This window comes from Nomascus leucogenys, chromosome 15 (assembly GCF_006542625.1).
Source record: "Nomascus leucogenys isolate Asia chromosome 15, Asia_NLE_v1, whole genome shotgun sequence".
In the NCBI taxonomy this organism is placed as follows: domain Eukaryota; kingdom Metazoa; phylum Chordata; class Mammalia; order Primates; family Hylobatidae; genus Nomascus; species Nomascus leucogenys.
The window spans coordinates 60,085,500-60,322,462 of NC_044395.1; the positions used below are offsets into that span (position 1 = coordinate 60,085,500).

The window sequence follows — 236,963 nt, forward strand, 5'->3', positions numbered from 1 at the left end:
GAACCCAGAATGTGAGAGGAGACACCGGGGAAGGAGGCTGGAGAGAAGAGCTGGCCGGGCAGGGCATGCTCCCCAATGGCCTGGAAGGCCCCGCGGAGGGGTTTTCACTCAGTTCTGAATATGCTAACTTTCAAACGGGCGGTGGCGTTCTGCTTTTTAAACAGCAGAACAAAGTTTCCTGTGAAAGCGCAACCTGTGATGCAGGTGAGAGCAGAGCAGCTGCAGGGGCAGCGCCTGTGGCCCTGAGGGGAGCCAGGGAATAGGGTTTACCGGGTCTGGCTGTGGTCTGTGTGCCTTCAAGAGAGATGGGATTCAGAGCAGCCATCTTCGTCCATAGCTCATCACTAGCGGGCTCTAACAGTCAAAGACACTGCCCTCAAAAGCCCTGTAAATGCCTTTTCTCCTGCAGCGTCCTTCAGAATCGCGGTTCAGCACTCACTCAGGGAGCACCCACTGTGGGAGGCCTGGGAGTGCGGATTTGAAGGGCACAGACTCAGGAGCCAGACTCGCCTGGGCTGGTGGCTTGTTCACCGTGTGACCTCGGGCATAGTACCTAAGCTCTCTGAGCCTTCTTTTTCCCTTCTGTAAAATGATGATGGAACCAAGTCATTGAATTTTTGTGAGGATGGAATGAGTTCATGCCTAGAAAGTGCCGAGAAGAGGGCCTACTGCATAATGGAGACTCTGTAAGTGGCATCTCGTTTGATTCTCAACAAAACCTGGCGTGGCTGCCATTAACCTCAAATGAGGAGACTGAGGCTCAGAGAAGTGAAGCGACTTGTAAGGTCACACAGCAGGAAGGTAGAGGAGACAAGAGGGAGCAGTCGGATGTGGGTGACTGTGCACCTGGTGCTCTTGGAAGGCTTTCTGTGTTCCTCTTTAAGACACTCTGTCTGTATCACCGTCACTGTCACTTCTTTTTTGTGCTCATTTGTTTTTTGAGTTCCCAGTTCCCAGCACAGAGCCAGACATGAGGAGGTATTCAGTAAAGGTGTGAATGAATGAGTGAAATTCATGGATGGATTTGTATATCCCTAGCACTTGGCTGATGTCCTTAGTGAGGGAGTGAGTGAGCCTCCAGTAGCACTGGGATTTGACCCTGCTAAGGGCCTGTGCGGTCCTCATAGCCCCACCCCTGGCTGCTCTTAGACGGAAGGGCTGGCCCAGGAGGCCGGAGTGTGGCTTCAGTGAAAGTACAGGGCCTGCCAGGCTGCTCCTGGGGAAGTCCACAGAGCAGTGCTGGGGCAGCCAGGCCTCCTGTGGGACTTCCTGCCAAGGCCCAGGCCCAGCCCTTGAACAATGGCAAGGGCTCGAGAATCAGAGAATCAAAAGGAAAAGGGCAAAATAAAGGTGGGGGAGTGGGCAGAAAACGAGGAATTCCATGTGGGGACTGAGGAGCTGGTATGGAGGACTTGTGTGGCCTTGGTGGAAATATAGTCAGAGGCCCACCCTCCAAACCCCCTCTACATCCCCATGCCCCCAGTCCCTGGCCCTCAGTGTGGCCTAGGGTAACCCTTAGGGTCTGTCAGGCTTCTGTGCATCCCCTCCAGGCTGTCTTCTGCCAGGTGGGGTCTTTTGAAAACCCCCATCTGACCAAGTCACCTGCCGCTTAAAACTCCTGCTTCCCCTGGGTAATGGGCGGCTGCTTGGCCTGGGTGAGAGGCCTACTATGATGGGCTGCAGGCCCATTTCCCACCTGGCTCCCTGCCCTACTCAAAGCATCTTTATTCCAGCTCCAGCCATGCTCTGGGGTTCCCTGAGGGCAGGCACAGAATGGGTGGGAGTGGGGTCTGGCAGTGGGAAGGAGCCAGTGGGCTTACAGTGTTCCCCTTTCCTCTCCGCCCTACACAGAGCCATGAGACCCCAGATCCTGCTGCTCCTGGCCCTGCTGACCCTAGGCCTGGCTGCACAACGCCAAGACAAAGTGCCCTGTAAGATGGTAAGATGCTCTGCCCAGACAGGGTGAGGGCCACCCCCACCTCCCTGCCCTAGGGTGTGCTAGTGCCCCAGCCCCAGAAGCCAGAAGTTAGAAGAGTCAGGAGAGGAAAGGGAATGTACCTTGCATTTAACGAGCACCTACTAGAATGTTTAAACACCTTATTTACCCAACAATTCTGCCAGGTAAGCACCATTATTCTCATTTTTCAAAGGAGGAGACTGAGGCTTGGAGAGATTGTGACTTGTCCAAGGTCATTCAGCTGGTAACAGTGAGGCTGATATTACACTGTATTCCCCCAAGCTGTCCCCACAGAGCAGTAGGCCCAGCTAGGGGATCTAGAATGTATATATGTGTGGGGAATTTGGGGTAGGCCAGCTGGGAGGGGCTCCTCTGTGCTCATCCCTCCTGGAGACAAATCCCCTTCCTAACTGGGCTCCTTGACTTGGGACTGCCCGCTGGGGTGCCTCTCACTCCTTACTGCCCAGGTCAAATGCTGCCATCTCCAGGAAGCCTCCCCAGCCCCTCCCAGGCTGGCCTAGTCTGATCACACCTTCCTCTGGGTTCCTGCAGTCCCCAGGCTTCCCTCTATCTCAATACTGAGAAGACTGAGCGCGTGGGGTGGTTGGTGAAAGGGTCCAAGCCTGTCTCACCTGCCAGACCATGAACTTCCCTAGGGCAAGGACCAAGTTTGATTTGCTTCTATTCCTTTTTCCTGTCCCAAGCCTGGGAAACTAGCCCTAAAGTTCTTGTGACTCTATGAGTTACAGGGCAAAGAGAACACCTAGGTCCACTTGTAAGGCCGGGCAGTCACCAAGGCCAGAGCCTGGCTGGGGAAAGGGCAGAGCCTCCGGAAGCCCCTCTTGGACCTGAGACTCGAAGAAGCTTATGACACAGAACCGGCAGCTGCTTCAGGAGGCAGGAAGTGCCGGCAGCTGCCTGCCCACAGCCCTTCCCTTGGGGTGCAATGTCTCTTGTTGCCACCACCTTTCTTGCTCTTCAGAGCCCTTCTAAGATTCCCGGAGCCCAGAATTGTGGGCAGAGAAGGCCTCAGATGTCACCAAATACAAACGCACATTCTATCTCAGGGAGACGAGGCTCAGAGGGGAAAGGCCTTGACCACCCAACAGGCAGAGGAGAAGCGGGTGAATTTTGGAGTCTGGGGAAATGAGATAAGAGATAGGAAAGCACTTTCTGAACCAGCATGGGAATAATACACACGGGAGTTAAGGAGAAGACGTGTGACCCACCAGGGACCTACAGGATTCGAACCCAGCTGCCTTTGCCACTGTTGACTGCCTGGTGCCTCTCCCTACTCTGCTTTCCTCCCATGATCAGGTGGTGAAATGGAGTTGGATGGCAAGTCTTTGCTTCTGAAAAGGAAGCTGGGCAGTGGTGTCCTGATAGCCCAGGACAGTGGGTAGGAGCTCTAAACTCTGACCAAGGGCCAATTCCTCCAATTCCCTCCCACTATAAGTCAGGCAATGCTGGGAGCTCAGAGCTGAAGGAGGCATGGAGACCCTGGAAGTGGAGCTCTGAGCACCGCCCGGGACTTCAGGCTCCTTCCTGGACTGGACTGGATTGCTGGGCATCCCAGTGCAGGCCTGCCCACCAGCAGGACCCCGGGCTTCTAGAGCAGGGGTCTTGGGCCCCTGAATGGAAAGCAAGTCTTGGGCTGTGGGCTTGGCAAACTTTGTGTCCTGGATCATGTCTCAGGGGCTGGTGCCCCAGGGAGCCTTTGCCTATCCAGAGGCAGTATGCCTCTGCACTTGTCCGGGGGTAACACGCAGGGCACAGCACAGTGCCCCCCACACTGTAACACTCAGTAAGTGGGTCCCTGATGCTCTTTGCTGTGCCGACCAGCTGAGGGCCCAGTGGTCAGAACTTGGCTGGCACCAATAGGAAAAGGAATTTGCCAATGGGAGTTTTGAGCCCCTGACTGTCTGATCTTGGGCAGCCCACTCCCCTTAGCCTCAGTTTCGTTAGGGGTACAATAGGAACAGGGTGAACAATGCCTGGGAAGATTTAATGGGGTAGGGGGTCTCTGCACTCAGCACGCAGCCTGACACAGCTGGGGTTCCAACACAGGTCATTTTGTTGTTTCTGCTTTAAGTAAGGAATGCCCCAGGGGGTAAGAGCTGTGAGGATGAGGCTATGTTTAATGGCCCCTGCAGACAGAGAGGTTGTGAGGGAGGAAGGGCAAGGATGGGCAAGGCAGCTGGGCAGGTTTCAGGTTCACACGGGTGCCCAACTGTTGGGGCTTCCCTGGGCCTCCTGAGGCCCCTGTGAAGCTGCCTCCCTTGGAGGCTACATGGAGTCATTGTGCTGCATGGAGTAGGAAGAGCCACACAGAGGCCTGAGGCTGGGCAGGTCTCTTCCTCCCCCTACTCACCTTGGGGCTCTCAGGAGGAAGCGCGGAGCTGGACCAGGAGAGGAACACACCGGCTTGTGTTCCTTCCCTACCAGCTCAGCCACTGGCTTACTGTGAATTCATGCAAGTCACTGCCATCTTCAGGCCTCAGTGTTCACATCTGGGAAGTGGGTCAGCTGAACTCTTCTTGCTCTAGCCGCCTTTGACTGTATTTTGAAAATATCAATTATCCATTTTCTTTCCTCCTAGAGAAGATCAATTCAGTGCCTCAGACCTTTACTAAACTGATGATGTCTGGGACTCATTCATTAGGAAAAATTGACTTGCTAGTCAGGTCCAAGGCATCCACATACACCGAACCAGTTCCTGTTTGCTCTGAGCTCACCGTCTAGCAGGTCCCCACACAAACAGCCACAATTCAGCCGGGCAAAGCTCTGAGAGGAAGCACAGTCAGGGAGGGCTCCCTGGTGGAGGAGGCCCTGGAACTCAGCATGAAGAGTTCACATGTGGATCTGGTTGGGGATGGCGTATCCAGCTCAGGAAGCAGACCCAGCAGTGGGTGTGGGAGGGCATGATGGGCAGTGGTCAGCTGTGGTCACTTCATGTGGGCTGGGGTGGGAGGTGGGGGACAGGTTGGCAGGGGCTACAAACAGCCTCGAAGGCCCTGCTGGGGATCCTGGACTTCACCGTGGAGAAGTTTAAGCCAAGCTGGCTCATTGTCAGAGTGGAGCTTTTGAGCAGTTGTCAGGCATTTAGCAGTGAGTGGGTCAGAACGGGTCGGCGGAGACAGAAGCTGGGGTCAGTGAGCCTGAGCCCGGTGATTGTGGAAGTCAGACCTTTTTCTGGGAAAGGCTGGGGTTCCTGGAGGCCTGGAAGAGAAAAGGGAGACCTGCATTTGCATAGGAAGAATTTTGGTCCCAGAACGCACATCTGTGGAAGAACAAGAGTTCGTCCTTTTGTTGTTAAAAAACCTGGGTTTAAATCCCAGCTCTGCTCCTCACCAGCTGGGCAATCCTGGCACCTCCCTTCCCCGCCCTGAGCCTAGATTTCTGTAAATAGGGGTGATCGTATCAGATGGGCAGGCTGTGGTAAAGACCAATGGGACCACGGGCCTGAAAGTATTAACTAAGATGTCAAATGCTGAGTGGCTGCTGGGGAAGGACAGGACATAAGAAAACAGAGTGGTTATGTGACTTCCTGGAGGTCGCACAACACAAACACAGTCTCGTCACCAAAGACTGTGGATTTGGCTCTGGCCATCTTTTCCCTGGCCCTCCTCACCTCCAGGGGCCCAGTCCCCTGACCCAGCCTGGGAAGAAAGCCACCCCCTAGGAGGTAACAGCAACAGAGACGAGGCCACATCTTGGAAGCATCCACAAGGAAGGCAGGCCCCAGGACCCAGGCTCTGCCCATGACACAAGAGCCTGAATGAGGTCCGAGACAGGGAGGCCAAGATAAAAACTGATGACAGAGCACAAATTACAGTTTTCCCTTTTGGAAACATTTCTCCCAAAGTGGAGAAATTCCCATCTACCACCGGAAATTTAACTATCTATGCCCATAGGAGGGACCTAGAACATAGAATCAGGAGCCCTGGGTCCCAACTCTGCCCTGCTGCTCACTGGCTTAGAGTCACTCTGTGGGATATATGGCTGTTTCCTGTAAGAGGGGTAATAATAAGTACAGGGTTTCTCTTAGTTAATTTGTCCTTCTATCTGTCTATCATCTCTCCATCTGTCCACCTGTGGAACCTTCATCGAGTTCCTTCCTTAATGCCCAGCACTGTGCTGGGTGCCCGAGATGGGGCAGGGAGCCGGATGGGTCATCCAGGCATGGGGTGATCAGGCTGCGGTGGGGGAAAGTTGAGCATTCTGGGAGTCCATGGGAGAAGGGTTTCCCAGCCAGGCAGGGTTCCTGGATAAACGTGTCTGGTTTCATCCCCTCCTGCGCCCACTTATGCCAGCTGTCTCCCCACCCTGCCCCTCCCCAGGTGGACAAGAAGGTCTCATGCCAGGGTCTGGGCCTGCTCCAGGTCCCCTCGGTGCTCCCGTCAGACACTGAGACCCTTGATCTATCTGGGAACCAGCTGCGGAGTATCCTGGCCTCACCCCTGGGCTTCTACACGGCACTTCGTCACCTGGACCTGAGCACCAATGAGATCAGCTTCCTCCAGCCAGGAGCCTTCCAGGCCCTGACCCACCTGGAGCACCTCAGCCTGGCTCACAACCGGCTGGCGATGGCCACTGCGCTGAGTGCCGGTGGCCTGGGCCCCCTGCCACGTGTGACCTCCCTCGACCTGTCTGGGAACAGCCTGTACAGCAGCCTGCTGGAGCGGCTGCTGGGGGAGGCACCCAGCCTGCATACCCTCTCACTGGCGGAGAACAGTCTGACTCGCCTCACCCGCCACACCTTCCGGGACATGCCTGCGCTGGAGCAGCTTGACCTGCATAGCAACGTGCTGATGGACATCGAGGATGGCGCCTTCGAGGGCCTGCCCCGCCTGACCCATCTCAACCTCTCCAGGAATTCCCTCACCTGCATCTCCGACTTCAGCCTCCAGCAGCTGCGGGTGCTAGACCTGAGCTGCAACAGCATCGAGGCCTTTCAGACAGCTTCCCAGCCCCAGGCTGAGTTCCAGCTCACCTGGCTTGACCTGCGGGAGAACAAACTGCTCCATTTCCCCGACCTGGCCGCGCTCCCGAGACTCATCTACCTGAACTTGTCCAACAACCTCATCCGGCTCCCCACAGGGCCACCCCAGGACAGCAAGGGCATCCATGCGCCTTCCGAGGGCTGGTCAGCCCTGCCCCTCTCAACCCCCAGCGGGAATGCCAGCTCCCGCCCCCTTTCCCAGCTCTTGAATCTGGATTTGAGCTACAATGAGATTGAGCTCATCCCCGACAGCTTTCTTGAGCACCTGACCTCCCTGTGCTTCCTGAACCTCAGCAGAAACTGCTTGCGGACCTTTGAGGCCCGGCGCTCAGGCTCCCTGCCCTGCCTGATGCTCCTCGACTTAAGCCACAATGCCCTGGAGACACTGGAACTGGGTGCCAGAGCCCTGGGGTCTCTGCGGACGCTGCTTCTACAGGGCAATGCCCTGCGGGACCTGCCCCCATACACCTTTGCCAACCTGGCCAGCCTGCAGCGACTCAACCTGCAGGGAAACCGAGTCAGCCCCTGTGGGGGGCCAGATGATCCTGGCCCCTCTGGCTGTGTGGCCTTCTCCGGCATCACCTCCCTCCGCAGCCTAAGCCTGGTGGATAATGAGATAGAGCTGCTCAGGGCAGGGGCCTTCCTCCACACCCCACTGACTGAGCTGGACCTTTCTTCCAATTCTGGGCTGGAGGTGGCCACGGGGGCCTTGGGAGGCCTGGAGGACTCCTTGGAGGTCCTGGCACTGCAGGGCAATGGGCTGACGGTCCTGCAGGTGGACCTGCCCTGCTTCATCTGCCTCAAGCGGCTCAATCTTGCCGAGAACCGCCTGAGCCACCTTCCCGCCTGGACACAGGCTGTGTCACTGGAGGTGCTGGACCTGCGAAACAACAGCTTCAGCCTCCTGCCAGGCAGTGCCATGGGTGGCCTGGAGACCAGCCTCCGGCGCCTCTACCTGCAGGGGAATCCACTCAGCTGCTGCGGCAATGGCTGGCTGGCAGCCCAACTGCACCAGGGCCGTGTGGACGTGGACGCCACCCAGGACCTGATCTGCCGCTTCAGCTCCCAGGAGGAGGTGTCCCTGAGCCACGTGCGCCCCGAGGACTGTGAGAAGGGGGGGCTCAAGAACATCAACCTCATCATCATCCTCACCTTCATACTGGTCTCTGCCATCCTCCTCACCACGCTGGCCACCTGCTGCTGCGTCCGCCAGCAGAAGTTTAACCAACAGTATAAAGCCTAAAGAAGCCGGGAGACACTCTAGGTCAGTGGGGGAGCCTGAGGTACAGAGAAGAGTGAGGACTGACTCAAGATCACACAGTGACCCGGGTCTGTGGATCCCAGAACTCTGGTCTCCAAATTGCAGCCCAGGACACCTTTCTCTGCCGCCTGCTGCATCAGTGGGTGACCCCCTTCCCGGGCTGCACTTTGGGTCCAGCTGTGGAAGCCAGAAGTTGGGCGGTTTCAGGGACAGCAGAGAATAATGTTGACCTATCAGATCAACAAATCTTCACTGAGCATCTATTTTGTGCCACACCCTGCTCTGGGCACTGGGAATGCTGGGAAATGAGATACATTCCCGCCCTCAAGAATCTCCCAGTCTGGTAGGAGAGAGTGCTGCAGAGCCGCGTGGTGACCACGCAGTGTGCTTAGGGCCTGAGGTGTGAAAGCCCAGGGCTCCGGAGCACGGCAGGCCTCACTGGTTCAGTGCAGTGAGTCCTGCCCCAGCTGTGCCAGGGTGAGGGAGGGCCAAGCCCAGGAGGATTTGTCTGAGACATTTCCAAGCAGACTGTCACATCTTCTGATAATGACTTTCAGTCTCTCTGAAAATGAAAAGCTTATGACCGGAAGAGAGAATTGGAGCTGTACGAGTGTGTCTTGGATCTGGTGCCGTTAGGTGGGCCATGGAGGCTTCAGCAGGGTCTGGTTAAGGGGTCCAGCCCAGCACTGGACCATTCCATCTCCTGCTCTGGACAGGCCCTCTCCCTTCCTGGCACTCTCATGTTGCACACCCTGACCCCAGTACTGCTCTAAGCGCCGTCCCTGCCCAGCCCCACTTCTCCATCACAGCCCCGCCTTGGCTGCTGAGCCCGGAGCTGAAACCTTAGATATCTGGTTCTGTTTTGCACCCAGCTTGGCAGATGTGGATGTGAATCCAAGCCTTGTGTCTGCCCCTATATGACAGCCCTATGTTTTATCCGCATTTTATAAAAGAGGAAACTGAAGTTCTGCAAATCTCCTTCCGGGGCCCCAGCTAACTAATGCCATAGGTGAGATTCAAACCCTCATCCTTCTGTCTCCAGGGCCTGATCTTTACCACTGCAGGGGCTGCAGGCCGTTAAGTGGACAGGAAGTGGCCCCACATAGCCTGAGCAGGGTCTGGAAGCATCCTGTGCTGTGCACACCTGCTCTCTCCTCTCTCCCAGGCAGGCAGCTGCAGGCGCTCTCCTCCTTCTCTGCCTTAGTTTCCCTCCTCCCCTCCTTTCCACCCTGGTGTGGGTTCTCCTGTTCTCTCTGTGCTCTTGCATTCTCTCATTCCCTTTTCCTCTATTGGGCAGAGCTTGGAGTTTGAGACTATTGAATCTAACCTCCCCATTGCACAGATGGGGAAACTGAGGCTTAGGAAGAGAATGAAACTTGTGGAGAGCTTGTACAGAGCCTCTGGGGGAAAAAAAGAGCCCTTATTTGTGGGCTGAGATTGGGGGTTGGACCGGAGTGATGTCCTCTCTCAGCTATCACATCACAAGATAATGCTGGCTCCAAACTTCCTTTCTGTGCCTCATCATGTAAGGATTTTTTTTTTCCCTCTTACAAAAACAGGTAGAAAGGCTCACCCAGATGACCCCCTATCCCTCATACCATGGAGTCATGAGCTGTCTGGGAAGAATGGACATGCTGGGACCAACTCAAGACCTTGTTTTGCTGTCTTCATCATCTTACCTGTGCTTGGCCCACAGTCTGGCTCACGATGTGGGCTCAGTAATGTGCGAGAAAATGAAAATGCCACTCTCTCTCTCCACCCCATTTTACAGAGGAGAACACCGAGGCCCAGAGGAAGTTAAGGGAGAGTCAATGGGCAGAGCCAGGGCTAGGCCCTGGTGATGTGTGGAGCACCCAGGCAGACCCAGTCCTGGTTGGGATCACAACCACAGGTGCTACTGCACATAACACTCTTCCTTAGGCCTGGAGGCCAAGGTGTGGGTCCCCACGCCCGATCTTTGACAACACTACACAATGCTGCTCTCACTTCCCAGGACCCAGGCCGCAGCCTAGGCCTCGGGACCAACTCTTTGTGTAACCTACCTGAATGTATTAAAAACTAATTTTGGAGAAGCAGTGTGGCTGCCAGCCTCCTCTTTGCAATCCGCTTCATCGGGTCCACCAGAACCCTGCCTCTGAATCCCATTATGGTCGTTCAATCATCACGGCAAATCCCTGGGGACACTGAGGCTCTGGGCCAGCACCACCCTGGACCTTGAAGCCGCAGCCACTAGCACGGCCCCTGCTACACCTCTGTTGCCCCACACTCAACAGGCGACCATGCTCCCCACCCCAGGGCTGAGAGGCTGGGGGCTTCCATTTGTTTCCTTCCTGCTACAGCTACAGGCCCCCTCCCCTTCTCTGTGCTCAGCCCTCTGTGCCCCATCTCAGAGGCTGCACTGCCTCCCCTCCTCGGGGTCCCCAGCTCCATCCCCTCTCCCTTGCCCCATCACGCTCTCTTCTGCCTCCAGCCTCTCCCTCTCTATTTACGTCTTCCTCTCAGACTTCAGCTGGACTCAAGCCTTGTCCGTCTTAAAAATAGTGAGAAGCCCCTCAGCCACTTTCCCCTTCCTCCTCCCACTCTTCACAGGCCAGCTTGTTGGTAAAGTCGCTTCCCTTCCCGCCCGTCCGGTTCTCAACCCGCCTGGAGCTGCCTTCAGCCCCTCCCAGCTCCATGCTGCCCTTGCTAACAGCATCAAGGGTATCCTTTGCCAAACTCAGCACACTTTTCAGACCTCCTCTCCCTAGGCCCTGTGCAGCAGGCCCCCCACCCATACCCCTGCTGGGCATGCTCTCCCCACAGCTGTGATCCCACACAGGAAGCCATCTCCTCCCTCCCAGGCCACTCCTTTTCAGGGTCTTTGCTCATCTTCCTCGAGCCAGCTTTAAGTGGTGATGGCCAGGGCTCCATCCTAAGCCCTTTTCCCTTGGGAACACCATGGCCTCATTGCTGTAAACACCCCATTGCTTTGATGGCCCACATCTCTGTCTCCAGCCCCACCCCTCCTGAAAGTCCAACTCTGGTGCCCAGAGGCCTCCCCAGGTAGAGGGCTAAAGGTCCCCAGGGACTGGAGAATTCAGTGATCAGCCAGGCTGCAGATCAAGGTTGAACTTGGAAGAAAACCATACCTGGTTCCTGGCTTGGAGTTGGAGGGTGAGTGTGGGGTGCGAGACAGAAGCAGCCTCACCTGGGTAGGGGTGCACTGAGAGGCGTGACAGGCCAGGGCAGAGCATGCAGAGCAGGGGGTGCCTGTTCCTCTGGCCTTCACACCTTCTACTTCCCCCTGTCAGCAGCCTGGCACTGCGCCTTTGCCCTTCCCTTCCCTGACTGCCTCTCCCCCGAGCTCCTGCTCAGTGATGCTTCTCCTCCCCACCCCCAGGCAGCCTGGACCCCTCCCTTTGGCCCTGCAGCCCCTGGGCCCAGCGTTGGCAGCTCTGCCTTCTGGAGATTCTTCCATTTCTCTGGTCCGTGCCCTCTTACCTCCCCATTCCTGCTCCTGGCTCCCAGTCTGCAAAGGGAAATTCTAAACACCTATTTCATGGGGTAGGGCTGGGGGAGAAAGGAGAGAGCCCCACCCCCTGGCACACAGTAGGTGCTCCGTGAAGGCCTAAGGGGAAGGCAGGAGCTTGGGCTGAGCTCAGCCCAGGGTCTGCGGGCCTCTGCTCCAGCAGGGAGCCCACCAGGCCCCTGACCCCTTTTCCTGACAAACAGGGAGTTTGCTCACCTGGCCAAGACCTCCAGTGAGGCAGAAATTCCTGTTTTCAGCCAAACGTGGACACAGCTGCCAACTAGGTCATCAGAGCATCCAGCTTCCCGAACTCTCAGCTTGCAGGGAGAGGGGAGGCCCCTACACTCCCAGGTCACAGTCAGCCTGAGGTGCAGGGTCCAACTCCCGGGGTTCCATGCGCTGGCGCGGCACTCCACCAGGAACGGGCCCCAGGACGCGCCAGCAACTCACCCTCTCAGACCCACAGGCTGGCCACATCCTCCAGGATCTGGGACCCACCATCCGTGTTCTGTGCCCCTGTCCTTCACGCAGCTCACTGAGCCCATGAGGCCCATCTCTCTCCCGCCACCTCTCACAACATGCTCAGAGATGGCCATTGTTGAGCACTTCTGGGCAGGCCCATGCTGAGCTCTGGATGTGCATTGTCGTGTTTAATTCTGACAACCTTTGAAGAGATTTCTACTGTTACCATCCTCATTTTAGAGAACTGAGCTCCAGCGATGAGACTTGAACCCAGGTTGTCCCACTCTGGAGCCAGCAGTCTTAACCATTAGGCAGCACTGCCTCCTGCACCTCTCCTGCCTCCTCTGCTGGAAACAGCTCAACCCCCGACCCACCTGCACAGTCTCCTTCACCACCCTCACCTGTATCACCTCCATCACCTTCTCTGGGGAGACTGTCTGGATTTCTCTCCTCCAGCTCCCACAGATCTGGGCTGCCCTCAGCATCGGGTGTCTTCTGACCCACCCACCAGGCCAGGAGGTCCTGGGGGGAGGTCCTACCCGGAGTCCTATCTGTCCCCAGGGCCTGTGAGCCAACACAGACTAAAGCCAGTTCAGAAAAGGTTTTCTGAGTGAATGGCCCCTGTCCTCCAGGACTCAGAAGCTTGTGGAGTTGAGACAAGCCCTCAGAGAATGTGGTGAGGAGGCTTTTTGAACAGGCCCAGGGGACACAGAGAGGACAGGGGAATGCAGACTGTGGGCCGTCCACGGCAGCAGGGGCCAGTGGGGAGGCAAAGAATCCTCTCTGACCACCCTCCGTTCCCTGCAGCTTCCTCAGGCCTCTAGGACCCTGTCTTATCTTTGTCCTTCCCCTTCCTTTGCTCCCCCTCGCCTCCCATTCTTCTCTTCTTGGTCATCTCCCTCTACCCCCACCCCTATCGCACTGGAAACAGTTGGGCTGTGGTGCCTGAGAATGGGGAGGGCGGGGTGGGGGAGAGGGAGGCCCGAGCTGTTTATAGGAACTGGAGCAGCTCCATCCATCAGCTCTGTTTGGAACTGGAGACCAAGCATAATAAATACCTTGGCTCCTCCCCAACTGCGCTTTCCCTGAACTTGGCCGTCCAAACTCCAGCTCTCCCTGGCCTGCTGGTTCCCAGGATCCAGTCTCACTCCACCCTACCCTACCTCACCTCCCACCAAGCTGCCCTGGAAAGAGTCCGGCCTCTGGGACCAGAAACACAGGCCTGAGTCTAGGTTCTGCTGCTTCCTCACTGTGGGACCAAGGCCAAGACCGTCACTTAGCTGCATCTCTATTTCTGCATCTATAAAATGGGGTCATAATCATCGCCCCCACTCCCAAACTCAGCACTGCTCATTCGTTCGGTGAGAGTGGCTTGGGCATCTGCTCTGTGCTGGGCCCTAGGCCCTGCAGGATACAGGGAACAGTTGGACAGAGCCTCTGTCTATGGGGTGGAGAGAGGGGCCACACCACAACCCAAGCCAGGAAGTGGTCAGCGCCTTGAGGGAGGTCCAGATTTTGTGCTCGGGAAGTTTGTTTGCAGCAGGGAGCAGCCCTTCCAGCTGGAGAAGTGAGGCAAGACTTTGAGGACATCTGGGCTGGCTCTGCAAGGAAGGGTAGGATTTCAACACGTGGAGATGGGAAGAGGCTTTCCAGGCAGAACAAATGGCAGGACCCAAGGCCTGGCAGCGGGAAGAGCCAGGGTATGTCTGGGAGTAGAGTGGCCTGCTTGGCCCAGCCTCCATCACATCACTTTCTCCTCTCTCCTCATTCAGCACCTTCTGCTCAGGACTTTCAGCCTTCTGAAGTCTTCCCTCCTTCCCTGGAGAGCTTCCAACTCACCCAGCTAGGCCCTCCCAAGTTGTGGATGCATTCCCAGAATTCTGCCATCATGTCGCCACTCCCTCCTTCTCTGAAAAAGCCACCCTAGAAAGCGAAAGATTCAGATCGGGAAAAGGCATGGACCAATAGCATGTTTCTGGAGTGAATAAGGGAAAAAATGAATAAAGAAATGCAGAAAAGATTGAGTCAATGAAGGAGAGAGTGAGTGAGCAAATGACTGAAAGCAGCCAGCGTTGCCGGGACCCTGCCACATCTCATACTGGGTGCTGCACAAGCAGCGTTCCTCCTCTTGTGGCGCTTGGGAAATAGACATTAATCACACACAAACAAAAACGATGCAAATTGTAATGAGTGCTATGAAAGGGAGTGAAAGGCAAGATCATTGAGGGGTGGGACTCAGAAGAATCCTTTCTGAGGACGTGACCTGTCAGCTAAGACAGAAGGAGGACTTCAGTTGAGAGAACAAGTCAATTAATACTCCCTGTGGCCTCTTCCACTCACTCTCATGAATTTGCCAAGTCGCCTGGGGAGAGTGGGGCCTGAACTCTGGACCCTGAGGTCCTTTCTCATGCACTGAAAGCAGCCCCCCAGCCCTGGCCCCTCCCTGCCCCTTGGTGACTTGACTGCCCTATTCTAGCATCATGGAAAAAACATGGAAGGCCACGTATAGGGCGGTGGGAGGGATGCCCAAGGGAGTCAAGCATTTTGGGGGGAGGGGGCTAGCTAGGCTGTAGGATGAGGGAGTCCAATTCCAAAGGCCCCTGCTTTTTTATTTTATTTTATTTTATTTTTTTGGTCCAGGATGAGCCAAAAATGTCTCCCTCCTCACTTTCCACAGTGCTCATGTCAGCTTGTACTACCCTCCCCTTTGACCCTAGATAACCCACTGTATCCAACCTTCTGTATGTTTTCTCTTTAACTGAGTAATCACTGACAGACAGATTTAAATTGTATGCAAACGCACATATGCAAGTATTAGAGATTTTAATTGTTATTTTATAAAAATGGGATCATATTCTATTATACTGTCTTGCATTTCGCTTTTTTTAAGCAATAGCACTTCAAGGAAATCCCCCCCAAATAAACTGATATAAGTTTCAAATAATTTTTGACATTACATAATATTCCATAGTGTGAATATTCCACAATTTATTCAGCCATTCACCTATTGATGAACAATAGCTTTATCTTTTCTTTAACTATAAACATGAGGCAAAAAATTCTATTCATGTGCCTATACTCTCTAGGGTTTGTGTTCTTGTGGAATGAATACCTTGAAGTAAATCAATGGAGATATATATATTCTATACATCTTTAATGTATATTATATACACTTTTAATAAAGTTTGCATTGCAAAAAAGCAGTAATGTTTCACATTTTCGCAAACAAGGTATGAAAGTATCTTATCCTGTGCTTCCCTGCCAGAAATGCAGGTTTTAGCTGTGGGTATAAAACGATCTCTCATTGTTACTTTAAATTGCATTTTCCTGCTGCTGGAGCTGAGCACCTTTTCATTTGTATTTTTGGCCATTTGGATGAACTCTTCTGTGAATTACCCATTTTTATCCTTTGCCCATTTTTCTACTGAGTTAACTATTTCTTATTAATTTGTAAATCCTTATTGTATGTTGTAGATCTTAAACTTTGTCTCACATTTCCATAACTCATTTGTCTATTGACCCTGCTTATGTATCTTTTGGCCTACAATGTTTTCCAAGGTCTCACTTTTCCTTAATCACTTCTCAATTTTGTTAACTTTCATTCAGGTTGCTCATATAGTCTCCTAAATTTTCTTGTAAAATTTGTTATGTTGGCTAGGTGCGATGGCTCACATGTCTAATCCCAGTACTTTGGAAAGCCAAGGTGGGTGGATCACCTGAGGTCAGGAGTTCAGGACCAGCCTGGACAGCACGGTGGAACTCCGTCTCTACTAAAAATACAAAAAAAGTTAGACAAACCTGGTGGCGCATGCCTGTAATCCCAGCTACTCAGTAGTCTGAGGCAGGAGAATCGCTTAAACCCAGGAGGCGGAGGTTGCAGTGAGCCGAAATAGTGCCACTGCACTCCAGCCTGGGTGACAAGAACAAAACTCCATCTCAAAAAAAAAAAACAACAAAAAAACAAAATTGTTATCTTGTTTTTTTTATTTTACATTTAAACCTTTACATAACCTGAGATGTTGTTGATTTTTTTTTTAAAAAGAGAGAGGGTCTCCCTATGTTGCCCAGGATGGTCTTGAACTCCTGGGCTCAAGAGATCCTCCTGCCTCAGCCTCCCAAATTGCTAGAATTACAGGTGTGAGCCACCATGCCCAGCCAACCTGAGATGTGTTTTTTATTTTGAAGTTGAATAATCATCTAATTTTACTTGCTTCAAAATGAATAGTAATTTTGAAAGCATTGCTTATTAAGTAATTAAAAGGTTACTCTGGCAGATATTAAATTCTGATATATATTTGAGATCTATTTCTGGATTTCTTTTTTCTTTTTCCACTAATCTATTTCTCTGTTTCTATACCATTACTCTAATGATTGGTTTTAGAGTTGGTTCTGATACCTGCAAGACAAGTCATCTTGTACTGTTACTATTTTTCATGTCTTTTTGGCTATTCTCAGGAATTTATTGCTTCATATAAACATCAAGATCATTGCACTCTGTTTGGAATTGATTTTGGAAGGTTTGACATTTCTATATTAAGTCTTCCCATCCAAGAGTATGGTGTATCTTTCCATTTGTTCAGATCTTGTGTTCTCCTTTTTGTTGTTGCTGTTGTTTTTGAGATGGAGTCTTGCTCTGTCACCCAGGCTGGAGTGCAGTGTTGCAATCTTGGCTCAGTGCAACCTCCGCCTCCTGGGTTCAAGCAATTCTCCTGCCTCAGCCTCCTGAGTAGCTGGGACTACAGGCGTGTGCCACCACACCCGGCTAATTTTTATATTTTTAGTAGAGATGGGGTTTTGCCGTGTTGGCCAGGCTGGTCTCAAACTCCTGACCTCAGGTGATCCACCCGTCTCAGCCTCCCAAAGTGCTGGGATTACAGGCATGAGTCACCACGCCCAGCCTCAGATCTTGTGTTCTATCTTGCTACAAGATTGTATACCTTTCTTCATAGAGACCTTATATCTTTCTTGTTAAATTTATTTCTGAATATAGTTTTTGTCAATATCATAATGGGAATATTTTTTCTATTTCCCTTTCTATGCATTTGTTGTCAAAAATAAGAAAAGCAATTGGTTTTTGTACATTTATCTTATATCTAATAACATCTTTTTTTCTTAATAATTCAAATAGGTTTTTCTTTTGCAGTTATTCTATCTTATTTGCTAGAGGCTCTGAGGTTTTCTAGATATACAATAATTTAATTGCCTCATTGTTCCCACAATTCCCTTGACACTCTCACTACAGTAGCATCTACCTTCAGCCATGTCTCTCCTCACCCGGCCTGCACCCAGGTTACAGGAAATCCCACTGCCCACAATAGAGTTTCTTCTCTCATTTCCTCTCTTCTCAAAGCCGAGACTCCAGTTCCCTGTCTCCCTGGTTTACAGGAGCAGAGTAGGGTATGGGTGGGGGTGCTCGGGTTCTCTGTTGCTTTGTTCCACAGAATGAATTTGTCCCACCCTCACTGGAATTCAGCTTTCCTAGAGCAAAGGTTGAAAACTGGTGGCCTTTGGGCCAGATTTAGCCTTCAGACATGCTTTATTTGGCCCACATAGTGGTTTATAAAAATTTTGATTAGTTGCCAACATTTAAAAATTGTAACAGTTGTTTTACATGGGAACATATAAAAATCTGGATTTCTAATTTTTCTTAAAATCCTGAAAGATCTGAAAAAATAGGCCCTCAGCCCACAGGACAATGAGTGGCAGGAGCTGTGAAATCGCATGTCCCACCTAGACTATGAGCTCCTCAAAAGCAGGAGGTCATCCTGCCCCTTCTGTACCCCCAGCATGTACCCCTAGGGCCTGGCTCCAGGCATGGGTTCATGAAAGCTTAATTCCTTTCCTTCAGTAAGTTTTAAAGATACGTGAGTTGACCCATACAATAAGGGTTCCGAACTTTATTATGCCTTGGCAGTCTGGTGAAGCCTAAGGACTTCTTTTCAGGATAAGGTTTTAAAATTCATAAAATAAAAAATACACGATTACAAAGGAAACCAATTCTATTGACTGTTTATCAAAATATTAAAAAATAAATTGTGATTTAGTAATACATGTTCTTTATGAGCACATTACATAACAAGATCTAGTGGCAAGTCTAATAACTACCGTAATTTTGAAGCACCGATGAGCATAAATGATATTCTGAGAGATCTGTAACAAGGCAGGAAAACGTGTGATTTCTGTTGGTTACAGGACTGCTAAAGTCATTTGTACTGTGAATACTATGGGGATTCGTGGTCTACATTCAAGATGGAAAGAATGATTACATTTCAATGAGAAGCTAATGATGAAAATAAAGATGTAATTTTTTCTCAACCAGGTTCACAAACCCCAAGAATTCTACCCGCAGATCCCATGGATCTCAGATCAAAACCTCTACTTTCGGGAAAAGGTGGGAATGTCAGCTACAACCAAGTCACAATAACAAGGAAACACAATCCCTTAGAAACCGCCCCAGTTGTGGTTGTTCTCATTCAAGGCAGAGTGGGAGTGTAAATGAAATCACCTATTCTGGAGGGCCCTTTGGCAATATGTTCCAAGAATCTTAAAAATGTGCATCTGCTTTAATCTAGCAATTCTGTTTCTAGGAGTTTATCCTAAGGAAATAAAGACGTAGCCAAAAAATAGAAAAAAAAATTGAGTGTGAAGATGTTTGTCATAGCCAAGGACACATCCAGTTTTTGTGGAGCCTGAAGTTTATACAATTTAGGGGGCCCCTATAACACAAAGAATACAAAATTATGAATATAAAATTGCTAGATCACTCCCAGGCATTTGAAAGGGACTCGTGCAAATGGGGTCCTTTCATCAGCTTCACATAAATTCACCCCAAATATAACATTATTAAACATAATCATCTAAAATTAGAAACAACCTAAAACAGCCAACAATTGGGGATGGATATAAGTTTTAGTATATAAGTGATATTAATCACTCATTTAAAATGATACGAATGTAGCAGTCCACTGACATGGAAAGGTGCTCAATATATAGTATGAAGCGAAAAAGCAGGTTATAAAATGGTGATATACGTAGTAAAATCCCAGTTTTGTTAAAATAACATAGTATTTATGTGTAGTAAGATGTGAAATGGGACTTTCCTGTCTCAGAACTGCTGCTGTACCCCAGAGCCTCAAAAGCAGCACCAGACACAATCCAGCAGAACTTGGGCAGATTGCAATGCCCTCATACAGGCTCAGAGCAGCCTCGGAACAGGCACTGACCCGGGAGAGGAGGATGGATGCAGGGGTTTTCCGTGGGGAGAGTCACCTCAGTGCTATGCCTCACCCCACATAACTCAAGCCAAGAGACTGGGGCTTCCCTGGAGCTTGGGGGAAACAGAACCTGACCCACCTCTCCCCTGGAAAAGTCTAAAGAGAAAAAGCTGTTGGGAGCTATCCCTGGTGGTAGCATGAGGGGTGGGGGCTGCCATGGGAGCAGCCTGTGCTTGCAGGGTGCAAAAGAGAGAAATGTTTCCTGTGCTACCAACCAGAAACAGTGCAAGGTATCCAAGTGTCAGTCATCATGAAAGATCCCTGCCCAAGAAGTCTGCCCTCCAGGAGAAGAGGACCCCTACAGAAGGACCCTCAGCCAGAGTGAAGGGGACAGGCACAGGTGGTCTTGGGGAATATGTCACCCAAGCCCAGGAACCAGCTGGAGGAGACCAACAAAGAAGCCTGCACACAACCCAAAAAATGTTTGTCCCTTTAAAGCAAGGGCCAGAGTTTGGGCATCTGACACCTAGGGGAGTCTAACACCAGGTTACAATGACTCCATTCAGAGCAGACCTTGCACTTGCCTGTATCTCCCCCAAACCCCTCTCAACCCGGAGCCAATTCAAAGAAGCAGAATAGATAATGGGAGAGACAAACAAGGCTCCCATTCCTCACTGCAGGTCTCTGAGCTGGGTCACAGAGCTCTAGGAGAAACTCAAGTTGATTTGTTGGCTTAGTTGAGGTATAATTTACACATGGTAAAATTCACCCTTAATAATGTTCTCTTCTATGAGTTTTGAAAAACACATAAAGTTATGTAACTACCACCACCACAGTCAAGATGTAAATGCTTTCTCTCACCCTAAAGTGATAGGGCTTAGTTTTGGATACAGTTTTGCCTTTTCCAGAAGGTCATATAAATGAAATCACACAATATGTAGCCATTTGAGTCTGGGCTCTTTCACTTAGTACAATGCACTTGGGATTCATCTGTGTTTTTGAAAGTACTGGAAGTTCCTTCCTATCACTGAGTAGTATTCCATTGAATGGATGTACCACAGGATGTCTAACCATTCACCTACCAAAGAACACTGGAGTTGTTTCTAGGTTTTGGCAATTATAAATAAAGCTGCTATAAACATTCATATACAGATTTTTGTGTTAACAAAAGTTTTTGTTTCTCTTGGGGAAATATCTAGGAGTGGGAGTGTTAGGTCACTGGGCAGGTGTATGTTTCACTTTCAAAGGCACTGACAAACTGTTTTCCAAAGTGATTGTCCAATATTTAATTCTCATCAGCAATGTGTAAGAGTTCCAGTTGCTCCACATCCTCACCAACACTTAGTATTGTTATTTTTTTCTTTAATCCCTTTAATGGGAGTGTAGTAAGAGGCTAAAGTTTCCTGTTTTTAAAATAGGCTTTAATTTTTAGAGCAGGTTTAGGTTCACAGTAAAATTGAACAGAATGTACAGAGTTCACATACCCACCCACTTCCACACAAGCACAACCTCCCCACCATCAACATCCCACAGAAGAGTAGAACATTTGTTACAATCAATTAACCTACATGGATGCATCATTATCACCTGGAATCCATAGTTTGCATTAGGGTTTGCTCTTGGTGTTGTACATTATATGGATTTTGACAAATTGATAATGACATGTACTCATCATTATAGCATCATATAGAATAGTTTCACTGACCTAAAAATCCTTTGTGCTCTGCCTAATTATTCCACTCCCCTCTAACCTCTGGTAATGACTGATCTTTTTAGTTTTGCCGTAGTTCTGCCTTTCCCAGAACGTCATATATTTGCAATTGTTCAGTATGTAACATTCTCAGACTGGCTTCTTTCACTTAGCAACATGCGTGTAAGTTTCCTCCATGTCTTTTCTTTTCTTGATAGCTGCTTTTGAGTGCTGAATAATATTTCATTGATTGGATGTACCATAATTTATTTATCCTCTCACTCACTGAAGGACATCTTGATTGCTTCCAAGTTTTGGCAATTGTGAATAAAGCTGCTATAAACATCTGTGTGCAGGATTTTGTGTGAACATAAGTTTTCAGCTAATCTGGGTAAATACCAAGGAGTGCAATTGCCAGATCAAAGAATAAGAGTATGTTTAGTTTTGCACACACACACAAACCTGCCAAACTGTCTTCTAAAGTGACTGTGCCATTTTGCATTCCCACTAGCAATGAATGAGAGTTCTTGTTGCCGCACATCCTTGCCAGCCTTTGGCGTTGTTAGTGTTTTGCATTTTGGCCATTCTATCAGGTGTTTAGTGGTATCTCTTTGTTGTTTTAATTAGCAACTCTAATGACGTATGGCGTTGAGCAACTTTTTATATGCTTATGTGTCATCTGCATATATCTTCTTTGGTGGGGTGTCTGTTCAAGTCTTCTGCCCATTATAAAATGGATTATTTTCTTATTGTTGAGTTTTAAGAGCTCTTTATATATTTTTGATAACAGTCCTTTAAGCTTGCAGAAGAATTGCAAGAATAGTACAAAGAACACCCATGTATTCCCTTTATCCACATTCACCAGCTGTTAGTGATCGTTAACATTTTGCTTTGTCACTTTCTCTTTATACACATATTTTTTTCTTAACCCTTTTAGAGTAAGTTGCATACATCATTACCCCCAAACATTTTAACATGTATTTTATAAGAAAACATATTATCTTACATAACTATAATATAGTTATCAAATTCAGGAAATTTAACATTAATATAATACTATTATATAATCCTTAGGCTAGATCCAAATTTCACAAAATGTCCCAGGTAAAATGCTTTGTAGCAATCTTCACCTGTGATCCAGTACTGGATCTAAGATCATGCATTTCACTTGGCTGCCATGTCTCTTTAGTTTCCTTTTATCCAGCACAATTCTTCAGTATGTTATTGTCTCTTATGACATTGACATTTTTTATGACTCTGGGCCAATTATTTCGTAGACTGTTTTTCATTTTGGTTTTGTCTGACAGTTTCTCTGTCAGGTTCTGCCTTTTTGGTGAGAATACCATTTTGCAAGAGATAAGAAAAGCCAGTATTTTTCCTACTCTCACACTCACCATAGAATGCTCCATTTCTGGTCACCAAAACATGCAGGATTTCTTCCCACCAACCACCAATTTTCTCCAGCGGGCATCATCTGGGCATCCTATGATTCAATGCTATACTGACAATATCTACCTGAAGATAGCATCAGATCCACAGTGCTCCACCCCACTTCAGATGCCGATCACAAGCCCCAGGTTGTGACCTATGCTTCTGACCAGCCAGCTATAAATCAGGGTTCCCAAGATGCCCTCCTTAGGTTTAATTAATCTGCTAGAACAGATCATGGAACTCAGGGAAATACTTTACTTACATTTACCCATTTATTATAAAGGATATTAGAAAAGATACAGAAAAGCAGCCAGATGGAAGATATATACAGGGCAAGGTATGGGGGAGCTTCCATGCCCTCTCCATGCACACTATCCTCCCAGCACCTCCAGGTGTTCGGCAATCTGGAAGCTCTCCAAACCCAGTCCTTTCGGGTTTTCATGGAGGTTTCATTAGGTAAGCATGATGGATTACATCATTGGCCTTTGGTGAGCGACTCAACCTTCAGCCTGGGGCTGAAAGTTCCAACCCCCTAATCATGGCTGGATCTTTCCTGTGACCAGCCCCTATGCTGAAATTATCTAGGGGCCTCCAGCCACCAGTCATCTCAATGGCATACAAAAGACATTCTTATCACTCGGGAGATTCCCAGGGTTTGGGGAGCTGTTTTAGGAACTAGGGGCAGAGAACAAATACATATGTTTCTTATTATATCACACTTATCACACCACAGAAGTGAAGTAGTATCTTTCTTGGGGAACCACATCAGAAGGCACTTTATGCCAGACCCTTATTTGGCAGACTTAAAAAAAGAATAACTCAATCTACAAGGAACTTAAACAAATTTACAGGAAGAAAAACAAACACTCCCATTAAAAAGTGGGCAAAGGACATGAACAGAGACTTCTCAAAAGAAGATATTCATGCGGCCAACAAACATATGAAAAAAACTCAACGTCACTGATCGTTAGAAAAATGCAAATCAAAACCACAATGAGATACCATCTCACGGCCGGGTGCGGTGGCTCATGCCTGCAATCCCAGCACTTTGGGAGGACAAGGCGGGTGGATCATTTGAGGTCAGGAGTTTGAGAGCAGCCTGTCCAACATGGTGAAACCCCATCTCTACTAAAAATACAAAAATTAGCTGGGTGTGGTGGCGGGTGCCTGTAATCCCAGCTACTTGGGAGGCTGAGACAGGAGAATTGCCTGAGCCTGGGAGGTAGAGGTTGCAGTGAGCAGAGATCGTGCCACTGCACTCCAGCCTGGGTGATACAGCAAGATATCATCTCACACCAGTCAGAATGGCAATTATTTAAAAAGTCAAGAAACAACAGGTTCTGGCACGATTGTGGAGGAATAGGAACGCTTTTACACTGTTGGTAGGAATGTAAATTAATTCAACCATTGTGGAAGACGGTGTGGTGATTCCTCAAAGATCTAGAACCAGAAATACCATTGACTCAGAAATCCCATTATTGGGTATATACCCAAAGGAATATAAATAATTCCATTACAAAGATACATTAACGTGTATGTTCATTGCAGCACTATTCACAATAGCAAAGAAATGGAATCAACCCAAATGCCCATCAATGATAGACTGGATAAAGACAATGTGGCACATATACACCATGGAATACTATGCAGCCATTTTTAAACAAAAGATATCATGTCCTTTGCAGGGACATGGATGGAGCTGGAAGGCATTATCCTCAGCAAACTAACACGGGAACAGAAAACCAAACACTGCATGTTCTCACTTTTAAGTGGGAACTGAGCAATGAGAACACAAGGACACAGGGAGGTAAACACACACTGGGGCCTGTGGAGGAGGGGTGGGGGGAGGGAGAGCATTAGGAAAAGTAGCAAATGCTTGCTGAGATTGATACCTAGGTCATGGGTTGAGAGGTGCAGCAAACCACCATAGGACACATTTACCTATGTAACAAACCTGCACATCCTGCACGTGTACCCTGGAACTTAAAATAAAAATAAAACTGAGAATGAGGCTCTTCATTGATATCTAACATGATATTGTCCCCTGCCCCCAAAGCTATAAGATCTGCTCAAGATATCATCATCCAGGTTGAGGGAAAGGAAAGCCAGTGGAACAGGCTTGCGAGGTACTGTTGTCAGAAAAATAAAGCTATTTCATGGTTCTACTCCACTGAGTCTAGCTTGTAATATGCATTAGGAAAAATTAAAAGATTGGAATGAGGACACTCTCCAAAAAATAAGAGTGGGAGAAGGATTTCAGGTGATTTCTCTTTTCTTTGGTTTATCAGTGTAGTGGACTCATAACCAGCAAGCATTTAATTTAGCCACCACCCACCTCCAAACCCTGCCCTCCCATTCCACTTGGAACCAGACTTTGATTCTCGTGGTCAAAAGGTAAAGAAGATGAAATAATGTAACCTTTGTCTTCTGAATTTCTAGTATCCCAGGTCGTTCTTCTTAAGGGATTATTCAGGGTCATTTTTTACCGTAATTTTCACCTTATACCTGTAAGATTTCAATGACACTGTATTTTCAGATTTTTTCGTATTATTAACTTATATTACTCATGATTGATAATAAAAAAAATTGATATTAAAAAAGGTGAAATATCACCTCCTTCCATGAATTGACATTTTGAATTGTGAACCAGAAACCCGAGCAGCCTGGGGTGGGGATCACGCGTCTTTGCTCTCTCACCAGAACTGTCAGCCTTCAGAGAGGGGACTGGGGGTGGGATGATTTATATGTCACTACAGACATCATGGAAATTCTCAGCGTGGCATCTGCAGGAGAAGGCGGAGCTTGGAGGCAGCACCTCAGAGGGGAAAACACCTCTATGGCAGTCAGCAGGCTGGTGTTTCTTCCTCTTAAATGTCTCGAATCTTGTCTCCATCCTCGTGTCCATGAGGGTTCAAGCCTTCATCATTTCTCACTTGGACTGTGGTCCCAGCCCCGACCTCCCTGGTCTCCCTGTGTTTGGTCCATTCTGTAGCTGAATAATTATCCCAGAGCCCTGCTATTTTTCTATCTCCTTTCCATGGCACCCAGCACTCCGTTGCTTACTCAACTAAACGCATTCACAAACCCCAATACCCTAACGTCATGTTTCCCCACCTTCTGGTTCCACCCTACCTCTCCCCACTACCAGTATCTATATCCCAGCCAACTGTGGGCTCCTCACAATCTCCCCAGCCTGCCCCTTCCTACCCCTCACTGCGCCTTTGCTCATGTCTGGCAATGCCTTCCCTTGATAGTGTAGCCTACCCAGCTCTGGACTATCCTTGAAGGGCAAGCATCAAAGCTACTACATTCAAGAAGACTTTAGCAAACCTTTCCTGAATGGGAACTGTGGCCATGCTCTGCCAGGCCCTGAGGATACAACAGTGAGGATGACACAGGCTCTGCTTCTGAGGATTCACAGTCCATCAAGGAGTGGAGAAATAGAAGCACATCAGCAGAGCCAGAAAGTCTGGATGGGAGGAAAGGGACAGGAAAACTATATTGGTAGCAGAAAAATAAGTTGCTGTTTTAGGTAATGTATTAGTTTGCTAGGGCTACTGTGAAACTTGTTGTCTTAAACCATAGAAATCTGTTGTCTTGGCCGAGTGCTGTAGCTCATGCCTGTAATCTCACCACTTTAAGAGGCCAAGGTGAGTGGATCACCTGAGGTCAGGAGTTCAAGACCAGCCCGGCCAATGTGGTGGAACCCCCGTCTCTACTAAAAATTCAAAACTAGCCAGGTGTGGTGGCACATGCCTGTAGTCCCAGCTACTTGGGAGGCTGAGGCAGGATAATCACTTGAATCTGGGAGGCGGAGGTTGCAGTGAGTCGAGATCGCACTACTGCACTCCAGCCTGGGTGACAGAGTGACACTCTGTCTCAAAAAAAGAAATCTATTGCCTCACGGTTCTGAAGGCTGGAAGTTCAAGATCAAGACATCGGCAGGGCCGTGCTCCCTCTGAAGGCTCTGGGGAAGGATCTGTCTAGGCCTCTCTTCGAGTTCTGGTAGCTCCTGGACCTGTGGCAGCATAACTTCAGTCTTCACATGGCATTCTCCCTGTATATATGTCTCTGTGCCTACGTGTCCCCTTTTTACAAGGACACCAGTCATATTGGAATTAATTCCCACCCTACTTCAGTGTAGCCTCATAGCATCTGCAGTGACCCTATTTCTGAACAAGGTCACATTCTGAGGTACTGAGGGTTAGGACTTCAACATATGAGTTTTGGGGGGGGGACAAAAGTCAGCCCATAACAGATAGGCACAGCCCAGAACCCAAAGGGCAGGGATGAGTGTGGAAGAATAAAATGGGGTGTTGGGTTCAAGCTACATTTTCCTCTGTGAGAAAGGCAGCTGTGTCAGAAGAGGGATCTAGGGGAGACAGAAACAGTTCATAAGGATTTAAAAACACACATCACTGCTCTGTGGTATGCCATGCCAGCTCTTTATTCTGTGTTTCCACAAAATCAATTTCTATTCTGGATAGTAGAGTCGGGGAGGGGATTGCTGATGTGCTAGCCCCAAAGCTGGGCAGGGCAAAACCAGCACTGCCCACAGGAGGCCAGGGCTGCTAGGCAACACAAGCTAAAGCAGTGCAGGAAGGCATAGAGGAGATGGGAGAGTAGAGTGAGGCAAAGCCTGGGCAGCCGGCTTCGTGAGGACACAACTAATTGCATTCAGCATCACACTGCCATATGCATTCATTTTTGCAAGTACATTTGATTCTCTTAAACACCTTATATGGTGGGAATTATTATTTCTATTTTATAGTTCCTATTTACACAACATGGCTTAAGGTGGCTCAAGGGTGATGTGACCTGCTCCAGGTCCCACAGCAGGTACCGGCAGAAGTGGGTTTGAACCCAGGAAGTCTGATGGCAAAGCCCATGTTCATTCCATAGTCCTGCAGGGGCACTCTGTGCATAGCCTCTTCTTCTTCTTCTTCTTTTTTTTTTTGTGTGTGAGACAGTCTTACTCTGTTATCCAGGCTAGAGTGCAGCAGTGCCATCTTGGCTCACTGCAACCTCCGCCTCCTGGGTTCAAGCAATTCTGGTGCCCCAGCCTCCCAAGGTAGCTCAGATTACAGGCATGCATCACCATGTGTGGCTAATTTTTGTAATTTTAGTAGAAACGGGATTTTTCCATGTTGGCCAGGCTGGTCTCGAACTCCTTGCCTCAAGCAATCTGCCTGTCTCAGCCTCCCAAAGTGCTGGGATTATAGGTGTCAGCCACCATGCCCGGCCTGTAGCCTTTTCTTTAGCAATCCAGGCACCTCATGAACAGCTGAGATCCAGCAATCCATGTGTATTGACTGACCAAGGAATGTTTCTGTGCAGCTGCCTCCAGCGCCCATGCCACATCAGCTGCAGCTGGGGTGGACATTTCCTTGCCAGCCCAGGCTCACCTCACATGGCCAGCATCCTACCCAAGCCGTGACTTTCTGCATCTGCTGCAGGCTCTTTGGCACCACTGACCTGGCTTGGGCAGGCATTACAGCAGAGAAGTCTCAGGGACCTTGCCCAGTGGGGGCTGGAGTCAGCAGATCAATCATCAGTTTCCAGTCCTGCAGATTGGCAATTCTGGAAGGCATTCTGTAGGCTTCAGGGGTCCTGGTGGAACACAGCCCGGTCGCCCACTGTGGAGACTGATAAAACACACCCTGACAATGGCTTTGCTTCCTTCCTGTCCTGTTCTCCCCACTCCCTTACTCCTGCCTCCTGGGATCACCTCCCCAGTAAATAGTTACCCCAAATCTTTGTCTCACACTTGGCTTTTGAAGAAACTCAAACCAAGACAGTGATGGTGCCAGTGGGAAAGTTCCCCTTTCCAAGGGGGCCATTCTGAAATTGGTTAAAGCAGGGAGCAAGAAGCCAGCAAAGGCTGATGGATTACAGAACATCACAAGGATTTTGCTTCAGGGGTAAAGCTGGAGAGGAAGACCTGGGGCATATCACACAGTTTGGGCTCCACTTAAGCACAGAAGACACAGGCTTAGATTTGTATTTCTGGAAGACACACTGACTGCCCAATGGAAGATGGATTAAAGGGAGCCAGAATGGGGTCAGGGAGACCAGTGAGGAGGCCACTGTCGTAACTAAGTGTAGATAAGACCCAGACCAAGGAGGCAGCTACAGCCTGAAGAGAAGGCTAGAGTCCAGCGTAGCTTACAGAATGGGACCACTGAGCCTCGGCAAGAGCTTGATAAGCTCAGGGGCTGGAGGCAGGGGAGGGAGACTGTCAGGGCTGACTCTAGGCATCTGAGGCCCTTCCCTGATGGACGGGGCACTGGGCAAGGAGTAGGGGAGGAAGGGACCGTGTTACGAAGATCTCTGGAGCACAGTGGAGGTCTGTGTGTGGTGCTCAGCAGGGAGGACCGGCTTGGAGCAGACTTGGGAGGTGTCCACCTAGTGACCTCAGTCCTCTCCCTCCCTCCTGGCCCCTTCCTGGCTGCACAGGAGGACCTCTGCTTCTTCTCCTCTCTGGTCTCCAGAACTCTCCTCGCCCCCAGCTTGAAGGTGGGGGCAGACAAGCCTGGGCCAGACCACCATGGCATTTGCTGGCCAAACCTAACAGAAAAGTGATGCATGCACAGAAGTTGGCCAACCCAGGCACACAGCAGGAGGGGCTGGCGGTGAAAGAGCAACAGTTACAGCATGGAACCTGGATGAGTCTCCCCGCACTGCACTGCTCAGCCGTGGCCCCGGAAGGCTGTTCTGTGGAGCTGCATGTCTCATCGGCAGAGAGGGAATGATGACAGTGCCTATGTGTCCAACACATAGCGGGCACTCCAGACTTCCCTCCCTTCATCTAGTCCCCCTTCATATTTGACAGCAGCAAGCACCCTCATGCACACACGGCCCCTCGTACAGCAGCTCTGACCCTGTGGGGCTTTCAATCGGATGGGCTGCTTTTTGAAGCTCTCTGATGTTCAAGGCTGGAGTCTGAAGACCTGGATTAAGGTCCTGACTCCACCTTTTACCTTAAGTTAGTCTCTTTCCGTCTGAATCTTGATGTCCTCCTCACCTGTTAAAAGAGTCATCATAAAAAACTTCATCTCCATTATTTTTACCCACACCCTTAGTATCCTTTCTCCACATGCCCTGAGACTTTCCTTTAGAACAGAGCTGCTTGCACTAATTCACATGCACATGTAAATGACTGGTGATGAACTTCAAGCTTTTACAGGGTAATGGGAGGATAAACAAATGAATCAGCCAGTGAGATTAGAGGGTGTATCTTGTTCATATCTGTATCAGCTGAATCTAGCACAATGCCCTGCTCCTTGTGAGTACTGGATAAAAGTTTGCAGACTCACTCAACTCTCATCTCATGTATCTCTGTGTTCTGGGTGCCCTGACACAACCTGGCAAACAGAAGGTGCTTGTGTGTGTGATCAGTACCCGAAGGATTGACTGAATCCAGTAGGACCCAAAGGCCACATCTGAGTGTGGGGTTGTGGCCTAGGGAGGCCAGAAGCACAACCCCGGGGGCTGGAACCTCTCACCTCTCTGTATGCAAGAAGTCAAGGCCTTGGCAACAGCTGCAGCCAGCTGGCACCGGGTCCCTGCAAGAGTCATTGTTTGGCCAAAACAGGAAGCCGCCCGAGGGGAAGTGTGGCCTCGCCTCAGTGAACCCCTGAAGAATGGCCCCCGAGAACCTTGGGGACGTGACGGCAGGCACGGAGTGTGTTACAGCTGCACCTCCCCACCCAGGCCAGGGGATGGTCCTAACTCGACCCTGGAGGCCTGGTGCAGGACAGGGCTGGAGACCAACGGGCTGGGTTCGAATCCTGTGCAACCTTGGGCAGGACAACACCCCTCTCTGGATTTGTCTCCTTGTCAGCTCTTTGCAGTTGAAGGATTCCATGTCTGGCCGTCTCATCGGTCCTTCTGGCTACCTGTTTCCTGTGGTCTGCCAGTGCTCGGTACAGATGAGGCCCATGGAATGAGCCCTTTTCCACCAGGAGTAGGGAAGCCTGGTGGTTCCATAGCACTTCACCGTTAGCAAAGCATCATCTCATTTCATGTAATCTCCCCCAACGATTACACCAAGAGGCATCGGCAGTGAGGCTTATGGTCCCATGTCATAGAGGAGGACACAGAAGCTCAAAGCCAGGATTCAAACCCACAGCCCCAGCCTTGGGGCCTAGTGGGCAGGGGCTGTGGCAGCTCAGAGGAGGCAGCAGCCCCCTACAGCAACAGGAGGAATGGGGTCAGAGGCTTATGCTGCAGCTTGAGGTCTGCTTGGTTGGCATTTCTTTCTCTTAATTCATGCTGTGCCACTTACCCACTCTATAAGCCAAGGAAGTCACTCCATTTCTTTGTGCCTGAGTCCTCACTGGGGATCTGGAGATTATGCCTGTCCTGCTGACCCCAGGCTGTGCAGGGGTTGCATGAGGAGACGGGCAACTAACACTCATCATTGTGTGGACACATCGGCTGCTGACCCAGCATTTGGTCCTCTCTTCCTTCCTCACAGAACCCCAATTCTGTTGGCTATTCTACCTGCCCCCAGGCTTAGCACTAGAGCCCAATTAATCTAAGTCAACCAGGACATGCCATTCCTGGAAAGACTGTCATTGATTGGAAACATGACCCAAGCCATCCCATTCAGACCTAAGGAAAAAACTTACGGTCCACACTGGAAGAGAAGTCCTCTCCTGCTGTCTCACACTGGACATTCCCATGCAAGCATGGATTCCCCATTGCCACTGGCAGCCACCCTCAGCCCTGGGGAGGATAAAAGCCCTCCTCATGAGGCTGGAAGGGGAACCAGTCAAGGACCAGAGAGCATGGAAAAGCCTGTATTCTTGACGATACCAGGAGCTGCTCTGGACTTGCAGTGGTGTGACAGGATACGCCTCTTTGCTTTATTTAGGCCGTTGGCAGTAGGATCTACCCTTACTTGCAGCCAAAGGCATCCTCATGCCCTTCATCATCTTGCAGTCTCTGATGTACAGAGAGGGGAGAAATGGGCCCGCCCTGCCCCCACTGGCTCACACCAGGGCAGATTCAAAACCCCTGGCTGCACTGCCACAGCTGATGACTTGTTGATGGCTTTTGGAAGCTCTGCATTTTTTCTTCTCTGTTCCTTGGGGCAGAGACAATTCCTTCCTCCTTAAAGCTGGCCTCTGGCTTGGACCCAGGCCACCCCACTGGCATTAATGCTGCAAGATTGATGGGACGGGGAGATAGAGAGCCCAGACTCCAAGACCCCAGCCCTGGCTGTTCCCTCTGCTCAGCCTCCAGTTATTCCCCCTCCTCTTTCCTCCAAGGACCTCAGCCCCTTTACAGCCTTAGGATCACAGGGTTTTCAAAACATAGGAACTCTTGGAGCTGACAAAAGTGGAAACAGACCCAGACATAGGCAAGAGACCTGTCCCAGGTCACACAGAGCTGGGACTGGAACCCAAGTATCTTGAGTCCTGGTCCGGGATTGTTCCCCATCAACTGCAGGAAGGCCAGAAATTGACATAACTTTTTCTGTTTTGAGTCTCTACCATATCCCCAATGTTTCTTGTCTTCATCCATCTTTTCTGTCTATGGCCACTGCTCTGATTCAGGTGTCGTGGTCTCTAGACTGGTAGTGGCCTCTTTCTAAGTTCCAGTTCACATCTGCAATCGTGCCTCCCAAACAGCTGCCAGAAGGATTGTCCTTAATGCAGACGTGACTCTGTCATCCCTCTGCTTCACTGTCCGTAAGATTCAGGATCCTTAGGCTGACAGAGAGGGCCCCTAGTGATTGACCACCCCACAGCCTCATCTGTCACATAAGACCTATATTCCTTCTACTAAACTCAGTTGTTGCCTCCTCCAGGCAGCTTTCCCAGAACCCTCCATCTGTGGATGGCACAATGTATAGGTCCATCATGGAACCCTTTGCAGGATGGGAAGGTCTGACCCCAGCATCTGCTCCACTGCACCATGAATACTTACAAAGCACAGACCACGTCTGCTCAGCATTCCTGCCTGCCCTGCGCCCTCCACCAGGTTTGACCTCGTCCGTGTGCAATTTCCCCTTGTTGGTTCCAAGTTATCTGTCCTTAGCCCCAGGAATGAGCAAAGGGGCAAAAGGTAAGAGATTCTGACTCCTCATCCTCAGCAGGCTCTGGTGCTCCCCGCTCTGCCCGTCTGCTGATTCAACGTGGATGCAAGTGAGTCTCTACCGAACGTTACAGATGCGGAGAAGCAGGCCAGGCCCGGGGCTCTGTGAAGTCACAGGGGCAGAGCTTAACAAACAATCCCCTCCAAGCATGGCCAAGAAAAACCCCCAACTTGGAGCTCAATGCTGCGATTCCAGGAGCTCCGCTTCCAGGAATTAATCCTGAAAGACAAATATCCAGAAGGTGGACAAAGAAGAACATGGCAGAATTTATTTATAATAGCAAAAACCTGGAAACAATCTGGAAGTCTAGAATGTATATTCAGATAGTGAAAAATTGTACAGCCCTTAAAATTATGTTTGCAAACAATTGCTATTAATGCGGAGAAGTGTTAAGTGAAAAAGGACAGAATACAAACGTATGTATGTAGTGTGATCATAACGGAAAAAATGCATAAAATCTGGGAGGAAATATCCAAAAATGCTAGAAAATGATTGAGTTAGGGTAGAAAGATTAAAATGTTCCATATGTTTATACTTTCCTGTGCTTTCCAAACTTTCTATTTAATAGTATGAACTTCTGTTCATTTTTATCATCACGAAAAATGAATTAGACATAGAGAAAAAGAAGAGATTAATTCTATTCCCAACTCCGGTGATAACTGGACACAACCTTGGGCAAGTCAGCGACCCTCTTCCAAAGTTCATTTCCTCCTTGTCTGTACATCTGTTCCTTCTTTCCTTCATTCTAGAAGGGACTCACCTGTGCCAGGCCCTGTGCTGGGCACTAGGGACCCAAGCACGAATCAGAATGTAAACATATGGAAAAATGTCTAACCTTCTTCATAATCAGAGAAATGCCAATTAAAGCTAAGCCAAGGTATCATTTCTAGTCTATTAGATAGGCAAAAACTCAGAAGTTTGAGAACGTGCTCTGTGGGCGAGACTGTGGGAAAAGAGGCCCCTCTCATACATTGTCTGGTGGGAAAACAAAATGGTGCAAGCCCTACCTGGAGGGGAACTTTTGCCGCAAAATTACATTTGAATTTACACTTTACCCTGGCAATCCCCTCTTGGCAAAAATAAGAGAAGACAGATTCATAAAGCTATTCATGGCAGCACCATTTGTAATAGTAAAAAAAACTAGAAACTGCTCAAATGTCCATCAGTAGGGGTAGCTTGACCACACAATAGACAACTCTGTAGCTAGAAAAAGGAAGGAGGCCAGGCGCAGTGGCTTATGCCTGTAATCCCAGTACTTTGGGAGGCTGAGGCGAGTGGATCACAAGATCATGAGTTGGAGACCAGCCTGGCCAATACGATAAAACCCCGTCTCTAATAAAAATACAAAAAAAATTAGCCAGGCGTGGTGGCGCATGCCTGTAATCCTAGGTACTCGGGAGGCTGAGGCAGGAGAATTGCTTGAACCCAGGAGGCGGAGGTTGCAGTGAGTGGAGATCATGCCACTGCACTCCAGGCTGGCGACAGAGCACGACTCCATCAAAGAAAAAAAAAAGGCGGGGGGTGGGGATGAAGAAGATCTCTGCATGCATGCCATGACAGCGTGACCTCCGGGCTGGGTACAATGTTAACTGAAAAGCAGAGTGGACTAAAATGCATATAGTACGTTACCGTTTTATCAAGAAAAAGGAGGGAATACACAAATGCATGCGTGTTTTCAAAATTAAGTATCAGTTAAAAGACAAAAAATAAAATTAAATAATTGTTGTCTGCTGGAGTGGGGAGGAAGTGTGGTAAGGGAATGGAGTAGAAGCCAGGCTTCTGTGAATATACCTTATTATATAGGTTAACTTTAGAATTACATGAATTCTTTACATAAAAATAAAACAAAATTAAATCTAAATAAAAGTCAAAAGCAATCCCCCCAAATCAAAAGCAAAATGAAATCAATAAATCTGTGTATTGAATTGGTGTCTTCACCAAACAAAATTGAATTATTTTTAGTGATTTAGAAACCTGGTAACTTGACTATAGCTTGACTAGTAGGCTATATATTCTAAGGACAAAAGAATCACAGACAAATTATAAAGTGTTTTCAGTAATCATATTATTAATACCACTATTTGTATTATTATTCTGATATTTTTATAATATGTATGTATCAAAAGAAAGTAGGAGAAATGAATCAGTAATAATGTCAATGTTGTTAGGAAGCAAGATGTTCAGCATTAGACAAAAGAGAGTCAGATACAAAATCAAAATACTTATGTAAAAGCCCTATAGCTGAAGGTTTTGTTCAAACTACCAATATGAACCCTTGATATATTATCTTCTTAAGAAAAAAATTTCCTAGCTCTGCACCTTGAGAAGATCTAAAAGCAAAGACCAACTCAGCATACTTCACACCTCACACCCAGATTTGTGGTTTCTAAATGCCACTTCTCGTAAAAAAGAACCAGGGCTTCTTGAAGAAATATCTAATTCCAGGTCCAGGCAGAAAATACACAAGACAAACCTGGACATCTAGTTATACCAGAAAGTCAGGACAGTATTAAACACCACTAGGGTCAGGCCAAAAGGACTCAGATGACCAAGAGATCTCTATGGGCCAAAGGTGGGACAATTTGAGTGATAACAAGGTTAATAACTGCAATAAATTGAAAATTTTCAAATGCATTTAAAAATATTAGATAATAATTTAAAAAAAAACAAAAACAAAACCAACAAACAAAAAAACATTGCTGATCACCTCTAGAGACTATGAGGGAATCAACTCATGATTCTGAAAACTGATAAATAAAGGGGAAATCAGCCAGCATTAATTCTGTCCTTCCTAAACCAATTGTACCTCAGAGGAACCAAAGCATCAGGAGAGAAGTTTTTCTCCATAGAAGTGTTCCAGCTAATAAATGAAGAAAGAATGATAAAATTAAAACATCATTGTTTTGTAATTCTCTAATGAAATAATAGATGTAGGCAATGATCATCACAGCCTTCTAAAAGCACAAAAGGAGAGACAACCAAACATTATAAATATGATGTGCCTTCTGAGGGAAGTAGACACGCCACCTATGAAGCATTCTTCCTAGCACGTTGAGTCTAATCAAGTGTTTAGATCTAACTACCAATTTACGGGAAAGGCAGGAAACTGAGGAATGTGTTAAATAACACTATGGGGGAATGCAGCCAGAAGGTGGAAAACTACATGGGATCAACAACTTTGTTTAGTCAACAAATATATATATATATATTTTTTTTTTTGAATAGGAAATCCCAGCATTTTGGGAGGCTGAGGCGGGAGGATCGTTTGAGCCCAGGAGTTCGAGACCAGCCTGGGAAACATGGCAAAACCCCATCTCCATGAAAAAAAAAAACACAAAAATTAGCCAGTGTGGTGGCACATGCCTGTAGTCACAGCTATTAATACTTGGGAGACTGAGGTGGCTGAATCACTTGAGCCTGGAAGGCAGAGGTTGCAGTGAGCCGAGATCACACCGCTGCACTCCAGCGTGGGGAACAGAGCGAGACAGTGTCTCAAGACAAAATAAAAATAAAAAAACAAGGAGAGACCAGACTCAGTTGCTCACACCTATAATCCCAGCACTTTGGGAGGCTGAGGTGGGAGGATCCCTTGAGCTTAGGAGTTTGAGACCAGCCTGGGCAACATGGCGAAACCGTGTCTCTACAAAAATTACAAAAAATTAGCCAGGCATGGTAGTGCATGCCTGTGGTCCCAGCTACTCAGGAGGCTGAGGTGGGAGGATCACTTGAGCCCAGGAGGTTGAGGCTACAGTGAGCCAAGATCATGCCACTGCATACCAACTTGGGTGACAGAGTGAGTTAGACCCTGATTCAAAATACAAAAAAAAAAACACCCTCTGCCTCCAAAAAAAAAGAGAGAGGAAGTAGAATAGATTGAAAGAGATTTAAGAGAAAACAATCAAATGCAATGTATGGAACTTGTGTAGATCCTGATTTTGAACAAATCAACTTTAAAAGATCTGTAAAACATCTTTGTTAGACAATGGGGAATTTTTTTATTTGGAGACGAGGTCTTACTCTGTTGCCCAGGCTGGCCTTGAACTCCAGGGCTCAAGTGATCCTCCTGCCTCAGCCTCCCAAAGTTCTGGGAGTAATTACACTTAGAAGTGTGATTTGGAGCAATCTGGAGTAATCATGCTTACAAGTGTGAGCCACCACGCCTGGTTTATTGAGGAAATTTAAACACCACTAGATATTTAATGATAATAAAAAATTATTATTAAAAATGTAGGCAGGATAATGGTTTCTGGCCATGCCTTTATCTTTTAGCAATACAGACTGCAATATTTATTTATTTATTTTGAGACAGGGCCTTGCTATGTTGCTCAGTCTGGTGTTGAACTCCTGGCCTCAAGTAATCTGCCCACCTCAGCCTTCCAAGTTGCTGGGATTTATAAGCATGAGCCACTGCGCCCAACTCCTTGCAGTATTTGTGGATAAAATTATTTGATGCTTAAATTTGCTCTGAGTAATCCAGAGGGGAGGAGTTGGGGGATAGAAATGAAACAAGAGTGGCCCTGAGTCAGGGAGGGTCGAAGCTGGGTGAGGAATACACAGTGGTTTTTGTACTATTTTTATTGCGTGTTTGAAATTTTCCACAATAAAATGTCTTTGCTGCTGTCAAGGAGGTGGGAAGGAAGACCTAGACGTTCCCTCCAAGGCTAGGGTGGGGGACGGGAGATCAGGCCGAGTGAGCTTTCCTCAGGAGTGAGCAAAAACAGGAACGTGCGTGCAGAGGGAGGAGTTCCCAAAGAGGAAACGGCGCAGGAACAGCAAATGCAGAGAGGATGCACACTCTAAAGATGGCAGGCAGCTTCTGCACCGAGGGAGCAAAGGGGCGTGTCAGGGGCAGCTCCTGGGAGGAGGCGCAAGCACCACGGAGAGTCTGGGATGCCCAGCCAAGGAGCCCTGCAAGGGTTGCCCTGGGGACTGACACTGTGGGCTCTGTGTTTTAGCCAAGTCACCCAGGCAGCTGAACAGAGGATGGACTGGAGGGAGAAGCCTGGATGTAGGTAGGGAGGCCTGAGCAGTGGCCAGGTATTTCCTGGACTGGGGTCCTGGAGACAGACAAGGAGGCCTGAGCCAGGGAGTGGCCTGCGATGGACTGCAGGAGACAGCTATGAGTGTTGCTGCCAGGAGGAGGGTGCTGAGAGCGAGGAGTGCAGTGAGACCCGTTTGTGGCCTGGGCAACTTGGTGGATGTTGGTGCCACTATTAAGATAGGTTGAGAGGGCAGGTCAGGCCCCTTCATCTAGAGCCCTGGGCTGGGAGGCAGGGGCCTGGGATCTGCCCCCAGCCCTGCTGTCCGGCTGTGGAACCCAGGACATGTCTCTACCCCTCTCTGACCTAGGGGTCCCCATCTCTAAAGCAAGGGCTAGGAGCCTCAGATCAGAGGTTCTCCGAATCTGCCCCAGGTCAGATCTGTGCCCAGCCCACGCATGCACCCTTCTTGCCTGCGAAGGGCTCACGAGTTCTCATCTGGCGTCACTGAAAATCCAGTGGTGTGATGTCAATGGCATTTCCCTTCAGAAAAAGGAAATGAGCTTAGCGAGCGTATTACCAGGAAAGGAAAGTTAGTTGGGCCCCACCCTCTGCAGCCCCATGCTCCCCGCACAGAGCATGCAAGGCCCCTCTGCCTGGGGCTGGGGACAGGACCCAGAAATGTCACAGTTCAGATAGAGGCACCAACACAACAGCCTTGACTTCCAAGCAGGGCTGGGCTGCCCTCGGCAGAGTCAGCACCTTCTCTGGTTCCCATGGCCTGGATCCTGGCCACACTCGGAGACTGAGGTCACAGGTAGCTCCAGGGTCTCATCTAACATCAGCAAGGCCCAAAAGCTGAGCTCTTTATAGTCAGGAGACTGAGACCCAGACAGGAGAAGGGGCCTGGCCCAGGACACAGAGCCAGTCAGAGGACAACCCAGACACGGGCCACATGGCACTGGGGAGTAAGGTGGTCCCTGAAGGCTTGTCTTGCTACAGAGCTCCCAGAATGCCCCATTCCTGGTAGATGTACCCAGAAAGTCCCTCTCCAGTTCCAAATGTTAAGTGCCTTTACTAAATGAAACCACTCCCTGACCCTTAGCTTTTGACCATCTAAACATTCCTTAAAATGAACTATGAAGATGAAATGAAAACCAGTGTCAATCTATCCAATACAATTGCTATATACTTTGGAAAAAATGAATAGTAAATCGGTAAGTTTGGTATATTCGGCAAATTGGTCATTTGAAAACCTGATCAGTTGGCAAGCTGGTCATCAAGCGGCTCCGTTTTTAGGAATTTGACCTAGAGCCTCCCACAGACCCCACCCACCAGGCCTCCTCCCACCTTCCAGCTGCATGGGCCGGGCCAGATCCACCGCATCTCCCCAGCCCAACCCTCAGCCCAGGGCCTGACACACAGGCGGATCCAGGCTCTGGCTTGTTAATTGCTGAGTAAACTAAGGAGATGTTGAGCCCATGTTGAACCTGAGCGCCTTGGGTAATTGGAGAGGCCCACAGGAGGTGGATTAGCAGGGGTGGCCCTGGTCAGCCCCGACACAGTGAGGTAACCGTGTGGAAAAACCCCTCACCTTTGCTCTTATTGTAAAAGTCAACTCGGGTCATACTTTCCACTGTGCCCCCCACAGGGAGGGCATCTGGTTCACCCTCCCACGCACCCAGGGTTTGGGGGTTTTCAGGTGAAGTGGAACTAGGTGTTTGTGTTTCTGCACCTTTGCAGGTTCGCTCAGCAACAAAGGAGCCAGAAAAGGCAAGGTGTACACACCGTGTGCAGCATGGGCGAGCCTGCAGGCATGCAGGTAAGAGTGTGTGCATGCAGGTGTGTGCACACGAGTTTGCATGTGCAGATGCAGATGGCTATGATGTGTGGGGGTGGTATATACATGCGGATGCTTATGGATCTGTGCCAATCATTATTAAGCACATATGTATACCCGTGTGTGTATGTGCATGGATGTGTTTGTGTGAGTCACAGTGTGTATACAACCTTACACAATAAGTGAATTGAGTACATGTACCGTTTATCCATGGAAGTATATGATGACTGGATATGTATATGTGTGTTTGCGCGTGTTTATACTTTGTGCATAGATGCATGTTTGTGTATTTATGCTGATCCATTTAAGCCTATGGGATGCCTGTGGATGTTTGTGTAACGTCTGTACATACTCCCTAGGTGCATCTTAATACAGGAATATGGCTGGGTGCGATGTGTATGTGTGTGTGTGTGCCTGTGTGAACAGGTGTGCCTGGAGGTCTGTGAGTGTGTGGATAGGTATATTTGCCTGTGCGCATGTGCGATTCATGTGGTGTGAGTGCACGTGGTCGCAAGCAAATGTCTGTGTGGGCACACGCATGCCCTGTTGCCCTTTTCTATCTTTTCCTCTTGGGAAATGACAGAACTTCTGAGTCCTAACCATGGCTGGTGGCTCTTCCAGGAACATGGTTTCCTGGACCCAGATGGTGAGCTTGTCAGGGACCCACGTGAATGAGGAAGTGGGTGCGCCTGAGTCTGGGGCTCCTCTGAGAACTGCTGTGGACCAGGGAAATCTTGCTGCCACCTCTGGTCTTTAGTCCACCTCTCAGTAGTAGCTTTCAAAGCTTGTTTTTTTTGGAGGGGTCTCCACGGAGCATAGTCCTAAGCTCCTAGCTTAGGTTGTCCCTGTCCCTGGGCCTGTTTGGTTGACATTCTCCTACAGTTTAAAAAACACATCCACATCCGTACTCTTAGCTAATCCTTGTGACCTTTCTTCTAGTCTGTTTGGAGAGGCTGGGAGCAGAGTGATTAAAAGAGCCAGGCCTGGTTCCATTCCTGCCCCATTCTTCTAGCTGAGCAACTTCTGCCTCTTCCAGCCTCCCTCACAGGAATCACAGATCACATGAGATGACACCCACGAAGGGCTTGACGGGCATCTGGCACATGGTGAGGACTGCAAAAATGTAGGTTATTGTTTTTACTATTATCCCCATTTTATAGATGAGGAAACTGAGGCTTGGAGAGGCTCTCTGCCTTTGTCAACCTGGAGATGCTGGGAAGGAAGTGAGGCCCATCTTACCTCAGATGCCTGTCCTCTGTCGTCAGGAGTATTCTCTTGTTCTTCCGGGCTTGGCCAAGCGGTGGTAAACCCCACATGTGGTTCTGTGGTTGCCCACACAGTCCTAAAAATAGCCAACAGGAACCCAGGGGCTCCCCCTTGGTGAGTGGCAGCAGGCCCAGTCCTCAGGCAGCCACCGACCTGCTCACTCTCCACAGATGAGCAGGTCTTGTCTAGGAGGGGGCTGGGTGGCCTGGGTCCCATGCGTGATGAGCCAGAGGCTGTGCCGAGCTTGTAGCAAATATTATTTTATTTCATTATGTTTTCTTACATCTATGATGTGGAGGCCATGGCTCCACTGGACTCACGAGGAGACTGAGGCTCAGAGCAATGAAGTGACCTGCTCAAAGTTAAGGAGCTTCAGGGAAGACCCAATTTTTTCTGATCCTAAGGTCACTATCCTTAATCCCTCTCCCTGTGGGGTCTTCCCTATCTTGAGCCTGTGGACAGCTGTGCAGTGGCAAGAGAAAGGCCTTCAGAACTATGCAGACCTGGCTTCAAGTCCCAGCCTTCCTGATGAGCCCTGGTGGTCTTGGTAAGTCACCTCACCTCTCTCAGCCTCAGTTTCCTCACGGACAAAATAGGAGCCACACTGCACATGATGTAGGAGTATGATGGGGATCCAATGAAAGAAGGCACACAAGCACCCGGGGGGAGGCCTGGCACGCAGCCAGTGCTCAGTACACAGCCACTCACTGGCTCTGCTCCTCCCCTCATTGACATCTATGCTTCCAAAGCTGGGGTGAGAGGAGCAGCATTGGTCGAGCTCCCAGAAGTGTCCTGCCAGGTCAGGGAAGTGGAACCACCCAGGAGAGGCCAGGAGAGGAGGTCCCTATGGCAGATTGAAATTTCCCAGAAATGATCTCAGGAGTGTTCCTAATTCTGTACCCTGGAAACTTGTCATTCCCCATCAGGAGATGGAGTCCCTTGCTCTTCCCCTTGAAAGTGGGCATGCCTTTGAGATGGCCTCCATGAAAAGAATGTGACAGAAGTGACATGAAAACTTCCTAGGCTAAACCTAAAAGGTGGTACTGCCACCACCCATCTGTCTGTCTATCTTTCTGTGTCTGTTTTTCTCTCAGCATGCTTACCCTTGGGACTCAGACACCATATTGTGAGGAAGCCCAAGCTACATGCAGAGGCCACTATAGTTGTTCTGGCCAACAGCCCAAGCTTCAGCTACCAGACATATGAATAAACCAACTCTTCAGATGATTTCAGTTTCCAGACTTCAATGCCTCCCAGGTAATGTCCAGAGGAGCAGAGATGAACCATCCTCTCTGAGCCCTGCCCAAATGCAGACCTGAGAACAAACTAAATGTCATTGTCTCAAGCCACTAATTTTCAGGGTGGCTTGGTACACAGCACCAGGTAACAGGAATAGCCCCCCTCTTCCTCTGCAGCTCTCCCCAGGTACAGGCAAGCTCTCCAACCCATGCTTCATCCCCACCCTGAAGACAGAATCTGGAGTCAGTCCTCCCACCCACAACTGTGCCTTCCAAACTAAGCTCAAAGCCCAGCTCTGTTGCTTTCAGATAGGTGCCCTAGGGCAAGTCACCAACCCTGTATGACAAATCCCTCTGTGTCAAATGGGAATTATAATAGTGCCCCTGAGGAGTCTTGGAGGGATTTAATAAAGTGCCTGGAACATAATGAGTGCTCATTAAGTGGACGCAGGGATATGAGGCTTGGGAAAAAGGAAGGGGTCAAAGATGTCACCCCAGTCTCTGACTGGGAGGGAGAGAAGAGGAGCAGGTTTTCAGGGAGCCTGGGAGGAAATAAGTTTAGGCTAGATGCTACAAGCGAGGTGCCCAGCTCTGTGCAGGTTCCTGAGGAGGACCTGTCCTCAGGTGGCTCCCAGACATGGGAGGCTGCAGAGTGTGGCTGGGCAGGCCCAGGCAGGAGCTTGTCAAGGGTGAATAAGGTGGGGGTGCGGAGGGCACCGCAGCAGGAGCTGGGCCAGGGACCTCAGAGCTAGGTGGGCACAGCCGCAGCTAAGCATGAGCTCTGAGGCTTCCCAGATACCACAAGGTCCCCTCCCCTTCTCTCCTCAGCCCAGGCCAGCCTGACCCTATCTAGAAAGATAAAGTCACTGCAGAAGCTCCCACACCAGAGACGTTCTTATCAGTCACCCTTGTCTAAGGTACTTGGGAATGTAAACTCTCCCTCCACACAGCCCTTGATGCAACGCACCCGCCCTAGGAAGACACAAAGCAGACGCAGTGGGGTAGGCCTTCCCCTAGCCAGACCCCACCTTCCCACCCACGCCCTTTCTGCAGCCCTGCAAATGCAAGAGATGGGAGGGCCAGCCCCGGCGCCCCCTTCTCTAACACCTGGGGCATATTTTTCTTGTAAGTCACACTCAGATTTCAAGGGGCCGCAAGGAGCCATTTCTGTTAATGCCATCTTGGCTAATATGCCCCATGTGTGTGTGCAGCACAGTGCCCACCCTGCCCGGAGAACGAGGGAAACATGGTCCGAGGTGGTGGATCTGGGTGACCCAGAGCAAGTCTGTTTACTTCATTCCCCGAAAGTTTGTCCTCATACAAACATGCAGTAAGTCCCCCTGCTAGCTAGGCTCAGGGCTGGGCACTGGGGAGAAGCAGAGTCCAGAAAACACAGCCTTCTGGAGTCCACTGTCCAGTGGGCAAGACAAACAAGTAAAATGATGATGATGATGATGATGATGATGATGATGATGATGATGATGATGAAGCTTACCTTAGAGCACTTACCACCTGCCATTGTTCTGAGTGATTTACACAGTATTGACTCATTTAATTCCCAAAACAACCCTATTGTCTCCCAACATTGTCATGGAGGAGGAAATTGAGGCACAGGGAGCTTAAGGCACTTTGTTCCCAAAGCGAGTGAGTAGCAGGGCTCAGAATCAAGCCCAAGAGGCCTGGCTCTGTGGACAGCGTGATAAGGGCAGGGGTCAGGGAGGAAATGGGAGTGGGGGGTCGAATCATAGAATGACCTCTGCCTGGCTGAGCCGGAGTGACCTTTACAGAGACAAGGCCTGGGAAGGATTGGGTGCAGAGTGAATGCCCTGCAAAGGGTCAGTCCCTGCTGCCCCCACCCCAGAACCTCACAGGGACTTTGCATGGCCTCTGAATGCCCCTTACCCACCGCACCCGTGCAGCCACTTACTGTGTTGTGCCTGGGCCTGGAGCTTGCGGCTCCTATGGGCCCAGGTGAGGCTCCGAGCTCTGCTGCCCCCACGATGGGCTCTCAGGGTCCAGAAGTGCCCACATCAGGTATCAAGAGCAGGGCCTTCTGCTGCCTGGGGACAGAGGCAGACAGCAGGTTCATGGGAAAGAGCATGGGGTTTGGAGTCAGACAGATAAGAATTGAAATCCTGGCTCGGCTCCAGCCTGCTGAGTAACACCCAGCCCTGCCTGCTTGTCTCTGGGCCTCAGTTCACCATCTGTGAATCAGTGTGACCTAAATGGGCCTGCAGCTCCGCCATTCCAGAGGCCATGTCAACATGAGTAACTCTGGTGTGAGTTAGCCTGCGACTCTGTCATAAGTGTCTGTGTGGCAGTGACAGGAGATGCCATCTGTCTAGAGGTTTTTCTAGGAGAGGAGGCGCTTGAGCAGGGACCTACAGTAAGTGCCTTCCTTTCCACTCCCTTCCTTCCTCCTGTGCTTTTTTCCTGAGCCCAATAAAACCTGGCCGGGGCCTGAGGCACTCCCAGACTGGGGAGGGGTGGTACGTCCAGTGTCACAGGGGCTCAGTTAAGTCTGCACAGGGCTCGGCGTAGGGGAGTCAGTGCCACCTATGGGAAAATCTGTGGGGAACTGATCCTTGAAGAGTGAGTGGGTGGTTACCACACAGCCCAGAAAGAGGAGGAGAAAAGAGCCTGGGACAGAGGGAGCTAGGAGACAAAGGCTTGCAGATGAGGACCAAGTCTGGCCTGTTGGTAACAGCACACAATGGGAACACCTGCAGCATAGCCGCGCACAGGGTCAACAGGAGCCAGCAGAACATTAAGAAAGGCCTTGAACTCCAGGTTGAGGAGCTTGGGCTTTGCCCTGAGGGTGCTGGGGCGCCATGGAAGGGTATTGAGGAGAGGAGGGGTACAAGCAGAGCCATGTTTCCAAAAGTGTCTCTGACTCCTGTGAAGAGGTTGGAATAGAGAGGCTGCTGGGAATGCAGGAGAGAAAGGAGGCCTGAACCCAGGCAAGGGCAGTGGGCAGGGAGGGGCTATCTCAAAGATGAAGGGAGGCCTTGGGAAGTGGGTGGCTGTCAGGGGAAGGCGGGAGAGGCAGGTGACCCCCAGGTGTCTAGCTGGCTTGGGCACAGAGTTGGGGATGGGGTCCATCACTGACAGACACCAGAGGGTCAGGAGTAGAACCAGGCAATGGGTTCTATCGGGGGCACACGAAGCATTGTCATATGGCGGCTGGATCCTGGGCTCAAGGCCAGTGAAGGCCTTGGCTCGGCCCTCACTGTGGGGATCCAGACTTTAGGTCAGGCAAGGGTGGAGGGACAGTGGGAGGGGCCGATGCAGGGGAGGGTCAGGAGCGATGACTAGGACCAGGAATGGGACTTTGGGAAGATGCCCAAGGCATCCTCTTCTCAGGGGTCTGAAGAAGAGGACTCAGGGGTTGGGGACAGTAGAAAGCCTGTGCCTGCAGGCTGGCCTGTCCCTGTCATTGTGGAGATCTGAGCTCTGTGGGCTTCTGTTCTGTGTGTACGTGTTGGAGTTTGGACCAAAGGATCGCCAACCTCTCCCCTTTCTGACTTCTGGCTTCTTTGTTTTCCTCTGCCCCTTACTGACGTGTGGCCTTACACAAGGCCTCCCCACCTCTGGGCCTCAGCGCCTCTTCCAATCTGGAGCATGGATTAGGCTGGAATGATTCCTAAGGTTGCAAAGAAGGCCTCCGTGTTTGTTCAAAGCACAAGTGAACAGATTCCAGCTGCGAAGGCCCCAGACTTTGCTCTTGTCCAAGGAGTCCACACTCACCCTGCCTCACCATCTAATTAGTCACATCCTAGGATAAGGACATGTCCTGTCTGCTCCTGGCTCTCCCATTCCCTCCCCCTGTCCCCTGCCCCCTGCCTCGTGTCCTGGAGTTGGGGAGGAGCGGCTCACAGGCCTGGGAGACATTTTTCCAACCTCAGGATTACAGCCAGCTCCGCAGTAAACCCCATTGGCCCCAGAGCGGGGGTGCAGCAGCCCAGCCCATCAGCAGACCCTGGAATTCAGAAAGAAGCCAGCTGGCGCAGACAGATGATGACCTTTTAGACTTTCTTTACAAAGCGCTGCACACCATGGCATGGATCTTCCTTAGCACAGCCCTGTTGGAAGGTGGAACAGTCACTGTGCAGATGCAGAAACCAGTGGTCACTGTGTAGATGCAGAAACCAGGGCTCTGGGAGACAGGACAGAGCCTACCAAAGTCACTCAGCAAGTGGCAGAGGTGGCACTTCAATCTCAGCTCTGCCACAAAGCCCGTCCTCCATGAAGACTTCTGACAAGAGATCCCTGCAGTTCCTCCGGAACTCACATCCTATGCCAGGGCCTCCCCAGACAGATGGGTGAGGTCAGAAAGAGGGGAAGGGCGGGACAGGCTGGGCATGAGGAGCCGAGTGCCACCACCTGCACCATGGTAAGAACCTCACCCTGCTCACCCACCTTGGTGTGCACCTGAGGCCCTGCCTTGGTCCTCAAGGCCCTGGATGGCCGAGTCTGGCTGGCTCTCCAGCCTCTTCTCTCCTCTCTTTCTCTCTTTTTTTTTTTTTTTTTTTTCTTTTTTTTTTTTTTGCCCTGTGAGCTCCTATCACCTGGTCTCTTTTGCTTTCTTAACCACCCCCAAACTCCCAGCCACAGGGCCTTTGTACGTGCAGTTCCCTTAGTTTAGAAGGCACTCCCCAAACCCCAGCCCCTTCCGTGTTCATAGTTAGTGCCTCTTCAGCCTTCCATATTTTAAAAATAACAGCCTTGTTGATATATAATTCCTATATCATACAATTCATTTGTTAAAAGTGTATAGTTCAGTGATTTAGTATACTCACAGAGCTGAGTAACCATCACCACAATCAATTTTAGAACATTTCTATCACCTCTCAACCCCTAAAATCCCGTACTCATTAGCAGTCACTCCCCCAAGTGCCCAATTAGGCAATAATTAATCTAATTTTTGCCTCTACAGATTTGCTTATTCTGGACATTTTATATAAATGGGATCATACAAAATGTGGTCTTTTTGATTGACTTCTTTCACTTAGCATCATGTTTTCAAGGTTCACCCATGTTGTGGCATGTGTCAGTACTTATCACTTTTTGTTGCCAAATAATATTCCATTGTATGAATGATACCACATTTTATTGATCTGCTCATCAGCTGATGGCCATTTGGGTTGTTTCCACTTTTTAGCTATGATGAATAATGCTGGTATGCATGCTCACTTCCAAGCTTTTGTGTGGCATATGTTTTATTTCTTTTGGGTATATTCCTAGGAGTGGAATTGCTTTGTCATAGGGTAAATATGTTTAACCTTTTGAGGAATTGCCAGATGGTTTTCCACAGAAGTTGCACTGTTTTACATGCCCATGCCCCTGCTGAGGTTCCAGTTTCTTCATATCCTCATCAACACTTTTTATTGTCCATCTTTTTAATGACAGCCATTGTAGTGAGCATGAAGTGGTATTTCATTATAGCATTTCTCTGATGGCTAGTGATGGTGAGCAGCTTTTCATGTGCTTATTGGCCATTTGTACTTATTCTTTAGAGGCTCTATCCAGAGCCTTTGCCCATTTTTAATTGGGTTGTCTTTTTATTATTGAGTTGTAAATGTCCTTTATATATTCTAAATAGAAGTCTCTTACTGGACACATGATTTGCAAAGTTTTTTCTCATTCTGTGAGTTTTGTTTTTACTTTCTTGATGGTATTCCTTGAAGCATGAAAGTTTTTAATTTTGATGATATATGATGCATTTTTTTCTCTGTTGTTGTTTGTGCTTTTGGTGTTATATCCTAGAAACCAGTGCCTAATCCAAAGTCACAAAGATTTACAACCATGTTTTCTTCTAAGTTTTTAGAGTTTTATAGAGTTTTAGTGTCTTTTAGTTTTAAGAGTTGTATAGAGTCTTAGTTTCTTCTAAGTTTATAGGAGTTTTATATTTTTAGTTCTTACATTTAGGCCTTCAATATATTTTCAGTTAATGTTTGTATATGGTGTGAGGTAGAGGATCACATTCATTCTTTTTCATGTGGATATCCAATTGTCCCAGCATCTTTTATTGCAAACACTACTGAATGGTCTTGACACCATTGTTGAAAATCAATTGCCTGTAAATGTTGTCCTTCCATTTTAAAACAACATCACTTCCTCAGGGAAGCCTTTGCTGGCACTTCTCCCTACCCTGACCTCAGCTTAGCCAGGTTCCCCTGTATATATGTAAAACACATAGATAACACCATAGGTTCTAAATCACACTGATCTATATAATGGAGTAGAAATGAACACATACTCTGGAGCCAGAGAGTCAAGGTTCAAATCCCAGCTCTGCTGCTTTCTAGCTGCCTGGCCCTAGGCATATTGTTTCACCTATCAGTACCTCAATTTCCTCCTCTGCAAACTGAGGACTTACTAATCTCATAGGGTAATCATAAGAGTCCATACATGTAAAGGACATGGCATATGGCAATAAGTGCCAGTGTGTGAGCTGTTATTAATCAGTGTCATCTTCTTAGACTGTGAACTGTGAGAATAGGGACCCTGTCTATTTTGGCTTCCACAAAATCCTCCTGGTCAGCATCATGCCTGGCACAGGGAGGGCATTTGATACCTACTTTTTGAATTAGTTAGTGAATAAAGGCATGCATGCATGTGTGAGCCAAGCAGACAGGATTCTAATCCCACCCTCCCACTGTCTGGCTGTGTGACTTCTCCTGAACTCTGTAAAATGAGAGCCTTGGATCCAGGGGTGGTTTTTCTCTGTTTCTCTATTTGGATGCAGACCCCACTCTTTACTTGAAATAAAAGGAACCCAGTTTGTAAAGATAATAAAGGGACATGTGTGAGAGAAGGTAGGGTGGGGCCCAGAGCCCCCTCTTCCGGGGCACCCCCAAAGTCCTCCAGAGCCTGCTGGACACAGTGTGAAAACCTCCCTTCAGGATATGCCCTGCGTGCTCTCCTGGCTTGGAGCAGCCCGTGATTCAGAAGCAGCTGATGTCTGATGCTCTTAATTCAGCCCAAATGCTGGAGGTCTGTGTCTTGTGGTGTAGGGGGAGACAGAGGGGTGAATTCCAAAGGGGAAAGCTCTTTCTTTTCTACCCACAGGAAGGGGGGTGCTCCCTAAAATTCCCTGTGCAGATGAGCACAGCACGTCCTTGCTTTCATGCCCCCATCCTCGGCTTCCAGATCTAGACCTGGAATGGCCCCGTCTCCTGGGCCAAGCTTCCTCTCACCCACCCCTCCACCCCTCTCAGACCCAGCTCACTTCCAGCGAGGCCTACTGTGCTCCCGCTCCTGTCCCCCCAATGCCCTCATTTCACCTGGTGGATGGTCCCTCAGAGGCTTACAGAGGTGAGCAACTCATCCAAGGTCATGGCAAACGAGTGGCAGAGCACAGATTCAAACCCCAGGCTCTTGACTGCAAGTCCAGGCTCTGTCCTTCCTAGCTGCCAGTACGCTAGTAGGGTGCCACAGTTCGTGTGAGCACAGGGGCAGGGCCAGCCCAGGAGGTGCCGAGGTCAGCCAAGCTCTGTGGCCCCTAGAAAAGGGAAAACCCTGAGGGAGGCCCACCCACTATGCAGGTCCCTGGCAAGAGCCTTAATGCTTCCCCCAGGCAGAGGTCCCCTGGCCATAGCAGGAAGGACTGCCCTGGGAAAGGAAGGGAGGGGAGGTCCCTGGTTGGAAGGTTAAGAACATGAACCTTAGGCAGGTCTATCGGGTCACTGACCAGCCTCTCTGAGCCTCAGTTTCCCCCACCCCCCAGCCCAGTGACATAGGACAACGGTACCCACATCACTGGATTGTTGTAAGGATGAACTGAGGCAAAGACCTTAGCTCTCTGTCCGTCTTGGAGTTACCGTGTGAATGGGACAGTGATTATTACTGTCCCTAGCACTGGGAATGTTGTCAGCTGGGCCCAACAGGAGGTGCCAAAAGGGTCCCCCATGAGGAAGCAGACCCAGGGTCATGAAAGAGGAGATAGTTGACTTCCATCTTCCTCCGGGGTCTTTGAGTTCACTGACAGCGCCTTGTTTTAGGAAATATACTTCTCCTGGAAAAAGAGGTGTCTAACATTAGCAGTTTGGAGAAAAGAACTTAGAAGAGTCACTGGCAACTTCGGGTTTGTTTTGATTTTTTTTAAAGCTCAGCTTTCCTTCAGGACATTAACCTCATTGTCTTCACTCAGGTAGGGTAAGGATGTGGGAATGTACTTGGGGTTTGCAGAAACTGCACGGGCTTCTGTGTCACCTTGTCTTGAATCCTGGCTCTGCAAATTATCAAGGGCAAGTTATGTAGCCTTTCTGAGCCTCAGTTTCCTCATCTGTAAATAGACGGAAATGTGATGGTGCTGGTGAAGGGCCCAGCCCCTGGTCCGCAGTGCACCCTGAGTTGGAGCCCTTATTTGGGACCTTTAAAGTGACACCCACAGGGTGCTGAGGAAAAGGTCCTTTCCAGGTGGAGGAACCCAGGAGCACTTCCTGGAGGCAGTGGCTGGGCCCAGAAGGCTGGAGAAGGCAGTCTAGGAACAACTTGAGCAAGCATTTGGCAGAGGGAACCACAGGGCGGGCAGAGACAGTTGCGACTGTGAACAATAAGATTATTGGAGGGAGGACCAGGAAGAAGGCAGGGGCCTGCAGTGGCAGGATTCCAAATGGGGCCTGTTTGCCTGTGCCTGTGCCCTAGGCTGCTTCTTGGAAGGGCTCCCGGGTCTATTATCAGAGCTCCCTGGGGCTAGAAAGGGCTGAATGATTCAGGTCTACCCTGCTGTTGCTGCTGAGCTTCCTGACATTCATGCTGAGGGGCAGGTTCCTGGGGGGCCTGGCCTCCCATCCCCACCCTGCTTCAGCCCCTCCAACCCACAGGAGGGTCAAGGGGAGTGGGCTGTGACCCACAATTATTAATCAAACAGCCTAAAAGAGCCAACAAGAGACGTCCACATTTACAATACAAATAACAATTCCTTAAACGTAATCAGAGCACGGGCACTAGCTCTGCCGTGGTGTGTCTCCCTGTTGGTCACTCACTATCCTCCTTCTACCAACGGGAAATGGAGACTCAAGGAGGGGACGTGGCTCCTCTGAGGCTGTGCAGCAAGTAGGGGGCATGCCAGTCCTTCTGAGACTCTGCATCTTCCCCTGGGGATGCCCAGAGGACATCTGTGTGTGTGTGTGTGTGTGTGTGTGTGTGTTGGGGGGGTGGGCACAGCAGGGAAGGGATCCCTGCCTGGAGACAGTGATCCAGTGGGTTCTCCCACTCTTAGGGAGGGGTGAAGGAGGCCTGCTCACGGAGGGCTGGGCCCCTGGCCTCCCGCTGCCTTAGTCACAGGTCCCGCAACAGAAGGATCAAACTCACCATCCCAGAAGTGATGTTAGAGCAAGGCCGTGGGAAGGAGGGACAGGATGATACAGGCAAGCCCAAGGGAGAGGGCATCCCCTGCAGACAGGACAGCACATGCAAAGATGTGACAATGAGGCCATGTGGCACGGGCGCGGCTCAGTGTGGACACAGTGGGGGCTTGCAGGGGCAGGTGCCCTGAGCAATCTGCTGACATACCGCAGGGAGACTGAGGCCCAGGAAAAAAAGGGACTGTCTATCCCAAGGTATGCTGCAATATTCCAGCCAGGTCAGAAGGGGCTGCCTTTCCCCTGTGGCTCTGAAGCGATCCCCACAAGGAGTCCTGAAATGTGGGAACCCTGGCCATCTCGCTGGCATCAGCGCAGGGAGCTCCCAAGGAGACTGCATCAAGGGCTGAGGCGTGTCTGGAAGGCTGAGCCCGAGCTGTGCTGGTGCCACCCCTGATATCCCATCTCACGTGACAGACAGGATCCCCTCTTCCCCTACCGAGGGTCAGGTCTGATTTGCCTGTCATCCCCATCATGGTTTGTTAAAGGACAGTAGACTGATTTTTGGACCCAGATCCCCACTGGGAGCCTCTGTGGGACCAAGCTGTCCCCTTTGACCGGCAGCCAGGGCCAGGCCAGACAATGACCAGTCCTTGGACCACTCCCAGGCGTGTCCAGATTTGGCCCGCCAGGCCTCCAGGGCAGGAGGGGACATAACGGCCCCTTCCTGCATGGCTCTGACTAACAGCCCCCTGGCTCCCTGAAGCATCATAACAGGGCCTGTTACCAGGGCGACCTTCAGGCTCTGTGGCCTGGGACCTGGGCCCTTGCCCACCCCAAACTGGCTGCTGGCATTGAGCACTTATATTGAGCCCTCCCTGGCCCAGCAGGGCTGTGAGAGGAGAATAGGGCAGGAGCAGGCCCTGTCTGTGCCTTTGGGGACATGTAACCCTGTGGGGAGAATAGAGAGGAAGTTGAGTCCTTGGCTTCTCTCTCTCCCTGAGCCCCTGGTCTCCTGATTTCTCCAGCAGGGACCCTGCATGGATCCAGACCATACCTAAAACTGAACTGCCCCTGGAAAACTGCTCCTTCCCCTCCACGTCACGCCCCATCTCAGTGAGGACACTTCCACCACCCTCACACATGCTACAGGGTCTTGGGCAGCAGCAAGGGTATCTCCCATGCTCTCCTCACCCTCTCATCCCATCCATCACCACAGCCTGCACTTACTTCTGCCTTCTCCCAAAAGCCTCTGGAGTCCCTTCCTCCACTCTTCCTTGTCTTCGACCTTGGGCCTAGCTCTGGCTCCCTCCTGGGCCGTGTCCGGATCAATGCCCAGCCTTTCCTCTAGACCGTAGACCCCTGGCCCCAGTAGGAGTCTCCAAGAGGGTCCCTGTGAAACCTCTAGACTCCTGGCCTCCAGTTTCGGAGGTGGCCTCAAGTGGATCCTGGCCCTCACCTCCTGAGCTCCTCCCTAGCTTGCGCATCACACTCAGCTGTGGCTGAGTCTCATCCTCCTATCATTAAAAAAAAATGCACACCATCAATCCACTATATGCGTGTGTTTATTTATAAATTATATACATATGCTGCCACACAAATGCTTGGATAAATTTGAAAACATACGCCAATAATAGACACTGGAAAAAGAATGAGAGAAAGATTAAATAACTAATATCATTTTAAAAGTTTTATTTTCATTTTATTTAATGGTATTAAAAAGCCTTTTGCTCTGACTAAATACATTATTACTAAAAATTGCCATTAAGTATGCTTCATTTTTAAATAAAATCTTGCATTAATAAAGTGGTACACTCATTTGAGGGTCTGGTACTAAATTCTGCGTATCTTTTCACTTGGCTTAATGGTTATTATAGTTGAAAAAATATATCTCACAAAGAGCCAAAGTGCCACGTGGAAGATGTGCATTCTTGACTGCACTTACTAAATCACAAGGTGCAATTTTCAATTCTGTGCACAGGCTTTTGGTTGGAATTTGGTTTAACTGATGCCAACCAGTTGAAGGTGTTACTTTTTTTTTTTTTTTTAAGATGGAGTCTCGCTCTGTTGCCCAGGCTGGAGCGCAGTGGCGCAATCTCGGCTCACTGCAAGCTCCGCCTCCCGAAGGTGTTACTTTTTAATATTTTTGACAAATGAGTTCAAAACACACTGAACTTCAGCAACAAAATCATCCCAAGATTTTATTCAGCAAAGTGTTCTCCCTATGGGGTGACTTTGTTTCCAAAGCAGTTACTTTCGTATTCAATCTTAAAATGTCACCTTTACCTCTGCCATGTATTCATTCATTTTAGCATCTGCTGGATAGCATCTCCTAATTGTCACAGAAGGAGCCAGCACATTTGGATCATTTGTCTTTTTGTAGAAGAAAAAGGCAAATTTCTGCCAGGTGCTGTGGCTCACACCTGTAATCCCAGCACTTTGAGAGGCTGAGGCAGGTGGATCACTTGAGGTCAGGAGTTCGAGACCAGCCTGGCCAAAATGGCAAAACCCTATCTGTACTAAAAATATAAAAATTAGCCAGAATCCCAGCTACTCAGGAGGCTGAGGCAGAAGAATTGCTTGAATCCGAGAGGCAGAGGTTGCAGTGAGCTGGGATGGCGCCACTGCACTCTAGCCTAGGTGATAAAGTGAGACTCTGTCTCAAAAATGAAAAAATAAAAAATAAAAAAATAAAGAAAAGAAAAGAAGGAAAGAAAAAGAGAGAGAGGAAGGAAGGAAGAAAGGGAGGAAGGAAGGAAGGAAGGAAGGAAGGAAGGAAGGAAGGAAGGAAAGAAAAAAAGGCAAAACTCATCTTCAAGGTGTAATTCTTTTAAGTATTTTGCTGTGAGATAACCAGCAAGTTTCTGTATGGTACAAAAGGTTTTTGCAGCCACTTATTCTGTTAAGACGCTTTGATAAGATGCTATGATTTAATGACTGTTTTTATAAAATGAAGTGCCTCGATGACATCCTGTGGCAGGCTCACTGAAGGTGTTGCAGTGGGATGACAACGTTATGGTCAGCCAAACCCGTGCTGGACATATGACCTACTATGGTGTGGACAAGGTGAGGGCACCAATGTCAGCCTACTTAATAAATATTAGTAGAGCTTGAATTTTTCTTCCTTTTTTTAGAAGGTAAATATAAATAGAAGTTCTAGAATTTTCAACCAGGCTATGACTCACACCTGTAATCCTGGCATTTTGAGAGGTTGAGATGGGCAGATTGCTTGAGTTCAGGGGTTCAAGACCAGCTTGGGAAACATGGCAAAACTCTGCCTCTACTAAAAATTCAAAAAAAAAAAAAAAAAAAACTAGCTGGGCATGGTGCACATTCCTGTAATTCCAGCTACTTGAGGAGCTGAAGCAGGAGGATTGCTTGAACCTGGGAGGTTGAGGCTGCAGTGAGCCAAGATGGTGCCACTGCACTTCAGCCTGCACAACAGAACAAAATCCTGTCTCAAAAAAAAAAGTTCTAGAATGTTCTTTCTATATGAATGGATCACTTTGCACTCCATTTTGGACACCTCTAGGGTACATAGTAGGGTTTTTGGCCACATTCACAGCCCCTTGGGATCCGTTCCAGTCTTCCTTCCACCTTGGTGCTTACATAAAACTAGGTCTAATGTTCCTGAATGCATCACACATTCTCGTGTCTTTGCAATGCAGCTATGTTTGTCTGATAGGCTCATCCCAATGGATTAGCTCAAGATTCTATACTTTCTTCAAGAACCAGCCCCAGGCCACCCCTTCATAAAGCCTGCTCAGATTCTCTGGGTGGAGCCATTCATTCTGCTAGTTAGCAGATATTATTGAGGACCTATTATATGCCAGGCACTGATCTAGGGGTTGCTGGGTATATAGCAGTGAAGCAATCATACAAAAATCCCTCCTGCAGGGAGCTTGCATTCTAGTGGGGTGGATGCTGATGTTCTAGGTGAGTCCTTATTGCATTTACCTACAGACGGTTGGCCATTTACAAGTTTACCTTCCCAGGAAAGCATTTGTTCCTAAGAGCAGGGACCTCTGAGGCAGAGCTCCAATCACAAGTCCTAGCCCAGAGTCAGAGCCTAATAGATAATGACTGGAATAATACAGTGGGTAACACAAGCCATGACCCCAGCCGTAGATAAATATCTGACACCGAATCCAGACTGAGGTCCTCCAAGTGCCTGATCCAGCCTCAGGCTGGGCCGGCACTTGGGGCTCAGTCTCACAAACACTGGTTCCCTGTCCCTATGAGAAGGAACTGGACGGCCCCCTGCGGGTGGCAGGAACCACTTCCACCTCCGAGTGTCCCTATATTTAGCCATCTGTTGTGACCCTGCAGCCCTCTCCTCTCCATGGCCGGAGGGAATTGCCCAGCAGCTTTGATGGCCTGTTTTCCCAGGCCCTGCTCCTGCTTCCCAGCCACCCCCTCCCCAACCCACCGGCATCCCTGCAGGAGGTGGAGCCCTACTCAGCTGGCAGGTTCTGCATCCCAAAATAGCATCAGCACTTGGCAAGGAGAGGCAGCCACCTGTGTTCAGGGACAGCGCTGCCCGGGTGAGGGGCAAGGCGAGCGGAGGGAGAAGGGCAGGGGATGGTCTGGATGGAAACCTTCCAGGTACACTCCTGTGTTCCCTGATCCCCTCCAAGCATTAAGTCACTGGTCCCACATTATTCCAGTGTGCATCAGGGTAACCACTGACTGTCAAAGTAAGGCCTGAGCCTCATCTCCCACCCTACACACTCAACCTGAACACTAGCCACACTGTTCCACATCATGCCCCAAACAAACTCCCCACATCTGAAATGATGTAACCCATTCTCCCCTCAACCCACCCACCCAGGAAAGCCTTCTTTATCTGTTGAAATCCAGCCCGTCTATGAAGAGTCAAAGGCCGCCTCGGCCGTGAAGGCCTCTGGTGCTGTGGGCCTATGCATAAGTGGCCATGCTTCAGTGCTTTCTGTCCCTGGTTCAAGCTTGTCCAACCTGTAACTTTACTTGGTTCAAAAAGCCCCCAGGCTGATGGTTGGCAGATGAGGCCCTAGCCTCAGCTTGCTGTGTGATTCTGAGGATGTCACTTCCCTGTCTGGCCCTCAGTTTTCCTGGCCGTGAAATGGGATTCTATTTCATGATCTCAGTGGGCTCTCCCAGGGGTCTGAGCCTCTGATTCACCATGTTGGGGGAATAAGAGCATTTTGGTAAAGGGAACTCGCCCTGAACCTGGAGCTATTGAAGGTGTGGTCCCTTCTCCCTGCCCTATCCTTCCCCAAAAAGTCAGTTGCCTCTGAGGCAGGTGTAGGCTCCTGAGTGGGGTTCCTGACTGCTGCCAATGGGATGGGGCACTGTGGCAAGGCTGGCTTCCAAACCAGCGGGGCAGCCTCCCGTGCAAGGAGGCCTCCCTCTCCTGCCAGTGGGGAAGCTGCCATCCATCTGGTTCAGGTTCCTCTGTTTTGTCTCAGCGGGAGCTCTCAGCCCACAAATCTTGGCAACTGGAACAAAACATCCCAACCACAGCATTTCCGTGTTGTTTACTTCATCAGGGCCCAGGCCCGGGGGTTCTGCAGAGACCACCAGGATCCCAGCAGGACAATAGGAAATCTCAGCAGAGGTGTTCCAGAACACGGAAAAGCCAATTCCTGATGCATCCAGAGGATGTTCAAAGCTCACCAGGCCAATGAACCCCGATGGATTCCCCAGTGGGCCCTCTTTCCTTTCGGTAGAGCTTCCAGGAGTTTTACCATTTAAAGAGAACTGCAGGAGGCCATCTTAACCAGACTGTATGTTTCATTAAACCAAGAATGGTATTTATTCTAGCCGTATTCTAGGCACTGGGGTACAACAAAGAGTACAAATGACACAGTCCTTGCCCACATGGAGCTGACATTCTCATGGAGAGAAAGGGACAAATAAACAAACGTACAATACTCAAAGTAGTCATAGTGCTGTGAAGAAAATAAAGTGATACAAGGGAATTATGAGAACCTTGGGAATGGGGGGGTTGTTTTAAACAGGCCCGTCTGGAAGTTTCTCTCTCCTTTGAGCCAAGACCTGAAGTGAGAGAGGGATATAGCGGGGGAAGAATGTTCCAGGCAGAGAAATCAGCCAGCGCAAAGGCCTTGAGGCAGGAGTGTGCCCCAAGGGGTGTAGGAAGAGTGTGGAGCTGGTAGGCCTGTGGCAGAGTGAGGGTGAGAGAGAAAGGAAGGGGGTGATGGGCCTGGGGGGCAGACCATGCTGAGCAGTGGTTTTTAATTTTTACTGATTACATCTTCCATAAGAAATCAGTTTTATATGGCAATCCAAGACAGATATCTACATATAAACATACAACTGAGATAAACTATATGTATGCACTCTTATATATTTTATTTTATTTTATTCTGTTTCATTAAAAAATAATATGAGTAATGATCTTCAAATTGATTTCCTGGGCTACTAAATGGTCATGGTCCACAGTTTGAGAAACACTGATATAGAGCCTTATAGACCATTATAAAGAGTGAGATGGGGCCTGGATCACACCTGTAATCCCAGCACTTTGGGAGGCCAAGGCAGGCAGATCACTTGAGATCAGGAGTTTGAGACCAGCCTGGCCAACATGGCGAAACCCCGTCTCTACTAAAAATACAAAAAATTAGCCAGGCATAGTGATGCATGCCTGTAGTCCCAGCTGCTCTGGAGGCTGAGGCAGGAGAATCACTTGAACTTGGGAGGCTGAGGTTGCAGTGAACCAAGATCGCGCCACTGCACTCCAGCCTGGGCGACAGAGTGAGACTCTGTCTCAAAAAAAAAAAGATTGAGATGGAGTCATTACGCAGGTTTTGAGGAGGGGTGACACAAGCTGTTTCACTTTTTTTGTTCCATTTTTAAAATTAACATATAATTTACATTCAGTAAAATACACCCTTCCTAGTGTACAGTTCTTTGGTTTCGACAAATGCAGACATGTAAACACCGCATTTTGCTTTTGAAAGGGGTCCTGCAGGCTGCTGAGAGGAGAGGCCTGGAGAGGGAAGGTGGCAGGCAAGGACCAGCCAGAGGCACTCGTGGCGGCTTAGAGTGGCTTCTGGGTGTATTTCTGAAGCCTGAGCCCACAGGATTTGCTGATATTTTGGACGTGGCTGGTGAGAGACAGGGAAGATTCCAGAGTGACTGCCTGGTCCTCGGCCTGCGTAATGGGAACTTGCAAAGACGGGGGAGGAAAAGGCTTGGGAAGCAGATCACGAGTTCTGGCTTAAAGTGTGAAAAGCAAGGAGAGAACCGGCTGGCCATGGGGAGGAGTCCAAGGAGAGGCCAGGCTGGATATTGTGATGTGGGCGGCTTCTGTATCCCCACGACGCTGAGGGCCACGGGCCTGCCTGAGACAGCCAAGGGAGGGGGCGGATGGAAAGAAGCAGTGAAGGACTGAGCCCTGGGGCATGGCCACGCTAAAGGGATAGACAATGAGAAGTTTGCAGCAGAAGAGTGAGACGGGGCTGGCCGATGGAGTGGGCAGAGTCCTGGGGGCCAATGCACAAAGGCCTCCATGCCAAGAGAGAGACGCTGGATGGACGAAGCTGAGCAAGATGGGGACAGGAAACTGACAACTAAAGTGTGCTTGTGTTAACAGCAGCGGATCCATATGGGTCTGCAGTACTCTCAGTTCTTGCCTCCTCAGAAGAAAGAATTCTCAGCCAAGGGGACATAAGGCAGACGGAGAGGCGGAAGCAAGTTTTAGAGCAGGAGTGAAAGTTTATTAAAAAGTTTTAGAGTCGGAACAAAAGGAAGTAAAGTACACTTGGAAGAGGGCCAAGCAGGTGACTTGAGAGGTCCAAGTGCCTGGCTTTACCTTTGACCTTTGACCCAGGGGTTTTATACCTTGGCATGCTTCTGGGGTTTTGCATCTCCCCCCCCTCGATTTTTCCTTGGGGTGGGCTGTCTGCATGCACAGTGGCCCACCAGCCCTTGAGAGGGGCCGCAGGCATAGTGTGTTTACTGAAGTTGTGTGCGTGCTCACTTGAGCTGTTCTTCCCTCACCAGTCGAGTGTTCCTAGAGGAAGGCCAAATACCAGTTGAACTCCACCATTTTGCCTCTCAATGTGTGTGCTTAGGCCCACCTGCCCAACTCCTGAGATCTTATCAGGAAGCTGCTGATTACCAGGATCAAGTGTTTTCTATTTTTTGGGAGACTGCCTTTCCCTGGTGCTGGGTGTGCCCAGTTATTATTTTAGAGAGACAGTTTAACAACCATCTGACCATCATCTGATGATCACCAGACATTCCCTGGGAGGGGCCCTCTCCTGCCCTGCTCACGTCCGACTAGCTACCTACTGTAACACTTGGACTTCATTCAGTAGGACAGTGGGGATCCACAGTAGGTTTATGAGTAGGGAGTGGCTTGAGCTGAGCTGTGTTTAGGAAGATTAATAATAATAATAATGTAACTATTATGTGTGGATGGATTATTTATCATTGACTGAACCCTCCCTCTGGCCAGGCTGTGTGCTAGTGCTTTATATTAACTCATGAATCCTCCTATCAATCCTTGAGACAAGTCCTACTATTATTTCTGATGTACAGGCAAAGACATTGAGAGGTTCAGTGACTTGCCTAAAGTCCCACAGCCAGGATGTGGTGGAGCTGGGCCTAGATCCCAGACCATGTGGCTCCCACTCCTGGGAACACATCCCAGATTCAGACTCAGGCCTTTTGGTCGATTGCCCAGTCACCAGTGACCTTGAGAAGGTCACTGCCAGGGTGTGAAGGTTTCCAGGCTGGTCAGGGCAGGACGATGTGGTTTGTGGGGGGTCTTCTCTGCCGTAGGTTGCTCCCGGTGTCTGCGCTTGGGGGTCTGGGCCCACCCATGTGCCTTTCAGCTTAGTGGGAAGAGTAGCCCTGCCTGTAGCTCTAGGGGGTCCCGGGGCAGCTGCAGGACTGTAGGTCTTTGCTCTTGAGCTGGCTTCACCCTCCCTGGGGGCTCCTGCTCCCTTGGCTGAAGTGGTTAGTTTCTTGGGGAATCTATCACCATCTGGTCCCCATGTGCTGTCTGTAGGCCTGTCTGGGGCACTGGAAGATTCCGTCCCAGCCCAGAGTAATTGTTACCAGAGGTACGCAAGATGGGGGTGGGAAGGAAAGAGGGGTGTGCTGCCCAGAACTGCCTGCCAAGGCTTTAGTGACTTGAAAAGAGGGAGAGTGAGACGGAGGCAGAGAGAACATAGAGACAGGAGGAGACAGAGAGAGACAGAGGGAGACACCAGGACAGAGCAGAGCAAGACAGGAACTGACTGAAAGCAAGAGGTGGGCTGCGGCTGACGGCAGCAGGAGGCAGAGCCGAGGGCGCGCACAGACAGGGAGCAGGTGGGAGAGAGGCGGGCGCTGAGAGTTGGGTCCTCAGGGAGAGGCGGGGGGAGCAGACACCAAACTCCACAATGTGACACCAGAGAGGACAGAGAGACCATGGGGAGAAAAAGGGAGGGAGAATAGGAATTGGGGCGGGAGGGACAGTGTGAAAAGAGAGAGAGAACACGGCTCAGAACATGCCAGAACAGCAGGAGCTGGGTCTCGGCCCAGGTGGTCCCCACCATAGCAGTAGTCCTGGGGCAGCCATGGTCATACCAGAAGGGTTGGCTCTTGCCCACTGGCCTGGCCAGCCTCAGCTGCCTCCTCCCAGAGCAGGGACCCTGACCTGCACACCTGGCCCGAGGGCACCCTCCTGGGCCAAGGGGCCTTTGTCCCTGGTCTCCTCTCCAGGGCCCACCTTCCAGTCACCTCCCCACTTGGCTCTAGGAAACCATTTCTCTGAGGGTGACCTTGGGAGGTGGGAAGAGGAGGACCATGAGCCTGAGATGAGATGAGAGCCCCTGTCTTTCCCTGCCTCTATTCTGCACACGACCTCAGGTATCCTTTCTCCCCTCTGAGCCTCAGCTCCTTCTTCTGTAGAAAGGGCTAGGTTTGGAGATCACTAAAGGCCCATCCAGTGGCACATTTTGAGCCAGCAGCAAAACTGGGCCACAGAGGGGATGGCTGCTGCCTCTGCCACCCACCTGCCTGGTCATCTGTCTCATTCTTTCCTTCACGCAGCCACTCCTGCAGTCCCTGTCCTTTTCCCCTCTGTCTCCTCGCCTCCCTCCCTCCATCCCTCCTTCCCTTTTCTTTTTCTTTCTTTTTCTTTCTCTTTCTCTTTCTTTCTTTCTTTCTTTTTTTCTGCCTTCCTTCCTTCCTTTCTCTTTCTTTCTCTCTCTCTCTTTCTTTCACTCTTAGTCTTACCCTTTCCTTCTTCCCTTCCTCCCTTCCTCTCTCTCCCCTCTCTCTCCCATTCTTTCTTTCCTACTCACTGAGAGCCCCCTTTATGCCAGACCCTGGGCTGGGCGCTGATGCCTCAGAGGTGGATACTACAGGGTCCAGGGGTCTAGTGGGCTCCTCCCAGGACTGTGGCACAAGGCTCCTGAGGCCAACAGGGGCAGATCAGACTCCAGGCATAAGTACCCCCTACCCCAAGCTAGCCGCTCCAGCTCATGCCACTTGGCCCAGCCCCCACATCCACACAGCCCTCCTTTGGGCAGTTCGACTCTGATTACTAACCCCACGATACACAGAGGCTAACACTGGTGTGGTGACCGGAATGTTCATGTCCCCCCAAATTTCATATGTTGAAATCCTAACCACCAAGGTGATGGTATTAGGAGGTGGGGGCTTCGGGGGGTGATTATATTGGATTGGGATTGGTGTCTTTATAAAGGGACTGCAGAGAGTTAGCCAGCTCCTTCCACCACATGAGAACATGGCTAGAAGGTGCCATCCATGAAGCAAAGAGTGAGCCCTCACCAGACACCAAGTCTGCTGGCACCTTGCTCTTGAACTTCCCAGTCTTCGGAACTGTGAGATATAAGTTTCTGTTGCTTATAAGCCATCCAGTATATATTATTTTGTCGCAGCAGCACAAATGGACTAAGGCCAATGGCATCATCAAACATTTCCCATGTCAGTGAGTGGAGACCAGAGAGCACAGAGAGGCCCAGGGACTTGCCCAAGGTAACAGTCAATCATATCCTGACGCACTTTCCCCTTTGCCTTGGATCTTCCTGGGAGGCTGGAGGCTGCGTAAATCCCACACCTAGGGCGAGGGCAGCCTCAGCCAGACCTTCACCAGGCCAGGGAAAGTCTAGTGACGGCCAGTCAGAGTGAAGTCACTGATGGGTTCCATGTGTTCAGGCCTTGTCTCTGCCGCCACCTCCCCTCCCCACAGCCTTTCCCACCCAGCCCCAGGAGGCCCAGGAGGGGAGGAAGGAAGAGGGCTATGCTGTGTCAGTGCAGGCACTGTGCCCAGAAGTGATAAGCACTGGGGCCAAGGTTGCAGGAGAGAAAGTGGTCCCCGCCCTGGCTGCCCGACATCTGCTGGCAGGGGCAGAGGCTCTGGAAGTATCAAGCCTCGGGATAGACTGGTACCAGCTGGATGCAGCTGGAGGCTTCGCTCACCTCCATGGTCTCAGGTGAGCCCAGACCCTGCCTCAGAAGGAGCCAGACTCTGGTCGCAAAGTGAGTTTTGTCGCTAGCACTCTGACAACAGCTCCATATACCTTTTGTGGTGGTCAGTTTTAAGTGTCACCTTGGCTAGGCTGCACTCCTCATCATTCCAACACTGATCTGGGTGTTGCTGTGGAGATTTTTAGTAGAAGTAAAGTCCAAATCAATTGACTTTAAGTAAGGAGATTATCCCACACAATCTGGGTGGGCTTGATTCAATCAAGTGAAGGCCTTTAAGAGCGGAGCAGAGGCTTCCCTGAAGAAGGAGAGATTCCACCTGTGGACAGCAACTTTGGCTTAGAATTCCAGCCGGCCCTTCCTGACAGCCTGCGTTATGAATTTTGGACCGGCCTAGCCAGCCCCACAACTATATAAGCCAATTCCTAGCAGTGCATCTCTTAGTGTGTACCTCTTACTGGTTCTGTTTCTCTGCTAGAGCCCTCACCTGCTGTCCTAATCTCTTTTGGCTGCAGAAAATACTGGACAATTTGTAAACAATAAAAATGTATTGCTCATGGTTCTGGAGTCTGGGAAGTCCAAGCTGGAGGTGCCAGCAGATCCAGTCAGCGTCTCATGACAGCCCATGCTTCATAGCTGTTGCCTTGTCACTGCATCTCACATGGCAGGAGAGACAAACAAGCTCCCTCAGGCCTCTCTTATCAGGACACTGATCCCATTCACAAGGGCTCTACTCTCAAGACCTGGTCACGGGCTAGGTGCAGTGGCTCACGCCTGTAATCCCAACAATTTAGGAGGCCGAGACGGGTGAATCACTTGAGGTCAGGAGTTTGAGACCAGCCTGGCCAACATGGTAAAACCCATCTCTACGAAAAATACAAAAGTAGCAGGGCATGGTGGTGCACACCTGTAATCCCAGCTACTCAGGAGGCTGAGGTGGGAGAATTGCTTGAACCTGGGAAGCAGAGGTTGCAGTGAGCCAAGATTGAGCCACTGCACTCCAGCCTGGGCAACAGAGCAAAACTCCATCTCAAAAAAAAAAAAGACCTCGTCACTTCCCAGGTACCCCAGCCATTAATTCCAACACACTGGGGATTAAGTTTCAACATATGAATTTTGAGGGTCACAAACACTCAGACCACAGCACCTTCCACGGTGGGAAGTGTGTGCATGCACCATGTTTTACTTAATATTCTTTCCTAAGCACCTTTCCATGTGGCAACAGAGTCTTCATTTTTGGCTGCAGAATATTCTGTCTTTTTGATGCACCATAATTTACTAAGCCAGTCCCCCCTTACTGGATATTTAGGTTATTTCTAAATTTTATATATATATATATACACAATAGAAATATATTAATATATAAATATAATATATTAATTTAATATAATATTTAGTGTTAATATTAATATATTTCTATATCAATATAATATAGAAATATATGATTATAATAATATATTTCTACTGTTAAATGTATTATAAACAATAGAAATTATATCGGTATTAACTGTGATGAATGTCATTGTGTTGTTTGAATGCTTTTCTTCAGAGGCGGCTCCGGGAGTGGGGCTGAGCCAACTCTGTGGATGATCTGCCCATGCCAGCCCCGCTTCCAGCCTCAAGCACCTGTTTCCCTTCTCTCCTCTCCGTCTCTCTACCCAAGGGCTTCTTCCAGCACCAAAGGACCTTGTTCAGCCCGTGCAGGGATGTGCCAGAGACCCAACACCCTCACGGGCAGTCCTCAATCTCAGGGAATGGAAGGTGGACAACACCCCAATGTCCAGCTCTTGAGTTTGAGATTCTGATGATGTGTGTTCTATACTCCAGCTCCTAGGGTGCCCAGCAGGATGGAGCCCAGTTGCCCACAGTGGTAACCCGCTCATCGAAGCCACCTTCCTGGGTTTTCTCCCTCCCTTTCCCACTTCTCCGTTCCTCACTGTTTCCTGGCATTGCCTCCTGAATGAACTACCTGCACCCAAGCCCTTGGGTCAAGGTCTGCTTTGCAGGGACGAGATTTAGGACAGGAGTTGTGAATACTTTCTTTCAAAGGCTCAAAACCACCTGCAGGAAAGGGACTATATTAGCTCAAGCTTCTTCTCTAACCATTTTGTGTTTATTTCCTCTAGAAACTCCTCTCCAACTTCACAATACAGGATGGCAGAGAGAACACAGGCCTTGGAAACAGGCCCCCAAATCAACCCCCAGCGCCAGCCTTGGGGAAGTCACTTCACTTTTAAGAGCCTCACTTCCCTCATCTGAAAATGGGCCAGCCGGGCTATCTGTTGGGCTACATAGAGCCTGAGGCCTGAAAGGGAACTACCATCCCCCTGCCTCCTTCCTGCCTCACTTGCTCCCACCCTTCCCTGCATATCCATGTGGCCACCCTTGCTCCCACCCTTCCCTGGCCCACCACCTTGGCACCTGCCTCCTCTCCGTGGCTGGCTTAGTGAGCCTGAAGTCAAAAGCCACATCCCTCTTTCAGGTCCTTTAACAACAGCTGTTTACTACAAACCAAGCACTGTGCAGAGCGCCATGCCTCGATGACGTGCCTACAGCTCTATGAGGTGGGCACGGTGATTATGCCCATTTCATAAGTGAAGAAGCTGAGGCGCAGACAGGAGGGGCCAGTGAGCACGAGGCAGTGCCCGGACTCACCTCCAGGTCTCTCTGACTCCTGAAGCCATGCTCCTCAGCACCACAGAGGGTGCCTCCTGCCCGCAGAACCCTCTCCAGAGGAGAAGGGATTCCTTGCGGGTGACTCAAGGCCTGGGGCAAGGAAGCCACATCCCTGGGGTCTGCTGGGAAGGAGAAAGTGACTCCAGGGAAATTCCCATATAGCTATGAGGTTCTTAGCAGCTGGGGGAGGGGGCTGCAGGCTTTGTTGGCTACCCTCATGGTGGGGGCAGCAGGGAGGGTCCCTTAGCTGAGTCTAAGCTTCCTGGGAGGCTACGGGTTGTGTGGGAAAGGGTGGGGAGCGGGTGAGGCTACAGCGAGTGTGTTCTGCAGCCTGGGGCCACCAGGGGAGCAGACATTCTTCAGCAGCTGCTGGAAATCCCAGGGGTTGCTTTTCCTGGGAGCCACCAGGAAGATGCCCTGGAAGTGGCCTTTCCAAGGTTCTGGAGTAGGGCCATCCAATAAAACAGAATGTGAGACGCGGATGTAATGACATTTCTCCAGTAACTACATTAAGAAAGTAAAAAGAAACAAGTGAACTTAATTTTAATAATATATTTAACCTAATATATCAAAATATTATCCTTTCAACATGTAATCAGTATTAAAAATTATGAATGTTATATTTCATTTTTTTTTTTTTGTATTGTTGAAACCTTGTGCGTCTTTTCCACCCACAGCACAGCTCGTTTCAGACCAGCCACGTTTCAGATGCCCAGTAGCCGCATGCGGCTGGTGGCTACTAAGCTGGAGCGCACAGTTAGAGAGACCTCTAGGGGTGACTTGAGGATGCTGAAGGAGCCAAGGGGCAAACCTCAGTGAACGGTGAGGGGACCCAGAGGTCACAAGAGGGTCCTGGGACCAAGTGTCATGTATCATTTAGTCTTCTCAACACCCCTCAAGGCAGCATGATCATCCCTGTTAGGTAGATGAGGGAGTCAACACAGTGGAGCCGGGTGGCTGGCACAATGTCTCCTAGCAGGATGGGAGCTAGTCACCCCCAGCACTGAGATGATGCTGCAGCCCACCCCACCCCAGGGGCACAGAGGAGCAAAGGAAGGCCCCCCACCCCAGGACTGCTGACCTCACACGTCTCCCCAGCCTCAGGCTTGCCCAGTGAGGGTTGGCACATTTAGGGGAATCCCTCAGCCACCTTTCTTCATGCAGGAGTCAGGGAGGAGGTGGGCAGGCAGGCGGGCGGGTAGCAGCAGCCTCTTTCTCCTTCATCTTGGCCTGTCACAGGCTGGTGTGGGTGGTGCCAGGTGAGCCCACCTAGAACGTGGCTTTTCCCTCTCCCCATTCCCATGGACATACGCATGTGCATGGGTCACAGGAGCTGCCTCTGGCTGGTCCACGTCAACCCACACAGCTTCCCACCCTGGCTGCCCTCACCCCAGCTGGTCCATGTGTCCACACCACCCAGAGCAGCACCGTTCACATCCACTGACTCAGCCAAGATTTCCTGAGGGTCAGCCTGGCAGGGATTTTGCCCATTCTACAGATGAGGACACGAAGGTCCAGAAAGGGGTGGGACTGGGTTCCCTGACTGCTGCTGGGCCTTGGTCCTGGGCATCCACTGGCTCTCACTGGTCAAGGCAAGGAAGGCCCCTGGGAGGGGTGCAGCATTTGGTGGGTATAGAGGAGGAGGTGGGTTTACAGGGCTCAGGGCCTGACCATGGGCTCTGAAGGCAGAGGACAGAGTCTGCACAGGGGATTAGACGTGGCCACTGGGTCCAGTTATGGAAACAGCTGTCCCCGCTCCCCTGCCACTGGGGTGCTCTGCCCGACTGGAGGGGGAACCAAGCTTGTGTCTCCCGCACTCATGAAGGGAGCACCTCTAGCTCCCAGGGCCAGATGGAGTGAGGGCAAGAGTTGGGGAGGTCTAGTTTGCATCCAGGTTTCTGGTTTGAATACTAAGCAGATGGATGGTGGTGGCATTTGCTGGGATGTGTTGCGGGGAGCACATGGGGGAGGCTGAATTGGGGTTGGGCAGTGTGAGTCCTGGAGGAGATGCTGGGTAGAGAGCCTGGGCAGGGAGGGCCTGGGAGGCCTCCATGGAGTGGGCTGCAGTGTGGGAAGGGACAGTGGCCAGGAGGGCACCTTCCCAGTGAGCCTTCCCAAACCGCACTGTTTAAAACTCCACCATTCCACACTCCCTATCCCCCTCTGTGCCTCAGTTTCCCTGTGGAACGTATACCATGGAACATGCTATTAACCTGTCATTCACCTTGCTTATTGTTTGTTCCCCATGTGGAGGAATGGTGTCTGTTGTTTGTTTGTTTGTTTGGTTGGTTGGTTGGTTGGTTGGTTGTTTCTCTGCTGGGCCCTATGCTTGGAGCACTGCCTGCCTCAAAGGTGCATAAATGATGAATGCCTGAAGAGCTGAGGGCTCTGGATGGAGGATGGAGTGGGGAGGTGGAGGTGGGGATCGGCATTTAAGAGGTGGCTGAGCAACAAGCTCCAGCCAGTGAGGCCACCATGCTCACGGGAATGACTTCCCAACCTTGGCTATACTCACCGGTAAAAAGGAGATGGATCCATTTGCCAGGGCTGCCATAGCACAGTGTCACACACTGGGCAGAAACGACAGGGAGGTGTCCTCTCAGAGTTCTGGAGGCTGCAGCCCAAGGTCCAGATGTCACCAGGGGCTTCCTCCCGAGAGCTGTGAGGAAGCGCCTGTCCTGCGCCTCTCCCTGGCTGCCGGTGCTCGCTGGCAGTCTTCCGCGTCCTGTGGCCTGTGAGAGCATCACTCCGGTCTCTGCCTCCGTTTTCACACAGGGTTCTCCCTGTGTGTCTGTCTCCAAATTTCCCCTTCCTACAAGGACAGTTTTATTGGATGAAAGCCTAATCTGACGACCTCGTTTTACCTGGATGACCACTGTAAAGATCCCATCTCCGAAAAGGTCACATTCTGAGGCTCTGGGGGTCAGGATTTCAATGTTTGAATTTTTGTGGATGTGATTTAACCCATGACATGAGATAATATAAAACCTGTTGGGGTGCAGGGAGGGTGGAGGATCAGTGCAAATTACTGTGCAGGCCAGGCCCTGCTGCCATGACCATTAGGACAGCATTATGGTCCACTGAGGTGGACCTGGCTGCACAAATAATCCGATAACGGCCGGGCACGGCAGCTCATGCCTGTAATCCCAGCACTTCGGGAGGCCGAGGCGGGCAGATCACGTGAGGTGGCGAGTTCGAGACTAGCCTGACCAACATGGAGAAACCCTGTCTCTACTAAAACACAAAATATTAGCTGGGCATGGTGGTGCAAGCCTGTAATCCCAGCTACTGGGGAGGCTGAGAAAGGAGAATCGCTTGAACCCGGGAGGCAGAGGTTGTGATGAGCTGAGATGGCACCATTGCACTTCAGCCTGGGCAATAAGAGCAAAACCCCATCTAAAAAAATAAAAAATAGGAATCCGGTAACAAGTCTTCATAAAATGCAGTGCCTGGGCCCCATCCTGAGAGACTCTGGTTTAATTGGTCTAGGGTGAGACCCTGACGTTGGGATTTTTTGTTCCAACTTTTATTTTCAGTTCAGGGGCACATGTGCAGGATGTGCAGGTTTGTTACATAGGTAAACGTGTGCCACGATGATTTGTTGTACAGATCATCTCATCACCTAAGTATTAAGCTAGCATCCATTAGTTATTCTTCCTGAGGCTGTCCCTTCTCCCATCCTCCAACCTCCGACAGGCCCCAGTGTGTGTCCATGTGTTCTCATCATTTAACTCCCACTTATAAGTGAGAACATGCAGTGTTTGGTTTTCTGTTTCTGCCTTAGTTTACTGAGAATGACGCCTTCCAGTGCCATCCATGCCCCTGCAAAAGACATGTTCTCGTTCCTTTTTATGGCTACATAGTATTCCATGGTGTGTATGTACCATATTTTCTTTTTCAGTCTATTATTGATGGGTTTTAGGTTGATTCCATGCCTTTACTATTTTGAATAGTGCTGCAATGAACATACGTGTTAATGTACCTTTATAATAGAATGATTCATATTCCTTTGCGTATATACGCAGTAATGGGATTGCTGCGTCAAGTGGTATTTCTGCCTCTAGGTCTTTGAGGAATTGCCACACTGTCTTCCACAATGGTTGAACTAACTTACATTCTCACCAACAGTGTAAATGTGTTCCTTTATCTCCACAACCTCGCCAGTATCTGTTGTTTTTTGACTTTTTAATTCGCCATTCCGACTGCTGTGAGATGGTATCTCATTGCGGTTTTGATTTGCATTTCCCTGATGATCAGTGATATTGAGCTTTTTTTCATATGTTTGTTGGCCACATGTATGTCTTCTTTTGAGGTGTCTGTTCATGTCCTTTCCTCAGTTTTTAATGGGGTTGTTTTTTTTCTTGTAAATTTGTCTAAGTTTTTTATAGATGCTGGATATTGACCTTTGTCAGATGGATAGATTGCAAAAATTTTCTCCCATTCTGTGGGTTGTCTGTTTACTCTGATAACAGTTTCTTTTGCTGTGCAAAAACCCTTTAGTTTAGTTAGGTTCCATTTGTCAATTTTTGCTGTTGTTGCAATTGCTTTTGGTGTCTTCATCATGACGTCTTTTCCCGTGCCTATGCCCTGAATGATATTGCCTAGGTTTTCTTCTAGAGTTTTTATAGTTTTGGGGTTTACATTTAAGTCTTTCATCCATCTTGAGTTGATTTTTATATATGATGTAAGGAAGAGATCCAGTTTTAACTTTCTGCATATGTCTAGCCAGTTCTCCCAGCACCATTTATTAAATAGAGAATCATTTCCTCATTGCTTGTTTCTGTCAGGTTTGTTGAAGATCAGGTGGTTGTAGGTTTGCAGTCTTATTTCTGCATTCTATATTCTGTTCCACTGGTCTATGTGTCTGTTCTTGTACCAGTACCATGCTGTTTTGGCTACTGTAGCCTTGCAGTATAGTTTGAAGTTAGGTAGTGTGATGCCTCTATCTTTGTTCTTTTTGCTTAAAATTGTCTTGACTATTCACGCTCTTTTTTGGTTCCGTATGAATTTTAAAATAGTTTTTTCTAGTTCTGTGAAGAATGTCAATGGTAGTTTAATGGGAGTAGCATTGAATCTATAAATTGCTTTGGGCAGTATGGCCATTTTCATGATATTGATTCTTCCTATCCATGAGCATGGAATGTTTTTTCATTTTTTTTTTTGTCATCTTTGATTTCTTTCTTTCTTTCTTTCTTTTTTTTTTTTTTTGAGACAGAGTCTTGCTCTGTTGCCCAGGCTGGAGTGCAATGGCACGATCTTGGCTCACTACAACCTCCGCCTCCTGGGTTCAAGAGATTCTCCTGCCTCAGCCTCCCAAGTAGCTGGGATTACAGGCACCCATCACCATGTCCGGCTAATTTTTGTATTTTTAGTAGAGACAGGTTTCACCATGTTGGCCAGGCTGGTCTCAAATTCCTGACCTCAAATGATCGACCCACCTTAGCCTCCCAAAATGCTAGGATTACAGGTGTGAGCCACTGTGCCCGACCACCATCTCTGATTTCTTTGAGCAGTGGTTTGTAGTTCTCCTTGAAGAGGTCTTTCACTTCCCTTGTTAGCTGTATTCCTAGGTATTTTATTCTTTTTGTGGCAATTGTGAATGGGAATTCCTTCGTGATTTGGCTCTTGGCTTGCCTGTTTTTGGTGGATAGGGATGCTAGTGATTTTTGCAAATTAATTTTGTATCCTGAGACTTTGCTGAAGTTGCTTATCAGCTTAAGAAGCTTTGGGGCTGAGATGATGGGTTTTTTTAGATATAGGATCATATCATCTGCAGACAAAGATAGCTTGACTTCCTCTCTTCCTATTTGAATACCTTTATTTCTTTCTCTTGCCTGATTGCCCTGGCACATTGTCTTGTGTTGGTTTTCAAGGGGAATGCTTCCAGCTTTTGCCCATTCAGTATGATATTGGCTGTGGCTCATCATAGATGGCTCTTATTGGTTGAGGTATGTTCCTTCAATACCTAGTTTATTGAGAGTTTTTACCATGAAGTGATGTTAAATTTTATCAAAGGCCTTTCCCGCATGTATTGAGATAATCCTGTGGTCTTCGTCTGTAGTGCTGTTTGGCATTGGGATATTTTTTTTACGCTTCCAGGTGGATCTGCTGTGCAGGCAGGGCTGGGAGCTGCATGCTAAGTCTGTGGACACATGGGCTTTGCTGCCTCATCAGCAACCCCACACTTGGCTGGCACAGTTGCCACAAGTATGCCCCAGATCCAAGCTGCTGAGGGAGGGGTCAGGCGGGGCAGAAAATACAACAAAGAGGCTTTGTCCCCAGTGCCACACCCCCGGGTAAAGAGGTGCCTGTGGACCTGGGCTGTACCTGAGAGAGGAGGGTTATTCCCAGGTGGTGGCTGTGGGAGACGTGGGGATTACCAAACCATCACTTTCCCAGGGACTGCCTGATGGCTTGCAACAGAGAAGACGATGGAGATTTCCAGCCCTGTGGCTTTAAGGTAAAATCTGGAAGAGGTCAGAGCTGTGGAGCTGCAGTTTCCACATCTGTAAATGAGAACTGTAGATATAACAACTGAATCCTTTGTGCGTCCATGTGTCTGTGTGCATGCAGTGGTAGTGGTGTGAGAAGAAACATCAGGGTTGGCCAAAATGGTTCTTTATTTCAGTTTCCATCCTACCTTCCCTCCATGAGATGGAGCCAATATCTCTGTCCAACACCTCCCTAGCCCCTGTTGGGTGCAGGGCTGGGGCCACACTGTGAACCACACACAGAGCAGGCCACCTGCAGTTCCACACCTGTCGTCTGCCCCCTAGACAAAGGATCTGGAGGGAGGGGCCCGAGCCTTATGCTCTGTGTCCCAGACCTAAGGTTTATGCTCAACCAACAGTAGGTCCCTTCTGAGAACCACAGCTGAAGTGGAGATAAGCATCTATAAGGCTTCTCAAGAAGTCCCTCGCAGAACGGAGCAGCTCGCTTTTGTGTGATGTATGCAACACTGGGCCTGAAACATGCTTTGTTCCAACAGATGCTAGGAAGGGTGTGGCTGACAGATGGAAGGACCCACAAATGCAGCATTTCCCAGTGGGGTCCACAGATTCAGCCTCGTGGGGTGCTCGTGATCACAGCGCAGATTACTGAGCTAAGTTCTTCACCTGCACCACCTCATCTGCCCTTGCAGTTGCCATTCTTCATCCCTGTTTTGCAAACAGAGCTGGAGAGTTGAGCACTTGCCACAGCATGTCCACACCCCAGGCCATGCCCACTCTGCCCCTCCGTGGAGTAGATGGCACCAGGCTTCATCTCTTCCCTGCAGGCCCAGCACGGAGCCATCCTGTCTATACCTGGCTCTGACCTCCCACCAGATGGGGAGAGGGAGGCACCAGGCCTGATGCATCTCTGTGGCCCCCAACCTGGCCCAACACACGGCCTGGCACAGACAAGGGTCTATTAAGTATATGAGTGAATACCTGAGTGAGTGGATGAATAAGAGAAAGCCTGGACCCCTTGTCCACAAGGTTTTGGACTTGGTGGACAAGAACACGATCATGTTCAGGGAGCAGAGGGCCTCAGAAGCATCTGGATTCTCCACTCTCACTCACGGGAACTGACCCTCACCCAGCCTCCTGGCCTAGGTGAGGTGAGGAGTTAGGTTGATCATGGAGGAGAAGGGGCTTTGGGCACTGCAAGAAGATGCAAGGGGGACCTTTGTCCCCCCTCTCTGTACAAGGAAGAACCAGATGCAAGGAGGTGCAGGGACTGACTTGGCCAAGGCCACACAGCTCCTTGGCAGAGCAGTTTAGGACCCAGGTCTTCCTGCTCCCGGCCACTGGGGTCCTCCCCTCAACGCTCCTTATGGTTGCACCATAATTATCCTTATCATTACAAACAATCCCACCCTGTGGGAAGTGCCAACCAACGGGAACAATAGAGCCATTCCTGGGTGCACCCCCCTTGACTTGGAAGCCTGGCCATGCCCACTCACCTGAAGGAGGTGAGTCTCCCAGGACCCAGGAGGAAGGGAGCTCTCTCCCTGGTACAGAAATGAGACGCTGAGTTTCCAAGGAAGGGAGTTCACTCACCTTAGGGCACATGGCCAGAAAAACTGTCAAAAGTTTGGGATGATGAAAGAGTTTAGAGATGGATAATGGTGACAGTTTCACAACAGTGTGAATGTGCTTCATGCCATGGAATTGTGCACTCAAAAGGGGTTAAAGTGGTAAACTTGATGTTACATATACTTGGCTACACACTCTTACACCCGTGGCCAAGGTGGGATCTCAACTCCAGCCCGATTGCTCTGCCCCCAATTTCCCTTTTATTACAGGAATTTAAAGCTTCTTTATCATCTTCAAATGAAGCAAACTCTATAAATGCATATGCATACACTTTAGAATTGCCATTTAGGTTCTGGGGCACTTTGATAAAAGTTGCCTTCTCAGATACTTCCTGAAGAGTTTTTTTATTTTGTTTGTTTGTTTGTTTTTGTTTTTTTGAGACGGAGTCTCACTCTGATCAAGGTGGGATCACGTCTGGGACTGTGCAGCATCAAGCTCCATATTTTTGATTATCTTTCAGACAGTAAAGAAACTGTCACCTGCTCAGGGCATTCTGGTAACCCAGGCCACCCACCCTCGACCCTTTCCTTCTTCAGCAAGCATTTCCCAGCTCCTTCAAGCAGGGCCCTGGCTGGGTGCTGGAGACACAGGGATGAGGCAGGCCTAGGCCCCGCTCTCCAGGAGCTCAGCACAGAGGCTGCTCCAGCTTCAACTTGCTCTGGCTCCAAATCCAGGAAACCAGCATGTAGAGCAGCCCAGCCAAGGTGAGAATAAGGTCCACCATGTACCTGCAGGCCTCCAGGCCAGGTCGGAAGGAAAAGACGAACTGATCAAGAATGAAGAAGATGTTCAAAAAGGCAGGGGCACATATCCAGGGCAGAGAGGACCACTCAGTCAACCCCAGGGGCTAAGGCTTGTGAGAAAGAAGGTGGGGGGCCAGGCTGAAACCCCCAACCTCAGCACAAGACAAGGGCCATGAGCTCAGGAGTCCTGCACCCCTAGATCTAAACACAGCTCTTCCATACACCTGTGGCACATCACTTCCTCTCTGAGTCTGTTTCCTCATGGTAAGGCAATGGGGGGATGTTGTGTTTGACCCTTGACCCCAGGTTTCTGAGGATTTTGTGACTTCATACACATAAAATGCCCAATTCAAAACTCTATCCTCCTCCCTCCTCTCCCCCTAGCCCTAAGCCTTTTGAACTCCCTGCCCCTCCTCCTTGGCTCTCTTAGCTGCAAGAGGCCTCAGAGCAGTGGAGGGCAGGGCGTTGTCAGCAGCGCCGGCCTCAGCCCCATGCTCCAGGGTGACTGCGGGCTCCCAACAGGAGCTGAGTCCCAGCATGAGCCCCTCATATGTGCCAGGGGCTTTGCTAAATGCCCCCTATGTGTGTGCATTTTATCCTGTAGTGAGGTGGGGATTCTTAACATCCATTCTGCAGAAAAGGAAATGGGCTCAGAGAGCCACTTGCTCGAAGCCACACAGTCCTCAGCATTGGGGCTGGCTGACTCCGGCACCTGTGACCCTCCCACTCTATCATCTGTTTGGGTCATCTGCAGGGGACCCTAGACCTCAGGGCCAGTGCTTCCATCCTTCGGCCACACTCCATTCTGGGGGCTGGACTCAGCCCTGCAGCTCAGCCTGCTGTGGGGCAGGGCCTGTTCCCTGCACAAGCTTCCCACTGCCCTCCTGCCCTGTTATCCTGTGGCTGTATCTACCGTACACATTCAACCGCAGGGGCCCCAGCCCACCTGATGCCACCAGGGACGGGGCGTTGTTGGGTCCTCTGCTCTCACCCTGGTGGGTAAGCCTTGTGGGAGGAGGTACCTTGTCCACCTTTGTCACGCTGTATCCCCAGTGCATGGCACGTGTTCCAGGCCCCATAAATGTTTGAGTGAAAAGAGAATGAATGGCCCACTGAAATGTCCCTGGCACCTAGAGCCAACCCTGCCGGTGCAGGACCGTGCCACCCGAGGGCAGGGCCCTGCATTCCCAAGAGTGACCTGGACAGTATCTGCAGCTGGGTTCCACATGTGCAGATGAGTACAAAAACCAAAGCAAGTTCTGAGCAAGGTGTTGGAGGCAGAGGGCTCTGGAAACCACAGCCTGGAAGGGTGGTTGGGGAGCTGGGGTGGCAGCTGTTATCCTGGAGAAGACTCCAGAAGGCCTGTGGATTCATTCATTCGTTCAACAAACCCTCCAGCAGTCTGCCCAGGCCACACCCTGAGCAGGCACTAGGGGCACAGGGAGGAGTCTGACCTCTCCCTGCCCTGCAGCCACTGGCAGGGAACAGGGCAGAGCTGCGGCAGGCCAGCCCTCTCCACGCTGCTATGAGTAGAACCTGCGTCGGAGCCCAGATCAAGGTCCCTGCAGGTCCTGAGTGGGGGTCAGGTGACGCCCTGGATTCTGACGGAGCAGAATCTGGCTGGACGGTGATGGCACACAGAGATGAGGAACGCCAGGAAGGACACAGGGTGAGGCAAGATAAGATTCATTCGGGACCTGAGAGACTTGAGGATCTGGTCAGAGACATCTTGAAGACTTCCAAGAGGCCCGGGCGGGTGGGTGTCCAGGCCCAGGGAGGAAATTCTGGAATATGTCAGGGTGGAGACGCCTCTGAAGCCCTAGGGCAGCTGCGAGTGCTGGGACGCCCTGGAGGGGAGAAGCGTGGACAGTGCTGACTGAGAGGAAGCGCCTCCCCAGCGGAGCCCAGGCCACTTCCTCCCTTGCTTGGAGCTGGGTGTTGGATAACAGCTAGCCTCAAGCCTTGAGCCGCTGGGGCCTTCCTGCTCAGCCGCGCAGCTACGAAGGAAATAACTTTATTAGCTAGTGGATGAAAAACAGGAAACTGTGACTCGGGCATGGGCCGAGTTTCACTCACATCTAGTTTCTAGGAAACAGTTATGTGGCCTCAGACGAGGTTGGGGTTTTCTCAGCCATGCTTTCTGGAAACGCCATGCTTTTCTCAGGAAAACCCATGTCCTGTAGGCCCCCCGGACTAGGGGGTAATAGCAACATACACCCCCGCCCCAAGAAGCCTCACTTCCCTTCCCAGCCCCCACTCCCAGCAGCCTTCTAGAGGCCTCAGGGTTGACAATGGCTCATTTCCTGAGCACCTACTATGTGCTACATGGTAGAAATAATTTGAATACATCAGTAATCACAATAACAAGATGAAGATGGTCAAAGTAGGCACACCAAAAAACTTCAGCTCTGAGAACAGAAAAGCTAAAAGTCAGTGGATGAAATAAAACACACCAGACAAATATTAACTCAAAGGAATCTGCTGTATTCATATTAATGTCAGACAAAACAAACTTGAAGACAAAAATATTACTATAAATGTTTATATAAAGTGGGTCATTGCAAAATGATGAATCAATTAACCAGGAAGAAACGAAACCGTTTAGAGGGTACACGCATAATAGCACAGCTTCAAATATGTGTATATGAGTGTGCATATATGTATGCACACATACATTTATTTGTCTGATATTTATATATATCAGGCAAATAGTGGAAGCTCCTCTATTAGGATTTGATAGATCAAGTAAAGAAAAAAATCACCAATAAGACTTTAGCCGCTCCACTAAGAAGTTGCCTAATGCATGTATATAGAACTTCATGCTCAATGACTGGAGAATATACACCCATTTTGAAACACATATGGACCACTTTTGCATAATGGGTGAGGCCATAATGCAAGTCTCAACAAATTCCAAAGACTCAGTTTATACAAATCACGGTCTCTGATCACCAAGTTCAACATTAGAAAAATCTGTAAATGAATTATTGCTTTTTATTAACAAGTTAAAGAGAAAAAAAACCCACAGAATTATTTAAAAAAATATAGACCAAGTGTGGTGGCTCACATCTGTCATCTCAGCACTTCGGCAGGCCAAGTAGAGGAACTGCTTGAGGCCAGGAGTTCAAGACCAGCCTGGACAACGTAGCAAGACCTTATCTCTACAAAAAATTTAAAACTTAGCTGGGCATGGTGGCATATGCCTGTAGTCCTAGCTACCCAGGAAGCTGAGGTGAGAAGATCACTTGAGTCCAGGAATTTGAGAGTTCAAGGTTATAGTGAGCTATGATTGCACCGCTGCACTCCAGCCTGGGTGACAGAGGGAGACCCTGTCTTTAAGAAAAAACAAAAACAAGCAAAAAAACCATGTGTATAGATACATACATATATATAAATTTGATAAAATTCAATATCCATTTATGATTAAAAATAAAACTGTTAGCAAATAAGTAATATAAAGAAACCTTCTAAATCTAACATCTATTTTTTAAAAAACCTATAGAAAACATCTTACTAAATTCTGAAACATAAAAGTATTCCTCTTAAAATCAAGAATAAGACAAGTACGCCTACTATTGCCGTTTCTATTCAACTTTGTTCTAGATATTCCGGAAAAAAATTAAGACAAGAAATAAAATAATAAGTATTGAAAAGAGAGAAATAAAACTGTCATTTTCATAGATGATATACTTTTCTGCCTAGAAAAGCAAAATAATCTAAAGATTATTAGACTGAAGAAAGTTTAGCAATGTCTGACATCAAATCAATATGCAAAAGTCAATTGCACTTCTATATATTACCACTTCTTCAGTTTAAAAAATGCATTTTAAAAAGGATATAATTGGTATTAGCAATAAATATACAAAATATCTTGGAATAAATCTAGCAAAAGATATACAAGATCTTGAATAAAATTTTACTGAAAGACAATAAAGGAGACCTAAATAAACAAAGATGTATACCGTGTTCATGAACAGGAAGGCTAACTATCTCGAAGATGTCAGTTTTCCCCAGATTGACCTGTAGAGTCAATGTAATCCCAAACAAAATTCCCAGTGTTCTTTTCACTGTGAAAAAACTCAGTGTGGATTTTTTTTCTCATGATCGGATTCATATGTAAATTTTCAAAACAGGTTCCCACTGTCCAAAGTTGGGACAATTTGAACATCAATAAAAATAATGACAAATAGATTGACATACTTAAAAATAAATAAGTTTATTATACTACTAAAAAATACTTTACTGATTAGCTTTGGAGAAGGCTAGAAAACTAACTCATTATTATTAAAACTGGTAAGTAATGAGAAACACTCAAACATTTATCCTGACTTGCTATTCTAACTGCACTCAAGGAAATGAACTAATGTAGTTGATAAAAGGAAGTTTGTTTCTTAAATAAAGGAATTCTGGCTAATAAATAAAAAATATAATTAGAATATCACCATTTTGCATTTCCTTAGAGAATGCCTAATTACAGGATTGGGACAGGAAAAGTACAAAATCAGCCTGGAACATCTTGTAATGCCAGAAAGTAAGGATGTGCCCAAAGAATTATGGGGATTTTTCAAAAGGATGCAAGAGACAGCTTAAAGAGACTCCCACTGGCCAAACTGGGGACATTTTGAGCTTAAAAATAAGTAATGATAGTAAGAGACTATGACCCATTGAATGAAATAGGAAATCATAAATCCATACTGATGTAAACTAAAGAATAAGTTGAAAGTTTGATGAGGAATGAGATATTTGCATCGTTTCAAACTATCTATAAAAATCACAAAGGAGAAAAGAGTAACTTTACAGTGAGAAGACTGGTAGACGTCACCTAAATCATCAGTTATGGGACCAATTAAAATCACACACCACCTGATAAGAAGCAGTGGGAAAAAACACAGTATCACTTCCATGATGTTCCTACTGAAGATGCATAGTATTCAGATACTATGCAAAGATGCACAATTACAGACTTTGCAAAGATGTACAATCGTGAGAAAACATCAGCAAATTCAAACTGAGGGATAGACTACAAAATAACTTCAAAAGTTTCAAGGAAAGTTGAGTAACGTTTCCAGGCTGAAGGATACTAAAGGAACAAGACAACTAAAATACAATATGGTGTGTGCATCTGAACTAGATCCTTTGACAATAAAAGTCATTGTTGAGATGAGTGGCAAGACTTGAATGGGATCTGAGGAGTAGAAGATAGTAACGAGTCCATGTTAATCTCTGGGTTCAATGGTTATATTATAATTATAGAGAAGATGGTCCTTGTTTGTAGGAAGCATTAAAGATTTGGGGAGGCTGGCCTGGTAGCTCACACATATAATCCCAGCACTTTGGGAGGCCGAGGCAGGAGGATTGCTTGAGGACAGAAGTTTGAGACCAGCCTAGGCAATATAGTAAGACCTCATCTCAAAAAAAAAAAAAAAAAAAAAAAAAGATTTGGGGAGTGACGGGGAACCAGGTCTGCAACTCACTTCTCAAAAGAGTCAGGAGAAGAAAAGCTCTTTGTAATGTACTTTTCTGTACGTTTGTGATTGTTACAAAATTTAAAAAAATAAACTTAAGAGTCACAAAGACAATGTCTGGATTTTATTCTGAATACTTATTCAAGCAAATGAATTATCTTTTAATTGACAATACTTATTTAAGTGACATTTTTAATTGACAAAAATTATGTATATTTATGCTGTACAACATGATGTTTTGATCTATGTATACATTGTGGGATGGTTAAATCAAGCTATTTAACATATGCATTACCTCACATACTTATCATTTTTTGTGAGTACATTTAAAATCTACTCTCTTAGCAATTTGCAAATGTACAATGTATCCTTACTAACAATGGTCACTGTGATGTACCATAGATCTTAGAAACTCTTCCTATTGCCTAAATGAAATTTTGTGTCCTTGGACCAACATTTTCCCAATCTTGCAAACAAATTATTATTATTATTATTATTATTTTGAGACGGAGTCTCGCTCTGTCGCCCAGGCTGGAGTGCAGTGGCGCGATCTCCATCTCCGCCCACTGCAAGCTCCGCCTCCTGGGTTCACGCCATTCTCCTGCCTCAGCCTCCTGAGTAGCTGGAACTACAGGCGCCCGCCCCCACGCCCGGCTAATTTTCTGTATTTTTAATAGAGACAGGGTTTCACCGTGTTAGCCAGGATGGTCTTGATCTCCTGACCTCGTGATCCACCCACCTCGGCCTCCCAAAGTGTTGGGATTACAGGCGTGAGCCACCGCGCCCGGCCAAATTATTTTTTTTTTTAAAGACAACCAAGGGAATTTGATATATTTGGACATTATATTATATTAGAAAATATTTGATTGTTTAAAGTATGAAAGAGTCTTTATCTTTTGGAGAGGCTTCCTGAAGTATTTATAGATGAAATTATATGATGTCTGGCATCTGCATCAGAATAATTTGGGGCTGGGAATGTAGATGGACGCAGCCATGAACAGATCATTGTTGAAGTTGGGTCATGGGTTCATGATACCATTTACTTTACTTTTGTGTATGCTTGAAATGTCCTTAAAATGTTTTTAAAAATTCCAAAGCAAATTTAATAAAAAGCTAATGTAGTAAATGTGTGGCAAACGTGTAGTAAATGTGTGGGCGGCAGATACACGATGCCTACTGTGTTCTTTGCTTTGTCTTTACTGTATCTGTTTATTTTGTTTAAAATATCCCGTGTTGGTGCCCATGTGATCCAAAAGGCAGTGTGATACAGTGCTAGTGGGTACAGTCTTTCTGGAGGGTAATTTAGAATTAATTTTAAAAAATGAACCATTGGAAACAACACCAACGTACCTCAATAAGGAATTGGTTGACTATATTTGAGTACTTCTCTAAAGTGGGATGCTGTGCAGGTTTTTTTTTTTTTTTTAATGAGGCAGTTCTATTTTTCCACCATGAAAATATATTTAGACCTATTTCTAAGTGAAAAAGTTAATGTCAGAACAGTATATGAGGAATGATTCTGTCATAATGTATATATAAATAAATTATATGTGTGTACATGTGTGTTGGTATATCCACTGAAAATTTTTTATAAGAATATATACCAGGCTGGGTGCAATGGCTCACACCTGTAATCCCGGCACTTTGGGAGGCCAAGGCGGGTGGATCACCTGAGGTCAAGAATTTGGGACGAGCCTGCCCAATGTGGTGAAACCCCATCTCTACTAAAAATACAAAAAATTAGCTGGGCATGGTGGTGGGCAACTGTAATCCCAGCTACTTGGGAGGCTGAGGCAGGAGAATTGCTTGAACCCAGGATGCGGAGGTTGCAGTGAGCTGAGATTGCGCCATTGCACTCCAGCCTGGACAAGAGCCAAACTCTGTCTCAAAAAAAAAAAAAGAAAAAAAATGAATATATACCAAACTGTCAAGCTCTCACTTTCTCTGTTATACAAATCTTAAAGTAAATTATTCAAATTAATAGTAATATTAGAATTATTTTATTTTAAGATAACTTTTACATAAATAACTGTGTTAAGAATTTTTAAAGGAACCATTAAAAGGTACAAAAACTATAACAAAGACATTACAGAAGAAAAACAAGATGAGAATAGGGAGTTTTGCTCCACCAGACATCAAGACTTACTAAAACTAAGTACAGTAAAAATAACTAAAACTAGCAATTAAGACTGTGAGGTATTGATACAGGGACAGATATAAGACAGAGATGGCACTGCTGATCAATAAATGATGGTGAGATAGTTGCTTATCTATATTAAAATAGAAACCTGACCTCATACCCTATGCAAAAATAAATTGCAGTTGAATTAAAAAATGCTTGTGAAAAGTAATATTTTGAATTTTTAGAAAAATATAGGGGCTTCTCTTATGACCTTGGGATGAAAAATGATTTTTAAAAGCATAAAGGTATAAAGAAAAACAGTGGACAAATTTGATAACATTAAGATGAAGAACCTCTGTTGATCAAAAGACACCAATAAGCCTGGGCAGCAAAGTGAGACTCATCTCTACAAAAAAATTGCATAAAATTAGCCAGGCACAGTAATGCGCACCTGTGGACCTAGCTACTTGGGAGACAGAGGTGAGAGGATCGCTTGAGCCCAGGAGATCAAGGCTGCAGTGAGCTATGATCGCGCCACTGCACTCCAGCCTGGGTGGCAGGGAGACACCCTGTCTCTTAAAAAACAAACAAACAAACAAACAAATGCCATAAAGAATATGGAAAGACAAGCAAGCCCCAAACTAGGAAACGTATTTGCAACACACACATTTGCAACAAACTCATTACCAAGTAGGCCAACCTTTCTATAGCTATATCTATATAAACTAATACTCAAAAATCAATAAGAAAGAGACAATCAACCCAACACCTTCATCAAACGGCCATCCTCTCCTCCATATACACACTCCCGCCACATGGCCCTCGGCACCTTAGAAGGCCCCTCCTCTGGGATGCTGTGACTGGGAGAAAGCTCTTTCCCTCACAGAGCCGAGGACTGAGCCCTGGACCCTGAGTCTCTCCCACAGGTTCCAGGTTGCCGTTTTGCCTAAGGAGGCTGAGGGACCCCCAGGCAGACCCCAGCTATATAGATGGCCTGAGGCTGCCATAACAAAGTACCCCACACTGGGAGGATGAAAACAAAACAATTTGTCCTTCCCTCTTCGTATAGGGACACCAGTCATCTTGGATGAGGCCCTTCCTAATGACCTCATTTTAACTCGATTACATCTGCAAAGAACCTACTTCCAAATAGGGTTACATTCACAGGTATGTCGGGGGTGGTAGACTTCAACATACCTTTTAGGGGAACACAATTCAATCCATAACAGCAGCCTCATTTCTGCCTTCGCAGTCAGGTCCTGGGACACTACAGACTGGGTTTACCACAACCCGAGGGAAGAACAGGAGCTCTGTGCACAAGCGACCCTCGGCTCATTTCACCACCCACCAGCCTTCAAGTGGGCCCTACCAATGCCAGCATGATGCCAAGTGCGGCCTTAGAGCCACCTGTGTAAAATCAAGTCCTCAGTCTATCGTTCCCTCGTTCTGAAACCTTGCACAGATCATGCCTGCCCCGAGTCTCAGTTTCTTCATCTGTAAAATGGGAAGTGATAATAGATGCCTCAAAGGCTTATGGTGAGCGTCAAATGGGACTGTGTCTTTGGAAGAGCCTGCTGTGTACCAGGCACACAGTTGGCACTCAGGAAATATTAGTCTTCTCTTCCCCAGAGTCCAAGAACTCCTCAGGGAGAGAGGAAGCCCAGCCATGCCTCCCAGTGGCGTGTAAGCCCGTCAAGGGCAGAGCTGTGTCATACGCTTCTTAATCCTTCCATGTATGGTCCCTGCAGCTGTCCCATCCGCATCACAATGTCTGAGGTGTGTGACCCCTGGGAAAGGGCAGCCTAACACCAAGGGAAAGCCAGTCCCCACTGGGAAAGCAGTGGGAGTCTCCACGCTCATATCAGGAAGCAAAATCTTGACCCCAAGAAAGGAACTAAAAGGACAAATACCGGACTTCTCAGTGGGCAGCCAGCCATGTTCTTGTTCCCCTTCCCCCCTCTTCGGAGTCTGGCCCCATTGAGATTTGGGGATGTTTATTTTTTGTGTGTGGGAAAACAGAGTGGGATAAAATATTTCCTTGTGTCTGGAAAGCTATTTTGAGCCAGGCCAGCCAGGCAATGCTCGGGTGATGGGTGCTTGCTGACCCGGGCTGGGCCCTGGCCTTCCGGCCTCTTCCCTCCCAGGACCCAGAGTCCTGGCAGCAGACCGCCTACGGAGTCTGGATTCCAATCCCAGCCCAGTGACTCATCCTGGGGTGGTCTTGGGGAAGCCTGCGGTGTTCCCTGGACCTCTCTCCCAAAGGGGAGACTGAGGCCTGTGCTGCCCCCTCCTGGGGATTTTACAGGGAATCCAGATCGTGGTAAGAACGTGCTGTAGAGATATTTCGCGTGTAGACAAACGACAGGGCTGCTGCACAGCCTGTCCGGCTCAAGGTCCCACGAGTGGAAGGAGCCTCATGGAGGTCCCTCTGACCCCCATCTCCACTCAACGGCCATGTCCTTCTGAAGAGTTCATTTGATCCTCTCTCAAACTTGCCTGGCCCTTTAACCTGCTTCCCGCTGTCCCAGAAAGAAGTCAAACTCCACCCCTGATCTGTAGGCCCTCCCCAAGCTGCATGCTCCCTGCCCCCAGCCTCCTTTTTCTTTGTGCTGGGAAACCAGGCTGGCCTCTGTCCCCTCCTCACACTGCTGACTTGTCCCTCAGGAGTCTCCCGGGCTGCACCGTATTTCATCCCCACAATGACGGCTCAATGCAAGTGCACCTCACAGGGCCAAGGGCTGGCCGGAAGCGATGCTTGCGAATGTGCCTGCCACACAATAGGACCTTAATAAATGTTGGCTTCTTCCTTCCTTACCAACACACACCCTCTTTTCTTTACAAAATCCTGATGGCATACAAATCTCCTCCAGCAGCTACTGAGGTTGGGCGGGCATGGCAGGAGGGCAGGAAAGCCACTGAGTCAGCAAGATCCCTGGGATGAGAGACTTCCTAGAAGCCCTGCTCTCTAATCCTCCAGAGGTCTGAGCTCTTCACATCCTCAGTAGGGATGGGGTTCTGTCTCCCACTAAGGGCTGGGAGAAGGGCAGGTCCCGGGGGAGGGAGGAGGAGCTGGAGACTTCTTGATTCTGAAGGTGAGGCAGGTGCAGATGAAGCAGAGGGTCGTGGGGAAAGGAGGAAGTGCTCCCACCTAGGAGTTTCAGGACAGCCCCATGGGGGCTGGGATGAAGGGAAGGAGGCATCCAGAGCCCTGGAAGTTTAGGAATGTCTGACCTGAAAGCCCGTATGGCTCCTCCAGGCCCTAGCTCTTAAATGTGGCCCCAGGGCCAGCAGCATCAGACCCTGGAAGCTGGTTAGAAATGCGGACTCTCAGGCCCCGCCCCAGACCTGCTGAATCAGAATCTGTGGATTAACAAGGGCCCAGTGCTACGTGAGTACATCTAAGTCTGAGAAGCACTGTCGTGGCAATTCCTCCGTTTTACAATAAAGGCTCTGAGAAGAGAGATCTACCCAGGGTCCAATCCTGAGTCAGTGAGAGCTGAGCCCGGAGGCCCGAATTCCTGGCCTGGCCCTATTACCAACCGAGGTATCATCTGTGTGCTCTCAGAGTCTGTTTCCCCTGTGGGTCTTTGAGATGGATTGAGGTAGCAATATAATCAGGTGATGCAATCAATCACGTTTATGTTCTCACAGCTGCCTGGTGAAACAGGCAGGCCAAGAGATATCATCCACAGTCTACAGATGGGGAAACTGAGGCCCATCAGGCAGTGGCTTTCCCAACATTACCAGCTTCAGCTGCTTTGCATTGCCATGCACAGCTCGGGTGACTCGAAATTTGCCCTCTCAATCCAGCCTTCCTGTCTAATGGTTCTTTCAGCTCTTGTCAGTTTTCAGGGGCCCTGGTTCGGCTGACAGCCAGCGAGCATGTCTGCTGCTGATGCTTGGATGCCCACATTCCTGGGCTGTGACTGGGAGCAGCACACCCAGAGCTCAGGCTGGGGGCACCCAGAGAGGTTCCGCTTGGCTGCACGCCCTGGGGCCTGGCTGTCTGGGGAGTGTCAGGAAGGCTGTCTCTAGAGGCTGATATGGCGGGGCTGGATAGGGTATAGACTCATATAGCCCCGAGGGAAGGCCTACCCCTGCATACTGGGGCAGGAAGGATGAGGGGGCAGGAATGAGCCAGGGGTCAGTGGCTTCCCAGGGAAGAGCTGTCTGAAAGACCTCAGGCTAGAACGTCAGACCTGGCTAGATTTCTGTCCAAACTCTGTCACTTATTAGCTGTGACTGGGGACAAGTCACCCATCATCTCTGACCCTCAGTTTCTTCATCTGTAAGGTACTTAGCACAGTTCTGGCACATTCCTCGGGAGCCTGCAGTGTAACCCTTATGGAAGCTGAGACACTCCTGGTTCAGTCTCAGAGTCGCATCGTGTTTAAGAAGCACCCCTACACAGAAAGGCCAGGAAGACACCATTCTTCGCTTGATTCTCTCAAAGAGAAAAATGAATCTAAATATGCAGTCCAGGCTGGGCGCCGTGGCTCTCGCCTGTAATCCCAGCACTTTGGGAGGCCGAAGTGGGCAGATCACCTGAGGTCAGGAGTTCGAGATCAGCTTGGCCAACATGGTGAAACCCTGTCTTTACTAAAAATTAGCCGGGTGTGATGGTGGGCGCCTGTAATCCCAGCTACTCGGGAGGCTGAGGCAGAAGAATCACTTGAACCCAGGAGACAGAGGTTGCAGTGAGCTGAGATCACGCCACTGCCCTCCAGCCTGGACGGCAGAGCAAGACTCCATCTCAAAAAAATAATAATAAATAAATAAAATAAATATGCAGTCCATGCAGCACTGAGTCCACTTTCTCCTCCTGTCCACTTCTATCCTAGGCCTGGTTTGACTCCTCTCTTCTCAGACTCCCTGAAAACCCCACCCCCAAGCTATTCAGCAACTTCTCATCATCTCCCTACTTTGCTCCTCTCATTTCCAATACTTTATCATGTTAATCCACTTGGCCTGTCATCCAGCAATAGAGAAATTAAAGGGGAAGACTGCAGGGTCCCTCATAGGACTGGCTGGGGGAGGACCAGCCTGTGTTAGTGACCTGTGTCTCATCCCAGTTACTGCTATTATTTACAGGTGTGACAGGACAAGACTTTAACATATGAGAATTCAAGGTTTCTTCTAACTAACCCCTGCCAACTTGCACATCTCCACCCTATTTCTTCTCTCCCTTCCCCATCCTTGTCCTTTATAGAGGGCCTCACAATGCCAGATAGGATCTTTTGGGGAATAAAGAATTGAGAATTGAGTTGGTGAGCAGAGAGGAAACAGATCAGAGGGCAGTAGGGAGGGAGAAGGACTTGGCAAAAGAGGTGAAGCCTGTTTGCTTTCTTAAGAATACGAGAGGGGCCAGGCATGGTGGCTCATGCCTGTAATCCCAGCACTTTGGGAGGCCGAGGCAGGCAGATCATGTGAGGTCAGAAGTTCATGACCAGCCTGGCCAACATGGCGAAACCCTGTCTCTACTAAAAATACAAAAATTAGCTGGGCATGATGGTGGGTGCCTGTAATCCCAGCTACTGGGGAGGCTGAGGCAGGAGAGTTACTTGAACCTGGGAGGCGGAGGTTGCAGTGAGCTGAGATCACACCACTGCACTTCAGCCTGGGTGACACAGCGAGACTCCATCTCAAAAAAAAAAAAAATACAGGAGGGAGAGTCAGGCATGGTGGCACACATCTGTAGTCTTAGCTACTCTGGAGGCTGAGACAGGAGGATTGCTTGAGCCCGGGAGTTGAAGACCAGCCTGGGCAAAATAGTGAGACCCCCATCTCTTAAAAAATAATAAAATAAAAATAAATGAAAGAGTGCAGGAGGGAGGTTTTACTACCAACCAAGATATAGGAAGCTAAAAAAAGCATTGCTCCCATCCCAGCAAGAAAAAGCCAGATAAACTACAAATCATAACTTTTCTTGAATCCGTCAGAGATCTGAGGTCAGAGGACAACCAAATACCCTGAATTCCAAAGGTGGACAGGCACCTCCAAGGAGAGAGGAGATCCAGGGATTGGGTCACTTGTGACAGAGCATAGGAAGAGGCACTGACCACCATACAGGCAGAGAAGAAAATAGCTTAAAGTTTAACAAAGGCTGAAAGCCAAGTGTTGGCTAGCTTGGCAGTCTAGAGTCCCAGAGGAAAGTTTTAATATACTCTCGGGCCCTTTTCCTTGGGCTTCCATCAAGTGCTGATGATCACAACTAGGGAAAGGCTGAGCGATTGTAGAGAGCAGCCTTGGGTAGTGCATATGTGCAGGGAGAGTTCAGAAATGACTACAGCAAAGACACACTCTCCTGTTTCCCTGCCCAAACCCTGCTCTCATATGGAAAAAAAAAAAAAAACAAAAAACCCAGTGTATGAGGGGAGAGGTAGCAAACACTGTTACCCTCAAGGGCATGGGCACAGGCAAGATTCCATTGCTGACAGGTGAAGGATAGAAGAAAAGGAAACTCTTCTAGGCCCAGAATCCTAAACAAATGCCACTAGAGACTTCTTACGAATGGAAGAGGGCCGGAAACCCTATCCAGTACAGACTCTGCACAGATATGAGGCAAACTTTGGCTTCCACTGGGAGAAGGGGCAGGAATCCTGAGCAAACCTCCCTCTCCCCACTGAGGCCCGAGCACACAAGGCCTGCCTAACACTGAGACTGGGACACAGCAAAGAGGACACCTCCCTGTCCCCATGATGAGCCTGGCAAGCATTTGTAACAAGCAAGATCAGTCTGCTACTGGGAGAAGAGCAAGAATGTGGAGAGGAAGCCCCTATGTGGTACAGGAGTACAGAGATGGCTGAAGCCTGAGATCACTGAGAAAAATCCTTCAGCATCTCATTTCCAGTCCTAAACCTGAGGCAATTCTAGAAGAATTCGAAGACTGCAAAACACTGAAGATAACCCTAGTAACAACAAAACCCAAACCCAACTCAACTCCTGACTAGATTGACTCAATTCCACACACTAATGACCTGACAGAACAGGAGACATGCCTTTTTCCAGGTGTAATAACTATTTATCTCAGTGTCTACTGCTCGACAATGTCTGACATTGAATCAAAAATAAAAACACACAAAAAAAGGCAAGAAACAAACAACCCATTGTCCAGAGACAAGGTGATCAATAAATCCAGATGCAGACATGATCCACATGTTGGAACTATCATAAGGGGACTTTAAACCAAATAGGAGTAATATGTTATAGAATCTAATAGAAAAAGTGGACAGTATAATCACCATACCGGAGATGAAAAATTCCTTCTGTGGCTTGTCAGAAGACTCAAAACAACTGAGGAATAAGTCAATGGACTTGAAGATGGTCAGTAGATATTACCCAAACTAAAAGAAAACAAGAGTAAAAACAAAATAAAGCAACAACAACAATAAAACAGCACAGAGAATGCATGAGCTATGAGACAATATTTAACAGTCTAAATAAGTGGAATTGGATCCCAAGAAGGAGGAGAAAGAGAATGGGACACAAGACATATTAAGTAGATAATGGCTGGGAATTTTCCAAAAATAATGAAAAACATACACAGCAAACCACAGATCCAAGAAGCGAAGAGAACCGCAAGAAGAATAAATAACAAAACAAAAGCAAAAACCAACCATAAAATCGAGATATTTCATCCTCAGAAACAAAATAGATAAACAAAAAAGAGATCTTGAAGACCCCCAAGGAAAAAAAGAAGGTATATTGCTTAGAGAGGAACAAAGATCAGAGCTGTAGAAGAATTCTCATAAGTAATTACATAAACCAGAAGACAGTTAGGTGACATCTTCAAAGTACTGAAAGAGAAAACAATAACAAGAACTGTTACCCAAAAATATATTTCCAGTAAAAACTATCTTCCCAAAGCGAAGGCAAAATAAAGACCTTTTCAGATAAACAAAAGCTGAGAGACATCATTGCCAGAAGGCCTGAGCTGCAAGAAGTGTTAGAAGTTCAGGAAGAAGGAATACGATGCCAGACAAAATTGAGATATACACAGAAAAAATGAGTAGCTCTAGAAATTTTTTTTAATGAAGGTAAGTGGAAAGATTTTTTTTTCTTCTAATTGCACTAAAAGAAAATTGACTGTCTAAAGCAAAAATTGTAACATTGTATTTTGGAGTTTGTAGTTTATATAAAGGTAAAATGTGTGACAGCAATAACACAAAAAAATGGTCAGGAGGAATTTAAAGTATATTGTTGCTGTAAAATGTTTACACCTACGCGAAGGCATGTAATATTATGAATGTATATTATTTGAAGGTAGCATATTTTAAACTCTAGGAACCACCCCCCCACACCAATTTAAAAATAGGGATGAGTAATAAGACAATACTGGAGTGAAAATGGAATTTAAGAAATACTGCATCCAAATGAAGGCAGAAAAAAGAAAAGTAGAACAAAGAAAAGATAGAACAAACAGAAAAATACTAGCAAAGTTGTTGATTTAAATTCGGCTCTATTAATAATTACATTAAATGTAGATAGTCTAAACACACCAGTTAAAAAAGATTGTGAGATTAAGGAAAAAAGCAAGACACACTACTTGTCATCTACAAGAAACCCATTTTAATGTAAAGATATAGATAGGTTAAAAGTAAACAAATGGGGCTGGGCGTGGTGGCTCGAGCCTGTAATCTCAGCACTTTGGAAGGCTGAGGCAGGCAGGTCACTTGAGGTCAGATGTTCAAGACCAGCCTGGCCAACATGGTGAAACCGCATCTCTACTAAACCGGTGCCTGTAATCCCAGCTACTTGGGAGGCTGAGGCAAGAGAATCACTTGAACTTGGGAAATGGAGGTTGCAGTGAGCCCGGACCACGCCACTGCACTCCAGCCTGGGTGACAAAGTGAGACTTCGTCTCAAAAAAATAAATAAATAAAATAAATAAAAATAAAAGTAAACGAATGGGCTGGACAGGGTGGCTCACTCACACTTGTAATCCCAGTACTTTGGGAGGATGAGGTAGAAGGGTTGCTTGAGCCCAGGAGTTCAAGACCAGCTTGGGAAACATGGTGAAACTCTAAAAATACGGGCATGGTGACGCATGCCTGTGGTTCCAGCTAGTCAGGAGTCTGAAGTGGGAGGATCTTCTGAGCCTGGGGAGGTTGAGGCTGCAGTGAGCTGTGATTGTGCAACTGCACTCCAGCCTGGGTGACAGAGTGAGACCCTGTATCAAAAAAAAAAAAAAAAAAAGTAAAAGAATAGGAAATAATATACTATTAAAACATTAATCAAAAGAAAGCTGAATCCTGAATCAAAGACTGGAGAAAGAAAAGTCAAAAAAAGAAGAAAAAATTAAAAAAAGAAGACAGCTGAAGCGGCCATATTAACATCAAACTAGACTGCAATCAAAGTGATAACCAAAATCACAATGATAGTAACCATCTGTGTAAACCTCACAAACATAATGTTGAGCAAAAGAAGCCAGGCACAAGTAAATACATATTGTATGATTCCTTTTTTATAAGGTACAAAAGCAGGCAAAACTATGTTAGGTTGTTAGAGGACACGATAGTGGTTACCATTTGGCAGGTCATAGTACTGACTGAAAAGGAGCTTTCAGGGTGCTGATAATGTTATCTTTCTTGATCTGAGTGCTGATAACATGGATGTGTTCAGTTTGTAAAGTTCATCGAGTCAGCGTTTTTCTATGTGAAAATTTCTGCAGTATATTATACTGTGAGAGAAAGTTTTTTTAAAAGACAGTGTTAAAATACACAGTAACAATAGCATGTGATTTAGGAGTGGAAGATACATGTGTTTGAAGGTCCTTTTATTGCTCAAGAGGAGGATAAAGATATTTACTACATTAGATTTTGGTAAATTAAGGATGATCTTTTAATTTCTAAGGAAAACACTAAGAAGATTTAAAAAGAGTATATGTCTTTCAAAGCAGTAGAGGGAAAGACTGAATGATACCAAGTAAGTCAATGAAGGGGAGAAAGGGGAGAAAAATAAATAAAACAGATGGAATAAACAGAAAGTACAAAATAAGTGATAGATACAAATCCAATATGTCTGTATTTAACTTAAATGTAAATAGAGCAAATGCTCTAGTTCAAAGGCAAGTTTTCTGTTCATCAAAAGGCCTTATGAAGAGTGAAAAGCAAACCATAAGGTAAGGGAAAATATTTGTGATACATACCATCAGAGAAAACCTATACCCAGAATGCATAAAGAAGTTCTAAGAAACAATAAGAAAAAGATAAGAAATAGGCAAAATCTTGAACAGGCACTTCATGAAAAGAAAAATCAGCTGGCCGGTAAATCCAGAAAAATAAACTCAACCTTAATAATAATTAGAAAAAGGGAAATTAAAAATACAATTACCCTCAAAATTATTTGTCTATAGGGGAATGCAAATCAAAACAACAATGAGATTCCACTTATTAGAATGGCCGAAATCCAAAAACCTGACAGTAACAAATACCAATGAGGATGCAGAGGAACAGGAACTCTCATTCATTGCTGGTGGGAATGCAAAATAGTATAGCTACTTTAAAAGACACTTTGACAGTTTCTTATAAAGTTAAACATAGACTTACCATACAACCCAGCAATCACACTCCCAGGTATTTATTCAAGTGAACTGAAAAGTTAACTAAACACAAAACCCTTCACGTGAATGTTTATAGCAGCTTTATTCATTATTGCCCCAAACAGAAAACAACCAAGATGGCCTGCCCCTTCAATAGGTGAATGGACAAACGGTGTGTATCAGTCGGGGTTCTCCGGAGAAACCAGAGGATCTATATCCTGTTGGCTGTCTATCTATTGAAATAGGAAGAAATTGAAAAGAATTGGCTCACATGACTGTAGGGGCTGGCAAGTCTGAAATTTGTAGGGCAGGCCAACAGGCTGGAAACTCAGGAAGGAGCTGATGCTATAGTCTTGAGGCCAAATTTCTTCCTCTCTGGGAAATCTCAGATTTTGTTTTTAAGGCCTTCAACTGATTAGATGAGGCTACCCACATGATCAAAGGTAATCACCTTTAGTTAAAGTAAACCGAGTATAGATGTTAATCGCATCTACATAATACCTTCACAGAGACACCTAAATTAGTGTTTGATTGAATAACTGGACATATAGCCTAGCCAAGTTGACACATAAAATTAACCATCACACTGTGGTACAATGGAATACTATGCAGTGATAAAGAGGAACTAGCTATTAATTCACAGAAAAATTATCACTAGAGAGATGAAATATATGCAATCATGGTTTTCATCTCTGGAAAGAGAAAAACTAGAAGGATGAATATGCAATCAGTGTTTGCCAGGGGTTTGGGGAAGGGGAGTTGACTAAAAAGGGAAAATATTAGGAAATTTTTAGGGTGATTGAATTATTCTGTATGGTTCTGGAGTGGTGCATATATGATACAATACAATGGTCAAAACCTTAGAAATTTACAGCACAAAAAGTGAACTTTAATGAATGTAAAAAATTTTTTGATACAGGGTCTCACTCTGCTGCCCAGGCTGGAGTACAGTGGTGCAATCACACTGCAGCCTCAACCTCCTAGACTCAGGTGATCCTCCCACCTTAGCCTCCCAAGTAGCTGGGACTACAAGTATGCACTACCATGCTTGCTAACTTTTGTAATTTTTGTAGAGACAGTGTTTCGTCATGTTCCCCAGGCTGGTCTCACACTCCTGAGCTCAAGAGATCTGCCCACCTCCACTTCCCAAAGTGCTGGGATTACAGGCATGAACCACTGCACCTGGCCCAATGTGTGTATATTTTAAAAATCAATCAACCAGGTCAGGGGCTCCTAGGATGGATTCAGACTGCGACAAAAGAATCTAACTGTGTTACAAATGTATGATATAACATTTGAAGGGGATAGAGAAGAAAGGAGCTGGCCTAAGTAACTTTGAAAAAACAGTGTTTGGCCGGAAACTGTAAGGCTAAACACAAAGGAATTATACATAGGCACTGTGTTCTAGTTGGTAAAGTTATTTCTCACAGGGATATGGCTTAACAATTCTGAAGCTACTGTCCGTGTATACTGAGGTCGCACAAATAAATAAATGGATGCTGGATGATGGGAGTTAGATTTCTCACCGTTGGGGAGAGAAGTTACATATAAGCAAGAGGGGAAGGCTAGAGTGAACAGTGTAATATTGGATAGAGCAAGACACATCAGCATGGTTAACTTAATGGAGATACAGATGGATAGATACAGAAATAATTATAGATATGTATGTGTATCTGTGGGTTTGTATGTGCATATTTATTTCCTAGCTCTTTCCGCTAAGAGGGCCTAGGACCAACAACAGCCAGTAGCAGTGAGCACACTCAAGACTCAGATCTTAGTTTTTAACACCATTCTCCAATAAAAGGAACCAGGGCTACTCGGGTAAATGGCTGGTTCTAGAGCTGGGGCAGAAAAAAATAGAAGATAAGCCTTGAGAATATTACACAGCCAGAAAATAAGGAAGTGCCAAAGATATAGGAGCCAATCTGAAAGAGTCTCCAATGGTCCAAGCTGGAACAATTTGAGCAACAAAATAAATAATGTAGTGTTATAATCCAAAGTATAAAATAAATATTCCTAAGTCATATTAATATAAATAAGTGATTGAGTAAATAAATGGAGAGAAGAGACAAATCTCCCATTCAGAAGAATTGCAAATAATTTACATAGATATTTCCCTCCTCTAGAAGGTGGGGCATAATCTTTGTCCACCTCAAGTGTGGAGTACATTTAGTAATTTTCTTCCAAAGAGTAGAGTGTGGAAAGGATGGAGGGAGAGTACAGTGGAAAAACCTGGCAAGCACTAGCTTGGCTAGATAATGAAGATTAACACCATCGTTGATAAGTCATGTGGATAGTATGTCCCCTTGATATGATATGATGAGAAGAGAACTTCAGTTCTGCGGTTTTCTTCCACCAAACCCATCACCCAAGTCTAACCACGAAGAAAACGTCAGACAACCCAAATTGAGAGACAATCTTCAAAATACCTGACAAGTATTCCCCAAAACTGTCAAGGTCATGAGAAACTAGAAAAGACTGAGAAACTGTCACAGACAAGAGAAGATTAAGGAGACATGAAGACTAAATGGAATGTGGCATAGTGGGTGGGATCCTGGACTAGAAGAAAGAACATTCATGGAAAAATTAGTAAAGTCCAAATAAAGTGTGCAGTTTGGTTAATGGTAATGTAGCAAAGTTGTTTTCTCAGTTGTGACAAATATATCATAATAATGTAAAGATTTTAATAATAGGAGAAACTGGCTGAGGGGTATACAGGACTTCCCATACTGTTCTGCAATTTTTCTCTAAATTTAAAACTATGCTAAAATTTCACTTATTTTTTTGAAAATATGATTACCTCTCTATCAAATTCCAAAAATTATGTAGTGTAAAATTATTGATTGTTAACCAAGTTGGGAAGCACACAGTGCTAATGGGATTGTAAGTTAATCAATTACTTAAGAAACATATATATAATTACATATTAAGATACAAAAGTATCTTGTGAATATAGTATTAAGAGGAAAAAAAGCAAATCATGGAAGAATGCATTTATTATAACTCCATTTATATAAAGCTTAAAAACTGAATAAGATATTATCTAGGTGTACAGAAGTAGATGGTAAACTATTTTTTGAAGCAAGGGATAATTATAACAAAAATCAAGAGAGTGGTTTTGTTTTAGAAGACAGGAGGTTGCTCACTGCAACCTCCGCCTCCAGGGCTCAAGCAGTTGTCCTGCCTCAGCCTACTGAGCAGCTGAGACTACAGGCATGCACCAACATGCCTGGCTAATTTTTGTATTTTTAGTGGAGACGGGGTTCGCCATATTGGCCAGACTGGTCTCGAACTTCTGACCTCAGGAGATCCACCTGCCTTGGCCTCCCAAAGTGCTGGGATTACAGATGTGAGTCACCATGCCCAGCCTAATGTATTATTTCTTAGCTTAGGTGGTGGTTACATGGATATTTGATTTATAGTTGTTCTTTAAAGGGCACATATATGTTTTACACACTCTTCTGTATATATTAATTTCTAAATTTACAAAATTATTAAATAAGAGTGCAGAAGCATCCATTCCTACCACCCGAGCCTCTTTCTAAGCATTTTATTTAGCCTGCTGACCTTCAGAGAGCAGCCAGTCCTGCCGTCCTCCAGTCCCACAGCTGCTGGAGGCAATGTTGGTTTCACTTAGGCATGACTTTCACCCACTCCTGCTAACCTTCATACCTAGCTCCCTGCTGCTACTATTTCTACCCTCAATGCATACCTCTGGTAATTCTCTCTGGCCTGGATGGCTCTGCTTTAGTCAATAATCATGTGCCAGGAAGTGTTCTATGAACTGTGGATACAGCAAGGGAAAGAAAAGAAACCCTGTCTTCAGCAAGTTTACATCATGATGATGATGTTGATAACGACAAGGATTGCCATCCTTATGTTGTATATCATTGTAGCTTTGAATTGCATTTCTCTGATGGTTAATGATGGTACACATATTTTCTTTTTTTTTTCTTTTTTTTATTATACTTTAAGTTCTAGGGTACATGTGCACAACGTGCAGGTTTGTTACATATGTATACATGTGCCGTGTTTGTTTGCTGCACCCATTAACTAGTCATTTACATTAGATATTTCTCCTAATGCTATCCCTCCCCCATCACCCTACCCCCCGACAGGCCCCACTGTGTGATGTTTCCCACCCTGTGTCCAAGTGTTCTCATTGTTCAATTCCCACCTATGAGTGAGAACATGTGGTGTTTGGTTTTCTGTCCTTGCAATAGTTTGCTCAGAATGATGGCTTCCAGCTTCATCCATGTCACTACAAAGGAGATTAACTCATCCTTTTTTATGGCTGCATAGTATTCCATGGTGTCTATGTGCCACATTTTCTTAATCCAGTCTATCATTGATGGACATTTGGGTTGGTTCCAAGTCTTTGCTATTGTGAATAGTGCCGCAATAAACGTACGTGTGCATGTGTCTTTACAGTAGCATGATTTATAATCCTTTGGGTATATACCCAGTAATGGAATCACTGGGTCAAATGGTATTTCTAGTTCTAGATCCCTGAGGAATTGCCACACTGTCTTCCACAATGGTTGAACTCGTTTACACTCCCACCAATAGTGTAAAAGCATTCCTATTTCTCCACATCCTCTCCAGCATCTGTTGTGTCCTGACTTTTTAATGATGGTCATTCTAACTTGTGTGAGATGATATCTCATTGTGGTTTTGATTTCCATTTCTCTCATGACCAGTGATGATGAGCATTTTTTCATGTGTCTGTTGGCTGCATAAATGTCTTCTTTTGAAAAGTGTCTGTTCATATAGTTTGCCCACTTTTTGATGGGGTTGTTTGATTTTTTCTTGTAAATTTGTTTAAGTTCTTTGTAGATTCTGGATATTAGCCCTTTGTCAGATGGGTAGATTGCAAAAATTTTCTCCCATTCTCTAGGTTGCCTGTTCACTCTCATGGTAGTTTCTTTTGCTGTGCAGAAGCTCTTTAGTTTAATTAGATCCCATTTGTCAATTTTGGCTTTTGTTGCTGTTGCTTTTAGTGTTTTAGACATGAAGTCCTTGCCCATGCCTATGTCCTGAATGGTATTGCCTAGGTTTTCTTCTAGGGGTTTTTATGGTTTTACATCTGACATTTAAGTCTTTAATTCATCTTGAATTGATTTTTGTATAAGGTGTAAGGAAGGCATCCAGTTTCAGTTTTCTACATATGGCTAGCCAGTTTTCCCAGCACCATTTATTAAATAGGGAATCTTTTCCCCATTTCTTGTTTTTGTCAGGTTTGTCAAAGTTCAGATGGTTGTATATGTGTTGTTTCTGAGGCCTCTGTTCTGTTCCATTGGTCTATACCTCTGTTTTGGTACCAGTACCATGCTGTTTTGGTTACTGTAGCCTTGTAGTATAGTTTGAAGTCAGGTAGCATGATGCCTCCAGCTTTGTTCTTTTTGTTTAGGAATGTCTTGGCAATGTGGGCTCTTTTTTTGGTTCCATATGAACTTTAAAGTAGTTTTTTCCAATTCTGTGAAGAAAGTCATTGGTAGCTTGATGGGGATGGCATTGAATATATGAATTACCTTGGGCAGTATGGCCATTTTCATGATATTGATTCTTCCTATCCATGAGTATGGAATGTTCTTCCATTTGTTTGTGTCTTCTTTTATTTCATTGAGCAGGGGTTTGTAGTTCTCCTTGAAGAGGTCCTTCACATCCCTTGTAGGTTGGATTCCTAGGTATTTTATTCTCTTTGTAGCAATTGTGAATGGGAGTTCACTCATGATTTGGCTCTCTGCCTGTTATTGGTGTATAGGAATGCTTGTGATTTTTGCACATTGATTTTGTATCCTGAGACTTTGCTGAAGTTGCTTATCAGCTTAAGGAGATTTGGGGCTGAGACGATGGCGTTTTCTAAATACACGAACATGTCATCTGCAAACAGGGACAATTTGACTTCCTCTTTTCCTAACTGAATACGCTTTCTTTCTTTCTCTTGCCTGATAGCCCTAGCATGTGCTCACATTGTGTCTCTGTGTCACATTTTGATAACTCTCCCAATGTTTCAAACTTTTTCATTATTATTATATGTGTTATGTTAATCTGTGGCCAGTGATCTTTGATACTACCACTGTAATTGTTTTAGACTGCCACAGAGCGCACCCATATGACAGGTAACTTAATCAGTAAATGTATGTGTTCTGACTGCTCCACCAATTGGCCATTTCCCCATCTCTCTCCTTCTCCTCCAGCCTCCCTGTTCCCAGAGACACAACAATATTGAAATTAGGCCAATTAATAACCCTTCAGTGGCCTCTAAGTGTTCAAGTGAAAGGAAGAGTTGCACATCTTTCAATTTAAGTTGAAAGCTAGAAATGATTAAGCTTAGTGAGGAAGGCATGCTGAAAGCTGATACAGGCTGAAAGCTAGGCCTCTTGTACCAGTTAGCCAAGTAGTGACTGCAAAGGAAAAGTTCTGGAAGGAAATTAAACGTGTTACTCCAGTGAACACACAAATAATATGAAAGCACAACAACCTTATTGCTAATGCGGAGAAAGTTTCAGCAGTCTGGATAAAAGATCAAATCAGCTACAACATTCCTTCATCCAAAACCTAATCCAGATCAAGGCCTAACTCTCTTCAATTCTATGAAGGTTGAGAGAGGTAAGGAAGCTACAGAATAAAAGTCTGAGGCTAGCAGAGGCTGGTTCATGAGATTTAAGGAAAGAAGCAATCTATGGGACATAAAAGTGCAAGGTGAAAGAGCAAGTGCTGTTGGAGAAGCTGCAGCAAGTTATCCAGTAGATCTGGCTAAGATCATTGTTGAAGGTGGCTACACTAAACACCAGATTTTCAGTGTAGACAGAAGGGAAGAAGATATAATTTAGGACTTTCATAGCTAGGAAAGAGAAGTCAATACGTGGCTTCAAAGCTTCAAAGGACAGGCTGACTCTCTTGTTAGGGACTAATGCAGTTGCTGATTTTAAGTTGAAGCCAATGCCCATTTGCAATTCTGAAAACCCTAAGGCTCTTAAGAATGATGCTAAATCTACTCTGCCTGTGCTCTATCAATGGAACAACAAAGTCTGGATGACAGCACATCTGTTTTCATCATGGCTCACTGAATGTTTTAAGCCACTATTGAGACCTACTGCTGAGAAAAAAAAAGATTCCTTTCAAAATATTACTGTTCATTGACAATGCACCTAGTCACCCAAGAGCTCTGATGAACATGTACAAGATTGTTTTCATGCCTGCTAACGCAACATTCATTCTACAGTCCATAAAGCAAGGAGTAATTTCAACTTCCAAGTCTTATTATTTACAAAATACATTTTGTAAGGGTACAATAGCTACCACAGACAGTGAGTCCTCTGATGGATCTGGGCAAAGTCAATTAAAAACCTTCCTGAAAGGAACATTATTCTAGATGCCATTTAGAACATTCGTGATCCATGTGAGGAGGTCAAGATATCAACATTAACACGAGTTTGGAAGAAGTGGGTTCCAGTCTTCATGGATGACTTTGAGGAGTTCAAGACTTCAGTGGAAGAAATTCACTTCAGTAAATGAAGTCTAGAGATTTCATCTCTAGAAATTTGATCTGAGTCTTTTTTTTATATCTTCCATGTCTCCACTTAACTTTCGAATATATATAATGCAACTATAATAAATGTGCTAATGTTCTTGCCTGCTAGTTTTTACATCTGTGTCAATCCTGGGCCAGTTTTAATTGGTTTGCAAGCCTGTTAATTTTTTATTTGATGATAGTAATTGTGAATATTACCTTGCTGAGTGTTGGACATTTTTGTATTACTATAAATATTCTTGCACTTTGTTCTGAGATGCAGTTAAGTTACTTGGAAACAGTTTGATCATTTTGGTATTTCTTTTAAGATTTGTTAGGAAGGACTAGAGCAGCAGTTAGTCTAGGGCTTACTATTCCCCACTACTGAGGCAAAACCCTTCGGAGTACTGTACTCAATGTCTTGTGAAGCATGAGGTTTTCCAGACTGACCGGTGGGAACAGGCACTATTCTGGCCCTGTGTGAGCACTAGCTATGATTTCCTCTAGTTCCGGTGGTGCTTCCCTTAGCCTTGTATATTTCTTCACAAGCATGCATGGATCACTGCAAATCTCAGGAGTTCTCTCTCTGTGAAGCTCTCTCCTTTAATACTTTGCCCTGGACATTCTAACTACCTTGGTCTCTCTGGACTCTTATTCCAGTTTTCTCAATTCAGAGAGCCCAATAGGCTCTACCTGAGTTCTCTTCCCTATGCTCTTCCCTATGCTCTTGTGCTAGGGCAATCATAGACTTCACCCTGCTTCTTTCCCATCTTCTGGCTGCTGTTGCTTGAGGCCCAGTGTCTTGAAAACCACAGTGTCATATAGCGGTGGTGGTGTTGTTACTGTTATGGCTGTTTCAGGCACATGAGAAAAATCCAGTCACTATTGTTCCATATTGGCCAGAATCAGAAGACCATGGCCTGAGGGGTCATCTTGAGGCCTGTTTCTAGGTTGGTGTTTTCTAGGAGAGAGGGAGATGGAGGAGGAGGAGAAAAGTGAGACAAGAGGGAAGCGAGAGGAAGAAGGAAAGATGATGCCACAGAGAAGGGGAATAATATCAAGAGGGAAATCTTGAGAGGGCTGTAAGGATGTGATCCAGGCCCCTCATGGAGGGTCTGACCTCACCAGGCACTTCTCCACTGTGACGAGAGGAAAGTCAGGTATATGGGTTCAGATGTAAGTCAGTAGAAAGAGTGGTTGGGAGAAGTGCCTTAATTTGGCCTCCTCCAGCGGACCCTGAGACAAGGAGTTGAGTGCAAGTCATTCCTTTAGGAAGGGATCCCAGGAACTACCATTATGGGAGTGGGGAAGTGAGACATTATCAAGGAAGTCACCACGGTGAGTAGCTGAGGCTTAATGTGGGGGAAAATGCCACGGAGTTATCCTAAATTAGGAGAGCTCGATTATTTTACATCAGCTTCCATTAGCCCTTGGTTGACTGAGGGGCATTAATTTCCCAGCACTTCAGCACCTTGTACAGGGCAAAGTAGCCCCAGTGGTCAGAGAAAGGCATCAAGCGGAGAAGCAGATGCTGGCAGATCAAGTCCAGCCAGCCTGCCCCCAAATGAGAAGGGGTGAAGGTGGGGCAGCAACAGCATCTCAGCACGTGCTGCAGGGACCGCTGCTGCTTGTGACACAATATTTCACCATACAATATGATGCCAGGGCTTCACGGGTACAGGGAGATGGAGCAGAGAGGAAATGTTGGTCTCTGCCAGGGTGTCCCAAGTGAGACTACATGGGCCTCACGTGCTACAGCTGTTGCTAATCAGCCTTTCCTTTTAACACAGGCATGCACATGTGTGCACACACACAATTATTTTCCCCACAGCACTCCCACAGCATTGAGAGTCCACAAGGCTGTATACGGCACAGAGCACAGATATAAGGGGAGACAGCAGAAAGGGATGAGAAGCACACTAGACACGGAGCCACGAGCTCTGCCTCCACCTCCTGGGAACCATGTGATGTCAGGAATTGGTGTCCCAGTCAGTAAAAGCGTGCTAATTTACCTCCTAGGATTATTGTGAGGATGAAGAGAAATAGGTGACCATTTTATAAACTTTAGAGGAATTATTATCACCAGAGGCCACCTGGTACATGTAAGAAGCCCCAGAGAAAGATAAGTTTCCCAGTAAAATCCACTCAAGATCACAAGAAAACCTCTGGGAGGTCAACTTGATACAGAAAGATTTGATACAGAAAGGGTGATCTGTGGTCTGGTCGCACCAGCATCACCCAGGGTCTTGTTAAAAATGCAGAACTCCGATCCCAGCCCACAGAGGAATCTGAGTCTACTGGATCGGAACCTGTATTTTAACAAGATCCCTAGGGGACTCTGGTGCACTTGAAGCCTGGGACTCACTGGCCCTGTGCTTGGGGTCTGGGCCTGCCTCTTTCCCTGACTTACCCCTCTGATTTCTGGGGCAGCTCAGCTCCCTCCACCGTACAGTTAGGGCTGTGGTCCGGATCTGCTCCAGGGAGAGGCCAGCAAAGCTCTGTATTCTCATTGCTGAGCTGAAAAATTATTATAACTATGCTCATCATGATGATTCTGAAGAAATGAGATGGTAGAATCATACTGAGGAAAGTATGATAATACATTTCTGAAATTTACCATCGAAAATAGTTAAAATTAACAACAATAACAACAACAATAATGTCCTGTTGCTTAATTTATTTGAACTGCAGCAATCCGGAAAAGTCGTCAGTGCACAATGACTCATTCCCTGAGGGTTCTGAATAAGATTCTAAAATCACCACCCATGGTTTTCCTGCACTTTGAAGTGACAGAACAAATGACAGCAGAGATGGGCACTGTCTCCTGAGTCCAGAATGGATGACACACACGCGCCTCACAACAATAACATCCTCATCTAAAAACAGCCTGAAAGGAGGTTATTTCTGGGCTTTGCTTGTTAGTAAGCATTTGTGCACCTGTGGGCAGAGACCTAAGACCAAGATGGTTTGGGTTTTTTTTCTGTATAGTCAATCAACAAACTTGTTGATGCCTTTTCCATGCCAGGCCCTGTTCTAAGGACATGAGATGAATTCAACCCTGAGGAAAACCCTCACAGAGCAAAAATTGGGATAACAAATGAGAAAAGCCATAAACGAGAGACAGATGAGGAGGCTAAGGGAGAAAGACTCTGGGGAAGTGTCCCAAGAGGTGACCACGGAGATGATCGGTGAGAGGGGGGTTTGGTCAAAAGTCAGAGGGAAGTGCACTGCGTGACGAGGGAACAGCCGGCACAAGGTCCGGAGGTGGAAGCAGCTTGCAGGGTTCTTCTGGCAGAACAACAATCTAATGCTATGGAAGAAAAATTCAAGACAAGTAGCCTTTTGGATTACATAACAACCTATGGGAAACCACAACCCCTAACAATGCTTTGTTGGCATCTGGGAGTGTAATAGCCTCTAGGTGACTGCTCTGAGCTCGCCACCCCCCAGTCACCCCCCAACCCAAGCTTAGTGTCCCTCCCCACCGTTGATGCTTTATCTGTCTCATTCTTCCCCACCTTTCTCCACACGATAAATTACCCATCTTCCAGCCTCAGCTCTGGAATTGCCTTTTCCTTGATGCTTCCACCTCACTGAAAAAACTGACCCTTTCTCTTCTCAGCATGAATGGGCTGCCATGGATAGGGAGTAACAAGCAGAGAGAGTAAGTTGAAAGGAAAGGGGTTGATCTTGGTTTGGGATAACTTGAGGCTGACGTACTTACAGAAAATCCAGTCAGGGATGTCCTAAGGAAGTAAGTTTTGGCTCAAAGAAGAGAGCAATTGCAGATGTGTATTTGAGACCCATCATAAAGTTGAAGCAAATGCATTTACCTACCTACCTGCTTCTTCCTCTTCTAATAGATGAACCCAGCACCTCTACTAGATTCTGTCCCCTCCCATTATTCAAGGACAGTGCACCAGCAATTCTCCCCTCTCCTGCATCACAAACTTTCTCCTCTCCATTGGATCAATCCCATCAGGAATCCCAATTTCTTACATTGAACAAACAATTCTTGATCCCACTTGCCTTTCCAGCAACTGCCCCGTTTCTCTGCTCCTCTTTACAGTGACTCATGAAATTATTTGCACTCTTGGTCTCCAATTCTCTCCTCCCATTCTCCTCCAACTCCACTAAAACTGCTTTTCCCAAGATTGCCAATGACTTCCACATGGCAAACTCCATGAGTCCTCATGTTACTTGACTTAGCAGAAGAAACACTGTCTTTTCCTACTTCTGAGACACCACAATCTCCAATTTTACCTCCCATCCTCTGGCTACTCCTGCTCCGTCTTTTCTGGTTCTGCCTCATCATCCTGACCCCCATGTCCTTACTACCCCAAGGCTCAGTCCTGAGACCTCTTTTCTTTTCTAACTGTCTACTTGACTTCTCTCTTTGATATCTAGTGGCATCTTGAATTTAATATATCCAAAACTGAGCCGTTGATATTCTACTCTCCAAATTAGATCTTCCCACAGTCTTTCTCATCTCAGTTAATAGCCATTCTCTTCTTCCAAGGTGCTCAGAACAAAAACCTTGGCATTAATAGTAACGTCAGCAAAATGGTAGGGTAGGCAGCTTCACAGAAATATCAAAAAACAAGCAGAAACTGTCAGAACCAACTTTGTCAGAACTCCAGAAAACAGCCAAAGGTTTACAGCAACAACTGAACACTGAATCAAGAAGAGGGCAACTCCTGACTGTAGGGTGATTACCAGGGACTGGGGCAGGCAGGAATGAGGAGCTACTGTTTAAAGAAGTTTGTCTGGGTTGATTAAAAAGTTCTGGAGATGGACAGTGGTGACGGTTGCACCACAACATGAATGTGCTTCACGTCACTGAACTGTACACTTATTAATAAAAATAACTAAAATGGTAAACTTTATGTTATGTATATTTTACCACAATAAAAAAATATGATACAGGCAAGCTGTGTGGCATTACTACTCCTTGCCCTGGTCCTGGCTTGGCAGCAGTCTTAAAGACCACAGCCCACGTTCTATCGTGGATCGTGGGCCCTCTTTCTAGAAGGGGCAGAGGAGACATCATTCTCAAATTATTGTGTAGGTCTGCTCTAATCTGTCTCAGGGCTATTCAAAGGACTGATGCAAGACACAGTCTGCTTTGCTTAACGCACAATGTACCCAGGCCAGAAAAGTAGCAGACAGTACTCTATAAACATTATAAGGCTGACAAAAAAAAAAAAAAAAAAAAACCTGCAGATGCCTGAAGCAAAAGATTACATTTTGGCTGCAACATATAATAGACTGCTGAAAGCCTAGAAGAAAAAGCCAAGGAGAGTGTTTCTTTGGGAAATCGGAGGACTCCAAAGCACCCTTGTATATGGAGGAATTCAGAAAGCTTCGTCAAAGACCTCAAACTTTCACTTCAGGTTGGTCCGTAGGTTCAGTGGAAGTCTGCGTAAGTGTTGAAGGAGAGCCAGAGAACAGAAGCAACCTACAAAGGCTGAGAGAAATGTTTTTGTTTGTTTAGGCCCTGTCATTCAAAGAAATCTGTCAAAACACTAGTTAGACACAAGCTAAGGAAGAGCAACTTCAGTGACCAGTGACCACACATGAAAAGGAATACAACCTATGAAAAAATAAATAGAAAAAGCCACCAGACAAATGGACTACTACAGCCTTCAACCAAATAATCAACCAACTAAACAAACTAAAAGCCCAGAAAAACCTAGAGAAGAGTTAAAAGACAGTTATTTACATGATTTAAAAGATGAATGAATAAAAAAATTATAAATCTATGTTATTGGTTACATATGCATAAAGATATAATTCGTGACAACATAAAAGGGGGACAAAGATATACTGGAGCAGAATTTCTTGTATGCTATTGACGTTAAGTTGGTTTCAATTCAACTAGTTTGCTATTAATTTATGATGTTCAATATAACCCCCATGGTAACCACAAAGAAAATACTAAAATCTTTAAAATAGCCACAAAAGAAATGAGAATAGAATCAAAACATTTCATTACAAAAAAAATAAACACAAAATTGACCAACACAGAGATTAGGAGAAAAATTTTTTAAAGAAAGAAATAAAAATAGATTAATTTTAAATATCGATACAAAAGACAGCAATGAATGAAATAGAGGATTTTAAAAGGTAAAAGACATATGAAAATCAAATATCAAATTGTAGAAGTCTTTCTTGGCCGGGCGCGGTGGCTCACGCTTGTAATCCCAGCACTTTGGGAGGCTGAGGCGGGTGGATCACGAGGTCAGGAGATCGAGACCACGGTGAAACCTCGTCTCTACTAAAAATACAAAAAAAAATTAGCTGGGCGAGGTGGCGGATGCCTGTAGTCCCAGCTACTCGGAGAGGCTGAGGCAGGAGAATGGCGTGAACCTGGGAGGCAGAGCTTGCAGTGAGCCGAGATTGCGCCACTGCACTCCAGCCTGGGCAACAGAGCGAGACTCCGCCTCAAAAAAAAAAAAAAAAAAAAAAAAGTCTTTCTTTATCGATAGTATATTAAATGTAAATTGATTAAAGCCTCCAATCCAAAACAAGAGATGGCAGAATGGATTAAAAAACCATGATCCAATATGCTGCCCACAAAAGACATCAATAAAAACAGAAAAGGGTCCAGGCGCGGTGGCTCATGCCTGTAATCCCAGCACTTTGGGAGGCCAAGGCGGCCGGATCATGAGGTCGGGAGTTTGAGACCAGCCTGGCCAGCATAGTGAAACCCCATCTCTACTAAAAATACAAAAAAATTAGCCAGGTGTGGTGGTGGGCGCCTGTAATCTCAGCTACTTGGGAGACTGAGGCAGGAGAATCGCTTGAACCCGGAAGGCAGAGGTTGCAATGAGCCAAGATCACGCTACTGCACTCCAGCCTGGGTGACAGTGAGAGATTGTCTCAAATAAATAAATAAATAAATAAAAATAAAACAAAGTAAAAAATCCACATTGTTTCAACTGATGCAAAAAAACAAAAAAGCATTTGACAAAATTCAACACCCTTTTATGGTGACACTCAGAAAACTAGAAATGCTTCCAGTTTTCACCTTCTGTCCTACTACTCCTTTCCTCCCCATTCACTCTAATCCTGTCTTATTCTTCCATCTTTGAACATGCGAGGCACATTTCTTGGGGCCTTTGCACTTGTTCTGTCACCTGAAACACTTTCCACAGACATCAGCCCGGCTAGCTCTCTCAATTCCATTTTTTTGTTGTTGTTGTTGCCTTTTCAGTAAGGCCTTCCCTGTCTAACCTATCTAAATTTTCACACGCATCTTGGAATTTCATGTTCTTCTTCCCTACTTGTTTTATTATCACTAAGATACTATGCATTTTTAACTTATACTTATCGCCTGTTTAGAATGTAAGCTACATAGGGCAGGTACTTTTTTAGTATTTTGTTCACTGCTATATCCCTAGTGGCTAGAACACTGCCTGAGACACATGCACTCAATAAATATTCAATGACTTAATTAATCCATACCTAGGTGGAAGTCGAATCTATAGCATAGAAGAAATTCCCAGGAAGACTGTGCTTAGTGAGAAGGGATGTGGGTTGAGTACAAACCCTGGTGAATACCACCATGCAAGAAAATAAAGTTGATCCTGTGGAGGACCAAATAGGAACAGTATTGGGATGAATGAGAGAGTGAATCTTATCAAGATTATTTATGATTTCACTAAACCCTTTTCTAACTTGAACATTAAGCCTGAGATTTAATTCAACAGCCTAAGAGAAAAAGAACTAAGAAAGCTCAGTGTCTATGATTTTAAAAAATTTTTTAGAATGACTCCCTACAATAATGCATCTCAAGGACTCTCTGAGAGGCATATTGTGTGGGACTACAAAGAAACCCACCCACTGAGTGATGGTGGACTCTTGGAATTCCCATCAGGTATCATATAAGGAACTTGGTAACTTCAAAAAATAAAATGTGAATTCTTACACCAAAAGAGGATCATTTGGAATTCATAGCAGGTAACCAACGGTAAGTGCTAAGTAAGCACGTGTTTCTCCCCAAATGCTAGAGGAACCCAGCAGTGGGGTGGGTTGAGTTCTCATTGAAGAGATCTGGGCAGTCTAAATGAAGGAGGTGGAATTCGAGCTGGACTTTCACAAATGGGTGAGACTTTCAAATGCAGAGCATAGTGTGTATGTGGTGGGGGAGGGAGGCAGTAGGTCAGGGTAGTAAAACAGGAATATGAATCTAAAAAATGATGCTTTAAGAGCCTTAAATGCTAGATTCATACCATTGTATTAGGGAACCATTGAAGATTTTTGAGAAAAGGACATAAGGAGATAACATTGTCATCAAAAAAGAAATGTCAAACATATTTTTCTGTTCTAATCAAGCAAGACTCCAAATATTTTGTAAGTGTGTTAATTCATTTTGCCAGCTCGTGACTTAAACTTCTTGATGACTTCCCATTGTTCATAGAATAAAGACAAACACACCTTTAACACAACCTGCAAGATTCATATAGTTTGTTTATCACCATCTGCTCTCACCATGCTGCCCTTCCTGCTCATGCTGCAGCCACAGTGGCCTACTCGAAGTTTCCCTCCCACCATGCCTCTCGCACTGCAGGGCTTTTGCATCTGCTGTCCTATCTCTTCACAGCTTATCTCCCTCCTCTTTGCCTAGTTACATCTGAATTCCTCTGGTTCCTTCTGATCACAGCTCCAGCATTCCTTCCTGAGGGAAACTCCCCCTAACCTCCCCATTTATATGCTATCATGACACTATGCATTTCTCCATCACATCTTTTAACATTTAATCCATCTAGTTTTAATTCTTCATTAACACGTCTCCTTCACTAGGCTGGATGTTCCATGACAATAGAGGCTTTTCCCACCTAGCTGACAACTGTATCCTCAATGTCTGCACACAGAAAGAGCCCATTAACTACCTGTTGCAAGACAGAGAAAGAAAAGTCAGGACACCAGACAGAACCACTTGGAGAGGAGATTGCTCATCTATCAGTTTTAAGTAACCAGATAAAGTAGTACTATTTCATTCTGTCCTCTGCTGTTTTATGCCTTTTAGAGCTGGTCCAAGCTCACAGGGCTTGTCTGGTTTAAAAAAAAAAAAAAAAGCAAGTATACGTTTTCAGTTACAGTGTGTATGTGTGAGCATGGAAGAGGGAAGAAGGCAGAGCAAGGCTTTTCACAATTACAAATCTTATCCTGTGTTTCTTCTTTTTCAATATATAGGTCATCAAGTCTTGCTTACTTAAAGCTTACGAACCTGCAAGCAGAGGCAGCAGACTTTGTTTTCAATATCCTTTCTGGGAAAGGTCTTGCTTATACAGTGCTTTTTTTCACTCCACTTCCTCTTATATGGGATTTATGACACATAATTAAACTAAAAGAAAAAAAAAGCCTGAATCTAGCACCTCTGTGTAAAGGCACCCAAGGCTGATTAGGAGACATGTTAATAGCCCAATACGGAGTTCCTCCATCCTTCCAAGGGCCACTCCTGTTTGGTAACAAAAATACTTCCTTCTAGAGAAAGTAGTAATTCATGGCTCAGCATGGTGTCAATAGCATTTAATCTGAGTTTTAGTACATTATTTAACTTCTTTGAACCCTCAGTTTTCTATTTATAAAGTAGGAGTGGTGTAATTACTGGACTCAAAAAATACTGAGCACCTGACTCTCACTGGCATTTTTACATGTACTGTTTCACCTTGTCTTCATAATAATCCTATGGGGTTAGAAATACTCACTTTTATTATGGAGAAACTGACTTGGAGAGAAAATGTGACTTGCTAAAATTCACATGATCAATACACAGAAGAGTCTAAGGGTCAAATCCAGACCGCCTGACTACTATTTCCTTTGTACTAAGTCTCCTACCTTAGCAGGCTACTGTGAGAACCTCACAAAGAAATGTAATTAAAAGCAAGTTTTCAATTATGAAGCTATACTGTTTTAATACTGCTAAGCAATTTGTTACATTAGAGAAGCAGAACTAGAACCTAACCTAGGATTTTAAGGGTGATAAACATTACTTTTCTCCTAAGACTAGTAGTATTTCCTATACTTCAAAAATTCTCAATTTAAAATGAGAAAAAAAGAAAATAATTGGAAAATTATTTTCCATAAATGGAAAATGGGAAGCTGAATAGGTATTTCTCCAAAACTACAGGAATGGCCAATATACACATGAAAAGATGCTCATCATTAGCCATCAGAGGAATGGAAATTAGAACCACAATGGGGTACCACTTTACGATTCATACATGAGGATGACTGTAATCAAAAAGACAAATAGCAGCAAGTGTTGGCAAGGATGTGGAGAAACTGAAACTCTTATAGACTGCTGATATGCAGTCCCTGTGGAAAAGAGTCTGGCACTTGCTCAGAAGGTTAAACAGTCACTGTATGACCCAGCAATTTCACTCCTAGGTATATACCCATAAGAACTGAAAATACGTAAAACTTGTACACAAATGTTCCTAGCAGCATCATTCATAACAGCCCAAAAGTGTAAACAATGCAAATATCCATCAACTGATAAATGGATAAACAAAATGTGATATATTTCACACAATGGAATGGCCATAAAAAGAAATGTAGTACTGACACATTCTACAACATGGATGAACCTTGAAAATACGCTAAAATACGCTATGTGAAAGAAGTCACAAAAGACCACATATTATATAATCTCATTTATATGAAATGTCCACATGTCTTACGGCACATCCATAAGAGGCAGAAAGTAGATAAGTGGCCACCCAGGGCTGGAGTGACGGTGGTGGTGGTTTCAGTTCAGGATTTCTTTTGTGATTAATGAAAATGTTCTCAAATTGATTGTGGTAATGGGTTGCCCAACTCTGTGAATATACTAAAACCATTAAACAGTATACTTTGAATGGGTGAGTTTATGGCATGTGACTATCTCAATGAAGCCCCCTTTGGTTTTTAATCCTCTAAGTTCACCATAAACTGCATCTGCAATACTAGGCACTTATTAAAGTTTACTTTAAACCAAATGGATTTTTCTTATCACTGACTAATAGTTGTTAGGATTCTAAAAATTCTATAGCATTTGCATTGTAATTTGTTAATATCCTTCAAAGAGATGACTTTAAATTACTTTTAAATTATGTACTTAAATGTGGAATACTAATAGATATAATGCTAAGACTTTCAGTAAAGGGATGTCTGAAAATCCATATATGGCATCATCATCTATCCACTTAATAAAAAAACCTAAGTACTGTTCTTATTTTCTCCTACCTTCATTCCTTGTATCCATTTCATGAGCAGGAAGCCCTGTTTATAAACTTCATAAGGACAGGATTTCCTGTTTGTTCACTATGGTATCCCCAGTGCACGGAATACTACCTGTCATACAGAAGATGCTCAATTAATATTTGTTGAATAAATAAATGAATGCATGCTCTATTTGGAATTAGCACCTTTAAAAGAAAAATTTTAAATTTCACTTGATAATTTCTTAATATTCACAATTTTTTAAAAAAATGTAGATGATGGCACTTTTATTGGCCATTCCAATTGCAGAAACATATGAAGGCTAAATTCTCAAGGGACACAGGTATGCTATGCTGCCAAAATATGTAGAACATAACTTTATTCAAGTTTGCTCATTACTTGATCCATGAATATTTAAAAGATACTTTATTTTATAAAAACTTAATCTGTAAGTAATGGATTGACCATAACAGAGGGCTTAACCTGGAATACATGGATAGGCTTAGAGGCCCATGAGCCCCTAAAATTGTATGCAAAGTCTAACATGTATTTAACATGTTGCATGTGTATCTTTTTGGTGAGAGTTCATAGTTTACCAAAGAAGTCTATGACCCAAGAAACGTTAAAAAATTACTTAACTAGAAACAGTCACAAAGTTTTTTAAACATGAATTTGTACAATAAAATAATATCCAACAGCTCCATCTATGGGTAAATCATTATCACCTAGCAGAACTAGTGACAACCACCAGAGATCAGTGCATCTTATGAATGCTTGTGTTTAAATCTTCAGTGTCACTCTAGTGGGAATTTATTAACTATAGTATCACAGCTTTTTTTTCCCCCCAGATGTAGATGCAAAAATTAGGAGACTGTTGATGAATTCTACTTACAGTACTTCAGCACCAAAAAAACTGGGCAGTTATGCTGATAAATGTATGTACAGTTCAACATTTGTCAGTCTTAAAATGCTTATTTATAGTGAAATCTATATAAAACCGTTAAAAACTTTTCTATTTACATTTTTAAAAATGAAAAGTATAGTTTCCTTTGCCACAACTTGTCAAAACTCTTACCCTCCCACCCCCTTACCCCTTTCACTCTACTTGTGACAGACAGCGATCACAAGACCAAAACATATTGCTTAAACAAACTGTGTCCTAAAAAGATAGAAGATTTAAAAACATTACATTTAGAACTGTAAATGAACTTTTTATACATTTCAAAGGGGCTTAAACAAAAGTATGTAAAAGTTATTTTCAAAGTCTCAGTCCAATGTGAATGTGCAATTTCAACGTTAAGAAAGCATCATATGAATGAATAATTTGTTTTCTTAACACGACCGAACATTTCCTTTAGGTCTGAAAATGTTTCTTTTCCTCTGCTTCGCAATGAAACATTTTTTAGTAAGTTTTCTTAAAGGAAGAGGGAAAGTGGGGAGACGACGACAGTGGAAAGCGTAGGCAATCCTGGTTTACAAGAAATTTGTCAGAAGGAGTACGGCCTGCTTTGAAATGTTTACACTTAAATAAATAGAAGGCAAGTGTGCTGCTTAGAGCACAAAGGAACAATACAATAAATTAGCACACAACTGATAAGAATGCACAAGCCACCCAAAAAGTACTTCCCACTGGTTAGGGATCTGATTTCTACCATCCAACAAGGATTCTTTAATGCCAGTATTATTCTAGGTGTTTATAAACTAATTATGAACTGAGCAAATGTAAAATTTTAACCAATTCAACACTTCCAGGGATTTGCAAAAACATACAAGTTTTTAAAAAACTTTTCCTGACACATCATTTCAAAATACAACTATTCACATTCTCCTTTTAGATGGTATTTTACTCAGTAGAAACCAGTTGAGAAACATTCACAGGAAGTCTCTTTCCACTGCAAGACAAAACTTCTTCACCGGCCACGATCCAACAGAGAAAGAAGACCAGGTCTTAAGTCACTGTAAATGCGCAGCTTTTTTTTTTCCTTTTTCATTTTTTTTTAAAAAAGTACATTCCCCTGTGAGTTTTATCTTGTTTTAAAAAGCTGCTCCTGCAGCAATATCTTGTTGAAACACTGCTGTTTTAGGGTCCACAGCCTAAGTACGGGCAAAGTGCTCTTTTTAGTCATCAAAATACAAGGGTTTCCCTGGACACTTGGTAACCAAGCAGGTTTTAAAGTGCACTATTGTGTCCAAACACTAGGACCGTTCAGCAGAGCTCTGAGAAGGGCTGGGTTCAGTTCCATCCTCCGTGCTACTGTCTATGTCCTGCTCCATTGCTGTCTCCTCATCATCCAGCTGTTGACTAGTGAAGTTGTTTAGCTCAAGAAGCCCACTGGGTTCCACCACCACATTGGAGCTGGAGTGACAAGGAATAGCATACTGAGGAATAGCCTGGAAGAGAAGACACAGGAGAATCTTTATGGTAAGAAAAGGTAGCAGAATAACTTCCCCAACAATACCAAGAAAAAAAAAAAGAAAACTGACATTTTTTGGACAACTGGACAACTACTACATGCCAGGCACTGTGCAAGGTGCTTTCACACATCATATTCACTAAATCCCATCATATTCTGCTAAATCCCTGTGACAACACTATAAGGAAATTATTACTCCCATTTACAAATGAGGAAACTGAGAGGGTAGATGACTTAACCAAAGTCACACAGTTGGTCAGGGTCAATGCCAAGATTCAAATCCAAATCTTGTACAACTGAAAGCAATCTTTCCACTCCTTTATGGTGCCTCTTCTAACAAAGGAGGCCCAAATCTATTGCCTAATTCAAGAGAAGAACTTTGAATGAAGCTTTCATTTGATTATTAAGCAAATGTAAATGTAAATGTAGCCTAATTTTGCCCTTTATTATCTGCAAGAGGAGTACCAGTAGAACACTTGCTGTAGACCTCTGTGTAAGTAAATGTCATAGGTATACTGCCTTATCAGATTCTTTTTCCTCTTTATTAGACATCCTTTAAAAAGGTTTATCAGTTCATGTCATACTCTTGTTTAAAACTCTAAAATTGTTTCCTATTGTACGCGCTATATACAACCAAACACCCTACCATGGCTACCAGCCTCATGCCAAACTCACTTGTACCTTAGTGCTTTTGTACTAGTCCTTCCTCTCTTCCTGGAATATTCTTCCTCCAAATCATGGCATGGTTGGCTCTGTCCTGTCATCTGCAACTTGGTTCAAATGCTTGGAAAAGCTTTCCTTCCATGACCACCAACCCAAAAGTAGTGGGTTCATCCCACCCCCATCTCTATTACATTGTTACATTTTTGTTCATTGCATTTATCATCTGTTAAATTGTTTCTTACTCTTAAAATGTAAGCTCCAAGAGACTGTGGACAGAGCACAGATCTTGACTATCTTACTCATTGCTAGATGACCAGAGCTTTGAACAGGGCCTGGCACACAGCAGAGGCTCAATAAACACTTGATGAATAAATATACATTTTTAACATTAAAAACCCCAGATCAAAGTTGAGTATCAGCACTTTGCAAATATACCTGACCAAAATAACCCTTTACTGGGGAAAATATAAATTACACTATCAAGAAAATAATGCAAGATGCCTACACACTGATTCTGGAGTCACGAAGTTCTGTTTGTTTGTTTCTGCTCCTTTTTTCCACATACCTGATAATTGTGTAAGACTATTAGACAAGGTCAAGAGGCCTGGATTTTAGTTCAGCTCTGTCTCTGGCTTGCTGTGGGCCTCTGAGTAAGTCACTCTACCTCTTTGAGCCCCACATTAATCTTTTGTAAAATAAGATAGTTGGAGGATACACTGTGAAGATCGTTGCAGTTCTAAAAGTCTATGAATCCCACATATATAGACTTTTTTATAATAGAAGATACATCTTGTTTACTTCCCTATTCTCAGCACTTAGCATTGTGCCTGGAACACAGTAGTTAAACATATATGTGGAATAAATGAATGAATGAACGAACTAACCAATGAATTAAATACAGACTGTCCACAAAGTGCAATGCTTTTCATTCAAAGCATTTAATATCAGACATGTTGAATTTTTATAGAGTATTCTTCAAGAATCAAAGCACTTTACAGACTCAGTAAATCAATACTTCAGATCAAAGCTAAACATAACTAATAAGACCTGAAAATGCTCTAACAATATATTAATAATGAGTACAATAATAGGAGCTATCTTTATTGAGCATTGCTCTACACAGACACTTGACTAAGGTGCTTTATATAAATTTTCTCACTTAATCCTCAAATCAACCCTGTGAAGTAGATGTTAACGTTTCCACTTCATAGGTCAAGAAAGAGAGATACATAGGTTAGTTCTGTTGCCCAAACCCACAGTGCTGTTACATAACGGATACAGGTAGAAATCACATCTAGGGATCTCTGACTCCAAAAGTGTGGTTGTTAATCACTCTGCTGTCCTTACCTCTGACATAGCACACCTGGCACATGGGACATGCTAAAAGCTGGCTGCGAATTCTGTAAAGAACCTATCCATTAACTATCATCCTTGATACATGAAGCAAATTACATTTTCACTCCTGTTTATAAAGTGCAGAAAAATAATTCCGAAATAAGCTGTTCAAAATGATTTTTAATTTATTAAGTATAGGAATCTAAGCCCCCAGTAGGCATGATAATTTCGGTAAAAACAGTAATAGTTACCATCTGTTAGACAACCACTATGAGCCACGTACTGTGCTAGGTGCTTGATTTTGTGTAATCCTTGTATCAATCCTGTAAAGTAGGCATTACTGATTCCCATTTTACTGATGAGAAATCCAAGGCAAAATGACGTTAAATAGCCTTGCCCAAAATCATACAATGAATGGCAAAGCCAGAAAACCATTCCTTTTCTACCACACCTTACCTCTTCAGGAGAAAATACAAAAAAATCACAAATCCTTTCGTCAGGAAATATTTACTTCATTTACATTTGTTTTTACAAAGGGAAACAAGTAATTTTAATAATTCAATGGCCATTTCTACTTGCCTTTAAGCACTTCCTCCATACTCAATTCTACCTTAATTGGTTTAACATTGGTCAATTTGCATTCTCCCATAGCTTGGGATCATGGCAAAGAGAAAGTTTACCATAATGAATTGATGGTAAATCCTAGGTTACTCACATTTCAGTAAATCCAAATTCTCAATTAACTAAAATGTGCTATTCTGATACCTTCCAAGCTATGTATCTGTTTAGCAAAGAATGACAAATGTCAAGAAAACAACCTGATACCTTGCAAGGAGAGAGGGAGATAAAATACAACTTCTAAGGGGTAGCCTGGACTCAGTAATTCTTTAGTCTTGACCTATTATGCATGACAAGAGATGATTTTTAGAATCAAGGGAATGTGAGGTACCATCTATTATCAATGAATAATTCTATTGTGTTAATTAGCCTGTACTTACCAAGGCATGACAGTAACCAAACAAGATTTTTAAATAACAATAACTGAATTAAACAGTAAAGTTCATGGTTAGTCCCCAATTAAATATAAACATTATTTAGAAATATCACCTTAGAACATGTCTCTCCAGACATTGCAGTTGAGGTTTGATTGTCCTGAGTCATAAATTTGGATCAAGAACAAGAACTGTTTTTCCAAGAAAAAGGTCCCCCAAATTAACTTGAAATAGAAGTGCAATCCAGTTACATTCCAGAATTTTTTGAGCAAAAATTGAGGAATACAAAATTTGAACCCAGAAACTTCCTATCTTCTGGGTTGACTTAATGAGTGAACACATTGGCAAGTATAGCTTGTATCTTACAAAATCAAACTGACACATGGGCTCTTTATTGCCTTTACAGTGTGCTGGGTGACAATGTCCATCAATTTTCTGATTCTCTTCCAGAAAATAAATAAATTTGTATTTTTGTAATAGGTGTTAAACCAAATTTGTCAAACACCATCTCAAAGATAATGTCTATGCCTTTCTGCTGTCTTGGCTTGATTCTTCCTGTGACAAGTCAAAAACATATCAAACAAACCCACAACCCCCAAGATGCCCAAGATTTCTCATTTTCCTTCCAATTCTTACCTGGATGATAATTTCTGCTGGACTCTCTTCAGCTTTCTTTTGGCCTACATTCTGAATACGCATGAACTGGCCTGTCGCAGGCACTGCTGGTGGATCAATTTTCCTTGTTGTTAGGGAAGAGCCAACAGTGGATGGACTCGAACAGGACTCTCTACATTTCTGTTGCTGGGGAGTGGAATTCGCCATCCCTGCCACCACCATGTGGGTGGAGGGTAATGATCCTGCTTCACCAGTGAGCATGCTAGTGGCAAGAGCCTTCTTTGGGGGATCCACTATCATATGTTCTACATTTGTATCAATCTGAGCTTCCATCAAAGACATTTTCAAAATGTCAGACACTGCTGTCTTCTCAGAGGCCTGAATGGGAGATATGCTTGTAACTGGTGATGTCAGCTTAGGCACAGAACTGCCACCAGTTATCTTTGTAACTGTGGGAGGCTGGCGCCCCTCAAAAGTTATCTTTGTAACAGAGGATCCTTGGGTTATAATTGGCTGCTCCACCTGAAAATAAATTGGGGTTGTGTGTGTTATAGCTACATCTCTTTGAGAAAATCTAATCAAACACCCCAGACAATATGGCAAAAGAAACATTTGTGCACTATACTAGGAAGACAGTTTTGAAGCTTGCTGTTTTAAAAAAAGGGCTGGATAGGAAGGATCTGGTTACTTTTACAAAACCTAGAGAAAGAGGAGGGGTTGAAAGAACCTTTGTTCAGCCAGCCAAGGTTTATAGCAATAAAGAAAAAAATAGTCTTAGCAGCCTAGTTTTCCTTTGGGATTTACAGCCCTAAACAGTACACCTTTAACCTGGCTCAAATTATTTCATATAATCTTCTGCTTTTTAAAATAAAAAGAAGATTTTTTCCAATCTTTTGCTTCAAAATACATGTATACAAACATATCCTATATATATGTATTTATAATATATACATACATATACATCACTCCAGAGCCACTGGTTTTGCTAACATAATTTTGCTTTTAATTATCCACCAATAATTCCTCTGTAATCTAGAAGATAAATCTAAAAAATAAATTTAACTAGATGGCTACGATATAAACTACAAAGAAAGATGTTCAATGAAGTTCCTTAAAAGACTGTAGTTTACTTAGCACTGTTACCACAGAAATCAGAGTTTACAGGCATGTAAATAAATATTTTATACCAAAAAATAAAAATAATTTAGGGATATCGCTTCTATGCACTGTTAGTCAATGCTGAAGTGATTTCAATAAAAACTGCCTGGAAAATCAAGTTCTGAGTGCTATACTTTTTTTTCTTCCTACATATTAACGCGTGCATTTCTTCCCTAATGTCAACCTTCTGATGGGGCAAAGTAATACCAGCGTAATGAGGCTTTTGGGTTTCCTCTTGCCAGGAGAAAGCACTGATATCATGATAGGGCCGTGATGTTCTCATTTTTTTTTTCCGTGAACAGAGAAGTTTAACTTTACATGCTATCAATATTCCGTTACCTGGCTTGCCGTCTGTTTCTCTGACGAAGCTGGGAGCGACATTTGGCTCTGGGGGGTTTGGGGTTGCACGTAGATTTTTGGTTGGTTCGGAGCCTGCTGCAGTTTAGGGAGCTGCTGCGTGGTTTTCACTGCAAGCACCTGTACTACGGTTTGCGGGGGCTGTGCCATTAAGGTAGGAAGCTGCCTGTCTTTGGCCACCATGGGATGCTGTGTGTGCTGTACATCTGGCTTGGGCTGTGCTTGTTCTTGCTGGAGAGGGGTGAGTTTTTGATGCCTGATGGAAAGCTGGGGCATTTGCGGGAGTTTGTGCTGGAGCTGGTCTGCCTGCAGATGGATGGTCTGCTTCTGTTTAGTCTGGAAGCACTGCAGAGTTTTCACTTGCAGCTGAGTCTGTTCCAGCGGGGGCTGGCTAAGTTTCTGCTGTTTAGCTGACTGTGACTGAGTCAGGGCAGATCGGTAAAACAGACCTGTCTGAGGGTCTAAAGTGTCCATCTCTTCAACCTCGCCCTCCTCAGTTCCAAGTTCCTCGCTGTGTTTGGTAAAAGCAGTGTGACTGCTTAATGCCTAAGTAAAAAAGGCACAAAGTAAGAATGAAATAAGAAAAACATCTACATTGCTACATTTTCCTCTTAACTGAAAAAGACTTACGAGATTCACTCAAAAATTTTCAGAAGAACCTAGAAAGGCCTAGAAACCTCAAGGAGCTTTCTACTGAAACTTGCAATTTCAACTCTCAGACGTAAGTGCTTCGAAAACTGGTCTACTTACTACTATAAGAAAAGTCTTAAAGGGTCCAGAACTCACAGATTAGAAGAATAAGATGGCCCTGCAAGCACAACCTAATACAGAAAAAGAAGAGAAAGGCTCCCTGGCTCAGGAAACAGCCGTCCGGCCTATTCATGATGTTAACCTGTCTAAAAGCGGTAACCAAGCCATGAGGTCCCAAGAAAAGCCAAGGTTCAGAGAAGCCCACCGTGGCTGTGTGCAGGTCCAGTGCTATCTGGAAGGTCAGGGAGACTGTCTGAGACCCGTGCCTGTCCCAGTCCCCACAGAGAGCCCCCTGCATGGGTGAAGATCATTCTTCAGGCTTCACCAAGGTCTGCATGGAGCACCTCTCGACTAGCATTCCTCGCCCCTTTGCTCAGATCCCAGAGCCCTGGCTCCCAGGACAGAAGGAGACTGACGAGGGGACAAGAGCACTCCTGTCAGTAGAAAGGCAAAGTGCCCAGTGTCAGTGCTAAGTGTTGTGAGGAGGCATCAACTTGAGTGACATGGTTAGGGCCAGCCTGTCAGACCTCTCTAGGTGTCTGGAGAAAGGTCAGTATCACGAGCTGCCAGGTGAGGGCCGGACTCCAGCCTGAGACCTGCCGCCCAACAAAACCTCCAGCCAGTTGGCTTCCCTCAATGACATAGCAAGATCCACCCTATCCCCATCCTCCCTACCGCCTTATCATATGCTACACTTAAATCCTAAGCTATAAAATGTTGAGATTCAGTTGTGACTCTCCCCTATATCATAATGACTTTGCACATACAGGCTTTCAATTCAACATTCTCCGTTGCCTTTCTTTCCAGTAGTTTGCCTACAGTTAGATTCATCATCATGTGAGTGATGGTGACTTACGTGACTACTAATGGTAAGTCATGCTTTAATCTGATATCCATGATATTAACTATTTAACAGAAGCAGTTCACTTTGGGTTTAAATCCTGGCTCTGCCACCTACAGCAAGTTTCTTACTTTCTTACTGAAGTGAGCATAAAAGTTTCCTCACTTGTAAAAGAGGGATAACACACCCACCTTGCAAGATCATAGTAAGAATCAGACAATTTACTTAAAGCTCAAAGCACAGTATCTGACACAAAATCAACCTATCAACATATTTTTCCTTTTCCCCATTTCCCTTAATACCAGATGTCCTGTTTTACATTAGATTTATATTCTCAACTTTCTGTTGCATCTCTTCCTCTGTAAATGACCACGTATAGTTAAAAAAAGTCAAATATTTATTTTCCTCCTTATTCATGTTATTATGAGGATTCATTATAAAAGCAAAAAAAAAAAAAAAAAAAAAAAAAAAACCACAAACCCAGCAGCAAACAGCTAAACAAGTCAAATGTTATTTCATTTGAAAATCTTATTTACCTCGATGATACATTCTTCCACAGTAAAATACACAAAAACAGTGACCAATCCTGATGTCATTAGATTCATCTAGACATTCTCACCCTTTTGAAATGGTAAGAGTTCACAGATTTAAGAATACTGTTTCAGAATTATTTTCTGGTGTTAAGACTCTTAATTCATTTCCTTTACTCATTTCTTAGAAAAGAATTACACAAACACTCTACATTCCAATTATTTCTCCTTTTAAAATACAAGATGACACTGAATCTTATTTCAAGCATGGGTAGTTACAGAAGATAGGAAGAAAAAGAAGAGATACAACCTGCTGCATAATGTGGGTGATTGCTCCAGGGGAAGATGCTGGGATGGACTTCACCACCACCGAAGTCTGTGTTGCGGTCTGTGACTGAGCCACATGCTGGAGCAGCGTCCGCTGGGGCTGGGAAGGCTGTTGGGGCTGGGAGCGATGGCTGACTGAAAATAGAGGAGGTGATGATATTTCTCCAGAAATCACCACAGCATCTGTAACCAGTAGTCATTTTAAACAAATGTCTGTGAGCTTGTATCACAGAAAGAAAGTGTAGTATTGTGAACTAGGAGGCAGAAGACCACAGTCTGCCCATCTATGAGCTGTGTGACTCTAAGAAAGTCTCTTATCTTCTCTGAGACTGTTTCCTCATCTGCAAAATGGGAATAACAGAGCTATTATAAGGATGAGATGAGAAATGTATATGGAAGCACTGTGAAAACTCTTATCACAAAGGAGGAATAAACCCCTTAAAGTTGCATCCTCCCATGAGCTGTACTCACTTTCTCCAATGACTTTCATCCCATTAAGGTAACAAAGCAGTAATCAATTTCTGTAATCCCAAAATAATATCTTTAAGGAAAGTAAGGCAATACACATTCTTTAATCTCTTGGTCTCAGTTCCACATGCAATAAAAACATTAGTAGCATTCACTCCTTTGTATTAAGTGATTCTGTCTCACAACCTTACAGTTCCTAAAAATCTAAAGGTCTGGGTGATAATGCAGAAAATAAACTGAATCAAGAATCACACTGGGATCCTGTCCTGTTCTACCATCAAACAGCCAAGTGAATCTGAAGAAGGCTAATCATCCTCTATTAGCCTCTAAAACTTAAGAGGTTTTGTTTTGTTTGATTGATTTTATTTTAATGAGATAATAAAAGCTTGATGTTTCTACCTAGAAGAGGACCAAATGAAGTAACAGACTGAAAAATTGTCCTTAAACTATAAAGTACTAAACAAATATAAAGAGTTAACAAAATAATCGAAAAAATCTGTTCTATCACCTCAAATTTAGCTCACCTGGCACAAACGGGTAAGAGTGCAGTATAGGAAACATCCCTGCTTCTTATTCTATTGCTACAAAGGTCCCATGAAGTAACCACCTATCAAATTTTACCAGCTTCAACTTCAACTTTTTATTCATTCATTTATTTATTTATTTTTGAGACTCAGTCTTGCTCTGTTACCCAGGCTGGAGTGCAATGGCACAATCTCTGTTCACTGCCACTTCCGCCTCCCAGGTTCAAGTTACTCTCATGCCTCAGCCTCCTGAGTAGCTGGGATTACATGTGTGCACCACCACGCCAGGCTAATTTTTGTATTTTTTAGTAGAGTCAGGGTTTTGCCATGATGGCCAAGCTGGTCTTGAAATCCTGGCCTCAAGTGATCCACCCACCTCGGCCTCCCAAAGTGCTGGGATTACAGGCATGAGCCACCACACTCGGCCTCAACTTCAACTTTTTACACAGTCCACAGAGCTTTAAAAATGCATATGATTATTGGGAAATTAACCCTTTGAATTAGAAACAGATAAAAATACAACATATCTGTAAATTAGCTAAGGCTTTTGGGATTATTGAAACTCTCAATAATCCATGATTCTAATGTTCATATACCCCGATCTATAATTTCAAATAGCACCGATTTCCTGTTTAGAAAAGTCACAGTGGGGTGTTCAAGAGTAAGATGATCACTATGGAAATCAATGTAAAAATGCCATTTATGTATTATAAGGACTAACTTTAAAACTATCCAGTGAAATATAAATAGGCTTTATTTTTTATGACATATTCTATCTATATTCACAAATGCAGTGTTTCTATTGTTGCTATACGTATATCTACATGTGATTTGAGATTATAGGCAGCATCACCAGTATTCTTTTATAAATGTTCTGTAGTATCTTACAATATTTCACAGTATGCTTTGTATGCACATGTTAAATTATGTGAGTTAATAAAATCTTCCATATGTGCTCAACATAACCGAAAAAAAGATAGTCAAGGTTTACACTAAAACAACAATGACTGAAGTAATTTACAATATGACTGAGTAGAAAAAACAAATTATAATATTAAAATTAAGCAAATTAATGGTTTTTAAATGAAAGCATCAGAAATGAATGACATGTGAAAATAAAAAATACATTTCAGATGAAATTATCAGATTATATGGAACACTTCTACTACCCATATTAATCTTCATAATTATTACATTAAGCATTTTTTTATTAAGAAGTGAAATGGATTTTAAAAAGATCAACTAAGTCTATTTAAAAATAATTATCCTTCAACTATAAATTACTTCACGGTAATTCTCCAGAGTTCAGGAAAGTTAGAGAGAACTAACACCCGCTGCAGAATGATACAAAGGGCAGGCCAAGCAGCTGGCTTTTAAGTCAAAGAAAATGCTCAATATGGCTGTGGATATCATGGGTGGAGATTATGGAAGACGGTCACAGAATAAACACCTGGAAAATAGCTGAAGTGACCTTAACTGGGCCATATAAACACCATAAAGCAGTCATTTTTATTATTTTAAAGAACTCTTTTTTCCACTGTCAAAATGCTCATTTCTGAGAAAGAATTCCACTATTCTACAAAAGAAAAATCTCTCTTCTTTTCACTAAGTGGAGCTTACCTTTCCTCTACCAGATGAGAGTAGAGCGCATCCATTTAAGTGGTTCCCCCCAAAACAATCATCTTTTACCTTCAGTGATACTACAAATGGATGCACACCACTTACCTAGAAGGGGAAAAGCAACCTCTGTCCCCTCATCAGTGCGTTCTGAAAGGATAAGTAAGGGAAGAAATCATAGGTCTTTTTATCTGTTCACCATGCAAGAATCTAGTCTACCCCCAGAGGTTATTTACGTTCCCCAGAATACTGGCCTCTGCTTTAATTAGCTTTTTGCTAAATATCTCTAAAGAAAGATTCTAGATGGCTTTCCATATCTTACCTGGATTTTCCCCTTTGGCAATTTTAACCCATTAGTCTTTAATAATATTATCTCCTAAAATGATGCCAAAGAATTCCTTTTCTTTTTGGTATTTATGTCCTTCAATATCTGTAAGTTTATGTTCTCCTTTAATCACTGCTCAAGAAAACTTAAGAAAGGAGTCCTCTACATATTGCCTCATAAGTCATCTCTCTTAAACCCTTTAATTATTCACATTACTGCTCTCTGAACTATTTCAAATTTCAAGATAATAAAGTGTTCAAAAGAGAAAGCAGTATTCCAGGTGTGGTCTAATCAGAATAGGAGAGAAATAATCTATCTTGTTTTATTTCTCTATATATGCCATCTAAAAATCTCAGTGTTTTGCTGCCAGACCACATTTTAAACAAATACCTAATCTGCTTTCCACCAGAACTTGTAAGTATTTACATGGATTTAAGGGTTTTTCTGGCTTGTTTTTGTTTTTATTTTGAGACAGGGTCTCCCTCTGACACCCAGGCTGGAGTGCAGTGGCACAGTCTCAGCTCACTGCAACCTCCGCCTCCCGGATTCAAGGGATTCTCGTGCCTCAGCCTCCCGAGTAGCTGGGACTACAGGCAAGTGTCACCACACCCGGCTAATTTTTGTAGTTTTAGTAAAGACGGGGTTTCACTATGTTGGCCAGGCTGGTCTCAAACTCCTGACCTCAAGCAATCTGCCCGCCTTGGCCTCCCAAAATGCTGGGATTACAGGCGTGAGCCACTGCACCTGGCTAAGGTTTTCTACTTTTTGAAAAATATTAAAAGGACCGGATTTTATTTCTTCTTTCCCCCTTGACCCACCTTCCCACAAAACTAAAAACTCTAGATGCATAAAAATACTTATTCTAGGCCAGGCGCAGTGGCTCATGCCTGTAATTCTAGCACTTTGGGAGGCCAAGGTGGACGGATCTCTTGAGCCCAGGAATTCAAGACCAGCCCGGGCAACATGGCGAAACCCCATCTCTAGTAAAAATACAAAACATTAACCAGGCATAGTGGCACACACCTGTAGTCCCAGCTACTCAGGAGGCTGAGGCAGGAGGATCACCTGAGCCCAGGAAGTTGAGGCTGCAGTGAGTCATGATTGTGCCACTGCACTCCAGCCTGAGCGATGGGCGTGAGACCCTGTCTCAAAACAAACAAACAAAAAACAAACAAAACTCATTCTTAGACAAAAGATATTTTATCCTCTCCCTACAACTGTTGCTGTATATTCATAGTTGTTATTTACAGCTGACTTGTAGTTTTGTATTACCTACAAACTTTGTAACATCCTATTTTTTTTTTCCTAGTCATTAAAGACAGGGTAAATCCCAAGGATGGTGTGAATTTGCTCTGAAAACAAAGAGGAAAAAGGCTAAAAATATAAAGAATATATTCTCTCCCACACAATCATCCCATGAAATCCAGAAAGGTAGTTCTCCTACCTTAATACTATGTTTTAAGAGGACACCTACCAGTAGTGATGTATTCAGCTACTAGTTCTGACTCTACCACAGCAATTGATGGACTCTCAGGAGAATGTCTCTTTTCCTGGGTCATCTGAATAGGCACTGCCATTTGACTGAGGTCAATAGTGGGTTGTCTTGGTTTAGATTCCAATTTTTCCTTTACTGCATAAAAAAGTCAGGGGAAAAGTTAACTTTTATTACAAACAAGTACCAAAACCAGAGTTGTCCACAGGAATAATGAACCAGACCTCTGGGGTGCCACACTGGCAGTGACTAAGTAGACAGTGAATTGAAAAGAAAAAAGCAGATTGCTATGTATGGCTGTTTAGTGCACAACTTGCATAACCATACTCAGCAGCCTAGTAAAAAGGACTCACATACAGTAACACAAAAATCATCTCCTTTTTATCTCTAAGCCAAACAACTGAATTTTTATCTTGTACACTCTCCTTAAGGTATTTCCTATACCCTTCTTCAAGGTATTCCCTATACCCTTCTTCAAGGTATTCCCTGTGGTCTTGAGTTCATCAACCTAAAAACAAAGGGTGAATAAGCAGTACATAACATGATTTGCTCTAGGACACATCTACCCAGAATAGCACAACACAGTGACCAGTTTAATTTGAGCTATTAAAAATTCAAGATATCTCCAAAGGAATGTTACAATGTCTTCAACAACTTTTAAAGAATACAAATTTTCATTGTTAGAAAAAAAATGGCTTCTCTGTTTCTAGAAAAATGTCTGATATAACAGTCTGGAATCAAGAATGATTTCCATTAATAGATTCATTTTCTACCTTGTTATCAACTTTTCTACAAAATCTATGCGTTCAAAGTCCCCACTCTATAAGGCATTAAGAGAAATGGCTCAGCATGTCAACGACAAAGAACTGAAGAAATCCCTAAGGTCAAAAATAACACCGACAGAAGGGTTAACCAAAGACTTACATTAAATGCTAGTAATCTTTGGATCAAACAAGGTGGAAGTTACAATAAACGGTAACCAGTAACTAAGTCCACTGAATGTTCATACCCACTGAGTACATAACCTGACAAAAATCAAAACAATTAAACAAAATAAGTAAAATAACAACAACAACAACAACAAAAATACAAAAGTCACCCTACAAGTAGAGAGGACATTGAACTAGGAACCAAAAGATGAGTCTCACTCTGCCACTAATCAGCTGGATAACCTCTCTAAATCTCATTTTACTTATCCATAAAATGAAAGGTTTGGATGACGTAATTGCTAAGGTCATTTAAATACTCTGAAAATCTTTGACCTATTATAAAGGAAAAGTCAGTATAACTTCCACAGGTTTGTTCTAGAGTTTATCAAAGATATTTAGTAATTAGAAATACTTATAGGATCTAGTTATATGAGGACAACTTTGCATGACAGCTCAAGTGGCTAACCTATACTATTCAAAGAAATAAGTCTGAAGATAAAATTAAAACAAATCAGAATGTTAGCAAGGGCCACTAAAGGTGTTTTGTGCTCTACTAATATAAAGGAGGATGGCAAGGCCCTTCAGTCTGCCTCCTGCTATTCTTCAATGCAATTGGCAACTGTACTGTATCTAGCCTTGTGCTTAGAAGTGATAGAACTACTCCTTTCTAGTGCTAAGAAACAATAGGACTGTCCATTTTAAGCAAAAGACAAAGAAGACAGAGCTGTCAATTTTTTTTCTCTTTTCTACAGATAGTCTATCTGTACTTCAATATTCCTGTGCACATCTTACTGAACTCACAAGTAAACCAGACTGTACCAATGATTATAGACAAGTCCAGAGGGGGGAAATGTGCTCAAATAATAGCAATAATAATAATAAATAATAGTAATAATAATAACAGTGGTAGTATTTTAGCACAACCCGTCTCTAGAGAAAACATGCTTCATTCAATTGAGCATGTGAATTCATACCTGTTGTCTGTTGGAGTTCTAACAGAGCTTTGATTGTTGAAGTAGCTGATTGTGATTCACTGGATACATCCTGATAAATTATGGTAGGGCTAGTCTCCATTGCAATCTCATGTTCTGACCAATCCTGACGCCGGGAAGCAATTACATGAACTACAGGCTGGGAATCTGTTTTATATTAGTTAAAAAAAAACAAACCCTATAAACAAAGTTTCTCTTAAAAAAAAAAAAACAATTTTTTTGTCTGTTTGCTTATCTTTCTATTTATTGTAAACTTCATGCTTTATCTCCCCAAGAAGACTATAAGCCCCTAGAAGGCATAATGTCTTTCACTTCTGAATTCACTTATTCATTCACTCATTCATTGATTCCACAATAAACTGGACACTTATGTGCCAGAATCCAGATATGGCACTGAAGATATAAAGGAGCTCATAGAATAATCAGAGGATGCTCAAGAAGCACATAATCTGGTTGGGGAGACGAACATGTAAAAAGACAAATTACAATTCAATGTGATAATTGCTATTATAAATAGATATGCATATGTGTAGGTGAGTGCATGTTTGTGTATAGTAAGAACAAAATGCTGTAGGAGTCTTATTTTCTCCAATGCACCTGAAAATATGTGTTGTATTACAGCCTGAGCATTCTGTCAACACTTATTGGATGGCTGAATTACTGAGGGAAATCCTGTTCACTGCCAGCAAGAAAAGACAGATGACCTAGAACCAGCATAATATAACAGGACAAGTGTAACATCTAGACCTCAAAGTCGTGGATTATAGCCCCAACTATATCAATTATTAGCAAGTTGATTCTTTGGGTCTTAGTTTCACTACTTCTAAAATGGGAATAAAATTACCTCTCTTCCTCATAGGATTTCTGAGTATGCAATGAAATGATACATGGAAATGAGCTTTATAAACTAGGAAGGCCAATAGAAATGTTATTATTGTTGCTATTGTAGCTTGGAAGTTCTCAATTCTAAGACCCTTTGTTAGTTTCGAAATAATTACAGCCCTAATCCAAGGCTTATTATATTCATGCTATACAGGTACACATATAAATACTAAATGTGCATCAAATCAAGCAACAAGTTATTTTTTTAGTTTTCCACCTATAAAATAAGCAAGTTGGACTAGACTATTACAAACTTCCTAAACTCCTTTGTCCAAGACACCATAGAGGAAATTGTGGAGGATATAAAGGCATGATTCCTTCTTCTAAATTCAGATTATAATGGCGGAAACATCAAATAAAGATATATGGCTTTGTAGCTTGGGGCAAATATCAAATGATTAGGGCAAACAAGACAAATAGAAAGTAAGAGGCTGCTTTGAATTGGGATGGTCAGTGAAAGCATCACAGAAGAATGAAAAGAATTCAAGTAGCCCCCCAAAACAAGAATAAACATAATAAACATTTAACCCTCTATGAACCTTATATTTTTTAAAGCCACAAAGTTGTTGAAAAATGTTGGGGCAAGGGGAACAACTCTTCCAACAGTCTTCCTGAAAAAAACAAAATCAATATACAATAGATCTAGAATTTTTGATTACCATAAGCAAACTAAATTTTCCTCCCCAAAACACCAGGTAGAATATATGCCACACTAAAGATATATAATTTTCCATTAAACTTCCCCAGAAATACAGAAGACTGGATGCTATCCCGCAATATCAAATGCCGTGTGAAGCATAGAGCAGCTTTTATTCATTTTAAGTAGATATGTAGAATTTAAACTTAAGAGAATTGATTATATTATGAAACCATTGCTTTTATATAACTTAAGCTCTCAAACTTAAGAAATTTTCATAATGATGTAGGCAAAGAATGACTTTGCAACCCAACCCTACAAGACACACTGAATATCCACAAAAAGGCAGGGACTGTGTTTATAGAAATAAGGTAGAAAGAGATAGTAAAAAGGGAAAACAAATTTCCATAGGAGAGCATCTATCAAAGACCATTATCCCAAACAACATCACCTCGTAGGTACTAGAGAGATTGCTACATCTCTTTCTGTCTATACTCAGAAAGAGCAGCTGACCATCATAAGTATCATCATAGCAACCCTGTGACACAAGATGAGTGTGTGAACCTATGTGAAAACCCATCTTTAAATGATTCTCTCTCCTACTTTTGGCTTATGCTTAGACCTAAATGAATCTACTGTCTATCAAGTCATGGAATGCAATGACTAGGAAATCAGGAGCTTGCACCAGTAACATGTGCTTATGCAGTGTGTGTTCATCTAGACTTCCTGCGTCTCTTGCAGATGGCAGCCTGTCCCTCAGATGTCTTTCTGCACTGAAGAAGTATTTATTGGATACCTACTACATGTTAGATACTAGAGATATACACTTTAACATTATACTCAAAGGCAGACTCAGACATCTCTATGGAAGAATATCTCCTATGTCTCTATTATAAATGGCCCAGATCATACTTTCATAGAATCTTAAGACTTCTCCATTAGAAGGGATCTTAAAGTTTGTTTAATGCTGCCATCAATCTTATACTATAATCTTCACAATATTCCCACGGGTCTGAGAACTCCAGCACCAAAGTACTCACTACTTTCTAAGACACTTTCCTTACAACTCTGCACAGTTATGACAATCAGAAAGTTTTTTCATATTGAGTAGAAACAGGTCTTGTGACTTCTACTTAGCACTTCTAGCGTCTGTTCCTGTATCCACAAAGACCAATTCTTTTCCTTCTTCCACATCACAGTCCTGAAGATAACTGACAAAAGCTCCTATGTCCCCACCAACCCAACCCACCCCCATCTTCTCTTCTTCATGATAAATCCCGTCTCCACCAACTATTGCTCAGCTCATACAAAGTGATTCCAAATACCTTACACATCTAAATCATTGCTTCTAAACTAAACCTAAGATATCTATATCCCTTTTACGATGCAATATATACCTTCCCTCTGAAGCACTGTCATAAAGCTCAAGGACTTCACAGTATTTAATTGCCTAGACAGCAAGCCCCAAAATGTTCCAGAGAACATTTGTTCCTCAAGATGTTCTGCAAAAAAAGAGTTCCATGGTCAAAAAAGTTGGGAAACATTTTATATTGTATCTTCCACTCTTAATCTTTCATATACATATTAGCACATAATTGCTCTGAAAAGTTCTGCAATAAGTATGTTTCTGCTCAACCTGGATTTATTCCCCACCCTCACCTTGACATACTGAGATCATGAAACTTCAGAAAGAAATCATTCTAGAAACTGAGTTATGACTTACTCAAAGCAATGCCTTTACAAGACACATTTTTGTATTTGACTCATGCCTTATTCCATTATAAATCTCTGCCCTTGGTTTTGTCTACTTGTTTTCTTCCACTTCACTTAATATAATCTTATATTTTAATCCACCTTAAAACCTTTTGGAAACAAAGCATAATATAAATAATCTTTAATATGTGTTTAAAAAAAAATCTGGAACCCATTCCCAAATACGTTCTAGGCTACCCCATTCCCAAATGAGAAAGGGGAAAAAGCCCATTTAGGAAGAAAAGCACAGGAACGATATGACATATGACCTGATCTTCAGTAAGTGACGTAGGCGAGGATGGCCTTAATCCATTAGGTTTGGTCACCTAGCTATCTATCCATATCTAGGTGTATACTACTTACTACTTAAAAGGCCCACTCACAAGGTTAGGGGGAACTCCAGAAAAAAAAAAAAAAACTCAGGCAACAAAAATGAGTTTACAAGGCTGCAGCTTAACCCAATGCCACAGTTATTATGGTTGCTGCTCTACTATTTGTTCATTCAGTGAAACTTTTACTGAGTACCTTCTCAGTCCTAACTGAACTCTTTGGATAAATGCCAGATATGTATGAAGATGAATATGATCCTTAAGCTTGAGAAGCTAGTAGCCTAGTGGAAAAGAAAACAATTATAACACACAAACAAACACAACATACAAAATAAAATGGTCAGTGTTAAAAGAGCTGATGTACAAAGCAATATTGGAAGCCTAACGTAGAAGAATGAATCCTCTCAGGGTGATCAAGGAAAGTCTCAAAATAGTGTGATGATATTCTAGCCTATAAGGAGATAGTTGAGAAATAAAAATTTCTCTTCCTTGGGGGTGGAGGACAGTAGGTGAAGTTCAGAAACCACAAGTGGAATCAAGGCATTCTCTTGGCATATGTTGTCCTTATTCCAGGACTTGTGTAGCAGAAGTCACCAGAAAAAGGACCTGAAGTCAATAAAAGATTGATTTTTCCTTAGAGTAGAATGCCAACTATTAAATGTGCAAAGAATAATGAACTTCGGAAAATCATCTATGGATGCTAAAACTACTGGATAAGTGTTTGATGAGGAACATGATATTTATATCATGTACCTTCCTACAAATTACTATTAATCTCAAAGGGAAACATGTTAACTTTATAGTGGAGAAAACTAGAAGACATCATCTTAACCACGTGATCAATGTTAACATCATCTATGCTGGGACAAACTGACATCATGTTTCTCCTGATAAAACTGAGGATATAACATCCTATCTGTGGAATTCCTGATGAATCTAATCATGAGGAAACATCAGACAAAACCAAACTGAAGAATATTCTACAAAGTAACTGACCTACACTCTTCAAATATCAAAGTCAAGAAATACAAAGAAAGGCTGAGGACCTATTCCAGGTTAAAGAGAATTAAAAAACCACGACAGTTAAATGCAGCTAAATGCAATGTGTCAACCTGAATTTTACTGAGGACAGGTGAAAACCATAAAGAACATTATTAGCCAATTAACAATATTTGAATATGGATTGTAAATTAGATAATTATTACAACATTAAATTTCTTGACTTTGATAATTGTATCTTAGTCATAAAGAGAAGAATCATTAAGAAATATAGGCCTACAAATGTAGGTAAATATAAGAAACATGTTAGCTCAACTTACTCTCACATGGTTAAGAAATTTTAAAAATATACACACACACAGCAGAAGGGAGGCAGAGAATCAACAACAAAGCAAATGGGGCAAAATGTAAATAAGTAGTGAACCTAGGTAAAGAGTATACACAGGAGTTCTTTTTACTATTCTTGCAACTGTTCTGTAATTTTGAAATTATATCAAAAGAAAAGGTTACTTTAAAAAGAAAAAAGTGGCTAAAAACTACAAAAGCAACAATGTAACAGAAAAATAAACTATGTAGTACTTACATTCCTAGTAAGTAGGAATATGCTCATATACTTTGAAAATCAGCATGACCTGAGACTAACCAACATTTCAATCCCTTTCTCTTTAAATCACAGCACATATATTCCCAGACCTAGTCTTTGTAAGAATGTAGTAAACAGCTATACAAGGCGATAAGGGGAGGGGAAAACAGATTATAAAAATCTGCCTTATAGTCTACTATGCCTACTCTAAATTGTGAAATTTTCTGTTATAGAATATTTTAAAAAGTAATATACAATGAAAGATATATCAGGTTGGTGCAAAATAATTGCAGTTTTGCCATTAAAAGTAATGGCAACTGCTTTTGCACCAACCTAATAGAATAAAAACAGAAGACGCAAACTTATGTCCCATTCTTAGAATAAAAACTGAAGATTTGGCCGGACGCAGTGGCTCACGCCTATAATCCCAGCACTTTGGGAGGCTGAGGCAGGTGGATTACTTGAGGTCAGGAGTTCAAGACCAGCCTGGCCAACATGATGAAACCCTGCCGCTACTAAAAATACAAAAAATCAGCTGGGCATGGTGGCGCGTGCCTGTAATACCGGCTACTCAGGAGGCTGAGGCAGGAGAATCGCTTGAACCCAGGAGACGGAGGCTGCAGTGAGCCGGGATCGCGCCACTGCACTCTAGTCTGGGCAACAAGAGTGAAACTCCATCTCCAAAAAAAAAAAAAAAAAACAAAACAAACCCTAAAGATTTAACTAATGAAATGGCATGTTCGGGAAGTACTAATTGGTTTATAGCTCTCTTAGGAAAGGACTAACAATTTCAAAGGATAACCTGGGATTATGTATATACAGACTTCTACTGTTCATGTCCCTTTCTGCACCAACTCATACTAAACATTTTATCTGCCCTCTTTGAACATATATCTTGTATACCTCGAATGCAAAAAAGGCCAGTATTGCTCAAAAAACTGCAGACCAAAAGAAATGATTGGAGAATCAGCATCAACCAAGTGTAACCAGCAGATAATTGACTCATAGTCAACACAGAATGATAAAGTCCATCTTAGCAAATGGATTCAGAAAATATTACTATCACTGATAATATGCTGAAGGAAACTACCCACTCTCTATAATGAGGGACATATTATGTTTGTTAAAAATCAACATTTTCATTTATTTTTAATTGATGAATTTTCAAAGAACATTTTGAATGCATTCTTATCCTCTCCTCTCCTCTCCTCACTGGCGTGTCAACTTTCAGTCTTTGGCATTTTTTTGTTTGTTACTAATAAAATTCTTACACTAGAGTTGTATGTGTATTTTTTAAATCCCCTATTCTAGATCTAGATTTTATGCTCCTGGAGGGCAAGAACTATATTGTACTCTTCTGTAGGGTCTAGCATAATGCTTAGTATGTAGTATAAACTAATAAATAATTGTCAAATTGAATTAATGGACTAATCAGCAATGTGAACCATGTAAGACTAATCTGGGAAGACTCCACCAAAGAGTTAAAATACTAGTGTTTGCACAATATGAAGACTGTGTATAAGAAAAGCGAAGTTGCTAAGAAAGCACTCCAGAGAGGATAATGGGAAGGCAGAGAGAGGGAATGGAGAGAGTGTGGAAAGAACAAGGTAAGATAAACAGCTTTGCTTAGATGCATCAGAGCACATAAGCACAGACATAAATGTACCACCCAACGATAAGGGCAGTTAAGATAACTGAGAGACATGAGTACTAGATTTGTAGAAGGTCTCAAAGCTTATGATCATGAATTTATTTCAAGAGATTTCCTAGAAGAGTAACATAATTCAAACAGCACCGAGGACAAAGAGTTTTCTGCTGTAGAATCTAGCTTCATAGTTCCTTCCATATAATTAGGACAACCATATGATTATCTGGGATACTTTTCAGAGTGAAAGGGAGTACTTTAATAATTGTGCCAGAACAACATAAACTAGGACTTGTCCCACGCAAATTGGAATGTATAATCACCCTACTTATAGACCACTTACAGTCTACCTCTGACCACCTTGATTCTTTCTCAGGGTATAGCAACAACCATTTCAAAATATATATTCACTTCTTTACATACTTTTTCTCCTACTTACCCAAACCAGAGAGGAAGAATATGAAAATTATCATCTGGGAATCATAACTCTATCCAGTTTAGTATTACCTACCTGACAGAGTCATCATCTAAAGTTAATTATTTGATGGACATATTCCATGCAGGAAAGAATGGTAACCTTTACCAAAAATAAAATTTCAGCTCACCGATTTAACATCAAACAACAAAAAAAAATAAAGGCAAAAGAATTGACAGAGCATACAAATTTGTTGAGAAATGCGTAGAAGCAACCTGTATTTTAGAACTTGGGCACTATGTCAGTAGTACTTTTATAAATCAGAAGTAAAATAGATCTTACCTTGGGAACTCTGGGAGGACTCTGTAGAAGAGGAACTACTATCTGTATAATTCTGTGGTTCTTCTTTTCCTTCCTGAATAGATGAATTACCAGCCTCTGCTACCCTGGATGCTTGCTGTAATGTTTCTGTTACTAGCTGTCTTGTTTGTTCACTAACAACTGTCGCTTGAAAAGTCACTGGTTTGGGTTTAATAAGAACCTAGGAGAAAAGCAGAGATATACTGAGATAAAATTTTAGAAAACGATTTAAAAATGCTAAACTTCTAGGTCATAAACTAATATTTTCCTGGTATGGAAAATATTCTGTACATTATACTTTTTAGGCACAGCATTGCTCATCGAAGGGTAATTCAATCTACAGACAAATTACAGTGTAAGCCATATACAGTGTTTTAAGTGGTACATGCCAGACTGCAATAGCCATGATTCTGACAAGAACCTTTGTGCCTGTTTGCCTACGACTTCAGGAGTCATTTTATAATCTGTAGACTATATAGTAAAATGATATCCACAAGCTGAGGATGGCAGAACAAAAGGACACAAGGAGTCTAGATTCCCAGTGGAATTTTTGTGCTGCAATATCAGTCCAGGACTTCCTCCCTCTGAACTTTTATTAATATAATAAAAATAAAACCCTACTCTGTTTGAGCGAGTGTTCTTCCAGTTTGTTTTCTTTTTTTTTTTTCATTAGAAACTAAATCAAATTCCTAATTGACACATCTGCAAAAAGTAAAACTTGTTTGGGACCTAATCTTTGAAGAAACCCCAGATGAATATTGATTTGCCAACTATCAGAAGCAACATGGAACATGTGTTGGATCAACTCCTGGCAAAAGTCAAAAACAGACAGTGAAACAAGTGAAATGGGAGAAAATTTTCAAACTGGGCCATTCTACTTCAAAATCTGAACTCTAGGAGTTAACTTCAATTGGGTCCATGGAATAAAAACTATTAACTCATCATAATTATTTTTGTTTCTACCATATATAAGATTCTAAAATTTCTCAGACTCTATTAAGTTACCCATTTCCAAGAGTTAAGAAGGAAAACATGGTTTATACCATACTTTAGATGAAGCAAATGAAATTATTACAATTAAACTCCATAGGCAATTTGGACTTGTCACAAAGCTTATTTTTTTTTTTTAGATACGTAAAGTATTTGGCTATAATTCTGAGAACAGATTCTAAAAGTAAATTAGTAGTTTATAGGTAAATTAATACCTCTTACAAAAATTCTAGGATGGCATTTCTCAACTAAAACTAATAGTGCTTCCCTCGATATTCTCAGAAAAGCAAAATACCTACAAAATAAACAGTAGCCTAGCAACATATGATTAGATCCTGAGCCTCAAATTCCGAGGCAAATTTTCAGAAAAGTTCCCTTATCTTCTATTGGTTAAAAAATAAATACATCTCTAGCTTATCTATTGTTCAAGGGTTTAAGCAAAGCTAATTTTATAAGTAAATAAAATGCTTTTGAAGGCCATGGTAGCTTATAAAAAGTAAATATTTCTCTTTGAGTGATTCTGAATGACTATGATCCTCCCTCAACCATCCCCCTCAAATCACAAAATACACCTTCAGCAAATTGTATTCCCAGGTAATTATTTCCCCATAATCTTTGCTGATAGCATGACATACACATTTAGATATCTTTAAGAAAGTACTGAAAAGATAAACGAAGTTTTGACAATACATGAATAATTAACACATTCAAACATAACTTTTAACAATCTGATTTCTTAAAGATTGCTGATCTTTTCCTTCAAATTTCTACCTGGGAATTTTAAGAATTGAAAACATTTAAGAGCCAAGAAAAATCATCATATCTTATAGCATACCTGCGTTTTCCCTTGCTGCCCATAAACAATTTTTGTTGGGATGATTTTAGCTGCTGGTTGAACTGTAGAACCTATTCCTTTTGGCTGCGTTACAATCATTTTGGTGATGGGTCTTGTAGCAGTGAGGATAGCTGGCTTTGCTCCTGTTGGCACTGTCTGAATGGTCTTTTCTCCCTAAATTGAAGTCAATGATTACATAAGAAATTTATATGCATATAAATGATAAAGTCCTCTCACTGAAAAATCAGTAACGTTTTACCAGGATGATGAAAAAAGGGCTGTAGATTATGTAACAAAGTATAATGTTTCCAGGAAATCAAAAATCCTAGACTTGGTTGAAATGATCTAGAAAGTCATCTGACCAACTTTCTGCCCAAAGAAGGAATTAATTATTCTCTGATGAGTGAATTTTAAAAAATTACCACATGCAAAAATACTTATTACACTATCCCATTAATGGAATACATATATTATAATAGAAAATTCTGGAAGAAGGTATAGTACAGTGCTAATGCTTGTCTCCAAGAATTGGGATTATAAGTCTTATCCCCCACATACATATTTATTTTCTAATTTATCTGAAATAAGTATTTGTGTAATTAGAAAATTACTGTGCAATATACCAGTAGCTAAATGTACACACATAAAATAAATCCCCTAAGTTCTACATATATGAAATTATAAGGATATATAGTAGAATGTCTACATGAAAAAGTATGGGCAAGCAAAATCAGCAGAGGTATTAACATTCTTTCTAAGGTTATACATAGGAAAAATTTGATGAACATATGCTATGAAGAAAGAATGTTATATATTGTTGGTCGGGCGCGGTGGCTCACGCCTGTAATCCCAGCACTTTGGGAGGCCGAGGCGGGCGGATCACGAGGTCAGGAGATCGAGGCCATCCTGGTTAACACAGTGAAACCCCGTCTCTACTAAAAATACAAAAAAAAAAAGTTAGCCGGGCGCAGTGGCAGGCGCCTGTAGTCCCAGCTACTCGGGGGGCCGAGGCAGGAGAATGGCGTGAACCCAGAAGGCGGAGCTTGCAGTGAGCCGAGATTGCGCCACTGCACTCCGGGCTGGGCGAAAGAGCGAGACCCCGTCTCAAAAAAATAAAATAAAATAAAGAATGTTATATATTGTTAATAATATATCAGGTTACATATAGAAAAAAAGAAAGGGAAAACTCAAGAGTGTTTCCTATGTTTTACTATTCATATATTACTAATATCCTTTTAGTCTATTAACTAGATAGCTTATATCCATTAACTTTTCATCATTTTCTATACTTTCATCTACTTTATTCTTAAGTACCATTTTCTGGTCACTCATGAAATCAACATCTTTTTACATGAACTTAACTAAATTAAGTTTAAATACAGTGACTTTACTAAATTATTAAAATTTTTAGGTCGGGCGCGGTGGCTCACGCCCGTAATCCCAGCACTTTGGGAGGCTGAGGCAGGCGGATCACGAGGTCAGGAGATCGAGACCATCCTGGCTAACACGGTGAAACCCCGTCTCTACTAAAAATACAAAAAATTAGCCGGGCGAGGTGGCGGGCGCCTGTAGTCCCAGCTACGCTGGAGGCTGAGGCAGGAGAATGGCATGAACCCCGGGGGGTGGAGCCTGCAGTGAGCCGAGATTGCGCCACTGCACTCCAGCCTGGGTGAAAGAGCGAGACTCCGTCTCAAAAAAAAAAAAAAAAAAAAAAAAAAATTTTTAAATTAAAATCCATAAACTTAAGATGGAAATGAAAAGATTTGAGAATTTTCACCTCATCAGTTTTTCTTAATTTTTAGCCAGCATCATCTAAACGTGTGCCTATCTAAATTTAGCAGCCAGTAAAAACAAAGCACCCAGGTGAGCTGGCTAAAAAGCAATCATTGTGAATTCAGAGCTAAATATAATTACAAAAATCATAAGTTTAACTATCTGCTGTAATTACTTAAGGGAAACATGAAGCATCTGCCAATGGTGTTATTACTTATTTCAACACATGCATACTCTTCACAGCACCATCTCTGGAAAGAGCTCTAGTTCATTTGCCAAGAGCCACTAGTTTGCAAGTGACCACACCTATCTATTAAATAGCTCAATGGACCCTGTCCAAGTACGATGACCCATTCAAGCCAAACAAAACCAACTAGCAGCCCGTTTTTCAAAAAAGCTCTTCTGATGTGTGTTGTTGGCATGCATAGGTGAGCAAGTGGTGAGTAGAGGTGATTGTGCCTATGTGGTCTTTGGCGGGGGTGGCAGGGGCAGAGTCTTGCTCTGTCACCCAGGCTGGAGTACAGTGGCAAGATCTCAGCTCACTGCAACCTCTGCCTCCCAGGCTCAAGTGATCCTCCACCTCAGCCTCCCAAGTAGCTGGGACTACAGGTGCACACCTCCACGCTAATTTTTGTAATTTTGTAGAGATGGAGTTTCACCATGTTGCTCAGGCTGGTCTCAAACTCCTGGGCTCAAGTGATCCGCCTGCCTTGCCTTCCCAAATTGCTGGGATTACAGGCATGAGCCTCCACACCCAGCCCAGAAAACGGTCTTATACGTTGATTTGCTTGTTTTACTAGAGCTACTTGTGTCAAACAGTTGTTATCGGAGATATCTAACAGCTATGAATCATACATGACTCTTAGATCTTTGTGACCACAGGGCCTAGAATACAAAGCATCCCCTCTTACATACCAAGTTCTTTGAAATTGCAAACCACATTACAAAGCGTTCTGAAAATCTGAATTCTAATCCTGGCTTTACTTTTGGCTTACTATGTAAATTCAGGCTAGGAGCAATCTGTTTTCCCACACATTGAAAAAATCTAATGCTGGACCCCTACCAATGAAGCTTTTATGAGATCTACTTAAGTGAAGTAAAGCAATCCATGTTCTAGTGAAGTTAGGCAAGGTAGGGATACTAACAAGCCTAAACAGTTACGTACCAAGAAAAACAAGAAGAAGAAAATCAATGATTGAGGACTTCTTATGTGCCAGGCACTATTCTAAGCACTTTCACAATAGGTACCAGTTACTAAACAACCTCACTGGTAAAGATCATCCACCCCAATGTACAAATGAGGAAATTAAGAATGAGAGAGGTTGAATATATCACCCAAGGTCAAACAACTACAATATAGAGAAACAAAGCCCTGGTTTGTCTAACTCCAAACCTCCTACCAACTGACTTCAGAACTACAAATGAATCTGTTATTTATTTGATTTTTTTTTTTTTTTTTTTTGAGGCAAGGTCTCACCCTGTTGCCCAGTCTGGAGTGCAGTGGCATGATCACGGCTCATAGCAGCCTCAAACTCCTGGGCTCATGTGATCCTCCCACCTTAGCCTCCCAAGTAGTTGGGACTACAGGTGCATGCTACTACACCTGGTTAATTTTTAAAATACATTTTGGTAGCGGTAGGGGTCTTGCTTTGTTGCCAAGGCTGGTCTTGAATTCCTGGGCTAAAGTGATTCTCCTACCTCAGCCTCCCAACCAGCTGGGATTACAGGCATGTGCCACCACATCCAGTCTGATTTTATTTTTTAATAGCTCAAAGAGGTAAAAATGAAAAGAAAAAAGAAAGTAACAAATCCCCATCAATTAATTTAGTCTTAATCCCACATATTTCTCTTTGCCCACCCTAAGCCAAATACTAAGTCAGTATCTATTGACCATAAGCAGGAATAAAACAGTGCTCCAACAGAAGTCCCCCTACAGTTAAGCCAATGGAATTCTCTATCTGGACAAAGCTAAGCATCTAAATCATGGTCACAAGCAACCTAGCTATGAGCAAGTATGAGCAACATGCTTTAGAAATTACTGTGAAAAATGGCATCAGTTGGTGGTGCTTTAACAGTTTTTATATCCCAGCAGTGGTAAATCAAGCCATTCTGGCTATTGTGGGGTTCTCAAGTCCTTGTGCAAATATTTATATAGCTGGTCTTTAAATCCTCTGTGAATTGCTAAGTCTGCAGTTGAAGCTCTTACTTACTCCAGCATTTAGCAACGTTGTGACAACATTTTTGCCCGGGAGGCCTTGAATGGTCGTTCCTTTTCCTGTAGTCTTTTGTACAACAATCACGTTGGGCTTGGAAGTCATTGGAATTGTAGTGATTTTGGTAGTCGTTCCTTAGAAAAGGGGGAAGAAAAGGAGGCCTGAGTTAAGGACTTTAGATACTTGGTTATTTTTGTTTATATTATACACAATTAGTACATATAGTAAATGTTATTCCTAGATGACATGAAAGCTGTCAAGACGATGAAAATGAAGGCTTGGAATAGTAAGTTATAAGTCATACCAGAATGAGAGAATATTAAGAATTTACTCTTAAAGCAGTCATCTTTTTAGAAACTGAGAACCTATACACAAAACTCAGAGCCTAAAAACATCAGTTTTACCATCAATATTCTTTGTCTGACTAGTTAAAAGAAACAAATCACAATCTCTATTCCATGACATGTATTTCCCCCAAACCCAGTATTATATCTGTGACTGAAGTGATGGGAAAATCCTTCAAAAAAGAACATGAAGTAAATACTTAAATTTACATAACACTAAGCTCTAGAAAAAGTTATGAAAAGAAATAAGCCATGTATTTTTCTGTGATTAAAAAAGACAAAGTAGGCCAGGCGTGGTGGCTCATGCTCATAATCCCAGCATTTTGAGAGGCTGAGGCAGGCAGATCACCAGAGGTCAGGAGTTCAAGATCAGCCTGTCCAACATGGTGAAACTCTATCTCTACTAAAAATACAAAAAAATTAGCTGGGGCTGGTGGCAGGCGCCTGTAATCCCAGCTACTTGGGAGGCTGAGGCAGAAGAATTGCTTGAACCCGGGAGGTGGAGGTTGCAGTGAGCTGAGATTGCGCCACTGCACTCCATCCTGGGCTACAGAGCAAGACTCAATCTCAAAAAAAAAAAAAAAAAAGACAAAGTAAACGATTTACAAAACAAGTCACAGATTCAATGTATGCTTTTGTAATCTGCAGCACTCTGGAGAGTGTGAGGATAAAACTCTAATTTACATATATAAACTTATACTGTCAATTATTAAGATCTATCTAATAGGTCTATACCTACTGATCCAAACACAGTATTACTTTGCCCTCTCCCACACATCCTTCCATAATTGGCTTCTCTTCTACCTATCAAATCTACCTTCCAACCTTCAGACGTAAATTCTGGCACAAATCTTTGATTTATTCCTTGTCTTCTTCTCTTTTTCAAAAAATTTTATTTTTATTTATTTTTTTAAGGCAAGGTCTTGCTCTGTCACCCAGACGGGAGTGGAGTGGAGCAACCACGGCTCATTGCAGCCTTGACCTGAGCTCAAGTGGTCCTCCCACCTTACTTTTTGATTTTTTGTAGAGATAAGGTCTCACTATGTTGCCCTGGCTGCTGGCTGGTCTCAAAACTCCTAGGTTCAAGTGATCCTCCTGCCTCAGCTTCACAAAGTGTTGGGACTATAGGTGTGAGCCACTGTGCCTGGACTTTTTTTTTTTTTTTAAGAGAGACAGGGTCTCACTCTGTTACCCAGGCTGGAGTGCAGAGGCATGATCATATCTACTGCAGGCTTCAACTCCTGGGCTCACACAATCCTCCCATCTCAGCCTCTTAGGTACCTAAGACTACAGGTATGTGCCACCATGCCTGGCTAATTTCTGTATTTTTTGGTAGAGATGGGGTCTTACTACAGCCCAGGTTGGTCTTGAACTCCTGGCCTCAAGGGATCCTCCTGCTTCAGCCTCCCAAATTGTTGGAATTACAGGCATGAGCCACCAGTCTTGGCCTGTTTCCTTGTCTTAACTCCCTATACCTCTCAACAAGATGAAAGCCCCTTAATCTCCACACTGTACCTTTTTATGATTCCTCAGTGCTTAGCACAGTGGATGACAATTACATCCTTAAAAAACTAAATTTATCATGCCAAGAACCTGGAACATGTCAACTGGTTAAACTCCCTAATTTCCCACTTCGTTCCCAGTTATAACTTTCCCTCATGTTTCAAAATCCTATTAATACATAATCTGTCCCTTAATCTACCATTTTGATCTAATTAGCATGTACTCCAGAGTACACACCATAAACTTTGATCTAAGAAGTAACTTCTTCATTACGGCTTCCCGTTACTTACCACACAAAGCCCAAACTCCTCTGCCTAGCTTTCCAGGCTTTGTCAGACCTTAATTTTTAGAATTAACTAACATACGCCTCTCCTTTAATGTGCTGGTTTCCACATTGGTTTCTGAGCATACAAATCCCAATGCTACTTTTGCTCCTGTAATTTCCTCTGCTTATGAAAAGAGGCATGTCAAGTTCTTCTTCTATAGGCCTATATATCATTTATCAAATAACTAAGCACAGAATTATTACTTAGTAAACACATGAGTAATATGTCTTCAAAAAATAATTAAACACAATTTTATTATTTTCCACTGGAAAACCTTAATATTCCTTACTTAAGTTTTATAAACAAAGTTACAGTAAGAATAAGAATATTCTAGTTATATGTTAATTTTGGCAACACTGCTACAAAAAATGTCTTTATAATATATTTGCCATTATATGTCTCATTAGTCCAAGGTAACATGCTCTGAGGTTACATAAAAGAGCATTTTAATCTATGAACTAGCTTCACAACTGTTTTTCCATTTATTTGTAGTCTCTGAATAGTCAGCTGTTAAGAACTTCAAAAACCAAGCTGCCCATGATTCACTTATACTAACTTTAACTCTTAATTAACTTTAATCCCTCGCATGTGATTAACTCTATAGACCTTTTTTGACATGGTTTCATACAGACCTCTTCTGACATGATTTACTATGCTTTTGACTTTATACCAAAGTACAAGGACCACTTTTTGACAAAACTTGCTTAACAAATGAATTATATTTTTACCTACTAAAACGTCTAATCTCTTCCATTACAGAGGTTTTTCAATTTATATGCTAGTTGCAAACCAAGTCCACAAGTTTAACAAAATGTGGTGGGGGGGCAAATGTCAGAAAATAGAAGAAAAAGGAATAGCATAAGGAAAAGCAAATCTAACATTATATTAAAATAGAATATAATTTATAATTGATAGAATGATCAATTATAAATTTCTGAAATTCTAGTGAACATGTTTCTGTATCAGGGGATAAATACATTATATTGAAGAAGTATTACTCATTAAAAAAAAGTCACCCTCTATGCTTTCACAGTAGACTGCTGTTCCAATGTTACAGCAGAATTATACAAGTTCACCTGTTTAGCATTCTTCAAGGCAGATAATAAACTCATGTATATATTACTCTGTATCACAACACACAGCAGAGTATCTGGCTCGTAGCATATCAGAAGGACCCACCTATATAATCTTCACTTATAAAACAATCGAGATATAATGGGTGCAAATAACTGTAAATCCCACGTAGATAATAATGAACTATGATACTGATGCATTCCAGGCATTCTTATTTTTTAAAAAGATCCCTGTAAAAGTCTGGGCATTATAATAGGTAGGCTTAAAGAAGAACACAAATTTATTGGCTCAGATTTTACTATTCTATTTACAGATTCTAAAATCACCTGACAATCTTGGTCTCTTAGGTAATGTTTTATGTTGCTTTCCTCAAAGAATGAACGAATGAAAAAGTGCAAAAACAATAGCTCCTTTCCTGGACACTGTAATAAAGACTAGGAGAATTAAAGTTTTGCTATTGTCACAGGTTCTCATAATGTCCTCAGAATCAAGGTAGTGAGTTCAACTCTGAAGAATCCAATATAATTATTCATCTAACCCTCAACAAAGCTCACAAAAAAACTACAAATCTGATAATCTAATGTGTACACATGTAAATAAATATTTGACTCTATAAAATATGAATTGGCCGGGTGCAGTAACTGACGCATATAATACCAGCACTTTGGGAGCCTAAGGCAGGTGGATCACCTGAGGTCAGGAGTTTGAGATCATCCTGGCCAACATGGTGAAACCCCGTCTCTACTAAAAATACAAAAATTAGCTGAGAGTGGTGGTAGGCGCCTGTAATCCCAGCTACTCAGGAGGCTGAGGCAGAAGAATTGCTTGAACCTGGGAGGCGGGGGTTGCAGTGAGCAGAGATCACGCCACTACATTCCAGCCTAGGTGACACAGCAGGACTCCGCCTCAAAAAAAAAAAAAAAAAAAAGACATGAATCAACTATAAAGATAGTCATGGCTTCCATTTAATTGCTTGTTCTAATAAAAAGAACAAAGTGATCTTTCTAGAAAGTACTTTGGAAGCATTAACTTGCATTCTAGGATATTTATACAGAGGAAGTAAGAATTCCACAAAATAATTTATGTATAATAATGTTTGTCATAGAATTATTTATAATGACACACACACACACACACACACACATGCACACACACACACACACACACACAAAGACAGCCTATAAGCAACCTAAAACTTGCTACAATAAGAAAATAGTTAAATAAGGCTGGGCGCGGTGGCTCACGCTTGTAATCCCAGCACTTTCGGAGGCCAAGGCGGGTGGATCACGAGGTCAGGAGATCGAGAGCATCCTGGCTAACACAGTGAAACCCCGTCTCTACTAAAAATACAAAAAAATTAGCCGGGCGAGGTGGTGGGCGCCTGTAGTCCCAGCTACTCGGGAGGCTGAGGCAGGAGAATGGCGTGGACCTGGGAGGCAGAGCTTGCAGTGAGCCGAGATCACGCCACTGCACTCCAGCCTGGGCGACAGCGAGACTCTGTCTCAAAAAAAAAAAAAAAAAAAGTTAAATATGGGGGGGTGTCAAACTACATTTACTAGCATGGGAAAATAACATTATTATAGGAAACAGGGATAAAATCTGACTATATTAGATCCTAATTAAAAAAATATATATATATATACGCACACACACACAAACACTTTATACAAACAAATGAATAGAAAAATGAATAAAAAGAAATATACCTAAATTTTAACACAGTCCTATGGATAGTAAAAATCATAGGTTTTTAATTTTCTTTGAACCTTGCTATAGTTTCCAAATTCCCCCACAATGAGAGGGAAAGTATCTTTTTTTAAGCCTTCTAGTCTTATAGCTAGATGTTTGAGTGTATTTTAAGAAAAGAGCCAGGCACGGTGGCTCATGCTTGTAATCCCAGCACTTTGGGTGGCCAAGGTGGGCAGATCGCTTGAGCTCAGGAGTTTGAGACCAGCCTGGGTGACACGGCAAAACCCTGTCTCTAGAAAAAATACAAAAATTAGCCAAGCATGGTGATGTGGGCCTGTAGTCTTAGCTACCTGGAAGGCTGAGGTGTCAGGATTGCTTGAGCCCAGGAGGCTGATGCTGTAACGAGCCAATCATGCCACTGCACCCTAGCCTGGGCAACAGAGTGAGACTCTGTCTTTAAAAAAAAAAAAAAAAAAGGAAAGTACTTCTTTCTTGTTTGGGGAAGATGGGACCCTAGGAAAAGCATCTGCTCATGGATGAAGACAGAAAACTGTATAAATTCATTCAACCAGGCTTATCAGTTTACTATAAATAGGCAATGAAAGATTTTAAAACTAACCTATAATCCCAGTATCATGGATCAACAATAATATTATAAAATAAGAAAAATGTCTTTATAAAGAATAGTGAGATGTAACATAAGGATCAGTTTAGAGCAACCAGAAGAAGAAAAGTTCTTTGGAATAAAAGTGTCAGTGAAGCAGAGATAGAGATATAATGAGCACCACGCAATGAATAAAGTTGTTTAAACTGTATGCCAAGTATATCCTATAGTGCTGGAAAAGTCTCTACTCATGTACACTCATGCACTTGAAGTAGCAACTAACCATGAATGGTTTTATAATTCAATACAAAGATGGATAACACATTATACATGTGTAAGATATATAAATTTCAAATGACATCTCTGCTTTTAGGAAAATGTGCTTGCTTGTATTGCTCTAACCAGGTACAAAGCAGCTATATTATGAATTAGGTCTGAAAATAGAGGACTCATGACATCTAAACATTCCTTCAAGCTATATGAAACTATAAATTCATGTATAAGTAAAGAAAAATCCTTAAGGTCATAAAAAACTACCTACCAATGGAATACACGATCCCTTTTTGACAAATGTTTGAGTAAGTGCTTTATACTATGTAAAGATATTGTCAAGTAATAAATTATAATTTAACTGTGTTATTTAAAGTATCCTCTTAAAAGCTGGAGTATGATGATTCTTTCCCTATTGGTCTCACCCTCCTCAGTCTGGCAAACATTGGATTTTCTCACTTAACACCTAAAAGTAGAGCCCAAATTAACAGCTTTAAATATAACACTTTATGCCAATATCATGCTCTGCTTTGCTTTTTTTTAACTCCCTGAGTTATCAGCAACATCAAATTACCGCCAGGAACTTCAATCCCTTGACTTTAGAATGTTAGAACAACTCACCTGGGGCATATAAAATATGACTTGTCTACAAAAATGGTAGACAATTAAAGTCTACAGTCTTGCTTAATCAGAGATTATTTACATCATTTTAATTAAAAATAATAATCGATGAAAACAGATGCCATTTTAACATTCCACATTAGGGTCTACAACCCAAGAACTGCAGAGATTAATGAGCCAATAAAAACCAGGTATGGTTTCAATGTACCAATAAATAGGCAGATGGTTGGCTTTCACTATTAAAGTAAAATATTTCTGAAAAGCAAAGTTAATATAAATGGCAAAAGGCAAATAAAGTATTCAAATATTTTTATTTTTAATAAACTAAAGTGACATCAGTAATTGAAATTACGAGATATGTTCCCTAAAACATATTCAGAACAAATAATAGTTCTTCCACTTTCTAACTCTAATTGGTCTTGGACAGGTCAATTTGATCTCTCTAAACCCAAATCTATCTTCATTTGTAAATTCAGCACAATAGCAACCATCTCAGAGTTGTTATGGGGTCTGAATAGGTTGACAAATAGGAGAATACTTTGCAAATGAAAAATCTCTATGCAAATTTAAACTATAATCTTTCCACTCTGACTAAAAGCAACTAAAGGTTCTTTCCATTTTAAAAATATCAAAAGCTTTATATGTGAATACTGAATATTAAAACTAAAAACTTTATTTAATCATGAAACATAAGGACTAAAACAAAGCTTTAGATTTCTAACCAAAAAATTGAGATCAAATATAATCCTTCAATGAAGTAAGTTTTTTTTTTTCTCTCAATAAAGGCCACCTATACCTTTAACATATTTCAGATATACCTACCAGAAACTATATTACTGCTAATTATCTTGCCCCCCAAGGTAGCTAATGATTTGGGTACTACTGTAATGATGCTACCACTCGTAGTTTTCACATAGGTTGCAGCTCCAGGGGTTGCAGCCATCCGACCAATGGATGGGCTCACTGTTGGCCGGGTATAGGTTGCTTGTGTGCCTATAGAAAGGGAAAAGCCAAAAGAAAAACTTGTCATTGCTTACAGAAGAATGATAATTAATACAGTTTAACTGTAATTCAATATAATCTACATTGCTATAACTTGAAAATGGAATTTCAAGGTGTCAAGAAATTAATTTATAATTTTACAGCCAGTTTTCAACACATATAGAAAGTACTACAGCCAAGTCAATTTAAATTAATTTTACACATAAAATTTTGTGATGTGTTGCATCAAATTACTAACCCAAGAAAAAGTAGAGTTAACTCTGTTCCCTTCTTCCACTACCCTTCTTCTACTAGTTTTATGCCAAAAGAAACAAATTTAATCATCTTTCCTGCCAGAGTATTTTAGATATTTCTGTCATAGATTTTAAGGTCTCTGCATCTGTTTTATGCTGTCTTAGTGCCAAACCCAATGTTGGCATTGAGCAAATAAGGCAGTATTGTTTGTTTAAAGTTTTACAAACTTTCATTGCTTTGTACTCTGCTACCCTCTAAATATACGTCCACCTTTTAAAGGGTTGGTTATTCTATCATTTTAGTAAAGATTAAAGTTAAAGCTGCCTAGAGTTGCCAGGAATATTTCTCTTTAGCCTAAAATTTTCTCTATTTACCTATTTCCTCAACTTTAGACCTGTTAGACTATTTTTCTTCAAGTGTCTCAAAAGATTTTATACCCTTCCCCACTATTTCTAATACTTTTTTCTTTTCTCCAAACAGGAATTAAAAGCTAACTACACGGGCCGGGCGCGGTGGCTCACGCTTGTAATCCCAGCACTTTGGGAGGCCGAGGCGGGAGGATCACGAGGTCAGGAGATCGAGACCACAGTGAAACCCCGTCTCTACTAAAAATACAAAAAAAAATTAGCCGGGCGCGGTGGTGGGCGCCTGTAGTCCCAGCTACTCGGAGAGGCTGAGGCAGGAGAATGGCGTGAACCCGGGAGGTGGAGCTTGCAGTGACCCGAGATTGCGCCACTGCACTCCAGCCTGGGCGACAGAGCGAGACTCCGTCTCAAAAAAAAAAAAAAAAAAAAAAAAAGCTAACTACATGAGTCTGTTGTCATTTCTTACAAATCCAGTAACTCAGAAAGGCTATTCCTAAATTAAGCACCAATAGCCTTAGGGAGAATGAAAAAAAAAATGACTAAGATAACATCATCTTCACTTGAAGAAATCTTTCATGATAATCAAATTCATGGACCACTTTGATAGCCATTTTCAATAATTGCCTCCTCCCCCACAAAAAAAATGCTTTTACCAAGTTATTCACCTTTTAAAAATACAACCATTACCCAAAAAGGGAGAATGGGAGGAACAATAAGTAGAATTAAATTGGTTATAAGCATACATCTGAATGAAAAAAAAACCCCACAAAACTAGTGCAAAGTAAATATGCTATATGGATACATAGTTTGAACTCGGCAAATTACATCTGAAAAAATTTCAAATTAAGTTTTTGTTAAAAAAAGAAACACTTATTATAACACAGACACATAAATAGACAAAATATTATTTTTCACTACTTTTCCATAACATGAAGAATCATACATGCATAACACTGTTACCTATTTAGAAAAGTTTAGGGGAAGTATGATAAAGTTAATACTAAAGAATAATAGTGTTTAAAAGCACAGGCTTTGCATAGAGACAGAAGGTAGAATGGTGATGCCGGGGACTGGAGAAAGTGGGGAAATGAAGCACTATTGTTGAATGAGCACAGAGTTTCAGTTTCAGAAGATGAAAACGTTTTGGAGATAGATGGTGTTGATGGTTATTGTGAATGTACTTAATGCCAATGAACTATATATTTGAAAATGGTAAATTTCATGTTACATATATTTTGCTGCAATTTAAAAAACAAAAGAAAGCACAGGTTTTGGAGTCAAACTGGTTCAATCCCCAGTTCTGCCTCCTTTTGGCTACATGACCTTGGGCAAGTTGCTGAAAATGGAGATAATAAAGCCTAAAGGGACGAAGTGCAATGTTTGTAAAGACCTTTACACACTGGCCAATAAATGACAGCTTATAAGCTTGAGACAGGTATCATTTTACACTATTTAAATTCTGTCATCTAAATACTAGCCATCCTCAAAAAGTTTGGTTAAAGAGTCATACATTTAAAAATAACAGTAATGGCTAATTATAATATTAATAGTGACAACTATTGAGCACTATGCTGGGGACTTTCTACATACCTGATTTCATTTAGTACTTATAATAACGTTATGGCCTAGGTATTATTATCCCATTTAAATAAACAAGGAAAAAAAACAAATAAACAAAGAAAAAGATTTAGAGAGATTAAGTAATCTGCTCAAGGTCACATTTTAGATAGTGTTACTATCCAAAATGTTCAACACTGTCACTTCCTCCAGCATATGCTGGTTGCTTGCCTATCAGGGCACAAGACCATTCTGTGCTTCCCTCAGTCTCAGTAACGCTTACTAAACTGTAATGTAAAATATACTCTTCTCAACTTCATCAGAGTGAAATCCTTGTGGGTTGGGACTGTTTTAATTCATTCAGCAAATCCTGACTGAGCACCTACTTATAGACTAGCTCTATATATGTTGTAAATAAAAAGGATATGGTCCCTTACCCTCATAGAGCTTATGGTCCAATAAAAGGAACAATATCAAACAAATCAATATACAACTAGATACGTAAGAAATTATGGGAAGTGCTATAAAGGAAAAGAACAAAGGATCATCAGAAAGAATAACAAAAGAAAGTTAACGTCAGGGCAGTAGGGGTGTGAGAATCAAGAAAGGCCTCTTTGAAAAACTGTCTCATTAATCTCTATATCCCAAGTGTCAAGCATATTGCTGGTACAGAGAAACTGTTTGATGAATGTATGATGAATAAATGAACTGATGCTCAAGAGAACTTACCAGTAGGAGTGGTTACCAGTTTAGTTGTCATAATTGCACCATTACTGCTAACCACCATAATAGGGGAATTGCTACTGGTGGGTAGAGTTGCTGTCACTGGTTTGGGTAAGATTTTACTTGGTTGAACCTGTTGTGTGATGATTTTAACACCTTTGAAAGAAGAAAGATAAATCTCAGCACAAATTATTTTTAAATACATGTCCCTTATACCAACCCAAGAGGGCAGTAGTCACACACATTTAGTCAGTCTTGTCTAAAGAGAAGTTTTTTTTTAATACTGATGAAACTCTAAACTTTTATTCCTCAAATTCCCATCTTTCTTAGTTTATTTCTCATTTCAGAAATGCAACTAAAACACTGCATTAACAAAGTTCATAAAGAAAAATAAATCTTTTGTCTATGATTGTGTTATATAAGAGCTTTCAAACCAAATTATCCACTGGACTTGACTTTACAGGCAAATAATCCTTTCCATACAAATACTTAGGATGAAAGGACTAGCATAAGAGGTCAGAAACAAAAGGTAATGTGCTTTTATGTATCCCCAACTTTGCCAAAATATTCGCACAACTCCTTAAACTTACATAAAAGCTGTTGAAAAATATAAAGACAAAGAACATTTTTTGTTTGAATTTTTAACTGCCTTCTTTTAAAATAATTTTTAATAGCTCACTTTGTCAAATACAGGATACAAAAAAAGATACATTATTATTCTACCTACACAAAAAATGTGTGTGGACAAGAACTTGAAGATGATAGGCAAAAATAAAATTAAACTGCTAGGGTGGTGATGTTATGGTTTTTTTTTTTTTTTACATTTTCTAAATTTTTCTTTATAACGCCATAATTGTTACATTGACTTTCCAAACATAAACATTCTTTTAACCCTTTTCCCATTTAGAAAAAAAAAGTGTAGCTTGCTACCTGCATTCATTTAATTTTATATAAACATGCTCTTTGAGGCTGAAACAAATCTGAGTGATTTTCAATATGAAAATAAAATATGAAAACTGTTTTTGAGAACTATGTTAACATCACACATAGGAATGCTAGCTTCTAGGATTTGACATTTTCAGCAATTGAGAATTACTATATTTTGTAAACGGAAATACCACTACTAAAAACAGAATGCTATAAATAGAATAATGTCTTTTGTTTCCAAAGTCAATATACTAGAGCAATGCAAAAATAATAATCAAAGCAAGATATTTCCTGGCAAAGTTATCTTGGGGTAAACGCTACAGCTGCAAGCACCACCAGCAAGTATTCTCGGGGTAAATGAGAAAAGGGTTAAAAGAAAATTTCCTACGCCAACTATAAATTTAAATTGGTAGCTAAGGAAGGAAATTTTTGGTAACACTCTTTCCCCACTACTATCTTCACTGAAATAATTCATGAGATAAAATATGTTGTTATAGACAACTAAGAATTATATTACTTTTTGAGATGGTGATTTAGGTTAAGACATTAGGAAGCAAACAGATCAATTTATTTAATAGCCTTAAATAATTTTAAATTTCTTGTAGCCAACAAAGTTGTTAAAATTATGACATCTAATTAGATGTCATAATTAGACAAGCTACATAATCTCTGTGACTCAGTCTCCTCATTCATAAAATAATGATTCTATTAGTATATACCTCATAAGGCTGTTGTTAAGATTAAATAAATCACAACTGTAAAGTTCATAATGAACAGTAAAAATTCAGTAAATAATTATTATGGAAATTTTAAGATTCTGATTATAACAAATCTTAAGCACTGAGGTTTGTGGGGGGAATAATTTCTAGCATTTATTTCATTAGTGAATTACAGTTATTATTATTATTATATTATTATTATTATTTTGAGATGGAGTCACACTCTGTCTCCAGGCTGGAGTACAGTGGTGCAATCTCAGCTCACTGCAACCTCCACCTCCTGGGTTTAAGTGATTTTCCTGCCTCAGCCTCCCGAGTAGGTGGGATTACAGGTGCCTGCCATCATGCCCGGCTAATTTTTTTGTATTTTTAGCAGAGACAGGGTTTCACCATGTTGGCCAGGCTGTTTTTGAACTCCTGACCTCAAGTGACCCACCAGCCTTGGCCTCCCAAAGGGATTACAGGTGTGAGCCACCAGACCCGGCCAGAATTAATTAATTCTTAAAGCACGTACAAAAAGAAGCTTCTAAAGAAATAACCACACAGAGAAAAAATTAAGATAATCATAAAATGACTTTGCTCAATTATATGCAAATAAGTTAAAATCTGGATCAAATAGGTAATTTTCTAGGAAATTACTACTTATCAATATTGACCCCAGAAAAGAGAAAAAATGTAAATAGACAAATTTCCACAGATAAAAATTTCAGGAGCTGTACCCCTTTGCCAAAAAGTAGCAGGCTCAGATAGTTGCATCGGAGAATTCTACAGTCCCTTAAAAAGAAAGTAATTCCAATGTACTTAAAGCCATTCCAAATATTGATATCTGGCATGGCGGCATGAGCTCTGCTGGCCCCTTAACCCAGTGAAACTGGTAAAAATTATAAAACAACCACCATTGAAAGGCTCCGGAAATGGTGCCAAGGGCAAATAGTAAATGAAAAAACATCTACTCAAGAAAATCTCAAAAAATTCATTGAGCAAGGCAAGATCTGTGGTATTTAAACCAAGAGCATTTCCTCCTTCCCCACTACTAGCTCAGCAAGGGAGACATTCCATTCCAGATGGCTGCAGTGAAGAAGAACTCGAGATTCCTTCTCCGCCAGCTCCCAGTTGAAAGGTTTTCTTCTCAGGAGAAACGAGACTTCAGATTATATCATCCTGCCCTCAGCTACCTACTGCTAAGGCTAAGTTCTGGGCAAGAGCAGTATGGATGTGAGAGCTCTCTTATTCTGCCCAGCCCCCAGTTTGTGGACAAAGCTCTACCTTGGGCACAGTACCACTGAGTATACTGAAGTACTGATAGCCCTTGCCCTGGCTTGTGAGGCAGTGACTCCACCACCAAGTGAGGCAAGCTGTGAGGACCTCAGGCTGCTCCCCAACCCCTTACCCCGACTCTGTGAGCACTCAGTGCCTAAAGCAGGGGTTTGTCAGAGAAGTCTGTCACTTACCCCACCCTAGATACTTCCTATTTCTGCAAGGTTCCAGTTTCTAAGGTCTGTATCAATGGCATTTTTATTTGTGAATCAATTATTACATTATACTATATTAATTAATTTTAGGCAAGGTCTTGCTGTGTCACCCAGGGTAGAGTGTAAAGGTGTGATCATGGATCACTGCAGCCTTGAACTCCTAGGCTCAAGCAATCCTCTTGCCCCAACCTTCAGAGTAGCTGGGACTACAAGCATATGCCACCACACTCAGCTAATTTTACTATTTTTGTAGAAATAGGGTCTTGCTTTATAGTCCAGGGTGATCTTGAACCCTGGCTTCAAGCAGTCCCCCTGCCTTGGCCTCCCAAAGATCTGGGATTACAGGCATGAGCCACCAAACCCAGCCAGTTTATTTTTTTTATTAGAGACAGCGTCTTGCTCTGTCACCCAGGCTGAAGTGCAGTGGCATGATGACTGTAACCTTGAACTCCTGAGCTAAAGCAATTCTCTCATCTCAGCATCCCAAAGCACTGAGATTATAGGCATGAGCCACTGCACCTGGTCTATATTGTATTTTTTTGAATAGAGAAAGCATTCATTAAAAACTGACCAGTATAAAAAGTTAAGAGTGAAAAACTTGTCCTCTTTCCTTGTCCTGTCTAGTTCTCCCTCGCCATTAACGAAAGCTTAGTTTCTTATATATTGTCAGAGTCTCCACAAATACAAGAAAATTTAAATATGGATTCTTATACCTCCCCTCTTTACACACTTGTAAAACATAACACATGCACCTTGCTTTTCCCCCCACCTTTAACAATGTATCTTAGAGATCTTTTTAATATAGTCAGTACATAAAATTAAATTGCTTCTTCATTCTACAGTGATACAGGTATACCTTGTTTTATGACACTTTGCTTTATTGTGCTTCTTAGTACTAGTGGGTTTTTTTGTTTGTCTGTTTGTTTTTGTTTTTTGTTTTTTTGAGATGCAGTCTCGCTCTGTTACCCAGGCTGGAGTGCAGTGGCACAATCTTGGTTCACTGCAACCTCCACTTCCTGGGTTCAAGCAATTCTCCCTGCCTCAGCCTCCCGAGTAGCTGGGATTATAGGCACCCACCAACACACCTGGTTTATTTTTGTATTTTTAGTAGAGACAGGGTTTCATCATGTTGGCCAGGCTGGTCTTGAACTCCTGACCTCCGGTGATCTGCCCTTCTTGGCCTCCCAAAGTGTTTTTAAAAACTGAAGGTTTGTGGCAACCCCATGGTGCCGAGTAAGTCTGTAGGCACCATTTTTCCAACAGTGTGTGCTCACATTATGTCTGTGTCACATTTTGATGATTCTCACAATAACTCAAAGTTTTTTCTTATTATTATATCTGTTACTTTAATCGGTGATCAGTGATCTCTGATGTTACTATTATCATTGTTTTGGGCCACCATAAACCATGCTCGTGTAAGATGATGTACTCAATCAATAAATGTTGTGTGCGCTCTGACTGCTTCACGAACTGTACATTCCCCCATCTCTCTCCCTCTTCTTGGGCTTGCTTGTTTCCAAAGACACAACGATATTGAAATTAGGCCAGTTAATAAACTTCATTTCTATGAAGGCCAGGAGAGTGAGGAATCTGCAGAAGAAAAGCTAGCAGAGGTTGGTTCATGAGGTTTAAAGAAAGAAATCATCTACAGAATGTGAAAGTGCAAAACAAAACAGCAACTGCTGATGGAGAAGCTGCAGCAAGTTATCCAGTAGATCTACCTAAGATCATTGATGAAGGTGGCTATACTAAACACCAGATTTTCATTATTGGAAGAAGATGCCATCTAGGACTTTCATAGATAAAGAAGTCAATGCCTGGCTTCAAAGCTTCAGAGAACAGACTGACTCTCTTGTTAGGGACTAATGCAGTTGCTGAGTTTAAGTTGAAGCTGATGTTCATTTACCATTCGCAAAATGCTAGGGTCCTTAAAAAGGATGCTAAATCTACTCTGCCTGTGTTCTATAAATGAAACAACAAAGCCTGGATGACACCATATCTGTTCACAGCATGGTTTACTGAATGTTTTAAGCCCACTATTGAGACCTACTGCCCATAAAAAAAAAAAAAAAGATTCCTTTCAAAATATTACTACCCACTGACAATGCACCTAGTCACCCAAGAGCTCTGATGGAGATGTACAAGATTAATATTGTTTTCATGCCTGCTAACATAACATCTATGTGCAGCCCATGAAACAAGGAATAATTTCAACTTTCAGGTCTTATTAAGAAACAAATTTTAGGCTGGGTGTGGTGGCTCATGCCTGCAGTCCCAGCACTTTGGGAGGCTGTGGCAGGTGGATTGTTTGAGCCCAGGAGTTTGAGACCAGTCTGGGCAACATGGTGAGACCCTGTCTCTACAAAAAATTAAAAAAAAAAAATTAGCCAGGCATGCTGTGGCTCATGCCTGTAGTTTCAGCTACTTGGGAGGCTGAGGTGGGAGGACTGCTTGAGCCAGGAGGTTGAGGCTGCAGTGAACTATGATTGTGTCACTGCATTCCAGCCTGGCTGACAGACTATGTCTCAAAAAAAAAAGAAAAAGAAAAAGAAAAAGAAAAAAAATGCATTTTGTAAGGCTACAGCTGCCATAATGATTTCTCTAATGGATTTGGGCAAAGTCAATCTTCTGGAAAGGATTCACTGTTCTAGATGCATTCAGAACATTTTTGATTCATGGGAGGAGGTCAAAATATCAACATTAATAGGAGCTTGGAAGAAGTGGATTCCAACCTCTATGGATGACTCTGAGTGGTTCAGGTCTTCAGTGAGAGAAATAACTATCTTATGACAAAACTTGACTAGATGAGGAGTTGCTTCTCATGGATGAGCAACGAATGTGGTTTCTTGAGATGGAATCTTCTAATGAAGTAATAGTGCCCTGTCCTGCGGATGTTGTTGAAATAACAACAAACAATTTAGAGTACTATATAAACTTAGTTGAGAAGGCAATGGCAAGTTTAAAAGATTGACTTCCATTTTCAAAGAAGTTCTACTGTGGGTAAAATGTTGTAAAACAGCATTCCATGCTACAAAGAAATCTTTCACAGAAGGAAAAATCAATCCATGCAGCCAACTTCACTGTTGTCTTACTTTAAGAAAATGCTGTAACCACCCCAACCTTCAGTATCCACCAACCTGACCAGTCAACAGCCATCAACATTGAGACAAGACCCTCCACCAGCAAAAAGATTACACCTCTCTGGAGGCTCAGGTGATCATGAGCATTTTTTAGCAATGAACTATTTTAAATTAAGGTATGTGTTTAGACATAATACAATTACACACATAATAAATGGCAGTATAATATAAACATAACTTTTATATGCACTGGGAAACCAAAACTTTGGTGTGACTTCCTCTGTTGTGATATTCGCTTTATTTCAGTGGTCTGGAACTGAACCTGTAAACTCTACAAAGTATGCCAGAATCGTAATTTATGTAATGAATCCCCTGTAAGGTTGTTTCCAGTCTTTCTTTTTTTAAAATTCAAACAAAACGCAGTGAATAAGCCTATATAGTGTCATTTTGCATGTGTATCTGTAGGATAAATTTCCAGAAGTATGACTGCTATGTCAGTTTTGACAGATACTGCCAAGTTTTCATCTTATCGGGCTTTTCAATTTATTTTCCTACCAGTAATGTACATGAGTCCCAGTTTCCTCACAGTGCCCCCTTCCCACCAGTATATTTTCAAGCAGTTGGATTTTTGCCAATGTGATGGGGCGGGTGGATGTTATCTCAGTATTTTTTTTATTTTTCATTTCTCTTATTGAGAGTGAGTTTGAGAAACTATTCATATGTTTTAGTGCCCTTTGTAATTCACTTTTTGTGTGTTATCTGTATCCACTTTCCACTTTCCTATTGGATCAATTTCTGGGAATTCTTACACTGTCCGGATAATTGGCATTCTGTGCATTTCATAATTTGCAGATTTTTTTCCAGTTTATTTGTCTTTTGACTTTATGGGGTTTTCTGTGCAAAACACTATTTGTTTATATGTAGTTGAATTTATCAGTGTGGTCTTTAATGCTTCCAGATGTTCCATCACAGTTTATAATTTTTGTATTTAAGTCTTTTGGAATTTAAACTGGTATGAGGTTAGACAATACAATATATTGATAACCAAATGTGATTTGAGTCTGTAATTTTCTTTTTTGTGTGCAGTGTTTGCCAGGTTTTTCTTTGAGCATTATGTGTATTTCCAAGAAAGAATTTTGAAAGTTTTTTTAATGCCCTGGAATATTTTTTATATTTAAATTTTATTTATTTATTTAGAGACAAGGTCTCACTCTGTTGCCCAGGCTTAAGTACATCAGGCAATTCTGCCACCTTAGCCTCAGCTGAGACTACAAGCATATGCCACCACACCTGGCTAATTTAAAAAAATTTTTTTGTAGAGTTGGAGTCTTGCCATGTTGCCCAGACTAGTGTCGAACACCTGGCCTCAAGTGATTCTCCTGCCTTGGCCTACCAAAGTGTTGGGATTATAGGCGTGAGCCACCGCGCCCGGCCGAATTTTTTTTTCTTAAAGAGCTTTATCAAAATATAATTGACTAAGCATTCAATGAACACATTTAAAATGTACAATGTAATGTTATTTAATATATTCACAGATATGTTCAGCCATCATAACAATTGATTTTAGAGCACTTCAGTTCAAAAGGAAACCCCATAATATGATCTAATACTCCTTGCACCCATTCATTCAGTTTCCTACCTCCAGCCCCAAGTAACCACTAATTATTTTCTGTCTGTAGATTTCTGTACTTTGGACTTTGATATGAAAGAAATCATATAATACATGGTCTTCTGTAACTAGCTTCTTGAACTTCATGTAATCTTTTTGAGGTTCATCCATCTCGTAGCATGTATTAGTACTTCATTCTTTTTATGGCCAATTAAAATTCACATTTTGTTTATCTGTTTGTCCACTGATATGAATTTGGATTGTTTCACCTATTGGCTATTACGAATAATGCTGCTGAAAATATGTGTATGCAAGTTTTTTGGTATTCAGTTCTCTTGTGTATATACCTAGGAGTGGAGTCTCAGGATCATATGTTAATTCTTTGTTTAATTTAACTGTTTGATAAACTGACGTGTTTTCCAAAGCAACGGTACCATTTTACATTCCCACCAGCAGTGTATGAGGGTTCCTGTTTCTCTACATCCATGCCAACACTTGTTATTCTCTTACATTGATTCTAGGCAGTCTGCTTTGTGTAAAGTATATTTCACTGTGATTCTGATGTGTACTTACCTGATAACTAATGATGTTTAGTATGTTTTCATGTGCTTATTGTATCTTTTATACATTTTCCCTGAAGAAATGGCTATTCAGATCCTTTACCCATTTGAAAATTGGGTTATATGTCTATTTACCATTGAGTTATAAGAGTTTATATATATATATAAAATATATATATGTAAAATGGTACAGATATATGAGTTTATATATATATATAAAACATATATATATATATATATATAAAACATATATATATATAAACTCTTATATATCTGTACCATTTTACATGTACATGTATGGTTTTATTTCTGGTGGTGGGAATGTAAAATGGTACAGTTTATATCTGCTGGTGGGAATGTAAAATGGTACAGTTGCTTCGGATATGTAATTTGCAAGTATTATTTCCCATTCTCTGAATTGTCTTTTTACTTTCTTGATGGTATCTTTTAAAACACAGCAGTTAGCTGGGCGCAGTGGCTCCTGCCTGTAATCCCAGCACTTTGGGAGGCCAAGGTAGGTGGATCACTTAAGTCAGGAGTTTGAGACCAGCTTGGCCAACATGGTGAAAACCCATCTCTACAAAAAAAAAAAAAAAAAAAAAAATTAGCCCAGCGTGATGGTGCGTGCCTGTAATCCCAGCTACCCGGGAGGCTGAAGCAGGAGAACTGCTTGAACCCAGGAGGCGTAAGTTGCAGTGAGCCAAGACCGCGCCACTACACTCTAGCCTGGGTGACAGAGCAAGACTCCATCTCAAATAAATAAATAAATTAAATTAAATACAGCAGTTTTTGATATCTAACTTTTCTATTTTCTTTTTGTTGCTCGTGCTTTTATTGTTATATCCAAGAATCCTTTGCCAAATCCAGTATGTTAGAGATTTACCCTAAGTTTTTTTCTAAGAGTTTGATAGTTTTACCTCTAAGTGTAAATGTTTGATTCATTTGAGTTAATTTTGTATACAGTGTGATGTAAGGGTCTCACTTCATTCCTTTGCACGTATCTATTCATTTGTCCCAACAGAATTTGTTAAAAAGACTATTTTTCCCCCATTGAATGATCTTGGCATCTTTGTCAAAAAGCAGTTGACCATAGTTGTATGGTTTTATTTCTGGACTTTCAATTCTGTTCCATTGATCTATATGTCTTATGCCAGTACCACACTGTTTTGATTACCATTGGTTTGTAGTAAATTTTGAAATCAGGAAGCATTTGAGTCCTCTCCTTCTTCCTTTTTATTTTTTTTTTTTTTTTGAGACCGAGTCTTGCTCTGTCACCCAGGTTAGAGTGCAGTGGGGCGATCTCAGCTCACTGCAACCTCTGCCTCTCAGGTACAAGTGATTCTCCTGCCTCAGCCTCCCAAGTAGCTGGGATTACAGCCACGTACCACCATGGCCAGTTAATTTTTCTATTTTTAGCAGAGACAGGGTTATACCATGTTGGCCAGTCTGGTCTCGAACTCCTGACCTCAGGTGGTCCACCTGCCTCAGCCCTACAAAGTGCTGGAATTACAGGCGGGAGCCACCATGATGGGGCTCCCACCTGTGATTTTTACTTCTTTTTTTTAAAGATTGTTTTGGCTATCCATATTGGCTATCCATATGGCTATCAAATTCCATATGAATTTTGGAGTTAGCTTGTCAATTTCTACAAAGAAGTCAGCTGAGATTCTGATATAGGTTGCATTGAATCTATAGATTAAGGAGTACTGTCATCTTAACAATGTTAAATCTTCTGATCTGTGAGCATGGTATGCTTTCCTATTTATTTAGATCTTTAATTTCTTTCAATGTTTTGTAGTTTTCAGAGTATACATTTTGTATTTCTTTTGTTAAATTTATTCCTATTTTGTTCTTTTTGTGCTATTATAAATGGAATTGTTAATTTCACTTTTTAGATTGTATATTGCTAATTTATAGATTTTTGTGCGTTGACTTTGTATCCTGCAACCTTTCCAAACTCATGTCTCATTTATTAGTTCTAATATCTTTTAGTGGATTCCTTAATTTTTTTTTTAATAATATAAAGGATCATGTCATCTGCAAATAGGGGTAGAGTTTCTTCTGTTTCAATCTGGATGCTTTTTTTTTTTTAAATAATATAAAGGATCATGTCATCTGTAAATGGGGTAGAGTTTCTTCTGGTTCAGTCTGGATGCTTTTTTTTTTTTTTTTTTTTTTTTTTGCCCATTTTCTCTGACTTGAACCTCTGGTATATATTGAATAGAAGTGTCAAGAGCAGACATCACTGTCTTTTTCCTTATTCTTTCTGTTCATAGAACTTCTTTTAGTGTCTCTTATAAGGTGGGTCTGCTAGCAACACATTCTTGCAGATTTTGTTTATTTGGTAAAGTCTTCATTTTTGAAAGCTAGCTTTGCTGGATGTAGGATTCTTTGTTGGTGGGGTTTTTTTTTTTTTTTTTTTGCACTTCAAATGTGTTATCCAACTGCCTGCTGGCTTCATTGTTTCCACTGGGAAGTCAGCTCTTAGGTAACTTTATTGCAATTTCCTTGTAAGTGATATGTTGTTTTTCTCTTGCTATGTTCAAGATTTTCTTTTTGTCTTTGAATTTCAGCATTTTTACTGAGATGTGTCTGTTTATGATCTTTGTGTTTATCTTATTTGTAATTTGTTGAGCTTCTTAAACATATCTGTTATTGCTTTTCAATAAATTTGGAAAGTTTTCAGCCATTATTTCTTTGAATATTTCTTTTCTTTTCTCTCTTCCCACCTCTGGTACTTCCATTATATGTATGTTGGTGTATTTAATGTCCCACATTTCTCTGAAGCTCTGTTAATTTTTCTTCATTCTTTCTTCTCTTTGTTCTTTAGCTCACGTAACCTCTATTGATCATTTTTCAGATTTGCGAATTCTTTCTTCTGCCAGTTCAGATCTACATGTGAACCCCTCTCATGCATTTTTTAGTTCAGTGACTTTACTTTTAACCTCCAGATTTTCTGTTTGGCTGTTTTTAAAAACTAATTTCTATCTCTTTATTGATCTTTATTTGATGTAATATTGTCCTCATAGCCTCTTTTACTTCCATAATCATGTTTTTCTTTAGTTCTGTGAACATATTTGTAATGGCTACCTCAAAGTACTTTTCAGTTAAGTCTGACATCTGGTTGCTCTTATAGTTTCTGTTGTTTGTTTGTTTTTCTAATGTATGGGTAATATTTTCCTGTTTCTTTACCTGCCTCCTTATGTCTTTGTTAGATAACAAATTGGACATTTTAGATAATATACATACAGCCCTCTGTATCTGTAACTTCTACATCTTCAGATTCAAGCAACCATCGATCAAAAATATTTAGGAAAAAGACAACAAAAATAATAATACAACAGTAAAAAATAATACAAATACAGAAACAATATAGTATAACAGCTACATAGCATTTACATTGTATTAGGTATTATAGGTAATCTAGAGATGATTTAAAGTATACAGGAGGGTGTGCATAGGTTTCATAAATACTATACCATTTTTTATAAAAGACTGGAACATCCACAGATTTGAGTATCAACAGGGTCCTGGAAGCAATCTTCCATGGATACTGAGGGATGACCATGCAGTACCTGGGTACTGGTCTCCCCTCACCAGGGATTTGTTATTGTTATTTGCATAGTTATTTGTTTAGTGATGGGATCAGTTATTTTAGTGAAGTCTTTTTATTCCCTCTCCAGCCCATGCTCCTTCATCTAAGCATCTGATATTACTCCTCACGGAGGCACTGCTCTGGGTATACTTACAGTCACTTTGGGATGACAGTGGTATTAGTTTGGCTTTTTTCTGTTCTTTCCTTGACCACACCCAGCTGTTAAACTCTATTAACTGCTGGCTGATTGCTCTGTTGTTTTCAAGAAAGCTTTGGAGCATACATTACTCTGTAATTCGAATTTTGGCTCCTTTGAAGGAATAGTTTCTGGGGTTCACTTTTGATATTTCTTCTAACCTCATGAAGGCTCTTCCCAGCTTTTATATTATCTGCTTCTTCCCTATAAACTGTCTGCAGTCTAGACTATATGTTCATTACATCCATGAATCTCCTTCTGGTTGCCTTTCACCACTTCCTTCACTGTTCTTGAGAATGCCCTTAGTCTTGAACTTCTCCAAGCTCTGGTATAAATGGAGTTAGTTCCTTTGGGAAGAGATTAGGAGCTATCTGTTTTATGAATTATTTCTATCCTTTGGCAAAGTCTCTGAGCCAGTAACATTAAGAATTATATTAACATTAAGTAACATTAAGTATTATATGAAGTAACATTAGATATGGTGAAATCTCCCTTTTTTACTAGAAAGATAAAATTATTTCAAATATAGAGTAATTTGCAGTGAAAAGGTCAAATGTGATAAGCGACACAGTATTTTTTTTTTTATTGTTTTGAGTTTGGTTTTTTTTTTTTGAGATAGGCTCTCACTCTGTAGCCCATGCTGGAGTGCAGTGGTGTAATCACAGCTCACTGCAACCTCAAACTTCTGGGCTCAAGCAATCCTCCTGTTCCCTCCCAAGTACCTAGGACTACAGGCACATGCCACCATTCCTAGCTAATTTTTAAATTTTTTGTAGAGACCAAAACATGGTCTCTACAAAAGGGTAGAGGTCTTGTTATATTGCCCAGGCTGGTCTCAAACTCCTGGCCTCACATGGCCAAAACATGTATATTGTAATACCATAAGCAAACGCTAAGAAAACAGAACAAAACAATATACTTTAAAATAATACATATATAAGTCAAGATGAAACCCTACAAATTCTTCAAGTAAACTACAAATAGGCAATAAAAAAGAAACAAAAAATGAAAGAAACAAACAAAATAAAATGGCACATGTAACCACTACCATATCAACAATTACCTTAAATGTAAATGATCTAAATATATCATTTAAAAGTTAAAGATTGGGGCCAGGCGCAGTGGTTCATGCCTGCAATCCCAGCAGTTTGGGAGGCAGAGGCATGCAGATCATGAGGTCAGGAGATTGAGACCATCCTGGATAACACAGTGAAACCCCGTCTCTACTAAAAATACAAAAAATTAGCTGGGTGTGGTGGCGGGCGCCTGTAGTCCCACCTACTTGGGAGGCTGAGGCAGGAGAATGGTGTGAACCCGGGAGGCAGAGCTTGCAGTGAGCCAAGATAGTGCCCTTGCACTCCAGCCTGGGCGACACAGCAAGACTCTGTCTCAAAAAAAAAAAAAAAAAAAAGCTATAAGATTGGTTGGCCGGATGCAGTGGCTCACACCTGTAATCCTAGCACGTTGGAAGGCTGAGGTGCGCAGATCACTTGAGATCAGCATTCGAGACCAGCCTGGCCAGCATGGTGAAACCCTGTCTCTATTAAAAATACAAAAGTCACCTGGGTGTGGTGGTGTGCACCTGTAATCCCGGCTACCTGGGAGACTGAGGCAGGAGACTCGCTTAAACCCAGGAGGCAGAGGTTGCAGTGAGCCGAGATTGTGCCACTGCACTCCAGCCTGGGTGACAAAGCGAGACTCTGTCTCAAAAACAAAAAAAAATGTTATTGGCAAAGTTGATATAAAAATATATAACTACACTGTATGCTGTCTACAAGAAACTCACTTCAAATACAATAATATAAGTAGGTTGAAAGTAACAGGATGAGAAAAAAATACACTATGTGAACATGAATAAAAAGAAAATAGGAGTGGCTATATTAATTACAGATAAAGTGTACTTTACAAGGCAATAGAACTCACTCCCCTCCAGTCAATATTATGTTCTCTATTACATGCACTAAATATACTAATGCAGGCTAGTTATCATCATTTAGTTTATATGGCAGACTTTACAAGTTAAATTGGAATTAAATTTTAAGAATGGAAATTTTTAAAAATCAGCCTTTATATTTAAAAAAATAGAGAATTAATTGCAGAAAAAAAAGGAACGCTACATAATGAGACAGGATCAACATACCAGGAAGACAATGTTTCTAAATACGTATGCATCAAACAACAGATATATCAAAATATAATACATGTAGAAAAGACTTGAGAGAGCTGTTTTCGCAGTACTAGAATCCAACAATTAGTTGGGGACTTTATTACCCCACTCCCATCAACTGGTAGAACTACTAGGCAGAAAATTCAGCATAGATATAGGAGAACTGAACAACATAATCAACCAACAGAATCTAGTTGATATACATATATAGAATACTCCACCCAACATCAGCAGCATAGATATTTTACAAGCACCATGGACCACCCACCAAAGTAAAACATATTGTGGGTGAAAAAACAAACCTCAATAAATGTAAAAGAACTGAAATGATACAGAGTGTGTTCTCAGACCACAATGAAATCAAACTAGAAATCAACAGCAAAACAAACAAACAAACCAACCCAGAAAAATCTCCATTAGAAATTAAGCAACACAATTCTAAATAATCCATGGGTCAAATAAGTCTTACACAAAAAATTGAATAAAAATGAAAACAGAACATATTAAAATATGTGGAAGCCAGCTAACATAGTGCCAAGAGAAATTTGTGACCAATGTCTTTACATAGATGGAACTAAATGCTAAGTAATTAGAAAAGAGAGTATGTCTTGAATCAATAATCTAAGTTCCCACCTCAAGAAATTAGAAGAGCAAAATAAACCTAAAGAAAGTAGGACAGAAATAATAAAGATAAAATTAAAAACAGAAAAGCAAAGGAAGAATCAATGAAACAAAAATCTAGTTCTTAAAAAATTCAATAAATTTTTGAATGCAATAAATAGCAAATCTGACAAAGAAAGAGAAGATACAAACCACCAATATCAGAAATGAAACAGGACATTAATATCGATCCTATAGCCATTAAACGAATAGTAAGGAACTACTACAAGCAAATTTACACTCAAAAATTTGACAACTTAGAAGAAATGGATCAATTCCTCAAAACCACAAACTACTAAAACCAAGATGAAACAGATAATCTGAAAAGTCCCATAACTAATAAAGAAATGGAATTCATCAATTAAAAGCTTCTAAAAACAGAACTCTCCGGGCCCAGATGGCTTCATTGGAGAATTCTACTGAACATTTAAAGAATTAACATCAATCTTACACAGTCTTTTCCAAAAAGTAGAAAGGAAATAAATAATTCCAAACTCATTTTATGAGGCCAGTATTATCCTGACCAAAATCAGACAAAGGCAGTATAAAATAAGAATACTACAGACCAAAATGTCTCATGAATAGAGAGACAAATTGAATCCAGTAATGTATTTTAAAAAATTATATATCATGACCAAGTGGGATTTATTTCAAATATGCAAGGCTGGTTTAACAGAAAATCAATCAATATAATCCAGCATATCAATAGACTAAACAAGAAAAAACTTAATTGAACAGAAAAAGCACTTGACAAAATCCAACACTCATTCATGATAAAAACTCCCCAAAACTAGTAGCAGAAGTGCACTCCGTCAACCTGATAAAGAGCATCTATAAAAAGCCTACAGCTGGTATTGTACTTAATAGTGAAAAACTGAATGTTTTCTCCTTAAGATTAGGAACAAAGCAAGGATGTCCACTTTCCTCACTCTTATTCATTCAGCATAGTATTGGAAGTTCTTGACAATAAAATAAAACAAGAAAAAGAAATAAACAGCAATTGATTGGAAAGGAAGAAACAAAACTGTCCCTATTTATAGATGACATAGTTGCGTATACAGAAAATCCCAAGGAATCTATGTAAATACTCTGAGAACAAGTGAGTTCAGCAAGGTCAAAGGATACAAGATCAACACTAATTTTATATACTAACAAAAAACATGTAGACATTGAAATTAAAATCATAATACCAATTATAATCACAACAAGAAAATGAAATGCTTAGATACAAATCTAACAAAACATATACAGAATCTATATGCTGAAAGCTGTAAAACATTGATGAAAAAGTCAAAGACCTAAATAAATGAAGAGACATACAATGTTCATGGACGGGAAGACTAAAAAAACTGGTGAATAAAGAAGAATTACCATATCTTATAAACATTTCCCAGTTACCTGATTCCTGTTTGATTTGGATGGTAGGTTTAATACCAGGTGGCAAAGGAGACTGCTGAGGCTGTTGCTGATGAGATACTGGAGAAGGCTGGGCCACTTGTTGCTGTGTCTGCTGTTGCACTTGATATAACTGCTGCTTAGGAGACTGTTGATGTTGTTTAGGGAACTGTGCAAGAATCTGAGTTGGGGCACTCACTAAGCTTTTGGGAGAAGGAAGTCTGGTTGATGCCATTTTGATTGCTGATGTAGATACACCTGTAGAAAAGGAGTAAGGGAAAAGAGAATTTGATAGGAAAGCAAAATTAAAGTTACTTCTGGTTATTATAGTAGATAATAGTTTAAAGAATAGGGAAATCAACAAAAAGTACAATTTATTGAGCACCTAGTAAGTGTCAGATAAAATGTGTGGCACCTTACATATTTGATATCTAGTCTTCAAACTCTTCAAGGGAGGTAACCATTGTTCTCAGATTTTAAAAATGAACTGATTTTCCCTTGGTGAAGAGTGAGAATGAAAGAAACAAATTATCAGACAGGATGTTCCCAGACCTGTCTCTTCATAGATTTTCTATTAGAAAATGTAGGTTCTCAGTGTGAATAATATAAGAACAAAGCAATTTTATTAATTTTTGAATCTTATTTATATGTTATATATTTTTCAAATATTATTTTCCAGGTTCTAATCAGCCAATTTAAACAGTATCCATGAAATAACTCACATTCATCTTTTGAACAAGATAAAGTAATTTCCTTTTCTCTGAGAATGGTGAAGAGGAAAAAAAATTTTTAATAAAAACAGAAAAAGTCATATCCTAAGAACTCCGAATCATTAAATAATCAAATGAAAAGTTGTAAACTGGCATACTCAACATATCCACAGCAAAAAGATTCTGATTATATGAGGTTCTTTTCAGTGGGATTCTAATATTAGCAAGCATACAGCAAGCATACATAGGTAAGGAGTACTAGTAACTTTCACTAAAGATGTATGAGTTTCAGATATTCTTCCCTCTCGCAGGTTTTTCATCTGTAATTTTTCTGAATTCATCAACTATCTAAAAGGACTATTATCCATCAATAAATTAATATGCCTGAGAGAACCTGGAATATAACTCATCATATTAACTTTTTAAGCATGCTGAAACAATAAAAAGAAACTAATAGCCTAATTCTCAAGTACTTAGGATGTTTTTTCACACCTTTCTCTACCACATCCTCACCATGACAAATACACTGTATTACAGAAAAGGTTTTAAATAATATCACGTTCTTATGTAAAATGTCTCTAGAGAATGATAAAGATGGAGGATAAAACTTGGGAAGTCGCTACGACTCTCTAGACCTCAGCATCCTCATTTGTTGAATTTTTCCTTGCCCTGTGTCTCTAAGAGCTGTTGTGCAGATCAAGATCAATCACAGACTGGAAAGACACTTTGAGACAAGAAGGCCGGGCGCAGTGGCTCACGCCTGTAATCCCAACACTTTGGGAGGCTGAGGCAGGCGTATCAGCTGAAGTCAGGAGTTTAAGACCAGTCTGGCCAACATAGTGAAACACCATCTCTACTAAAAATACAAAAATTAGCCGGGCACGGTGGCACGCACCTGTAATCCCAGCTACTCGGGAAGGTGAGGCAGGAGAATCACTTGAACCTGGCAGGCGGAGGTTGCAGTGAACCGAGATGGCGTTACTGCACTCCAGCCTGGGTGACAGAAGAAAAGGAAGGGAAGGAAAGGAAGGAAGGGAAGGAAGGGAAGGAAGGAAGGGAAGGAAGGAAGGAAGGAAGGAAGGAAGGAAGGAAGGAAGGAAGGAAGGAAGGAAAGGAGGGAGGGAGGGAGGGCAGGCAGGCAGGCAGGCAGGCAAGGTAGTCAGAATCACCTGGAAGGCTTACTTCCATTACTTACATAGTTCCTCACTCCTTCCTGAATACTAGTAACATGTATGTTCTGTATTGCTTGGCTGTGCTGAACTAGACTATCTCTGGAGCCTCTTTCAGTGCCAACATTTTATGACTCAATGAGTATAAAGTTATCCAAGTGAAAGATATTTTTATACTACCTAAAGCATTAAACTTTATATGGCACACATAATGTATGGTCTTATATTAAATGAAGATAATCATGTACATGGGTAACTCCCTAACTAAACTATTGTCACGGGATCTCTGGGGTGTCACTTTGTCAGCCAGAAACGTCTGTGGCCGGCGGCACCTTCTACCTGAGTATTGCCTGCGCCCACTGGGCTCGTTCTGCCCACTTGTCCCTGCAGGCAGTGCCTGGCTCGTGCTACCGGCCCGGATCCCACACCTGTCAACAGTGAGCCAGGTGCAGATGCCAGCTGCTGCAGTGGGGCGGGCAGCTCCAGGCACTGGCAGAGATGCCAGCTACATGCGAGGCTGCGGCTGGACCAGATGTACCGCACACAGCTTCTGCTGTGGGCATCCGCATCTGAACGAGAACACAGTGACGCCCGAAAGCTTGGAGACACCAGAACCACAGAGTCCCAAAGAGGCTATCAGAGCCCAGGCTTGGGGAGCCCCTAGGTCTGGGCTCCCCGAAGGGCTGCAGCTCTTCTCTCCTCCTTGTCACTGGTACCATGGGGAGCAGGGGAACATGTTTCAGCCCTGCTTGTTACAGCTCTTTCAGTCCCGGCATTTGGCGGGTCCCCAGTTCTTGCCTCGCATCCAAGAAGAATGAAGTACTCGGACAACTGGATGGTAAGCAAGGCGGAGAGGAGCTTCACTGAGCAACAGAACAGCTCTCAGGAGATCCAAAGCGAGTAGCTCCTTTCTACAAGAAGGTCTCCTGAACGAGTGTTCAGCTTTCAGCAGAGAGAAGACCCACAGTGGGTAGCTCCTTTCCACAGGCAGGTCTTCCTCACGTCTGTTGGAGTCTGGCTGTGTCAGGGGTTTTCATGGGTTCAGTAGTGAGAAAGTGCATGCTAATTGGTCCATGGGCGGCCAATGGACCGGAAAAAGCCCTGTAACTTCTCACACCAGTCTCGACTCCACCTGAAACTGACAGCCCAGATCCCATGCTTCAGGCCATCCCTGGTTTGAGGGTGGGACCTCACCAGGGCCCGCCCCTTTCCACTCACGAGCCTGTCTGCCTCCTGCTGCCATCAATCACAGAGCCCAGGCTGTTCTGGGAAGGGGCGCCTGCAGGCCCGCATCAACCCACCCTCGACCCCCTTTGGCCTCCTTCCTGTGCTCATTGGCACCCAAAGTCTGGGGGGCAGGGTTCAGGTGGCAGGGGGCTGGCACGTCAGTGCCACCCCAAGTGGTGTGCACCCAGCTGGGTGGTAACAGCACCCAGGCTAGGCCTCAACTTTGCTCTGAAACCGGGGCAGACAGCAGGAGCAGACACTTCGGAGACTGCAAGGGAAGGGGGGGCTTCCCTGGCCCCTGAGAGCACAGGGATGCCCAGGTCTGCGTGGGGAGGTGACCCACAGTGGGTAGCTCCTTTCCACAGGCAGGTTTTCCCCAGTCTGTTGGAGTCTGGCTAAGTCCAGGGTTTTCATGGACTCAGCAGGGAGGAAGTGCATGCTGATTGGTCCATGGGCAGCCATGGGTGGGCCAGAAAAAGCCCTGTTAACTTCTCACTCCACCTGAGTGTGTGCTAGGTAGCTCACACTCATGGAAGCCCACTTTATCCCACTTAGGTTCTAAGTCTGCGGACTTCACCTGGAGTCCACTGCACCCACTGGAGCTGCACCCAGGAGGGCAGGGCTCCTGCCCTGCCAACTCAGAAGAGAGTAGGGTTCCTATCTGTTCCTGGCTCCCTGTGGGCTCTGTGGAATGGGCAGCCCTGGCGACGCCTCCCCCACTGCAGCATCTCTGCAGCAGCTACCAGATGGGCCACCACTGCCATCACTATGATTTCCATATACTTTTATACAGGAAAAGTATCTGATGTGAAAGCATTCAGGATGCTTGTATTTATTTTTGTAATCAGAGAATTGTATTCATTGTATTTATTTATTTATGAGATGGAGTCTCACTCTGTGGCCCAGGCTGGAGTGCAGTGGCGTGATCTCAACTCACTGCAACCTCTGCCTCCCGGTTCAAGCGATTCTCCTGCCTCAGACTCCCGAACAGCTGGGATTACAGGCACGCACCACCATGTATGGCTAATTTTTGTATTTTTAGTAGAGTAGAGGTTTCACCATTTTGGCCAGGCTGCTCTCAAACTCCTGACCTCAAGTGATCCGCTGGCCTTGGCCTCCCAAAGTGCTGGGATTATAGGCGTGAGCCACTGTGCCCAACCAGAAGTGTATTTAAATCCGTGTCTTCAACACATAAAAACATAATAGCTGTATGACCTAATTAAAGTACTTAATCTTTCTGAATATTTATTTATTCAATAAAAACTTGAGTACATACTTTATGCTAGATCCTGGGAAAACTATTTTGTATCCATGGAACAGTCCCTACCTTAAGAAAGATCAGAGAAGACAATCAAATGATCACGCAAGTCTATCATTACAAACTAATAAATGTTTCGTTTTAACAAGTACAAGGTCTTCTTCCTCTTCCATCCCCCTTAGCTACCCAAACAATTACATACTAAAGCCATCTGGTGGTATAAAGCAGGATGGACAGCTAGGCAGCTAAGCAGAAGAGTGGTCTAGCATGAGGTGTCAGAGCTCACTCTGGAGACTGGCTTACCATGGGAGCCAGAGTAGGAGAAGGAGAGCATCTACACTGAGAAGAGTTCATGGGATAACCCAGCATGTAAAGTTAGAACCTAAGTGGGATAAAGTGGGCTTCCATGAGTGTGAGCTACCTAGCACAGGATCTCAAAGCTTCAGCAGGGTATCCATAGGAAAGGGTGGCTAGGGTGAGTACAGAGTCCAAACTGGGTGAGGGCTTCTGCCTAGGAGGGCCAGCTGGCATGGCTGTCAGAGCTGACCAGGTTGAGATAGGCATCCATGCAAAGGGGTAGCTGAGGGAAGGTGTCAGAACTCAGGCAGGGCTGGACACAGTGGCTCATGCCTATAATCTCGGCACCCATGCAAAGGGGTAGCTGAGGGAAGGTGTCAGAACTCAGGAGGGGCTGGACACGGTGGCTCATGCCTATAATCTCAGCATTTTGGGAGGTTAGGCAGGAGGACCACTTGAGGTCAGGAGTTCAAGAGCACCCTGGTCAACATAGCAAGACCCTGTCTCTACAAAAAAACAAACAAAAAAAGCCAGGCATGGCAGCATGCACCTGTAGTCCCAGCTACTCAGGAGGCTGAGGTGGGAGGAAGCCTTGAGCATAGGAGTTAGAGACTGCAGTGAGCCATGATCATGCCACTATACTCCAGCTTAGGTGCCAGAGTAAGACCCCCATCTCTTAAAAAAAAAAAAAGAAAAAAGAAGAAGAAGAAGAACTCAGCTGGGCTGAGGTAGGAGTATGCAGATGTCAGAGCCTGAGAGGAATGAGGACAGCATCTGCATAGGGGAGGAAGCAACAACAGCAATGACGTGAGATTGGTCACATATCAGGAAACTGATATACAAGTATATTCAAGATAATAGAAGTTAGGTTTTTCACTAATAGAGAGAGGAAAAAAGTTAACATGCAATGTTTGATTGAAATTGGATGTATCACTATGAACTCAGCTTTTAATATATGAGAATACAGATGTACATGTGTTTACACACACACACACACACACCCTAGCAATGAGCATATCCAGCACCCAGATCTTAGCTTCTAATTATTAATGTCTACTATAAGAAACCAAGACTTCTTGAAAAAATGACTGATTCCAAGGCTGGAATAGGAAAAGTATAAGATGAACCTGGTAAACCTAAAAGACATGTTTTCCCCTCTTTTGTAATTTCTTTAAAAGAAAATCACCTGTTTGAAGCAAAAAGATTAACAAGGCAATGTGAAGTTTATAAATACATATAGAATTAAAGCGTATGACAACCATAGCACAAGGAAAGGAGAGAGGAAATAGAAGTACTCTTTTAAGATTCTAACACAATACACGAAATAGTATATTATTTCAAGGTAGACTGTTATAAATTGAAAATGCATACTGTAAGCTCTAAAGCTGGATTCTCAACCAATAGTAATTTTTCTGCCTCTCCTCATCCCACGGGATATCTGACAATCACTGGAGACATTTTTTATTTTCATAACAGGGGTGGGGGGCATATGCTACTGGCACCTAGTGGGTAGAGGTCAGGTTTATAATGCACAGGTCAACCTCAAGAACAAAAAATTATCTGGTCAAGAATGTCAACAATGTGGAGGTTGAGAACCCTACTCTAGAGCAACTATTTTTTTTTTAAGTGTAGCTACCGAGTGGAGGAAATAAAATGGAATCCTTAAAAAAAAAAAAAGCAATAAATCTAAAAGAAGACTGGGAAAGAGATGAAAAGGAACAAGGAACATATGAGACAAATAAAAACAATTGTCAAGATGACAGACTTAAACTCAATCCTACTGATAATTAATATTAAATGTAAATGGACTACACCTTCCAATTAAAGGTCAGAGATTATCAGACTGGAAAAAAAGACCTAACTATACAATGTTCATAAGAGATATATTTTAAATACAAAGGCACAGATGGGTTAAGAATACAATAATGAAAAAAAAGACACATTAAGTAGGCCGGGCATGGTGGCTCACACCTTTAATCCCAGCACTTTGGGAGGCCAGGGTGGATGGATCACCAGAGGTCAGGAGTTCGAGACCAGCCTGGCCAACATGGTGAAATGCTGACTCTACTAAAAATACAAAAATTAGTCAGACATGGTGGTGTGTGGTGATACACGACCATATTCCCAGCTACTCAGGAGGCTGAGGCAGGAGAATCACTGGGACCTAGGAGGCGGAGGTTGTAGTGAGCCAAAATCATGCCACTGTATTCCAGCCTGGGCAATAGAGCAAGACTCCATCTCGAAAAAAAAAAAAGATACATCAAGCAAACCGTAATCATAAGAAAGTTGGAGTGGCTATATTAACATCAGAAAAGGCGGACATGGAAACACCGGTGATAACATCAAGGGTTACCAGAGATAAAAAGGAATGGTTCATAATGAAAAGGGGGTTAATCCATCAAGAAGACACAATAATCCTAAGTGTGTGTGTATAAAAACTGACAGAATTAAAGGGAGAAATGTACAAAGCCACAAATATAGCTAGAGATTTTTACACTTCCCTTTCAGTAACTGACATAACAAGTAGACCAAAAAAAAAAAAAAAAAGGTGAAAACAAGAAGAATCTGATCAAGTCCAACAACCAAGTAACATGGACATGCACAGAACCAAATGAAAAGTCAATTGTTCTAAAACCATTTATTAAATAATCAAATGCAGCATACACTCTTGGTTGCCTGTCTAATTTCCTTTCTCCTCTGCCCTCCTCTTTTCTAATAGAACCTGTTTTCTTTCCCAAAGAATCCACAAGGCATTGGCATGTACTTTCAGAGGGCTGACCCTAAGCCAGCCATACAGGCAATTCCTAATTGATCTAAGCCAGTCATGGTGGCCCCATTACTTTTGCAAAGAACTAGTTTAGGTAGGACATGTGACACAGTTGTGGCCAGCATAATATAAGGAGAATCTCATGGAAGACTTCTAGGAAAGATTTTTTGTTTCCTAAAACAGACCCACAGAAGGGAATTGTCTCTTCTTTCCCTGACATTGTCACAGCTAGATGTAGAACCTGAAATGTACTCAACTTGCCCAGGATGAGAATTACCCAAGAAAAAAGCCAATATACCAAGAAAAGCAAAGAGAAAGGTGAAAAGAAATTCCTTGATGGCTCAAATGAGCTAATGCCTAACTTAGGCCTCCCTTCTGGACTTCTGGTTTTGTGAGATAATAAATTTTATTGTGAAAAACCAATCACTCGATCAATGCAGATTTATGTAAAGATATTCAATCACATCGTATTTTGCAAGTAAGTTTGGATATTAACAATCCATATAAGAATCTCCAGATCCAGCTAAAAAATAAAAAACAAAAAAAAATAGCATAAATAATCCATGGGCTCTGTAACAATAACTTTATTAAACTTTGTTTTTGTTTTTGAGACAGTCTTGTTTTAATGCCCAGGCTAGAGTGCAGTGGCACAATCATGGCTCAATGCGGCCTCCAAATCCTGGGCTCAAGCAATCCTCCTGACTCAGGCTTCCCAAGTAGCTAGGATTACAGGTGCACACCACCACGCCTGGCTAATTTTTGTATTTTTTGTAGAGATGAGGTCATGCTACGTTGCCCAGGCCAGTGTTGAACTCCGAGCTTCAAACAACCCTCCCTCTTTGGCCTCCCAAAGTGTTGGGATTACAGGCATGAGCCAATGCACCCAGCCTAAATTTATGAAACATTTAAATACACACAAAAAAATGGGCTACTGTGAATATTACTGAAACAAAGACATTAATCCATGTTTGGAAGAACTGTGGTTCAGGCTACATTGGCAATTTTGAATAAATATGAAATACTCAGAGTTTTTAACACGAGCCCTAGAGAAATATGAAGTTCAAAGAACATTTTTTAAAAAGTCATGTAAGTGAAGGGGAAAGATAATGCATAAATGTTAAAAACATTACCTGTGTTTTGTGTTATACTCATAGATATTAAAGAAAAAAATCAGGTGTAAAATTACATAAAGTTTGAGTATCACTTATCCAAAATGCTTGGGACCATAAGTGTTTCATATTTTGAATCTTTTCCAGATTTGGGAATATCTCCATAGGCATAACAAGGTATCTCGGGGATGTGACCCAAGTCGAAACATGAAATTCATTTATGTTTCACATAAACCTTATACACAGCCTGAAGATAAACTTTATAAAATATTTTAAATAATTTTGTGCAAAGTTTGTATACACAACCATCAGAAAGCAAAGGTGTCACTATCTTGGGCACCCATGTAGACGATCTGCGGTTGTTAGGTATCACCACCATTCCTGACTCTGAACTTGCATGCTACTGATAAGCAATTATTTTCTTACACTTATTTACACATAAGTATCTAACAGTAAAAAATATTACATACTACTGATACAGTTAAAAAATAATATGTTCAGGGTAATCTAGCAGCACAGTAGTATCACCAGAATACTTGTATCAGCTGTTAAACAAGAGCAAGAACAAATGAAGACAGGCTTTCAGTCTATACCTATGATGTTGTGTTTTGATTAAAAGGTTACTGTATCCTGTTTTTGTTTCTGTGTTTGTTTTTAGGTAATAAGAAGCATCAGAAGCAGATGAGAGACCAGGAGACTCTCGCCCAGGCTGCAGTGCAGTGGCGCCATCTCAGCTCACTGCAAGCTCCGCCTCCCCGGTTCACACCATTCTCCTGCCTCAGCCTCCTGAGTAGCTGGGACTACAGGCGCCCGCCACCAGGCCCAGCTAGTTTTTTGTATTTTGTTTAGTAGAGACAGGGTTTCACCGTGTTAGCCAGGATGGTCTCGATCTCCTGGTCTAGTGATCCGCCTGCCTCAGCCTCCCAAAGTGCTGGGATTACAGGCGTGAGCCACTGCACCCAGCCTCATCTGTCTTATTAACAACAGTTTTTGCTTTAGAATTTTCTCTCTGATTGTATAAACTGACATGATTTCTTATTCTATTATAAATGATCACTGCTCTAGTCCTTCAGTAAGATCATCACACATTTTCACCATGTCATGTATGGGACTTTTTCCTGCAGTGTTAATGTCATCTTCATCATCACTATTATGACCACCTTGATTCAGAACCATTTTGGCTATTTCACTATCAGTCAACTGGAGTAACTGCAGCCTCATTATGGACGTTAAAAACTTCTTAAATATTCACTTCACCCACCTTCCAGACAGACTCTGAAGGTATATTTTTTTTGCATATGTAAGGAGGAGAGGTCAGAGATCATTTTTTTCTCATTTGACATACAAGATCCTTCGAAGTCACTACTTTGATCATCATCACGAAACATAGTCCCAGGCCAGAGGTTGTGCCAGACATGCACAACTTTGTCTTTAGATACCATGTTCCAAGCATTGGCAACAGCATACATGGCATCCTTCATGTTAAACTCTTTTTGAAAATCGTCCACACTCATGCCTCTGTTCACTGCTGTTAGTATGCTGTTCAAGAAAGCATTTTTTTAATTATATTTTAAGTTCTGGGATAGATGTGCAGAACATGCAGGTTTGTCACATAAGTATACACGTGCCATGGTGCTTTGCTGCACCCAACAACCTGTCATCTACATTGGTTATTTCTCCTAATGTTATCCCTCCCCTTGCCCCCCACCCCCCAACAGGCCCCAGTGTGTGATGTTCCCCTCCCTGTGTCCATGTATTCTCATTGTTCAACTCCCACTTATGAGTGAGAATATGTGGTGTTTGGTTTTCTGCTCCTGTGTTAGTTTGCCAAGAATGATGGTTTCCAGCTTCATCCGTGTCCCTGCAAAGGACATGAAATCATCCTCTTTTATGGCTGCATAGTATTCCATGGTGTATATGTGCCACACTTTCTTTATCCAGTCTACCACTGATGGGCATTTGGGTGGGTTCCAAGTCTTTGCTATTGTGAACAGGGCTGCAATAAACATACATGTGCATGTGTCTTTATAGTAGCATGATGTATAATCCTTTGGGTATATGCCCAGTAATGGGATTGCTGGGTCAAATGGTATTTCTGGTTCTAGATCCTTGAAGAATTGCCACACCGTCTTCCACAATCATTGATCTAATTTACACTCCCACCAACAGGGTAAAAGTGTTTCAATTTCTCCACATGGACTTCCTCTCTTCCCATTTGAATACCCTTTATTGAATACCCTTTATTTCTTTCTCTTGCCTGATTGCCCTGGCCAGAACTTCCAATACTATTTTGAATAGGAGTGGTGAGAGAGGGCATTCTTGTCTTGTACCAGTTTTCAAAGGGAATGCTTCCAGCTTTTGCCCATTCAGTATGATATTGGCTGTGGGTTTGTGATAAATAGCTTTTATTATTTTGAGATACGTTCCATCAATACCCAGTTTATTGAGAGTTTTAAGCATGAAGGGGTGTTGAATTTTGTCAAAGGCCTTTTCTGTATCTATTGAGATAAGCATGTGGTTTTTGTCATTGGCTCTGTTTATGTGATGGATTATGTTTATTGATTTGCATATGTTGAACCAGCCTTGCATCCCAGGGATGAAGCCAGTTTGATCGTGGTGGATAAGCTTTTTGATGTGCTGCTGGATTCAGTTTCCCAGGATTTTATTGAGGATTTTTTCATTGATGTTCATCAGGGATATTGGCCTGAAATTTTCTTCTTGTTGTGTCTCTGCTGGGTTTTGGTATCAGAATGATGCTGGCCTCATAAAGTGAGTTAGGAAGGAGTCCCTCTTTTTCTATTGTTTGGAATAGTTTCAGAAGGAATGGTACCAGCTCCTCTTTGTACCTCTGGTAGAATTTGGCTGTGAATCTGTCTGGTCCTGGGCTTTTTTTGGTTGGTAGGCTATTAATTACTGCCTCGATTTCACAACTTGTTATTGATTCATTCAGGGATTTGACTTCTTCCTGGTTTAGTCTTGGGAGGGTGTATGTGTCCAGATATTTATCCATTTCTTCTAGGTTTTTTTTTTTTTTTTTTTTTGAGACGGAGTTTTGCTCTTGTTACCCAGGCTGGGTGTGCAATGGCACAATCTCCACAACCTCCACCTTCCAGGTTCAAGCAATTCTCCTGCCTCAGCCTCCCGAGTAGCAGGGATTACAGGCATGTGCCACCATGCCCAGCTAACTTTTTGTATTTTTAGTAGAGATGGGGTTTCTCCATGTTGGTCAGGGTGGTCTCAAACTCCTGACCTCAGGGGATCTGCCTGCCTTGGCCTCCCAAAGTGCTGGGATTACAAGCATGAGCCACTGCGCCTGGCCTTCTTCTAGATTTTCTAGTTTATTTGCGTAGAGGTGTTTATAGTATTCTCTGATAGTAGTTTGTATTTCTGTGGGATCAGTGGTAATATTCTCTCTATCATTTTTTATTGTGTCTATTTGATTCTTCTCTCTTTTCTTCTTTATTAGACTGGCTAGCAGTCTTTCTATATTGTTAATCTTTTCAAAAAACCAGCTCCTGGATTTGTTGATTTTTTGAAGGGTTTTTCATGTCTCTATCTCCTTCAGTTCTGCTCTGATCTTAGTTATTTCTTGACTTCTGCTAGCTTTTGAATGTGTTTGCTCTTGTTTCTCTAGTTCTTTTAATTGTGATGTTAGGGTGTGAATTTTAGATCTTTCCTGCTTTCTCCTGTGGACATTTAGTGCTACAAATTTCCCTCTAAACATGCCTTAGCCTGTGTCCCAGAGATTCTGGTACATTGTATCTTTGTTCTTCTTGGTTTCAAAGAACTTATTTATTTCTGCCTTAATTTCATTATTTACCCAGTAGTCATTCAGGAGCAGGTTGTTCAGTTTCCATGTAGTTGTGCAGGTTTGAGTGAGTTTCTTAATCCTAAATTATAATTTGATTGCCCTGTGGTCTGAGAGACTGTTTGTTATGATTTCCATTCTTTTGCATTTGCTGAGAAGTGTTTTACTTCCAATTATGTGGTCAATTTTAGAATAAGTGTGATGTGGTGCTGAGAAGAATGTATATTCTGTTGATTTGGGGTGGAGAGTTCTGTAGATGTCTATTAGGTCCACTTGGTCCAAGGCTGAGTTCAAGTCCTGAATATCCTTGTTAATTTTCTGTCTCGTTGATCTTTCTAATATTGACAGTGGGGTGTTAAAGTCTCCCACTACTATTGTGTGGGAGTCTAAGTCTCTTTGTAGGTCTCTAAGAACTTGCTTTATTAATCTGGGTGCTCCTGTATTGGGTGCATATATATTTAGGATAGTTAGCTCTTCTTGTTGCATTGATCTCTTTACCATTATGTAATGCCCTTCTTGGTCTTTTTTGATCTTTGTTGGTTTAAAGTCTGTTTTGTCAGAGACTAGGATTGCAATCCTTGCTTTTTTTTGCTTTCCATTTGCTTGGTAAATATTCCTCCATCCCTTTATTTTGAGCCTATGTGTGTCTTTCACATGAGATGGGTCTCCTGAATATAGCACACCGATGGGTCTTGACTCTTTATCCAGTTTACTAGTCTGTGTTTTTTAATTGGGGCATTTAGCCTGTTTGCATTTAAGGTTAATATTGTTATGTGTGAATCTGATCCTGTCATTATGATGCCAGCTGGTTATTTTGTCCATTAGTTGATACAGTTTCTTCATAGTGTCAATGGTCTTTACAATTTGGTATGTTTTTGCAGTGGCTGGTACTGGTTTTTCCTTTCCATGTTTAGTGCTTCCTTCAGGAGTTCTTGTAAGGCAGGCCTGGTGGTGACAAAAATCTCTCAGCATTTGCTTGCCTGTGAAGGATTTTATTTCTCCTTCGCTTATGAAGCTTAGTTTAGCTGGATATGAAATTCTGGGTTGAAAATTCTTTTCTTTAAGAATGTTCAATTTTGGCCCCCACTCTCTTCTGGCTTGTAGGGTTTCTGCAGAGAGATCTGCTGTTAGTCTGATGGGCTTCCCTTTGTGGGTAACCCAACCTTTCTCTCTGGCTGCCCTTAACATTTTTTCCTTCATTTCAACCTTGGTGAATCTGATGATTATGTGTCTTGGGGTTGCTCTTCTCGAGGAGTATCTTTGTGGTGTTCTCTGTATTTCCTGAATTTGAATGTTGGCCTGTCTTGCTAGGTTGGGGAAGTTCTCCTGGATAATATTCTGAAGAGTGTTTCCCAACTTGGTTCCATTCTCCCTGTCACTTTCAGGTACACCAATCAAACGTAGGTTTGATCTTTTCACAGAGTCCCATATTTCTTGGAGGCTTTGTTCATTCCTTTTCATTCTTTTTTTCTCTAATCTTCTCTTCATGCTTCATTTCATTAAGTTGATCTTCAATCTCTGATATCCTTTCTCCCACTTAGTTGATTCGGCTATTGATACTTGTGTATGCTTCACAAAGTTCTCGTGCTGTGTTTTTCGGCTCCATCAAGTCATTTATGTTTTTCTCTAAACTAATTATTCTAATTAGCAATTCCCCTAACCTCTTTTCAAGGTTCTTAGTTTCCTTGCATTGGGTCAGAACATGTTCCTTTAGCTCGGAGAGGTTTGTTAATATCCACCTTCTGACGCCTACTTCTGTCAATTCGTCAGACTCATTCTCCGTCCAGTTTTGTTCCCTTGCTGGCGAGGTGTTATGATCCTTTGGAGGAGAAGAGGCATTCTGGTTTTTGGAATTTTCAGCCTTTCTGCGCTGGTTTTTCCTCATCTTCATGGATTTATCTACCTTTGGTCTTTGATGTTGGTGACTTTTAGATGGGGTTTCTGTGTGGACATCCTTTTTGTTGATGTTGATGCTATTCCTTTCTGTTTGTTAGTTTTCCTTCTAACACTCAGGCCCCCCCTGCTGCAGGTCTGCTGGAGTTTGCTGGAGGTCCACTCCAGACCCTGTTTGCCTGGGTATCACCAGTGGAGGCTGCAGAACAGCAAAGATTGCTGCCTGTTCCTTCCCCTGGAGGCTTCGTCCCAGAGGGGCACCTGCCAGATGCCAGCCAGAGCTCTCCTGCATGAGGTGTCTATCAACCCCTGCTGGGAGGTGTCTCCCAGTCAGAAGGCATGGAGGTCAGGAATCCACTTGAGGAGGCAGTCTGTCCCTTAGCAGAGCTCAAATATTGTGCTGGGAGATCTGCTGCTCTCTTCAGAGCTGGCAGGCAGGAACGTTTAAGTCTGCTGAAGCTGCGCCCACAGCCACCCCTTCCCCCAGGTGCTCTGTCCCAGGGAGATGGGAGTTTTACCTATAAGCCCCTGACTGGGGCTGCTGACTTTCTTTCAGAGATGCCCTGCCCAGAGAGGAGGAATCTAGAGAGGCAGTCTGGCTACAGCAGCTTTGACGAGCTGCAGTGGGCTCTGCCCAGTTCGAACTTCCTGGTGGCTTTCTTTACACTCTGAGGGGAAAAGCCACCTACTCAAGCCTAAGTGATGGTGGATACCCCTCCCCCCACCAAGCTCAAGCATCCCAGGTTGACTTTAGACTGCTGTGCTGGCAGCGAGAATTTCAAGCCAGTGGATCTTAGCTTGCTGGGCTCCATGGGGTTGGGATCTGCTGAGCTAGACCACCTGGCTCCCTGGCTGCAGCTCCCTTTCCAGGGGAGTGAATGGTTCTGTCTCGCTGGTGTTCCAGGTGCCACTGGGTTATGGAAAACAAAAACTCCTGGCCAGGCATGGTGGCTCACGCCTCTAATCCCAGCACTTTGGAAGGCCAAGGTGGGCGGATCACGAGGTCAGGAGATCGAGACCATCCTGGCTAACATGATGAAACCCTGTCTCTACTAAAAATACAAAAAATTAGCCAGACGTGGTGGCGGGCACCTGTAGTCCCAGCTACTCGAGAGGCTGAGGCAGGACAATGGCGTGAACCCAGGAGGCAGAGCTTGTAGTGAGCCAAGATCGCGCCATGGCACTCCAGCCTGGGTGACAAAGCAAGGCTCTGTCTCAAAAACAAAACAAATCAAAACAAAACAAAACAAAAAAACCTCCTGCAGCTAGCTCGGTGTCTGCCCAAACAGCTGCCCAGTTTTGTGCTTGAAACCCAGGGCCCTGGTGGCGTAGGCACCCGAAGGAATCTCCTGGTCTGTGGGTTGCAAAGACCATGGGAAAAGCACAGTATCTGGGCCTGAATGCACCGTCCCTCACAGCAGGGTCCCTCATGGCTTCCCTTGGCTAAGGGAGGGAGTTCCCCAACTCCTTGCACTTCCTGGGTGAGGCAACACCCCACCCTGCTTTGGCTCACCCTCCATGGGCTACACCCACTGTCTAACCAGTCCCAGTGAGATAAGCCAGGTACCTCAGTTGGAAATGCAGAAATCACCTGCCTTCTGTGTTGATCTCGCTGGGAGCTGCAGACCAGAGCTGTTCCTATTCGGCTATCTTGCTAGCCACTCCCCCAAGAAGCATTTTTATATTAACTCTTCATTGGTCTAAGGATACCTTGGCCACATGGCTGAATTAATAAAGTCACACTGGGGGAAAGTACATGGCATAAACATTGTTTTTGAGGAGAATTTCAACTGGAAGATGAGAACAGTCATCAAGAAATAAAATATTGCCATTGTTGCACAGTCCAGCTGCCCTGCAGTGAGCACAAGCTGCTGGTACAAGATGTTTGGAAACCAATCAGAAAAGATATCCCTAGTAATACATGCTTTTTTGTTACCATAATAACAGACTGGTGAGAAATTCACTCCTTAAAAACAGCAAGAATGCAAGCTTTTGCCCATCACAGCACTTATGAGTGCCTCCTACATTACCACATCCCATCCCAGTTATTCTGTCCTTGGCATCCTTAATTCCTGTATTGGCTGTCTCATCTGCTAGAGCCAGTGTCTTTCTGGGGCATTAATACCAAAACAGTGATGTTTCATCAACATTACTGACTTGTTCTGGTATAAGATAGTCACCAGCGGTGACTTTGCAAACTTGTCAATGAACTTCTTGCTGCTTCATCATCAACAAATGCTTTATCACCACAAATTTTTAAAACTGTAATGCCGTGTCTCCTCTTAAATTTCTGCAAATGGCCTGTTGAATATTCACAGCTTCCTTCAATTTTTAGTTCATCATGATAGATCTTTGCTTGTTTCATGACCAGTATTACCATTAAGTGACACGAGTTCACTACAATGCTGATGGATCCACTTTTTCAATACGTGATTGAGATCTTCATTTTTAGCTTTGTGCAATGTATTTCTATTTTTCATTAACTTCTGTTCATGATTTCAGCACAGAATTTCAATAGCTTATCCTTTTGTTTCTTCAGGTCATATATGGTAGTCATTCCAACACCATACTCTTTTGCAACACACTGCACACTTAACACCACTGTCCAGTTTCTCCAACAGCTTGTCTTTCTGTGCTGTATATAAACATAAATGCTTCCTTGTGTCCTTGTCACTATTACCCCTCAGAGGTATCTGCAGGCCTTTTGGACATTTTCAACATCTTTACACCACAGAACAGAAAATAAGCAAAAAAACACAGTAAGTGATGCACATAGGTCTTGGCCCCATGTGGGGCATTGCGGGGAACCTGTTATTGGTGCATCCAGCCTGCATACATGCCATTTTATTACCCTCTGTGGGAGTGCTTGTGTGAGGGGAATCCGGGTGTGCAAGGAAAAGATATATCACTGCTACAGAAGGCAGAAGGAGTCTTTTTTCCCTCGGGAACGCTGAATAAACTGTGTGGTGTGCACCTGTGTTTTAATTGCAATTTACCACATAAAGTCAGGTGTGGAATTGTCCACTTGTGGCATCAGTTGGCACTCAGAAAGCTTCAGATTTTAGAGCATTTCAGATTTCAGATTTTCGGATTAGGGATGATCAAACTACTGGTTAAGCAGTATGCTATTCAATTTTTCTTTAACCGCCAAAATTATTCCCTCTGCCCCATTTTTTTTTAAACAAGAAGAATAAGGACTTAATACTGGCCATATACTAATGAAATATTCTGAAAGGATATAGTTCACGTGGACAAAATATGGTATTTAGTAAACTCTACAAAAAAATTCCAATTCTTCTATTTGGTAATCCTGCTCCTGAGTGCTGATTCTAAGAAAATGGAAGGCTCAGTTAAATTCACAAAGATGTTCACTATAGTTAAATCTAGAATATCAAACCCTGGAAACACACTAGATACCCAACAATAGGGAATAATTTAATAAATTATTATACATTATATATTATAATAAACTTAATAAATTATGCAACAATAATAAAAATATTAAACAGCTCTGAAAATAATTTGAATATTTATAGAAAAATAGAATAATGTTAACAAAGCAACGATATATGAAGAAAGCATGCTACCAAATAGAATATGAAGTTTTTATTCCAAATATATAAAAAATATTATTCACGGCCAGGTGCAGTGGCTCACGCCTGTAATCCCAGCACTTTGGGAGGCTGAAGCAGGTGGATCATGAGGTCAGGAGTTCAAGGCCAGCCTGACCAAGATAATGAAACCCCTTCTCTACTAAAAATACAAAAATTTTGGGGGCATGGTGGCACGCGCCTGTAATCCCAGCTACTCAGGAGGCTGAGGCAGGAGAATCGCTTGAACCTGGGAGGCAGAGACTGCAGTGAGCCAAGATCGCACAACTGCACTCCAGTGTGGGCGACAGAGCGAGACTCAGTCTCAAAAAAAAAAAAAAAAAATTATTCACATGGGTAAAAAGGTAATAATATAGAAAATAGAAAGTGCTATTGTGGTACAGTGGTGGGATTACTGGTATCGCTTTGTTCTCTACTGTTCTCCTAAACTGTCTGACCTACTAATATTGTTAGGTTTTAAATAACTTTTAAATGCTTTTAGATACTAAATGGGAACCATGTTGAACTGATAAGGTTGGGGGATGTCACAGGGAAGGTATTTTGTGAAATGGGAATGGAAAACAGAAACTGCATTCCGGGCCAGCCTAAAGAAAGTAAATAAAGTGCAGACAGCAGGAGTATTCATGGAAACAATGTAATTGGAAGTAACTTGTTAGGTTGAAGACGGGTCAAGGAGGGAAAATAAAAGGTCAGCAGAAGATTGTCACAACATTGGGTAAATAATTCATGAAATCCATAAAATAACATAAAAAGAACAAGATGAGAGCAAATTTTTCTCACCAAAGTAAAAGAAAAAAAACAGTAGCAACAATTAATCTAAGAAACAGGCAGAAAAAAAAGTGGAATCAATCTAAGAAATAATAATCCATTTGAGAATGAATTTGAGAGATAACAATAAAAGCTAATTACAGCTTCTAGTCTGTTAAGTACAAAATCTGGAGGAAAAAGGAAGACGAATCAACTATGAAGAAGCAGCCATCTAAGATAAACTATTTCCTTCTATACACACAAACCACATTTCAGCTATTATTTCTTTCTGTATTACCAGCACCAGACTTATAACCACCAAATTAAAAATTACTCCTTCCAAACATTAAAGTGCACAACAGTCTGTATATTACGTTTATCTAAGAAAAAGTTAAAATATAATAAATACATATTTGCTTATATGTTAAAAAATGAAGGGAGAAATAAAAATTAAAAAGACTACCCATCAGGGAGGACAGAACACTGTTGGAGTCATAGATAAACAGACTTCTCAGAACATATCTGATTTTGTGGATTTGATTTTGGAACTATGTAAATATGTTATATAATTATAAATAAAATTTAGCAAAAATTTTCAAAATGACAATCCAAAAAAAAACAAAAAACAAAAAACAAAAACAAAAAAAACCCAGAAACAAATTAACCTATAATGCTTGACTACAGAGAAAAGAATTATTTCAACTGACTTTTAAATACAGTAATTTGATTGTATATCCTTAGAATACCCTTAAAAACTAAATAACTACAATAAAAATTTATGTTCAATAATCATATTGGTTCTGTTATTCTGAAACTATTATGTATTATACAATACATTAAAGGTATAATTTTATTAATCATTAGGAATCAGGATTTTCTGATTCCTAAAGATTCTTCCTGAATCATCAGGAGAAAAAAAGATACAAACATACAAATAGAAAAAGTTAAAACCCATAATTATAAATTGTAATTGGTAATATCAGTATGAAGTGATGATGTATTTCCTCTTAAACAAACAGAAAAGAACTGTAGCTCTGTCCACCAATAAAATGCAGAAACAATGACCAATACAGTAGTAATGACCACCCCCACAATGCCCAGATTGTGGTATCTAAACACCATTTTTCACTAAGAAACCAGGAATCCCTGAAGAAATGTCTAATTTCAACTCTAGGGGAGAAAATGTACAAGATGAACCAGGAACATCTCAACATACCACAAAACAAGGACACTATTAAAGACTAATGTAGTTGTGTCAAAAGAATTTAGAAACCAACTAAGAGGCTCCCACTGGCAAGGATGGAACAATGTGAGCACCAGAAGGAAGATCTGCAATGTATTGATAGACATCAAACATCTTAATAATATGGGAAGTGAAAATCTTACTGGCCAATGAACCAATTCATCTGAAAACATACAAATAAAGAGAAATAATCAGGCATGTATCCTGCTTTTCCCATATGAATTGTACCTCAGGGTAAGCAATAATAATAAAGGAAAGTACTTCTTTAAGAATTCTAGCTAATAAATGAAAATAAAGATAAAATGCATTTTGCAACAACCAATAAAATACTAGATCTAGGCAAAGATTATCAATAGCTATTAAAACCATTTGGTAACTAACACTTGTATCCTCTAGTCAACGTTAACATCACTAAAGGGAAAAAACAGACATTACGTGTCTCTTAAAATAATGCAACAAGAAGCACACACCACCAGTTATATAAAATGTTCATTCTTCCTATTTCCAAAAACAATCAGACTTGAATCTAATCAAGCTCTTAGATTTGGCTACCAGTTTTATGGAAATGCATTGAACAGAAGACCTTGTTAAACTACAATACACAGATGAAATCAGTAAAATCCAGACCATGGGAAACTCTCGAAAAAATTAGTTATTCCTTCAACAAGTAAGTTGCAAGGACAAAAGAGAGAGAGAGAAGACAGCTAAGTTAAAAGAGACATAACTACATCGATTAATGCAGTGTGGACCATCACTACACTTACAAACATGGAGTCAGTTACCAAGTTACTGTTAAGACCCTTTCCCCTCTACCACCAGCTATCCCTACAGGCACAACCAGAGATACATCAGCTCTAAAACAATATGACTCTAGTCCATAGTAGAAGGAGACACCGAATGCCCTCTTGCCTGATGTACCCACACAGGAGCTGCCACAGAAGCCCTGCAGGCAAAATCACAAACGCCATCTATGTGTTACCATTTCCATCAATATTTACCTTGTTTAAAAAAAAAAATTCCTTGATTTCTTAGTACTAATAACATCTAAATTAAATATCTCAAACAGAAACAAAATAATCACATCGTTTCCTTGAGAATACATATTCAGAGTTTACTTTCACATCCTTCATTCTCTATTAGCTTCCAGTGACTTTAAGAGAAATCTCTGAGATGTCACATCCAGCTCCCCTATAATTACTTAAGGCTCAAAGAGATGTAGAATGCTAAGAAGCAAAGGAGAAAATGAAGAAAGTCCTAAGTTCCTAAGAGATTCAGTGGCTACCTGGAGAAAATTAAGAATGAAAATTAGAAGCTTGGAATATTCATTTTGCTTCAAGATATTTTATTAGTAACCAAGAGAAATATCCCTCATCTCAAATAGTACCATCTATCTTGGAAAAACAGTAATCTTTCTAATACAGTAAAACCAGCAAACTGTTGGATGAGTATTGGCAGAGAAAAACAACTATCAACAGATGATAATTTATATTAGTGTTGATATACAGATCAGTCAGATGAGGAGTCAGGTGGTCTTTCCTTCTCTCAACCTTCAAATTATAAAATGGTGAATTCGGAACATGTTTGTAACCAACATTTTAAACAAATTTTCTGTATAAAAATCATTTTTATATTTAGGCCGGGCATGGTGGCGCACACCTGTAATCCCAGCACTTTGGTAGGTGAAGAGGGAGGATCTCTTGAGGCCAGGAGTTCGAGACCAGCCTGGGCAACATGGCAAAACACCACCTCTATTAGAAATACAAAAGTTAGCCGGGCATGGTGGCACACAGCTGAGGTCCCAGCTACTGGGGTGGCTGAGGCAGGAGAATTGCTTGAACCCAGGAGGCGGAGGTTGCGGTGAGCCAAGATCACGCCACTGCACTCTAGCCTGGGCAACAGAGGGAGACTCTAACTCAAAAATTATATATTTCTGTATTTAACAGGACTATATTCTCATTCACTGCTGTATAAATAGAAATGTTGGAATTTTTTTCAAATTACTTAAGGTGACATAAAAGGAAATTTGGAGACTGCTACTTGTTGTCATTGATTGAGACATTAAATGGGTATTAGAACTAGAAAATAATGACAGATGCTCCCATATCCTACTATAACAGCTGCAGAGTGAAGAAATACTGACTGCATCTATATCTATGTAATCTCTTCCTTGCTAACAGTTACATAAAACACACAATACATCATTAAAGCAATCAAGACACTGTTTTCCTACTTGAGTGCTTGCATTCACTCCTAGTTCATAAACTAGAATATTTCCAAGCCCAATCTGTCTTGAGTTATATATTATTCACATAAAACTCAATGAAAACTAATACCAAGTACCCTTCTATATTGCTTCCAAGCTCCCTGTGACAGACTATAAATATGGGTATGAATTCTATATAATATATGCTTCCCTCTAATCAACTCTCTTAAGACCTACGAACACTTAAAAAAGGAAATTTCTGACGATATGCTATTTGTCTTGTCTTTCATATGGGAGGAACACAAAGGTATTAAGAAACTAAGCTAAAATGGAACTGAGATTTCCACATTTCCTTTCCTTTGCTTTTTTTTTGAGACAGGGTCTTGCTCTGTCACCAGGGCTGGAGCGCAGTAGTGCAATCTCAGCTCACTAGAATCTCCACCTCCCGGGTTCAAACGATTCTCCTGCCTCAGCCTCCCGAGTAGGTGGGATTACAGGTGTGCACTACCATGCCCGGCTAATTTCTGTATTTGTTTAGTAGAGACAAGGTTTCACCATGTTGGCCAGGCTGGTCTTGAACTCCTGACCTCAAGTGATCCACCCGCCTCCGCTTCCCAAAGTGCTGGGATTACAGGCGTGAGCCACTGTGCCCGGCTTACTCTGCTATTAAGCAGCAATTGCCCTTGAGTTCAGGTCTCAGTTGCTCTTCAGTTAATATTTCCATCATCTATCCATACAGAAAAATTTAGGAGACTAGTGGAGCACAGTGGCTTGTGCCTGTAATACCAGCACTTCAGGAGGCTGAGGCAGGTGGATTGTCTGAACTCAGGAGTTCCAGACCAGCCTGGGCAACATGGCAAGACCCCGTCTCTACCAAAAATACAAAAAAATAGCCGGGTATGGTGGTGTGTGCCTGTGGTCCCAGCTACTCAGGAGGCTGAGGTGGGAGGATCACTTAAGCCCAGGAGGTGGAGGCTGCAGTGAGCCAAGATTGCTCCACTGCACTCCAGCCTGGGTGACAGAGTGAGACCTTGTCTCAACGAGGAAAAAAAAAAAAAAAAAAAAGAAAAGAAAAATGTAGGAGACTGAAGAAAAAGCAAATGGCATATCCTTGAAACCATCTTCTTCCTCCTACCTCTTATCATTTACTTTGAAGAGGATGTGCACTTGGTGTTTCCTCTGAAGAACCTATGGTAATATAATTTCAAATTTCTCATTTAAAAATTTCATTATATTAAAGATATTTGTACAGCCCTCTGAAATTTATAGTGACAAGATTTAACCTACATTTTGTGAATGTTAGCAGCCCAGGTAATTAGGTACTGTGCAAAACAACTTGGGGCAAGCATATTAATATAAGAAAATGCAATCACCTACCATCTTGACATTCTCAAACTGGGGTACATGGGGTGATGATCTTGGGTCTAACAGTAGGGACCTTCACACCCAAAGCAGAGAAACACACCCACCAAGTTTTCTTCAAAATTCCATATAGCAACTGTGACAGAATTAAATTGTGAAACAGCACTCACCTTGTGCTACTGTTGACATGACCACAGATGGTGTAGAGGACACCACAGCTGTTACTGCAACTGTATTAGGAATAGGTGATGGTGTAGAACTGCTGCTGCCACTGCTGCTATTACTGACCAGAGAGGACTGTGAAGCAGTTATAACAACTGGCGGCTTCTGGGTTGTAGAAGCAATGACTGATGTTGGTACAAGCTTAGTGACTGCTGCATAGTTATGGGATTTGGAGAGAATGTTGGGCACGAAGGTTGAGCTTGGTGATGTGGTGACTATAATAACCTAAGGAATAAAAAATAAGTTATTTTTATGTACCCACTAAACTACTAATGTATCTAGACTCACAGTTAGTTATATACAATTTAAAAATAGCTTATGAAAAATGAAGAAGCAATTCAACAGAGAATATACAACTAAAAATATATTAAAATTTTCCTTTACTAGTAATCATCAAAATGCATTTAAAAGCAACAATTTTACAAATCAAATATTTTAAAAGATAACATCAATGCTGTATAAGATACAGGAAAGTAGACATTTCAGCATACTACTTAGGGAGTATAAATTGGCACACTCTTTCTAGAAAGTAATTTAAACATTCATTCATTTATAAATATTTATTGAGCACCTACTATGTGCCAGGCATGGTTCTAGACGCTGGAGAATAGAAGAATGAACAAAAGAAACAAAGTTGATACCTTCAAGTAGCTTACATTTTAGTAGTGGGAGAGAAATAAACAGAAAAGTAAGTATATGTCATGCAGAGACAAATGGAAGAGACAAAAAAGTATGGTAGGAGAATAAAGAATGATGGGAGCACTGTATGATTTTTTAAGTAATATATTCAATAAAGACCTCTCAGTAAGGTGACATATGAGCAGAAACCAGAAGGAAGTAGGGATATGAACCACGGTGCTACCCAGAAGATCATCCATCAGCACAGGGAGCAGTAAATACAAAGGCCCTAAAGCAGAAGCAAGCTTGGTATGTTCAACAAACTTCAAAGATCTAGTGAATGGGATAGAAATGTATAGAGTACAAATTAGTAGTAGACAACTGCAGAGAAGTAATGAAGGACTAAACCATGTAAGAGCATGTTGACAGTATATACCCTTTATATGATGTGACGAAAAAGGTACTTTCTCTCTGAGGTCTTCTGTCCAAAAACCCATAATCGTAGTCTAATCATGAGAAGAACATCAGACAAATGCTAACAGTTGGGGTATATCTACAAGATACTTGACCAGTACTCCTCAAAACTGTCAAGGTCATCAAAAAAAAGGAAAGTCTGAGAAACTTGCACAGTAAAGAGGAATCAGGAGGAGCCTAAGGAGAAATAACAACTAAATATAGTATGGTATCCTGGAACAGAAAAAGACAATAGGTAAAAACCAAGGAAATATGAATAAACCATGGACTTAATTAACATTAATGCATTAATACTGTTCATTAGCTGTAACAATGTATCACACCAATGTAAAATGTTCAGAATAAAGGAGACTTCCCAGGAAGTTGGTAAAAAACAAAAAGAATGAGAAAACTGGGTGCAGAGTATATGAGAACTCTCTGTACTATCTTCTCAATTTTTCTGTAAACCTAAAACTGTTTTAAAAAATAAAGTCCATTTAAAAAAAAATCATTACTCTACCTGTTAGGTAAAAAGTACAGTAGGGCAATGAAGTTTGAAACAGGGAGACAAATTAAGAAGCTCCTGTAATAAACCAGGCAGGGATGATGGTAACCAAAGTATTTGTGGTGGAAGAGGTAAAAAGTGAACAGATTCTGAATACACTGCAAAGGTAAAGCCAACAGGATTTGCTTGTATGTTGATATGAAGAATGGAGAAAAAGAGAGGCAGGAAAGAGATGTCAAGGTTTTGCCAGTATAACTAGAAAACTGTAGATGATTTAGCGACAAATCATTCCAGACAGAGAGAATAGTATGAAGGAAAGGACCTACAGTCAGAAGTAGCTTGATAAATTTAAAAACAGAAAAGAAAGTAGTGTAGCAAAAAGCACATAGGGCAAAGAGGAGTTGGAAAAGTAAGCAGAGGCTACATCAAATGCAGAATTTAGATTTTTATACTAAGTATAATAGAAAGCCACATGAAGATTTTAAGTAGGAAGAAAAACAAAATTTGATGTATATTTTAAAAGATCGCTCTAGCTGCTATATGATAACAGGCAAGAGGGGAAGCAGTGAGACCAGTTAAACTATTGCATCAGACCAAGCAAAAAATGATAGAGGCTGCCTGCACTGGAGTGTTAGTAGCAGAAACAAAGAGAAGTGATCAGAGTCAGATTATTTTGAAAAGTAGAGAGAATAGGATTTGTTGATGAATGGAAATGGCAGGGATAAGGAAAAGAACAGAATCAAGAATAGCTCCTAGGGCTAATATGTATTGGCTTATTTAAATCTCCCAACAATTCTATGATATGTGTACTATTATTATCCCCATTTTACAAATGAGAACACAAAAATTATTTAGAAGTCTGTAGTATCACATTTTTATTCTGGCGTGGTATAGTAAAACCCAAAACAGAGCAGATTATCTCCTTCTTCTTTAAATGAAATTATTTGTACCTATCTAGAAAAGAAAAGCTGTTTTGAAAAATCTAAAGAATTTAAGGGAAAATTCTTTTTCATTTTTATATCACTTCTAAAGAAGGCCAGAAGTTAGTCAGTCAAAATTTACTGAATACATCTGTACTCAGGACCTACATCTCAAAGAAGCTCTGACCATAACATTGTTATTATATACTTTGAGTGTTACAGAGAATTACCAGATATAAGTATTTATCCAGTGTTACAGAGAATTACAAGATATAGGTACTTGTCCATTACTTTAAGGAGTTTGTTAGTTAATTATTTGAGGCATCAAGAAAGATACATAAGATCAGCAAACACCTATATAGAGTCAACCCACATATTTATAGATAGACTTGATCACCAAACACCTATATAGCATTATTAGAAAACAACAATCAACCATGATACAAACTGAGAAGTAGACCAATATGGCAAAAAGACCACAAGCTTAAATGAACCTGCACTTAGATCCTGCCTCTGCCACTTAAAAATGGCAGGCCCCTAGACATGTTGGAATCTCTGGGCTCCAATTTTCATCTATAAAGTGGGGATAATAATACCTACCATGCAAAGTCATTACAAGGATTAAACGATATAATGATGTTAAGCATCTGACATAGTGCTAGGCACATAGCAGGTTGTCAATATTTGGCAGTCAACAAATGGTACTTATTAGCAGCTTATTACTACTACTTAATAAATGTGAAAAGGGTATCAGTAAAGGCATTATACATCAAATCAATCTGAAAATGTATTTCAATATACTTTGTTTCACTTAAAACTTTTCTTATCTTTTTTCCCAAATTCTGATACTTCTGAGAATCCAAAGAATTCACAGCTGCTGCCACAGCCAAACCATTAGACTAGTAATGGCAATTAGGGTTCACTTTTGCCAGTTCTGAACTAATTGTAGTAGCTTCCTGGAGCACAATGCTTATAAGGACTCTGAGGCCCAGATAAGAATTCACCAAGCCTTAGCAGGAAAGTATGCCACAGTTAATTAGCAATGTCTGTCATGGGCAAGGGCAAGGGAAGCTTTCACACTTGTACCAAATATTTGCAATTTCAGAATTAGAGTATACATGTAGGCTTTAACATTAAGACAAAACCTCAGCAAAATGAATCTAGAGTCTTTAAGAGCATATTTTAGGTTACAGATACAAATGATAAAATCTATTTTGAGATTTCAGCCTGCAAGATGATTTCTGATCTGAAAAGAAGTTATCCTTCATTAGAGATCCACCTTGGAGGAAACCTACTTGTACTTTAAAGTTACTCATTACAACAGGGGGAAGTATAGGAGTTTAAAACCAAGTGAACCAAACAGTGTTTATTCAGGCCATAATTCAAATTACTGACCTTCTAGCACTCACAAAAACTCCTTAAGAGTGCTGGGACTTGCACCCTAAGGACAAAATGAAAAATATCAATCAAGCACATGAAGGCATAAAGCTAAATTCTGCTGCTCTGATATATAAGTGCTGCATCAATGTTATATTTAAAATGAAGGCACCACATTAACACAGGTGGAAATGTGTCTACCCTGAAAATATATTACCTATTTGAATTTGAATAAAGTCCACAAATTCATAAATAATTATACTTAATATAAAAATCACTTCACCTACAATAATTCCTAAGTTGCCTTATACAGGATTTGTGACAAATCCAAACTGAATGCAATAATGGCAACAGCCTTGGATAGATTTCAGAAAAATCCAATTACCCAAGCAAAAGAAAAACATAAAACTCCAAGAACATTTTTTAGTCCTACCCGTATCAGCTTGTCCACAAAATAATAAAAGTAATGGCATTGAGTACACAAGAAGTAAAAGAGCACAGTTTTACATCTGGAACATAGTAGGTGCTCAATAAATATTTGTGGAATGAATGAGTCTTATTTTTAATTTAATTTATTTTAAACATTTGTTTTTTTTAACCATAGTAAGCCAAATCTAAGGTTCTGAACCTGAACTCTCATGGTATGGCTCATATATAACTTGGGAGATAAATATGCCCTCTTTTAAACATCACAAGCCTGAAAACCTCAACTAGCCATTCTCAATTGAAAATTCAGAAGAAAAAATAAAAATAAATATATGATAAAGTCAATGAACTTAAAAAAAGTTCACAAACTTCACTGAGTCTTCATCTACTACACGTATTTTTAGCTAAGTCTACCAAAGAAGACTGAAAAGTTAATAGTGTTAGGTGACATTTACTGAGCACTCACTGTATGTATTATGTTAAGTTTTTTTTTTTTTGAGACGGAGTTTAGCTCCTGTTGCCCACACTGGAGTGCAATGGCACAATCTCGGCTCACTGCAACCTCTGTCTCCCAGGTTCAAGCGATTCTCCTGCCTCAGCCTCCCGAGTAGCATGTGCCACCACGCCCAGCTAATTTTGTATTTTTAGTAGGGACAGAGTTTCTGCATGTTAATCAGGCTGGTCTCAGAACCCCTACCCTCAGGTGATCCACCTGCCTCAGCCTCCCAAAGTGCTGGGATTACAGGTGTGAGCCACCACACCCGGCCTATGATCATCTTTATTTTATAAAGAAACAGGCTCAAGGGAGGTAGCTAAGCCAGTATTGGAACCAGATACATTTATTCGTTCATTAATTAATTTACTCATTCAACAAATATTAATTAGCACTTACTACATGCCAGGTACTATTCTAAATACTAGGGAATACATTGAAGAATAAGACAAGTCTCTACCCTTAGCAGCTTATAGTCCCTGGGAGAAATAGAAGATAAACAACTTTGTAATATAATATCAACTAGTTATAAGTATAATGAATAACAATAAAACAGAGTACAGGAATAGAAGGATATGGATGGAAGGTAGGTACTCTTTTAGCTACAGCTTTGCTTTACTACTTCTCAAATACTAAATTAGAAGACTAGACAAGAAACGGGTAAGAAAGAAAAATTACTGAGAAAATAAGATCCAGCAACAAAGGCAGTAAAAGCATTACAGTAAGTAGACTTAAAAATTCAGGGCACAGCAGACTGATGCCACCTAATATAGGGCCAGCTTAGAAAGCAATAACTATAATAGCATATAAAAAGTGACATTGAGAAAGATTATCTTGGGGTCATCAAATAAAAATGTAAAAATTATCCTCAGTATAAAACTTAAGAAGTCATCAAAAATAGTTAATTTCTATATATGAAGGGATATGCTTCAGTGAACTGATGAATTCATTTATTTGGAACAGCTCATTAATCAACAGTGTAAATAAACAAAACTCTACATTCCATAAAATGCCTGCAAGGGAAGGAACTAACAATTGTTGAATACATACCTTATGTTGCTCTTTAAATATCCAATCTCACTTAATCCTTGCAATAATGTCCTAAGATGACATCATTCTCATCTCATAAATGAGTGAACAGATTTAGAAAGACTAATTTATTTAGGTCATACTAGAAGAGCTAGGGTTCTAACCCAGGACTCTTGACTCTCGAAGTTTTTGTTTGATTCTAATACCATACCATAATCTCTCATCTTCAGACTGAAAATAGAATTACATCCCACAGATCAGCTCATTATCACTTCTAGTTAGTAATAATGATAATTTTTAATATATTATATAATGACATTTTTGCAGGAAACTCGAGGAGGTTCTTTAAGGGGAAGTTATCACAGGAGTGAAGATTCAAAGGTTGAAAGACCATACACTGAACACAGAATTTACCTCCACTCCTTCCCCAAAATCCCTCTAAAACATCATGAAGGGATTTTTTTTTTAAAGGGAAAAGGCACATAAACCTGTAAGGTCAAAACAAAAAGGAGACAACAGCTATAAAGTTTGGAAACTGAAAAACAGACAAATAAGAATGGATTAAGCATATCTAAGAAAGTAAAAACCTAAGGCAGTAAACAGTAACAAAAAATAAGGCAACCTGCATTTGTGAGCCCCAGAAAGACTCAGGAATTGAGAACACCAGATACTTCTGAAGTGGGGATAAACACGCAACTAAAGAGAGGAAAATTAGTTGAAAATCTGTTTCAGAACCATTTCGATCCCTAGTTATTCTCCCCCATCCTAAGGGAAGGCTAAGAATTTACTGTCATGAGGGAGATTGACAAAGAAATCTAATGACATCAGGCACATCTAGGGGGCCAGGTACTATGCTAAAAACAGAGGAGATAAGTGAAGTATATATATCATGAATGGTGAGCCCACCCAGCCCTTTCCCTCTATTTAACCCCCAAACAAAACACTGCCACCCAGGGTTATATTACTCAAGGCAGGAGACTGGGATATTTCTGAACAATCCTACCAGTCCAAACAAAAGCCCTAAAGACAGTGACAAATGGTGGAGGTAAAGGGGTAATGGATGCTCCTGAACAAAATAGTCCAGCTAGGTCAATTTACGATGAAAGTCACCAGTCAGCACGTCCCACCCATACACACAGTTTTCTGTCACCTTTTTAGTGCCTATTTTCATTCGTAAGCAGACAGCCAGACACTTAAGAAAACTAAATAAAAGAGATCAAAACAAATAGATAAAAGGAACTTACAGAGAGAAAATGAAAGAAGAAAACATTTAAAAAATTGTCATGAATCTCATTAGGTAAGAGAATACAATGCTTCTATGAAAGAGTAGGATGCTTTTTTTTTTTAAAGGAACTTTGAGAGAAAAAGAGTTACTAGAAATTTAAAGTATGAGAGCAAAAATGAAAAACTCTATAAACGTAATGAAAAATAAAATTAAATGATAAAGAAAATAAAAATACTGAACATTTACTACGTGCAAGGCTGTAACAATTTTTCATATATTATTTCATGTATTTACACCCAAAAATCCTATAAAATAAATACATTGTTTTCTCTGTTTTATAGGTGAGAAAACTCGGGTAGAGAGCTTAGTTTTCCCACAGTCACGCAGCTAGTAAGTGGCAAAAGCTGGGATCTGAATCCAAGAAGCCCAATTCCAAAATACAGGCTTTTTCCATTATATTAGAGTAGGAAAACAATGCAAACAAATGGAAAATGGAAATAAGAAAGATAAATAGATCAATCCAGGCAGTTCAATAGGCAAATAACAGGTGATCCAAAAAGAGAAAACAGAGACAAATCAAATAAATAACTCAAGAAATGTATCAGAATTGAAGGACATAAATATTCAGAATAAAAGGGCCCACTGAGTATACAACCTAATGGATGAAATAAAGACCCACACCAAGGAACATTACCTTGAAATTTCAGAATTCTGAAAGTTACAGAAAGTTTGTAAAGAGAAAAACAGTATCTGAAATTAGAATGGTACTAGACTTCCCAAAATCAATAATGGAAGCCGGAAGCCAACAGAACAACAACACCTTCAAAAATTCACAGGGAAAATGACTTCCAACCTAGAATACTTTCCCTAGTTAAACCATAAAAAAAGTGGGAAGGTAGAATAAAGAAATTTGCAGTCTACCATGCAAGGTCCCCAAAAATTTACTTTCCATCCACCCATACACCAGGTAGCTACTAGAGGATATGCCCTAGCAAAATGAGCAAAGAAACTAACAAAGAAGATCAGAATGATGGTTAAAGAGAGATCCCAGAAATATAGGTGTGCAACAAGCCTAGAGAGCCATTATGGTCCATCCAGATCAGTGTGGGAAGACAGAGGGGTCCAAAAACATGAAACTGACAAAATACTAATGACTTCAACATATTTAGAGTTTAGGAATGAATTAATAACAGCATACAAAGAATTCAAAAAAAAGATAATAGAAGTTACTCACTTAATTATATCCTTCCTTTCTTCTATGAAACACCTGACAACTTTACTACTTTGGCAAATTAAAATCTGAGTTGCTACAGGGAAGGTCATACAATATAGGTTAAAATTTTTTTTCTATTTTAAATTTTTTCCAAATAGGATTACAACTATAAAATAGAGCACAATTCTTAGAAGAGATTCGGCTAACTGTGTCATATTAGGCAAGTCATTTAACATCGCAAAGCCTCATCTGCAAAAGTGAAATAATAATACCTATCCCAAAGCCTTATCTGGAGAATTAAACAAAGTAAAAGATGTGAACATCCCCAGCATAATGCCAAGCACATAGTAAGCACTCAGTGCATGTTTATTAAATCTGAATCATACTGTCTGAAAGAAACAATTGGCAGGCAGAGACTCCCTCCACCACATACCTTCTGTGTTGTTGTGTTTGTTGTCTGTGTTGACGGTTTAGTGAAGGTTATTTTCACAGGAGACATGTGGGGTGGTAAGGAGTTGGCAATGCTCTGCATGATGTTGCTCATCTTGGGACTACCACTCACAGGCACAGTGATCGTCTTTGAGACTGGAACAACGGCCTTTGGAACTTCCTTTAGAACAACAGGAGAGGAGCTGGAAGAGTTTGTTCGCCTTCGTTTTCTGGGTTTTTCATCTTCATCTGAACAGCTTACACCTGAAGGGCAATGACAATACTGCTATATGTATACCAAACAAATCTTGCATTTTACACTTTATTTTTAAAACCTTTATATCATCCTTGTCCTCTCTCTGTCTTACACCATTAGCCAATAAGTTCTATCAATCCTCCCTCAGAGAAGTGGTCTCTCAATGCCTTCCCTCCTTTCTTTTAAGACAAAGTCTCACTCTGTCACCCAGGCTGGAGTGTAGTGGTGTGATCTTAGCTCACTGCAACCTCTGCCTCCCAGGTTCAAGTGATTCTCCTGCCTCAGCCTCCCAAGTAGCTGGGATTACATATGCCTGCCACCACAGTCAGCTAATTTTTATATTTTCAGCAGAGACAGGGTTTCACCATGTTGGCCCAGGCTGGTCTTGAACTCCTGGCCTCAGGTGATCCTCCCGCCTTGGCCTCCCAAAGTGCTGGGATTACAGGTGTGAGCCACCGTGCCTGGCCTTCCCTCCTTTCTTTAAACCTATGGCCATGTCAGGCCTTCTTATCTCCTGCCAGTATCTTAGCAACAATCACCTAAAAGATGTCCATGCTTCCAGTCTGTCCACTTCTATCTACCCTCAATCCTACTACCGGTTGCAAAATTTCACATCTAATCATGCGTATGCACTGCCTAAAATCCTTTAGTAGTTTTTATCTCCCTACAAGATGAGGCACAAAATCATTACCATATCATTCAAGACTCCATATCTTTCCATGAACACAATACCTGTTACATCCAACCCCATGTACCCCTATAATCTTGGGATTCTGAACTGCTCACCATTCCCCAAAGCCACCTTAACCACATTCTATCCATCTCTGAGTATCCATATACATTGCTCCTTGGGGAACACCACCTACCATCAATGACCTCTTCATCATTCTGCAATCATCATCCTACAAGCCATCTCCTTAGTGAAGCTTTCCCTTATTCCTCTAAGCAAAGCTAATCCACCTCTCTCCTAAGCTGTACCACTTACCAGATGGCAATGTGATTGTCTACATATCTCCCATTAGTAAAGGGCTCCCAGAGGGTAATGACTAAGTCTTATTGGTTTGTTTCCCCAGTATAGTGCCTTGCACATACAAAGTTAGGTAAATAAACAATTATATCCCAAACTAATGTTGTTGGTATGACTTCTGAGCATAAAGCAATAATCTTCCTGTTACTTAAAACTACATATTATGTGAAATAGTTTCTTCATGTTTGAGATGCACTTTCAGTATTTTACTTACTTATTTATTTATTTATTTATTTATGAGATGGAGCCTCACACTGTTGCCTAGGCTGGAGTGCAGTGGAGCGATCTTGACTCACCACAACCTCTGTCTCCCAGATTCAAGTCATTCTCCTGCCTCAGCATCCTAAGTAGCTGGGATTACACGCACCCGCCACCACACCTGGCTAATTTTTTTGTATTTTTAGTAGAGACGAGGTTTCACCATGTTTGCAAGGCTGGTCTCAAACTCCTGACCTCAGGTGATCCGCTCGCCTCGGCCTCCCAAAGTGCTGGGACTACAGGCATCAGCCACCATGCCTGGCCTAGTGTTTTCTTTTCTTTTCTTTTCTTTTCTTTCCTTCCTTCCTTCCTTCCTTCCTTCCTTCCTTCCTTCCTTCCTTTCCTTCCTTCCTTCCTTTCCTTCCTTCCTTCCTCCCTCCCTCCCTCCCTCCTTCCTTCCTTCCTTCCTTCCTTCCTTCCTTCCTTCCTTCCTTTCTTTCCTTTTCTTTTCTTTTAAGATGGAGGCTCACTCTGTTGCCCAGGCACAATCTCAGCTCACTGCAACCTCTGCCTCCCAGGTTCAAGTGATTCTCCTGTCTCAGCCTCCCAAATAGCTGGGATTACAGGCGCCCACCACCACACCTGACTAGTTTTTGTATTTTTAGTAGAGACAGAGTTTCACCATGTTGGCCAGGTTGGTCTCAAACACCTGACCTTAACTGATCCACCCACCTCAGCCTCCCAAAGTGCTGGGATTACAGGCGTGAGCCACTGAGCCCGGCTCCAGCCTAGTGTTTTAAAAATGATCAAAAAGTAGGTCTTTACAGTTATTTTAAAAGACCACCTTGGCTAAATCCACAGAAATCAGACATAAATTTAATTAATAGTCCTAGATTCTGCATTTTTTCTTTATGAACTAAAGCCTCAACTGTTTTTGTAGACTTTTTAAAAATCAAGTGAGAAACATGAAACATAGCAACTTAACATAGAAAATCTCTGCAGAGCAGACATAAACAATTATATAGCATGATTCATGAAATTAGTAATAAAATATAACCCCTACACCTTCAATTTTTTAACTCTTAAACAGGGCCGACAAAGACCTAGAATTGTTCCTGTCTAAAACAGCAAACTTTACCTCTAAGTTACAAAGAAATCAAGTTTATAACTATATTGAGAAAAATGAAAATCAAATATTAATCACCTCCAGTTGATAGGAAAAACAAAGCAAAAAATAAAATTTAAAAAGATTCTGGCTTCCTCAGTTTCTGTCTCTCACTTCCTCTCTCACCATGGGATCTCTCTGCATACACCTGCTCTCTTTCCACTTTCTGCCATGAGTTGAAGCAGCATAAGATCCTCACCCAAACTTGGACTTTCCAACCAGCAGAATCGTGAGCCAAATCAACCACTTTTCTTTTTTTTTTCTTTTTTTTGAGACAAAGTCTTGCTCTGTCGCCCAGGGTGGAGTGCAGTGGCGCAATCTTGGCTCACTGCAACCTCTGCCTCCCGGGTTCAAGCAATTTTCCTGTCTCAGCCTCCCGAGTAGCTGGGACTACAGGCATGTGTCACCACGCCCAGCTAATTTGTTGTTGTTGTTGTATTTTTAGTAGAGATGGGGTTTCGCCGGGTTGGCCAGGCTGATCTTAAACTCCTAACCTCAGATGATTCGCCGCCTCGGCCTCCCAAAGTGCTAGGATTACAGGCATGAGCCACCGTGCCTGGCCCCTTTTCTTTATAAATTAAAAAATACATATATAAAGCAACATTGTCTTAACAGAAATTAAAAACAAAAAAATGAACAAAAAATGAACAGGACACCAAACTGTTTCATAAGGTAGAATCAAGGAATTAAAAACTACAAACAAAAGAAACTTCAAAAATTACAGTCAATTAGAAATAAAGATAGGCTCTCTAGAATATTTCACTGAATATAACAGCTGGATAATACATTATATAAAATAATCTAAGAAAATACTACAACGATTATAGGAGAAATATTGAATAAATTACATAAGCACATTCCTTCAGTTTCTATTCACAACATTTCCATTTCATGACAATCAAAAAAGTGAATTCTTAAGGATAGCACAGTTCAAAGGCAGATTACCCACAGAGAACGAAAATGAAGTCACTTCTCAAACCCCAGAACTGACTAAAAAAGCAATATATACCTAGTCACATGTAAAGAAAGGAATCCTTTAAAATCTTCAAAAACTAACCTACTAACAGCTAGTGGACCAATGATTTAATCCAGGAAGGCAGGTCTAATCAGAGCCTAGACTGCAGCATTTAGCCAAGACGGCCCTGATAACACTGAGAGTATCACTTACTTTTGACATAAACAGTACTTCCACTTGGCAAGACAACTACATTGGAGGCAGGACTGGCAGGTCTTGGAGACTTAACCGTTGCTATGCTGCCACTTGGAACAGGGGTAGAGGTTGGGGTTGACGTGGTACTTGTGTAGGAATAGCAAACCACTACTGAAGGAACGATAAAAAAGTTTGCTGTTAACTTTCACCAAAACTGTCCAGGCATACAAAAAAATTATTTTTATTGCAGGCCAATTTTAACATTTTCATGTGATCAGAAGTCAGAGGCCAGTACTAGGTATTAGGTCCACAGATTAAAAGGCATTAATAACCTTTCCTGAAAATTATCACTTAAATAGATTTTTCCCAAGTATTTAACAGCTTGTCTACAGGTGACATTGCCGACGGAGAAAAACACAGTTACAAAGAAATAAAGTTTAAAATTATACTGAGAAAAAATGAAAATAATTTTCACTCATGGCAGGAGTCGGACAACAGGCACTTACTTGTATTCCCTTTTAATACTAATAGCAGCACCAATGATATGGGTGGATAATTTTCCCCTAACCTTAGCAATTTCCAACGTGGCCACTAGGGAACAATCAAGGTAACGTTCTTTTCTATAAATCAACTCATTAGTCATTGCCATCCAAGCAGCACAACTCAACTAAAATAATGACAACATCATATTTCAACCTATCATTCAACGAAGGGATACAGCTAAACAACAGTAAGAATAGGTTATAGGCACCATTTATTGAGTACCGCACACTAAATCCTTTCCATACATCTTCACTAATTCTCACAATATCGCATTCTCATTTTAAAGATGAGGAACCCAAGGCTCACAGAAGCTCAAACTTGCTGGAGGTCATACAGCTAGGAAATGACAAATTAAGATTCAAACATGGATTTGACTAGTGGAAACTCTATATTCTTTCCACTCTACCTGAGAGCCAGTAGATGGAAGAACTCGATGGAGGCCAAGTTTATACACTGTCTTCCTCCAATTATACCTTTTCTCACCCTAAAACAGAGCCTGTCATGCATAAAAAGGGTGTCTTACTCTGTTCCATGGCCATTGCTAGGTAAGCAAAGACAATTCCCCAGAGTAACCTGACAAATGCACTGTTTTTAGGGTCATTGTCATGCAACAACAAACTAAATTACTTGAGTCAATCCAAATATGCTCTCCCAAATTTAATATTACTCTTGGTGGCCTCTAGAGAATTGGAGGATTTTTAAAGCATGTGTCAATTACTAGATAAATAATGATAAGAAAACCCTTCTGCCAGGGAATGGACTCAGCACATTCATTAACCAGAACAAAGAAGTGGCATATATCACTGATTCCAGAAAATGGAAACAGCTTTATTTTCTAAAGCTATCAGTTCAGAATCATTTTTTAGTAGCTAAATGACTTCTGTTACCTTATTTATTTTCTAATGTCATCCATTAAGGCCTTCTATTCATTTTTAACAAGACACACTGATATCAAAAATCCATTCCAAGGTTTTTGCAATTTTGATGATTAACGTAATTCACACCTTCGACAAAAGGGAGACCTAAATTTTGTCTAAGACTAAAAACCTGGCAGTCTAATTTCAGAATTAGAGTTTCCTACTATGTTTCATAACCTTTAAACGCTAGAATAAAAGTAGATGAAAAATAAGACAACTTTTCTTGAAATTTTCTTGAAGATTCTAAGACAAGTAATCTCTAATACAGGCATATTTTTCTACTCACCTTCCTTGCTTCCTGTTTCTGCAGGCACTGGAAGAGATGCATTATGCTGGATAGCTGCATTAGCAACAGCATTAGCTGTTACAGTAAAGGCGGTTTGGGGAACGAGCCGGGGCATCAGTGGTACCAATCGACGACCTTCAATGGACCATTCTGAAGAGCTATTAGGTCCAGACATACTAAACAAAAAAGAAAGTGCTGCTACAAGGGTTTTCAATCACTAAAAACAAATCAAACATATATGCTCAAACATATATAACTTTTTAAATTATAAAAAGTGCCCTGAGTGAATAGGAGAGGCTTTATTTTAAGCAAGCAAGATCAAAATTATGAATAATTATAATTCAAGGAATGTCACACACTTAGGTTCTTACACAGTTTATTCTATAATCTGAATCTTATCACGAACATAACTGAAACTACAAGAAATCTTACTATGCCTTCTAAATAAATATCGGCCTTGGTTTCATTAACTTAAATCTGCTATCACTAATGAAAACTAGTTATTTCAACCAATTTTTAGAACTTAATTTTATAATTAACACAAGAAAGTAAAAAGCACTTATAATTTTAAAAGTCAGATTTTCCTAATTAAGGATGGAATTCACTGAACCTTTTGAAAATTATCCAACTGCCTGCATGGCCAGAGGTTCTAAGGCTTTCAAACAAGAGAAACTGAGGCAGTAAACGAGGGAGCCTAAGTAGAAAAGAACAGAAGAGTGCTGTATATATAACCGTATGTGTCACTGACAATATATTGTTATTATCCTTCCTGTTAAAAACAGACTAGATCTAACGACACTAGAAGAAACGCACCATTACTTGTATTTATTTATACCACCCTTCACTCTAAGAAGGAATTGAGACAATTGAACTCTCTCTCTAAGCAAACACCACTCTCAGTTTCTCTACCCTAAATTCCTTGAGCAAATTTTATTCCAAGAATCCAACCAGAGGTTGGAATATCAAAAGGTAGTTGTATCACTTCTCTTAACTTGGCTCCATGAAAGACCCTGACTAATGATTAGTGCTGAAGTTTAAATTCACTCAGAAATAATCAATCTCTTCACTAAATCAGAAATATTTCTGCATTTGAAACCACAGGTTCTTCAAACTAACTTACAGTTTAAGACTCTGTATGTCCACCCATTCTCAGATTTAGATAAGAGTATAAAAGCCCTTGTTAGTGGGCAGTGGAAAAATGATAATGATAATAATGATAGTAATGATGATAGTTATCATTAAGCACTTATGTAAAGGATTGTTCTAACCATATTACATGTATTAACTCTTCAATCCTATAAATTTGGTAGTATTATTACCTCCATTTTACAGATGAGGAAACTGAGTCAGAGACATCGAATAACTTGCCTAAGGTCACACAACTAATAAATGTCTCCTTCGACCAGCGTAATCATACTACTGAAATTATTTGACAGATAAGTAGAAAGTATAAAATTTTTCAAATGGGTTTTGCCTTTGATGTATACCAATTAGATACTGCTGCTGAATTACTACCAACTTTCATTGAATGGAATAAATCACTTTTACAATTTAAGGATTTAGGTTCAGCTCAGAAAGGAATTTCTACGAGCCAATGAATCCAGTTGGATTACTATGGAAAATGTGTAAATTCCTTTATGGTTTAACACAGTCCTACCTAAGACCAAGGAAAGGGGAATTCCTAAAACTTCAGTAACACTCACAAATTTGTTATTATATAATCCCCAAGTTGATGCTACTTTTGAAACAAAGAATGGTACAAACAAGAAAGAGATAGAAAAACTAATTGTTAGAGGAAAAAATTCTAAAAGCTATTCAGCATATTCTTGGCTTACTTTTATTTTGCTATCAGTTTATTATATCACTAATAAGCTTGCTTGGTGAGAGTTTACCACACAAATTAAGTGACATCTACACTTACCTGGTGCATTGTTTAAGCAGTGGCAGAAATTATGGAAGATTAATAATTTGAAGAACATGAACATATGCTACTGAAAAGACAAAACTTGCAGTGCAAAAGACACAACTGCAACTTTTAGAAAGATCTATAAATCTTCCAAATTTCTACTCATGCAAACATGCTCAAATTTGAGTGAAAAATTAAGTATCATGTTAGAATTAGATCAGAAATTCCTATTTGCTTAGTAATGAAGATGTAAGTGTAAATATGCATTAGTTACACAAGTTATCTAAACTAGATTTTACAGACTAAACATCTTCCTGGAGGGCTTCACTGAGATACTTTAGTGTGAGTATAAGAATGTCTCTCTATTTACACTAAGTATGATAGGGGAAACCTTGCTCTAGTCCCTTTTCTGAGAAATCTAAGATTATACTAATGAAACTACCTTGGCCCACATATCCTTTGGTGTATAAGGCACCAGTAAGAAATCCTCATCCTCACACAGAAACTGATGCATTATCCTGTGAATGTCTGAGTGATGGGGAAAGGATTAGGGGAGCAGAAATTCCAGATAGACACTTTCTCCTGAATCTAGAGACAACATGGGCAAGAGTGGTCCAATTAAAAAATCCGAAGCTCCTTGACATCCAAGGTGTTAATACTGTAACATTCTGATATAATTAAAAACTGAATTAAGAGTATCAAACTACTTAATAAGTGGCCTGGTGCCAAACAATAAACATGTGTTATGTTTCAAGCCACAAGAAAGGCTTTTCTTAGATCACAGATATCCCACTCGTTTTGTTTCCCCCTCCTTTGTGCTCAATCTTCTCAGCTTTCTCATCACCTTTCAACCACATTCCTTCAGGCCTAAACTCCTATTTTGAGTGGGGGGAGGGGAGGGGAGGGGAGGAGAAAGGGAATGCAGTCAGTTCAGGCGCATTCCTTTAGTTGTTTTTCTAGGCTTGGAGTATGAAGCTATAGATAATCTTTGGAACTAGGCTCTGTTGCTACTTCTGAGGGGAAGAGGGCAGAGGAGATGGAAAGAATGAGAGACCTATTCCTTCCTCACCAATCCCCACTCACTGACCCTTTGAGCTCAACAAGTAAATAAAACATCTGATCCAACTAAAACAATAATATATTAAAACAAGAATATAGAAAAACCTAAGAAGCTCAAAATTATACACTGAAGTAAATTCTTTTCAAAAAAATGAAATTTATGTATTAAAGAAATCAGAAAGGAGAGAAAAAAGAGGAAACACAGGCAGATAAAAGCCAACTCTCAATTATCCATGCTAATGGAGAGAGGAGGGAAAGGGAGAGGTTAAATAGATAAAGAAACTCATATATTATCCAAAAATATTTTGGCAAACACTTGTAAATTCTTCCACCAAACCTTTTCCAGGACAACTAACAAGTAGTAAAATGACTAATTAAAATTTTCACCTCCTCTCCCTTCCCACCCTCTGACTAGAGGTACTCCCAAGCAGCAAAATGGCTAAAGGGTGGGCAGTATTAGGAGGGGGAGGAGGGAAAGAGAAGGAAAGCAAGGGGCATGGTTAATTCATAAATGGAATAATGTGCCCCTGAATAATTGAGAGCTTCAATTTGGAAATAAATACAAGAAAAAGCCTGAAATAATAATAACCTATTTGCATACCTGTAACTTGGTCTTTCACCCAAATATAAGGATAAATTCATTCTTTAAAGGGGAAAAAAGGAAAAGGAGACTAAATAAATGTTATCCTTAAAGTATGAAACTGATGCATCAACTTACAACTAGTTGCCCCACAATACCGTTCCAATGCTTCTACAATACTAATTTGTTTCTAAGTGCCTCTAAATGCAAGCTAAGGTTTACTACTTTATTCTCTAGCACATAAATTTCCTATTACCAGTTCTCAAATTAGAATCTAAGCTCAGTTACCATTACTTCTAGAACACCCCAATTCAAAAGCTTAGAGCAAATTAAAGAAAGAACACATTGATTAATATTTGAGTGTTTCAACCATGTTAGCCTAGCAACTAGATTACTAAATGTCTCTAATGGAAAATTCTCAAATTTCTACAGTGCATACCTACCACCGAAGAATCTCAAAATTCCAGAATAAACAGCTCAACCTTCAAACTATGCTGTTGAAAAGGTAGCACCCCATTTTATGTTAACTAAAATGAGGGACAGTGAAGCACAAGATGAAGCTCTTTGGGGTCAATTCAAATATTGCCAATTGACTTAAATACAATGTTTAAGTTACCACACTATGGAAATGCACTGAATTTTTCCCTTTAGTTTTATTTAACATTAAAACATAAAAATAAAAAACAAATGAATTATACTATAACATATTTTATGAAATGTTTTATCATCTTGTATAAACATTTAAAGGCTAATTTCTGTTCCTTTGTATTCTTTAGGAGGCACTGTCTCCATACATACTCAATTAAGGCTTAATCCCTGCCCTCAATCCTCTACCACCCTCCACCCCTCCTCTTAAATAGTTATAATGATCAGAAAACAATTCGGTAAGAATCTTTAATCGTTTTATTTTTTTGGCTTTTTTAAAATAAATTAAGAGATGTTATATTCATATTTCTTAAAGACAGAACACAAATTTTACATTTTTTTCTGAATCTCAAAATACATGAAATAATGAGTCAGATATCAAAAAAGTTACAACGCCTATTTATAAGGTAATAACATATCAAATACCATAACCAAGAACCTCTAAAGGGCTTTCAATTTTAGGGGACACAATACTTTGTTACTGAACTTGGCCTCAAGTAAGTGAGTCATCTGCTAAATTGTGGTGATTTTTAGTTAGACAGAGATTACATTGTAACAGGATTTGACCTGAGTACTTAAAGCTTGCCTAACCAAATGCAAAAAAATATAACCAACTGAATAAACAGTTAATATCACTTTTACTGCTATGATCAGGATCCCTGAGTATAGAGATATTGTTACTTAAAAGACTCAGGAATCTGCTACACAATAGAAAGACTGTTTCAAAACTATGTTATACTATGTCATAAAAAAATCAGGGATGGTATGACTAATGGCTTACTTATGTGCAATTGTTGTTAACCGTTCATCGTTTACTGCTCTCCGAACTTCAGCACGGTGGCGTTCTGTTGAGATGCTATGAAGAAAAATAGCCATTATAGAACTCTGCCAAGCAGGCAGCTCTTTTCTATACTTTCATTAATGTTTAAGTCAACATTTTTGGGGGGAGAAGGGGGACAAGATTGCTTTGTGAAAAGATATAGACAGGAGTCTAATATATATCTTCAAAAGATATATATTAGAAAAGGATTAGAAAAGGATTCATACTAATTCTGTGTAACTTAAGAAATATTTAGTTGCAAATTAGAAATCATAGGAAGACAAATTCAGCCTGATATCAAGGTATTACTTCCAAATCTCAGAAATGTCAGACCATGGGTAAGATCAGCAGAGCTTCCTGCTATCTAAACATGCAAACAGATGCTGAATGGCTTCCTAATTGTGACTGCTGAGAAGAGGATTTTGTCACTTACAAGAAAGTTTTCTAAGGTCTTTTCTAAAGCTTAGGAGTCTATAATTTAATGTTCAATGAATATAATAAACAAATGGAGTGGCAAGATAATCTGTTTCCTGTGGCTATATGCTATACAACTTAACACCAGGGTAATATTCCTTTATTATTCAATACTTTAGCTGCATATCTTCTACACTACATTATGTTACCAATGGTAAAAATGTGCTTATATTAATCCTGATTAAACACATGTAAAGTTAATAATAGTAAACAACTTTTTAAAAGGTTATACCCATTCATAAATATTCAATAAAATGAATACCACTCTTCAAATTGTATTCCATACCATTTAAGCTAAATCTCTAATATGGACCAAAACAGAATTTTAAGCTAAATCTCTAATATGGACCAAAACAGAATTAAGAGGCTACAAAACAGAATTTATGAGAAATATAAACAACAAACAAATACAAATTGTTAACTATGAAGACAGTAAGATTGAGAATTTGGCTTAATAACATCCCTATATTAATGTTAAGTAACAGGAAGAGCCTCTTCCATATTTTCACTTAAAAAAGACTATGTTTAAGGCTATGACCACATAATCACTACCCATTTATATAAATTAAGGCATCTTCCTCACATCACCTCTTCCCTCCAACAAATGCCACTCTAGATCATCATATCCAATTACTGCTCTTCTTTCCTTCACCTATGTCAAAAGAACCTCCCTTACCCAGGTGGGCCAAAAGTAAGATAAACTGCCTTCAAGTCTTTCTGAAGAGTTTGCACGCTCTTCATTCTGGATTATATTCATTCTGGATTACACAATAAGTGGTAAGTTATACAATTTTCTGTAACAGAGCACACAACTGGGATGGAGTCTCTTAGCACCAACAATTTGAACACCTCTGTTCTTCAACTTAATTTGACAGTTACTTAATTTGAGAGTGATAAGTAATAAAATCCCTCAAAATGAAATTTCTAGGGTCTCACAAACATTTACAATAATTTACCTAAGAACTTTTGATAGTTCTCCAAGAAGATCTTTCTTTTCCTTGGTGAGATCCCCCTGTGCTCGAAGTGCACTGATAACTCCAGCATATGCCTCCAATTCTAGAAGAAGAAAATTATTTTATCAAGATAGGCCTTTAATATTTTAATACTATGGCTATGTATAGTGAAACTTCAGGGCAAAAAAACTAAAAATAATTAAATACAAATATTGTTTTAAATTCCTTTCAAAAATTTTATCTAATAACATTAAAATGTGACTTTTATAATTTTATATTTTGTTTTTCATTGCCTCACAGAACTCATGTATATAAAATGTTTCGGTAGAAAAGTCTAACAGTAGATATTTTGTTTCACACATTGTCACTAAAAAACATATAACACAAATGATACCAACAACTGGGAATAGGCACCAAGTGATGTAACAAGGCTGAGAAGTTTTCAGCATTACTAAAAGGTATGTTCATCAATCAACTCTTAAAATAATTCCTTAGGCTTGCCTAAGAATTCAAACTATATTCTACCTCCCTCCTGTGTAATTGAAAGTACTGTAAATAGTATGGAATGGAAAAAATATTGAAACAAAATATTCTGGCTCCAGCACTGCCACTTATTAGTTGTGTGACATTCAGCGAGTCTTTTCTCATCTCTAAACCTGTTTCCTTACCTAGAAGGGACTTTGTAGGTACCCTCCAGAAGTAAGATCCTCTGGCATCTATAAAAACTATCATCAAAATGACTAATTGGGAAACATAAACATGAAATGCTCTTGCAGCAACTAGGACATAATATACTGAATCCTAATACTAGACATCTTCATTTCACTCTCTCCACAGAAATAACCATTAAGAAATAAAACTGTCGGGCCGGGCACAGTGGCTCATGCCTGTAATCCCAGCATTTTGGGAAGCCAAGGCGGGCAGATCACCTGAGGTCAGGAGTTCGAGACCAGACTGACCAACATGGAGAAACCCCGTCTCTACTAAAAATACAAACTTAGCTGGGCATGGTGGTGGGCGCCTGTCATCCTGGCTACTTGGGAAGCTGAGACAGAAGAATCACTTGAACCCGGCAGGCACAGGTTGCAGTGAACCAAGGTGGCACCACTGCACTCCAGCCTGGGCTACAGAGAGAGTCCGTCTCAAAAAAAAAAAAAAAAAAAAAAAAAAGAAAGAAAGAAAACTGTCAGTCTCCAGGACTGATTAAAATATAAAACCAAAAGTCCCCAGTGGCCTCCAATGAACTATACATGCCTCTCAGTGTCGCCCTTGTATACTACCCTTGTGTAGTACCCTCCCACATTGACTCTAGTCTTGGCATATGACTTGCTTTGGCCAAGGGAACAACAGCAAACATGATGCAAACAGAAGCTTGCTAAGTACTTGCACACAGGGCCTTGCTCTTTAGGAACGAACTTTGAGATCACCAAGCTGTGAAGCCCAGAATGAAAAGCCACATGAAGAGAGAGTCCAGCTACCTTAGCTGAGCCTAGTCCCCATATAAGCTACCACTGAATACCTGAAAGGACTCAGACAAGGCCAACAACCCACAGAAAGGCAAGAAATAATAAAACAGTTGTTGTTTTAAACCATTGACTATGAAACAGATATATCTGAGCAAACCAAGAATGGTGGGAAATAAATGTCGAAACTAGAGTTGTTTTCATAGTCAAGTTATTATGAGTATTTGCTATTTGCCAATACCTGACACACAAGAGAAACTCAAAAACTGTGAGCCAAATAATCAACAAGTGCCCACAGACTAAGTACTACACCAATAATAAACTAATAGTCTCATTCAGTTGATATTATTCACTGTTCTGTCAAAAATAAGCTTTATGTAGAAGACTGGGCTGGGCTGCCTACCTTAAATATTTTTACATTAAATAGAAATGTCTGGCCAGGTCCAGGAACGGTGGCTCACACCTGTAATCCCAGCACTTTGGGAGGCCAAGGTGGGCAGATTGCTTGAGTCCAAGAGTTCAAGACCAGTCTGGGCAACATGGCAAAACTTTGGCTGTACAAAAAAAATACAAAAAATTAGCTGGGTGTGGCGGTACACACCTGTAGTCCCAGCCTCTCCGGAGGCTGACGTGGGAGGATCACTTGAGCCCAGGAAGTCAAGGATGCAGTGAGCTGTGATCATGCCACTGCACTCCAGCCTGGGCAACTGAGCGAGATCCTGTCTTAAAAAAAAAAAAAAAAAAAAACCTGGCCAGGCACCATGGCTCACATCTGTAATCCCAGCTCTTTGGGAGGCCGAGGCAGGATTGCTTGAGTTCAGGAGTTCAAGACCAGCCTGGGCAACATGGCAAGACCCCATCCCTACAAAAAATTTAAAAATTAGCTGGGGGTGGTAGTGCACACCTGTGGTCCCAGCTACTCAAGAGGCTGAGGTAGGAGGATCACTTGAGCCTGGGAGGTTGAGGATGTGGTGAGCCATGTTCACGCCACTGTATTTCAGCCTAGGTGACAGAGTAAGACCCTGTCTCAGAAAAAAAAAAAAAAGGAATGTCTGGTCCAACCAAATGACCCTAAGTTTAACATCCTGCATGTTCAACCTGTGTTGGATACTATGTAGACATTTCAATGGGGTGGTCACTCTTGAAGCACAAAGCTCTGCTGCTCAGAGTAGTGAAGGAAATACTTAGTTTCAGGAAACATATTTCAGCTTTTATCAGACCCAGAATAGAGTCCAGAAAAAGCACTAGGGATAACCAAGAAGGCAGTATACCCTAAATGTTTATGCCCTCCCCCATTTATGAAATATTTTATTCAACAGATCAGTATTGAGTCCCATTATATATACCAAATGGTGCGCTAATCCTGCCCTCAGGGAGTTAAGTACAGAGGAGAAATACATCATCTAGTGTAGAGTCAGAAGCTTTAATCAGAAAGAGAATTGTGCACCAGGCAGGCAGGGAAAAAAAAAAAAAAAGCAAATGTAGTAAACAAAAGAAATAGAGTAAAAGAACAGATAATGTTTCATATTATTCCAGTAACTTCCAGTAACAGTCAGTAACTATGTTTGAGAGTTTTACACTAAGGGCAGTAAAAATATGTCTGTACTTGGATAGTCCCTAACTCAAACCAAACTACTAATTGAACACTACTGCTACAAGATATCATGGAGAATATTTCTAGGAACAAAATAAAATCCCTATCCTCAAGATGATTAAAATCCAACAAGGCACCTAAGAAATATATCCAAATAACTATTTTATAGATTTTAGTTCACACATGTAAGAGAATAGAGAACGGTAAAAATGGAAAAGTAGTTTGTGGCCAGACTGAGAAAAGCCTCTATTTCCAGTCTAAAATGTTTTTATTTGATACGACTCAGTAATTGATTGATTGTGGGAAGTAATGACAGAAGGCAGTCAGATTTTGCAGCCTGCAAAATGTTCAGGAAAATGGCAATGCCATAAAAAGAAATGAAGAGGTCAAAGTGAGGGAATAGTTTGAGAAAAATGAAAAAGAAGTTCACACTTGTGACCTGTGGAATTTATGATGATCAAGACATTACTTCAGGTAAAATAAAATTAACTAAAGAAATACGACAAATATTTCTGACATTTCAAGTCTAAGAAGTCATGTACAAAATCAAGAGATGGCAACCTCACACACAAAACTGGGCCTCTGAACACAGTTACCACAGCTAGAGGATCCACATCACTTTCTCCTCTTCACAAGAAATTCACTCATTGTAAAGAACCCTATTAGCTTCCCAACCTGCTTCACATTTGTTGATGTCCATTTTGATGGGTATCCTTAGATCTTCACATATCTCAAATTTAGTTGAATTTCTGGTATTATTTTTCATGCAATTCTATCGCAGTGTTAACATAAAAGTAGAATAAAATAACAAACACATATGAACATTCCAAAAACGAAAAGTTTGCCAAACCGTTTATATAAAGCCCTCAATTTGGTCCATTAAATCAGCCATTCAAATACACTATAGTCCATAAAGCCCCGTGTTGGAGCTACAGCTCAGGAATGATCACAAAAATAGGGAACGGGAGAGGCAAGACAGAGAGAAGGAAGCATTTATCTAGCACTGACACATTCAGTATATATAAAGAAATTCTCGGCCGGGCGTGGTGGGTCACGCCTGTAATCCCAGCACTTTGGGAGGTCGAGGCGGGCGGATCACGAGGTCAGGAGATCGAGACCATCCTGGCTAACACGGTGAAACCCCGTCTCTACTAAAAATACAAAAAATTAGCCGGGCGAGGTGGCGGGCGCCTGTAGTCCCAGCTACGCGGGAGGCTGAGGCAGGAGAATGGCGTGAACCCCGGGGGGCGGAGCCTGCAGTGAGCCGAGATCGCGCCACTGCACTCCAGCCTGGGTGAAAGAGGGAGACTCCGTCTCAAAAAAAAAAAAAAAAAAAAAAAAGAAATTCTCTATCCCAATTTCTTTATATGTATGTAAAATCTAAGTATTTAACATCTTATATTAAAATGATTTATAACTATTTTTTAAAGGATACAGCTAATTTTTAAAAACTGTATGTACCTTTTCTAAACTTTGGACCTAGAGTTAGCATTTGAAGACAATTCAAAGGTTTCATTGTTATGATAATAAGCCAACGGGTGAGGAGGAAGTCTTTGGCAAATCACTATCAAAGCTCACCTCCCAAAGTGAGGGGTCAATGAAGATGATATTACCATACAAGATGACTGTTTTCTTTCATATAGAGGCACTCTGCAGCAACATTACCCACACAGCTCTGACTAAAATTAGGAATAAATTTAGACTTAGAGGTTACCATTTTTATATTTAAACATAATCTCTCAATTCAAAGGCCCCCAAGCCCAGAAACCCCAATCTACTGTCTTTGTGATATGTTCTGCAATTTCAGCTATTAAATAAATATGAGTCCAACTTTATAATCGGCAACTAACAAGTTATATTAATTGTATGTAAGTGTGTAGAAAACTATCTTCAGATTAGCACTAAAAGTTTGGATATAAGGTTAAAAAAAAAAAAAGATTGACATCCCCCACACCCTCTTCAAAAACAACTCTCTTAGACTTGCTTTAAAAGATGCTGCTAAAAAGTGATTTGAAATCCTCATAGTGGCCTTGGGTGGAATAAAAAGGACAGGCAGGGCCAGAGCAGCTATGATTCTATCTGATTTACAAAGAAAAATTCCCAACAAAGATTTACTATGATGGGCCCTTTATGTATACTGTTAACACACGTAACAAACTAATGAGGCAGATAGTGTTCTCCTTTTTTTTTTTTTTTTTAACAAAACTATCAACAAATTTAGGAAGAATAAATAACTTGTCCTTGGTTACATGGGTCATTCGTAATAATACCAAGACCCCAGGTCTGTCTAAATTCAAGACCTATACTTTTCCTTTAAAATCACAGATATTTAAATAATGCATATCCACTGCCAAAACATTTAATCTTCTTTTTCAAATTATTTTTTCAATTATTTCATTTATTGTGCTAGCCAGAGACTACAGTGGTAAATAAGACAAGGTCCTCATAGTCTAAGGCAGCATTTCTCAACCAAAGATCCTCATTTGAACCACAGAACACAAAATGATTTGAGTAATAACTCTTCTCAATTTTCCCAAGGAAAGTAGTAACTAATAGCATTCTAGATGCACAGGGCGAATTTACATACAAAGGATACCTTAGCATTAGGGTTTAATTCTTTCCCTCAATGCTGGTTGAGAAAGGCTGCTGTAAGGGAAAAGAAGCACTAAATAATAAATTACAAGCATAAAATGTGTTTTATTATTGATAGTAAAATATAATTTGAAAAAGTGAGCATAGCTTACATCAACTTAGAATTCAGAAATAGTATGTAATTGACACATACAATCATGAAGGTTAAGAGTATGTTAAACTGAGACTGAAAGCATACTCCCTGGTTCAAATACTGACTCCATGTCTATCACCATTATCTTGGCTTTTAAGCTTCATCTGTAAAATGGAGACAAAACAAACAAACAAAAAACACCTACCTTTTAGGCTTTCAAAGGACAAAGCTAATTCTTAAAATATTTAAATTAGATGTTATATAAAAAAGACTCAGAATAGCCAAGTAGCCCTCAATAAATCTTAGCTACTAGTATTATTACAATTCACACACCTACTATTTACAAAGCACTATGTCAGGCACTGAGGGAAACAACGAGTAAGATGGGAACTGTATCTCCAAAGAATTTCTGATGTAGCGTGAGATATGACATCCATGCAAACAGCTATGACCTAGGCAGAAAGGGAAAAAAGGTATCATAGAGAGGTAAAAAAACAATGAACGTCATACCCAATTTTCGAAGAATCCTTTTGCATTCATCCCTGCTGAGATCCAAAAGGGTTGGCCACACAACAGGCATTGCTGCTTCTGTTTGGTAGCCCCAAAGAGCTTGTCCTCCCTACGAGAACAAAAAAAAAAAAAAAAAAGGTCAAATTATCAAAGTACCAAAGTACATTCAAGGGGCCACTCACCTGGAGATCCAGCCACAGGCTAAGAAGTAAACCAAAAAGATATTACTATTTTACAATCCTTTCTCACCACCACACTTTCCAACTTTTGACAAATCAAGAATTAAGTCATTTGAACTATCACAGTGGAACGAACACAGACTTTAGAGCCGGACACCTCTAGGTTTCTAGTCCCAACTTTTCAACTTACTGGTTGAGCCTAAGCTTTACACATCTATAAAACAGAGGTAATACCACTCAGTTTGTTACGCGTATTAAAGAACACTATATGTAAAGTTCTTTCATAGTGGCTGGCATTTCATGTAATAAACAGGTGGTACTACCAACCTTGGGCAAGTTGACTCCTGTCAGCTTTCTCATTTATGAATTACATGAGATAAAATTTGTAAAGCTCCTAGCAAGTCAAAGAAACTTAATAAATAACTCTCCTCATGCTCGCTTCGGCAACACATATACTAAAATTGGAACGATATATATATATATATACTCTCTCAAGTCTTAATGGAATATGAATTTTGATCCTGTAGTTATTAAACAACCATTTACCAACAGTTGAGCTGCCAGGAACTTACTTAGAACTGGGAATTTCCTAGTGTAAAAGACAAAAAGACACGGCGCTGGGGGCACGCGCAACACTTGCTTAGCACAGAGTAGAGCCGCTGTAAGTATTTGTTAAATGGGTAAGTGAATGGTTGACGCGCCTGAGCAAAACGAATGAATGAATGAATGAATGAGCTCACTGTCTAGCCTAGAAGTCAGACACCGAACCGAAATAACTGCTATATCCCGTTCCAGGCGCTGGGGCTGCTAACTCCAATTCTGTGTCCCGAGGTGAGCCCCCCTCCCCCTACTTCCCATAGTCCTCTCAGCTCAGAACCAACCCAAGGCAAGAAGAACTGGACTGCGCGCCCCAGCCGGCAGTATGACATAAAGAAAAGGGGTGGGGAAGAGGAAGAAGGGGCAGAGCCAAAGGAATCCGCTCCCTCCACAAGCCAGTCCCCGCCTCCCGACAGGATCTTGGAGGCGGCCGGCGACTGCTCGAACCTAGCACCACGTCACGGCATCCCGGCGCGTCCCAGCCAGGGGACCCCAGAGCGGGGCCGCAACGCATCGGAAACCCGGGCAGTAGTTTCCGGAGCCCGCTCGGGGAACCGGGATCTTGTAGGTTCCTTCCCCACTCAAGTGTCAAGGAGACAAGCCCGCCCCGCCCCCTCTCCAAACACGCACTCCCTAGCAGCACCACAACCAGAGCAGCCAGCCCAGGCTCCTCACCCGGGCCTCTCGGCGCCGGTCCCAATGTCAAGTCCACGACCCAAGTCCCTCCGGGCCAGTAGCTGTTGTCAGGGGTCCCGGCCGGCACCCGCGCCTCACTCCCTCCCCAACGGAGAGGACAACCGAGAGAGAGTAAGCCAGCGGATATCCAGCCAGACCACCTGGACTCACCGGGAGTCTCCCAGAGCTAGACCCCCGGAGTCCCAGCACCAGGCCAGCCAGAGTCCCCCTGAGTCCACCTCGGGGAGCCCCACGATCCCGTTAGGAAACAACGGAGGATGGGGCTGGGAGCCCCAAGCCGGGCTCCGAATGCTTGGCCCGGCGCTCCTCTAGCCTGGCTGGCCTGCCAGCTCTTCCCAGGACCCTGCCTGAGAATCACCCACCTGCCCGGCCTTTCGGGGCTCATCTAAAAGGCTCCTCCGCCAAGACTAGGGGACACCAGGAATTGGGTTTGTTTGCGGTGCCTCTGAAGGGGCAAGATGGCGACAGGTAACAGGGCGCAGGCGCAGCCGCGCGCGGCCAGTCGGGAGGTGTAGTTCCCCTTTCCCGCCTTTCCGAGAACAAACACCAAAAGGCCTCCATTCATCTTGTCCTTCTTTTCCTCCGCGTTATGAAAGAAAAGGACAGACATCGCGGAGGGTGCTGGGAGTTGTGGTCCGAATCAAAACTCCAACCTCTTTCGCTCCAGGTTTGCTGTCGTACGCGCAAGGAAGGCCGGGATTGTAGTTCCCTTGGTTTCTCCTGCATACCCTCCTGTCTCTGGCTTCGCGCGCCTCTCCTGGGCTGCCGTCTCCCAGCCAATCGGCTGCGCTCTCTGCTACGTGTGGCGTCACACGTCGCGACCAAGATGGCGCTAGCGGCTGGAGCAGGGGCTTTGCTGCGACCTTTAGGGTAGTGAGGTTAGGGACGATGGGAGAGCAGCTTTGTTCCTGAAGTGCCGTCGAGGATTAGGATCGAGTTTCTTCGATCGTGAGGGCAATTATTAGCGGCCTCTAGCCCCCCAGACGGCGTCTTGAGGAGAGAGAATCCACGCTTCGAGAACTAACATAGTGGACATCGCAGTTGTCCGTAGCGGATTTGCTGGTTACGGAGTTGCAAGTAGAGAAAGGGAAATCCGAGCGTTCTCGAGTTGGGTTTCCTCCACGTGTGAAATGGGAATGGTAGTGATATCTCGTGCTATCTCTGTCAAGGGCAAGAAGGAGAAGGAATTTATTTGAGGCCCTACGACGTGGTAGGTTCACCCTCAGCCTTTGTTCTTATTTCATCTTATTTGTGGAGAAGGTCTTTTCGTTCCTATTTTACAGGTGAGAAAAGGGGCCCAATATATAGTTATTTGCGGCCATAAAATAGAAGCCAGTTGCCTGATACTGAAGATTCAATGAAATCTTGTGATTGATTTCCCTCTTTAAATTTTGTACTTTGGGTAACATCGGATCCGGTAGAAACGCTCGTCAGAAAGAGTTCTTGATATGCATTCTACAATTTCCAGACATAGTTTCCTTCTTGAAAAATTGGGTTAATACTACCCTATAGGGATCTTGTGATGCACCACGTAAACGTTGTAAGTTGTGAACCACTATACAAACGTATGAGACTCTTCATGTTCTTGAGTGGAACTGTAGGTTAGGAAGAGAAGGTAAATAACAGCATTTAAGTTTCCTACTACTATTTGCCCATTAGCTAAAAATACCCTCTGAGGTCTAGGAAAATCACTATTGTTGAAACCCAACCTACACCTTCAGAAAATCGTAAAGTGGGACATATTAATCACCAGGCCCTCCCTCCGCTGTCTCCCTTATCTTCCTATGCATCCAGTTGCTTAAGAACTCTTGGAAAGATAGTAAGTGAAATCTTCATAGACGATTTTTGTACTTTAACATATAGTATTTGATTTGAGCCTCACAACATTTCAGTGCGACAGGTACAATTAAGGTCTTTCATACTATGAATGAGAAAAACATAGATGTTCCAAGGACTCACCAAATTTCACGGAGCTAGGAATTGGAAGAGAGCTAGGCTTTGTAATCCCAGGTCTTCTGACCTCCAAGTGTCCTTTCCTCTACAATGAATGTCAAAATGACAATGAATGTCTACTCCTCTACAATGGAGTAGAAATTGAAAGACAAGGGGCTTACAAAACTGACTCTGACCTTAAGAAGTAGCATATGAGTGATGAATTATTATAGTCAATCCTTGTGCTTACTAAGTGCCACATACTGGTCTAAGCATTTTACATAGTAATTCAGTCCTTAGAACAACTTTATGAGGTGGAAACTTTTATTATCTCTAATTACAAAGGAGGCAACTAAAGTCTAGGAAAGAAGCAAAATAGCTTGCCTAAAGTCACACATAAGAAAATGGTGGCTCACACCTGTAATCCCAGCACTTTGGGAGGCCGAGGCAAGTGGATCATTTGAGGTCAGGAGTTGAAGACCAGCCTGGCCAACATGGTGAAAGCCCACCTCTACTAAAAATACAAAAATTAGCTGGGCGTGGTGGCATGTGCCTGTAATCCCAGCTAATCGGGAGGCTGAGACAGGAGAATTGCTTGAACCAGGGAGGTGGAGGTTGCAGTGAGCCAAGATCGCTCTACTGCATTCCAGCATGGGCAACAGAGCAAGACTCCATCTTAAAAAAAAAAAAAGGTAGAGCTGGGATTTAAACCTGATTAGGTTGGCTCCAGAGCCTATGCTCTAGACCAGTGGTTCTAAACTTTAATGGTCAATAGGAACCGCTTGAGGATCTTGTTAAAATGCAAATATTGGTAGTATAGGTATCAGGTAAGGCTTGGATCCTATAGTCCTAACAGGCCCCCAGGTGATGTTGATGGTGCTGGTCATTACATACTACAGTTCACATCTTCCCTTTTCTCCTAAACATATTTATTTTGCAGCTAGAAACTACCTTTCCCATGCTGCCTGTGACTGCTTTATAGTCTCAAATGTTCCCAACATGCTCTTCCTTAGGGATTAGACTCAAACTTTTTCCTCAAGAAGCTTATCCTGCCCCTGTCTTTCCCTCTAGGATAAGACAGACATCCCTGCCTCTGCTCCCCCACCACTTTGTGTACACCTTGTTACAGAGCTCAGAACACTGAATTATGGCCATTTATTTGAAAATCTTCCTGGCTGGGCGTGGTGGCTCATGCCTATATTCCCAGTACTTTGGGAGGCCGAGGTGGGCTGATCACTTGAGGTCAGGAGTTCAAGACCAGCTTGGCCAACATGGTGAAATCCCGTCTATACTAAAAATAGAAAAATTAGCCGATCATGGTGGTGTGCATCTGTAGTCCTAGCTACTCTACTCGGGAGGCTGAGGCAGGAGAATCGCTTGAACCCAGGAGGTGGAGGTTGCAGTGAGCCGAGATTGCGCCACTGCGCTCCAGCCTGGGTGACAGAGCAAGACCCTGTCTCAAAAAAAAAGAAAAGAAAATCTTCCTGACTGGACAACGAGCTCTTTGAGGAGAGGAACCAATCAGGTCTGTAGAGCCTAGCATATAATAAGAATAATAGCTAATACTTACATAGGACTTTCTGTATTCCAGATCACGTTATACACATTAACTTGTTTAATCCCTACTATAACCTTACAGATACACTTTTATCCCCATTTTATGAATGAAGAAACTGAGGCATAGAGAGGTTAAATAGCTGGCCCAAGGTAACAAGCTTGTAAGTAACAGAGCCATGATTTTAAATAAAAGCACTTTGGCTCCAGGAAATGTGTGGTAAATAAAATGAGAGCCACTCTACACTCAACCAAAGAAGAAAAACTGAGACTTACTATCCTATTAGACATGATTATAACTACCTCTAGTCTGGGAAAATACACAGAAATCTGTTCCCCTGGCCAGGTGCGGTGGCTCACGCCTGTAATCCCAACACTTTGGGAGGCTGAGGCGGGCGGATCATCTGAGATCGAGAGTTCGAGACCAGCCTGACCAACATGGAGAAACCCCATCTCTACTAAAAGTACAAAATTAGCGGGGCGTGGTGGCACATGCCTGTAATCCCAGCTACTCGGGAGGCTGAGGCAGGAGAATAGCTTGAGCCCAGGTGGCGGAGGTTGTGGTGAGACGAGATCGCTCCATTGCACAGCCTGGGCAACAAGAGCGAAACTCCATCTCGAAAAAAATAATTAAAAATTTTTTTAAAAAAGAAATCTGTTCCCCTTTGCTGGATTTACTTTTTTTCCTTTCTATCCTGGACCCCATGGTTATTTATTTCAAATTCAGTCTCAATCAGTACTTTCAAGTTTATTCAACCATCTCTGTCCTTCCATCGACCCTTTGGTACATTTATACAATGGAATACTACTGAGCAATAAAAAATAGGTAAGATACACACAAGAAGTTGGGTGAATCTCAAAGGAATTATTCTGAGTAAAAGAAGCCAATATCCAAAGGTTACATACTATATGATTCCATTTACATGACATTCTCCAAAAGGTACAAATATCACAACAGCATACAGATCAATGGCTGCCAAGGGTTTGGAGTTGGGGGAGGGTGATGGAACTGCTCTGTATTTTGATTGTAGTGGTAGTTACAAAAACTTTGTTAAAATTTATAGAACTGCCGGGCACAGTGGCTCACTCCTGTAATCACAACACTTTGAGATGCCGAGTCGGGAGGATCACGAGGTCAGGAGTTTGAGACCAGCCTGGCCAACATAGCGAAACCCCACCTCTACTAAAAATACAAAAAAATAGCCAGGCATGGTGGCGAGCACCTGTGATCCCAGCAACTCGGGAGGCTGAGGCAGGAGAAAGGCATGAACCTGGGAGGTGGAGCTTGCAGTGAGCTGAGATCACGCCACTGCACTCCAGCCTGGGCGACAGTGAGACTCCATCTCAAAAAAAAAAAAAAACATTCTATATCATAAAAAGTATGTGATGCTGTATGTAATATTTTAGAATTTATTTACTGTTTTTATTTATATTGCTAAGAGTCATCTTGCTGTGGTTCATTTATTTTAACTGTTGTTTTTCCATTGTGTGAATTTATCCATTTTTTCACCCATTCTCCCGTTGATGAACATTTTATTGTTTTTGTTCATGTGAACAGTTTGCTCTGAATATTCTTGTTCATGCCACCTATTGAAATTATGAATTTCTCTAAGTCATTTGAACCCAAGAGTGAAATTGTTGGGTCAACTTTTCTCCTAAAGTTAAATATTCATGTGTTCTACTTTGGGAGAAAATGCCAGGCCATTTTCAAACGTTAGACATAATATTTGATACTGTGAGAATGAGAATAAGAGTGTAAAAGTGGAAGCATGGAGATCAATCTTTGGGATGCTCCCACTGCACTCTGCTCTTTATCCAAGAGACTTTGCCAAATTCCCTCTTTTTTAGAAGCCTCCCCTCCTCCCACACCAGCCACAATCAGTTTTCCTCCTGTAGGTTCCCAAGGCACCTGTTTCATGCCATACTTTAGGTAACTATCAGACTGTATTGAGATAATAATTCCTTCTAGCAGGTAGGAAGCTTCTAGAAGGCATAGGCCAAGATTCTTTGTATTCTCCATGCCTAGGACCTAGATGGGCACAATAAATAATTCAGTAAATGAATGTTCTTCCTCAAATCTATACCCCCACTTTCCCAGTATCAGATAATGAATGAAATTTATTCTTTCTTTAATAATATGGAATATAATTGCTTGTTTCCATGGTAGTTGCCGATGCCAAAGCTCCTTGAAGGAAGGAACTACACCCCTTTTTTATTATATCCAACCTTTAATATAGTGCTTGGCAAATTGTAGATGCTTGAAAAGTGTATTGAATATGTTTAATAAATTGAAACTTGCAGCATTTTAAGAGTGTTTATTCACAGCCTGGGCAACATAGTGAGACTCCATCTCTACAAAAACATTTTTTAAAAATTAGCCAGCTGTGGTGGCACGTATCCATAGTCCTAGCTACTTGGGACTGAGGCAGGAGGATTGCTTCAGCCAAGGAATTTGAGGTTACAGTGAGCCATGATCATGCCACTGCACTCCAGCCTGGGTGACAAAGTGAGACCCTGTCTCAAAAAAAAAAAAAAAAAGTGTTTATTCTGAATGTCGGTTACCATGGTCCAATGCTGGAGATAAAATGTAGAAGATTTAGCTACTTATAAATATGCCCTGATGACCGTAGAACATATCCATGCATGTGGCTTAAAAAATAAAAATAAAACAATTCCTGGATATCAAAGGGTGAGATTTCATTTATATTATATAAAGTTCAAAAGCAGTTGAAAATAATCTATAGTGATGGAGGTCTGAATAGTAAATACCTTTGGGGAGCGACCAATAGAACACGTGGGAGCCTACTAGGATGCTAGCAATCTTCTATATTTTGATCTGGGTAGGGGCTATATGTATAGATATTGCATATGTAAAAGTTTATTAGGCTGTACATAAATGATTTATGTGCTTTATATAGATTGTATCTCAATAAAATAAAAAGCACTATAATGGTGGATTCGTGGCATTATACATTTGTCATAACCCATAGAATGGACAACACCAAGAGTGAACCCTGGTGTAAATGATGGGCTTTCAGTGACTGATGCTATGTCAGTGTAAGTTTATTGATTGTAGCAAGCACACCGCTTTGGTGCAGGATGATAGTGAGGGAGGTTGTGCATGTATGGGGATGGGATATACACAACATCCTCAATTTTGCTGTGAACTTAAAATTTCTCTAAAAAATAAAGTTGATTAATTTTTGAAAAAGTGAAAATTAAAACAGGGCAGGCATGGTGGCTCATGTCTGTAATCCCAGCAGTTTGGGAGGCTGAGGCAGGAGGATCACCTGAGCCCAGTAATCTGAGACCAGCCTAGGCAACATGACAAAACCCTGTCTCTACAAAAAAAAAATATATATATATATATATATATATATTAAAAATTATCCAAGTTTGGTGGCATGCACCCATGGTCCCAGCTACTTAGGAAGCTGAAGCAGAAGGATCACTTGAGCCCAGGAGGTGGAGGCTGAAATGAGACATCCTTGTTTATGCCACTGCACTCCAGCCTCAAAAAAAAAAAAAAAAAAAAAAGAGAGAAAAGAAAACAAAAAGCCCACCTATACCAATTAGGCTTTGTTCTTCTTTTGGTGACAAACATGAACGAATGAATGAAATGGCTTAAGAAACAATGGATTAGTTGGACATGGTGATGCGCTAGTCCTAGCTACTCAGGAGGCTACAGCAGTAGGATGGCTTGAGCCCAGGAATTTGAGCTTACAGTGAGCTATGTTGTGTTTGGATGACAGAGTGAGACCCTGTCTCTTAAAAAAAAAAAAAAAAGTTTGTTGTTCACTAACTGAAAAGTTCTGGGGTAGTTTTGGCTTCAGGCATTACTGAATCTAGGGATTCAAACAGAGCCAGTCTTAGTGTCTCCTCATCTCTGAGCTCTGCCATCTGTGTTCACTTCATACTCAGGTTCCATCTGTTGGTTCCCAGCAGCCCCAGGTTTACATCATCCACCCTGCTTACAGCCTCAGCAGAAAAGAGCACCTGCCATCTCATGAACAATCTTACCAAAATTTCCTTGCTCTGTTGCTATGGGCTCTATCTGGGTCACATGCCCATCCCTGAACTGTAGACAGGGGCATGTAATGCCCTGATTTGCCAGGTCTGAACCACATGTTACTCTGGGGAGAGAGGAAGCGATGTGGGTAAAGTCAGTTATTCCCAAAAAACATGGAGTGAGTGCGAAGGTGGGCTTGGTTGCCCTTAGGAAAATTGGGGTACTGCTGTCAGAGGAAGGTGAAAGAATGCTGCAGAGCAAAATCACAGTCGCTCGCTGAAATACACCATGGAAATGTGTAATAAGAGTCGCTCAAATGTTCATACCCTTCTATGGGGCTCAGAATACACTACCCCAAAATATGGCATCTTGGCGTATTGAATATTTAAGCTAAAGGAGTTTGAGAAAATGACTGATGCAGGAAGATCTCTCTGACCTCCTCCCACCCTTATATCCAAAGCAGGTCTTAGGAACCTCTTAGCACTTAGGAGAGGTGCTATCCCTAACATCCTTTTCTCTAAGATAGAGGGGCACCAAGAAGAATCTGAGCAAACAGGCCTTGCTAAGTTTCCCCCAGCTTATTAACCTTAGCTTATACCCACTTTGTCCTGTCATATTTTTCCACGCCTTTCCACTCTTCATCAAACCTCCCATGTAAATGCTTAGGTTTAGCAATTTATTTGGGTCTTTATTTCCTTATAATGATTCCTATATCATGTAAAATTTACATTAAATAGATTTGAATGCTTTTCTTTTGTTAATCTGTCTTTTATTACCAGGACTTCAGAACTTAGAAGGGTAAAAGGAAAAGATATTTTTCCTCTGCTGCACCTTTGATATAGGATTCCTATTTGTGGGAATAATCCAAAAGATGGAAAGAATTATATTTACAGGGATTTGAATTTCAATGCTATCAAAAACTTGAAGACAACCTAATTATCTTGCAATAGAAGAGTATTTACCTATCCCAAGCATCTACTCAGTATGGAGTCATTTTAAATGAACGTTACAAATAATTGACATCAAGGAATATGCTTATAATAAGTGGAAAAGCATATGCATGTGAATATAAAAACAAAATGGAAGAGGCCCAGCGCAGTGGCTCACGCCTGTAATCCCAACACTTTGGGAGGCCAAGGCAGGCGGATCACGAGGTGAGGAGTTCGAGACCAGCCTGACCAATATGGTGAAACCCTGTCTCTACTAAAAATACAAAAATTAGGTGGGCCTGGTGGCATCTGCCTGTAATCCCAGCTACTCAGGAGGCTGAGGCAGAAGAATCGCTTGAACTGGGGAGGCAGAGGTTACAGTGAGCTGAGATCGTGCCACTGCACTCCAGCTTGGCAACAGAGCGAGACTCCGTCTCAAAAAAAAAAAAAAAAGAAAACATGTCCAAACATGTCCAAACATTAGCATATTAGGGTAGTGGAGCTATGGATTATTCTTTTTTCTTTTCTCTATTTCCAAGTTTCCTTTTAGGTATTTATATTATCATTATAATGTCATAATATATTGTGTAAAACTCTATCTTATTAAGAATATTTCATTCTCCTAAATTTGGAGTGGAGCCAAAATAAAGAAACCGTGACATCAGTCAACTAATGATTCTGGCTAAGGATATAGAACTTCAGAGCTAGAAGAAACCTCAGAGATAACCCACTTTAACTGCCTCCTCTTATATAAGAGAAGTCTGAGACCTAGAAAGGTGAAGCAATTTGTTCTAAGTCATACAGGAACCAGGAAGCAGGTCTCCTGATTTTCAGGCTAATATTTCTTCCACTGATTGAGGCAGTCAATTAAGTTTTAGAATTTTGTGAGATTGCTTTCCTGAAAACGCATCCTCAAGTTCAAGTTGATATCCATTCTTTCATCACTAATTCAGATTAAACCAGCTATTATTGCTTCTGTTGGGAAAGTGATGTTTTACAAATAATATTTAAAACTAATATCATGGCCATTTAGGTCCTTCTCCTTCACATCCTTGCTTTCTTTCTTTCTTTATAAGCAATTTACTGAATAAATGCAGAGGAAGTCCAATTTACTTTCATCCTTTCTTTATAAGCAATTTACTGAATAAATGCAGAGGAAGTCCAGATCTGGCTAAATTAAGTGGACCAATGTAAAGTCTCTTCACTTTTCAGCTTCCTCATTTATTCAAAGAATGAGCACCAGGCCCCATTCCATGCCAGGCCCTGGAGATATGAAGATGAATAAGGAAGAAACTTTAGGCCAGGCAAGGTGGCTCACACCTGTAATCCCAACACTTTTGCTGACTGAGACAGGAGGATTGCTTGAGCTCAAGAGTTCCAAGACCAGCCTGGGCAACACAGTGAGACACTGTCTCTACAAAAAAATCAAAAATCGAGGCTGGGCGCAGCGGCTCACGCCTGTAATTCCAGCACTTTGAGAGGCCAAGGCGGGTAGATCACCTGAGGTCAGGAGTTTGAGACCAGCCTGGCCAACATGGTGAAACCCCATCTCTACCAAGAATAAAAAAAATTAGCTGGGCATGGGGCCATGTGCCTGTAGTCCCAGCTACTCAGGAGGCTGAGGCAGGAGAATCAGTGGAACCTGGGAAGTGGAGGTTGCAATGAGCTGAGATCACGCCACTGCACTCCAGCCTGGGCAACAAAACGAGACTCCATCTCAAAAATATATATATATATCAAAAATTATCTGGGCATGGTGGTACACACATGCAGTCCTAGCTACTCAGGAGGCTGAGGCAGGTGGATCACTTGAGCCTGGAAAGTCAAGGGTGCAGTGAGCTGTGATTGTACCACTGCACTCCAGCCTGGGTGCCAGAGCAAGACCCTGTCTCTAAAAAAGGCTAAAAAGGTACAACCTTTCTTCTTCTGGAGCTTGTAGTTGAGTGGGGAAGATGGGATGGGAAGATAGACATGCAGATAGCTGTATACATTATAGAAGAAGGTAATAACACAGGATGTTCCTAAAGGTACTGTGCTATGAGAGTAGGGGAAAAAAAAAAAAGAAGGATTCTTTCCATCACAGAAGGCTTCATAGCAGAGGTGGCATTTGGGCTAGACCTCATAAAGTGAACAGCATTTCACCAGGCAGAGTAGTGCGGAGAGAGTATCAAAGATAGCAAGGCAGAGAAAATAGGAAAAGCAAAGGCAGGCATGAAGACATAAAAAAAAAAATACACATAGAATGGTGACCTCGAAAAGCAAGATGAGGGATGTTAGACTCTTAGTGGTCCTCAACTGGGAGTACTTGTTAGAATAACTTACAGAGCTCTATTAAATTTTGGAAGATTGTGACATACATCCTTGAATAAAAAACTTAGATGGCTACTGAGATCTTGTCTATGCCCTAAAACTTTTTGGATCTATGTTTACCATAGTACCACCAGACTTACTAACACAAGTTATTACCATTTAATCCATATTGGAACCCAAGTGGCAAAAACACTGCCTGTACTCTGGATGGTGAATTGACACTGATGAATGGCTTGATCATTAGAAAACCAAAGGGGATTGCAAATGAAAATAGAAATAAAGACATAGTCTCACACACTGAGTTTTCCCCAGTTCGTTTTTGGGAAAAAAAAAAAAAAAAGCCCTTGTTTTAAATGTTCACCCAAGTGCTAAGATGCCTCAGGTGAGGAGCTGATGATAGTCAGTAATTATCCAAGGTGAAATTCAAGATATTTTATAAAGATGGAAATAATAACCCTGCCAGAAATGGAAATCAGCTATCATGGGGTAGGGGGCTATAAATCCAAGCATAATATCCAACTTGTCTTCACCTCAGAGAGTTTCCAGCTGTTGATGGCGTTCTGCTGTGATTTGCCAGAGATGAAGTGCATTTTTAAAACTCTGCTCCAGCCAGCTAAATGGAAAGGCTTGGAGCCATACTCTCTTTCAAGAAGTGTTGAGCACTTGTAAAGTCTGCAGAGAAATGGTAGAAGGTGTCCACTTTCTTGTCAGTTCCAATTAAGATCTTTTCTTTGCAACCCCAGAGTTGAGCATTATTTTCTAAGTGAGCTAATGGAAGATCAAGTCAGGTCTTTCTCGGGTTGAAAGGACACTTGTTGAGATGCTATGGGCTTTAAACTTACCGCTCCAAGGCCAGTAGTTCAAATTCAAGCCTTGCTGAAGGCAGAGGTAATAAAGGAACACACGCTTATGGAGAGCCCAGGGAGTATATGTGTCAAGAAATAATTATGGGAAGGAAATGGTCCAAATAATGCTTGAATGAGTATTTGCACACACACACACACACACACACACACACACACACACACACACACACATTCTGTGCTGAAACATACAAGGCAATCAGTGGTAATGGCGGTTATCTCACCAGATCATAATTAGATTGGAGACTGCTTGGGAGCAAGGACTGAGGCTTTTTGAGCTCTGAATCCCCTAGCAGTGTTGAACCGATGATTGGCCTGTTGAATTTGAGAAAACAGTGGTATGGGCATGTGGCAATGTCTTCCCGCAGTCCCACTAGATTGCCTACAGTGCCTCAAACAGGCCTTGCACCTTCACACCCTGCCCTGTGGCTGTACCCCTCTGATTACTCCTCTGCCTAGAATGCCATCCCTTCTTGCACCTCAGTGCCTTTCAAAGTCTGTCAAAATCCTTTTTGCTCTTCATAATCCATCTCACTGTCTTTTGAAAATAATTCTTCAAGCACAAGGGGGAGCAGAGAATGTTCTTGGAAGTCAGAGAAATCTAGATTTGAATCCCAATTCTACCTCTTTCAAGTTCTTAAATTACCTCTTTGTGCCTCAGTTTCTTCCAGGTGGTTTATGGGGAAAATTTATTTATTTATTTATCTATTTATTTATTTAAGAGATGGGGTTTTGCTGTATTTCCCCGGCTGGTCTCAAGTGCCTGAGCTCAAGCAATCCGCCCACCTCGGCCTCCCAAAGGGCTGGGATTACAGGTGTGAGTCACTGCACCTGGCTGGTTTTAGGGAAGATTTAATGTGATAAAATATGTAAACTACCTAGCTCAGTGACTGGCACAGGATAGATTATCAATGCATGATTGTTAGGCTTATTCATCTTCCTCTGTGAAACCTCAGTGCTTAATAACTGTTAGTTTCCTCTGCCTATACATCCTTTAACATCTCTCTTAAGTTCCTTCCCCTGCTCCACCACCCCCTTATCAGCTATTGCCCTCTTCTCTGTTCCATAATGCCTTGTTTATGCCTCTCTTCTAGCGCTATATGCTGACTTGTGCTGTAACTCATTGTGTTACCCTCCCCCGTAAGCTGAAAACACCTCAAGGCACTATCTCCAGCAACTAGCAGAGGGACTAGTTTAGGAAAGACATTCCGTAAATGGTTTTCTAATTGAAATATAACGTGTAATCCAGCTTTCCAGAAGATAAAGTGAGCATGTAACATGTCTTCTCCCAGCAAGTGCTGAATGGTCTAAGTAGCAAAGAGAAAATTTCCCTGCAATTAAGTGTTTCAGAGTTGATTGCTGTCCATCCAGCCCAAGTAAGCAGAGTCTCAATTTCCAGATGTTTTTGTTTCTCCCAGTTCCAGCCTAGCCAGGCCAGAGAAGCATTCCCATAAGGGTAACCCAATATGTGTTTTTTGATGACCTGATTAGAGTGTGAAATACTTTCTTTGGAGTAAATACACAACAGTGAGGTTTTTCTCTGTTTTGCAAGGGACAGAAGGTGAGGGAGTGAGAATAATCGAAGCCAGAGGAAAATCTGTCATACCCCAAGAGATGAAGAGCACATAAAGCCAACACAACAGATATTGTCCTGGGTCAAATATTCAAAGCCTGGGCCATAAATGACTATACACTCTTGAACTGACCATAGGAAAAGAAACAGAAGCAAAAGCAAAACAAAAGTTTCCTAGAAGCTGTTCTTTGCAGTGATATCTGTACCAGTAAAGAACTAAAGCAACCTAAACATCAATCCAACTGAACATTTTCTGAACTACTAAATGCAGGGTACTGGAGTTATGGATATGTTGGCGAAGCTGGACTTCTAACCTTAGTCCATTGTTCTACTTGATTACCTTCTTTTTTGTTTTCTTTCTCTTTCTTTCTTCCTTTCCTTTCCTTTTCTTTCTTTTTCTTTCTTTCTTCCTTCCTTCCTCCCCTCCCCTCCCCTTCCTTCCCCTCCCCTCCCATCCCTTCCCTTCCTCCCTTCCTTCCTTCTTTCCTTTTCTTTCTTTCTTTCTTGACAGGGTCTTGCTCTGTCACCCAGGCTAGAGTGTAGTGGCACCATCTCAGCTCACTGCAACCTTCACCTCTTAGGCCAAGCAATCCTCCCACCTTAGCCTCCCCAGTAACAGGATTACAGGTGTACACCATCACCCCTGGCTAACTTTTGTATTTTTTGTAGAGGCAGGATTTCATCATGTTGCCCAGGCAGGTCTCGAACTTCTGTACTCAAGCTATCCGCCCACCTCGACCTCCCAAAGTGTTGGGATTACAGGTGTGGGCCACCACATCCAGGCTTCAATTACTTGCAAACTCAGTATTCATCTAAGAAAACAGAACTACTATGAATTAATGCATAAGGAATTTATTATAGGAATTCAAACTAATACAGTTGTGGGTGCAGCTGGGGAAGTGCCACTCTGAACTTTGAGAGAGGCAGGGATCGATGGAGTCACTGAAGAAGTCAATCCTAGCAGCCAAGCACACTCAGAGGTTGTAAAGGGGTAGCAGAGGAGGAGCTGATGGAGACATCTACAGAAGGCTGTGGGTCCACTGCAAATATCTGGTGCTAGGTTTGGAGCTACTATTGGTCAACAGGGTCAGCAGTCAGGAAGAGCTGGATATGGAGTGGAGGAGAGTGAACCTGCTGGTGCCTCCTCGCCTGTTGCTGTAACAAACCCCCATGATCTTCAGAGAGTGATGGCTGCTGATTCACTTCTGCCTCTAGATCTCAAGCAACTATCACTGTTTATTTGTTTTTTTTTAAGACGGAGTCTTGCTCTGTTGCCCAGGCTGGAGTGCAATGGCATGATCTTGGCTCACTGCAACCTCCGCCTCCCGGGTTCAAGCAATTCTTCCGCCTCAGCCTCCCAAGTAGCTGGGATTACAGGCATGTGCCATCACGCCTAGCTAATTTTTGTATTTTTACTAAAGACGGGGTTTCACCATGTTGGCCAGGCTGGTCTTGAACTCCTGACCTTGTGATCCCGCCCACCTTGGCCTCCTAAAGTGCTGGGATTATAGGCATGAGCCACCATGCCTGGCTGCAACTGTCACTCTTAACCGACTTTAACCTAGAACCATACAGTTACAGTTTAACCAAGCTGACACACATAAATTTTCTCCATAACCATAAAGTGATTTCTGTCTTCTCCCAGTTTCCTACAGTGGAAAAAAATTGGACTTATAAGTCTAACAGTGCTGGGCTCTAATTCTGGGCCTGCACCTCTGTAGCTGTCTGAACTCAGGGAAATGACCATTTCTGTGCCTTAATGAATCTGGAGCCCTTCCTCTGTGCTATCATAGTCCCCATGTGCTGCTTTCTGTTGTGTATATATTTCATTTTATTCTCATTATCTATTTATGTGTCCATTTCCTCCATTAGACCTTAAGCTCAAGCACATGGGTCATATCTGATTCCTCTCTATATTTATGATGCCTAACAATGTCTGGCACAGAGTAGATGCCCAGTAGATGTTTGCTGAGAAAATTAGTCCTTGAAACAGAGAAGCTCATCAGACTATCAAGCTGGTAGTAGAACCCAGTACTAACATATTAAGGCAGTGAGACCCATCTCTGTGTCTGTCACACTCTCAGCACCCTGCAAAATCAGGCCCCAGACACCCTCACCTCATCCACAGCTTATATCTTAAACCATTCACCACATTTCACTTTCGAACCTGTTTTAATTATCCTGATTCCTGAATCCTGAGCTTGACCTCTGTTTATGACCTGCTATCACCTCTTAGACCTTCAAATGTTCAGGCTTCTGGCTATCTTATTTGAATTTTCATTTTTCCCATCTGATTAAATACTTTCTCTTTCTTGGCATATTTCTCACCCCATACCCTAGGTTCTCAGGTCAGAGACTATGAAAGTCCCTGCCCTCGGGGAGTACTCAAACTGGTGAACAACAGACAAGGCGACCAGCAATTCCAGCATGGTGTGGTAAGAGATCTGGTTGAAATAAGTTTAGGGTACTATGGAAGCATAGAAAGAATGAAGAGTACCTAAACTTGGAGAAGGGTAGTTGTCAAAAGGAAGTGTGGATTGATCTGAGTAATGAGACACTGCATAGGGGATTCCCAGGCAGAGAAAGGGAGAATATGCATTGTAGACAGAGACCAGCAATGCAGAGGTATGAAGACAGGAGAGATCAGGGTGTGGGCACCGCAGGTGGGTTGGTGTGGTGAGAAGAGTGTGAACATGCAGTTGAGAAGTGGAGGGAAATGAACAAATGTCAGGCGGTGGATGGCTTGAATTCCAAGCTAATGAACTTAGACCTGACACTGTAGGACAGAGGTGGTAAATTATCAGGATTTGGCCCAGAGATGTGCTTTGTTCGCCCCACATAATTTTTTTACATTTGCTTTGCCAGTGTTTTAAAACTGGGAGGTTTTACATAAAATTCTGGGTTTCCAGCTTCTGTGGAAAAATCAGGTGATCTGGCCACACTAGGTTGTCATTCGTTGCTTGTCCTTCTTAAGTGCCATATGTGTTTTGTAACCCGCTAGTCTCCACCGCACCTCTTTGTCCTCATACTCCTGCACTCTTGTTTTTCTTTAGGGGGAGAAACATTTCTCACTACCAGTATCTCTGTGAAAAGTAAAGAGTTGAAGGTTAGAGCCAGGCATTTCAGAAAATGGGAACAGCATGTTTCTTTGTGGAAATAAAGAAACAAAGTATATCCATTAAAACACTGCAACTTTCTCTTAAACCAGTTCTCTTCACTTGTTTATGTTACCTACAGGATTTGCTATCTAAAGAATAATGACCACCGGGCCACCTTACTTTAATAAAAACTTGTGATGCTCACAGACCGTCAAGCAGGAATGTGCTGGGTGTTCTAGTCTTAAAGAAAGTGTAAGAGACATGTACGTGTCTGGCCAGAGATTGTCAAAGAGAGGCCAACACTGACTCTCAGAGCCTCAAATAAGTGATGAATCAAGTAGAAAGAAATTGGAAGGACACAAAAAAGAGCTTGTTGGGGGCCACAGGCAGCTAATGCAGCCAGTGACAGCATAGAGGAAATGCAGCATAACCTCCAACTCCAGGATCTAGGGCCTAAAGGCCAGAACCACTCCCTGTAATCATGCAGAACTGGCCCAGCTTCTCAGTAAGAGGGTTGCTGGGTCCTTCAGACTCGCCCCTGCTTCCCCCTGCCCCACCCTCACATCCTGGGACTGCGCCGCACTTCCGCTAATCTGAACCCTCCTGCCCTCTCAGAGTCTCGAACTGCTGCTTCTGAGCTCCACGTAGCTGGTGAAAGGAGGCTGCCTTGGGCTCTGTGGGGGCCTCCTGTCTTCATTGATGATTCTCTGCAGCTCAGCTCCTCTCCCCATGTAACTGATCCCAGTCCTCTGGTTCTGTCAGCGCCTCTGCTGTGTACACTATGACATGTGTGAGCTCCCAGCTGGGTGGGAACCCTGAGTGAGGTGTGAGCTTCCTCCCAAGCCATTGAAGTTGGCTTTCTGCAGTAAGTCAAACACCTGGGCGCTGCTGGTCTTAGAAACAGCGCTTTTACTACATGGTCAGGGAGAAGGGATCCCCTAAGTCTTCAAATTGATCTCTCTGCTCCTCCATCTTTTCCCACCTCAATTCTGCTTGTACCCGTGGAATTACTATACATTAAAACACAATGCTAAATATGTCATGTTTCTCATCAAAAGCCTTGAGCAGCTCCTCATTTCCTACCAAATTCAAACCAAATTATCTGCCCTGGCATGTTGGACCTGTCCAGGCTGACCCCAAAATGCTATTT

At 42.6% G+C, this 236,963-nt stretch overlaps 2 protein-coding genes and 1 long non-coding RNA gene across 18 annotated transcripts in view; 2 read left to right on the forward strand and 1 right to left on the reverse strand.

Moving 5' to 3' along the window:
- The window catches only part of LRRC32 (leucine rich repeat containing 32), a 13,214-nt gene extending 2,919 nt beyond the window's left edge, over window positions 1–10,295 (forward strand). Inside the window, exons 2-4 of one of the 4 annotated variants that reach the window (XR_004033676.1) lie at window positions 1,852–1,939; window positions 6,298–9,229; window positions 9,780–10,295. Coding sequence is in view for 3 of the 4 variants with exons in the window: in XM_030829585.1 (XP_030685445.1) it covers window positions 1,856–1,939; window positions 6,298–8,202 (1,989 nt within the window). In the remaining variant the exon portion in view is untranslated. Of the gene's footprint in view, window positions 1–1,851; window positions 1,940–6,297 lie in introns of all 4 variants that reach the window. The other 3 variants (XM_030829585.1, XM_030829586.1, XM_003254686.3) reach the window with 3 other exon arrangements.
- Window positions 10,296–41,000: 30,705 nt separating this feature from the next.
- Window positions 41,001–41,942, forward strand: LOC100593038. The gene is made up of 2 exons (XR_179463.1): window positions 41,001–41,262; window positions 41,810–41,942. It is a non-coding gene; the product is annotated as an uncharacterized LOC100593038 (long non-coding RNA).
- A 68,553-nt stretch (window positions 41,943–110,495) lies between these two features.
- EMSY (EMSY transcriptional repressor, BRCA2 interacting) lies at window positions 110,496–220,113 on the reverse strand. 13 transcript variants are annotated; one of them, XM_030829193.1, is made up of 23 exons: window positions 219,908–220,113; window positions 218,074–218,182; window positions 211,785–211,884; window positions 210,316–210,390; window positions 208,911–208,952; window positions 205,345–205,520; window positions 203,617–203,769; window positions 199,807–200,066; window positions 191,063–191,339; window positions 167,492–167,746; window positions 151,115–151,264; window positions 148,050–148,220; window positions 140,794–140,930; window positions 136,811–136,984; window positions 134,968–135,166; window positions 127,366–127,530; window positions 125,445–125,600; window positions 123,754–123,795; window positions 121,020–121,171; window positions 118,571–119,134; window positions 117,095–117,595; window positions 116,292–116,364; window positions 110,496–113,445 (listed from the first exon to the last, which is right to left on the reverse strand). In XM_030829193.1, the coding sequence occupies exons 2-23, from the start codon at window positions 218,141–218,143 to the stop codon at window positions 113,375–113,377; spliced, it is 3,963 nt and encodes a 1,320-aa protein (XP_030685053.1). In that variant the 5' UTR covers window positions 218,144–218,182; window positions 219,908–220,113; the 3' UTR covers window positions 110,496–113,374. The 13 variants fall into 13 exon arrangements, with proteins under 13 accessions (XP_030685053.1, XP_030685054.1, XP_012361709.1 ...); XM_030829194.1 differs by lacking the exon at window positions 116,292–116,364 and having other exon boundaries at window positions 117,095–117,451; XM_012506255.2 differs by lacking the exon at window positions 116,292–116,364.
- Between the last annotated feature and the right edge of the window lie 16,850 nt (window positions 220,114–236,963).

Excerpts from the sequence above, each read along its gene's own strand:
- EMSY (XM_012506255.2), bottom strand. The coding sequence starts at position 218,143 with ATGCCTGTTGTGTGGCCAACCCTTTTGGATCTCAGCAGGGATGAATGC. Across the intron at positions 167,747-191,062 it reads CATGTCAACAGTAGCACAAG|GTGTATCTACATCAGCAATC; the intron begins GTGAGTGCTGTT and ends CCTTTTCTACAG. Across the intron at positions 121,172-123,753 it reads GGTTGCTTTTCCCCTTCTAG|TCAGCCATCGCTCCCAGCCC; the intron begins GTAAGTGGTGTG and ends CTCTATTTTCAG.